This window comes from Heterodontus francisci, chromosome 5 (genome assembly GCF_036365525.1).
Source record: "Heterodontus francisci isolate sHetFra1 chromosome 5, sHetFra1.hap1, whole genome shotgun sequence".
Taxonomy (NCBI): Eukaryota; Metazoa; Chordata; class Chondrichthyes; order Heterodontiformes; family Heterodontidae; genus Heterodontus; species Heterodontus francisci.
Window position 1 is genome coordinate 64,323,856 of NC_090375.1, and position 288,358 is coordinate 64,612,213.

At 43.6% G+C, this 288,358-nt stretch overlaps 4 protein-coding genes across 6 annotated transcripts; 3 read left to right on the forward strand and 1 right to left on the reverse strand.

Moving 5' to 3' along the window:
- Window positions 1–464: 464 nt before the first annotated feature.
- LOC137369882 (phosphatidylserine synthase 1-like) lies at window positions 465–65,173 on the reverse strand. The gene is made up of 13 exons (XM_068031550.1): window positions 64,973–65,173; window positions 64,542–64,633; window positions 64,375–64,419; window positions 58,456–58,580; window positions 53,952–54,110; window positions 51,386–51,537; window positions 42,127–42,268; window positions 39,476–39,588; window positions 29,484–29,549; window positions 21,257–21,356; window positions 18,557–18,625; window positions 9,391–9,469; window positions 465–1,935 (listed from the first exon to the last, which is right to left on the reverse strand). The coding sequence occupies exons 1-13, from the start codon at window positions 65,149–65,151 to the stop codon at window positions 1,826–1,828; spliced, it is 1,431 nt and encodes a 476-aa protein (XP_067887651.1). The 5' UTR covers window positions 65,152–65,173; the 3' UTR covers window positions 465–1,825.
- Window positions 65,174–65,456: 283 nt separating this feature from the next.
- On the forward strand, window positions 65,457–96,292 carry mterf3 (mitochondrial transcription termination factor 3). 3 transcript variants are annotated; one of them, XM_068031553.1, is made up of 9 exons: window positions 65,457–65,834; window positions 66,963–67,089; window positions 67,533–67,876; window positions 72,497–72,649; window positions 77,926–78,115; window positions 82,391–82,538; window positions 84,803–84,874; window positions 92,913–93,074; window positions 94,034–96,292. In XM_068031553.1, the coding sequence occupies exons 3-9, from the start codon at window positions 67,555–67,557 to the stop codon at window positions 94,226–94,228; spliced, it is 1,242 nt and encodes a 413-aa protein (XP_067887654.1). In that variant the 5' UTR covers window positions 65,457–65,834; window positions 66,963–67,089; window positions 67,533–67,554; the 3' UTR covers window positions 94,229–96,292. The 3 variants fall into 3 exon arrangements, with proteins under 3 accessions (XP_067887654.1, XP_067887653.1, XP_067887655.1); XM_068031552.1 differs by lacking the exon at window positions 66,963–67,089; XM_068031554.1 differs by lacking the exons at window positions 65,457–65,834; window positions 66,963–67,089 and adding an exon at window positions 65,843–66,051.
- Window positions 96,293–115,087: 18,795 nt separating this feature from the next.
- Window positions 115,088–133,534, forward strand: uqcrb (ubiquinol-cytochrome c reductase binding protein). Its single transcript, XM_068031555.1, has 5 exons — window positions 115,088–115,176; window positions 130,043–130,114; window positions 130,990–131,156; window positions 131,886–131,987; window positions 133,130–133,534. Exons 1-4 carry the CDS (start codon window positions 115,158–115,160, stop codon window positions 131,961–131,963), a joined length of 336 nt encoding a protein of 111 aa, XP_067887656.1. The 5' UTR covers window positions 115,088–115,157; the 3' UTR covers window positions 131,964–131,987; window positions 133,130–133,534.
- Window positions 133,535–206,386: 72,852 nt separating this feature from the next.
- Window positions 206,387–217,025, forward strand: gdf6a (growth differentiation factor 6a). The gene is made up of 2 exons (XM_068030814.1): window positions 206,387–206,816; window positions 216,085–217,025. Exons 1-2 carry the CDS (start codon window positions 206,450–206,452, stop codon window positions 216,966–216,968), a joined length of 1,251 nt encoding a protein of 416 aa, XP_067886915.1. The 5' UTR covers window positions 206,387–206,449; the 3' UTR covers window positions 216,969–217,025.
- Window positions 217,026–288,358: the final 71,333 nt, after the last annotated feature.

The window sequence follows — 288,358 nt, forward strand, 5'->3', positions numbered from 1 at the left end:
ACCAACACAGCACTCCTCTCCAAAACAAAACATCGCAATTACTGTGAGCATTGCCCCAGAAGATCCACTTCCATATAAAACACTATGTACCGAGAGAAATGTGATTGCAGATCAACTAATGCACTTGAAACATTGATTACACTGTGCTATATATTGTTTCAAAGTCATGCTTGGAGAGATGGCCCAGCTCCAGAAAGCATCCCGGATTTGTTGTAGCAAGTTTCTTTCAACAGAGGAGTTGTGCAATATCATTTCTGAACCTCTTGCAGCTGATTGTCATTGTCAGCATGTGTCCCTCCTCCTTCAACAGGAATTCTTCTTCCTCCAAATCCAGCACAACCATTAAGACACAATGGAATGTCTATGATCAGCACAGCGAGGAACCCATTGTACAAAAGGCACCTTTAAATTATTCATTAATTTGAATGCAAAATATTAAAAAATATCACACATAAAGAGACAACTTTTTATTCTCAAAGTGTTTTATTTGGAAACCACTGTCTATTTGTTAGCATCACAAATGTAACATTTTCCTGAGAAAAGACGGTCACAGTTTTCTTAAGAATTTTCTTGTTATGATAGGCAGGTTTACCATACAAGTGACACTGCATACTGTAGCAAATGAAGAGTGTTTGGGCTTTTGATAGTGTACTGTGTCACCCAGTAGTTCAAAAGTATACATGGTTTCAGAGATTATCATTTTGCGAACACAGGGTGGCATCAAAACTAGATTCTGCATTGTCCTGCATTTCATCACACAAATCTTCTGTAGGATTATTCTCACTGCATATGAAACTTACAAATGGGCCAAGGGACTGACCTAAAGACAAAAATTAGTAATCCATGCTTCGTGGAGGTGGAATTTTATATCTTATTTTGCTCATTCTACCAGAGATGGCAAGTTACCCTCATCCATGACTTGTTCTAATAAAAGATGGAGTAAGGATAATGACATTTATTTCACCCTCCTCAATATAGTGACAAGATTATACAGTCAAACACAAATGCACACAAAACTGATCTAGGATTTCTCCTTTAAACTGGATTGAAATATGCAGCAGAAATTAATTTGCATTGTATCCCTCTTTCATTTTTATTGTGTATATATTATCTATTGCATAAAAATAGGCAAAATGTTCAAGAATTAAAAGAAATTATTCAAGAAAAAATTTAATTTGGAACTAAACTTATAAAACCATTTAAGCACAGTCAGCAAGGGTTGTACCTTCATAAACCAAGCAGTATTAAGCATTTGGTTAATGCAAATTGAAATAAGTCACTACAGCAATTCGTACAATATGTACAAGTAAAGAATGCTTTGTGCAAAACGGTATGATTTTAATACACGGCAAATGCACAGGATGATAATGCTGCAGTAGATACTCAGCAGAAAGTGCATTAAGCATGTGCTTTACTAAATATTGTTTGTTAATTTTACATGCTAACTAAATACAGGTCAATATTTTGTTAACGCTGTACTCAGTTACATTAACTGAAAAGAAAATTAAAATTTCCTACAAAAAAAACTTGAAATTTTTAATAAAAATACAAAAAATCTTCCAGCATTTCTTCCTTACTTTTCATACCTTTTAAAAAAAAATGCGAGGTCTAACGTAGGAACGTTTTACCATTATGTAAGCCTATGAATTGCTATCTGTAGAAAAACAGTGAAACTGCTTAGTCTTCAAGCACCGACCCTTGGCTGCTGAAACAACTGATTATTTCAGAGACAATCTTTTCCTTGTGCTCATTGCGATTCCAAATGCTTTTGGATCCAGCTCCAAATTTCCTTGTGCAAGGCAGTCTCCATCTCTCTGAAACCATGTTACTTCCTGTCGACACCATTACTCACTTTACTTTTAGCAGAGACATTTTTCCGTTTTGTTACACCCTTGTCTGCTGCATTCAGGTGCAAGTCTTCAGAGTTTCCTTCGCCTAGTAAAGAGAAAACAGAAAGACTACTGTGATTCTGTGAAAGAAAAAACGGAATGCTACCTTTTACCAAGCTTGTACTATTCACTTTGTTATGTATGTATGCTAAGTATTTCATTTAAATGACATTGAAGTCAACATAAAGATTGTATTTCTGTTCATAATGCTGTATTCAACTCGTTAGTAATTCTCATTTTATCGACTAACCTAAATTTATCAATGAAATCTTATGAAGCTTGGTCAGTTAAAAATGCATACACAAGATCAATTTATTTACTGCCTTGTTTTGCAGAAATATATGGGCAAGCACATCTCCTAGGTCAAGAAAGCTACTTAAAAAAAAATAAAAAACACCATTTTGCTGGACTTCCTTCCAGCAGACTCAACAGCAGTAGTTTAAATTCAGAAATTGGCAAGTGTCCATTACCATTGTTTGTGAATGTTTGGCAATTTTAATCATAAAGTATTTTGTATCAAATAGTTTCTCTCAGGAATACCTAAAATTCTTTTTTACAATGTATTTGTAATTGTGCTATCAAATAACTGGTAAAAATTAACTCCTCATATTCTTGAGTGCTAAGATTAAGACTCATCAACATTTCTTCTATACGTATCCAATAGGCTTTGGAAAAAATAAAGGATTTTTTTCTTTTAAGAGAATGGTCTTTACTAATATAGGTTACAGAGCAACAAAGCAGCATTTTTATTTTTCAAACGTGCTGTCAAATGTTGCAACCAATTTCCAACTCCATATTTCTTAGTCATTTTATAATATAAAGAGCAAAAGACAAGTTATCTGGAAAAAACTGGAGCAGCTCCAAACCATGTGCTACTGCACAAAAATTTAAACATTTATTTTTACAATTTGGATTAATTTTCTCATTTATAACACAGGACATCCTTTGACTTACTGTTAACAGCTATCTTTGGCCTCCTTATCTCGAGAGACAATGGGTAAGCGCCTGGAGGTGGTCAGTGGTGTGTGCAGCAGCGCCTGGAGTGGCTATAAAGGCCAATTCTAGAGTGACAGGCTCTTCCACAGGTGCTGCAGAAAAATGTGTTTGTTGGGGCTGTTACACAGTTGGCTCTCCCCTTGCGCTTCTGTCTTTTTTCCTGCCAACTGCTAAGTCTCTTCGACTCGCCACATTTTAGCCCCGTCTTTATGGCTGCCCGCCATAGCACAACAGGATATTTGCTATTATAAAACAGGTACGTCTAGCATGTAGGTCCTGGCCTCATACTTCAGGGTCCCAATTTGAATACATTCATTGGGCACACGCCAGTTTCCAGCAGGTGCATTTCCAAAGTCAGTCAGTGGCTACATCAAAATCGTACTCAAGGAGTTTGGAGCAGGAATGGACCAGTAAGTAGATTCCTGTGATTTTAGCCACTCACCCTATCCTACCCGACCTACCAGGTGGGTGGACAAGGACACAGTTGTGTTGTGGAGCTCCATGCAAAGAATCAGTTTGGGGTCTGGATCTGTTCTGGGTCAATGACTGTGCGCTTTCACAGGTTGTACAGCCCTAATGCTATCTCTGACTTAGCTGATGATGGGCAACATCTATACAGACCAGTTGTGCAGAAACAAGCTACGTTAGGCCCATAGCTCAGGCTGCCTGAATTGACTAATAACAGCTGTTCACTGGACCCATTCGGGCCACCAACAGGGTCAGAGATTCTGTGCAACTGCTTGGGTTCCACAGCTCCGATGCTGCCCCTAAGATTAGGGTTAAAATAAGGTTAAGGACGACACGGCCCGATGTAAAATAGAACACTTTACACTATCCCAAACTATATTTCAGAAGACTTCCTCCTACTGCACCAATTTTCGCCATCCCAGCAATTCTGAGTTTCTCAGATGGGAATTCCCAGAGTTATATCAAGGGTAGTTTTCTATTGTGAACCCATTCCTTCAACACAAAGCTACTTCAGTTTAATAGACTTAAATAAGATCTTTACATCAACAGTCTAATTATTGTAAAAAAAAAGCTTAGAAATAATTGTTATAATAAAATGCTTCACTTTATTATAAAAAAAAGTCTAAGAGGAGATTGGCTTGAATTTTGTGGCAAAAATATTGGTGAGCCTATCAGTGAGGAGTAGATTGGACAACAACTTCTGACATCCGCACATGTCCAGTTAAATGTGGAAAACAGGAAATTGATGCTGGATTTGCCCCCCTCCTCAAGCTTCGCTACATTGGTATATTGCTGAGAGTTTCAGCATTCAAAAACGTGAAGGGCGTGAAGGTGCGATACTTACTCACTAGATATCCATGAAACATGACAGAAAAAGTTAGGACTTGTCTATTCAAGTGTAAGTTAGTTTTTAAAAAGTGTGATAATTCTTAATTACCAAAAACCCTCTCTGGCACTGAAAATTTACTTTCACAACTGGGGAGTCCCCTCCTTCAAATTTTAATTATTGGTGGAGATTTAAAAAAAAGTTTTTTGTTACTTTTTCTTTGTCTTTTATCTCACTTAATCGCATCTTTCTCTCCTTATTTTGCTTTTACATTGAATTAAATATTCTCAGTTACACTTCCTGGTTTAGACTCTGCGTGCTTCAGTAAAGATTCTTCAATCTGATTGGTTGAAGAGACACGGTGTTGCTTGCTTTGTTGATACAGGTCCCAGATACCCGGAGAGGATATTACGCTGAAATGGATCTCTAATTACCATAAGTTGTTGCAGAAAAGCCCACTAAAAGTCTATGGGCAACTGTAAGCATAATAAGCAGCAAGCACTGTTTGTTCAGCCTGACTGCAAAATCCATTAATTCCATCTGGCTGAGCTGTATTTGAACCAGGTCCCAGAGGTAAAGGACCAGTGTGCATCCCATTGTGCCACCCAGTTAAACCCCAAATTTTGTTTCTGAACTCTGTAAACATTAAAGCAAAACTGCTTTAGTCATCTCTTCTTTGGCCTCCTTATCTCGAGAGACAATGGATAAGCGCCTGGGGGTGGTCAGTGGTTTGTGAAGCAGTGCCTGGAGTGGCTATAAAGGCCAATTCTAGAGTGACAGGCTCTTCCACAGGTGCTGCAGAGAAATTTGTTTGTCGGGGCTGTTACACAGTTGGCTCTCCCCTTGCGCCTCTGTCTTTTTTCCTGCCAACTACTAAGTCTCTTCGACTCGCCACACTTTAGCCCCGCCTTTATGGCTGCCCGCCAGCTCTGGTGGATGTTGGCAACTGACTCCCACGACTTGTGATCAATGTCACAGGATTTCATGTCGCGTTTGCAGACGTCTTTAAAGCGGAGACATGGACGGCCGGTGGGTCTGATACCAGTGGCGAGCTCGCTGTACAATGTGTCTTAGTAAAATATACATAAAAATAGAAATTAATGGCAGCACTGACAACAGGGATGTACATCTCAATTTGCTGAGTCATCAAGGAGAAGAATCAAGTGTCTTTAAAGGAAACCAAAAATGAAGATCACAGAAAGCCAAAGTACCTCCCCATTTTCCAGAGAAGTATTCAACTTTAAAAGCCCCATGAGAACTACACAGCCTTCAATTTATGACTAAAAGCAAGATTATGGCAACAGTAAATTAAAAGTTGCAGAGCCAATCTTGCAGAGTAAGCAAAATTAACTAATGAGGAACAAAAATGCTCACCTTTGGAGAATGGGTTCACAATGTGGTATATTACTGAGAGAGAGGCAGGAATTACCCTTCATACTGTGTACTTTAAGCCTTATTTGGCACTTTGTGTAATAATTGTATTTTTAGAGTACTTATCACCAGTTTGCACTGAATTAAACACAGCTGTAATGCACTTGAACAAACATCAATTATTAGGGATCGCCTAATCTAAAATAATCCAAATTGGAATTCCCTGTTATTGTGCCCTTTTAACTCTTCTTTCAAGAGTATGCAATACCTCCTACAATGTCAGAGTAACCATTAATTACAAATCTCCCATAAATACTTCCTACAAGTTTTTGTTTCTGTGATTTGTGTAATTAACATGCATACATGCCGAATAATTCTAAGATTTCAAGCTAGCCCATATTTAAAAAAAACATTAATCACATTTATGTCAGAATTAGTCTAATCCTTAAGAGTGCTATGGCTCAGTCTGGCGTCCGCCAAAAATCTGTCCTTGGACCCCCTCCTATTTCTCATCTACATGCTGCCTCTCAGCAACATCATCCAAAAACACGTCAGTTTCCACATGTACATGCAACACCCAGCTCTACCTCACCAGTACCTGTCTCGAATCTCCACTGTCTCTCAATTGTCAGGCTGCTTATCTGACATCCAGTACTAAATATGCAGAAATTTCCTTTGATTAAATATTGAGAAGACTAAACCACAAACTCTGTTCCCGAGCCACCAACTCCATCCCTCTCCCTGGCAATAGTATGTGGCTGAACCATACTGTCCACAACCTTGGTGTCATATTTAACCCCGAGCTGAGCTATTAAACACATATTCACGCCGTCACGAAGACCACCTATTTTCAACTCCAAAACATCGCCCGTCTCTGCTTCTGCCTCAGCTCTTCTGCTGCTGAAGCCCTCATTGATGCCTTTGTTACTTCCAGATTTAACTATTCTAACACACTCCTGGCTGGCTTCCTACATTCAACTCTCTGTAAACATGAGGACATCCAAGACTCTGCTGCCCATGTCCTAACTCATACCAAATCCCAGTCACTAATCACCCGTGTGTAAGCTGACCTACACTTGCTCCCTGTTAAACAACACCTCAATTTTAAAATTCTCATCCTCGTTTTCAAATCAATCGATGATCCTGGCCACTCCCTATCTCTGCAATCTCCTCCAGCCTTCCAACCCTCCGAGATATGTGCTCTCCTCCAATCCAAAGGTCCTCTTGAGCATCCCCGATTTTAGTCGGTACATTCAGCTGCCTAGGCCCTAAACTCTGGAATTCCCTCCCTAAACCCCTCTACCTTGCTTTCCTCCTTTAAGACATGACTTAAAACCTACCTCTTTGACCAAGCTTTTGGTTGTCTGCCCTAATAAATCATCTTATGTGGTTCAGTGTCATATTTTGTTTTGTAATGCCCGTGAAGCACATTGCACTTTTTAACATAGTAAAACGTCCCAATGTAAATACAAGTTGCTGAATCTGCTGATCTTTTTTTGGACTGCTGCTGAGTCCACCTGTCCACCAAAATTCCTCCCTGTTTTGATGTATTTTACATTTTATACTGATCTGGATGTGCTTGCGACCTCTGGGTCTCACCTCTGGGCTCTTCAATTGCAGGAAATAGAGAAAAATGGTCACTGGAGTTCAATTTTAGCCTATGAAAGTCCATTTTCTTTGGAAGTTACTCCTGGCAGTAAGCCAAGATGTAGAAAAAGGCTTTAAAGTTAGATTTAGGAAAAAGTACAGAAAAAACAGATTTAGTAGCAAAATATAAAACTGAAGGTTTAAAAATTAAAATTTGTATGGAAGTGTTTAGCTTAGTTATGAAACTACTCCTGATATTTGTGTATCTTGGCATTTTATTTTAACATCACTGCATGATGTGAACACTTAAGAAACCAACTGGGAGATAATTAAAGATCCTAAGTTTAAAAGGACAGTAGTAAATACAAATTAAAAATTGCACTTTTTACTTTAAAGGCAATGCTTCATATCCTTCCCCTCTACACACCAACTGTGGCAGAGGACAGACAGTCACCAGGCTCCACACAATCCTGCTCTAGACCAACTAATAGGAAATTTACAAGAGAGTGGCCCAATGACAGCTTGATGGTTTACCCTCTTGTCCTGCGATGGGGTGTACTTCCCCACAGCCAAAATAAGATACTTTGTATTTTGAATTCCAAGCTTGAACCTGGGTTTCTGACATCTCACAATGTTGTTGCCACATACTATTCCTCTGCCTAGTTACTTGTATGGGTTTAGTTGTATACAGCATGCTGTACCAATTATTAAAAGAATAAGAGTTTTTGAATCCACTGTGTTCCACTCCATTTTCATGCAAAAGTGAGTCCAGAAAGCTCCGTAAACAAAATTTGCAAAACTTAAATCCACAGAGCTGTTTGATGGAAAAGCTCCACTCAAGCCCCCTCCCATCCTTCCTCATCTAAATCTATCATAACCCTCTATTCCCTTCTCCCTCATATACTTGTCTAGCTTCACCGGAAATGCATAATTTCAACCAGTGGTAGCGAGTTTCACATTCTCACCACTCTTTGGGTAAAGAAGTTGCTTCTAAATTTCCTATTGAATTTCTTAGTGACTATCTTCTATTGATGGAATCTAATTATGCTCTTCCCCACAAGAGGAAGTAGTATTCTCTCTGCCGACTCTATCAAAACCTTTGATAATTTTAAAGACCTCTATTCGGTCAAGAGAAGAGATACCCAGCCTGTCAATCCTTCTATGATATGTATACCCTCACATTTCTGATATCATCCTTGTAAACCTTCTTTGTGCCCTCTCTAGTGCCTCTATGTCCTTTCCATTATATGGTGACCAGAACTCCACTCTAAGTGTGGTCTAACCAAGGCTCAATACAGGTTTAGCATAACTCCCCTACCTTTCAATTCTATCCCTCTAGAAATAAAGCCTAGTTCTTGATTTGATTTTTTTTTAAATGGCTTTGCTAACCTGTGGTGCAACTTTGTGATTGAGATATCTGTACTCCCAAATCCTTTGTTCCTCTCCCCCACCTAGACTTGCACTTTCCAAGTCATAAGTGGCCTCCCTATTCTTCCTACCAAAATATACTACCTCACATTTATATATCTTGAACTTTATTTACCTATTCTGCAAGTTTATGAATCTCCTCCTGTAATTTGTTGCAGGCTTCTTCAATATTGACTATCCACCCCCCAAACTTGGTGTCATCTGCTAATTTAGATATTGTTCTTTTGATTCCAAAGTCCAAACTGTTAATGTAAAATGTGAACATGATATACACATGGGATTATGGTAGAAGCTGAAATAGCAAACTTCAAAAAAAAATTTTTTTCATCATAATGGAGAAAACAACATTCCACAAATATAAACTTAGCTTTTCAGCGACACTGAGGCTGTTCAACAATAATTATTAAATTAGTACGCTGTTAAAAACTCAGTTACACCTCATTCAACAAGGTATAACTTACTCAAGTGTTTTTAGTGAGACTAATGGTGTAAAAGAACAGGTTTTTGACAATTCAGTGATTTCTATTTGATTGCAGTCTGTGAGGACTTCAAAAACACATCGTGTGGGGAAGTGCTGAATCACTGACAGCAACTTCTGAACTTCCACATTTAACTGCACAAGTTTTGGACTGTAGGAGTTGCTGTCAGTTTGAGAGGAGTAATGACAGTTTAGCTGCCATTACTATCACAAAATCTGGGCCATCATAAGTAGGCTGACAACAGACACCAAAATAACTTTAGTTGTAGTAACCTGTGGTTACCTTCTCTCTAATAACTAAAAACCTAGGAAGAAAAGTATTTCAAAGTAAATACAAATACACAAACCTTTAGCGTATGTGTCATAATGTAATGGTGAGGAATCGGTGCTGTTGAATGTCTCTTCACATTCACATTCAGAAAGGGTCTGAAACACAGAAAACATTGAGCAATAGTCAGTACAAAAGGGAGCCTGCTCAGTAATGTTAAAGCAAGATTAGTGACCAGTATTGTGCATATGTGTGTTAAAACAGCCAACTCCAGAGTGCAGTTACATAGAAATTATAGCACAGAAACAGGCCATTTGGCCCAACTGGTATTTCCATGTTTATGTCCTCAGACAGCCTCCTCTCACCGTATTTTATCTAACCCTATCAGCATATCAAAAACAAATAGGAGCTGAAGTGAAACATCACTGTAATTACAATAGCATGGAGAATTACTTTTTCCCTATCTACTCTCTTGTAGCTTGTGATGGATTCTGCTACAAGAGATTAATGGGTGCCAAAAACACTTTTGCACCTCACCCAACTAGCAACTCTTCACATGAGCTCTAACAGTTACAGCTAGATTTCTCTTACACCATAATGGCTGACAGATTTCAAATGGAAGTGGATTGTTCACATCCTATTTTTCTGCCATCTCATTTGACATAACTACAGGTGCATGCTTGGATGGATCTAAAGAGCAAGACAGTTGTGGAAGAGGAGAACTGCTGAGGAAGTATACAACATTATAGTTAGCTAGACATTCATATATCTTAGTGATTTTAATGGATGCCTGCAGGCACACCTCTCACTGGGAAAAGGAGCTTCCATCACAAAAGCAAGGTCAATTCATCTCTGACGATAGATGTGGCTGCAAAAGTACTGGCAGCTGCCCACAGAACATCTCTTGTGCAGCCTGATATTATCCTTTCTCTTCTCCCAGAGAAGGAAGGAGAAAGAAAACAGGGAACTGCAGGCCACATAGCCTGACATCAGTCGTCGGGAAAGAATTTTTAAAAAAAAATTCATTCATGGGATGTGGGCGTCTCTGGCTAGGCCAGCATTTATTGCCCATCCGTAATTGCCCTTTGAGAAGGTGGTGGTGAGCAGCCTTCTTAAACCGCTGCAGTACAAATGCTGGAATCTATTATTCAGGAAGTGATAACAGGGAACTTAGTTAGAAAATCATAATATGATTAGGCAGAGACATGGATTTATGAAAGAAAAATCATGTTTGACACATCTATCAGAGTTTTTAGGTGAGATAAAGGGGAGCCAGTGCATGTAGCATACTTGGATTTTCAAACGGTATTCGATAAGGTGACACACAAAGGTTGTTACACAAGATTAGGGGTCATGGAGTTGGGGGCAATATATTAGCATGGATTGAAGATTGGTTTAAGGACAGTAAACATAAAGTAGGAATAAACAGATCATTTTCAGGTTGGCAGGCTGTTACTAGTGGGGTGCTGCAAGGGCCCTTGGCTATTTAAAATCTATGGGAGTTGCCTGGATTGGCACACAGAATCAGGCAGGTAAGGTCTCAAGACACTCACCTCCTGGATCCGGCAAGCACTCACCTAAATGTAGCTGCTGGGTTTCCTGAGGTTTTGAAACCCTGAAGGTCCATAGTTAAAGTCAAAAAGTAGAATAATAATGAGGCCTGCAGCCTCATTATCATATTTAAAGCAAACCCACCTCCTTGGAGGGGGTTGGTCACCTGCTCACCTTCCCAGTTCAGATAAAGCCAGAAGTGGGCAAGTTGCAGGCAGGTTTAGGTTGGGATTCTGATTTTTAAGACTTTAACCCCCCCCCCCCCACACAACTCGACACAAACAAATCATTCTTTTTGGTCTACAGAGGGATAGAGTGAGTGGGCAAGAAGGTGGCAGATGGAGTATAATGTGGGGAAGTGTGGGATTATTCACTTTGCTAGGAAGAACAGAAAAACAGAATATTTTAAAATGGTGAAAAATGTTTACATTTTGGTGTACAGTAAGAAATACAGTAAGTAATTAGGAACACAGATGGTATGTTGGCCTTTATTGTAAGAGGATTGAAGTGCAAGGGTAAGGAAGTCTTGCTGCAAATGTATAGGACTTTGAGGAGACCACACCTGGAGTACTGTGTACAGTTTTAGGGGGAAAACTTGCTCGCATAGCACTGCTCCAAAGCTGCACTACACAAACTACATGGATTCCCTTGGAGCAGACAGCACCACAGGCTGCTACCTGCAGGGCCTTCTCCATTGATATCATTGAAGAAACCCACGCAGGTAGCGGCCTGTGGCGCCGTATGCCCCTAAGGAATCATAGCATCGCTTTGAAGGGGTACTACATAAACCTTTCCCCCTTGGTGTCTGTAGTTAAATACGGAAATACTTATCTTAGACAGTATGAAAGGAAGGTTACTGGGATGAAAGGATTGTCCTATGAGGAGAGATTGAGTAAAATGGGCCTATACTCTCTGGAGTTTAGAAGAATGAGAGGTGATCTAATTGAAGCATATATGATTCTGCGAGGGCTCAACAGAGCAGATGTAGACGGGCTGTTTCTACTGGCTAGAGAGTCTAGAATTAGGGGGCATCGTCTCAAGATAAGGGGCCTACCATTTATAACTGAAGTGAGAAGAAATTCCTTCACTCAAAGGGTTGTGAATCTTTGGAGTTCTCTACTTCAGAGGCCTGTGGATGCTCAGTATATCCAAGGCTGAGACAGATAGATTTTTGAACTCTAAGGGAATCGAGGGATATAAGGATCAGGTGGGAAAGTGCAGTTGAGATTAAAGATCAACAATGGTCCTACTGAAAGGCAGAGCAGGCTCCAGGAACTGTATGGCCTACTCCTAATCCCATTTTGCTATGTTCTTATGTCAGTTAAGGGGTGGGGTAGAAGTGGCGAGAGCTGGAGGTATAATTTACAAAATTGACACAAAGGTTCAATACAATCTAAATGCCAAGAGGAAAAAACTAATTAAGATTAATGATTGAGAGATGACAAAAATACATTTACCTTTATATTGTTGTGCCCCATTCAAGACCTACTTACTAGCCATCCTGAATGTCTATTTATAATGAGCATTCTTCTTGTTAGGCATCCTGCACGCCAGTACAGCAGAGACTGGCACGCAAGCCTGACACCCCACCCCACTCCCCACCCATTTTAATATTAAAATTAAGCACCTTTGAGGCAGGCACTTCCAATGCAACTGGTACCACTGACCATAAAATAAGTGAGGATGCAAACCCATTTCTGGCGAGGTGGAACTTTGCTTAATATTTCCAACCCTGTCCAGTGTTGAAAGAGGGATGAGGTCCTGCAAAAAGAATTTAGGGAGCTAGGCAGCAGATTAAAAAGTAGGACCTCAAAAGGTTGTAAGCTCTGGGTTTCTTCCAGTGCCACGGGCTAGTGGGTATATGAATAGGAGGTTAGAACAGATGAATGCATGGTTGGGGAGATGGTGCAGGAGGGAGGGCTTTAGATTTTTGGATCACAGGGCCTGTTTCTGGCGAAGTTGGAATCTGTATAAGATGGACGGGTTGCACCTGAACCAGAACGGGACCAGCATCCTTGCTGGGAGGTTTGCTAGTGCTGTTGGGGGGGGGGAGGGGGTGGTTAAACTAATTTGGCAGGGGGATGGGATACAGAGTGGAAGCACAGTTGGGAGTGTTGTACAATCAAATATAAATGTTAAGCTAAGTCAGTTCGGAGGTCAGAGTAAATGTAGACCTGTTAAGGCTCAGGAAAATAATGCAAGGCTGGATTGTATCTATTTTAATGCAAGGAGTTTTACTAGTAAGGCAGATGAGTTGAGGGCGATTAACACATGGGAATATGATATTATTGCTATTACTGAGCCATGGTTGAGGGAAGGGCAGGACTGGCAGCTTAATATCCCAGGGTATAGAATCTTCAGACATGATAGGGGAGGGGTAAAAGAGGAGGTGGCATTGCACTGTTGATTGAAGAGACAAATACTGTAGTAAGGAGGCATGATATCACAGAAACAGAATAATACAGTGCAGAAGAGGCCCTTCGGCCCATCGAGTCTGCACCGATGCATTAAAACACCTGACCTGTCTACCTAATCCCATTTGCCAGCACTTGGCCCATAGCCTTGAATGTTAGGACATGCCAAGTGCTCATCCAGGTACTTTTTAAAGGATGTGAGCAAACCTGCATCTACCACCCTCCCAGGCAGGGCATTCCAGACCATCACCACCCTCTGGGTCAAAAAGTTCTTCCTCAAGTCCCCCTTAAACCTCCCGCCCCTCACCTTCAACTTGTGACCCCTTGTAACTGACCCTTCAACTAAGGGGAACAGCTGCTCCCTATCCACCCTGTCCATGCCCCTCATAATCGTGTACACCTCGATCAGGTCACCCCTCAGTCTTCTCTGCTCCAGTGAAAACAACCCAAGCCTATCCAACCTCTCTTCATAGCTTAAATGTTCCATCCCAGGCAACATCTTGGTGAATCGCCTCTGCACCCCCTCCAATGCAATCACATCCTTCTTATAATGTGGCGACCAGAATTGCACACAGTACTGCAGCCTGGGACACAAATCGTCCGGACCTGGAGATTTGTCCACTTTTAAGCCCTTCAAAACATCCAATACCTTGTCACTCCCTATGACAATTTGCTCAAGAACCTCAGAAGCAGCAGCTTATTCGGAAGCAGAGAGTGCTGAGCGAGTGATCAGCTGGGAAGGTCAGTTTCAACTTAAACTTAATTTTCCTTTTGTTTTTGGCGGACCAGGGGGCTGCTGGGTAAGTAAAAACCTATATATTTGGGCTGTTTCTGAACCCGAGACACTACACGTGTAGTGTCTCCCACCTGCCCTCCTCCTCTAACCAAAAAAAAGGACTCGGTGGTGTGTAGATAAGGTAAGGCTTTTTCTATTTCTCTTTTTTTTATCGTGAGATTGGTAAAAACTTTTCGTTCCTTTTTCATTTATCTAAGTTAAGCTTAAGATTAAAAATGGCAGGAGATCTCAGACCTGTGTTATGCTCCTCTTGCTCAATGTGGGAGCTCAGGGACATGGTTGATGTCCCTGGCTCCTTCACGTGCAGGAACTGTGTTCAGCTGCAGCTCTTGTTAGACCGCATGACGGCTCTGGAGCTGCGGGTGGACTCACTTTGGAGCATCCGCGATGCTGAGGAGGTCGTGGATAGCACGTTTAGTGAATTGGTCACACCGCAGATTAGGATTGCTGAGGGAGAAAGGGAATGGGTGACCAAAAGGCAGAGAAAGAGCAGGAAGGCAGTGCAGGTGTCCCCTGCGGTCATCTCCCTCCAAAACAGGTATACCATTTTGGATGCTGTTGAGGGAGATGGCTCACCAGGGGAAGGCAGCAGTAGCCAGGTTCATGGCACTGTGGCTGGCTCTGCTGTTCAGAAGGGCGGGAAAAAGAGTGGAAGGGCTATAGTCATATTGCCTGGTATGGAGGGCGCTAGCTATGAAGAGAGGTTGAGTAGATTAGGATTAGTTTCATTAGAAAGACGGAGGTTGAGGGGGGACCTGATTGAGGTGTACAAAATCATGAGAGGTATAGACAGGGTGGATAGCAAGAAGCTTTTTCCCCAGAGTGGGGGATTCAATTACAAGGGGTCACGAGTTCAAAGTGAGAGGGGAAAAGTTTAGGGGGGATATGCGTGGAAAGTTCTTTACGCAGAGGGTGGTGGGTGCCTGGAACGCGTTGCCAGCGGAGGTGGTAGACGCGGGCACGATAGCGTCTTTTAAGATGTATCTAGACAGATACATGAATGGGCAGGAAGCAAAGAGATGCAGACCCTTAGAAAATAGGCGACATGTTTAGATAGAGGATCTGGATCGGCGCAGGCTTGGAGGGCCGAAGGGCCTGTTCCTGTGCTGTAATTTTCTTTGTTCTTTTTTTGTTCTCACAGTCTCTCTCTCGGACTTCCATATCTACATCCTCTTTCTCTTGGGTGAAGACAGATGTGAAGTATTCGTTCAACACCCTACCAATGTCCTCTGGCTCACCCACAAATTTCCCCATTGGTCCCTAATGGGTCCTACCCTTTCCCTGGTTATCCTCTTCCCATTGATATACTTATAGAATATCTTGGGATTTTCCCTACTTTTACCAGCCAGAGCTTTCTCATATCCCCTCCTTGCTCTCCTAATTGCTTTCTTAAGCTCCATCCTACACTTTCTGTATTCCACTAATGCTTCATTGATTTGCTCTCCTTGTATTTGCTAAAAGCCTCTCTTTTCCTTCTCATCGTACCCTAAATGTTTCTGGTCATCCATGGTTCTCTGGGCTTGTTGCTCCTACCTATTACCCTAGAGGGAACATGTTTTGGGCCTGTACCCTCGCCATTTCCTTTTTGAATGCCCCTCCACTGCTCTTCTGTAGATTTCCCGACAAGTAACTCTTTCCAGTCTACCTTGGCCAGATCCTGCCTTATTTTACTAAAATTCGCTCTCCCCCAATCCAAAACCTTTTTTTGCAACTTGTCTATTTCTTTCGCCATAACAAGCTTAAATTGTACCATGTTATGGTCGCTATCACCAAAATGTTCCCCCACCAACACATCAACCACCTGTCCGGCTTCACTCCCCAGAATTAGGTCCAGCACTGCACCCTCCCTTGTTGGATCCTCAACATATTGAGCTAAAAAGTTCTCCTGTATACATTTTAAGAACTCCACTCCATCTAAGCCCTTAACACAATGACTATCCCAATTAATGTTGGGAAAGTTGAAATCACCTAATATAATTACCCTATTATTTTTACACACCTCTGCAAATTGCACATCAATTTCCCGCTGACTATCTGGGGGTCTATAATAAACATCTCGCAATGTGGCTGTCCCTTTTTTAAACTCTACCCATAAAGCTTCATTTGATGCCCCCTCCAAGAAATCATCTCTCCTTACTGCAGTAACTGACCCCTTAACTAATATTGCAATGCCCCCTCCTCTTTAACCCCTCCTCTGTCTCGCCTGAAGATTCTATATCCCGGGATATTGAGCTGCCAATCCTGCCCGTCCCTCAACCATGTCTCCGTGATGGCTACTATATCACAATTCCACGTGTCAATCATTGCCCTTAACTCATCCGTTTTACCTGCAATACTCCTGGCATTAAAGTATAGGCCTTCCATCCTGGTCTTACTCCCTTGAAACTTACTTCCTCTGTATTCTGTAGTGTACATTAATGATTTTAGACGTGAATATAGGAGGTATGATCAGTAAGTTCGCAGACGACACGAAAATTGGTGGTGTTGTAAATAGTGAGGAGGAAAGCCTTAAATTACAGGACAATATAGATGGGCTGGTAAGATGGGCAGAGCAGTGGCAAATGGAGTTTAATTCTGAGAAGTGTGAGGTGATGCACTTTGGGAGGTCTAACAAGGCAATGGAAATTAAAATGGATGGTAGGACCGTAGGGAGTACAGAGAGTCAGAGGGATCTTGGGGTGCTTGTCCATAGATCACTGAATGTAGCAGCACAGGTAGATAAGGTGGTTAGGAAGGCATATGGGATACTTGCCTTTATTAGCCGAGGCATAGAATATAAGAGCAGGGAGGTTATGATGGAGCTGTATAAAACACTGGTTAGGCCACAGCTGGAGTACTGTGTACAGTTCTGGGCATCACACTATAGGAAGGATGTGATTGCAATGGAGAGAGTGCAGAGGACATTCACCAGGATGTTGCCTGGGCTGGAGCATTTCCGTCATGAAGACAAACTAGATAGGCTGGGGTTGTTTTCCTTAGAGCAGAGAAGGATGAGGGGGGGGGACCTGATTGAGGTATATAAAATTATGAGGGGCATTGATAGCATAGATAGGAAGAAACTTTTTCCCTTAGCGGAGAGGTCAATAACTAGGGGGCATAGATTTAAGCTCAGGGGCAGGAGGTTTAGAGGGGAGTTGAGGAGGAATTTTTTCACCCAGCGGGTGGTTGAAATCTGGAACACCCTGCCTGAAGGGGTGGTAGAGGCAAGAACACTCACGACATTCAAGAAATATTTAGATGAGCACTTGAAACGCCATAACATACAAGGCTATGGGCCAAGTGTGGGGAAATAGGATTAGTTAGGACAGGTGCTTGATGGTCGGCGCAGGCGCATTGGGCCGAAGGGCCTGTTTCTGTGCTGTAAAACTCTATGGCTCTAAAAGGCAGTGGAAAAGATTACTTCTGGTGTCGCTGGGCTGTTCGTGCAAATCAAGAACCACAGCTGAGCAGCAGAAACCTTGCTGATTTTCCCCTTCCTAGGCCAGGGACATGAAAGCATACTGGAACATTCCTGCTACTGGCCTGGCAGTGATCTGCAATCTCAGAACAGACCAGGGATTGAACCAGAGATGTTGCTTATCTCGACAGTTATGTACAACACACTAAACCTAAATAACTTTAGAGTACAAAAGTTCATCAAGTGCAACTTCCCTGCATTCAATAAAACTGAATAATAGATTATGTGAATGGTGACAGATTGGGAAAGGGGGAGGTGCAACGAGACCTGGGTGTCCTTGTACACCAGTCGCTGAAAGCAAGCATTCAGGTGCAACAAGCAGTTAAGAAGGTGACTGGTATGTTGGCCCTCATTGCAAGAGGATTCAAGTACAGGGGCAAGGATGTCTTACTGCAGTTATACAGGGCCTTGGCGAGACCACATCTGGAGTAGTGTACGCAGTTTTGGTCTCTTTATCTGAGGAAGGACGTTCTTGCCATGGAGCGAGTGCAAAGAAGATTTACTCGGCTGATTCCTGGGATGGCAGGATTGACGTATGAGGAGAGATTGGGTCGACTAGGCCTATATTCACTAGAGTTTAGAAGAATGAGAGGGGATCTCATAGAAACCTATAAAATTCTAACAGGACTAGACAGGCTAGATGCAGGGAGGATGTTCCTGATGGCTGGGGAGTCCAGAACCAGCGGTCACAGTCTCAGGATACAGGGTATGCCATTTAGAACTGAGATGAGGAGACATTTCTTCACTCAGAGGGTGGTGAACCTGTGGAATTATCTACCGCAGAAGGCAGTGGAGGCCAAGTCATTAAATATATTCAAGAAGGAGATAGATATATTTCTTAATGCTAAAGGGATCAAGGGATATGGGGAGAAAGCAGGAACAGGGCACTGAATTAGATGATCAGCCATGACCTTTTTTGAATGGCGGAGCAGGCTCAAATGGCCAAATGGCCTACTCCTACTCCTATTTTCTATGTTTCTACGCTCATAAGCTCGAAGAGGAGTGAACTTCCTGTTCAAAAACTCACCTTTTCACGTTGCCCAAAATGTTCAGCGTACCATAACATTAAAGCAAGACAAAGGAAGGTAATGAAAGCCTGAAATGAACAAAAAAACCTAATTAGCTAGCTATATTCCCTTTTCTGGGTCTAATTCACAAACAACTTTAAAAAATGCAGTTATCATCTAATACTTTTCCATTCATTTTTGACATTTCACAAAACCGAAGCAGGACCACAAAATGATAGTATTCCAGTTGCTGGCTTGGAAGTGATCAGCAAACTCAGAAAAGACTGGGGATTGACTAGGAATCTTACTCGTCTCTATGGTTATGTACAGTACTGCTTAGAGCTGTAATTTTTTTATTCAAAAAGGGAGGGAGGCAGAAAGCAGGAAACTACAGGCCAGTTAGCTTAACATCTGTCGTAGGGAAAATGTTACAACCTATTATTAAAGATGTTGTAGCAAAGCACTTAGAAAAATTCACGGTAATCAGGCAGAGCCAACATGGTTTTGTGAAAGGGAAATCATGTTTAACTGAGTTATTGGGAGTTCTTTGAAGAAGTAACATGTGCTGTGGATAAAGGGGAACCGGTGGATGTACTGTACTTAGATTTCCAGAAGACATTTGATAAGGTACCACATCAAAGGTTATTGCGGAAAATAAAAGCTCATGGTGTAGGGGGTAACATTTTGGCATAGATAGAAGATTGGTTAGCTAACAGGAAAGAGAGTTGGCGTAAATGGGTAATTTTCTGGTTGGCAAGATTTAACGAGTGGTGTGCCAGAGGGATCAGTGCTGGGGCCTCAACCTTTTACAATTTATATAAATAATTTGGATGAAGGGAACTGAAAGTATGGTTGTTAAATTTGCTGATGACAAAGATAGGTAGGAAAGTAAGTTGTGAAGAGGACATAAGGAGGCTACAAAGGGATATAGATAGGTCAAGTGAGTGGGCAAAGATCTGGCAAATAGAATATAATGTGGGAAAAGTTGTCCATTTTGACAGGAAAAATAAAAAAGCATATTATCTAAATGGTGAGATTGCAGAGCTCAGATGCAGAGAGATCTGGTGTCCTAGTGCATGAATCGCAAAAGGTTCGTATGCAGGTACAGCAAGTAATTAGGAAAGCTAATAGAATGTTATCATCTATTGCGAGGGGAATTAAATACAGAAGTAGGGAGGTTATGCTTCAGTTATACAGGACATTGGTGAGACCACATCTGGAGTACTGGTACAGTATTGGTCTCCTTATTTAATAAAGGATGTAAATGCATTGGAAGCAGTTGAGAAGGTTTACTCGACTAATACCTGGAATGGGTGAGTTGTCTTATGATGGAAGAATGGACAGGCTAGGTTTATAAATGCTGGAATTTGGAAGAATAAGAGGTGACTTGATTGAAACATATAAGATCCTGACAGTTCTTGATGGGTGGATGGGGAAAGATGTTTCCTCTTGTGGGAAAATCTAGAACTAGGGGGTCAGTCTTTAAAAATAAGGGGTCGCCCATTTAAGACAGAGTAAAGGAGACATTTTTTTCTCGCAGAGGGTTGAGAGTCTTTGGAACTCTCTTCCTCAAAAGGCAGTGGAAGCAGAGACTTTTAAGGCAGAGGTAGATAGATTCTTGATAAGCAAGGGGGTGAACGATTATCTAGGGTGGGGGGAATGTGGAGTCGAGCTTACAATTAGATCTGCCATGATCTTATTGAATGGCGGAGCAGGCTCGAGGGACTGAGTGACCTACTCCTGCACCTAAATCATATGTTTGTAACACACCAATAAAATAGAGTGTTGGGTAGGATTTCAAGCACAATCTCCAATTCCTTCTCAATAACACAGTTAAAATAAAACACACTGAACAGCAGTTTAACCCATATGATAAGAAGAGCTGTAAAGTATGTTCAGAACCTTTGTGGGGGGAGGGAATAGAACCCTCAATGTGCTAGGGGCAGGAAGGCAGGATAGATTTATAAAAATCAGAAACCTGACCTCAACCTGCCTCGAAAGTTCCCACTTCCCAAGTTTTTGGGAGGGGGGGTGTGAAGGGAGGAGCGTGGTGTAGCAGGCAACTGATCTGCTCTCCAGAGGCAGGCCAGTTATTTAAATATGCTAATGAGGCTGTCTGCCTCAAACCTCAACAGACTTTTCAATTTAACGGCTGTGGGATGGGTTTTCCAGGATTCAGGAAATTTGAGAACAGAGGCGGCCCGGGCCAGCAGGTAAGTGCCTGTCCAGCAGCTTGTGGGACAGGAGAAGTAGGAGTGCTTCCCCCCAGCCCCGTAAGAAAACCTGCTTCCTACCCTGCAATCTCCACTCCGCCCTCCCCGACCAGTGATCTCTTCAATGGCGGTTCCCCCCCCCCCACCGCCCCTTCCCCCAACCCAGGCTCCCCCAAACTCCAGCTGAGTGCTCTCTCTCCGTCCCACCTCTCCGCTTCTGGCTGAGGCCTTCAATGCGGGCCTTCCAGTTCGACAGCCAGCCAACCTCTCAATCTGACTGGCTGCCAACTGGGACGCGGAGAAAGAAAATATTTAATGAGGCCCTGCCGGTAAATTTGGCAGGACCATGTTATCCACTTCTCCCCGCTGCTACGACATCCCCAGGCCCTCCCCCCACCGTAAATTTCAAGGCCTTAGTTACCAATTCAGGCTAAAGGTAGAACATAAGTCTTTGCTGGGGCTTGCAATTGTGAAATTTACTAGAACAATAGCAATGAAATTTCTTACCATACAAATAAGCCAAAGAATGACATACAATCCCACAGTTTTGGAGAACAAATCTTGGCCAGACTTGATGCACACTATTGCTTCCAGAAAGGAAATGGCACTGTTAACATTTTTTAAAAAAAAAGTTAGACAGATCTCGTCAATTCAGTCCGAGTCACAGCCAGGTCCACAGGCTGATATTTTTGGGATTAATTTGAAGTTTTCTGGCATTCAATAAAAATAAATTACTTCACGCTCTCAAAATAGTTAGATAAAACAACAAATTTAATTTCAAATTGTTTACCGTGAGGCAGAAATGAGACTTGCAATGGGGGTGTGGGAATACTTGAGTTGCTTGGAAGGGGGAACTACAAGAGAAGGTCGAGGCTTTGGAGGATTTGAGACTAGGAGAACTAGTACGTAGGTGTCAGTCATGGCTCTGTTGGTAGCACTCGCATGTAACCCATCCTCTAATTTTTTTTTGCAGTGCACAGTCCATTTAAGTGCATGGCCGTTTTAAATTATTTTGCGCGGTAACATAAAGGGGCTGACTTGTGGGTGGCCTGCACAGGAACTCTCGGGTTGCTGCTTGCCCGCATGGCTTAGACGCAACATTGTTCTCACCTGAGTCACAGGTATACTCCAGGACATGAGCACAAAAATCAAGGCTGAAACTCCAATGCAGTGCTGAGGATGTGCTGCACTGAATTGGAGGTGCCATCTTTCAGATGAGACGTTAAACCAAGGCCCTGTCTGCTCTCACATGCTGGACGTAAAAGAGCCATAGTATTATTTCAAAGAAAAGCTGAGGAGTTATCCCTAGTGTCCTGGCCAATATTTATCCATTAATCCACATCACAAAGACAGATATGCTGGTCATCATCACATTGTGGGAGTTTGCTGTGTGCAATTGGCTGCTGCGTTTCCTACATAACTACAGTGATTACACTTCAAAAGTGTTCTGATAAAGGAGCACTGACCTGAAACATTAACTTTGCTTCTCTCTCCACAGATGCTGCCAGACCTGCTGAGTATTTCCATCACTTCTTTTTATTTCAGATTTCCAGCATCTGCAGTATTTTGCTCTTACTTCAAAAGCACTTAGAGTCAGAGTCGTACAGCATAGAAACAGACCCTTCAGCCCACCGCATCCATGCCGACCATAATGCCTATCTATACTATACCTGCCTGCATTAATTCCATATCCCTCATTCAAGTACCTGTCCAGATGCCTCTTAAACGTCACTACTGTTCCTGCCTCCACCACCTCCTCAGGCAGCTCATTCCAGATACCTGCTATTCTTTGTGAAAAATTTACCCCTTTGATCTCCTTTAAACCTTCTCCCTCACACCTTAAATCTATGCCCTCTAGTTTTAGTCACCCCCTACCATGGGAAACAGACTCTGGCTATCTACCCTATCTATGCCTCTCATAATTTTATATACCTATATCATGTCCCCTCTCAGCCTCCTTCGCTCCAGGGAAAACAGACCCAGCCCATCCAATCTCTCTTTATAACTCAAGCCCTCCAAAACAGGCCACATCCTTGTGAATCTTTTCTGCACCCTCTCTAGCTTAATCACATCTTTCCCGTAGTGTGGCGACCAGAACTGCACACAGTACTCCAAATGTGGCCTAACCAACGTTATGTACAACTGTAACATGACGTCCCAACTCTTGTACTTAATGCCTTGGCCGATGAAGGCAAGCATGCCATACGCGTTCTTCACCACCCTGTCTACCTCTGTTGCCACTTTCAGGGAACTATGTACTTGCACCCAAGGTCTCTCTGCTCAAGAACACTCCCCAGGGCCCTGCCATTCACTGTATATGTCCTGCCCTGGTTTAACTTCCCAAAATGCATCACTTCACATTGTCTGCGTTAAATTCCATTTGCCACTCCCTTGCCCATTTTCCCAGTTGATTTATATCCTGTTGTAACCTTAGACAACCTTCTTCACTGTCCACTATACCACCAATTTTGGTGTCATCTGTAAACTTACTAATCATGCCCCTTACATTCACATCCAAGTCATTAATATGTATGACAAACAACAGAGGGCCCAGTACCGATCCCTGCGGCACACCACTGGTCACCGGCCTCCAATCTGAAAAACAACCCTCCACTACCACCCTCTGCCTCCGATCACCAAGCCAATTTTGCATCCAATTTACTAGCTCACTCTGGATCCCATGTGTTCGAACCTCCTGGACCAGTCTACCATGCAGGACCTTGTCAAAGGCCTTGCTAAAGTCCATGTAGACAACGTCCATCGCCCTGCCCTCGTCAATCCTCTTGGTCACCTCCTCGAAAAACTCAATCAAATTCGAGAGAAATGATTACCCACGCACAAAGCCATGCTGACTATCCCTAATCAGACCATGCCTTTCCAGATGCATATAAATCCTGTCTCTCAGAATCCCTTCCAATAACTTTCCCACCACTGATGCAAGGCTCACTGGCCTGTAGTTCCCTGGCTTATCCCTGCTGCCCTTCTTAAATAAAGGCACATTAGCTATCCTCCAGTCTTCCGGTGGCTAACCATGAATCAAAAATCTCTGCCAGGGCCCCAGCAATCTCCTCTCTTGCTTCCCATAGCATCCTAGGATACACCTGGTCAGGCCCTGGGGATTTATCCACCTTAATGCTCCTTTGTAATGTTGATATGCTCCAGGATATCGGTGTTCCCTCCCTTGAACTCACTAGCTTCCATGACCTTCTCCACGGTAAGTACGGACCAGAAATATTCATTTAAGACTTTGCCCATTTCCCGTGGCTCCACACATAGATTGCCACACTGATCCTTAAGGGGACCTACTCTCTTCCTAGCTACCTTTTTACTCTTAATATACTTATAGAATCTTTTAGGATTCTCCTTTATCTTATCTGCCAAGGAAATCTCATGGCCCCTTTTCGCCCTCCTAATTTCCTTCTTAAGTGTACTCCTACATCCCCTATACTCCTCGAGGGACTCGCTCGATCCCAGCTGCTTATACCTGACATATGCCTCCTTCTTTGTCCTGACCAGACCCTCAATATCCCTCGTCAACCAAGGTTCCCTAAACTTACCAGCCTTGCCCTTCCGTCTAACAGGAACATGCTGGCCCTGAACTCTTCCTATCTCACTCTTAAAAGCCTCCCACTTGTCAGACGCCCCTTTACCTATAAACAGCCTCTCTCATTCAACTTTTGAGAGTTCTTGTCTGATGCCATCGAAATTAACCTTCCCCCAATTTAGGACTTCAACTTGACCAGTCCTATCCTTTTCCATAACTATCTCGAAGCTAATAGAGTTATCGTCACTGGTCCCAAAGTGCTCCCCCACTGACACATCAACCACCTGCCCATTCTCATTTCCTAAGAGGAGGTCGAATGTAGCCCCTTCTCTAGTAGGGCCATTCACATACTGCTTCAGAAAACTATCCTGGACACACTTAACAAATTCTTTCCCATCTGATCCCTTAGCACTCAGGCAGTCCCAGTCAATATTAGGGGAGTTAAAATCACCTACTATTACAACCCTATAATTCCTACACCTATCTGTGATTTCCCTACATACATGCTCCACCACTTCCCTCTGACTATTGGGGGGCCTATAGTATAATCCCATCAAAGTGATCACCCCTTTCTTATTTCTAAGTTCTACCCAAATGGCCTCACTGGACCTTTTCCCCCCGCACCCCAGGATATCCTCTCTAAGTACTGCTGTGATGTCCTCCCTAATCAATAGTGCAACTCCCCCTCCTCTCTTACCTCCACCTCCGTCACGCCGGAAGGATTGGTACCCAGGAACATTGAGCTGCCAGTTCTGTCCATCCCTCAACCACGTTTCCATAATAGCTATAATATCACAATCCCAAGTACCGATCCATGCTCTGAGTTCATCTGCCTTACCTGAAAGGCTTCTTGCATTAAAGTAAATGCAGTTTAGCCTATCAGACCTTCCACGCTCACTGTCCTGCCCGGCCTGCCTACTGGACTTGCTTGCTTTAACCTCTACATTTGCCTCAAATATCTCATCTGAGAGACTACCACTTTGGGTCCCACCCCCCTGCAAGACTAGTTTAAACCCTCCCGAGTAGTGCTAGCAAACCTCCCCGCAAGGATATTGGTTCCCCTCCAGTTTAGATGCAACCCATCCTTCTTGTACAGGTCACCTCTACACCAGAAAAGATCCCAATGATCCAAGTATCTGAAGCCCTCCCGCCGACACCAGCTCTTCAGCCACGCATTCATTTGCCTAATCCTCCTATTCCTACCCTCACTAGCACGTGGCACTGGGAGTAATCCTGAGATTACAACCCTAGAGGTCCTGCTTTATAACCTTCTGCCTAACTCCCTATATTCACTTTGCAGGACCTCATCTCTCTTCCTGCCTATGTCGTTAGTACCAATATGGACCACGACCTCTGGCTGCTCACCTTCCCCTTTCAGAATGTCCTGCAGCCGCTCTGAGACATCCTTGGCCCTAGCACCAGGGAGGTAACATAACATCCTGGAGTCTCGTTTGCGGCCACAGAAACACCTATCTGCACCCCTTACGATAGAATCCCCTATCATTTTTTGCTCTTCCAACCCTTTTCCTCCCCTGCTGTGCAGCACAGCCCTCCGCGGTGCCACGAACTTGATTGTTGCTGCTTTCTCCTGGGAGGTCATCCCCCCCCAACAGTATCCAAAGCGGTATATCTGTTTGAGAGGGGGATGGCCACAGGGGACTCCTGCACTACCTGCCTGCGCCTACTACTCTGTCTGGTGGTCACCCATCTCTTTTCTGCCTGGGCAGCCATTACGTGCGCTGCGACCACCTCACTAAACGTGCTATTCACGACATCCTCAGCATCGCGGATGCTCCACAGTGAATCCACCCGCAGCTCCAGCTCCGTAATGTGGGTAGTCAGTAGCTGCAGATGGATACACTTCCTGCACACATGGTCACCAGAGACACTGGAAGCGTCCCTGATTTCCCACACAACGCAGGAGGAGCATATCACGGGGCTCAGCTCTCCTGCCACGACTTAACCTTAGGTTAATTAGTTACTCCCTTAATTAAAAAATACTAATTATCCGAGGGGCCTTGTTCTACCCACTTCAATCTAAAGTCCTTAAAAAAAAAAACACTTTAGTAGTACTTACCTTATCACCAGAGATTTTTTTCCCCAACAAAAAAACTTTCCCCTTTTTTTTTTTTTAAGATGTTCTAACAGCTGCTACTCACCAACCAATCACCTTGCAGCTCTCCTCCGACATCACTGTTTGCCTTTTTTTTCAAAACTCCAGCGCGTTGGAAGAGCTCCGCTCCGTTCCCGGAAGGTAAGAGACTTCATTGGCTGTAAAGCACTGTTGCCGTGAAATGCGCTATATAACACGACCAGGTGAGAAAGGTGTCTAGGGGCCCCTTTCAGCCTTCACCTGGTCTAACTGTAACAAGGTTTAATTTTTAAACGCTTTCTTTTAGCTCCCCCTTAGCAAATCCTTGTTCACTGCTTTCCAATTATAAGGCAAAGAAACCTGCAAAAACAGGCTCTCTCAGATTCAAAGAAGAAAGGTTGAAATTTATTAAACTTAAACTCTAATTCAGTCAACGCCATCGAGGCACCCACACTAGCGTGCATACGCGATACACACATGCAAATAGAGACAGAAAAGAGAAGAAAAATGAGGTGGAAAAGTTTAAGCCAATATCTGGAGAGTTGTTGTTACGATTCTTCGAGCTCACTGTAGAGTCCTTGATTATTGGTAGATATTGCTTTTCGTTGGGTCCCAGTATTCTTCTTAAACCTTGTTCGCTGTAGGAGACTTTTCTCTCTCGGGGTTCATGTGGATTCAGAGGCTTGTGAGAAAAAGATGGGAGCAGACAGGAGAGAGATCTTCTCAGTCCGGGGGCAAACAGCTTTCTGCCCAAACGGTTTGTACAAATTCAAAAAACTCAGGTTGCCCAGCAGGTTAGTCATGTGACTAGCTTGTTTGACCATGTCTGTTTGTGTATTCGGCCTTCTTAGCAGTCAACCTGGAATGCGAGCTCTCCCACCTTCAACATCTGGTGATCAAAAGTCTATTGAGGGTTGAATGTATTTGGAATGGCTGCTTTGTCCTTCCAAACACCACCTGTTAATATGCAAATGTCTTTTCTAGCCACGGCTGATCTGTTTAACAAGTCTTCTTCAATCCAGTAACAGTTTAAAATCAATGTTCATGACAAAATTAATATGTCTCATTCTTGCAAGTCTTTATTTGCTTACATTTATATACACAAGTCCTGGTGTCCAACCAACTGTGTTTATACCATTCATGACAATAGAACTGGAAGCAAGCAGGAGGTAAAAACAGAATATGCAGGAAATACTCAGCAGGTCAGACAGTCTCTGTGGAGAGAGAAAGAGTTGGCATTTCAGGTCAATGACCTTTCATCAAAACTGGGAGGGCTCAGAGATATAACAGCTTTTAAGCAAGGCAGGGAAAGGGGGAAGGAAGGAAATAGCAAACAGGACGGATTGTGATAGCATGGAAGGCAGGGGAGATTAAATGACAAAAGGGATGATAGTGAAAAGCAAAAAGAGATAGTAATGGGACAAGTAAAGAATCAAAATATGTATCTAGAGGAGGTGTAAATGGGAAAAAGCAGAATCATCACTAACAGCTGCCATAAAAAAAAAGGGACAGAGGTTAATGCTGATTAAGGAAACTCTTTCTTTCCTCCCTTGCTTAAAATCTGGTTTTTTCTCTAAGCATTCCCAGTCTGATAAAAGATCATTGACCTGAAATATCAACTCTGTTTCTCTCCTCAAAGATGCTCTCAGACCGGAGTCTAACCGGTTAAATCTGTTTTAGTTATGTTGGACGAGGAATAAATACTGGCCATGGCATCAGCGAGAACTCACCTGCAGTTAAACGTCTCATCTGAAAGACAACACTTTGAGGCAGTGCAGCACTCCCTCATTACTTAACTGGAGGGTCAGTCTAGAACTTGTGCTCAATGTTGTAGGGCTCAGACCCACAGTTTTGTGACTCAGGAAGTGAGAGCACGACCACTGAGCCATTGCTGACACATCAAAGTCACAAATCTATAACCAGTAATACATTACTTTATGTTACATTACTCAAACACATTATACAACACAATGGAAGCACCAAACTAATGTTCTAATTGTACTACTGAATGTTTTTCACCTTCAGGTGAACAACATGCAAAAAACAGGCTTTGCTAACATCCTGGTCACAAAACTGTTTTGGAAATTCATGAACAGACTGGGATCATCAGGAGCATTTGTGGTAGATAGAGAAATTGCTTTGGCTTTTGACTTCATGTTGTAATTTGAAGGAGCACTGTCCTCATAAAACTGTGCTTGACACTTTTATTTGTGGGAGGTGATGGGGAAGAAGAGGGTAGAAGAGCCAAAAGAACTTCAGCTCAACTGTCTAGATGTTGATATCAATGTTGTAAACCTGATCTTCTTAGAATACAAGAAAATTGTGAAGAAAATCCCAGTCTCCTTAATACTCTAAATTCCCATCACAGCTTCAACTGTATTTTGAACAACTTTAAGATTTTGCCTACATTACCCTGCTTCAGTAAAAAAAGAAAACTTAGATATGTTTGCTTTAATTTAATTTACATTAACTATACCTTTTCATATATCCCTTATATTTCAGTTCTATGAAGTTGAAGTTAGTTGCATTTCACAATATACTTGTCAGTAGTAATAACTGTACTCATTTCACAAGTTAATTATTCCAACATGTTTTTAACTTTTAAATAAAATATATAAACAATTAAACTAAGAGCTACTGTGCAGTTGCACTACATTACTACTTACAACATGATTTTTCTCCCACTCAAGGCCATGCATGTCTTAGAAAAAAATCAAGTCATATGTTCAACATAACAAATGCAACCAACCACCAGAGGGCACTCAAACCCTATTAGATGGGTTAATCTTTGATTCTCAATCTCTGCACTTCTATAGTTTTGGTTTACATCAGGTCCACACCTGTTCTTAATCTCTCAAATAACATGACAGATAAGTAATAGACTTCTGAGCAAGAGCAGAAATAACACCTGCCCCTTTTTGGGGGCTAGCTGAATTGGACTGAACTAGAAATTCAAGGTAAAGGCTATGCAGCTGATTAGGAGTAACACTTGGTTTTACTTTTAGCCAATTATTGACAGGGAACATATAAATTGAAGTGTAAAATAACATGAGGTTAACATAGTTGAGGAAAAAGTTATAGAAAAAATGCACACTCACCCAAATACCCAGCACTGGGTCCCTACTCTTTTGCACTGAGTATCAGTGAGATAAGCATAATACTGCCTGTAAACAAAACATTGAACAAGTATTTTATACATAAGAGTGTTACAAAATCCAAAGTGCAAGTCACATTCATTTTTCTAAGTTACCAATACATTGCATTCTACATTCAGTAACTTGCCATTCAGCAGCACCTTTTATAATGAGTGACTTCACCAAACAGTTCATGACCATCAAGGAGTGGGTTCTGTTCAACAGCTGCTCATAGCCAGAATATTCAGTCAAACACTAAACCGAAAATAACGTCCTTGTAACTTTGCTGATGAATCGAATGGTTTGGAGCTCAGCTCTGGGTTAAACAGGTTATCTTGTGGTTCAGAGAGCAACTGGGAATAGGGATGGAAATGGCAACCAATGTTCAGTTGGGCAAAGTTCCAGTTTATCTATAACTGGCTGCCAGAAAAGCAATACAACAGCATGAAGGACAGCAGAGTCAAGGGCGGTAGCAGATAGGTAGAGCTGGTGTCATCGACAACATCTGGAAACTGATTCTATGCCTTGGAAAATGTCACTAATCAGTACTGCTTAAATAAAAAAAAGGACCCAAGACTGGAACCTAGAGGAACCCAAAGTGATTGAGGCAACAGTGGAGGGGAAGAAAAGCCAATGCTGAAGTTGCGCTGGCTAGACTGGGTTAGGCAGTCGTGGAACCAAGCAAGGACAGTGCTGAGGAGGTACAGTGTACAGGAATGTAATGGTTGACCATGTCGAATACGGTGTTTAAAGGAGGGCTAAAATGTGGGAATTAGAGGATGGTACAGGTAAGTGGGGAAATTGGGGGAGGGCACCAGTAAAGGATGTCACTGGTGACTTTAATGAGGTGTTGGGAGCAGGACTACTGAACTGGGGAATTTGGGAGAAGCTATCATGAAGCTTATCATGACACCTCACTGATGAAAGGGAAATTATATATTGGTGGAGAAGTTAAGCGTGTACTTATTAAGAGGAGTGAGTAAAAGAATTTTGAAGTTAGTGCTTCTGAAAAGGTAGCTTATTAATAAGCATTGAAGCAAGGCAGTTGAATGGTCTTGAGTTTGCTGGTTGCAGAGGGATCGAGGGGCATGAAGTGAGTTAGTGAGAGACTGCATGCGTTGTTGGGGGGTGGGGGAAAGAGAGAGAAATTGCAAACTGATATGCAGTCAGGATTAGGGTGAGGGAAAGGGGAAGAGTAGGAGGAGGCAATAGCTGAGGAAGCCATGTGGATAGCCTCAATTTTTAAGATGAAGAAATCCATAAGCTCTTCACAATTTATTCTGGAGGTGAAAATGGAGGGAATAGGAAGAGATGGTTGGTTATTGAGAAGAGGAGCCTTCGCTGGTTCTTGGCCTTCCACGATGACCCTGGAGTAGCAGACATCATATTGCTCACAATATTCATGCTGGATCTGGAGATGAATAACCACACCAGATATAGACCAGGGTATAGAGCTGGGAACTGAGTGTTTGTTCAGTGGAGGGATAAGGGTCACAAATGAAGCTGGTGAATAATTCAACAGAGACTGCAACATCTTGATGGATGGAGAGCCAGAGTCTTTTAGTAAGGAAGCTGTGAGCAGGGGTGGGGTAAGTTTTCGCCCCACAGAAGACAGAGGTTGAGGACAGTTCAGATGTTGCAAGAAAAAGGAAGTGTGGCTGATAATCAAAACCTCACCGATGGGGAGACCTAACATGATGCCATAGTCAAGAAGGTGTTGGGAGAGTTTATTTATAGCATGAGGTCCAGTGAAGACAAGAGGCACAGAGGTCAGAGGAGAGGGCGAGGTAAAGGAAGTTACAGCAATAGTCAAAGTCATTGAGGACGAGAAGCTATTTGATGCAAAAGCCAAGGGGCGGCACAGTGGCACAGTGGTTAGCACCGCAGCCTCACAGCTCCAGCGACCCGGGTTCAATTCTGGGTACTGCCTGTGTGGAGTTTGCAAGTTCTCCTTGTGTCTGCGTGGGTTTCCTCTGGGTGCTCCGGTTTCCTCCCACATGCCAAAGACTTGCAGGTTGATAGGTAAATTGGCCATTATAAATTGCCCCTAGTATAGGTAGGTGGTAGGGAAATATAGGGACAGGTGGGGATGTGGTAGGAATATGGAATTAGTGTAGGATTAGTATAAATGGGTGGTTGATGGTCGGCACAGACTTGGTGGGCCGAAGGGCCTGTTTCAGTGCTGTATCTCTTAAAAAAAAAAGTGAGCTCTCTGCTTGGGGACGACTTTAAAAGAATAGCTGAGGGGAGCTCTGCAAGAGGGTGAGATGTTCAAATGAGGAAAATATGCCAGAACAGGAGGGGAAAGAGACCGAGATGAGACCTAGGCCCCACCAGCATATCTTAGTCTCCTCAGTAAACAGAATATCAACACACAGACCAAAGCTTTTGGACTTAATTTGTTTACTGTAAAGTACAATGAAGCCTAAGAATTAGACTAATATTACAATAGACGTGGTAATATTCACATGCGTGCAACACAAAGTGTCAGAGTTAGACATCGTGTTTTTAAAAAGGTGTATTTCATCAGATAGCGAGAGAGAGAGATTCTTAGAATTAAACAAAATACATTTGGGATTTGCTGATACGCAAATCATTCAGTTTTCTAATACCACTTTTAGTATCAAATAAGCACTTAAACGAGTATCCTTCAAGAGCAGAGATCTATGTGAAATGCACAAGCTGCTTAGCGAAATAGTCTTTTCATCAAAGCTGACAGAAGTAGTCCTTATATTGTGTGAGTGTCACCAGGATCCCAAAGAATGAGCCTTGCTCAGACAGTTGCAATGCCAATTTGGTCTTAACTAGTCCAAATTGTTTTATGTTTGACTTTCAACCAGCGGCACAGGCTCTGAGCTTGGGTAACCCAGTAGCACAAGCATAGGTCTAACATGATCTAAAATAAGCAAGACCTAGAGACCCGCAGCAAAGGTACAGCATTTATATCATGAAACATTTTGATGTGCGTTCTCAACAAATTTTAACAAAGTTTTTCATAAAACAAGGATAATTATCTTATCGGTTATCCAGAAGGTCACATGACTCTTTTCAGTGAATCACACCAAATGCAAAGACAGTAAACCTTGAATGAAATACACCTTTTTAAAAACACGATGCCTCATGCTACATATCACATATCCAAAATACTCTGCATATAAATTTGCCAACGTCCCCGACTCCTCCACCACCATTCCTGGGTGTCACCTGTCCCAGTAGTAGGACAGATCCATCAAAGGTGGCAGCACAGATATATATATATATATAGTCAGGAGGTATGGTTCTGGGAATCCTCAACATTCACTCTGCATCCCATGTACCCTCGACACCATCCAGGATAAAGCAGCCCACTTGATTGGCACCCCATCTACCACTTTCAACATTCACTCTCCACCACCGACGCACAGTGGCAGCAGTGTGTACCATCTACAAGATGCACTGCAGCAACTCACCAAGGCTCCTTCGACAGCACCTTCTAAACCTGTGACCTCTACCACCTAGAGCACAAGGGCAGCAGATGCATGGGAACACCACCGCCTGCAAGTTCCCCTCCAAACCACACACCATCCTGACTTGGAATTATATCGCCATTCCTTCATTGTCACTGGGTCAAAATCCTGGATCTCCCTTCCTAACAGCACTTTAGGTGTACCAACCTCGCATGGACTGCAGCGGTTCAAGGTGGCAGCTCGCCACCACCTTCTCAAGGGCAATTAGGGATGGGCAATAAATGGTGGTCTTGACACCAATGCTCACATCCCATGAATGAATAAAAAAGTGAGGGCAGTTGCACCAAGCTGGACAACAGAGGAAAGGGTTGAAAGAGGATGGTGTGGTCAACTGAGGTTGGAAACCCTTGTTTATTGATGGATCAGAGGCAGTTAATTGTCAGTAACCGTAACCTGGTGCATTCTCCATGGCAATGCCTCTACCAATCAGAGTTCACGTGCCAACCAATCAGCACTCTCTACTCATACAGTATAAGTTGTTGTTTTCCCTTACATTGGTTATTCTTGCAGATTGTCCTGATGAGAGCAAGACAAAAAGCTTGAGCACTATGTCTCTATTTTTTGGATTACCACTATTGAATCACCCACCATCAACACCCTGGGGGTCACAACTGACCAGAAATTTAACTGTTACATAAATACTGTGGCTACAAGAACAGGCCAGTGGCTGAGCATTCTGCATTGAGTAACTCAGCTCCTGCCAGCCAATGCCTATCCACCATTTACAAGGCACAAGTCAAGAGTGTGATCGAATACTCACCACTTGCCTGGGTGATTGCAGTTCCAACAACACAAGATGTTTGATACCATCCAGGACAAATCAGCCCACGTTTACTTTTGCTAATCTCTTCCTTTTTACACACTTAGGGCTGGATTTTGTTGTCACGCCACCAGGAGGGGCAGCTGGTGCAGAAAATGGCAGCCGTGCTGCCACCATTATGTTGAGGGCAGCCACTTAACATACTGACGGCGGCCACTCCCCCAATTACATGGCAGGGGCGGCATTGATGACACCTTCCCTGCGTCACCTGATGCCAGAGCAGGTGCAGGTATCATTTTTAAAAGGCTGCCGACAAGCAGTTCAAAATAATGCAGAGTTGACTCTGTCACCCCCCTTATCCTTATACACAATGCAGAGTTGACCCCTTGCCCCCCCCCCCAATCTATACTCAGAATGCAGAGTTGACCCCTCCTCCACCCCATCTATACTCAGAATGCAGAGTTGACCCCTCCTCCACCCCATCTACTCTCAGAATGCAGTGGAGACCCTTACCCTCCTCGGAGGCGCCAGCTTTTCCTGGACAGGAAAGCGAAGGCGGGAGAGTGCCGCACGCCACGCTGAAGATCGGGAACGGATGGCAAGGTCACAGCGGATATGGTAACGTATGCAGATAGGTATTTTAAGTATTTAAACCAGGGACCTGTCGCAGAGAGGCAAGGGGCTGTTACGGAGCTTCCCCACTGCCGGGAAGATTAGGCTCAGCATCCCGGTATCGCTATCCGTGGTGGCCGCTGCCACTCTTATTCTCCGGCACCCCCAACCACAAAACCCGACGTCGGGCTAAGAACAAAATCCAGCCCTTAGAGAAACTTTTACAATTTGTTTTTATGTCTCTAGCTAGTTTACTCTCATATTCTCTTTTCTGTTTCTTTTTTAATTTCTTGGTCATTTTTTGCTGAGTTCTAAATCCTCTCAAGCCTCAAGCTTACTATTCTTCTTGACGACATTATGAGCCTCTTCCTTTAATAGTACCTTTCACTTCCCAAAGTCAGGACTGGACCACTTCTCCCGTGGGGTTTTTATTCACTAAAGGAATGTATATTTGTTGCAAATTTAAAATTTCTTTAAATGTTAACCATGACTTATCTGCCATCATTTTTTAATGTAGTTTCCCTATTACCTTAGGCAGCTGGTCTCTCACATTTGCTTTGCTGAGATTTAAGATCCTAGTTTCTGGCTTTACTAAATAACTTTCAAACTCAAAATCAAATTCTATCATGTTAGGATCACTCTTTCCAAGAGGCCCCTTTACCTGACGGTTATCAATTAACCCTTTCTCTAGATCTAAAATAGCCTGTTCCCTACCTCGTTCCTCAGCATACTGATCAAGAAAATTATTCCATATACATTCTATGATCTCATGCATGTGCCTCTAATTTCCTGATTTATACTCTCTCTGATACTACAACTACTGTTAAGGGGGCCTACAAACAACTCCCATCAATGTTTTCTGCCCCTTGTTGTTTCCTAGCTCCAGCCACATTTTATTTTCAGAGCTAAGATTATTTCCCTCTCCTGTCTTTATTCCATCCTTTATTATCAAGGCTACCACACCCCTCCCTCCTTTTTCCATTTTGCCAATGTCTTCTAAAAGTCAAGTATCCTGGAATATTTAGTTCCCAACCTTAATCACTCTGCAACCATGGGCCTAATTTTAATTCTGTATGTGAATGGGTTTTCAGGGAGTTAAAATCCTGTCCATGTCTCTCTAATGTTTATTCGATCAAGCCCACCAATTTCTATCTGTGCTATTAATTTATCTCTCTTGTTGTGAATGGTTCACAAATTCAGATATCGTACCTTTAACTCTTTTCTACTTTTCGCTGATGTCACCTTAGTCACTAATGCCCTGTTACTTTTGTTACTTCTGACACACTATGCTTAATTTTAACCAAATCTCTACAGCCTCGGCATTTCTCTTACTGCATTTTGACAGGGAAACTTATAATGGGGAATAAGTAACTGGCAGAGACTTTAAACAAAAAACTTTGTGTCTGTCTTCACAGTAGAAGACACAAAAATCACTGGAAATATTGGGGAACCCAGGTTCTAATGAGAATGAGGAACTTAAAAGAAATTAGTACTAGTTAATAATACAGGAGAAATTAATAATTCCTGGATCCAATGGCCTGCATCATAGGGTCTTAAAAGAGGTAACTATGCAGATATTGGATGTATTGATTTTGATCTTCCAGAATTCCCTAGATGCTAGAACAGTCCCCACAGATTGGAAGTAGCAAATGCAACCCTGCTTTTCAAGAAAGGAGAGAGAAATCAGGCAATTATAGGCCAATTGATATCAATAGCTGGAAATGTTAAAACCTATTATTATTGGCTATCCCTCGCAGTCAGTGAGTCTGAAGATGGCTGATGAGACCAATTCGGGATCTATAGACTCTATGGAACGTAGGGCATTTGTCGTCATGTGGGATGTCTGGTCGTGTATTATTAGTTCGGGTCATGGCTTGTTCTTTTCGCTGCTCTCGCTTTCCCTCTTCATTTTGTCGTTGTTGGGTCTCAAAATGCTGGGATCCTGCCCACAGACTCTGCCTCCATCAGGTTTGGTCCAGGGCGATGGTCTCCCAGGAGTCGATGTCAATGTTGCATTTCTTCATGTTGGCTTTCAGCACATCCGTGAAGCGCTTCTTCTGTCCTCCTGTGGTGCGTCTGCCCTGACTGAGCTGGGAGAAAAAGACCTACTTTGAGAGCCTGGTATGTGACATCCGAATTATACGACCAACCCAACAAAGCTGATAGCGGGTGATCATAGCCGCGATGTTTGTGGCGCCTGCTTGAGAAAGGACACCGATGTTGGTGCACCTGTCCTCCCACTTGATATGCAGGATCTTCCACAGGCAGCGTTGATGAAATGACTCAAGTGCTTTGAGGCGTCTCCTATACATTGTCCATGTTTCAGTCCCATACTGCAAGGTAGGAATCACGACCGCACGGTAGAGCATGAGCTTGGTTTCAGTTTTGATGTTGCGATCTTCAAACACTCACTTCCTCAGGTGGCCAAAGGCTGCATCAGCAGGTTTCAGGTGATACTGGATTTCTTTGTTAATGTCAGCCTTCTGTGAAAGATAACTTCCAAGATACCGGAAGTATTCCACATTTTCCAGGCACTCATCATGAATCCTAATCAATGGGATTTGGAGCTTGCTGACGGGGGACTTTGATCTTCTGAATGTTGAGTGCAAGTCCCATCTTATCATATTCCTCAGTAAATAAGTCAACAATTCTCTGAAGATCCATTCCCGACACAGCACTTACTGCAGTGTCATCAGCGTATTGGACCTCAATGACGGAAATCGGGGTGGTCTTAGGTTTTGATTGGCGTTGCCCGAGATTAAGTAGTTTACTGTCCATTCGATAAATTAGCTGCACTCCAGCAGGGAGTTAAGTCTCTAGTCAAACAGAGCATGGCTGCTAGGATGATCGAAAAAAAGAGGTGGGGTGATGACACAACCTTGTTTAACTCCTATCTGTAATGGATCTGTTGCTAAGGATCACTGCTCGCATATCGTCATGAAGCAGGCGAAGGACGGTGACGAATTTTGGAGGACATCCATACCAACAATGTCTTCCAAAGTGCCTTATGATTTAGAGTCGAAGGTCTTTGTCAAGTCAAAAAATGCTATGTAGAGAGGTTATTGTTGTTCACGACATTTTTCCAATAGTTGGCGAGCTGTGAAAATCATGTTAGCAGTGCCTCATGATGGCCTAAACCCACATTGAGATTCGGGGATTAGCTCTTCAGCAGCTGTAATGAGTCAGTTCAGAAGGGTTCTTGTACATGATCTTTCCTGTAATGGAGAGCAGGGAGATGCCTCTGCAATTTCCACAGTTGGATTTGTCCCCTTTCTTGAAGACTGTCACAATCATGGCATCCTTGAGATCATTCAGGACTACTTCTTCATTCTAGATCTGTAGGATGAGAGCGTGGTGCTATAATGTTAGTTCTTCTCCTCCGTGTTTAAAAGATTTCAGCGGGGCTTCCATCACCTCCTGCCACTTTGTTGTCTTCATTTTGTGATGGCTTTCATCACCTACATAGGCATTGGTGGAGTTCTGACCTCGTCTCTAATTGGATGTTGTGGGATGGAGTTGAAAACACTCTCGTCAACAATGGATTCTTGATTGAAAAGGTCTTCAAAATGCTCCCTCCAACAGGCATTGACAGCTTCCCTTTCCTTTATCAGATCATCCCCATCCTTAGGCATCAAAGAAGCTGGTCCTCGAGTACTTGGGCCATAAATGGTCTTTGTGGCAGTGAAGAATCCATGGATTATATCATTAAGGATGTGGTAACATGGCATTTAGAAAATCACATGATGAGTCAGGGAAATCGTGTTTGACAAATCGATTAGAGTTTTGTGAGGATGTAACTAGTAGGGTGGATAAGGGGGAAAACTAGTGGTTGTAGTGCATTTGGATTTTCAAAAATCATTCAATAAGGTCCCACACAAGTGGTTATTCCACAAAATTAGGACCCATGGCATTGGGGGTAATATATTAGCATGGATTGAGGATTGAACAACAAACAGAAAACAGAGTAGGAACAAACAGGTCATTTCGGACTAGCAGGCTGTAACTAATTGGGTACCACAGGGATATGTGCTTGGACCTCAGCTATTTATAATCTATATCAAAGACTTAGATGAGGAGACTGAGGGTAACATATCCAAGCTTGATGACGATAGAAAATCAAGTGTAAACTGCAAGGAGGATGCAAATAGGCTGCAAAGAATAGGACAGCTTCAGATGAGTGGGCAAGAACATGGCAGATGGATTATAATTTGTGGTAGTGTGTATTCACTATGAAAGGAACAATATAAAAGTAGAATTTTTTTTAAATAGAGGGGGACTGGGAAATTTGGGTGTCCTTGTACATGAATCACAGAAAATTAACATGCAGGTACAGCAAGCTTTAGGAAAGGAAAATGTATGTTATACTCCAATCCCTTTGTAATAAAGGCTAAGAGTAAAGAAGTCTTACTACAATTACATAGGGCCTTAGTGAAGCCATACCTGTACAGTTTTAGTCTCCTTACTTAAGGGAGGATATACTTGCCTTGGAGGGAGTGCAATGAAGGTTCACTAGACTGATTCCTGGAATGACAGGATTGTCCTATGAAGAGAGATTGAGTAGGGTAGGCCTATGTTCTCTAGAATTTAGAAGAATGAGAGGTGAAAAATATAAAATTCTTAAGGAGCTTGACAGGGTAGATGCTGGGAAGAAGTTTCCGCTGGCTGGACAATCTACAACTCGGAGTTACAGTCTCAGAATAAGGTCATTTAGGACTGAGTAAACTTTAGGACCTACTTTTTAAAATGGTGAGACACAAAATGTAGTAAATCAATAAAAGGAACATATATGAGATACAGAATATTTAGAGATTATTGTCAGAGGACAGAATGAGCAAAATAAACAGAGTGAGAAATAAACAAGGAAATGAGAGATGGTGTGTAAAGGTGAATCTGGGAGGCAAAAACGGAAAAGAGGAACAGGAGAGCAAGAGGAAAGGAAAGTGAAAAAGGTGGAAGACAAGTAGAAAGACAGACAGGGGAACAACAAATTTTAGGCAGCAGAAAATAAACCATTTATGCTAAGCAATGCCACAGGAGATCAATAAGTACATTTAAGAAAAGTGATAAAATTGCTTTACCGTACAGTTGGAGCTGTGATCACACCAATGAAGAGAATTCTACCATAACTCAGCACGTGGCCTGCTTGAAACACAAAGATGTGTTTCAAGAAAAAGGTGTTCAGTTCAGTCAACTAAATAAAGAATTAAAGAAAAACAGAACACAGGCTTAATGATCTTAAACAATTCTTCAGTTTTCTTAGCATTATGTAAAAATGTAAATAATTTCATTGTACTACGTGGAGACATTAAAAGAGAGAAAATATTTCACAATAGAAATATACTTGCATGACCTTTGATTATCTACAGGCCAAATTACACAACTTGCTAAAATATTAAATTATAGTGTTCAAGGTTTTCAAATGAAAACTGGTAGATATTCATATAAGCTATCAAATTATATTTTGTTGGAACACAAACAGAATTAATCACGAAAGCAGTTTACATATTCACCTACATCTTTTTAAACCTGTGATCACTAAGTAAAGAATCAATAAAAATGCATGCCGGTGATAGAAATGTAAATCCTTCATCAGCTCTGCACTTATCACTTATAAAAACCAAAAATAAAGTGACACTTGATAAGATCACATCCTTCAGATAGTGCAGAATTATGATATGAACATTCAGTTCCAGTACTATGAATGGGAAATGAAATGTGCTGCAGAGAGGTTTGGCATCCTGGGCATTTAGAGACTTACCATTGAATGTAGTAACTGTGTTGAAAGTTGTGTATGCTTTAAAGTACTTCCTTTCCTTCTCCCCCCGATTTAACATTCAATTTAAATTAGTTCCTACATGCCAAAAGATACTCCAATTATCAGTTCATTGTCCCACCAGTTCAAGGCTCCATATTCAGCAGAGAACTGATGTTAGTCAGAATTCTCAGAGGGAGCAACACCAGGCTCACATACATTGCAGTCCTGAACATCGAACAGGTGTCCAAGCTGGCAAATGTCAGCAGAAATCTCAACTAATTAGAATGCAGAACAGTGCTTTCAAACTACTTTAGGCCAGGCCCCATCTCAAAAATATTTTAATAGCTCTCGTACCACTAGCTGTAGAAGTCGTCTAAAAAAAGGTCTGAGACTTTCACAGTCATCACACACAGACTTTTGCACCACTCTTTCTCTCTCTCTCGCCCTCCTTCACATTTTTTTTCCACTCTTCCCCTTTACTTGTTTTGCTCTCTCCCACTGTGCTCCTTTTTCTCATGTGTTTTCTCTCTTTCCTTGCTCATCCTCCCCTACTTCCTACAGCACTGAGTGCAACATGGGGATAAACAGCAGCGAAGGAACAGCATGAGTGGGACTTCCAATTTCAGGAACAATGGGTACAAGCTAGCAGGCAACAATATGTTTGAGCACTTAGGGAGGAAAGGGAAGTTAGAGGTGAGGAGATAATAAGAAACGATGGACGTTTTTTTTGAGGAGCCGGAGATGACAGTGGTTTTGAAGTGGAGAGAGATGGTGCCCAAGGAACGCGAGTTACTAATAATGACAGCTAGCATAGGTTCCCAGGGAAAACAACAACTGCATGAGAAGAGGATGCTGAGTGGTTGGCAAGTGGACTCTGATTGGTAGAGGCATTGTCATGGAGAATGCACCAGTTTATAATGACTGACAGTTAACTGCCAAGCTTTGTTTGAAATTTAAACCAGGCAGCTTGACTCTGATTAGTCAAGGCATTGCTCTGAGGAATGAACCACGAATGGCTGTCACTTATTCCCCTACATTGGTTATTCTTGCGTATTGTCCTGATGAGTGCAAGACGAAAAGCTTCAACAACATGTCTCAACTTTCAGCAATTCTCAAGTTCTGTACTACAAAACAACTATTAAAATATACACACTTACTTAGAGAGTGAATGTGGGTATACAAGTTTGTAGCCACCATTAAGATGGAAAGAGACTAGAATACAGGTCACAAAACAGACCAACCAAACTACTTACATCAATTGAAAAGGGTTTTCTCATTACCATTCTTCTCTGTTCTACTATGGAATAGCAGTAGGGATATATAGGAATATTGACTGACAAGCTGAGATAAGTGATGTATGTAATTTATGACACAAATGGAGCTAAACAGTCCCACAACCAATGGATCAGGACAAAGCTCTCCCGGCCTACCAAACAGATTCAAAAATGGTAATGCAAGGAAAGCAATGGAGAGGAGGAGTACAGTCCAGGAACATCTTCATCTACTGCCATTGTAGAGATCAGCATGTGTGAGGTACTAACAATCAAGAAAATGCAAAGCATTCATTATAAATTCAAGTCACTCAATATATATTACAGGCATTATATGTTAGTGAGTCACAGGTACCGTTTTCCTTGCATCCTGCTGCTAACCTAGTTACATCATCCCAGGCTTCCATACCAACCAACCAACCCCCCTTATAGTTTTGGAATCACAATAGTACAAAATAAACTGAAACATCAGAACTGCCTGGGTGAAACCCAGCTAGCAGGCAGACCAAATTACAAAAAGTGATTTCAGAAATGCTGCTCTGTAACTAAGGGACTTTCAAATAGCAGGATGTATAATGGATGGCTGATCCACTACCACCCATTTTATGCCCCTGCCAAAGATGAAAGCTTCGTCCAATAAGTCACAGAGGAGCATCTTTATCAGAATGAGAGTTCATGTATGTTTTCCAGGTTTATTTTTTACCTGCCAGATAATTAGGAAGAGGTAAATTCCAGCCACCCTCTGAAAAGAAGATTTTGGGTCAAACCAGCGGACATATGTCCAGCTGGCCGGAGTAAACTGCAGCACTGCTCGTTTCAGCTTTCCACTGGTTGTGTGAATTGCCCTGATAAAGATACATTTTGTTAGTGTAGACATACCACAAACAGAAAGCCCTTCCATTACCCAAAAACAATACATCACAGCTTACTGCAAATCATTCTAAACAAAATCTTCTTACTTGTTGCAATAGTTTTAATAACTGTAATGTGACCAAACTTGCTGGAAAGGTCACAATGAAAACCAAGTGTCGGGGAACATCTAGATTACAACAGAATAAGGTTTGCAATAAAGATTGGGAAGGGTGTAAGTCAACCAAAGTAATGAATTGGAAAAGCTAAGTTAAAGGGGATATGAATGAACTAAAGAAAATATACTGGGAAAAATATTGACAAACAAAGAAATAGAACAGCAATGGGAACCATTTAAAATGGTGATAAAGAGAGATGAGGAAAAATATATTGCACCATAAAAACAAGAACAAGCCAGCCAATGACACACCATGGATGAAGAAACAGATAAGGGCAAAATTGATGTAAGTAGCATGAAGTCCAGCTTGACTGAGTACTACTTCAATAGAGTACTTAACTTGGGGAATTTGGTGAGGGAGGGAATTTAGTGCAGTGAGGGAAGAGGCATGTTCTGGTTTTTCACAAAACAAGGAGCAGTCCGAGTGAGGGAACGGGCAATAGGGAGACCTGGCAGCAAGAGCAGCTGCTAATAAATTGGAACAGGGAAAGAGTGGACCTTTTATGGCGTTGTCCAAAAAAGGCAAGGAGTGATGTCAAATGATAACAGGTCGATGACTGGTTGGTGAGTGAAGGTTTTTTTTTTATTTCTCTCTAAACTAGGGCAGTGGTTTAACCTAGCACCAGAAAACTATAAACTACTGGATTAAATTTAAAGGTTAGATTAATTAATAAAATTACAAATCAGGATAAGTATAACAGTAGGGAGTTAATAAGAGTATTAGCACAAAGCAGATCTAAATGCATTAACTAAATTTACTAGTTTAAACAAGGTACTAACTAGATTTTTAAAAGAGGGAAGAGATTTTTTCTTAGATCATGGATGGGCAGCTGAGTCCTGTTGCTTGCAATTCCTGTGTCATGTGGGAACTTCAGGACATTTCATGTGTCTTGGGGGAATCACATGTGTTGGAAGTGTCTCCAGCTGCTTGAACTTGAGCTCAGGATTTCTGATATTGAGGGGCAGCTGGAGTCACAGCAGAGCATCAGGCAGCAGGAGAGTTTCCTGGATCATACAAGAGATGGTCACCTCACAGGGAGTAAGAGTTCAGGATAGCATATGGGTGGCCATCTGGAAGAGTAGGAAGAGGAAGGAGGTACAGGAGTCTTCAGGCTGTGTGTCACTCTCAAACCTGTACTCAGCTATGGAGATCGCTGGGCATTACGACACCTTGAAGGAGTGCTGTCCAGACCATGGCACCAATGATCAAAGGACTGCACACAAGGGAACAGCAAACAGTAGGAATACAGTCGTTATAGGAGATTCTATAGTTGGGGGCAGACAGGCATTCCTGTAACATCATCGTGAGTCCCACATGGTGTGTTGCGTCCCTGGGTAAAGGACATCATGGAGATAGTGCAGAATATTCTGCAGGGTAAGTCAGAAGTTGTGGTAAATGTCACTAGCAATGACACACAGAGAGCAGGTATTGAGGTTCAGGAGCTAGGGAGGAAGTTAAAAAGCAGGACCACAAAGGCAATAATCTCTGGATTACTCCCAGTGTCACACATTAGTAAGAGTAGAAACAGCAAGATAGCAGAAATCAATGTGTGGCTTGAGGCATGGTGCAGGAGAGAAGGTTTCAGATTCTTGGGACACTTCTGGAGCAGGAGACACTTATTCAAAAGGGGCAGGTGGAACCTCAACACGACTGGAACCAATGTCCTCGTGACGAGGTTCACTAGTGCGGTGGGGGAGGGTTTAAACTAAATTGGCAGGGGGGTTGGGCGTCAGCATACAGAAGTACAAAAGCGGAATAAGGTGCATAAAGGCGTGAGTGTGTTGTATAGTACTGGAGAAGGAAGCAATACCAGATTAGATAGGACCAGACTAAGAAGGATTCTGAAAATACAAAGATAGGTTTACAACACACAAAGTGTGGTGAATAAGATTGGTGAGCTACAAGCACTAATCACCATGTGATGTAGTGGCAATAATGGAAACGTGGCTTAAAATGGTGAGGACGAGGCACTTAATATTCAAGGATACAAAGTGCTCAGAAAAGGTAAGCAATGAAAAAAGGGAAGTGGAGCAGCAGTACTCATTAGGGAAGACACTGTAGTGTTGGAAAGAGAGAATGTCCTTGAGGGCACAAAGACAAGATCCGTTTGGTTAGACTTGAGAAGCAAAAGGGGGGGATGATCATGTGACTGCGAATATTCTATAGGCCTCCAAACAATATGAAAAAGAGAGAGAGAGAGAAACAAAACTGCAGGGAAATCAGAGAAATGCAAGAATTATAGAGTGGTCATATTGGGGTTCTTTGCTCACTCAAATATCAATTGGAATAATGTTACAGTAAAGAGAAATGAAGAGGTGGAATTTCTTAAATATGTTCAAGAGAACTTCCTTGACCAGTTAATGAAGAACATAAGAAATAGGAGAAGGCGTTGAGCGCAAGCCTACTCCACCATTCAGTACAATCATGGCTGATCTTCTGCCTCAACTCCACTTTTACGCCTGGTCCTCATATCCCTTGATTCCCTGAGAGCCCAAAAATCTATCTCAGCCTTAAATATATTCAACGATGGAACATCCACAATCCTATGGGGTAGAGAATTCCAAAGATTCACAATCCTTTGCATGAAGAATTTTCTCCTCATCTCAGTCCTAAATAATCAGCCCTTTATCTTGAGACTGTTTTTTAGATTCCACAACCAGGGGAAACAACCTCTTAATATCTACCCAATCCAGCCTCTTCAGAATCTATTATGTTTCATGAGATCGCCTCATTCTTTTAAACTACAGAGAGTATAGACCCAATTTACTCAGCCTCTCATCATAGGGCAACCCTCTCATCCCAAGAACTAATCTAGTGAATCTTCGCTGTACTGCCTCCAATGCAAGTATATCCTTCCTTAAATATGGACACCAAAACTGCACACAGTATTTCAGGTGTGGTCTCACCAAAGTCCTGTACAACTGTAGCAAGACTTCCTTATTCTTGTATTCCAATCCCCTTGCACTAAAGGCCAACATACCATCTGTCTTCCTAATTGCTTGCTGCGTCTGCATGGTAACTTACTGTGTTCCTTGTATGAGTACACCCAAGTCCCTTTGAACATCAACATTTACAAGTTTCACACCTTTTACGAACATAAATGCGAACTAGGAGCAGGAATAGGCTATGCGGCCCCTCGAGCCTGCTCCGCCATTCTATAAGCTCATGGCCGATCTGTTTGTGGACACAACTCCACTTTCCTGCTAATCCCTCAATATCCTTTAACTCCCTTGTCTGTCAAGAATCTGTCTACCTTTGCCTTAAAAAACATTCAATGGCCTTGGCTCCGCCGCTCTCCGGGGAAGAGAGTTCCACAGACTCGTGACACTCTGATAGAAAAGATTTCTGCTCATCTCTGTCTTAAATGGGAGACCCCTTAGTTTTAGTCTCTCCCACAAGGGGAAACATCCTTTCAACATCCACCCTGTCAAGTCCCCTCAGGATCTTGTATGTTTCAATAAGATCACCTCTCATCCTTCTAAACTCCAATGAATACAGACCCAATCTGTCCTAAGATAACCCTCTCATCTTCGGAATCAGTCGAGTGAACCTTCTCTGAACTGCTTCCAATGCAATTATATCCTTTTTAAGTAAGGAGGCTAAAACTGTACACAATACTCTAGATGCATTTCACCAATGTCCTATACAACTGCAGCAAAACATCTCTACTTTTATATTCCATTCCCCTTGCAATAATAACATTGCATTTACCTTCTTAATCACTTGCTGTACCTGAATACTAACTTTACGGGCTGAATCTCCTGTGCCCGACATGTTGAAAAGAACGGCAGCCTGCATGTCGCGGAGCTGCCGCAATCGTCTGTGCGGCGGCTCATTTAAACAGCTGGGACGGACCACGACTCCCCTGCCGATCACATGGAGGGGGCGGGCTGTCCGTCCCCGGCAATGGCATCAGCTGCCTGTGCGCAGACGCTGATGCCATTTTTAAAGGGCTTTGAGCCCTACTGGGAAATTTAAATATTTAAAGTTAAAGTAAATTAAAAGAAATGCAGATATTTCTTCTGCCCCTCTCCCACCCCCCCACAACAATAAAATTAGTTATTTTCCCTCCCCCCGCCCCCCCAACCCACTTACCTTGTCCACCTGACCTTCACCGCAAATTGCACAAACTTTAAACTCTAACCCTTCTCACCATCCCATGCATCCATGATGTTATTTTGACCCCGTTCCCCCACTTCTGCACCGATAAACCTACTTCTTCCTCCCTCCCCACCAGCGTGGTTCCTCGTTTCCCCGGACAGGGATCCAAAGGCGCAGGAATGCCGGCCACTGGGCCGAAGATCACATCAGGTGGTGATGTATCATTAATGCATTCATTTTAATTTAAATAGGGATCCTGTCGCCGAACGTCGGGGGTGCTGCCACGAGGCCTTGCCGCTGCCAGTAATTTCAGACCAGGCCCTCCCGGTGTCGAGGTATGTGGTGGCCCTCTCCCGGAGGCATCTTCAGGCACCCCAACCTCGGACCCCAACGCATGGGGAGAACAAAATCCTGCCCTTTGTGTTCCGTGTACTAGGACGCTTAGATCCCTCTGCATCTCAGAGTTCTGCAATCTCTCTCCATTTAAATAATATGTTGCTTTACTGTTTTTCTGGCCACAGCGGACAAGTTCACACTTTCGCATATTATACTCCATCTGCCAAATCTTTGCCCACTCGCTTAACCTCTCTATATCTCTTTGCAGACTCCTTATGTCATCTTCACAACTTACTCTCCTACCTATCTTTGTGTCAGCAAATTTAGCAACCATACATTCTGTCCCTTCATCCAAGTCATTGATATAGATTGTAAATAGTTGAGGCCCGAGCGCTGATCCCTGTGGCACTCCACTAGCTACAGCTTGCCAACCTGAAAACAACCCATTTATGCCTACTCTCTGCTTCCATTGTTAATATTTTTTGAGGACTTGTGTGTAAAAGACTGTGGAGAGTATTTCAGGAGATGCTAGACTTGCTTTTTTTAATAAAAAGGGTCACTGGAAGGATACTCGGGACTTTGTTTAAAAACAAACACGAAGTCACATGCCTTAAGCTAAGTCTACAGCAGGAGCCTTGCTGACTATTGGTGTTGTTTACAGAGAAGGGACATGTCTAGAATTTATGGTGGTCAGGAGTTGGTTTCATTGTTGAACTATTTGAATGGGCAGTTGGGGTGTAAGCCTGCTGAGAGGGGCTACTAGGTCATCCTGTTCCACCTCTGAGAAACCCTGAGAATCCAGTGTCAGAACTGGAGAAACTGATGCAGCATTTCTCCTGAGAAGCTCCTGCAAGAGTTTCTCTCGACATTTCCTGAATGAACTGCTTCTGAAGAGATCCCAGTGACCTATCTATCTAGCTATCTAGTGACACCCGTCTAGGTGTACCAGAGCGCCAGAATGAATGTCATCTGGAACATTTCATAACTTATCCTTTTTTCTACAAGAATTCACAAGTATTTGGCCAAAGTATTATTGTTTTTGTAAAATTGATCTCTGCAGAGAAAACTTCTTTATTTTTCCTTCTATGTGCGCGTGTTGGGTTATTTAGAAGGCAATATATTTATACCATCATATTTCAACCTGTGTTAATAAGCTTTGCATCTTTATTGAATGAGTCTTGTTTAATAAGAATTAATAATTTTGTTGTTTATTAAAGAAACCTGCTTGGCAAATTTTTATTCTGAAACTAAAGTATATAATTGGCTGCATCAGTAACTGGGTAAATCATTTAAATATATGTTGTGACCTGTGGAGAAGTGGAACTAGAGAAAGACTCCTCCCGCCTCGGTCCTAACACCTGTTACTTAACCTATCCCCTATCCATGCTAATATGTTACCCCCTTTAAAAAATATTCAGCTTTTCTACTCTTACTACTGGTGAATAACCTCACACTTCCCCACATTATCCTATCTATATGGATGGATCTTTCTTGCTGGTTTTTGTTTTTTTTTTTAAATGGCATGTATTTTTGTTGAACATTTTGAATTATTTCTTTAAATGTTGATTTATCACCATACCTTTTAGTCTATTCACTCCATCAATCTTAGCCAGTTCTCCACTCATACCTGTTTCGTTGGCTTTGTTTAAGTTTAAGATTCTTATTTGAGACTGGAGTATGTCGCTTTCAAAATTAATATAGGATTCAATTGTATGGTCTTCATTTTTTCCGAGCGGATCTTTTTACTATGAGATTACTAATGAACCCTGCCTCATTGCACAGTACCAGATCTAAAATAGCTTTTTCCCTAATTGGTTCCACAATGTGTTGCTCCAGGAAACTTTCACAAAAGCATTCATCTTCCAGACCAGCTTTGCCAATATGATTGGTCCAGTCTATATCAAGACTAATCTACCCCACAATTGTTACATTTTCTTTGTTATAAGCGCCAATATTTCTTGCTTAATGCTCTGTCCAATGGTATAACTACTGTTAGGGGGCCTATAAACTACTCCCGCCAATGTTTTCTACCCTAGTTATTGTAAATCTCCACCCATACTGAGTCAACTTCCTGATCTTCTCAGCCAAAATCCTCTCTCACTAGTGTCCTTAGGTCATCCTTTAATATCAGGACTACCTCTCCTCCTTTTCCATTCTGTCTTTTCAAAATGTCGTGTACCCTGGAATATTTATTTCCCAACCTTGGTCACCTTGTAACCATGCCTCTGTAATGGTGATTAGATCTCAACCATTTACTTCTATTTGTGCCACGTTCATCTATCTTATTATGGATGCTTCACACATTCAGATAAGAGCCTTTAATTTTATTTTTTTACTATTATTTGCATGGACCTCATTTGCTGAAGCGCTATTACCATTAAACTCTCTGTCCCTTCCTGTACCATTCTGCTTGCCATTACCCAAAATGGGTAATCCATTCTATTACCTTGACATTTCTCTTTCGATTTCTAAATCTCCCTTCATCTCAGCATCTCAAACCTATCCCCCCCACAATACTTGTTGTTTAAAGCCCTACCCACATCCCGAGTTATACAATTCACCAGGGCACTGATCCACTCCGGTTAGGTGGAACCTATCCCAATGCAAAAGCTCCCTCTTTGCTGAGTACTGCCAGCACCCCATGAATCCTAACCCATTCTACCCACACTAATGTTTGAGCCACATATTTAATTCTCTAATTTGCTTGACCCTATGCCAATTGGCACATGGCTGAGCTAACAATCCAGAGATTATTACCTTTGAGGTTCGGTATTTTAATTTGGACCCTAACTCCTCAAACTCTTCTCAGCAGAACATAATTCCTAGTTCTACCTATGTCATTGGTTCCGATATGGACCATGACAACTGGATCCTGCCCCAAGTTCGTCTCTAGTCACGAGGAGATGTCCTTCACCCTGGCACGTAACACAAACTTCGGAACTCCTTACTCAAAAGATGTAGTAGAAAAATATCTAGAAACTGAAAATATAATAAAGAGTAGTCAGCATGGATTCCAAAAGGGAAGGTCATGCCTGACCAACTTTATTCAATTATTTGAAGTAACATAAAGGGTAGATAAGAGTAATGAAAAAGCTTTTGATATTACATAATAGATTCATTACGAAGGTCAGAACATGTGGAGTTAGGGGAATAAGTCACAAAATGGACAGCAAGCTGGCTACAAAACAGAAAATACAGGTTAAAGGTAGGTTAGCAAATGGAGTAAAGTGGTGTTTCACAAGAACCAGTACTGGAACCACTCGTTACATGTTTACATTAACAATTTGTATTTCTGAATCGGAAGTGCAATTTCAAGATTTACAAATGAGACCAAACTGAGAGGTACAGTTAACATAGGACTGCAACAAAATACAGGAAGACATTACTAAACTTGCAGAATAGGCATGTAATTAGTAAATGAACTTCAATAAAAATAAGTACACATTTTGGTAGGAAGAATAAGGAGGCCACATACTCCTTGGAAAATAAGAGTCTAAATGCGGTAGAATAGGGCGGCACAGTGGTTAGCACTGCAGTCTCACAGCGCCAGCGACCCGGGTTCGGTTCTGGGTACTGCCTGAGCGGAGTTTGCAACTTCTCCCTGTGACCTCGTGGGTTTCCGCCGGGTGCTCCGGTTTCCTCCCACAGTCAAAGACTTGCAGGTTGATAGGTAAATTGGCCATTGTAAATTGCCCCTAGTGTAGGTAGGTGGTAGGAGAATTGAGGGAAGGTGGGGATGTGGTAGGTAATATGGGATTAATGTAGGATTAGTATAAATGCATGGTTGATGGTCGGCACAGACTCGGTGGGCTGTATCTCTCTATGACTCTAAGAGCAGAGGGATCTGGGGTTACAGGTACACAAATCATTAAAAGTAGCCTTGCAGATTAATAAGGCCTTAAAGACAAAAGCAAACAAAGCACCAAGGTTAATTTCTAGAGGAAAAGAATTGAAAAGCAGAGAAGTTTTGTTCAACTTGTACAGAACCTTGGTTAGAACACACTAGGAGTACCTGGATAGTACTCTTCTCCATGTTATAAGGATATAGAGACAATTGAAAAGGTGCAAAAAAAGATTTGCTAGAATCATACCAGAACTGAGAGGCTGTGACCAGGAGAGATGAAAGGGTTTGATAGGGTAGATGTGGAGAAGATGTTTCCACTTGTGGGCAAAAGTAGAACATGGGGCCATCATTATAAGACAATCACGAATCAATGCAACAGGGAATTCAGGAGAAACGTCTTTACCCAGAGAGGGGTTTGAATGTAGAACTCACAACAAGGTGTAGTTGAGGTGAACAGCACAGATGTTTTTAAGGGGAAGGTTAGTTAAGCACATGAGACAGAAAGGAATAGAAGAATATGTTGATGGGGTAAGATCAAGAAGGGTGGGAGGAGGCTTGTGTGGAATATAAAACACCAGAATGGAACTGTTGGGTCAAATAATATCCTGTAAACACTTTGTAATGTGAAACAAATGACAACTAAGGACACTTACTTAAAACTTCCCCAGTGATAGGTTCTCATTTCTAAGAAGCGACAGACCACCATACCAAGCCAAATGCCACCCCCATTGCAGAGCAGAATGTCAAGAATGATTTGATCCCACCAGCATTCAGCAAAGTTGGGCAACAGATGCATGAAGAACAACTAAAGGAAGACAAAAACATTACATGATTCTATATTATATACATAAAGAACAGAGAAACCAATTTTAATTTATAGCAGTTAAGCAGTTTAAGGTTTTAAGCAATCAAACAGAATACTATAAATATCTCTCACTTACACTGGTTATTTCAAGTGGGTGTGGAAAGAAAGCCTTAAGGGTCACTCAGAGCAGGGTTGGCTATACTTTGCCCTCCCCATCCCTCACTGAAAAGTAACTCAACTGAAACATGGACAACAGCTTAGGTGAATAAATGGGATCTTGCCAGCATTGTCTACATCCTGAGAACCAATTTAAAAACATGTTCCCTGAATACAGTGCTATTCCAGTAGTCAACTCTGTCAGAAAAATTGGATCTATTACAATACAGGATTGCAGATTAATACTTTCTGCAGGTCTAGTAGCAATAGTTCTAACAGAAAATACAAATCCACATAATATTCAGAGAATAGTTCTTGGGTCTTTCACTAAATGTTTGGTGATCAGCTGTAGTGTTGCTGGGGCAATATCTATTGAACAGCTGCTCCTGTAATTGACCTGTAAACACAATGGTTACTACAGCCCAAACAAACAAATTTCTCTGCAGCACCTGTGGAAGAGCCTGTCACTCCAGAATTGGCCTTTATAGCCACTCCAGGCGCTGCTTCACAAACCACTGACCACCTCCAGGCGCGTATCCATTGTCTCTCGAGATAAGGAGGCCCAAAAGAAAGAAAAAAAGAAAGAACTACAGCCCACACTGCACTATGCACTTCTCCTACCTCAATGTTAACTAGCACGCAATTGAGTGCAAACTGTATTCTAGGAGCTAAACTAAAAAGGGGTTTCAGAAATGCTGCACACTGCCTCTTATATGTCCTATGTTTTTAAAAACAGATTATCTCCTGACAACGCAGAGCATGCGTAGAGCGATCACCTATGTCATCAGTGCGTCTGAACATTTGGCAGCTTGCCAGAATGAATCCACGCAGGCGCGCAGCAACATCACCACATAATGACCTCAGTCATAATGAGGTCCGAGTGTTGCCTCACACCTCAGCGGCCACGATCGCCGCCTCTGTCCCCCACAACAGTACCTCACTCCCTCCCGATCACTGCCTCAAGCGCCGTTTCTCTTTCCCACTCCCTTCCTCAATCGCCACTTCTCCTCCCCATTCCATCCTGCCGCTCCCGCTCCATCCTGCCCTGCTGTGCTTCCCTCCCCTTCCGCCCACTGGCCGGGTTGCTTCTCCAGGTGGTGAGCAGTCGCAAACGGAAGACAACGGTGGGATGGAGCAGCAGGATAGAACAGCGAGCAGGCAGGCGCCAGAGGCAGTGGGGAGGAGAAGTGGCAATCGCGGGAGGGAACGGAGAACTGTTGGGGCTGTTGGAGGCGGGGACAGTACTTCACCACCTAATGGTTGCATTGTCAGCAAATGCAGCCTCTTAAAAACGAACGATTTGAAAATTCATGTGGATTTTCTTCTTTTTTTTAAAAAAATTCATGCCAGATCTCATTTCCACCTCCAAGTGCTTACAGTAGGAGACCAGACTGCAATCTGGAACAGGGACTTTGATTTTTCTGTCCCTAGTCTAGGAATGTGTGCTACAATTGTCCTCAACAAATGCAGTCCTGGTTGAAATCAGGTTACCCAGCACAGATTGGGAAATGAACCTAGATTATTTCTCAATTTATTCAATGCTCATTCTTCAGATTGAATTCCTGCTGAAATCAAAATAATACAACAAGTGCCAACCTTTATTTATTTATTTAGAGATACAGCACTGAAACAGGCCCTTCGGCCCACCAAGTCTGTGCCGACCATCAACCACCCATTTATACTAATCCTACATTAATCCCATATTCCTACCACATCCGCACCTTCCCTCAATTCCCCTACCACCAACCACTACCAGGGGCAATTTATAATGGCCAATTTACCTATCAACCTGCAAGTCTTTGGTGGTGGGAGGAAACCAGAGCACCCAGTGAAAACCCACGTGGTCACAGGGAGAACTTGCAAACTCCGCACAGACAGTACACAGAATTGAACCTGGATCACTGGAACTGTGAGGCTGTGGTGCTAACCACTGCGCCACCCAAATCTTCTGCCATATGGTTTTGAGTCAGACAACAGAAACTTGGTCACTTTGTTCTTTAGTTTGGTGGTGTGAAGGGCGTAATACCTTGGTTCTATTCTGGACCCTTCTCATCCAAAATGACCCAGTTGAGATTGAGAATGCAATCTGCAGACGTAATCCACACATCTAGTATGTGCTTATTTTTTGGAAAGAACACAGCATTACTTCTAGTAGTTACAAAATCTTAAGAACGTATTGTTTAAACAATGCCATCTGTAATTTGGTTAGTACAAGTAAATAATTTGCATTAGCAGTTATAATTCTGTTACTGCCATACCTCAGTTAACTCCCAAGTGATGCTAATAGTCCAGCAGAGACCATAGCTACGTATCAGTAATGCTTTCATAGCCCAACCCCAGAAGTGTCCAAATGCAAAGATGTCAAAATGGCTGAGAATCCTCTCCCAAGTGATGACATGGCAGTTTACTGCATACTCCTATTAAAAACAAAACAGAAGGAAATTGATTTAATCTTTGAAGTTGGCCAGACAAAAGACTGCCAAAAATGATTGCCAGAAAAACCATTCACACATAATTTCAAGATCAGAGAAAAAAAATTAAAATTAGATCATTTTGTAGCAGTGAAGCAGCCCACTAATTGAAACAGGAACACTTGTATAAAATCTTAAAGAGGTCAGTCTGTACAAGGATTGATTACTTTATCTGGATTTCTGTTCACATGGTTTGAAATCAGTTAAACAGCCAACACAATAACCAAGTTGGCAACTTTGCTGAGCTGTTATTATACAAGGTACCTCAAGGAAGACTGGATAATTTCAGAAAGACAATCTGCACCTGACCGAAAGGTTCTAGTTTGTGCCCAGTTAAAACAAGCAAACCATCACGGCATCAGATGTACAAATTCATGCTGTGGTTTATTTAGATGCGCATTTTGATAAAAGCCATCCAAAGGTTGTTCAACAGAACGAATTCCCTTCCTTCCTCTCACCATGGAGAATATAAACTTTAGGAAAACATTTAATGCAATAGATGTGCAGGGCACCTACAAGATAGGGGCTCCCTGACCTGATGCATAATTGTACGGGACAGACTGGTCTTTTCCTGTCTGACCTTTTTATATGTTCATATGTAAATGGAACCCAATTCCCAAAGAGAAGAGGAGGATAAAATCCTGGAACTAAAAAATGGATCAAAAAGTATAACATTTAGAGCATTGGAATTTTTTGTTTTTTTCTATCCCATGCACGATCTTCCCCAATCAGCAAACAAGCATCATCAAATTCAGACTTCTCCACAAAGTTCTGTAGCTGTGACAAGTTGTTAATGCTGCTCCTTGGCTGAGCCAGCAGAAACTGACTACAGCAAGAACCTATCTTTCTCCTGAAAATGTTAATGGTAGAGATTGGAGATACCAATCCAAAATGGGAAGAAAGCTCAAATACAAAACATTAGTTGTGACCAAAGCTGAACCTGGGGTCTTCTTGCTAGGAATTGACTTATATAACTAACCAGCAATCTTAACCAAGAATTTCCAGAGAATTACTCTTCAAAGGTTATTTATATACGACAGACTTAAGTAGGCCTCTGATTCCAAACTATGCAATATCCTTCTCAGCTCCTCATTAATAATGTCAAGATTTACACACAAGATTTATATACTTAGCTTCTACTTATATGCTGTTAAACAGCAATATGAGGAGAAAGAGCTATTTAAAAATCGTTTGCAATAATTAAAAAGGACACTTTTTCATATATTCTGGCTATGTGCTAGCAAACCATATAACTAGGGACGTAGAGAGGGCTTTAAACTCAACAAGGGGTACAGGGGTCAAGCTTGGGTAGATATAGCAAATCAAGAGGTAGAGTCAAGGCAGGAGAGCAGAATAGTAATATGGGAAATGAAGGTCAGAGAATGGCAAGAAGGGACAGAGAGAAAAAACCTAAAAACACACCAACAGTCAAGACTAGATGTTACAAAGATAACAAAAAGATAAAACTAAAGGTTCTGTATCTGAATGCACGTAGCATTCATAACAAAGTAGACGAACTGATTGCACACACTGAAGTAAATAAATATGATTTGATAGCCATTACGGAGACGTGGCTGCAGGATTACAAGGATTGGGTCCTGAATATTCGAGGGGTATATGACATTCAAGAAGAATAGGAAGCTAACTAAAAGGTGGAGGGGTAGCACTGTTAATCAAAGATGGCATTGGTGCAATAGTTGGAGATGACCTTGGTTCAGGAGATTAGGATGTAGAATCTGTTTGAGTGGTGATGAGGAATACTAGGGGAAAGAAGTCACTAGGTCTACAGGCCCCCGAACAGTAATCACAAGAAATAATATTGGGTTCTTGTGATAAAGAGAAGGCAATAATCATGAGTGATTTTAATCTACATATAAACTGGAAAAATCAGACTGACAATAGTAGCCTGGATGAGGAGTTCATAGAATGCTTTTGAGATAGTTTCTTAGAGCAGCAAGTTCTGGAACCAACCAAAGAGGAGGTTATATCAGACTTGGAATTGTGTAATGTGACAGAATTAATTAATGACCTCAGAGTAAAGCCACCTCTAGGTAGCAGCAACCACAATATGATTGAATTTTACATCCAGTTTGAAAGAGAGAAGAGGGGGTCTAAGACTAGTATTTTAAACTTAAATAAGAGCAACTATGTGGGCATGAAAGCTGAGCGAGCTGAGGTGAACTGGTTTACTAGGCTAGGAGATATATCAATAGAGAAGCAGTGGCAGACATTTAAGGGGATACTTCAGAATAAGTACATTCCTACTATAAAGAAAAATTCTAAGGGAGGACCCACCATCCCTGGTTAAGGAAAACAGGTAACTATAGACCAGTTAGTTTGACATCGGTCGTGGGGAAGGTGTTTGAATTAATCATTAGGGAGGCCATAGCTGGACACTTCAAAAAACTGAAGTTAAATCAGGAATAGTCAACATGGTTTTGTGAAAGGGAAATCACGTTTAACCAATTTATTGGAGTTCTTTGAAGAAGTAACATGCGCTGTGGATAAAAGGGAGCCCGTTGACATAATGTACTTGGATTTCCAGAAGGCATTTGACAAGTTGCCACATAAAAGGTTATTGCGCAAGGTAGGAGCTCATGGTGTAGGGGGTAACATATTAGCATTGATAGAAGATTGGCTGTCTGGCAGAAAACAGAGTATGCATAAATGGGTCCTTTTCTGATTGGCAGGATGTGACAAGTGGTGTCCTGCAGGGGTCTGTGCTGGGGCCTCAACTTTTTACAATTTATATCAACTTAGATGAGGGGAGCGATGGCTTAGTAGCTAAATTCACAGATGACACAAAGATAGGTCGGAAAGTATGTTGTGAAGAGGACATAAGGAGGTTGCAGACCGATATAGATAATATGAGTGAATGGGCAAAAATCTGGCAGATGGAGTATAATATGGGAAAATATGAAGTTGTTCACTTTGGAAGGAAGAATAAAAAAAGCAGAGTATTACTTAAACGGAGAACGACTGCAGAATTCCGAGGTGCAGACGAATCTAGGCATTTGAGTGCATGAGTCACAAAAATTTAGTATGCAGGTAATGGAATGCTATCCTTTATTAGGAGAAGAATTGAAAATAAAAGTAAGGATGTTATGCTTCAGTCATACAGGACATTGGTGAGACCACATCTCGAATACTGTATGCAGTTTTGGTCTCCGCATTGGTCTCCTGACCACCTCCAGGCACTTACCCATTGTCTCTCGAGACAAGGAGGCCAAAGAAGATTTAAGGAGGGATGTAAATGCACTGGAGGCAGTTCAGAGGAGGTTTACTAGATTGATATCTGGAATGAGCTGGTTGTCTTATGAGGAAAGGTTGGACAGACTGGGCTTATTTTCACTGGAGTTTAGAAGAGTGAGGAGAAACTTGATTGAAGTATACAAGATCCTGACAAGGTGGATGCGGAAACAATATTACCTCTTGTGGGTAAGTCCGGAATTAGGGGGCATTGTTTTAAAATTAGGGGTCGTTCTTTTAGGACAGAGATGGGGAGAATTTTTCTCTCTCAGAGGGTTGAGAGACTTTGGAACTCTCTGCCTCAGAAGGTGGTGGAGGCGGGGTCATTGAATATTTTTAAGGCGCAGGTAGATAGTTTCTTGGTTGGCAAGGGAATCAAAGGTTATCGGGGGTAGATGGGAGTGTGGAATTCGAGACAGAAACAGATCAGCCATGATCTTATTGAATGGCACAGCAGGCTCGAGGGGCTGAATGGCCTACTTCTGCTCCAGATTCATATGTTCCTAAGTTTTAATCGTAGGTACTGTTGCTATAAAAGTGCTATCATTTGTGTGTCTCAGGCCATAACAGCATCAATGCTCGTTTATTAAACTGAGTTTTGATTGACTCAGAATTTGTTTTAATGTTGGGCACATTTGCCTTGGATTTAATTTACTGCAAAACAACATCTACTCTACTCGCCCATGAAGTAATATTTTGACCACTTGAGAATTGAGCTTTGGATCAACTGAAACAATAGAACACGTGATGTTTACAAAAATCGCACCAGTCGGGATATCTGACTGAGCATGCAGTCAAACTGAAGAAAAATAACACTGCAAACGTTCAAAATATAGCTGGATACGGTAAATGGGTGCATTAAGGATGAATTTAAATGGGGCAATAGTTTCTATGCATTTTTGATTTTTCTCTTTATCTTAAAAGATCAAAGAATAACCAATGGAATTTAAAAAAAAGTTTCAGGCTTTTAATGTTCATGAAGGTATTGCCACAACACAGACACTAATGTGATACTCTAAAGATGGTTTCCCACTTTACATACCATCACATCTGCTTCACGGGTGGCATAGCGCAGATTAGGGTCCAGCCAATACATGACAGATTTCACTTGTTCAAAATTCAGGAACAGCAGGAACACCAGAAAAAGGAAATACAGCACGCTGAGGCCTAGAGTGATAAATAAAATAAAATGCATGGTAAACATCTCATTACCCAGGCTTTGGGGAGATCATGAGACGTTATAGTCTCCAGACATTTGGTTTTTTTTTAAAACAATAAATTCATGATTATAAAAAAGGCACTTGTTTACTGACCGACAGCTTTTAGTAAATGCAGTTAGCAGACCCTCAAATCTACCAAATAGCAAAATGGTTTAGAATGAGTGAGAAAGGAAAAGTTTAGACAGTGCTTAAAAAATATTTCAAAAGTGGAATTCTGAGTCATTTAATGACCACAAACAGAACTATACACCAAAATAAAAACGAGTATTACAAAAAGACCATTGCAAATTCACTAACAAGTAATAGCTCAGAGGTTCACTTAAATTTCACAATTGGGATCGCCCAGTTTGCAGTTGAGATCCCAACTGAAAATGTGGAGATCTGTTATGACATGTTGCCTTTGACTTTGCAGCACATCCAATTTCTCATGTCAGGAATGCTGGTTTAAAAAAAAACACATTTGGGGGCAAATGCCCACCATTTCCATGTGACAAGGCCGTACAGAGTTGCTAGATAGCTGCATGTTACAGAAAAGACTGTATTTCAAGTGATTCTTGCAACAAGTTGGACAGTTGCCTGCTCAGCTATATGTAAAAGGTTTCCACTGCACTATTTGAACAAGAGTGGAGAAGTTCTCAGAGTATCTTGACCAATATTTGTTCATTAACCAAAGCCACTAAAACCAATTATCTGGTCATTTACTTCAGCGCTATTTGTGGGACTTCAGAAAACGCCATAGAAAACCATAGAAAAATTACGGCACAGAAGGAGGCCATTCAGCCCATCGTGTCTGCGGCAGCCGAGAAAACTAGCTGCCCAATCTAATCCCACCTTCCAGCACCTGATCCATAGCCTTGCAGGTTACAGCACTTCAGGTGCATGTCCAGGGATCTTTTAAATAAGTTGAGGGTTTCTGCCTCCACCACCGTTCCTGGCAGTGAATTTCAGACACCCACCACCCTATGGGTGAAAAGGTATTTCCTCATGTGCCCTCTAATCCTTCTACCAATCACCTTAAATCTATGCCCCCTGGTAATTGACCTCTCTGCTAGTGGAAACAGGTCCTTCCTTTCTACTCTATCTAGGCCCCTCATAATTTTGTACACCTCTATTAAGTCACCCCTCAGCCTCCTTTGTTCTAAGGAAAACAACCCTAGCCTATCCAATCTTTCCTCATAGCTGCAACTTTCAAGCCCTGGCAACATTCTTGTAAATCTCTGTACTCTCTCCAGAGCAATTATGTCCTTCCTGTAATGTGGTGACTAGAATTGCAAGCAATACACCAGCTGTGGCCTAACCAGCGTTTTATACTGTTCCAGCATTACATCCCTGCTTTTGTATTTTATACCTCGGCCAATAAAGGAAAGCATTCCATATGCCTTCTTCACCACTCTATCTAACTGTCCTGTCACCTTCAGGCTCCTGCAGACAATCGCTCCAAGGTGTCTCACTTCTTCTACCTCTCTCAATATCCTCCCATTTATTGTGTATTCCCTTGCTTTGTTTGCCCTCCTCAAGTGCATTACCTCACACTTCTCTGGATTGAATTTCATTTGCCGCTTTTCCGCCCACTCAATCAAACCATTGATATCATTCTGGAGTCTACAGCTATCCTCTTCACAATCAACCGCATGGTCAATTTTTGTGTCATCAGCAAATTTCCCAATCTTGCCTCCCACATTTAAGTCCAAATCATTAATAAATACCACAAACATCAAGGGACCCAGCACTGAAACCTGTGGAACGCCACTGGAAATTGCTTTCCTTTCGCAAAAACATCCATCAACTACTACCCTTTGTTTAGTCTCACTGAGCCAATTTTGGATTCAACCTGCCACATTCCCTGTATCCCATGGGCTTTCATTTTTCTGACCAGTCTGCCAGGCAGGACCTTGTCAAAAGCTTTACTAAAATCCATGTAGACCACATCCACTGCACTATCAATCTCATCAATCCTTCTTGTTACTTCCTCAAGAAATTCAATCAAGTTCGTAAGACATGACCTTCCCTTAACAAATCCATGCTGACTATCCATGATTAACCTTGCTTATGTAATGTCATTGTAGGATAATATATATCTCTGACCAAGTTTTTCGTCACCTGTCTTAATATCTACTTACTTGGCTCAGAGTCTGATTTATGCTCCTGTGAAGTGCCTCGGGACATTTCACTACTTTAAAGGTGCTATATGAATGCAAGTTGTTGTAAATGCTTCAGAATTCAAAATTCTCAGGGATTTGTTACGGTAAAACTATTTTCCACTGGTCTGTAAGTTGATAACTAGAGGGCATCAATTTAATATCATTGCCAGAATATGAAGGGATTGTTTGGGAGAAAGTTTTTAAGCAGAGGATTGCTATAACATGGATTGCGTTAGCAGAATCCAGAATATCTTTCAAAAGGGAAGGGGATAAATATTTTACAAAGGAATATTTTAAATGTTATGGGGAAAAGGCAGGGCAGGGGGTGCGGGGGAACTAATTGGATAATGCTTGAGAGCTAGTACAAGCATAACGGGCCAAATGGCCTTCTGCTATACGGTATAATTCTACAATAGTGACTACACTTCAAAAGCATTCATCATTTATGAAGCACTTTGGCACATCCTGAGGATGTGAAATGTACTACATAAATATAATTCATTTTACAGAAAAAAACATTCTGATTAGTTTTGAAACCAAATAAAACTCCATCAAAATTCCATAGTTCGTGATTACTACTTTTCTCAGATGGACCAAGCTAAAAGCTACTGTAATTATAAGCGGCCTGTCAGTTTAACTACGGTCAGATGATGCTGCATTTGTGTAGTACATACTAAGGTAAATTTACATCTTCACCACCTGGGTGGTAATCTGGAAGAACAAATTGCCTGGCTGATTTTCATTCCATTGCAATCACAAAAAGATGTTTGGTAAATCTTTTTTATTTGAAGGGACGCAATGAAATGATTCAACTCATGTTGAAATGCATCAAGGCACTTGCATGTAAGATCACACCAAATTCAGATGTAAGAGACCCTTCAGCCCATTGAATAATCTCTCAGAATGCTAGCCCTACTAACCTCCCTAACAGCACTGTGGGTGTAACTACACCACATGGACTGCAGCAGTTCACCACCACCTTCTCAAGGACAATAAATGCTGGCCTTGCCATGCTCACATCCCGTGAACGAATATAAAAAAATCTGAGCGGCCAGATGTAACATGTCATCCAAAGGACTGCATCTGTGGCAGTGCAACACTCCATTAGTACTGAAAAGTACTCCCTTAGTGAAAAGGGGAAAGGGGGAAAAAAACTGCTGGGCTATGGGGATAGAGCAGGACAGTAGCACTACCGAACAGCTCTTTCCAAGAGGCAGCACAGGAATGATGGGCTGAACAGCCTCCTTTTCTGTACAGAGTCATAGAATTATACAGCACAAAAACAGGCCCTTCGGCCCATCATGTCTGTGCCGGCCATCAAGCACCTATCTATTCTCTATGGTGTTTCAAGTGCTCATCTAAATACTTTTTAAATGTTGAGAGTTCCTTAAATCTATGCCCCCTGGTTATTGACACCTCCACTAAGGGAAAAAGTTTCTTCCTATCTACGCCCCTCATAATTTTGTATACCTCAATCAGGTCTCCCTCCACTCAGCCTTCTCTGCTCTAAGGAAAACAACCCTAGCCTATCCAGTCTCTCTTCATAGCTGAAATGCTCCAACCCAGGCAACATCCTGGTGAGTCTCCTCTGCACCCTCTCCAGTGCTATCACATCCTTCCTATAGTGTGGCGACCAGAACTGTACACAGTACTCCAGCTATGGCCTAACTCGCATTTTATGCAGCTCCATCATAACCTCCCTGCTCTTATATTCTATGCCTCGACTAATAAAGGCAAGAGTCCCATATGCATTCCTAACCACCTATATACCTGTGCTGCTGCCTTCAAGTATACCAAGGTCCCTCTTCCTACTTCCTAGGGTCCTACCACCCATTGTATATTCTCTTGCCTTGTTAGTCCTCCCAAAATGCATCACCTCATATTTCTCAGGATTAAATTCCATTCGTCACTGCTCCGCCCATCTTACCAGCCCATCTATATCGTCCTGTAATCTAAGTCTTTGCTCCTCACTATTCCCGACACCAATTTTTGTGTCACCTGCGAACTTACTTATCATACCTCCTATATTCACGTCTAAATCATTAACGTACACTACAAACAGCAAGGGTCACAGTGCCGATCCCTGTGGTAAACCACTGTCACAGGCTTCCAATCGAAAAAACAACCAATAACCATCACCCTCTGCCTCCTGCCAACTAAGCCAATTTTGGATCCAATTTGCCAAATTATCCTGGCTCCCACGGGTTCTTACCTGCTTGACCAATCTCCCATGCGGGACCTTACCAAACGCCTTACTGAAGTTTATGTAGACTTCATCAACTGCTTTACCATCATCTACACACATAGAATTTTTCAAGGAGGTGACTATCATATTTATTAGATATGATCTCCCCCTGACAAAGCCATGCTGACTATCCTTGATTAATCCCTGCCTCTTCAAGTGGAGATTAATCCTGTCCCTCAGAATTTTTTCCAATAGTTTCCCTAACACTGATGTTAGACTCACTGGCCTGTAATTACCCAGTTTATCCCTGCTACCCTTCTTGAATAATGGTACATTCGCTGTCCTCCAATCCTCTGGCACCTCTCCTGTGGCCAGAGAGGATTTGAAAATTTCTGTCAGAACCCCTGCAATCTCTTCCCTTGCCTCACATAGCAGCCTGGGATACATCTCATCTGGGCCTGGAGATTTATCCACTTTTAAGCCCGTTAAAACCATTAATACCTCCTCCCTTTCAATGCTAATTTGTTGAAGTATATCACAATCGCCCTCCTTGATCTCTACACATACATCGTCCTTCTCCATAGTGAACACAGATGAAAAGTAATCATTTAAAACCTCATCTATGTCCTCAGGTTTCACACACACATTGCCACTTTGGTCCCTAATGGGCCCTACTCTTTCCCTGGTTATCCTCTTGCCCTTACATATACTTATAAAATGCCTGGGGATTTTCCTTTATCTTGCCTGCCGGTGTTTTTTCATGACCCCCTCTTCGCTCTCCTAATTACTTTTTTCAGAACCCCCATACATTCTCTATACTCCTCCGCTGTTTTCAGCACTCTGAAACTGCCATACACTTTTTTTTCCCTTATCCAATCCACTATATCCATTGACATCCAGGGTTCCCTGAACTTGTTGGTCCTACCCTTCACCTTTACAGGAACGTGTTGGCCCTGAACTCTCACTATTTCTTTTTTGAATGACTCCCACTGGTCTGATGCAGACTTTCCTACAAGTAACCGCTCCCAGTCCACTTTGGCCAGATCCTGTTTTATCATATTGAAATCGGCCTTCCCCCAGTTCTATGACACTGAAGTATCACCTTAGATTTGGAGCCTTGAATACAGCTTAAATCTTTCTAAGCTTCTAGAAAGAAAACTTTCTATTTCGGGAAGTGAGAGATCTACCAACTAGGTCTAGCTGGTAGTACAGGCATTCACAAGCATTCATTCATTCAAGCGGAATCGAATCAGGGACCAGCAGGCACAATGCAAATACCAAATACTTTTTAAAAATGTTAATCCAACTGGTAGAAAAAAAGAATTGTAAGTCCCAAATATCCACAAGTATAAGTATACAAGTCAGGAATATCTTTTATATATGTAGCTTTAGAATAAACAGGCATTTGACCTCACCAAAAACCATCCTCCATATTGCTGGATGTGGCCGGGTGAAAGGACCTGAAAAATTAAAATTAAAATCGTTAAGCAATGTACCTTAGATAAATAAATTGTTTCAGAATATGTAAAAATATGCAAGAAATGTGAATAATCACAATTCTCACTAGTAACAAACAACTTACCATTAGGAAATGCTAAAACACTTACAATTAGAAAAAAGAACACCACGGAAAGAACACCCTTCCAAATGTTGTCTTCCGGACTTGAATCATCTCTAGATAAAAAGATAAAATGATAGTTATTTTATTACACGATTTCAGTCCTATCAAAGCAGTTAGACAATACATCAGTTACTACACTCACAATTTCACAGAACAGAAAAATAAAAACATTTCACAATTCATCTTCACAAACTGAGACAAAGTGGAAGCAATTATCAGGAGAAAATACTCGAAATGCGACACTGAATCGAAACAAGTAACCAAGTTTGCAAAGTGATACATTTTAATGCAGGCCTATCGTTGCGACCTGGCACACATGCGTTTACATGAAACCAGCCAGCTGATACCAAGCAGCTCCAGTACGGGGAGGGAGGGCTGATTGTAGATAGTACCTTGTAAAAGCGAAATACATGACACCGATGGTGGTGAAAGTGAGCAGGGTAATGGTGTGAGGTTTGTAAAAGAAGTCTATGGTGATATCCTCCACTTGCTGCTCGTTGATCATGCGGAAATGCAGCTTATAATTCACATCATCCTTGCTGATTGTCATGCTGCGTGCCCCGGACGCCATGGCTGCAGCGCTCCGCCCGAGCAGCCGCCAGAAAGAGCCCAGAGCGCACTCCAACAAGCCAACCTGAGGGGGGAGGAGGGGATGACAGCTGATCCTCAAATACAAGAACTTCCTCGGCGGAAAGTTGGATGGATCATTTATCAGACATATAAGTTATATATTTTTAAGGCGAACTTTTTTAATATAGAAGTTCTTAAATAGTAAAATAAAAGAAAAGAGGTTTCTGTAAGTCCCTCCCCTGTTTTTGGAGTGGACTCTCCTATTCGGGAAAAGGCTACATTTCAGAACGTCCTTTCCGCACGTGGGGCCACGCAACAGCGGCAGAGGGAGTGGAACAGCTGATAGAGAGGCACATTCTCTAGCCTGTACTTTGAATAGCACAGAAACAGCTGAGAGAGGCATCTTCCCCAGTTTAGTCTGTACTCTGAGTAGCAGAAAGAAAAACAGTTAATAGAGAGGCACCTTCCCCGGCTCAGTCTGAATAGCAGAGAGAGAGAGGCACCTTCCCCAGCCCAGACTGCACTCTGATCAGCAGAAAGAGAGGGAGGAGGTGAAGTAGTTGATAGAGCGGCACGTTCTCCAACCAAGCCTCTGTTCAGAGACACGCAGTCACCGTGGACATGAAACATTCTTGATGAGTTAAATTTTTGACTGATCTTGGTTATTAAATTCTGGTTGTTAAGGTACGGGCTTTTAACAAAAATTCTTACTCGTGAGGTTTTGGTGAGGCTGTGCTGTCATGGTGGGGAGGCTGTTCTGAGTATCTTGATGTAAAGACTAGCAGTCTCACGTGTTCTGATGTGGAATGGGCCTTAGCAGCTTCTCGAAGCTGCAGTAACTGTTGTGCCCCGAGTAGTGTTTAAACATAATGCCGTGCACTTCCTCGTCCGAATCGTTAAAGTGAGTAGTTCTGAACGTGTAGCGCCTCTCGGTGCGGACTCTGGGGCTTCATCCCAGTTTCTCTAGTTACTCCACGTAGCTAAAGTCTTTCCTCACTAGTGCCAGCTAGTAAATCTCTACACCCTCTCTCAAGGCCTTGATATCCTTCCTAAAGTGTGGCTCCCACACATAATATTGCAGCTGGGGCCTAAGCAGCGTTTTGTAAAGGCCTAACAAACTACCTTCCTTTTATACTCTGTGTCTAGTTATAAAGCATGGGATCCTGTATGTCTTTTTAACAGCCGCCTTGTTGTGCCTCTTTCAGGACTTGTGTGCGTACATGCATTAGTCTTTAATCCCATAAGCATCAATTTTGCTAACAAGTCAATAATGTGTTAATTTATCAAATGCCTTTTGAAAGTCCATATACACATCAGCTACACTATCCTCTTCAACCCTCTGTTACTTCATCAATGAACTTAATAGTCAAAAATGATTAATAAATGACTATAATTTGCCCTCAACAAATCTGTGTGGGCAGATTGATGGTCTTCATTGAGAATCACTGGTCTAGTTTTCTGTTCAAGCCAAAAAATAAAATTGTTGCCTATAGCATCATACAGCTTTTGATCTCGGCCTGGCGTAGATATACGTGGATGTCTCTTAGCCAAAAAACTCTGGAGGGTGAAAAATTCTCATTTATTAACCCATATTTTTCAGAGGGCCAATTGATTTTGTCTCATTATTGTCTCTCAAAAGTTTTCCCATAATAGCATTGTTACCTGGCCTGCAATTGCTGGGTGTATCCCACCCCTTTTTTTGAACAGGGATGTAACATTTGCAATCCTCTGGCACCACCCCCATATGCAAGGAGGATTGGAAGATTGTGGCCAGAGCTTGTGATTTGTATCATATTTCTATCACCAACCTAGGGGCCAGCACTTCATCTTGCTAGGATACCCCCACACCTGCCATCCCAATAGGGCTGTGGTGGCTGGCCATCCAGTGGAGAGGTTACTCCTACACAATGACGACTTCGCAGCTGTGGCCTTTTTGAAGGTAAAAATTTGTGAATACTCTTGAGAGGATGTCTCCATCTTGAGGTGCCCACTCTTCTTCCTATATCAGTAGCTGCCACCTCTGGTGGGGCTGCAGATCTTTCAGTGCTGGAGAGACTCCTATTGGCCCTACAGCCTCAGGAGCCTGCCCGCCCACTGTCTTTAATTGGATGGCAAGTGCACCCCCTGGCCTGCTTGTTAAAAATCGCATTGGGTGTCAGGTGCCGATGTAATGTGTGGTCAGGACCCGGAAATATATGCGACATCAGGGTCGCGAACCTAGAATGAAAATTCAGCCCATAGTCTCCATTTCTGCTTTATTTAAAATCTTTAAGTGTTCAAAGGGGAAATTCTTTGAAACATTTAAACCGTCTTTAACTTAACCTTTACTAAAGTTTTCATTAATACAACTTGCAGTTTACTCGTTAAATTTCTTGTTTACAGGATCATGTTAAATTGAACAAAAATGTCCTCCCTGTGTCAACGCATTTGTTACCGATGGTCTTCATTGAGAATCACTGATCTAGTTTTCTGTTCAAGCCAAAAAATAAAGGTGTTGCGTATAGCGTCATACAGCTTTCGATCTCGGCCTGGTGTAAATATACGTGGATGTCTCTTAACTCAAAAACTCTGGAGGGTGAAAAATTCTCACTCGAGCTCTTCAGACTCACCTCTAAGTAAAGACGACGGCACTGCACAGTTAACAGAAAGCAGTATTTTGCTAAATGAAAACATTAACTGCGGAAAAACAGAAGTGTCCAGTCTGGCCAAAGACGTACAACCTGTCGGTAAGCAGATAGAAGAGCTGTACTTATTGTGGTGTATAGACGGCTCAGTAAAAAAAATGTAAATTGGCAGACATTAATGTTCAGTTTAAAATTGATTTTAACCAATAGTCAACTGACTTGGCCCTAATCTCTGGAATTCCCTCCCTAAACCTCTCTACCTTTGTCCTCCTTTGAGCAAAGTCTGTCCTAATATCGCCATATGTGGCTTAGTGTTAAATCTTATTTGATAGGACTCCTATGTAATGCGTTGGGAATGGCCTAAACCTGATCCTAATTCATATGTATGTTCGTATTTTACTCCATTAAGGGTTCTGTTCAAATGCTTGTTAATGAGCCAGCGTTTGAACAGTTATCCATAATGAACGGAGAGTACATTTTAATGGTGCCTCACCCAAATATCAGTTTTTTAATAAGTTTTAAATAAATTTATTAATTTTTTTTTTTAGCTGCTGAGCATCTGTGGGCTACTTGACTAACTGAGGTTTTTGCAGCTGAGTCCAAGCCTGTTCTCACCTAGGATCTATGCATGTGCATTACTATCACTTTAGTGCAGTTGTGATGTGGATAACTTCAGAGACTTAACCTGTGCTGTGCACAAGTAAGATGGCAGCCTTGCATATACACAAAACTTGTATCATGATACCTGTAATGTCCCTAACTTATATGAATGAGTGATGCATCACATGGTGATTTTATCCATTGATCTGTAGGAAAAGTGCATCTACTAGTTCCAATAACATTCCACAGGGCTATGTACTTCTCATAATGAAGTTTCCTGGTGACATAGTTGAGTTTTACTTTTGACCAGTGTTAAATATCTCTGAGGTGAAGGAGGACCACAGCTAAAGTGCCTAATGCTTGATAGGAAATAAGGAGGTTTAGCAGATCTAGTAGAAACATATTTGACCTTGCCGTTACCGATCTACCTGTCACAGATGCATCTGTCCATGACTGTGTTGGTAGGAATGACCACCGTACATGCTTGTGGAGACAAAGTCCCATCTATACACTGAGGACACCCTCCATCATGTTTTGTGGTACCACCACCATACTAAATGGGATAAATTCAGAACAGATCTAGCAGTTCAAAATTGGCACTGTGAGCCATCAAGCAGCAGCAGAATTATATTCAACCACAATCTGTAACCTCATGGTCCAGCATATCCTTCACTCTACCATTACCATCAAACCAGGAGTTCATACTGGTTCAATGAAGAGTGCAGGAAAGTATCCCAGGAGCCGCACCAGGCATACCTAAAAATGAAGTGCCAACCTGGTGAAACTACAGCACAGGATTACATACATGCTGAACAGCAGAAGCAGCATGCTATAGACAGAGCTAAGTGATTCCACAACCAATGGATCAGATCAAAGCTCAGCAGTCCAGCCATATCGTCATAAATGTTGGTGGACAATTAAGTAACTAACTTTTCAATGATGGGGGATCCCAGCACATCTGTACAAAAGACAACACTGCAACATTTGCAACCATCTTCAGTCAAAAGTGGCAGGTGGATGTTCCATCTCGGCCTCCTCCTGACATTCCCAGCATCGCAGATGACAGTGTTCAGCCAATTTGATTCACTCAACGTGATATGACGAAATGGCCGAAGGTACTGGATCCAGCAAAGGCTATGAGCCCTGACAGCTTCTCAGCTGGTGCTCCAAAGCTATCCATGCCCTGAACCAAGCCGTTCCAGTACAGCTACAACACTGGAACTTACCAGACAATGTGGAAAATTGCCCAGGTATGTCATGTCCACAAAAAAGTAGACAAATCCAACTTGGCCAATTACCACTACTCAATCATCAATCAATCATCAAGCAGCACTTACTCAGCAACAACCTGCTTACCGATGATCAGTTTGGGATCAGCCAGGATAACTCTGTTTCAGTCCTCATTACAGCCTTGATTATTAGAGTTCTTTGAGGAAGTAACTGGCAAGGTGGATAACTGGGAACCTGTAGCTGTGGTGTACTTGGATTTCCAAAAGACATTTGATAGGGTGCCACATCAAAGGTTACTACACAAGTTAAGACCACATGTAGGGGGTAACAAATTAGCATGGAAAAAGAATTGGTTAGCTAACGGGAAGCAGGGAGTAGGGATAAGTGGTTGGCAAGCTGTAACTAGTGGAGTGCCCAGGGATCCGTGCTGGGGCCTCAACTATTTACCATCTATATCAATGACTTGGATATATGGTAGCTAAATTTGCCAGCGACACCAAGATAGGAAGGAAAGTAAGTTGTCAAGAGAACATAGAGTCTACAAAGAGATATAGATAGGTTAAGTGAGTGGGCAAAAATTTGGCAGATGGAGTATAATGTGGGAAAATGTGAACTTGTCAACTTTGGCAGGAAGAATAGAAAAGCTGTATACTATTTAAATGGAGAGAGATTGCAGAACTCGGTGGTACAGAGGAATCTGGGTGTCCTGGTACATGAATCACAAAAGATTAGTATGCAGGTACAGCAAGTGATTACGAAGGCAAATGGAATGTTGGTATTTATTGCAAGGGTGGATGGAATGGATTGTAAAAGTCGGGAAGTTTTACTGCAGCTGTACAGGGCCTTAGTTAGACCGCGTCTGGAGTACTGTGAAAAGTTTTGGTCTCCTTATTTGAAAAAGGATATGATTGCATTAGAGGCAGTTCAACTGAAACATATGTTAAGATACAGAGTGGAGGATGTTCCCGTTTGTGGGGGAGACTAGAGCTAGGGGACACAGTTTAAGAATGAGAGTTCTCCCTTTTAAGACAGATGAGAAATATTTTCTCTGAGGGTCGTTAGTCTGTGGAATTCTCTTCCCCAGAAAGCAGTGGCGGCTGGGTCATTGAATTTATTCAAGGCTGAGTTAGATAGATTTTTGATAGACAAGGGAGTCAAGGGTTATGAGAGGGCAGACAGGAAAGTGGAGTTGAGACGACAACCAGATCAGCCATGATCTTACTGAATGGCGGAGCAGGCTCAAAGGGCCGAATGGCCTACTTCTGCTCCTACGTCCGATGTTCCTACGATCCACTAGCACAACGGAAGATGGGTATGGTTGTTGGAGGTCAATCATCTCAGCCCCAGGATATTGCTGCAGGAGCTGCTCAGGGGAGTGTCCCAGGCCCTTCTTCAGCTGCTTCATCAATCACTTTACTGTTACAACTGAAGCAGGAGGAGTGCGCTGTTTATTCTAGTTACACTTCTCCACAGGTCACAACATATATTTAAATTTTCCCACTTTCCTCTACGGTCAATCGTATACTCTATTTGTTCCAGAATAAAATACACCAGCCAGGTTTCTTTAATAAACAACAAAATTGTCAATTTATTATAAAACAAGACTTAACCAGTAATTAAGTAAAGCATAAACACACAGTCATGCAGGCCCCCACCTGCCAAGAATGAGGCACATTAATTTCACCACATGGACATTAAATTTCAAATTGTTGCTGGGAAGAAGAGAAGGCCTGTGACAAGGGGTTGCCAGGCCCCTGACTGGAAAGACATTTTTGCATATTAACAGACAGTGTTTGGAACAAAGAAGCTATCCCCTGCTCCAATACAATCCACAAACAGACGTGGTCAAACCAGTTAGTCACATGAATAACCTGCTTGACAGTCTGGGTGTTTTTCTGAATTGTACAGTTTGAACTGAGAGCCAGAGGTCTGTTTGCTCCTGAACTGAGAAGATCTCTCCTGTCTGCTCCCATCTCTTTCTCACAAGCCTCTGAATCCATTGAAGACACGTGAACCCTGAGAGAAATGTCTCTTACAGTGAACAAGGTTAAGAAGAATACTGGGTCCCAACGAAAAGCAATACAATCTACAATCAAAGACTCCACAGTGAGCTCAAAAAAAGTAACAACTCTTCAGATATTGCCTCAAACCTTTCCACTTTATTTTTCTTCTCTTCTGTGTCTCTATTTGCATTTGTGTATCGCGTATCAATGCTAGCATGGGACGCAGCATCTATCCGTAGGCGTTAACCGAATTAGAGATTAATTTTTAATAAATTTCAACTTTTCTTCTGTAAATCTAAGAGAGCCTGTTTGTGCTGGTTTCTTTGCCGTATAATTGGAAAGTGGTGAACAAGGATTCACCAAGGGGAAGCTAAAAACGTGGTGTGTTTCAAATTAAACCCTGTTACGGTAAGACCAGATGAAGGCTGAAAGGGAACCCTAGACCTCTTTCTCACCTGGTCGTAACAACACGGATTGAGATATTTAAATTCCCTTTTTACCTTAGCCACACACACACCGGTTAACCAGAAAAATAAAGGGATTTACATTTCAGAGCACTGTGGGTGTACCTACACCACATGGACTGCAGCAGTTCAAGAAGGCAGCTCACCACCAACTTCTCAAGGGCAATTAGGGATGGGCAATAAATGCTGGCCTTGACAACAATGCTCACATTCCATAAAATAATTTTTAAAATACAGAAGTAAAATACTGCAGATGCTGGAAATCTGAAATAAAAACTGAAAAGGCTGGAAATACTCAGCAGGTCTGGCAGCATCTGTGGAGAGAGAAACAAAGTTAACCCTTCAGCAAGATGACCTTACATCAGTTCTGCTCTGGAATTGTAATCTTGGGCTAATTTAGTGTTGATTTTCTTTTTAAAACACAGTATTTGATGGTGCCCCACCCCATTCTCTGTTTGAGGATATATCAGAAGAAGAAGCTTTGCAAATTGAGGCAAGTCCTTTACTCCCTCCAACCTCTTTTACCCTACGTGACTATGTGGACCGGTCTGAGACTCTAACCAAGTTGGTTCTTCTGGGTATGTAGTAATTCTGTTAAAAGAAATATAAATAATTCCTGTGTTTTAGAATATTGATGCAGAAGGTTGTCCAAGCTAACTGTTATTCAATGCATGACACATTTATTTAGACAAGCTTCACGGTTAGTTTTTTAGTTAAAAGTGTCATCCAAGGATTGGATCACGATGATATATAAACATATGAAAATGGCAGAAAGGAATAAACCAGTTGGTCTTTTGAGCCTTTCTCATACAGGCGTGGTGTCATTAAGCATTATGACCCCAAATGGTCCCATCCATCAGCAACTCCTGGGAGGGGCAAAAACAAAGTAAAACAATTGTAGGTCAACTAGAGGGATGTGGAGAAGCAATCTCTCTCCACCCCTGAGCATGATGAAACCAAGTTTAGGAGGCCATAGTAACCTAAATTGGTTCCTGGTTAAGCAATGCCTTGATTTTAAAATTTTCATCCTTGTTTTCAAATTCCTCCCCCCCCCCCCCTCCATAGCCTTGACCTTCCCTCCTTCCCTATCTCTAATCTCCAATTCTTGCCCCTTGAACATCTCCGATTTTAATCGCTCCACCATTAGTGGCTGTGCCTTCAGCTGTCAAGACCCTAAGCTCTGGAATTCCCTCCCTAAGCCTTTCTACCGTCTACCTATCTTTCCTCCTTTAAAATGCTCCTTAAAACCTACCTCTTTGACCGAACCTTTGGGTCATCTGACCTAATATCTCCTCATGTGGTTCAGTTCCATATTTTGTTTGACAGTGCTCTTTGATGTTTTAACCACGTTAAAGGCATGACATAAATGTATATTATGCAACAACTCACCTACCTAATGCATGTAGTGATAATCTCAGCCAGCTGTCGTTTGAACATTTGTAGCTAATCAGCATCCCTTGCACAATCCAGCAACTTGTTTCAGAGGTCGATAAATCTCAGCAAAAAGAAAAATCTCTTGCCATCAAAGCTAGTTCTATGCTTATGTATTTAATATTGACATGCCCTGGCTCTCCCTACGTATCTACTTCAAATAATCCATTGATGTAGACTAACTCCTTCATTATTTTTAATACTTCAATAAAATTTCCCCAAAGTCCATACATTTAGAAAAAGACTCTGCTCTCTAAGCCTATCCTGATAACTAAGGGCTTTCAAAGTAGGTATCATTTTAATGGCCTTCCTCTGAACCTTTTTCAGTGCCTCTAAATCTCCCATCATGTGACGGGACCAAAACCGGGCACAATATTCTAAATGAGGCCTAACCACAGTCTTGTGTAAGGACATTGTCTTGCTCTTTGTTATATATTGGATTGTCTGTGCAATACATCCCACTACTCTATTAGCTTTTATTAAAACCTGATGGCAATGATCATAAATTTTTGGAGACTCATGGGGAAAGTTGAAATAAGAATTAGTGTGCACTCATTATTTTATTCTCTTATGTTCCTTATGGCTTTTAATTTCCTCATAGAGTTATACAGCACAGAAACAGGCCCTTCGGCCCATCGTGTCTGTGCCAGCCATCAAGCACGTATCTATTCTAATCCCATTTTCCAGCACTTGGCCTGTAGCCTTGTATGCTATGGTGTTTCAAGTGCTCGTCTAAATACTTCTTAAATGTTGTGAGGGTTCCTGCCTCTACCACCCCTTCAAGTAGTATGTTCCAGATTCCAACCACCCTCAGGGTGAAAAATGTTTTCCTCAAATCCCCTCTAAACCTCCCACCCCTTACCTTAAATCTATGCCCCCTAGTTATTGATCCCTCCGCTAAGGGAGAAAGTTTCTTCCTATCTATCCTATCAATGCCCCTCGTAATTTTGTATACCTCAATCAGGTCCCCCCTCAGCCCTCTGTGCTCTAAGGAAAACAACCCTAGCCTATCCAGTCTCTCTCCTAGTTCATGTGGTTTGTTCCTTATCCTTGCTTGTGTATGCATAAATCGCTAAAAATAGAGACATGTTGTCAAAGCTTTTCGTGTTCCACTCATCAGGACAATCCGCAAGAATAACCAATGTAAGGGAAAACAACTTATACTGCATGAAAAGAGAGTGCTGATTGGTTGGCAAGTGAACTCTGGTAGAGGCATTGCCATGGAGTCTGCACCAGTTTACGGTGACTGACAGTTAACTGCCAAGCTTTGTTTGAAATTTAAACCAGGTAGCTTGACTCTGATTGGTCAAGGCATTGCCCTGAGGAATGAACCAGCGAATGGCTGTCACTCATTTAGTTCAGCTGAAACAGATGCAATGTTTGCATATATTCCTTCTGTCTGCAAAGAACAGGGCCTATATATTAATATATGTAGCTTCCAGTACATGCAAATGCACCACACTGCGAGCCCGACTGACAGTCTTAAATTGGTTGTCAGAGTAATTCTTCACACACTGGATTATTTAGCAAATGTCCAATCGCAGAATCACATCTAATGTTGGACAACTCATTGTGTTGAGTTTTGGAAGCACGGGCTAGTTTGGTACAACCTGTACCTTGCCCATTGCGAACTGCAGAAGGGACATGTTGTTTGATGTAATCCGCCAGTCTTTGGGACGTACAGCCTGTATACGTAGCATCACACTGGCATTGAAATTCATAAATCACATTACTCATTTGTGTGCTAGGCAGGACGTCTTTTTGGCTTGACGGCAGCATCCTGTTAGTGGCGAACACCACATGTGTAGTTACTGCGTAGTAGCAGCGTGAAACAGCTAGCTTTACCTGTTGCTCAAATTTTTGGAATACATTACCCTTGCAGGGTAATTTGAGGTAGACAGGGCACTTTTCAGGGTCAAAAATGACAGCCTTAGGCCCATTCATAAGTTTGCGCGATATACAGCGAGAAATAATCTGATTAAGGTAGCCATTGTCACCAATTTGATTCGCCCTATTTTAGCATCAAGCTTGCATGGTGAGCAAATGGCTTGGGCCCTGTTTACGAGGTTGCCAATAAAGCCAATCTTAAAGCGCATGGAACTGTAAGAATCCCAATGCGTGTATTGACCAGTGAAGGTAGGTTTGCAGTAGACCGTGGTAGAGAACCCCTTAACAGATTTCTCAACTAGTACGTCAAGGAAAGGGAGCTCATTTGACTGCTCCATTTCAGTGGTTCATTCCTCAGGACAATGCCTTGACCAATCAGTCAAGCTTCCTGGTTTAAATTTCAAACAAAGCTTGGCAGTTAACTGTCAGTCACCCTAAACTGGTGCATTCTCCATGGCAACGCCTCTACTAATCAAAGTTCACTTACCAACCAATCAGCACTCTCTTCTCATGCCGTATAAGTTGTTGTTTTCCCTTACATTGGTTATTCTTGTGGATTGTCCTGATGAGTGTAAGATTAAAAGCTTTCACACCATAAAGAAGAAAGAAAATGACAGCACAGGAACAGGCCCTTCGGCCCTCCAAGCCTACGCCAATCCAAATCCTCTATCTAAACCTGTCGCCTATTTTCTAAGGGTCTGTATCTCTTTACTTCCTGCCCATTCATGTATCTGTCTAGATACATCTTAAAAGACGCTATCGTGCCCGCGTCTACCACCTCCGCTGGCAATGCGTTCCAGGCACCCACCACCCTCTGCGTAAAGAACTTTCCACGCATATCCTCCCTAAACTTTTCCCCTTTCACTTTGAACTCGTGTCCCCTTGTAATTGAATCCCCCACTCTGGGGAAAAAGCTTCTTGCTATCCACCCTGTCTATACCTCTCATGATTTTGTACACCTCAATCAGGTCCCCCCCTCAACCTCCGTCTTTCTAATGAAAATAATCCTAATCTACTCAACCTCTCTTCATAGCTAGCGCCCTCCATACCAGGCAACATCCTGGTGAACCTCCTCTGCACCCTCTCCAAAGCATCCACATCCTTTTGGTAATGTGGCGACCAGAACTGCACGCAGTATTCCAAATGTGGCCGAACCAAAGTCCTATACAACTGTAACATGACCTGCCAACTCTTGTACTCAATACCCTGTCCAATGAAGGAAAGCATGCCGTATGCCTTCTTGACCACTCTATTTACCTGCGTTGCCACCTTCAGGGAACAATGGACCTGAACATTCAAATCTCTCTGCACATCAATTTTCCCCAGGACTTTTCCATTCACTGTATAGTTCACTCTTGAATTGGATCTTCCAAAATGCATCACCTCGCATTTGCCCTGATTGAACTCCATCTGCCATTTCTCTGCCCAACTCTCCAGTCTATCTATATTCTGCTGTATTCTCTGACAGTCCCCTTCACTATCTGCTACTCCACCAATCTTAGTGTCGTCTGCAAACTTGCTAATCAGACCCCCTATACTTTCCTCCAAATCATTTATGTATATCACAAACAACAGTGGTCCCAGCACGGATCCCTGTGGAACACCACTAGTCACACGTCTCCATTTTGAGAAACTCCCTTCCACTGCTACTCTCTGTCTCCTGTTGCCCAGCCAGTTGTTTATCCATCTAGCTATTACACCTTGGACCCCATGCGCCTTCACTTTCTCCATCAGCCTACCATGGGGAACCTTATCAAACGCCTTACTGAAGTCCATGTATACGACATCAACAGCCCGTCCCTCATCAATCAACTTTGTCACTTCCTCAAAGAATTCTATTAAGTTGGTAAGACATGACCTTCCCTGCACAAAACCATGTTGCCTATCACTGATAAGCCCATTTTCTTCCAAATGGGAATAGATCCTATCCCTCAGTATCTTCTCCAGCAGCTTCCCTACCACTGACGTCAGGCTCACCGGTCTATAATTACCTGGATTATCCCTGCTACCCTTCTTAAACAAGGGGACAACATTAGCTATTCTCCAGTCCTCCGGGACCTAACCCGTGTTTAAGGATGTTGCAAAGATATCTGTTAAGGCCCCAGCTATTTCCTCTCTCGCTTCCCACAGTAACCTGGGATAGATCCCATCCGGACCTGGGGACTTGTCCACCTTAATGCCTTTTAGAATACCCAACACTTCCTCCCTCCTTATGCCGACTTGACCGAGAGTAATCAAACATCTGTCCCTAACCTCAACATCCGTCATGTCCCTCTCCTCGGTGAATATTTTGTCTCTATTTTCAGCAATATTCAAGTTCTGTACTACCAAACGACTATATGCATAAATCGTCGTTAGGTTTCTGAGACCAGTGGTATTGCTCGGTACAAAGGTATATGGTTAATATTTAGGAAAAGCTTTGTGACTTTATTTTTATGACTAATTGTCACAACCAGAAAACAAATAAATGGCTGTTAAGACATAATTATTTGACACTGTACACTGTTCATGGATTTTATTTTGAATCATCATACAGGTGTGGATCTGTCTAAACTAGAAAGGCGACCGAATGTGGCCAATATGCTGTTACGATTGGATTTTGACAAAGATGTAAAAGAGCGACTTCTATTCCTAAAAGATGTAGGAGTAGAAGATCCTCTTCTTGGAGCATTCCTCACTAGAAACCCCTTCATTTTGACTGAAGACATGGAGAATCTACAGATGAGGTAAAGAACAGGATTGGAAAATCTATAAAGATAGGCTGAAGAATGCCAAGAAACTGCTGAAGGCTGCGAAGAGAAATCATGAGGGTAACGTAGCTGGAAACATAAAACATTCTTCAAGTTTGTCAGAAGTAAACAATGGGCACAGAGAGGGGTTAGCCCATAAAAGACAGTGGAGGAATGATGTTTGAAGATGGAAAAAAAAGCTGAAGTATTTAACCATTGTTTTCAAATGCTTACAAAAAAGGAGGGATAAATGTCAGAATTGGGGTACAGTTTAAAGTTGAATGTAGACTGACATTTTAAAGTCATGAGAAATTTTCCAGTCCTCACTGGATACAGGTGTGGTGCCAGAGGATTGGACAATTGCTAACGTTGTACCTGTTTAAAAAGGGAGCGAAGGATAGACCGAATAATTATAGGCCAGTCAGTCTAACCTCAGTAGTGGGCAAATTATTGGAATCTATTCTGAGACAGGATGAACTGTCACTTCGAAAGGCACAGGTTAATCAAGGATGGTCAGCATGGATTTGTTAAGGGAAGATCTTGTTTGATAAACTTGATCGAATTTTGAAGAAGAGCATTTAGGGGACAGTGATCATTGCATCATAAGGTTTAGACTGACAATGGAAAAGGACAAAGAACAATTCAGAATAAGAATAATTAACTGGGGAAAGCCAACTTCAATGGGTTAAGAACAGAGCTGGGGCAAATAAATTGGAGTCAAAGATTGGCAGGAGAAATGGTAGCTGAACAATGGTTCGGGCACGGTCAAGGTATGTTATCTCGAAGGGAAAAGTTAGGATAAACAAGTCCAGAATGCCCTGGATGACAAAAGAGGTAGAGATTAAGATAAAGAAAAAAAAGTGTGCTAATGACAGATGCCAGGTAGACAATACTATTGAGAACCAGGCTCAATATCAGGTCCAGAGGGGAAGTGAAAAAGCAAATAAGAGAAGCAATCAGAGAGCATGAAAAGAGACTGGCAGCTAGCATTAAAGGGAATACCAAAGTTTTCTATAGGCATATAAATAGTAAAAGGATTGTGAAAAGAGGAGTTGGGTCAATTAGGGACCTCTGCATGGAGGCAGAGGGCTTGGCTGAGGTATTAAATGAATACTTTGCTAAGGAAGAAGATGCTACCCAGGCAATGGTAAAAGAGGAGGTAATTCAGACATTAGAAAAGTTTAATATTGCTAAGGAGGATAGGCTGTCAGTACAAGTGGATAAAGCACCAGTACCGGATGAGATGCATCCAAGGATACTGAGAGAAGTGAAGATGGAAATTGCAGAGGTACTGGCCATAATTTTTCAGTCCTCCTTAGACTCAGGGGTGGTGCCAGAGGACTAGAAAATTGCAAACATTACACCCTTATTCAAAAAAGGGTGTAAAGATAAGCCCAGCAACTACAGGCCAGTCAGTTTAACTTTGGTGGTGGGGAAACCTCTAGAAAGAATAATTCGGAACAAAATTAAGTCACGTGGACAAATGCAGGTTAATTAATGAAAGCCAGTATGGATTTCTTAAGGGAAAATCATGTAGGACTAACTTGCTGGAGTTTTTTTGAGGGGGTAACAGAGAGGGTTGATGAAGGCATTGCGGCTGATGTGATGTACATAGACTTTCAAAAGGCTTTTGACACAATGCCAAACAACAGACCTGTGAGAAAAGTTATAGCTCATGCAATTAAATGGACGGTAGCAATATAGATATGGAATTGGCTGCGTGACAGAAAACAAAAAATAGTGGTTAATAGATGTTTTACAGGCTGGAGGAAGTTTTGTAGTGGAGTTCCCCAGGGGTCAGTGTTGGGAACCTTGCTTTTCCTGATGTATATTTTAATGATCGAGACCTTGGCGTACAGGGCATAATTTCAAAGTTTGCAGATGATGCAAAACTTGAAAGCATTGTGAACTGTGAGGAGGATAGTGTAGAACTGCAAAGGGACATAAAAAAGATGGTGGAATGGGTGGACAGGTGGCAGATGAAGTTCAATGCAGAAAAGTGTGAAGTGGTTCATTTTGGTAGGAAGAACATGGAAAGACAATATGAAATAAAGGGTACAATTTTGAAGGGGGTGCAGGAGCAGAGGGACCTAGGTGTATATGTGCATAAGTCATTGAAGATGGCAGGACAGGTTGAGAGACCGGTTGATAAAGCATACAGTGTCCTGAGCTTTATTAATAGGGGCATAGAGTACAAGAGCAAGAAAGTTATGCTGAACTTATATAAGACACTAGCTCGGCCTCAGCTGGAATATTGTCTTTAGTTCTGGGTGCCGCACTTTAGGAAAGATGTGAGGGCTTTGACGAGAATACAGAAAAGATTCACGAGAATGGTTCCAGGGATGAGGAACTTAAGTTATGAAGATAGATTGGAGAAGTTGGGACTGTTTTCCTAGGAGAAGAGAAGGCTGAGAGGTGATTTGATCGAGGTATTCAAAATCATGAAGGGTCTGGTCAGAGTAGATAGGGAGAAATTGTTCCCACTCGTGAAAGGATGGAAAACGAGAGCGCACAGATTTAACGTAATGGGTCAGAGAAGCAAAAATGATATGAGAAAAATCTTTTTCACGCAGCGAGTGGTTAGGTCTGAAATACGCTGCCTGAGAGTGTGGTGGAGGCAGGTTCAATCGAAGCATTCAAAGGGAATTAGACTGTTATATGAGAAGGAAGAATGTTCAGGATTACGGGGAGAAGGCGAGGGAATGGCACTGAGTGAATTGCTCTTTTGGAGAGCTGATGCAGGCATGATGGGCTGAATGGCCTCCTCCTGCACTAACAATTCTGTGACTGAAGTATTGATTCTTGAGATACCTTCAGCCTGCCAACCTGAAAATTTTCCATTTATTTCTACTGTCTGTTTTCTGTCCATTAACGAATTTGCAATTCATGCTAATCTATTACCTATAATTTTGTGTAATAACCTCTTGTATGGCACCTTATCGAATGCTTTTTGAAAATTCAAATGCACTAAATCCACTGGTTCTCATCATTCATCTTACGAGTTATGTCCTCAAAAACTCTCTGAACAGATTTGTCATACATTATATCCCTTTCATAAATCCATGTTGAGTCTGCTTAATCATGATATGGTTTTCTAAGTATCCTGTTACCACCTCCCTAATAATAGATTCTAGTATTTTGCCTACTATTGGTATCAGGCTAACTGACCTATAGTTCCCATTTTCTCTCTTCCTCCTTTCTTAAATTGCTGGGTTATGTTTGCTACCTTCCAATTCTTGGGAACTGTTCTAGAATCTAAGGAATTCTGAAAGATCAAAACGAATGCATCCACTATTTCTGCAACTACCTCTTTTAAAACCCTGGGATGCAGGTAGTCAGGTCAAAGGGATTTGTTGCCACTTAGTCCCATTAATTTCTCCAGTACTATGTGTGAATCATCCATGCTGTTATCTCCAGACTCAACTGTTCCAATGATCTCCTGGTCAACCTCCCATCCTTCACCTAAACTTCAGCTCAAGCAAAATTTTGTATCCTTTCCCATACCAAGTTCCAATCGCCTATCATCCTTTTCCTCAGAGACCCCCTTGGCTCCCAGTCCCTAATGCCTCAAATTTGGAATTATCTTTGTGTTTAAATTCCTCAATGATTTTATCCTCAGAATCTCTAACTTTCTCCAAAACTATAAACCCCCTCAAATTCTCCATTCCTCTGAATCCAGCTCCCTATGCATTCCCTATGTCCACACCTAACCATTGGCTGTTATATCTTTAAGACTCAGGAATTTCCTGCTTAAACCTTTTCACCTACATTTTCTCTTCATAAGAGCCCCTTTAAACGTAATGTGTTTGAGCAAGCTTTTTGTCAGCCATCCTAATATCTTTTGAGCTCAATATCTGTTTTTTTCCTTTACAACAAGTTGAAATGCTTTGTGACTTTTTTATATTTATGAAACAATATAAGTGCAAGTTGATAGTTGTCATATCCGTAGCAATAATAGTATGAATGTTAAATCGATACAATAATCCTGCAATACTTAATGAATATTACAAAAGCCTGGCTAAGTATCAATTAAAAGAACATTTTGTTTAAAGCTACAAAAAAGTTCTGATTAAGTTCATAGAAACCTATTTCTTCGCAATATGTTGTGTAAGAACAGTGTTCATTGTACTAAATAATTATATTGTATGTTCCGCTATATCCTATGAAATTTTATATGATCCAAATATGTATGCAAAATATAGCAAATATTTAGTGTCATATTTGATTTTAAGACTTTCAATTCAACATATATGGTTTTTCATTTTATTTTAGAATACAATATCTGCAATCTAAGAAATTCAGTAAAGGAGCCATTTCAAGGATGGTGTCAAGAGCCCCTTATTTGTTAAACTTCAGTGTGGAAAGACTGGATAATAGGCTGGGGTTCTACCAGAGAGAACTGGGGTTAAATGTGCAAAAGGTAATGCTGTATAATTAATTGAATACTGTGAATGTAGAGCTCTCATGAGGAAAGTGCAGCTATATGTGATGAGACCTGATGCTGTAGGGTGAGGAGACCTTCTATAAGTGCTGTCTTTGGATGCCAGTCAGAGACCCAGAATAACACTACCTCGGAGCCACTTATGATGTCTTTGATCATTAACATCAGTCATCGATGTTAATCATGGCATGAAACTATTAATTGGAATGGTCAATTAATGGAGAGTCTGGATTTTAAAGTGGTGCTGAATTACTTTGGCATTCAAAGGAAAAAAGAAAACTTTGTACTTCTCTGGCACCTTAACATGTCTCAAAAGTACTTCACTTGAAATTAATTGCTTTGAAGTGCAGCCACTTTTATGCGCAACAAAGATATCGCAAAGAGCAATGTGATGGATGATTAATTAATCGGGTTTTGGTGGTCTTGAGGGATTGACTGGTATACTATAAGATTTTCTTGCTGTTCACATATCATATCATGGAATCTTTAAAAATCCACCTAAATCACTGAGACAAGTAGACTGCCTTCAGTTTAATGCTTCACCGAAGAGTGACACCTCTAATAATGTAAAACTTTCTTAGTACTGCACTTGAGTGTCAGCCTAGATGTGCTTCAGTTCTGGAATATACCTTGAACTGTCAAATTGCTGATTCCAAGGTGAGAGTTCCATAAATAGAGCCTAACTACATTGTAGAAGTAAGATTTATATGAGAAAAGTATGTGTTTTTGTTAAAACAGCAGATCCACTTGTGATGTGAGTAGTTGGCATTGTACAAGGGCAAAGTTGTGATGCTTCTATTTGTGTTGGAGATATTGATTTACAACAGACAGACAATTCTCTTTTGCACTGAAAAACTGATCCTCATTTTAACAGATGTTCAGCAGGAATCTGTTAAGTGTTCTTGGTGAAACATTTATTAATCTACACAAAAATGTCTGAACTTCAGCTGTTTTACTACGTGAAGATCACCTGCATTAGTGAAAAAAAAATGCTGAGATCTCTCTCTCCCCCTTCCCCTCCCCTTCTTGTGAAATGCATGTAGCTGAAAAGGTTACCAGGCAACTTTCTCCCGAAACTTTCTCTGCCATCATGATTGTTGATGCATGAGAACAACCTAGGGACGAATACTAATTCCACCCTACCCACCCCGCCACCTTTGTTTCTTCAAGGCATCCCCAGGAGCACTTCAACTCAGTAGAAATTAAAAACACAAAGTGCTAGTGATATTCAGGTCAGGCAGCATCTGTGGAGAGAGAAACAGAGTTAACATTTTAGCCTGATGACCTTTCACCAGAACTGACAAAAGGTTAGAGATGTAACAGGTTTTAAGCAAGTACAGAGGCAGGGAAAGAGAGAATGTTGGGAAGAACAAATGGAAGGTCTGTGATAGGGTGGACGACAAGATAGATTAAATGACAAAAGGGATGATGGTTCAAGGTGATGGTAATGGGACAAGTAAAGAAACAAAGGATGGGTTGAGAGAAGGTGTAAATGGGACCACAGCATCATCAACAAATGCCATCCGAAAATATGGGGGTGAAGGTTATGATATGAAATTGTTGAACTCAATATTGAGTCCAGCACGCTATGAGATGCTGTTCCTCGAGCTTGCATTGAGCTTCATTGGAACAGAGTAGGAGACAAGCGACAGAGAGGTCAGAGTGGGAGTCTGTCGGAGCTGTTGGTGATGATTCTGTTTTTCTCTCCACAAATGCTGCCTGACCCATGTATTTTCAGCATTTTCTATTTTTATTTCAGATTTCCGGCATCCGTAGTACTTTGGTTTTGTAGAAGTACTCAATTCAGTAAAGCTCAGACTTAAGCAGAACTTCTCTTGGAGCACATAGAAAACTGTTACATTGGAGTAAAAACAGAAAATGCTGGAAACACTCAGCAGGCATTATATTGATTTATAGTGAACTGATTGTTTGGACCAAATTAGTGATCTATAGCAAGACTTCAAGTGATCTCATTGACCATTAATTCCAAATGAAAGAAAACTGCTGGAAATGCACAGCAGGTCCTTTTGCACCAGATAAAAGAAATGATATATTAATGTCCAGAGTAGAAATCCTTCACCAGATTGGGTTCTGACGATGGGTCTTTTCCTGACATGGTAACATCTTACTTTGTTTTCAGAGCCGATCGGTTTCTGTTGATTTTCTGCTTTTAATTTTGTATTTGCAGTTATTCTGTCTCTGTATCTTAAAATTTAATTTTAGGATCTTTTATTTTCTCCTAGACTCGTGATCTGGTCACTCGACTCCCCAAATTGTTAACTGGCAGCTTGGAGCCAGTAAAAGAAAATCTCAAAGTAGGTGAAACAGCAATAATTTTTCCTAAAACATATTTATAATACTCTACCTATCTCTGACAATATCTCAAAGAAAAGTGTGTGATCCTTTTGTCAAGTCACTTAGCCATTTAGCCCCTCGAGACTGTTCTGCCACTCAATGAGATCATGTTTGATCTATACCTTGGGTTAACAAAAACCTATCAATCTCCGATTTAACATCAACAATTGACCTGGCATCAACTGATGTTTGTGGAAGAGTTTTCCAAACCTCTATCACTCTTTGCATGCGTAAGTCCTTCCTACCTTTACTCCTAAAAGGCTCGGCTCTGATTTTTATGCTATGTCCTCTAGACCGAGATTCTGCAACCAGCAGAAATAGTTTTTCAACCTACACTATCGGTTCCATGCTCTATTGTTATCATGTTTTTCTTAACCTTATAGAAGGTAAATGGTAATGCTTTTCTTCAACCATTTATGTTTTTTTATCTAATGTTTACTTTCTATTACCTAAACAGTGTGCCTTTCCTTATAACCTGTTAGCCACTCAGGTTTTCCAAATTTTAAAATTTCTCTTTGACGCACGCACTCATTGTCACTTGCGCTTTTTCCCTTCCTGCCCATTTCTCTCATTCCCCAACGCAGTGATTCCACTATCCCAGCCCCTGCTTCACTGTGCCTTGTAGCTGCAGTTCCTGTTGCCATCTCGGGATTTGCATGCTGCCGGAATATATTAAGTAGAGTCATTGAGTTATATAGCACCGAAACAGGGCTTTCTAATCCCATTTTCCAGCACTTGACCCGCAGCCTTGTATGCTATGGCATTTCAAGTGCTCATCGAAATACTTCTTAAATGTTGTGAGGCTTCCTGCCTCTACCACCCCTTCAGGCAGTGTGTTCCAGATTCCAACCACCCTCTGGGTGAAAAAATGTTTCCTCAAATCCCCTCTAACCCTCCCACCCCTTAACTTAAATCCTTGCCCCCTGGTTATTGACACCTCCGCTAAGGGAAAAAGTTTCTTCCTATCTATGCCCCTCATAATTTTGTATACCTCAATCAGGTCCTCCCTCAGCCTTCTCTGCTCTAGGGAAAACAACCCTAGCCTATCCAGTCTCTCTTCATAGCTGCAATGCTTCAGCCCAGACAACATCCTGGTGAATCTGCTCTGCACCCTCTCCAGTCACATCCCAATCACATCCTTCCAATAGTGTGGCGACCAGAACTGTACATAGTACTCCAGCTGTGGCCTAACTAGCGTTTTATACAGCACCTTTATAAGCCCCCCCCGCTCTTATATTCTATGCCTCGGCTAATAAAGGCAAGTATCCCAAATGCCTTCCTAACTTCCTATAAACCTGTGCTGCTGCCTTCAGTGATCTATGGACAAGTACACCAAGGTCCCTCTGACCATCTGTACTTCCTAGGGTCCTACCATCTATTGTGTATTCCCTTGCCTTGTTAGTCCTCCCAAAATGCATCACCTCACACTTCTCAGGATGAAATTCCATTTGCCACGGCTCTGCCCAATATACCAGCCCATCTATATTGTCCTGTAATCTCAGGTTTTCCTCCTCACTATTTACGACACCACCAATGTTCATGTCATCTGCGTGCTTATTGATCATACCTCCTACATTCACGTCTAAATCATGAATGTACATGACAAACAGCAAAGGTCCCAGCACCGATCTCTGCGGTACACCACTGGTCACAGGCTTCCACTCGCAAAAACAACCCTTAACCATCACCCTCTGCCTCCTACAACTAAGCCAATTTTAAATCCAATTTGCCAAATTGCCATGGATTCCATGGGCTCTTGCCTTCTTAGCCAATCTGCCATGCGGGACCTTGTCAAAAGCCTTACTGAAGACCATGTAGACTACATCAACTGCTTTACCCTCATCTAAAAAAGTGGTAGGCGGTGGCATAGTGGTATTATCACTGGACTTGTAACCCAGAGACCCAGGGTATTTCTCTGGGGACATTGGTTCGAATCCCACCACAGCAGAAGGTGGAATTTGAATTTAATTAATAAATCTGGAATTAAAAGCTAGTCTAATGGTGACCTTGAAACCATTGTCGATTGTTGTAAAAACCCATCTGGTTCACTAATGTCCTTTAGGGAAGGAAATCTGCTGTCCTTACCTGGTCTGGCCTACATGTGACTCCAGACCCACAGCAATGTGGTTGACTCTTACATGCCCTCTGAAATGGCCTAGCAAGCCACTCAGTTGTACCTAACGGCTACGAAGTCAATAAAAAGGAATGAAACCGGACGGACCACCCGGCATCGACCTAGGCACCGGAAACAACAACAGCAAACCCAGCCCTGTCAACCCTGCAAAGTCCTCCTTACCAGCATCTGGGGGCTTGTGCCAAAGTTGGGAGAGCTGTCCCACAGATTAGTCAAGGAACAGCCTGACATAATCGTACTCACGGAATCATACCTTTCAGACAATGTCCCAGACACTGCCATCACCATCCCCGGGTATGTCCTGTCCCACCGGCAGGACAGACCCACCAGAGGTGGTGGCACAATGGTATACAGTAGGGAGGGAGTTGCCCTGGGAGTCCTCAACATCGACTCTGGACCCCATGAAGTCTCATGGCATCAGGTCAAACATGGGCAAGGTAACCTCCTACTGATTACCACCTACCACCCTCTCTCAGCTGATGACTCTGTATTCCACCATGTTGAATACCACTTGGAGGAAGCACTGAGGGTGGCAAGGGAACAAAATGTACTCTGGTGGGGGACTTCACGGTCCATCACCGAGTGGCTCGGGAGCACCACTACTGACCGAGATGGCCGAGTCCTAAAGGACATAGCTGCTAGACTGGGTCTGCAGCAGGTGGTGGGGGAACCAACACGAGGGAAAAACATACTTGACCTCATCCTCACCAATCTGCCTGCCGCAGATGCTTCTGTCCATGACAGTATTGGTAGGAGTGACCACCGCACAGTCCTTGTGGAGACGAAGTCCCGCCATCACATTGAGGATACCGTCCATCGTGTTGTGTGGCACTATCACCGTGCTGAATGGGATAGATTTCAAACAGATCTAGCAATGCAAAACTGGGCATCCATGAGGCGCTGTGGGCCATCAGCAGCAGCAGCAGAATTGTACTCAACCACAATCTGTAACCTCATGGCCCAGCATATCCCCCACTCTACCATTACCATCAAGCCAGGAGACCAACCCTGGTTCAATGAAGAGTGCAGGAGGGCATGCCAGGAGCAGCACCAGGCATACCTCAAAATGAGGGGTCAACCTGGTGATGCTACAACCCAGGACTACTTGCATGCCAAACTGCGTAAGCAGCATGCGATAGACAGAGCTAAGCGATCCCATAACCAACGGATCAGATCTAAGCTCTGCAGTCCTGCCACATCCAGCCGTGAATGGTGGTGGACAATTAAACAACTAACTGGAGGAGGTGGCTCCACAAATATCCCCATCCTCAATGCTGGGGGAGCCCAGCACATCAGTGCGAAAGATAAGGTTGAAACATTTGCAACAATCTTCAGCAAGAAGTACCGAGTAGATGATCCATCTCGGCCTCCTCCTGAAGTCCCCAGCATCACAGATGCCAGTCTTCAGCCAATTCGATTCACTCCGCGTGATATCAAGAAACGGCTGAAGGCACTGGGTACTGCAAAAGCTATGGGCCCTGACAATATTCCAGCAATAGTACTGAAGACCTGTGCTCCAGAACTTGCCGTGCCCCTAGCCAAGCTGTTCCAGTACAGCTACAACACTGGCATCTACCCTGCAATGTGGAAAATTGCCCAGGTATGTCCTGTACACAAAAAGCAGGACAAGTCCAACCCGGCCAATTACCGTCCCATCAGCCTACTCTCAATCATCAGTAAAGTGATGGAAGGTGTCATCAACGGTGCCATCAAGCGGCACTTGCTTATCAATAACCTGCTCAGTTACGCTCAGTTTGGGTTCCGCCAGGGCCACTCAGCTCCTGACCTCATTACAGCCTTGGTTCAAACATGGACAAAAGAGCTCAACTCAAGAGGTGAGGTGAGAGTGACTGCCCTTGACATCAAGGCAGCATTTGACCGAGTATGGCATCAAGGAGCCCTAGCAAAACTGAGGTCAATGGGAAGCAGTCCGTGTAGAAATGCAGCAAGACCTGGACAATATCCAGGCTTGGGCTGATAAGTGGCAAGAAACATTCGCGCCGCACAAGTGCCAGGCAATGACCATCTCCAACAAGAGAGAATCTAACCATCTCCCCTTGACATTCAACGGTATTACCATCGCTCAATCCCCCACTATCAACATCCTAGGGGCTACCATTGACCAGAAACTGAACTGGAGTAGCCATATAAATACCGTGGCTACAAGAGCAGGTCAGAGGCTAGGAATCCTGTGGCGAGTAACTCACCTCCTGACTCTCCAAAGCCTGTCCACCATCTACAAGGCACCAGTCAGGAGTGTGATGGAATACTCTCCACGTGCCTGGATGGGTGCAGCTGCAACAACACTCAAGAAGCTCGACACCATCCAGGACAAAGCAGCCCGCTTGATTGGCACCCCATCTACAAACATTCACTCCCTCCACCGACGCACAGTGGCAGCAGTGTGTACCATCTGGAAGATGCACTGCAGCAACGGCACAGTGGCGCAGTGGTTAGCACCGCAGCCTCACAACTCCAGGGACCCGGGTTCGATTCTGGGTACTGCCTGTACGGAGTTTCCAAGTTCTCCCTGTGACTGCGTGGGTTTTCGCCGGGTGCTCCAGTTTCCTCCCACAGCCAAAGACTTGCAGGTTGATAGGTAAATTTGCCATTGTAAATTGCCCCTAGTGTAGGTAGGTGGTAGGGAATATGGGATTGCTGCAGGGTTAGTATAAACGGGTGGTTGTTGGTCGGCACAGACTCGGTCAGCCGAAGGGCCTGTTTCCGTGCTGCATCTCTAAATAAATAAATGTACCAAGGCTCTTTAGACAGCACCTTCCAACCCGCGAGCTCGACCAACTAGAAGGACAAGGGCAGCAAATACATGGGAACACCACCACCTGCAAGTTCCCCTCCAAGTCACACACCATCCTGACTTGGAACTATATCGCCATTCCTTCACTGTCGCTGGGTCGAAATCCTGGAACTCCCTTCCTAACAGCACTGTGGGTGTACCTACCCCACATGGACTTCAGCGGTTCAAGAGGGCAGCTCACCACCACCTTCTCAAGGGCAATTAGGGATGGGAAATAAATGCTGGCTTGGCCAGTGACGCCTGCACCCCATGAATGAATAAAAAAAAATCTAGTCACCTCCTCGAAAAATTCAATCAAATTTGTTCGACATGATCTCCCCCTGACAAAGCCATGCTGACTATCCTTGATTAATCCCTGCCTCTCCAAGTGGAGATTAATCCTGTCCCTCAGAATTTTTTCCAATAGTTTCCCTACCATTGTTGTTAGACTCACTGCCTGTAATTACCTTGTTTATCCCTGCTACCCTTCTTGAATAATGGTACCACATTCACTGTCCTCCAGTCCTCTGGCACCTCTACTGTGGCCAGAGAGGATTTGAAAATTTGTGTCAGAACCCCTGCTATCTCCTCCTTTACCTCACATCATAGCCTGGGATACATCTCATCTGGGCCTGGGGATTTATCCACTTTTAAGCCCACTAAAACCACTAATACCTCCTCTCTTTCAATGCTAATTTGATCAAGTCTATCCTCCTCCCTGATCTCTACACCTACATCGTCCTTCTCCATAGTGAACACAGATGAAAAGTAATCATTTAAAACATCACCTACGTCCTCCGCCTCCACACACCGATTGCCACTTTGATCCCTAATGGGCCCTACTGTTTCCTTGGTTATCCTCTTGCCCCTAATATACTTATAAAACGCCTGGGGATTTTCCTTTATCTTGTCCGTCAGTGTTTTTTCATGCCCTCCTTCGCTCTCCTAATTACTTTTAAGTACCTCCCTTCATTTTCTATAGTCCACTCGGGCCTCCGTTGTTTTCAGCGCTCTTAATTTGCCATAAGTCTTTTTTATTCCTTATCCAATCCTCTATATCCCTTGACATACCTGGATTTGATGGTCCTACCCTTCACCTTTACGGGAACATTTTGACCCTGAACTCTTACTATTTCCTTTTTGAATGACTCCCACTGATCTGATGTAGACTTTCCTACAAGTAACTGCCCCCAGTCCACTTTGTCCAGATCCTGTTTTATCATATTGAAATCGGCCTTCCCCCAATTCGGTATCTTTATTTCCGGTATTGAGGCAAGTGTTATCACTTTTACCTGTTTTCACTTTTAACTTGTGGACTCTGAAGCTGTTCCATTCCATGACCATGGTTATATTTAACAGCATGTAATCCCACAGCCAGGAATTAGAGGCTGCAAGACAGACTTGTCATAATTCACTGGCACTGGATATATTTGCTGTGGGTGTTCAGTCACTCGCTCTCTCTCCCAACTTTCCTGGGCAATCTCCCATCCCCCACAACCTTAAGATCACACAAAATGGCTGCCAGTGTCTTATCCCACACATTCATCAGCCATCTCCTGAATGAAAAAGTAATCAAATGACCCATCACCAAGACTGATACTCAGTTTGGGTTCTGCCAGAACCACTTTGCTGCTGACCACATCAAATATGGATGTAAGAGCTGCGAGCCATAGGAGAAATTAGAGTATCTACCATTGACGCCAAGGCAGTATTCAATGTAATATGACACCAAGGATCCCCAGCAAAACTGAGGTTATTGGTAAAAGCCGCCAGTGGCTGGAATCATACTTGACACGGGAAGATGTTCATGGTTTTGGAGGCAAGTATCACAACCCTAGGGCATTGTCAGAATTCCTCAGGGCAAAGTCCTTATCCCAAACATCTTCTGCTGCTTCACTAATGACTTCTGTCATAAAGTCAGGAGTGGAGCTGTCCACCAATGAAACTATAGCCTGTGCACTCCATTCACAACTCCTCCAATAATGGAACAGCCTATGCCAGCCTACAGCAAATCCTGGACAACATCCAGGTTTATTCTGACAAGTGGCGAGTAACATTTATGCCATGTAAGTGCCAAGCAATAACCAACTCCAATAAGAAAACACATAACCACTTTCCCATGATCACCAATGGCACCAGTAGCACTATTGCCAAGGCCCCACCATCAACATCTTTCAGGCAGGGGATGATGGTTAGTCTGTGGAAAATGATCTTTCTCTTCACTTCCACAATCTGCAAAGTTTAAGTGAAGGCGATGGGTGCAGCCATGACATCTTTCAAGATGCTCGACACCGTCCATTATAATGCATTCAGCTTCATTACTGCCTCTGTAACTGACTTCACTACAAAATGTGGATTATATGGGATATACGGCCCAACCAGTTTATGCCGGTGTTTATGCTCCAAGTGAGCCTCCTCCCATCTTTCCTCATATAAACCTATCATCATAACCCTCACTTTGGTAATAGTATGGACAGGATACACTGCAACAACTCAACAAGCTTGCAACCTCTACCACTGAAAAGGACAAGAGCAACAACATTAGCTGCAAGTTTCCCTCTAAACTCACACCATCCTGATTTGGCATTTTATCACTTTTCCTTTATCAGTGGCTCATAATCCTGGAACTTCCTAACGAAAATCTTTGTGGAAATACCATCATCACAAGAGGTGCAGAAGTTAAGGAGAAGTCCCGCTACACTTTTCAAGTCAAACAGGGTTTGACAAAAGCAGCCATGCCAATCTCATGGCGTCCTGAGAAATAAAAAATAAGTTTACAAGGGCAATTTCCATTACATAATGTGGATTTAGGAATTTCTAATAGAAATAGTTGGCAAGAAGTGGGTTCCAAGTAATGTATTTTATGTAGTTGGTATTTCAAAAATATTCGTTGTTCCTTATTTCTAAGGAAAGCAAGTCTATTATTGCAAGTTACATGATGTGTCAAGACTAAAATAGAACCTGATTAGCTTTGACTGTTATCTAATGGCTGCAGTAGCTAGCTTTCCATGTAGTTATGCCAATTTTATGATTGCAAACCTCTCACTCAGGCAGCTTCATTGTTTTCCAGGTTTGCCGGATTGAGTTGGGGTTTCGTGATAATGAAATCCAGCACATGATAACCAGTGTTCCCAAACTCCTTCTGGCTAGTAAGAAAAAAGTGACTAGACTGTTTGATTACCTTCACAATACTATGGGTATCCCTCACCACCTGATTACAAAATTTCCTCAGGTAAATATAGACGTTTACTTCACCTTTTTATACTAAGGATACTGTATCCTAATCTTAATATTAAATTTAATGTGGGATCTTTATTATCTTTATTGGTCTAACATTATTGATTCCTTTTTATACAATGAGAGATTATTTTAAAATTAAAAGTGCAATATCACAACATGTTTGAATTGGATTGTACCAAAACAAAGTTTTGGAAATTAGTCACCTTACAGCGTGTCTCATTTGATCAGGCTCTGCAAAATGACTGTCAATTCTTATAATACATGTTTGATTACATTTTATTTTACAACTCTCTATGACTGTAGTGATAGAGTACAGGAAGAATGAGCAATCTACCCAACAACAACCTAGCATTACTGGGGAAACCAATCAGCTTAAAGATCAGAGTCCCCAGATCGAACTTTTAAGGATATTTTTGTTTCTTCACTGCATCCTTTATTGGGTTCTGTGTTTGCACATAATTCTTGTTTGAGAGATTGGGTGGTTGACCTGGACCGAGGTGACCACCATTCCCTCTTTTTGGCCTTGTGTGCAATAGTGTGCAGAGATATTTTATTACCTTTTCTCTTCTCAATCCCCCTCTTCCCCTTACCACCGCCCCCCCACAACCCCAACCTTCAAGTGCTCCGGTATCTTTCCAAGTATTTGAAAAAAACAAAAACACTCTGTCTCACACAGTGAGGGAATACAACATCATAGTACTACCTCCAGTGTTATAAGTACAAAATATTTCATGTACTAAATTTAATATGAATAAATAGCTTTTCTTTTCATGTTGGGGTCTGTCCAACTGAAGATTTGAGTATTCTTGTTGGGTACTAACTTTTTGGCTTTGTTAATTATAAAAGAATTTGTGTTTAAGTTATATAGACTTATACTGTGTATCCTCATACTGTGTATATTGAGAATTAACTTTCTGCACCTAATAATAAAGATTTTTGTTTTTGTGCTAGGTTTTCAATGCAAAGTTTCTGAGAATAAAAGACAGACATCTGTTTCTTGAATACTTATGTCGAGCCCAGTATGATCCATCTCAGCCTAACTACATCTCCCTGGATAAACTGGTTGCAACACCTGATGATGTATTCTGTGTAGAGATAGCAAAAGGCACACTGCTGGACTTTGAGGCATTCCAAAAGACACTTTAAATTCTTCTAAATAGTTTCAATACATGCTGATTTGCAGAAGGAAAAAGTAGATGTAGGGCCATGAATATTTTTCCAGTATACCTAATAAATGCATATAAACTACTTGCAGACCCATTGTGGTTTGCTCAGCAGCAATGACAGAGCTATCTGATAATGCATCCAAAAAAACATTTTCACCTGTAATGCTTCTCTGAGTTTATAGATTTTGGTTGCTGTTTTATATGCTGTGAATCAGTGCTCACTGGGAAATGGATTTAACCTTCCCAGAACTAATTTCTCTTGTCAATGGTTGCCAGAAAGCTGCCACCTTTATCCCCTCTGTATTAGCAGCATTGAATCCAGGGGCAGGAGGTTAATACTCCACACACTGCCACACATTCGCTAAGAATAATTTAGTAGCAACTGGATTAAAGATTTCCCCTTACCGTATTGAAAATTATCTAAGTTCTTTTGACTGCCAGTTTTATTGATGCAAATAGACATCTTTGTGAAACTATGCAGTGTTGCTTGACTCAGGTTATGTTTAGATTAACTGAGTATAGATAGACTGTAATTGTACAAGTAATATCCTAAATCCTCTATTTACTACAGTATTGTGTAGCAATCAACCTAACAGGTTACTGCTGGAAGTACACAGTAGCTCTGTCAGCATCTGTACAAAGATTATGACAGATCTATTGTGTATTTCAAGTTGCTATTTTTGTTTCAAGCAGCATATGAAGGTTTTTACTTATTAATAAACTACTGTTTAACTATTCAATTTATTTTTCCATCTCTCTTGACCCGTCTACTGCCTCTGATTTGTCACACTGCTTGTCCAACATCCAGTAGGGAATATGCAGAAATTTCCTCCAGTTAGATATTGGGAAGACCAAAGCCATTGTCATTGGGCCCCGACACAAATTCCATTCCATTGCCACCAGCTCCATCCCTCTCCCTGGTCACTGTCTGAGGCTGAATTAGACCGTTCACAAGTTTGGTGTGCTACTTGACCCTGAGCTGAATTTGCAACCCCGTATCCTCTCCATCACCAAGACTACCTACTTTCACCACAGTAACATCACCCATCTCCATCCTGCCTCAGCTCATCTGCTGAAACCCTCATCCATGAAGACTTGAAAGACTTGTATTTATATAGCATCTTTCATGACCTCAAGGCATCCAAAAGCACTTTGTTTTGAAGTGAGGTCACTGTTGTAGGAAAAGTAACCGCCAATTTGCACAGTACAAGTTCCCACGAGCAGCAATGTGATGAGATTTGGGATGTTGATTGAGGGATAAATATTGGCCAGGGCACTGGGGATAACTCCACTACTCCTCTTTGAAATAGTGCCGTGGGATCTTTTACGTTCACTTGAGAGGGCAGATCAGGCCTTGATTTAACATCACATTGGAATGACTGCATCTCACTCAGTACTGCACTGGACTGTCGGTCTTAATTTTTGTGCTCAAGTCCTGGAGTGGGACTTGAATCCACAACCTCTGGTTCAAAGGTGAGAGTGCTACCAGCCACAGCTGACATATGCGTACTACTTCTGGACTCTACTATTTCAATGCTGTCCTAGTTGGCCTCCCACCTTTCATCCTTCATAAACCTGAAGTCATCCAAAATTCTGCTGCTTGTATCCTAACTCATGCAAAGTCTTGTTCATCCATCACCCCTGTGCTCACTGACCTACATTGGCTCCCGATCCTGCAATGTAGCGATTTAAAAATTCTCCTCCTTGTCTTCACATCCCTATAATGGCCTCGCCCCTCCTTAGCTCTGTAACCTCCAGCCTATAACCCTCAGATCTCTCCAATTTTGGCCTCTTGCACATCTCCAATTTTCATCGATTCACTGTTGGTAGCCATGCCTTCGGCTGCTGAGGTCCTAACCTCTGGAATTCCCACTCTAAACTTCCCAACCAGCTATCTCCATCTCCTTTAAGATGTTCCTTTTGGTCGCCTGCATTAATACATCTCTAGAACAGTGTTAAATTTTGTTTGGAAACACTCTTGTAAAGCAGCTTGGAATGTTTCACTATATTAAAGGTGCTATATAAATGCAAGTTGTTAAATGTATTTAATCTGCTTCATTTTCTTTGCAGGAGTCAGACTTAAATATGAGTGGAGAGCACTTTGCTACAGATCAGTGGGATGATGAACGTCCAAGGTTAGGGATTGGTGAATCCTATCAAGCGGCACTTACTCAGCAACACCTGCTCACTGATGATCAGTTTGGGTTCCATCAGGGCCACTCAGTTCCTGACTTCATTACAGTCTTGGTCCAAACATGGACAAAAGAGCTGAATTCCAGAGGTGAGGTGAGAGTGACTCCCCTTGACATCAATGCAGCATTTGACTGAATGTGGCATTAAGGAGCCCGATCAAAATTGAAGTCAATTGGAATCGGGGTTGGGGGATGGGGGGGAACTCTCCACTGCTTGGAGTCATATCAGCACAAAGGAAGATGATTGTGGTTGTTGGAGGTCAATCATCTCAGCTCCAGGACATCAGTGCAGGAGTTCCACAGGGTAGTGTCCTAGGCCCAACCATCTTCAGCTGCTTCATTAGGTTAGAAGTGGGGATGTTTGCTGATGATTTTACAGCGTTCAGTACCATTCACAACTACTCAGATACTGAAGCAGTCTGTGCCCGCATGCAGAAAGACCTGGCCAACATTCAGGCGTGGGCTGATAAGTGCCAGTAACATTTGTGCCACACAAGTGCCAGGCAATGACTATCTCCAACAAGAGAGAATCTAACCATCTCCCCTCGACATTCAACAGCATTACCATTGCTGAAACTCCCAGCATCAACTTCCTGGGGGTCACTTTACTGAACCAGCCATATAAATACTGTGGCTAAAAGAGCAGGTCAGAGGCTGGGAATTCTGCAGCGAATTATTCACCTCCTGACTCCCCAAACCTATCCACCATCCACAAGGCACGTCAGGAGTGTGATGGAATACTCTCCACTTGCCTGGATGAGTGCAGCTCCAACAACAGTCAAGAAGCTCGACACCATGCAGGATAATGCAGCTTGCTAGATTGGCACCCTATCCAAAACCCTCAACATTCACTCCCTCCACTACAGACACACAGTTCACAGTTGCAGCAGTGTGTACCATCTACGAGATGCGCTGCAACTATTCACCAAGGCTCCTTTGTCAGCACCTTCCAAACTAGTGACCTCCACCACCTCGAAGGATAAGGGCAACAGATGCATGGAAAACCACCACCTGCAAGTTCTCCTCCAAGTCACACACCTTCCTGACGGAACTATATCACTGTTCCTTCACTGTTGCTGGGACAAAATCCTGGAACTCCCTTCCTAACAGCACAGTGGATGTACCTACACCAGATGGACTGCAGCGGTGGAAGAAGGCAGCTCACCACTACCTTCTCAAGGGTAATTAGGGATGGACATTAAAAGCTGGCCTTGGCAATGACACTCCAATTCCAAGAACGAATAAAAAAAATAATTTAAGGTCGCATTTATAGTGCACAAGCCACTTGGTGATGGTCTGATTGCACTTGTGTGATTGCCGTGTTTGATGCTCTGTGCACTGGCCGCTTTACATGCATGAAGACATGCTGCACTCATGCGTGCAATGCTGCAATCATGCTTGAAATGGACTCATCCAATCTCTCTGTATATGTGCACAATGCGGTTGGAAAGCCTGCCAGTACCCCTCTCATTCTTTGTTGCTGTTCTATTGACAGCTCATTGAGGTTCAGTATTTGCATCCAGCTGAACCAGGTTTGGAGCATCCTGCAGCATCCAATGTGGACTCTCCACTCCTGTCCCTGTCTCAACCATCTGCTCTTGTTCATGTGATATGTGAGTCACCAGATGAAAACCCAACAATCTTCCTTACCAGTCCCACTGAGGTGTGAGTATCTGAGCTGTTGCATGGTCTGTATGAGTCTTGTGATGGTACACCCTCAGAGTGTGTGACCTTCTCTTGAGTAGTCAGTGTCATCCTCCGGACCACCTCCTGCAGATGCTTGAAGAGCCGGTGGGAGATTAAGACATGAATTAGAACTGTGGTTGTAAGAATGTTTTAAATTATTATTATGCACATGATCAGATTTCACTCGCTGCTGACAAGGTCAACATGGGTGAGTGTTGTAGTCCAGGTGGCTGTCTGATATTTAATTCTGTCACCAAACAGCTGGGAGACCCCCATTTCTGATGGCCAAAAACAGAGACTTCACTGTCAATTAAGAGATAGCTGGAGGATCATCTCCATTTCTCTGCCTCTCCTTCATGCTCTGCTTCTGCATAGAGGGGAAGAAGAGACTTATGAGTGAGAGCAATGACATGTTAAATGAATGGATGGAGAGCATTTGTTGAAGGTGACTGAGAGAAAGGCATGTCATTGTTTGAAGATGAGGGTGAGTGTTAGCGGTGGGTGGATAGATGGGGATGTGCAGAATTGCACAGACAAAAGAGTGGGTGCACCTGCAAGGTAAGTTAATGTGAGGAGTGATGTGCTGGAGTAGGCTTCAGAAGGCAGGGTGTGGGGATTGGCATGATTCACACATCAGGATGTTGTTGCATGCGTTACTGTACTTATCTTTCCTGCCCTCCTACAGTCATTAATCCACTTTAGGCACTGAATCCAAGAGCATAGCATCGCACTCCTGCTGCTGACTTCCTCTGCTATTTCCAGCAACATCGTCTTCATTTCACTGGCAGGCTACTTCCTCCCATCGGTGGGAAACAGTATCTCCCTGTTGGCCCCTACAGCCCCTAGCATTATCCATGGAGGTATCACTAAAGAGAGGCACAGCCTTTGAGCATTCTGTCACATGGTCTGCTCCCAACTTTAGAATCCATGTAAATATATGCTTGCAATGTCCCTTAAAATAGTGGAGTTGAACTCGGCTCATGCAGGTCGTTGTCATGTGTGCTCAACCTAATTGGTCAGGAAACCCGGAAATTATATGTTAATTAAGTGGTTGGGTTAAAGAGTCACTGACAGACTGACAGGTTTCCTGCACGCTACTGGACCTGCTCTCCCCATTCCAGCACGTCGGGAAGATGAAATGCTTTCACTGTCGAAGAGGAGGGAAAAGTACCAAGGGGAACTAAAAATTAATCAAGAGGAGGAACTTTTTGATTTAACAGAAGTGGATGCGAGGAGATTTTCTTGAAAATATCAAGTCTAAAACCAAGTCTAAAAATTTTTGTTGGATGAGTATCAAAGAATATGGATCAGATGGGTAAATGAGTTGAGGTACAGATCAGCCATGATCTGATTTGAGTGGCTGTAAAGCCTTGAGGGACTGAATGGTCTACTCCTGCTCCTATGTAATGTGAAGAACAAAAAAGGTTAAAGGACAGAAGTGATAGTATATGACAAAAGGAGGCAGGATGGGAAAAATTAGAAATTAAAAGACCCAGAGAAATTAAAACAAGTTATCTAAGTTGACAGCATGAAAATCTGGAAAAGTGGAGCAGTCTCCCGTAGCTCAGGATTCTGGTGGTAGAAAAAGGCAGGTTGACATCAGCAGGCAGACCATCCTACTAGCAGTGTACTAATGGGGAATCTTCATCCTATGCACCAACTGACTCAACCCCATCTCTGTGATCATAGAATGATATTGCACAGAAGGAGGGCATTTGGCCCATTTTGCCAGTGCCAGCTTGTTGGAAGAGTTATCAGATTAGTTTCACTCTCCTGATCTTTCCCCATAGTCCTGCAAATATTTATCCAATTCCCCTTTGAAAATTATTATATTTGCTACCACTACCCTTTCAGGTGGTGTGTTCTGGATCATAACTTGCTACTCAAAAAAAATTCCTTATGTCTCCGTTATAAAGACGTCTGCAAACGCGACATGAAATCGTGTGACATTGATCACAAGTCGTGGGAGTCAGTTGCCAGCATTCGCCAGAGCTGGCGGGCAGCCATAAAGACAGGGCTAAATTGTGGCGAGTCGAAGAGACTTAGTAGTTGGCAGGAAAAAAGACAGAGGCGCAAGGGGAGAGCCAACTGTGCAACAGCCCCAACAAACAAATTTCTCTGCAGCACCTGTGGAAGAGCCTGTTACTCCAGAATTGGCCTTCATAGCCACTCCAGGCGCTGCTTCACAAACCACTGACCACCTCCAGGCGCGTATCCATTGTCTCTCGAGATAAGGAGGCCCAAAAGAAGAAAGAAAGAATCTTAAATGTGTTTTCAGGTTACCAACACTTTTGCCACTGGAAACAGTATATCCTCATTTACTCTATCAAAACCCTTCATTATTTTGATATTGAACCCGTTTATCAAGTCTCTCCTTATCATCTCTGCTATATGCTCCAAGGAGAGCAACCCCAGTTTCTCTGGTGTCTCCAGGTAATTGAAAGTCTTTCATCCCTGGAACCAATCTATTAAAACTCCTCTGCACCTTCTCTAAATCCTTGACATTTTTCCTTAACTGTGGTGCCCAGAATTGGCCACAATATTCCAGTGGGGCCTAGCCAGTGTTTTATTAAGATTTAGCATAACTTCCTTGCTTTTGTTGTATGTTTGGTTAGTCTAGCTAGGGGAGATTACTGAGTCTTCAGTAATTTTAACATTAACTCGTTTGTTACATATTAACTATATGCAGCTTTATGCAGTCTTTATGACTCCCCTGAAGCTATGCTGCTTCTCCCTCCAGTCTTTTTCTCATATGATTTCTTATATTGTCATGGTGGGAGGTATTCCTCACACTGTCTCAAACATTAACCCTTTCAAACCTTTATACTACAGCTTTTATTTTTTTTTATAGAGATACAGCACTGAAACAGGCCCTTCGGCTCACCGAGTCTGTGCCGACCAACAGCCACCCATTTATACTAACCCTACAATAATCCCATATTCCCTATCACCTCCCTACACTAGGGGCAATTTACAACGGCCAATTTACCTATCACCTGCAAGTCTTTTGGATGTGGGAGGAAACCGGAGCGCCCGGCGAAAACCCACGCAGACACAGGGAGAACTTGCAAACTCCGCACAGGCAGTACCCAGAATCGAACCCGGGTCCCTGGAGCTGTGCGGCTGCAGTGCTAACCACTGCGCCACTGTGTACTCTGCCTCTATCTATAAAACCTGAATGCCTTTTTAACTTGTCCTGGCTCCTCAAAGATTTCTGTACATACAGCCCCATGTCTCTACTCCTGAATCCCTTTAAAATTGTGCCATTTATTTTACATTGTCTTTCAGCATTCTTCCTACTAAAAACAAATCATTTCACACATCACTGCATTAAATTTCATCTGACATGTCTACCCAGTTCACTAGTCTATCATTAGCTCTCCTTATGTCTATTACTATCCTCCCCACTGTTTACTACATTTCCGAGTTTCACATAATCTGAAAACTTTGAAATTATGGCCTATACATTTAAATCGGGAGGTGGTTGGGGAGCACCACTACATACTTTTCCTCCAGTATGAAAAACAACCATTCACCCATACTCTCTGTGCCTTAGCCAATTTTGTTTCCAGATAGCCATTGCCCGGGCTTCAAATTTGTTAACATGTCTATCATACGTCACTTCTTACAAATGCCCTTTGAAAGTCCATATACATGACATTAACTACTCTACCCACATCAACCCTCTCTGTGATTTCTATGAACTCAATCAAGTTAGTCAAAAACAATTTTCCTGAAAGTGATGGTACTAATATCCTCCATTTAGCAGCACCTACTGTTGAGAGACAATTGAAGGCCAGATAGCTGTAAAAGTGCCGAGTAGAAAAATGAAGAGCTGTTCCTTGAGCTTGTATTGACCTTTGTTGAATCAGTATCGAAGGCGAGATAGCTTTCCAATTGTACTGATACCAGTTCGCACCAGTAGTCAACTGGGAAATGAAATCCATTTCACCAGTTGAACTCTGCTGGTAACCAGTTGAGCGTGTGATTTTTACTAGTTGAACTGCTGGCATGTACCAGTTGAGATTGTGATCTTTACCAGTTCAGGTATTTATCAGTTTGGACTGGTCCCAGCAACTAGGCCAATTGAATCTCCCAGTTGGAACCATTTGAACTGGTCATATAATCCATTATGTTCATTCAGTGTAGTATGGGTAAGATATATCTAAACTAGCAAAATCTCCATTTGTCCAAAAAAACCCCACTCAGAATACAAGTTGGAGTAAAGCTGAACAAATTTTATTGTGAAAGCTAACTCCACAAATTCAAACTCCTTGCACTTTTGGCTTCTTCAGATCTTGGATCTTCTCAGTTACAAAGCTGTTGAATCTAGCAAGCTCTTTAGAGACAGCCTCCTCACTTAACCCCTTTGTAGGTATTGGTGGAAACGTGCTGAAAAGAGAAAAAATTAGGACGAGACCTTTTTAAAATGTCGTAGAAAAGGGACATCCATGACGTATTTTAAAAAAAAGATGTTTCAGTGCTGTATCTCGAAATCTAAATCTAAAAATCTCCTGCAGAAACTTGCAAAAGTGCTTTTAAGTTGTTACCTTTGACAGCACTGAGTTTCCTCAGCAAGTGGGGTGGGGGGGTTTCCGCTGGGGAGATTTACCTCTGGAATTTATGAACTGTCGGCACACTCTCCCAACGATGGAGCTGTCCCTCAACACAGTGGAACCCCACATGGCACCAGCCAGGGACTTAATGAATTTATCCTCTGGCTAGTAATAAAGGTCCACTGGCGCTCAGGGAGTTTGATTCCCCCCCCCTCCCCCCCTCCGCAATTGCACCTGTCAGGAAAAGCAGGGACATACCAGTACCTGCGTGTAAGTTTTGAAAATACAGACTATAAATTACTGTACAGACTTGAAACATATGGTTCAGACTCATGGGGCTGGATTGTATGGGCCCCCCTCAGGCGGGGTTGGAGGCAGTGGTGCCCATAGAATCGCGCTGGGTGGCAGCGGCGGCGGAGGGCCAATTGGCAAGCAAGTTTTCCCAGGGGTGGGATAGGCCGACACTGGCTTTCCCGTCCAGAGGCCAATTGAGGCTCTTAAGTGGCCTATTAATGACCACTGAAGTGCCTTCCCCCTCCCTGCCCCCCCCCCCCCCCCCGCCCCCCGCTGCTAAGATCTAACCAGCAGCAGGGCGGGAGGGGTTTCCTTCCTCCGTGGGCAATCTGTGGCCCCTGGAGGCCCTGGCCAGGAAACAATGCACCTCCCAGGACCCCCCATCCACTGGACTTTCCAACTACTCCCCACCAGTCCTCCTCATCGGGGCCTTCCGGACTGGACACAGCAACCCCACCTCACTTATCTGAGGTGTGGGGTTCCAGGGCTGGGCCTGGGTCCAAGGCCTCTGCGGTACTGTGGTGTGGCCACCACTCCTGGTGGCACTGCCGATACTGCTGAGCTTCTGGCCCTGAGAATGGCCAGCAGCTCTTGGAGGTGGGATTCCCATCTTTAAAGGGACGTAGATCCCGGAGCTGGAAACTTCACCTCCAGAACATGGAGCATTGCACCGGGGTGGGGTGGGGGGCTACGAAAAGGCCGAGGCAGGTTTCCGTCCGCCTTATCGACCTGGTGCCAGGACACCCACACTTTCCACAAAATCCAGCCCACTGACATTCAAAATACGTTTAACATTCCAATAACCATCTATGATCCATCACTTTTAAAGGTGCTTTTGTGTAATCTGACAATGAATGTCATATCATTGGGAAATTGTGAGAAACAATACCTTCCCATCAATCAGTGTGTACAGTTGCTCCACATGCATGCTTGCCTTGCCAACCATGACAATCATTGCTGCAGCTTCACTGTGCGTTGGCCTAAGCGGTGAACCGAGAAGCACGATCCTGGCCTGCAGTTGGACATGGAGACGCGTGGAGGGCCTGGGCTGCGTAGCCACATTGAGAGGCTGGTGTTGTCCACTTGCTGCAACAGGAAGCAAAAGAAACTATTTAATGTTGGGGGGGATATTTTTGCAACCCTAACAGATCCATCATCTTTTCCAGACTTGAGGGATGCTGCATTAGGCGATTAAGTATCAAAAGGTCCTTCACCTTTTCCTGGAGGGCTGCCTTCTCCGTTTCCAACCTCCTGATCTTATGTTTCTGGCACTGGGCACACTGTTTTGGGGAATGGGAGTGGGGTGGGACTTTGATAGTGGCACGGGACAGCGGGGGCAGGCTATACAACAAACTCCAGCTCTGTATGGGGCTGGGAAGTATGGGCTGTTCTCAGGGGTAACTTCACTGCCCCCTTCACCTTTCAGTTTGCTTGATTCTGGCATCCTCTGTTCATGAAGACTTCTCCTTCTGGAAGAATATTTAGATATTAAGAGGCTTTTCACAGCAATTGGCATTGGTGATGTGACCGGATTTATGAGTTCCATACACTGTTTGTAATCAGGCACTTAATTGGGGCAAGTAACATTCACGCCACACAAATGCCATCTCAGACAAGAGAGAATCTAACCATCTAACGATCAGAAAAAGATTAGTGAAGACAAATGTAGGTCCCTTACAGTCAGAAACAGGGGAATTTATTATGGGGAATAAAGAAATGGCTGACCAACTAAATGCTGTCTTTGGTTCTGTCTTCACAAAGGAGGACACAAATATCATACCAGAAATGTTGGGGAACACAGGGCTTAGTGAGAGAGAGGAACTGAAAGAAATCAATATTAGTAGAGGAATGGTGTTGCGGAAATTGATGGGATTGAAGGCCGATAAATCCCCAGGGCCTGATGGTCTGCATCCCAGAGAACTTAATGAAGTGGCCCGAGAAATAGTGGATGCATTGGTGGTCATCTTCCAAGATTCTATAGACTCTGGATCAGTTCCTACAGATTGGAGGGTAGCTAATGTAACCCCACTATTTAAAAAAGGAGGTAAAGAGAAAGCAGGGAATTATAGACCAGTCAGCCTGACGTCGGTAGTGGGGAAAATTCTAGAATCCATTATCAAAGATTTTATAGCAGAGCACTTAGAGAACAGTGGTAGAATCAGGCAGAGTCAGCATGGATTTACGAAAGGGAAATCATGCTTGACAAATCTATTGTAATTCTTCGAGGAAGTAACTAGTAGAGTTGATGAGGGGGAGTCAGTGGATGTGGTTTATTTGGACTTTCAGAAGGCTTTTGACAAAGTCCCACATAAGCCCCACAACGTGTAAAATGAAAGTGGGATTGGGGGTGGTGTATTGCAATGGATAGAAAATTGGTTGGCGGACAGGAAACAAAGAGTAGGGATAAATGGGTCTTTTTCCGAATGGCAGGCAGTGACTCGTGGGGTAGCGTAGGGATCGGTGCTAGGATCCCAGCTATTCACAATATACACTAATGATTTACATGAGGGAACTAAATGTAATATCTCCAAATTTGCAGATGACACAAAACTGGGTGGGAGGGTGAGTTGTGAGGAGGATGCAGAGAGGCCTCAGGGTGATTTGGACAAGTTGAGTGAGTGGGCTAATGCATGGCAGATGCAGTATAATGTGGATAAATGTGAGGTTATCCACTTTGATAGCAAAAACAGGAAGGCAGATTATTATCTGAACGGCTATAAACTGAGAGAGGGGAATATGCAGCGAGACCTGGGTGTTCTTGTACACCAGTCGCTGAAGGTAAGCATGCAGGTGCAACAGGCAGTAAAAAAGGCAAATGGTTATGTTGGCCTTCATAGTGAGAGGATTCGAGTACAGGAGCAGGGATTTTAGTTTTAGTTTTAGAGATACAGCACTGAAACAGGCCCTTCGGCCCACCGAGTCTGTGCCGACCATCAAGCACCCATTTATACTAATCCTACACTAATCCCATATTCCTACCACATCCCCACCTGTCCCTATATTCCCCTACCACCTACCTATACTAGGGGCAATTTATAATGGCCAATTTACCTACCAACCTGCAAGTCCTTTGGCTTATGGGAGGAAACCGGAGCACCCGGAGAAAACCCACGCAGACACAGGGAGAACTTGCAAACTCCACACAGGCAGTACCCAGAATTGAACCCGGGTCGCTGGAGCTGTGAGGCTGCGGTGCTAACCACTGCGCCACTGTGCCGCCATTGCTGCAATTATACAGGGCCTTGGTGAGGCCACACCTGGAATATTGTGTACAGTTTTGGTCTCTTTCCCTGATGAAGGATGTTCTTGCTATAGAGGGAGTGCAGCGAAGGTTTACCAGACTGATTCCTGGGATGGTGGGACTGATGTATGAGGAGAGATTGAGTCGGTTAAGATTATATTCGCTGGAGTTCAGAAGAGTGAGGGGGGATCCCATAGCAACCTATAAAATTCTAACAGGACTTCACAGGGTAGATGCAGGAAGGATGTTCCTGATGGTGGGGGAGTCCAGAACCAGGGGTCATAGTCTAAGGATACGGGGTAAACCTTTCAGGACTGAGATGAGGAGAAATTTCTTCACCCAGAGAGTGGTGAGCCTGTGGAATTCGCTACCATAGAAAGCAGTTGAGACCAAAACATTGTATGTTTTCAAGAAGGAGTTAGATATAGCTCTTGGGTCTAAAGGGATCAAAGGGTATGGGGCGAAAGCCGGAACAGGCTACTGAGTTAGACAATCAGCCATGATCATAATGAATGGTGGAGCAGCTTGAAGGGCTGAATGGCCCACTCCTCCTATTTTCTATGTTTCTATCTCCCCTCGATGTTCAATGGCATTATCATTGTTGAATCCCCCACTAGCAACAGCCTGGGGATTACTATTGACCAGGAACTGAACTGGACCAGTCACATAAATGCCATGGCTACAAGAGCAGGTCAGAGGCTAGGAATTCTGCAGTGAGTAACTCACCTCATGTCTCCCCAATGCCTGTCCACCATCTACGAGGCATAAGTAAGGAGTGTGATAGAATATTCTTCACTTGTCTGGATAGGTGCAGCTCCAACAACACTCAAGAAGCTCGACACCATCCAGGACAAAGCAGCCTGCTTGATTGGCACCCCATTCACCACCTTAAACATTCACTACCTTCACCACTGACACACAGTGGCAGCAGTGTATACCATCTACAAGATTCGCTGCAGCAACTCACCAAGGCTCTTTCAACAGCACCTTCCAAAGCCTCGACCTCTACCACCTAGAAGGACAAGGGCAGCAGATGCATGGGAACACCACCACCTACAAGTTCCCGTCCAAGCCACACACCATCCTGACTTGGAACTATATCGCCATTCCTTCACTGTCGCTGGGTCAAAATCCTGGAACTTCCTTCCTAACAGCACTACCCCATATGGACTGCAGTGGTTCAAGAAGGTGGTTCACAACCATTTTCTCAATGGCAATTAGGGATGGGTAATAAATGCTGGTCTAGCCAGCGGTGCCCACATCCCACGAATGAATAAAACAAATTCTCCATGCTGGCCTGTGAGAATTACATTCCAACTCATGTGATAGAAATCACTGATTAGATAGCTACTAGACAACATACTTTGCCGATATTTGCATCTTCCATTGCCCTCTTTGCGCTCATAAATGAGAGACGGACATCATCGGCACAGCCGTCCGTTTCCACTGCAGTGTCCACAATCTAAGGGATCTGGAATCTCGAGCTGCATTCCATTTTACACCAGATCTCTTCCCAGGTTTCTGCAGGGAGAGAGCAAGAACAATTAACATCCCTGAAAACACATTGAATTTGCTAAGATTCGTGACTCCTTTTGACAACTATGGTCCAAAAAACAAACCTTCCTAATTTCTTTGAAATTTACCTGCGAGCATAAGAATTTGTGCTTTGTAATACCCATCGGTCTTTATCCTGCTCTCCTTCCCAGACTTGCTGGTGGTGGTGTTGGTGGGGGTGATTTTCGGCCTTGGGCTGTCCCTGAAGGGAATGTGGGGTGGGTGTATCTGCCGGCCATTAGAGCCCACCCAGTGCTGAGATCCAGCTTGGGGATGGTGACTGCTTTAGGGGCAGGTGTAGCTGCTGCTTTGAGGCCTGTGGTTCTCTGTTCTCTGACATTGCGAACACTGATGTGCAGAACACCTCCATTCTGTGCAGAAGTGCAATCCTGAGTTACCTGCCGCTTGCCACCCAAGGAACTGCCATTTGCAAACTCCATGCAGGGAGGGAGGGGCGGGCGGAATGCAAATTCCATCCCACTAGCATTCCGATTGGACAGCTGCTTCTACAATACTGCTCATGTCAATCAGCAGCAACATAACATAACCTAAGCCTCTGCAGGCATTTCGATTCATTATTCCCTTGCTCACTGGTTCATCTTTGTAGGTAAGTTTTGGAGGCACATTTGAGAAGTTTATAATTACATGACAGCCGGACTTCATGTAATAATTTTTGGCAAATGGGGAGACACAGAGATTTTACAATCTGATCTTGAATTGATTTTTTTCCACTGCTACTTTGGGTGAGAGATTTGCAATCAGAACTACTTAGATATTTTTGGAAAGAGAGTTTCTAGCTGGGACGTGCTTTGTTGGCAGTTGGGGGAAGAGAAAGAAGAAACCTGTTTCTCAACATTGATTTTCCAATGCTACTAATTTAAATTAACTATTTCAATCTGTGAATCAGTACAGATCCATCATGTCTGCTAAATTCACTTAAGTCTGGTTCCTCACCAGTTCCGATGAAGGGTCATTCACCCGAAAGGTTTAACTCTGCTTCTGTCTCCACAGATGCTGCCAGACCTGCTGAGTATTTCTAGCATTTCTTGTTTTTATTTCAGATTTCCAGCATCCGCAGTATTTTGCTTTTATCCTCACCAATAATGTTTGCCGACTCATCGGCATTGCAGAAGATGTGAAACATTTTGAGCCCGAGTCCCACCAGAACAGCAAGGTCTACATAGAACATAGAACATTACAGCGCAGTACAGGCCCTTCAGCCCTCGATGTTGCGCCGACCTGTGAAACCATCTGACCTACACTATTCCATTTTCATCCATATGTCTATCCAATGACCACTTAAATGCCCTTAAAGTTGGCAAGTCTACTACTGTTGCAGGCAGGGCGTTCCACGCCCCTACTACTCTCTGTGTAAAGAAACTACCTCTGACATCTGTCCTATATCTATCACCCCTCAACTTAAAGCTATGTCCCCTCGTGTTTGCCATCACCATCCGAGGAAAAAGGCTCTCACTATCCACCCTGTCCAACCCTCTGATTATCTTGTATGTCTCTATTAAGTCACCTCTTCTCCTCCTTCTCTCTAACGAAAACAACCTCAAGTCCCTCAGCCTTTCCTCGTAAGACCTTCCCTCCATACCAGGCAACATCCTAGTAAATCTCCTCTGCACCTTTTCCAAAGCTTCCTCATCCTTCCTATAATGCGGTGACCAGAACTGCACGCAATACTCCAGGTGCGGCCGCACCAGAGTTCTGTACAGCTGCAGCATGACCTCGTGGCTCCTAAACTCGATCCCCCTACTAATAAAAGCTAACACACCATATGCCTTCTTAACAGGTCTATTAACCTGGGTGGCAACTTTCAGGGATTTATGTACCTGGACACCAAGATCTCTCTGCTCATCTACACTACCAAGAATCTTCCCATGAGCCCAGTATTCTGCAATCCTGTTACTCCTTCCGAAGTGAATCACTTTTCCGCATTAAACTCCATTTGCCATCTCTCAGCCCAGCTCTGCAGCCTATCTATGTCCCTCTGTAGCCTACAACATCCTTCGGCACTATCCACAACTCCACCGACCTTCGTGTCATCCGCAAATTTACTAACCCACCCTTCTACACCCTCATCCAGGTCATTTATAAAAATGACAAACAGCAGTGGCCTCAAAACAGATCCTTGCGGTACACCACTAGAAACTATACTCCAGGATGAACATTTACCATCAACCACCACCCTCTGTCTTCTTTCAGCTAGCCAATTTCTGATCCAAAGCACTAATTCACCTTCAATCCCATACTTCTGTATTTTCTGCAATAGCCTACCGTGGGGAACTTTATCAAACGCCTTACTGAAATCCATATAGACCACATCCATGGCTTTACCCTCATCCACCTGTTTGGTCACCTTGTCAAAAAACTCAATAAGGTTTGTGAGGCACGACCTACCCTTCACAAAACCGTGCTGACTATCTCTAATGAACTTATTCTTTTCAAGATGATTATAAATCCTATCTCTTATAACCTTTTCCAACATTTTACCCACAACCAAAGTAAGGCTCACAGGTCTATAATTACCAGGGCTGTCTCTACTCCCCTTCTTGAACAAGGGGACAACATTTGCTATCCTCCAGTCTTCCGGCACTATTCCTGTCGACAATGACGACATAAAAATCAAGGATAAAGGCTCTGCAATCTCCTCCCTGGCTTCCCAGAGAATCTTAGGATAAATCCCATCTGGCCCAGGGGACTTATCTATTTTCACACTTTCCAAAATTGCTAACACCTCCTCCTTGTGAACCTCAATCCCATCTAGCCTAGTAGTCTGTATCTCAGTATTCTCCTCGACAACATTTTCTTTCTCCACTGTAAATACTGACGAAAAATATTCATTTAACACTTCCCTTATCTCCTCCGATTCCACACACAACTTCCCACTACTAGCTCGACAACTTCCTCCCTGCCTGACAGGTACATACTTATCAAGGACACGCAGTAGCTGCTCCTTGAATAAGCTCCACATTTCGATTGTGCCCATCCCCTGCAGTTTCCTTCCCCATCCTACACATCCTAAATCTTGCCTAATCGCATCATAATTTCCTTTCCCCCAGCTATAATTCTTGCCCTGCTGTATATGCCTGTCCCTGCCCATCGCGAAGGTAAACCCAACCGAATTGTGATCACTATCACCAAAGTGCTCACCAACTTCTAAATCTAACACCTGGCCGGGTTCATTACCCAGTACCAAATCCAATGTGGCATCGCCCCTGGTTGGCCTGTCTACATACTGTGTCAGAAAGCCCTCCTGCACACACTGGACAAAAACAGACCCATCTAAAGTACTCGAACTATAGTATTTCCAGTCAATATTTGGAAAGTTAAAGTCCCCCATAACCACTACCCTGTTACTCTCGCTCCTGTCAAGAATCATCTTTGCTATCCTTTCCTCTGCATCTCTGGAACTATTTGGAGGTCTATAGAAAACATGGTGCAATGGGTTCAAGCAAGTCTTCATCAGACAATGATGTTGCTTGGGGTTGTGAACTTTTATTTTCTTTGTGCTTATACTTCTTTCTCCTTTGATGCATTTTGTGATCGGAGGACTATGGTTTCGACACTCTGCCCAATTGTATTTGTACATTTCACCATTTCCCAAAATAAAAGTACCAACAGTCTGAAAGTTAATCTTTACTATGTGGAGAAATCTCGAATACAAAGCTACATTCCCCATTCCCTGAAGCAAAATACTGAAGATTCTAGAAATCTGAAATAAAAACAGAAAATGCTGGAAATACTCAACCAGTCTGGCAGCATCTGCTGAGAGAGAAACAGTTAATGTTTCAGGTCAGTGATAGGGCAGGAGAGATTAAATAACAAAACTGTCCTGGGACAAAGGCAAAGAGTGTGTTTGTTACGAGCTCACAGTTGGGGGAAGCTTAAAACCTAGTTCTTTTCTAACCTTTGCCAGTTTTGATGAAAGGTCACTGACCTGAAACGTTTACTCGGTTTCTCTCTCTACAGATGCTGCCAGACCTGCTGAGTATTTCCATCATTTTCTGTTATTATTCCCCCATTTCAATGATGTGATAACTTCTTTGACGCCATACAGTAGCTATCTTCGTTGCAAAGAAACACATCAAGACCATTGTGGATCATTGGGATACCTTCTGGGGAAGGTGGGACCTGTACAAGAAGGACGGGTTGCATCTGAACTGGAGGGGCACCAATATCCTGGGCGGGAGGTTTGCTAGAGCTCTTCGGGAGGGTTTAAACTTGTTTGGCAGGGGGATGGGAACGGGAGCCACGGATCAGTGGATGGGGTAGCTGTAGACCAGGCAGATACAGAGTGCAGAGAGTCTGTGAGGAAGGTTAGACAGTTGACAGGGCAAAGTTCCAGCCAGTATCATGGGTTGAAGTGTGTCTGTTTTAACGCAAGAAGTGTCAGGAATAAGGGTGATGAACTTAGAGCATGGATCAGTACTTGGAGCTACGATGTTGTGGCCATTACGGAGACGTGGATATCACAGGGGCAGGAATGGATGTTCCAGGGTTTAGATGTTTCAAAAGGAATAGGGAGGGAGGTAAAAGAGATGGGGGAGTGGCATTGTTAATCAGGGATAATATCACAGCCGCAGAAAGGGAGGTCGTCGAGGAGGGTTTGTCTACTGAGTCAGTGTGGGTGGAAGTCAGAAACAGGAAAGGAGCAGTCACTTTGTTGGGAGTTTTCTATAGACCCCCCCAATAGCAGCAGAGACATGGAGGAACAGATTGGGAGGCAGATTTTGGAAAGGTGCAGAAGTAACAGGGTTGTTGTCATGGGTGACTTCAACTTCCCTACTATTGATTGGAACCTCCTTAGTGCAAATAGTTTGGATGGAGCAGTTTTTGTCAGGTGTGTCCAGGAAGGTTTCCTGACTCAATATGTAGATAGGCCGACTAGAGGGGAGACTATGTTGGACTTGGTGCTTGGCAACGAACCAGGCCAGGTGGCAGATCTCTCGGTGGGAGAGCATTTCGGTGATAGTGATCACAACTCCCTGACCTTTACTATAGTCATTGAGAGGGACAGGAGCAGACGGGATGGGAAAATATTTAATTGGGGGAGGGGGAATTACAATGCTATTAGGCAGGAACTGGGGAGCATAAATTGGGAACAGATGTTCTCAGGGAAATGCATGACAGAAATGTGGAGGTTGTTTAGGGAGCACTTGCTGTGACTGCTGGATAGGTTTGTCCCGATGAGGCAGGGAAGGGATGGTAGGGTGAAGGAACCTTGGATGACAAGAGATGTGGAACAGCTAGTCAAGAGGAAGAAGGAAGCAAGGATCAGACAGGGCTCTAGAGGGTTACAAGGTAGCCAGGAAGGAACTGAAGAATGGACTTAGGAGAGCTAGAAGGGGACATGAAAAAGTCTTGGCGGGTAGGATTAAGGAAAATCCCAAGGCGTTCTACACTTATGTGAGGAACAAGAGGATGGCCAGAGTGAGTGTAGGGACGATCAGGGATAGTGGAGGGAACTTGTGCCTGGAGTCGGAGGAGGTAGGGCAGGTCCTAAATGAATACTTTGCTTCAGTATTCACTAGTGAGAGGAACCTGGTCGTTTGTGAGGACAGCATGGAACAGGCTGATATGCTCAAACAGGTTGAGGTTAAGAGGGAGGATGTGCTGGAAATTTTGAATGATATGAGGACAGATAAGTCCCCGGGGCCAGACGGGATATACCCAAGGATATTACGGGAAGCGAGGGAAGAGATTGCTGCGCCTTTGGCGATGATCTTTGCGTCTTCACTGTCCACTGGAGTAGTACCGGATGATTGGAGGGTGGCAAATGTTGTTCCCTTGTTCAAGAAAGGGAATAGGGATAACCCTGGGAATTATAGACCAGTCAGTCTTACGTCGGTAGTGGGCAAATTATTGGAGAGGATTCTGAGAGACAGGATTTATGATTACTTGGAAAAGCATGGTTTGATTAGAGACAGTCAGCATGGCTTTGTGAGGGGCAGGTCATGCCTCACAAGCCTTATTGAATTCTTTGAAGATGTGACAAAACATATTGATGAAGGAAGAGCAATGGATGTGGTGTATATGGATTTTAGAAAGGCGTTTGATAAGGTTCCCCATGGTCGGCTCATTCAGAAAGTAAGGAGGCATGGGATACAGGGAAAGTTGGCTGTCTAGATACAAAATTGGCTGGCCCATAGAAGACAGAGGGTGGTAGTAGATGGAAAGTATTCAGCATGGAGCTTGGTGACCGGTGGTGTTCCACAAGGATCTGTTCTGGGACCTCTGCTCTTTGTGATTTTTATAAATGACTTGGATGAGGAAGTGGAAGGCTGGGTTAGCAAGTTTGCCGATGACACGAAGGTTGCTGGAGTTGTGGATAGTGTGGAAGGCTGTTGTCGGTTGCAACGGGACATTGACAGGATGCAGAGCTGGGCTGAGAAGTGGCAGATGGAGTTCAACCTGGAAAAGTGTGAAGTGATTCATTTTGGAAGGTCGAATTTGAATGCGGAATACAGGCTTAAAGACAGGATTCTTGGTAGTGTGGAGGAACAGAGGGATCTTGGGGTCCATGTCCATAGATCGCTCAAAGTTGCCACCCAAGTTGATAGGGTTGTTAAGAAGGCGTATGGTGTGTTGGTTTTCATTAACAGGGGGATTGAGTTTAAGAGCCGCGAGGTTATGCTGCAGCTCTATAAGGCCCTGGTTCGACCACACTTGGAATATTGTGTTCAGTTCTGGTCGCCTCATTAATAGGAAGGATGTGGAAGCTTTAGAGAGGGTGCAGAGGAAATTTACCAGGATGCTGCCTGGACTGGAGGGCATGTCCTACGAAGAAAGATTGAGGGAGCTAGGGCTTTTCTCATTGGAGCGAAGGATGAGAAGTGACTTGATAGAGGAGTACAAGATGATGAGAGGCATAGATAGCGTGGATAGTCAGAGACTTTTTCCCAGGGTGGAAAGGGTTATCACCAGGGGGCATAATTTTAAGGTGATTGGAGAAAGGTTTCGGGGAGATGTCAGAGGTCGGTTCTTTACACAGAGAGTGGTGGGGGCGTGGAATGCACTGCCAGCAGTGGTAGTAGAAGCAGATACATTAGGAGCATTTAAGCGACTCTTGGATAGGTACATGGATGATAGTAGACTGAAGGGTAGGTAGTTAGTTTGATCTTAGAGTAGGTTAAAGGTTCGGCACAACATCGTGGGCCGAAGGGCCTGTACTGTTCTATGTTCTATAAGACCAGGCTCCGCCACTAGTTTCACTGCCTGCTCACTTTCAGTAAAAGCTATGCTGATCATGCGCACGCAATACGTATTTGCGTTCTATCTCGAGCACGCAGTACGTCACAGAATCATATTCCATCTCGCGCGCTGATTGTTTCGTGACGTCAGACGCTGAGTGCGGCGCATTGGACACTGACGAGGAAGATGGCGGCGAGAGCTCCAGGTGAGAGCTGATGGTTTTTTTCCGCCGTTTCGGGCGTTGGAGGGAGGGTTCGGTCATGGTCAAACCGGCATCTGTTCCTGTGCGGTTTTCGTGCTGTTGGGCGGTGCACAGCCGATGTTGGTGGGGGTGCTTCTCGACCTCGGGCTGGCCCTGAAGGGGATGTGGGGTTGGAAGTATCTGTCGACTATTTGAGCTCAACCTGGGCTGAGGTCCACCCTGGGGACGGTGACTGCTCTCGGGGCAGCAGTGGCTACCGACTTGAGGCCTGTGGCTCTCTGACATTGAGACCTAGAGGTGGAGAGGAAAGGAAAAACTTGATTTTATATCACGCCTGTCGTCTTCAAGGTGACCCGGGCGGAATTCAGGACAAGAATCATTGATACAGCACAGAAGGAGGTCACTCGGCTCATCGTATTTCTGTTGGCTCTTTGACAAAGCATCCCGTTCTTACCTCATAGATCTGCAGATTTTTCTCCTTCAAGCATTTATCCAATTATCTGTTGAAAGTTATTGAATCTACTTCCACCACCCTTTCAAATAGAGCATTCAGATGATTACTCGCATAAAAATGTTCCCTTGTGTCACTTCTGGTTCTTTTGCCAATCACCTTAACTTTGAGTCCCCTGGTTACTGCCTTCCAAGCAGTTTCTCCTTTACTCTATCAAAACTCTTCATTTTGAACATATGTATCAAATCTGCTCTCAATCTTCTCTGAGAGCAACTGCAGCTTCTCCTGTGTCTCCATGTAAGTGAAGCCCCTCATTCCTGGTAAATTGCAGTAAACCTCTTCTGCATCCTCTCTAAGGCTTTGACACGCTTCCTAAAGTGTGGTGCCCAAATTTAAACACAATAGTCCAGCTAAGGTCTAACCATTGTTTTATCAAAAACAAGGATCCTGCTTTTTTTTTTAACAGCTTTCTCAACTTATGCTGCTGCCTTCAAAGATGTGTGCACATACATTCCCCAGATACTTTGTTCTTGCAACCCTAAATTGTACCATTTTGTTTCATATTTCCTCTCATTGCTTTTCCTACTAAAATGTATCACCACATCTTACTGTGTTAAGTTTCATCTGCCATGTATCTGCCCATCTCAACAATCTATGTCTTCTAAAGTCTGTTACTTTCCTCATTGTTTACTACATTTGAGTTTTGTGTGATCTGTAGTCTTAGAAATTATGCTCTGTACATACAGGTTCAGATCATTGATATATATCAAAAAGAACAGTGGTCCTAAAACTGACCCCTGGGGCACACCACTGTATACTTCCCTCCAATCTGAAAAATGCCATTCCTCTCTGCTTTCTGTTCCTTAGCCAATTTTGTATCCATGTTGCCACTGCCCCTTTAATTTTGCTAATGTGCCTATTCTGCGGTCAAACGTTTTTTTTTTTTAGATTAGAGATACAGCACTGAAACAGGCCCTTCGGCCCACCGAGTCTGTGCCGAACATCAACCACCCATTTATTCTAATCCTACACTAATCCCATATTCCTACCAAACATCCCCACCTGTCCCTATATTTCCCTACCACCTACCTACACTAGTGACAATTTATAATGGCCAATTTACCTATCAACCTGCAAACGTCTTTTGAAAGTCCACATGCACACCAACTGCAATACTTCAATCATCAAGCTTCTCCGTTACATCATCAAAGAACTCAATCAAGTTAGTCAAACATGTTTTGCATTTAACAAATCTGTGCTGGCTTTCATTTTTTAGCCCATACTTTTCCACATGCTAATTAGCTGTGCAGACCTTTTGTCCATTATACGAATGTGCCTACTCTACCTGAACCATCATCTCTTCGGAGGCCTCCCATTGCTTAATTACTGTCTTTCCCACTAGTTTTTGATTCCAATCCACCTGAGCCAGATCCATTTTCAATTCACTAAAGTTAGATCTCCTCCTGTTAACATAAATAGGAGCAAGAGTAGGCCATACATCCCTTTGAACCTGCTATGTCACTTAGTAAGATCATGGTTGATCCTCAACTTCAGCTCCACCGTCCTGCCTGATCTCCATATCCCTTAAGTATTTTTATCATTGATTATTCCTTGACCTTTTCCATAGCTATTCTAAGCCTGATGATAGTTCCCAAACACACACCTACTGAAACATGCTCCACTAGATCCAGCACTACTCCCTTCCTTTTTGGGCTAGAATCACGCTGATCAAGATAGTTCTCGTGTACACATTTCAGGAATTCCTCCCCTTTTGCCTTTTATGCTGTTGTTATCCTGGTCTTTTTTAGGATAATTAAAGGCCCCCATTATCACTGCTCTGTAGTTCTTGCATCTTTCTGTAATTTTCCTGTAAATTTGCTCCCCTATCTCCTTCCTACTATTTGGTAGCCTGTAGTATACACCCAGTATTGTAACAGCATCTATTAATTTTAACCAAATCAATCCTGTCTTAGACCTCTCAGCTACACCATCCCTCTCCAGTGCTAAAATAGGTTCTTTGATCAATACTGTCAGCCCCTTTCTTAAATACCTGTTAAGCAGGAATATTAAGTTCTCAATCCTCCCATTGTTTGAACCCGATCTGTTGGTACCACTATATTGTAGTTCCATATGGCGACTTGTACCTGCAACTCGCCAACTTTATTTACGCACATTATTTGCCCCCTTCTGATCCCTCCTAGTTCTGAATTATTCTTTACTCTAGTGCTAATTGCCTCTCCCTGTCTTCTGTGCACCTTGTTTCTCCTCTCTAATGTTTAATCCTGGTGCCCATTCCCCTGTTAAATTAATTTAAACCATATCCCACAGTACTAGACAGTCTTCCCATGAGAATATTAGTCCCAGCTCTGTGGAGGTGCAACCCATCCACCTTAAACAGATTCCTAATGCTCCAGAAATAGTCCCATTGTCCCAGGAATCTCAAGCCATTCCTGTTGTGCCGTTTCTGCAGACACGTGGTAATCTGTCTTAACCTACTATTCCTATACTCACTAGAGAGTGACATTGGGAGTAATCTGGAGATTACTCACGTCTAGTGGCAACACTGTTGCCAATGACGACTGAAAGAAGTTGTCAGTGTTGTATTACCATGCCTGTTCTATCCAGTAAAGACTTTGTAGCCTATCCTGTTGATAGTGTGCATGTAAATTTAAACTACATGTGAGGGTGCAAAGACCCGTCCAATCTTAAAAGTAACTATTAACATCATCAGTGATGTCGCGATGACGATTGAAACTGCGTGATTATGGGTTAAAGGGGCGGGTTGGAAACCAACATCTTGAAAGCAGATTCAATAACTTTCAAAAGGGAATTTAATAAATATTTGAAGAGGAAAGATTTGCAGGACTATGAGGAAAGGGCAGGGAAGTGGGACTAATTGAATAGCTCTTTCAAAGAACTGCCACAGGCACAATGGTTCATATCATTCTATTTTTAAAAATATATTCATTCATGGGATGTAGGCGTCGCTGACTAGACAGCATTTATTGCCCATCCCTAGTTGCCCTTGAAAAGGTCGTGGTGAGCTGCCTTCTTGAACCGTTGCAGTCCATGTTGGATAGGTACACCCACAGTGCTGTTAGGAAGGGAGTTCCATAATTTTGACCCAGCAACAGTGAAGGAACGGCGATATAGTTCCAAGTCAGGATGGTGTGACTTGGAGGGGAACTTGAAGGTGGTGGTGTTCCCATGCATTTGCTACCCTTGTCCTTCTAGTTGGTAGAGGCCAGGGGTTTGGAAGGTGCTGTCTAAGGAGCCTCGGTGCATGGCTGCAGTGCATCTTGTAGATGGTACACACTGCTGCCGCTATGCGTCGGTGGTGGAGGGAGTGAATGGAGCGCCAATCAAGCAGGCTGCTTTGTCCTGGATGTTGTCGAGCTTCTTGAGTGATGTTGGAGCTGCACCCATCCAGGCCAGTAGAGAGTATTCCATCACACTCCTGACTTACACCTTGTAGATGGACAGGCTTTGGGGAGTCAGGAGGTGAGTTTGGCCGCAAAAGGGTTTAATTTTTCAGTGTTTTTAGCTTCCCTCAGTGAGTCCTTGCTCACTGCTCTCTAATTGTAATTGTAAAGAAAGCAACCAGACAGGTTTTCTCAGATTTAAATAAGAAAGGTGTAAGCTTATCAACTTATGACTCTAGTTCAGTTAAAACAACTAAAAATACATGACGCGACCATGCTAGCATGCATGTGCGATAAACACACGCTAATAGAGACCGGAGAAGAAAGAATTAAAGGGGGGGGGGAAGGTTTAAAGTAGTAAATTAAATTTAGTTACTGGTTTTGGATTGGATGTGCAGTCTTTGATTGAAGTTAAGTCTTGCAGTTTTCATTGGGGCCCAGTGTAAACGTTCAAACTTGTTTCACTGGTCTTCTATCTTGAGGCTTAAGTTACTTCAGTGGGTCCCTGGAACCTTGCATGAGAGAGAGAGATGCTCTCTTCTTGAAGTTCAGTTACAGTCTCTTCACAAACTGTTCTGTGTCAGGCACAATTCAAAAAACCCCAAGTTGGCCAGCAGGTTAGTCATGTGACTTGCTCCTCACGTGGAGCAGCCTCGCCTGCAAGATTTGTGGATTCCACCAAGCTTACCAGACACACTCAGTTTTGGGGGCGGTGGGCAGTGAGGCTGGGGGTGGAATGCTGGCTCAATGACTCTCACTGTCTCTTGATCATCACTTGACAAAATCCATCTGGCTAATTGAATCAGGGAGGCACTCCCATTGTCTCTCCATTCAACTGTCTCTCAATGCAAATGTGCAGCCATGTTTTCAGCCACTATTGTGGTCTTTTTAAACAAGTTATTAAAAGTCCAGTAACAGTTCAAATTAATGTTCCAAAAGACAAAATTGATATGTCTCATTTTGGCTGGTGTGGCTTCCATCACAAACTGGGTGTTTTGCTAGGCCATCTGAGACATATAAAAATTGCTTACATAGACATTACATAGAATTACATTGGCTTGTCTTTTTGCTACATATCCTTTTAGCCCAACCAGTCCATGCTGGTGTTTGTTCTCCACTCCAGCCTTCTCCTGTTTTTCCTCTTCTAATTCTATCAGCATGACCCTCTATTCTTTTCTCCCTCATATGCTTGTCTAGCCTCCCTTTAAATGCACTTATAATCACTTCAACCATTCCGTCTAGTAGCGAGTTTCACATTCTCACCACACTCTGGGTAAAGAAGTTTCTTCTGAATTGCCTATTTGATTTTTTGATGACTATCTTGATGCCTCTAGTTTTGCTCTTCCACACAAGTGGAAAAGTCCTCTCTGTATCCACTCTATCAAAACCTTTAAGAATTTTAAAGATCACTAAAATAAAAGCAAAATACTGCGAATGCTGGAAATCTGAAATAAAAACAAGAAATGTTGGAAATACTCAGCAGGTCTGGCAGCATCTGTGGAGAGAGGAGCAGAGTTAACGTTTCAGGTCAGTGACCCTTCTGAAGAAGGGTCTGTACATTTTACAGCAAACCCATATTTGGTGTATACAGCCTGAGGGGTTTCCCATGGGTCTAGCCCCTCAGTTCACTTTGGTGGGAGGACCTTACACAGGACCTTTCTCCATTGAGCCTTTACAGCGACTGCACCAAGCTTTAGTGCATCCCTCAGCACCTAGTCCTGGACCTTGGAAGGTGCCAGTCTGCGACAACCGGTCGTGGACAACTCTTTGCGCTGGAAGACCAGCAAGTTTCGGGCAGACCAAAGGGCGTCTTTCACCCAATTGATGGTCCTCCAACAGCAGTTGACGTTTGTCTCGATGTGCGTCCCTGGGAACAGCCCGTAGAGCACAGACTTCTGTGTTACAGAGCTGCTTGGGATGAACCTCGACAAAAACCACTGCATCTCTTTCCACACCTGCTTTGCAAAGATACATTCCAGAAGGAGTTGGGCAACTGTCTCTTCCCCACCGCAGCCACCTCAAGAGCAGCGTGAGGAGGGGGCGAGACTCAGGGCGTGCAGGAAGGATCTGATGGGGAGGGCCCTTCTCACCACCAGCCAAGCCACATCTTGGTGCTTGTTTGAAAGTTCTGGTGATGAGGCATTCTGCCAAATGACTTAGGCAGTCTGCTCAGGGAACCATCTGACCGGATCCACCATCTCCTTTTCCTGTAGGGCCTTGAGGATATTCTATGCAGACCACTGCCTGATGGATTGGTGGTCAAAGGTGTTTTCCTGCAGAATCTTTCCCACGAAGGATAGGTACGGCACGGTCCAACTGGATGGAGCATTCTGCGGCAATGTGACCAGACCCATCCTTCGCAACACCGGGACAGATAGAACCTCAGCATGTGGTGACACTTGGAGTTTGCGTACTAGGGCTGTACACAGCTTGATGCAGCCGCACATGAAGGTGGTCATCATGATGAGGGCGACGTTGGGTACATTTTTCCCGCCCTGATACAGAGGTTCGAACATCATGTCCCTCCGGACCGGTCCATTTTAGATCCCCGGATAAAGCGGAAAATGGCTCGGGTGACTGCCACGACGCAGGAGTGGGGTATGGGCCAGACTTGCGCCAGATACAGCAACAACGTGAGTGCCTCGCACCTGATGACCAGATTCTTACCCACAATGGAGAGATCGCTGCTCCCACATGCACAGTTTATGGTGTACCCTGGCTACTCGCTCCTTCCAGATTTTGGCGCACGCCCCGGCCGTTACGAACCATATCCCCAGCAGGTAGTCTGACCTGACGGTGAAGGGGACAAAGGATCGGTCAGTCCAGTTCCCAAAGAACATGGCCTTGCTCTTGCCATGGTTAACTTTGGCTCCTGATGCCAATTCTAACTGGTCGCAGTTGCTCATCAGTCTGCGAATGGACAGCGGATCCGAGCAGAAGACAGTGACGTCATCCATGTACAGGGAGATTTTTACCTGAGTGCCTCCGCTGCCTGGGATTGTCACCCCTCTTATGCTCGCATCCTTCCTAATAGACTCAGCAAAAGGTTCGATCCAGCAAACAAACAAGACAGGGGAGAGAGGACAGTGCTGTCTAACTCCAGATTGGATCGGGAAACTTTCTGATTCCCACCCATTGATTGAGACTGCGCTACTGAGGTTTGTGTCGAGCAGTTTAATCCAATTGCAGATTCCCTCCCCAAACCCCATTTTGGAAAGCACGTCCATCATGTGGGTGTGCAATATCCTGTCAAAAGCCTTCTCCTGGTCCAGGCTGATGAGGCAGGTGTCCACCCTCCTGTCCCATACATCGGCGATCGTATCCCTGAGTAGCGCGAGACTATCAGAGATCTTCCTGCCGGGTACAGTGCAGGTCTGGTGGTGAATCAGCAACTCCTGAGCAGACTTGACACGACTGGCGATGACTTTGGACAGAATCTTGTAGTCAACATTAAGCAGTGAGATGGGCCGCCAATTTCAGATTTTCGTCTCCCCCCCCCCCCCCCCCCTTCCGCTTGTAGATGAGGGTGATGATGCCTTACCTCTTGGATTCTGACATGCTGCCGGCCAGAAGCATACTCTCGTATACTTCCTGCAGGTCTGGGCCGACCCAGTCCCACAGAGACGAATACAACTCAACCTGTAAGCCGTCGCTTCCGGGAGTTTTACTCATCTCGAAGGACCTGATGACGTTTGTCAGCTCATCCAGAGTAGCGGTTTGTCCAGTCTCTCCCTCATGCTGTCATTTAAGACCTCTGTGATAGATGACAGGAAAGACTGGGAAGCCGTGCTGTCCGTGGGCTTCACATCGTACAGCCCAGCATAAGAGGATTTGCTGATCCTTAGTAAGTCGGACTTACTAAGACGTTACTAAGCCATCCTCTTCCTTCAGGCTGCAGATCGCAGAGCTCTCTCTGTGTACCTTTTTGGAAGAAGTAACGCGAGCACATCTCCTCCTGCTCAACGGAGCGGACTGTGGACCAGAAGATGATCTTGGAGCCCTCCATGGCAAAGAGCGAGGCCTGCTGGCTTTTCACCTCTTGGCGATCCTCCTTGACCTCGACCCCCATCGACTGCAGCCGGAGCAGATTTTGCATTCTTTTCTGGAGTCGGGACATTTCCCTGTGTGTCTCTGTCGCCCTCTGAACACCTTTGAAGATAAAGAACCTCTTGATCTCCTTGATCACCTCCCACCAGTGAACTGGAGACTCCGAGGGGTTTCACGGTTTTCCAACCTTTGTAATCCCTTTTGAGTTCCTTAACGTTCTCTGGGGTCAGCAGTGTAGCATTGAGCTTCCATGTCCCCCTGCCAACCCGCTGGTCATCCTGTAAGTGACAGTTGGCCAGTAAGAGGCAATTTTCAGAGAAGAACACCAGCTTGAGGTCGGTGGATCCGACCGTGACAGCACGGGACGCAAACAGGAAGTCAATTCTGGAACGGGCAGACCCATCCGATCTTGACCAGGTGCATCTACGCTGCGCTCCGTCTGCAGGTTTGCTGAAGACGTTGTGCAGCTTGGCATCTTTTACTGTTTCCATTAGGAATCTGGACGCAGTGTCCAGTTTGCTGTCGCAGCCGGATCGTCCAGCTGCATCAATGATGCAGTTGAAGTCACCGCCTAGAATGACCGGCCTGGACGTCGCCAACAGCAGTGAGAGCTACTGGAAGATGGTCAGCCGCTCACTGCATTGAACCAGGGCGTACACATTGATCAACCAGAGCAGAGCATTGTTGTATGTTACATCTGCTCCGAGGAGGCGACCGCCCACCACATCCTTAACTTCGGAGATGGTGAAGTTACCTCCCCGCAGCAGAATACCCAGGCTGGAGGAACAGGAATCATTAACTCCTGACCAGATCAATGGCCCGTGGGACCACCATTGCAACCATTGCCTGTAGGTGCTGAGGCGTTGTATTCCACACTCCTGCCAGAACAGCAGATCGGCTTTGACCTTGGCAAGGTAGTCCAAGATTGAAACACATCGCATAGTGGATTTAATGCTGCGCATGTCTCAGACGGTAGCCTGCTCTTGCCACTGGTTTGGATGGTGGCCTGTTCCTTTTTTTGGAGGTTTTTTCTTTGTGGTTTTCCTTTGTGCCACTTGCCACTGACCAGTTTGTCCATCTGCTGCCTCCTCCATTGATTCTGTCTGTAGAGGAGGGGTTTCCGGGCACAGGGTTGGTGTTGGGTCGCTGGTTTCAGCTGCCTCCCCTTTCTTCTGCTTCTCAGGTAGACTTTCCTTGCTGCGGCGAGGGTTGCTTATCTCCTTCCCGGCACCAGATGCATTCACCGTTCCTTCTCCTGGCCTTTCCTTGGACCTTGCCGCCTGAGCATAACTGAGGCAGCGTTTGGGGCAGGTTTTGTCGAGGTGCCCTGCTTCACCGCACAGGTTGCAGCACTTACTCTACTTACAGTCCTTGGTCTGTTGGCCTTCCTTCTTGCAGTTCTTGCAGGCGACTGTGCTGCAGTTAGCTGCCACATGATCAGATTTGCCACAGATGCGACAAACTCTGGGCTGCCCCGCATAGACCAAGAAGCCTCGACTTCCCCCAATAGCGAAGCTGGAGGGAGGATGGATGATGGCTCCGTTGGCATCGACCTTCAAGGTCACCTTGACCTGCTGCTTGCTGGTCCAAATCCCAAATGGGTCCTTGACATCAGTGCTGCTCCCGGCCACCTCGACGTACCTGGCGAGGAAGGTGAGTATATCCACAACAGGAACGTGGGGGTTATAGAGGTGAATTGTCACTACCCGGTCACGTTGTGACGGCAGCGTGAAGAGTGGCTCCACTGTGAGGATCGACAGCGGCGCCTGGTTTCCCTTCTTCTTGAAGACCTTCAGGAACTCGATGCATCCCATGTTCTTGAACGTCACGTCAAAATATCCACTGCTGGGGAAGTCCTGCAGGCAGAAGATGTCCGCAACTTAGAATCCGCAGCAGTCAATAAGAAGGTACGGTCAACAGTTGCACCTCCTTCACTATCCTTCACCACGACCCGAACAGTGTTAGGCACTCCCTGGCCTGAAGCTCTAGAATTGATTACAGCCATTTTACTCAAAACCTACCTGGAACAGGATCAAAGGCCACTGATCATGGTTTCTTCCCCTGCCAGGGAAGCCTGATATACCTCTTCTGATAGGTATATTCCCACATTCCTGGTATCCTTATAAATCCTTTTTGCACTCTCTCCAGTGTCCCTATATCTTTTTTATAATATGGCGACCAGAATTGTATGTCGTACTCTAGGTGTGATCTGACCAAAGTTTGATACAAGTTTAGCATAACTTCTTTACTTTTCAATTCTGTCCCTCTAAAAATAAGCCCTTCTGCTTAGTTTGCTATTTTATGTCCTTGTTAACCTGTACCACTACTATGTGTATTTGTACTCCCAGTCACAGAATCACAGAATAATACAATGCAGAAGAGTCCCTTCGGCCCATCGAGTCTGCACCGATGCATTAAAGACACCAGACCTGTCTACCTAATCCCATTTGCCAGCATTTGGCTCATTGCCTTGAATGTTATGACGAGTCAAGTGCTCATCCAGGTACTTTTTAAAGGATGTGAGGCAACCCGCCTCTACCACCCTCCCAGGCAGGGCATTCCAGACCGTCACCACCCTCTGGGTAAAAAAGTTCTTCCTCAAATCCCCCTTAAACCTCCCGCCCTTCACCTTCAACTTGTGACCCCTCGTAACTGACCCTTCAACTAAGGGGAACAGCGGCTCCCTATACACCCTGTCCATGCCCCTCATAATCCTGTACACCTCGATCAAGTTACCCCTCAGTCTTCTCTGCTCCAGCGAAAACAACCCAAGCCTATCCAACCTCTCTTCATAGCTTAAATGTTCCATCCCAGGCAACATCCTGGTGAATCGCCTCTGCACGCCCTCCAATGCAATCACATCCTTCCTATAATGTGGCGACCAGAATTGCACACAGTACTCCAGCTGTGGCCTTACCAAAGTTCTGTACAACTCCAACATGACCTCCCTGTTTCTGTAATCTATGCCTCGATTGATAAAGGCAAGTGTCCCATATGCCTTTTTCACCACCCTATTAACCTGCCCTTCTGCCTTCGGAGATCTATAGACAAACATGCCAAGGTCCCTTTGTTCCTTGGAACTTCCCAGTGTCAGGCCATTCATTGAATACTTCTGTGTCTACCTTATTTTCTAGGTAAAATGCAACCTCCTTATTTTTCTTGCCAAAATGCAATACCTTGCATTTGTCGATATTGAAATTCTTTTGCCAAAATATGCAGATTCGGCAAGTTTGTTAATAACTTGTCGTTTCTTGCAGTCCTCCTCATTATTGATTATCTCCTCACACTCCACCCCCCACCACCACCAAATTTGTTGTCATCTGCAAATTTAGAAATTGTGATTCCAAAGTCTCAATCATTACTATGAATTGTGAACAATACTAGTCCCAGTACTGATCCTTGTGGAGCATGACTTCCTACCTTCTACTTTGAATAACTACCTTTTACCCTTACCTTCTACTTTCTGTCTTGAAGCCAGCTAGTTTTCCATTCTGCTGTTTGCCCCTGACTCCATATTCTCTGACCATATCCATTGGGCTGAAACCTTATGATGCAATGATCGCTATCCCCTAAATATTCTCTTACTGAAGCTTGATTTGCTTGGCCCACCTCGTTCCCAAGAACCAGGTCTAGCAGTGCCTTCTTTCTCATTGGACTAGAAACATACTGCTGTAGAAAATTTTCCTGAACACACTCTAGGAACTCTTACCCCTCACTGCCCTTTGCACTACTACTATACCAGTCTGTGTTTGGATAATTAAAGTCCCCCATTATAACGACCCTATAATTTTTGCACTTCTCTTTAATTTCCTTGCATCTCATCTGCCTCCTTCCCACTACTTGATGTCCTATAGACAACACCGAGCAATGTAACTGCACCTATTTTGTTCCTTAGCTCTAGCCAAATTGATTCTGTCCTCGACTTCTCTGGGACATCCTTTTTCTCCAGCACTGCAATGCTCTCCTTAATCAATACCACTCTCTTTTTCAATACTACCACCCCTTCCCCTTTTCCCCCCCCCCCCCCCCACTTTCCTATCTTTCCTAAACATCATGTATCCAGTAATATTTAACACCTAGTCCTGCCCTTCTTTGAATTAGATCTCCATTATAGCCACATCATAATTCCACATGTCAATCTGCACCTGTAACTCACCAATCTTATTAGCAACACTCTGTGCATTCATATACATGCACATTAACCCTGTTTTGGAATTTATTACTTTCTCTCTTATTCCAACCCCACCTAATAACTTTCTATTCCCTACTCTAGTGTTATCTATCTCTGCCAGTATTCTGTGCACTTGGTATTCCTCTCTGATACTTCCTCCTGGTTCGCACACCCCTGCCAAATTAATTTAAACCCTCCCCAATAGCACTAACAAATTGCCCCGCAAGAAAATTTATCCCAGCTATGTTCAGGCGCAATCTGCCCAGCCTGTGCAGGTCCTACCTTCTCTAGAACTAGTCCCAGTGTCCCAGGAATCTAAAGCCCTCCCTCCTGCACCATCTTTCCAGCTATGCATTCATCTACAATATCCTGCTGTTTCTATACTCATTTGCATGTGGTACTGGGAGTAATCTGGAGATTACTACTTTTGAGGTCCTGCTTGCTAATTTGTTACCTTGCTCACTAAACCATTTCTGCAGGACCACATCCCTCCTCTTGCCTATGTCATTGATACCAATGTGGACCACGACTGCTGACTGTTCACTCTCCCCCCACTGCCCGCCCCCCCCCCCCCCAGGGTGCTCTGCAGCTGTTCAGTGTAATTATGTTTGCATATTTCTTCCTCCACCTCTTTCAACTATTAAGTGGTCTGTAGGCTACACATCTTAGTGATTGGTCTTTTATTATCTTTTATCGCCGTCCATTTTGTTTCTGTTTCTGTCTTGCTTTTATCTGTGTCACTTCTGTCTACTGCCTTTATATTTTCCCTAATAGCTACAGCTACTTCATCTCCCCCTTTTCTCCCTTTATCTTTCTGAAATGTTATACCCTACAATGTTTAATTCCCAGACCTGATTTTTCTATAGCCTTGTTTCAGTAATTCCTACTATATCTGATTTCTTGCAACGTATTATTTGGCTCCAGTTCCCCTGTTTAGTTACAGACACTATGTGAATTGTTGTGCAGGCAGTTTAACTCCTTTTTAATAGCAGTCTCACTTGCTTTATTTTTAACCATTTTTTTGTACTCCTGTTCCATGTTTCTCCTTCCATGTTTTGTTTATATTTGGGATGCTTTCAGTTCCTGGAGATGTGTTCCCCTGTCTTACTCGTGCAAAGCCTTTTAAACCCTCCTTATTTACCCTTTCTGCTAGGACACCTGTCCCATCTCAGTTCAGGTGGAGTCTATCCTCTTGGTACAGCTCCTTCCTATTCCAGTCCTGATGCCGTTGTCCCATGAAAGTGACCCCCTCTTTCCCACACCACCCTTTTAAACACGTTAATTCTACTGATCTGACTGTATGCCAACTCGCACGTGGCTCAGGCAATAAACCAGAGATTATTAGCCTTGAGGTCCTCTTTTTTTAATTTATCTCTTAACTCCTGATATTCCTTCAGCATGACGACCTTCCTGTTCCTACATGTCGTTTGTTCCGATATGGAGTACAATAGCTGGATTATCCCCCTCCCTTTCCAAATACACCTCCAGCTGGCACAAGATATCCCTTATCTTGGCAGCTGGTAGGCAACACACCCTATGGAATTCATATTTGTTGCTGCAGAGGGTGCTATCTGTCCCCCTAATTATAGAATCTCCTATCTTTACCACATTTCAATTCTGCTCTTTGCTCTGCCTCCATTCCCACCCTAGAAAACCTTCTTGGCCACGGTGTCAGCGTTGTGGTTGTCCTTCCCACAGTCTTCGTCTTTCTCCTTGTCCTCATGGGTAGCCAGTACATCGTACCTGTTGGAAAGGACCAGTGTCCATGGGACCTCCTGCTTGACCTCGCCTAAGTCCCTGCTATCCTGCTCCCTAACAGTTACACTCTCCTTTCCCTGGAACTGTGCCTTTCTCTGACGTGTGACCATGTTCTAGATAGAGCTATCCTGAAATTCCTTCCCGCTCCCTTATGTTTCGGGGTGTCTGTAACTCGTACTCCAGCTCAATAACTGAGCCGGAGTGACTGAAAACAGATATTTCCTGTATAATGGCAATTTTGGAGCCTCACGCCCTCCCTCTGTCTTAGAAGCTGTAGCTTGTCTTTTTTTAAACCTGTAATAAAGTAAGACTTGCATTAATTTACCTGCTTTGTCAGTCTCGGACTGTCCCAAAGTACTTTACAGCCAATGAAGTACTTTAGAAGTGTTGCAAAATAGGAAACACAGCAGCCAACTTGCACATAGCAAGTTCCCACAAACCGGAATGTGGTAATGACTAGATAATCTTTTTTAGTGATGTTGGTTCAGAGGTAAATTTTGGTCAAGACTGCAGTGAGAACTCCCCATCTCTTCAAAATACTGCCATAGGATCTTTTATCCACACTTGAGAAATCAGACAGGGCCTTGGTTTAATGTTACATCCAAAAGATAACGTCTCCAACAATGCAGCACTAGAGTGTTAGCCTGGATTTTGTGTACAAGTCCCTGGAGTGGAGCTAAACCCACAACTTTCTGAGTGTGAGAGTGCTACCTACTTTGGGGTGAGCCCTAAATTTACTTTTATTTTAAAACCCTTAAGTATAACCTATCCCCAAATCATTTTTATGCAAAGATGTGTTCAGAAATCCCAAACCAACAGCAATAAATGCTGCCTTGCCAAATCTTAAGAACAGATTTAAGGAACGGCAGTCTGGTTAGGTGATTTTCCAATGATTATTTCTGTATATATTGAGCTTAAATCAAAGAATAAGGAATAATTTTTTTCCAAAATTTGGTCATCTAATTTTGAGTTTTCCTTCCGTAGGAGAGTAACATATTTTGTACTTTTTCCTTCCCCTAGTCAAAGCAACAAGCAGTTTGCTTCAGAAATTTCAAAAGTGGTACTATAATGCTGCAGGGTTCAACAAATATGGTAAGTTTTAGTTTTATTCTCTTTGATTCTTTTCTTCCAGATTTTCTTTTTCATTCTCGGAATATAGGTGTCGCTGGCATGGGCAGTACTTATTGCCCATCCCTAATTGCCCTTGAGAAGCTGGTAGTGAACCGCTATCTTGAACCCACGCGGTTAGCATGGTGAACTTGCGACCCAACAACAATGAAGAAATGGCGTTTCATGTCCAAGTTAGGATGGTGAAAAACTTGGAAGAGAACTTGAGTTGATAGTGTTCCCATGTGCCTGCTCCCCTTCTTGGTGGTGGAGGTTGCAGGTTTAGGAGTTGCTAGTGAAGAATGGTAAGTTGCTGCAGTGCATTCTGTAGGTAGTACACACTGCAGATTTTTTTAAAAGTCAATTCAAAGTCTCAAACAGCTATGGTGGGATTTGAAGTTGCATTCTCTGGATTAATAGCCCAGTAACACAATGTATCCTATAATCTCTTCCGAGCCATCTGTCAGTATCCTTCTGAGCCACCATTGGGAGCAATGGTAACTGTCTGTCTTTTGTTTTTGCTCCCCGCCCCCCTTTGTGGATGTATATGGTTTCTACCATGGTGCTATTTTTTTTTTGAACATCAGTCTCCCCCACCCCCAATAACTGAAGGAAAGCAAAATCTACAACTTGAAATAGTCTGCTGGAGACCTGCCAACCACAAAACACAACCTTTAAACATGGCTTAACCAGTTTCTACTTATGATCTGCTTTCGTTATCCATTATCCTTCCTGGTCCTGCAAGCTAATTCTGCTTCAGTACTGGTGCTTTCTTGTTTTAAAGAAATAACATCTAGGAAATTACATTTTTAGAATTTACCACAAATGTGATAAGTACATTAAGTATGTTTTTGTTCCAGGACTCATGCGGGATGACACACTGTATGAAAATGATGATGTGAAAGAGGCTGTGAGGAGGTTGCCTGAAAACCTTTACAATGATAGAATGTTCCGCATTAAAAGAGCTTTGGATTTGAGCATGAAGCATCAAATCCTTCCAAAAGATATGTGGACAAAATATGAGCAGGTAAGTTGAGCATTGGTGCTGACTGAGGGGGAATCTTTACTGCAATAGGGTTTTCTTCCCTGTTCCTCCTTCCACTGCACTGATGATTTTTGGTCTCGTCAGCCATACATGGTGCCTGGACAGTTGACTTTAAACCCAGGCACCTGCCAAACACTTGCTTAGATGTGCCCATGAGCAGTAGAGGCTGACTTGCCTATCTTGTCTTTCTCCAGCCCCTTATGGAGAAAGGTCTGGGCTCCATGCTGCAGGAACTCATCACTGAGCAGTCATTACATAGAATGTATAGCTTGGAAACAGGCCATTAGGCCCAACAGGTTTATGATAATACAGGTTTATGCCACACTGATATCTTCCCACCCTCTTCATTTAACCCTATCAGGATAATCTATTCCTATCGATCTTGCGCTTAAATGTGTCATGCTATTCGCCTTAACTACTCCTTGTGTTGGCGATTTGCATATTCTTACCACTTCCTGGGTAAAGAAATTTCTCCTGAATTCCCTAATGTATTTATTAGTGACTATCTTATATTTATGGTCCCTAGTTTTGGTCTTTCCCTCAAGTGGAAACATCATCTCTACATCTACCCTATGAAATTCTTTGTTGAACATCCCTTAAAAGAATAAAGATGACGGTTGTTTATCTAAATAGCTATGCAATTAGATATGAGACACTGATTTTGCATTTATAATTGATAGCCTGAATAGAACAGGTTTTTTTTTGTTCCAGGATATGCGCTACCTAGAACCGTACCTTAAAGAAGTTATCTGCGAACGAAGGGAAAAAGAAGAATGGAATAAGAAGTGATTTGCTGGTTTAATTTTTGACTTGGTATTTGATTCCTTGTTAATATCTACCCATGCAAATTTAATACCCATTCTTTTGTTATTAGCTTTTGGCAGCAGCCAGGATAACAGATGCCCTTCAAAAAATAAATGTGCTGTTAAACTGTAGAAAAACAATGTGTTTTGTTTGTGTGCAGAAGTAATAATTTAAAACTCATTTTCTAATTACATGAGTTAAATTGCCCATAGAGTCATAGAGAGATACAGCATTGAAACAGGCCCTTCGGCTCACCGAGTCTGTGCCAACCATCAACCACCCATTTATACTAATCCTGCATTCATCCCATATTCCCTACCACATCCCCACCTTCCCTCAATTCTCCTACCACCTACCTACACTAGGGGCAATTTACAGTGGCCAAATAACCTATCAACCTGCAAGTCTTTGGCTGTGGGAGGAAACCGGAGCACCTGGTGGAAACCCACGCAGGCACAGGGAGAGCTTGCTAACTCCGCACAGGCAGTACCCAGAACCGAACCCGGGTCGCTGGAGCTGCGAGGCTGCGGTGCTCGCCACTGTGCCGCCCATGATAGAAGTAATTATGTATATTTAAAAATAAATTGCAAGTAAAATAAAGTTTTGCCCTCATTTGTGCATGCTTGACTAATGGGAAGTAAACTTGCATTGCATAGTTAGTATCTGCTCACTTAAGAAAATAATGAACATTTTATGCAAAATTGCAACTTGCATTTTTAGCCAAGTTACAATTGTGAAGCCATGCCTTTTTTGACAAGCGAACCATCAGTATTTGTCATCATAACCCCTCTGAATCTGACTGAAACTTCAGGATTTAATGCAAGCGCAGATTAACACAGAAATCCTTAGGTTGTGGTCTGTTGTTCACTACTCTGGCACAGGTTGAGCCGTGGGCCAAACCCACCACTGCATTTCCCCTCCAACGCCAAGCTGGCAATCAGCAAAATCAGTTGATTTGGAACAACTGATGTGACCCTGAAAAAATAATTTTATATTTGTGGAATATTGTTAAATGCTTCCATTATGATTAATTATTTGATTTTTAAAAAACTTAAGTTTGTACATATTTCCTTTTCTACCTTAACTCCATGTGTATGTTCTAATCTTTATTTTGCTCTCTTAAAATTTTTTTAAAGTGATTTGATTATTAGTGTTTTTCAGTTCCTGATTGGAAGGCTGTGAGAATTCCTTAATGTGATTGGCTGCTTGGACAAGTTGATGACATCACTGCAGCTTGATGCTGTGGATTCCTATTGAAGAATGCTACAATCAATAGCACTTTGAGAGTTAAAGTTCTTGTCGCAGAGATCGCTAGATCTCTTAGCGCAGCTTTCTTCAAGCTCAGTGATGAGCGCCCATGCTTCACCACTGATAGAAAAATTCAGGCCATTATTTTTCTCCCACCTAATATAGAAAGAAATCATGCTATATACTCAACAATGACCCTGCCAACTTTCTTGGGAATGACTTTTAATTTATTTTTACTTTGTTAGACTTGTAAACCAAGAAGCAATATAATTTACACTTTACCAATTTAATAAATATTAAAGACATTTTTTAATCTACTGGCAGATCTCCAGTGGCATTGTTTGCCATGAGTTGGGAGTCTCAAGATCAGGAGTGTTACTGTTAGGTGAGGAGGGGTTGAAAGGTTCCCCTCTTGTCCCTCCTTGTTTGACTGCAACAGGTTTATTCCTTCTTAAACAGTGGATGTGTTTACCAATTCAGTGAATGTTTAACCCTTTGTGTGCTATGATCATAAAAGAAACAATGGGACTGGTTTTCTGGAGTTTAGACAAGAAAGAAGTTAGTTTATTGTACTTAACGTCAAATCCCGATCTAAGTGAAAATAATCTACACTCCAACTTTCACACGTACGCGCGCATATACACACGCACACGAGAATCTCACACACAAATGGGTTACAGAGTGATGAAGAGGAGTTTGGTTGGATTAGAGTCCAGAACAATTAATACACAGTCTGTGGGGTCTGGTAATTCAGTTGTCTTCCAGCTGAATTTGTGGTTCTGAAGTCTCTGGCTGGTTTTAGTACACTTGCAGCTGCTCCACCTGGTTCAAGTTTTTCTTGGAGACAGTGATGTTAAGTGGCTTTCTCCCCCGGGTTCTCTGTCTGTAACAGTGGTAGACTTGGATGTTCCGCTGTCTCAGACAGGTTTCGAAACTTGCAATGTTATCTGGAGAGAGAGAGAGAGAGACAGCCCCACCAGGGTCCTGCATTGGTTAGCTCTCAAAGCTTGTCTGCAGTGTCCAGAGGAAACTCCCAAGTTTTCACAGAGATGGACAGACGATCACATGATTGTTTCAGTAGTTTTTTTTTTTACTTTAATGAGGTCCAAAGTTTAAGAATGCCAAATCTCTCTCCGGTGGTATTGTTTCAATGTTTACTCCCTGGAGGTACGTCTCCACTAGTGAATGTTCCAAGATGGTTTTGAATGTCTTGCTAGTGAGGGTGATACTAGATAATTTACTCAACAGTTCAAGCTATTGTCCTGGATGGGAGCTTTCTGACATGCGTCTTCACATCGATGCCTTGGAATGTGAGGTATTTCAATGCAAATTGTGGTGCCCATCTTAGCTGCTAGTTTTTTTTAGAAGTTGCATTTTAAAAGTTCCTCTTTAAAAGTTTAATGTAGGTTTTCAACCGATGAATTAAAGATCCTTATTCAGCATTGCATGTTTTCCTGACAGGAGTGTTATGCCAAATATTATTACCAAGAATACAGATTGATGGTGGTCGTTAGACCTGGGAGCATTATTAAGAGGGCTGGCCATACTGGGACGGGTCTGAGTCTACAAATACTTTGAGGGTTTGCTAGTGTCTGGAGGTACTGAGAGGAGAGGTCATTGAAACACAACAGAGGTGGTTTCTGGGATTTGTGAGAATTAGGACTCTTGCATACAAGGAGTTCTGTGTTAATTAAGTAATGGCTACAGCATAGAAACAGTCCATTCAGCCCAACTAGTCAATGCCAGCTTTCATAATCCACATGAGCCTCTTTCCACCCCTCTTCATCTAACCCTATTAGCATATCCACTTACCTTCAGGAGCGGAGAGCAGTCGGACCTCTTCCAGCGCGCCGGAGTTTTGACAAAAAAAAGCCAACAGTGACATCACAGGAGAGCTGCAAGGTGATTGGTTGGTGAGTCACTGCTGTTGGGGAATAGCTCTAAATAGCTGGGTAAGTATCTCGGGTAAGAAAAGTTGGAGGTTTATTTCAAATATAGTAAGTTTTTTTTAGGGTATTCTGTAGTAACGAGGACCAGGGAAGAAGGGCCCTAGAGTAACTGATATTATTGGACGCAGGGCTGTGTTCTCGCACCTACACTGTTGGGATTTTCTTTTCCCTGCTGCTCTCACACGCGTTCAAGTCTTAAGGAATTTTCCTCCACACAAGATCAAGTGGCAGGTTGTTCAACCTTGCCCTCCTAGGAGCGAAGACCAAAGTACTGTAAGTCCTCATCAGGGAACTCCTCTTTGCTGACTATGCTTCATTAACATCTCACACTGAAGAGTGTCTGCAGAGTCTCATGGACAGGTTTGCGGCTACCTGCAACGAATTTGGCCTAATCATCAGCCTCAAGAAAACAAACATCATGGGACAGGACGTCAGAAATGCTCCATCCATCAATATCTGGGACCACGCTCTGAAAGTGGTTCAAGAGTTCACCTACCTAGGCTCAACTATCACCAGTAACCTGTCTCTCTGCAGAAATCAACAAGCGCATGGGAAAGGCTTCCACTGTTATGTCCAGACTGGCCAAGAGAGTGCGGGAAAATAGCGCACTGAAACGGAACACAAAAGTCCAAGTGGATCAAGCCTGTGTCCTCAGTACCTTGCTCTACGGCAGCAAGGCCTGGACAACGTATGTCAGCCAAGAGCGACGTCTCAGTTAATTTCATCTTCGCTGCCTCCGGAGAATCCTTGGCATCAGGTGGCAGGACCGCATCTCCAACACAGAAGTCCTCGAGGCGGCCAACATCCCCAGCTTATACACTCTACTGAGTCAGCGGCGCTTGAGATGGCTTGGCCATGTGAGCTGCATGGAGGATGGCAGGATCCCCAAGGACACATTGTACAGTGAGCATGCCACTGGTATCAGACCTACCGGCCGTCCGTGTCTCCGCTTTAAAGACGTCTGCAAACGCGACATGAAGTCCTGTAACATTGATCACAAGTCGTGGGAGTCAGTTGCCAGCGATCGTCAGAGCTGGTGGGCAGCCATAAAGGCGGGGCTAAAGTGTGGCGAGTCGAAGAGACTTCGCAGTTGGCAGGAAAAAAGACAGAAGCGCAAGGGGAGAGCCAACTGTGTAACAGCCCCGACAACCATTTTTTTCTGCAGCACCTGTGGAAGAGTCTGTCAATCTAGTATTGGCCTTTATAGCCCTCCAGGCGCTGCTCCACAAACCACTGACCACCTCCAGGCACTTACCCATTGGCTCCCGAGACAAGGAGGCCAAAGAAGAAGATCTTCCAGCAGGTTTAATTTAATTGAAAGGGTTAAAAGAACAAAGAACAAAGATAATTACAGCACAGGAACAGGCCCTTCGGCCCTCCAAGCCTGCGCCGATCCAGATCCTCTCTCTAAACATGTCGCCTATTTTCTAAGGTTCTGTATCTCTTTTCTTCCTGCCCATTCATGTATCTGTCTAGATACATCTTAAAAGACTCCATCGTGCCCGCGTCTACCACCTCCGCTGGCAACGCGTTCCAGGTGCCCACCACCCTCTGCGTAAAGAACTTTCCACGCATATCCCCCCTAAACATTTCCCCTTTCACTTTGAACTCGTGTCCTCTAGTAATTGAAACCCCCACTCTGGGAAAAAGCCTCTTGCTGTCCACCCTGTCTATACCTCTCATGATTTTGTACACCTCAATCAGGTCCCCCCTCAACCTCCGTCTTTCTAATGAAAATAATCCTAATCTACTCAACCTCTCTTCATAGCTAGCGCCCTCCATACCAGGCAACATCCTGGTGAACCTCCTCTGCACCCTCTCCAAAGCATCCACATCCTTTTGATAATGTGGCGACCAGAACTGTACGCAGTATTCCAAATGTGGCCGAACCAAAGTCCTATACAACTGTAACATGACCTGCCAACTCTTGTACTCAATACCCCGTCCGATGAAGGAAAGCATGCCGTATGCCTTCTTGACCACTCTATTTACCTGCGTTGCCACCTTCAGGGAACAGTGGACCTGAACACCCAAATCTCTCTGGACATCAATTTTCCCCAGGACTTTTCCATTTACTGTATAGTTCACTCTTGAATTGGACCTTCCAAAATGCATCACCTCGCATTTGCCCTGATTGAACTCCATCTGCCATTTCTCTGCCCAACTCTCTAATCTATCTATATTCTGCTGTATTCTCTGACAGTCCCCTTCACTATCTGCTACTCCACCAATCTTAGTGTCGTCTGCAAACTTGCTAATCAGTCCACCTATACTTTCCTCCAAATCATTAATGTATATCACAAACAACAGTGGTCCCAGCACGGATCCCTGTGGAACACCACTGGTCACACGTCTCCATTTTGAGAAACTCCCCTCTACTGCTACTCTCTGTCTCCTGTTGCCCAGCCAGTTCTTTATCCATCTAGCTAGTACACCTTGGACCCCAAGCGCCTTCACTTTCTCCATCAGCCTGCCATGGGGAACCTTCTCAAACGCCTTACTGAAGTCCATGTATATGACATCGACAGCCCTTCCCTCATCAATCAACTTTGTCACTTCCTCAAAGAATTCGTGGCAGGAGTGCTCAAAGCCGTGGTGTGCTCCATGTCGGAAGCCTGGAACATTTTCAGTGCCCGGGACCAGCATGTAAATGTATTCAGCTGCAGCTCCTGGAAGCCCGGGTTTCGGAGCTGGAGTGGCAATGGGGAGCATCCACGAGGCGGAGAGTATCGTGGATAGCATGTATAGAGAGGTGGTCACACCGGAGGCTCAGACACCACAGGCAGGAGGGGAATGAGTGACCACCAGGCAGAGCAAGAGGACTTGGCTGGCAGTTCAGGCATCTCCTGTGGCTATTCCCCTGCAAAACAGGTATACTGCTTTGGATACTGTTGGGAATGGCCTCTCGGGAAAGCAACAACAGCCCAGTTCGTTGCACCACGGTTGGCTCTGCTACACAAGGGAGGAGTACAAAGTGTGGGAATGCAATAGTTATAGGGGATTCAATTGTAAAGGGAATAGATAGGTGTTTCTGTGGCCGCAAAAGAGACTCCAGGATGGTATGTTGCCTCCCTGGTGCTAGAGTCAAGGATGTCCCAGAGCGGTTACAGGACATTCTGAAGGGGGAGGGTGAACAGCCAGTGGTCGTGGTACACATTGGTACAAACGACGTAGGTAAAAAAAAAAAGGGATGAGGTCCTAAAAGCAGAATATAGGATCTGGGAAGTAAATTGAAAAGCAGGACCTCAAAGGTAGTGATCTCAGGATTGCTACCAGTACCGCGATCTAGTCAGAGTAGAAATAGCAGGATATATCTGATGAATACGTGGCTGAAGAGATGGTGTGAGGGGGAGGGTTTTAGATGCTTGGGACATTGGGACTGGTTCTGGGGGACGTGGGACCAGTACAAACAGGATGGGTTACGCCTGGGCACGACCAGGACTGATGTCCCAGGGGGAGTATTTGCTAGAGTGGTTGGGGAGGGTTTAAACTAAAATGGCAGTGGGATGGGAATCTTTGCAAGGAGTCAGAGGAGGGGGGATCAAAGATGAGAACAAAAGACAGTAAGGGGAATAAGAAGTGATAGGCAGAGAATAAACAGCCAGAATCAAACAGGGCCACAGTGAAAAATAGAGGGAAGGGGACAAGTAATGTTAAAAAGACGAGCCTTAAGGCTTTGTGCCTTAACGCGTGGAGCATTCGCAATAAAGTGGATGAATTAATTGTGCAAATAGATGTAAACGGGTATGATATAGTCGGAATTACGGAGACATGGCTGCAAGGTGACTAGGAATAGGAAATGAACATCAAGGGGTATTCAGTATTTAGCAAGGACTGACAAGTAAAAGGTGGTGGAGTTGCATTGCTGGTTAAAGAGGAAATTAATGCAATAGTGAGGTAAGATATTAGCTCTGACAATGTAGTATCTGTATGGGTAGAGCTGAGAAACACTAAGGGGCAAAAAACATTAGTGGGGGTTGTATATAGACCCCCAAACTGTAGTGGTGATGGGAATGGAATTAAACAGGAAATTAGAGATGCATGCGATAAAGGAACATCTGTAGTTATGGGTGACTTAATCTGCATATAGGTTGGGTAAATCAAATTAGTCTCAATACTGTAGAGGAGGAATTCTTGGAGTTTATACAGGATGGTTTTCTGGACCAATATGTTGAGGAACCAACCAGAGAACAGGCCATCCTAGACTGGGTATTGTGTAATGAGAGAGGAATAATTGACAATCTAGTGGTGCGAGACCCCTTGGGGACGAGCGACCATAATATGATAGAATTCTTCATCAAGATGGAGAGTGACGTATTTGATTCTGAGACTAGGGTCCTGAATCTTAGTAAAGGAAACTACGAAGGTATGAGGCGCGAGTTGGCTATGACAGATTGGGAAACATTACTTAAAGGGATGATGGTGGATAGGCAATGGCAAACATTCAAAGAGCGCATGGATGAACTGCAACAATTGTTTATCCCTGTCTGGCGCAAAAGTAAAGCGGGAAAGGTAGCCAAACCATAACTTACAAAGGAAATTAGAGATAGCATTAGATCCAAGGAAGAGGCATATAAATTTGCCAGGAAAAACAACAGACCTGAGGATTGGGAGCAGTTTAGAATTCAACAAATAAGGACCAAGGTTTTGATCAAGAAGGGGAAAAATCGAGTACGAGAGCAAGCTTGCAGGGAACATAAAAACTGACTGTAAAAGTTTCTATAGATATATGAAGAGAAAAAGATCGGTGAAGACAAATGTAGGTCCCTTACAGTCAGAAACGGGAATTTATGATGGGAAATAAAGAAATGGCTGACCAACTAAATGTATACGTTTGGTTCTGTCTTCACAAAGAAGGACACAAATATCATATCAGAAATGCTGGGCAACACATGGCTTAGTGAGAGAGAGGAACTGAAGGAAATCAGTATTAGTAGAGAAATGGTGTTGGGGAAATTGATGGGATTGAAGGCCGATAAATCCCCAGGGCCTGATAATCTACATCCCAGAGTACTTAAGGAAGTGGCCCTAGAAACAGTGGATGCATTGGCGGTCATCTTTCAAGATTCTTTCGACTCTGGAACAGTTCCTACAGATTGGAGGGTAGCTAATGTAACCCCACTATTTAAAAAGGGAGGTAGAGAGAAAACAGGGAATTATAGACCAGTCAGCCTGACGTTGGTAGTGGGGAAAATTCTAGGGTCCATTATCAAAGATTTTAAAGCAGAGCACTTGGAGAACAGTGGTAGAATCAGATAGAGTCAGCATGGATTTACGAAAGAGAAATCATGCTTGACAAATCTACTAGACTTCTTCGAGGATGAAACTAGTAGAGTTGATGAAGGGGAGCCAGTGGATGTAGTTTATTTGGACTTTCAGAAAGCTTTCGATAAAGTCTCACATAAGAGGTTAGCGTGTAAAATTAAAGCACATGGGATTGGGGGTAGTGTATTGCGATGGATAGAAAATTGGTTGGCGGACAGGAAACAAAGAGTAGGAATAAACGGGTCTTTTTTTGAATGGCAGGTAGTGACTAGTGGGGTACCGCAGGGATCAGTGCTAGGACCCCAGCTATTCACAATATATATTTAAATGAGGGAACTAAATGTAATATCTCCAAATTTGCAGATGACACAAAACTGGGTGGGAGGGTGAATTGTGAGGAGGACGCAGAGAGGCTTCAGGATGATTTAGACAAGTTGAGTGAGTGGTCAAATGCATGGCAGATGCAGTATAATGTGGATAAATGTGAGGTTATCCACTTTGGGAGCAAAAACAGGAAGGCAGATTATTATCTGAACAGCTATAAACTGAGAGAGGAGAATATGCAACAAGACCTGGGTGTTCTCGTACACCCTGCTGAAGGTAAGCATGCAGCTGCAACAGGCGGTAAAAAAGTCAAATGGTATGTTGGCCTTCATAGCGAGAGGATTCGAGTACAGAAGCTGGGATGTCTTGCTGCAATTATACAGGGCCTTGGTGAGGCCACACCTGGAATACTGTGTGCAGTTTTGATCTCCTTATTTAAGGACGGATGTTCTTGCTATCGAGGGAGCAAAGGTTTACCAGACTGATTCGTGGGATGGTGGGACTGATGTATGAGGACAGATTGAGTCAGTTAGGATTATGTTCGCTGGAGTTCAGAACTTGACAGTGTAGGTGCAGGAAGGTTGTTCCTGATAGTGGGGGAGTCCAGAACCAGGGGGTCATTGTCTGAGGATACGGGGTAAACCTTTCAGGACTGACATGAGTAGAAACCTCTTCACCCAGAGAGTGGTGAACCTGTGGAATTCGCTACCGCAGAAAGCAGTTGAGGCCAAAACATTTGTCTGTTTTCAAGAAGGAGTTAGATATAGCTCTTGGGTCTAAAGGGATCAAAGGGTATGGGGCGAAAGCAGAACAGGCTACTGAGTTGGATGATCAGCCATGATCATAATGAATGGCGGAACAGGCTCGAAGGGTCGAATGGCCTACTCGTCCTATTTTCTATGTTTCTATGAATATTCCTTTCTCCACATGCTTTTCTCACTTCCCTTTAAATGCATCTATCGTATGTGCCTCGCTACTACATATGGTAGCAAGTTTCTCCTGAATTCCCTATTCGATTTATTAGTAACATTCATATTTATGACCTCTAGTTTTCAACTCCATGGCAACTGGAAACACTTTCTACTGTGTCTACCTCACTCAGAGACTCATCTTAAAAACCTCTATCAGGTCACCCCTCAGTCTTCTATCTTCTGCAGAAAAGAATCCCAGTCAGTTCAGCTTTTCCTGATGAGCATATCCTCCTTGTTATGATGTCAACCTTGTGAATATCTTTTGCACCTTCTCCAACGCCTCTGTTTTTAGAATACAGAGACCAGAATTGTACATGATACTCTGTGATCTAACCAAGGCTAGATACAAGTTTAACAAATTTTCTGTTTTTCAATTCTATCCCTCTAGAAATGGACCACAATGTTTGATTTGCTTTTTCTAAATGGCCTTGCCCTGCATGCCTATTTTTAGTGATTTGTGTAACTGTACTCTTAGAACCTTTACTCCATTCAGACACTACTTATACGAGTAGTATGTGGCTTCCTTATTTTTCCTACCAAAATGCACCACCTCACACTTGTCTATATTGAGATGAATTTGGCAATTACACACCCATACTGCTAGTTTATTAATGTCTTCCTGTTTTTTGTCATTCTTCTTTCTTTGTATTAACTACACCTTCCGATTTGGTGTCATCTGCAAATTTTGAAGTTGTACTTCCGATTCCTGAGTCCAAATCATTAACGGTAAATTCTGAACAGAGGTCCCAGCATCGATCCGTGTGGTACACCACTTCCCAGCTTTTGCCAGTCTGAGTAGCAATGTTTAACTTACTTGTTTCTGTTCTGGAGCCAGCTTGCTATCCATTCTACTCCCTGACCCCAACTCTCATTCTCTGACCTTAGTCATGACTCCACTATATGGCACCTGACCAAAGGCCTTTTGAAAATCCAAATATATTATGTCTACTGCATTACCCTTGTCCACTCTGTTATTTCTACAAAGAGTTCATTAAATTTGGTCAAGTATGATGCTCCCTTTTCAAATCTGTGCAGACTACTTGATTTTTAAAAAAAATTTTTGTTTTCTAGATATTTTTCTTCTACATCTGACTAAAGATTCCATTTTCTTTCCTAACATTGATACTTGCTCTATTGCTGTCTGGAATTGTCCTGTCTCCCCTTTTTAAATATAGGAATCACTTTAGCTCTCCACCAATGCTCTGGCACTATTCCCTTTTTTAATTAACTGTTTTAAATTTATGTAATGCCTCTGCTATCTCTTCCCTAACTTTAAATATGCACAGATGCAGAAGTATTACCCTCTGGAACTGTCCAATAGATAGGTAGTGTTGGCGAAGATTAAAGTGGACAATGTCTGAGGAGTGTGCAACCATAGTACAAGAGACAACCTGGGGGTGAAATGAGTAGACGAAAAGAACAGGAAAATGATAGTGTGAGGATAGCAGTTGTGACTGGGAACCCAGAATGATATATTGCCTCCATGTTACCTGGATAAAAGGCATCATGGTTGAGAAGGGAGAGAGTATCCAAAAGCCATTCAAGAGTCATATCTGACTTGAAAAGTCAACTCAGCCTCTGTCTCCATAGATGCTGTCGGACCTGTTCAGTATTTCCAGCACTCTTTTTAACTCAACGATAGTCATCTTGGGATTGCTTCCTTTGCCACGTACTGGACTGGTTAAGGGGAGGAAGATTAGGAAAGTCAATGCGTGGTTCCAGGGTTTGGTGAAGTCAGAAAAGGTTCACAATATTGGGGCAAGTTCTGGAACAAGTGAATGCTGTATGAAAGGGACTTAACTGGAACCAAAATAGCAACAGTGCCTACAGAAAGGGTAAATGATGCAGTTGGGAGAAATTTAAGCTAAGGCTGAGTTTGTGAGTAGAGGAAGAGCAGAATTAATAAACCTGTTGAAATAGAAACTGAATTTTTAGCTGAAATAAATGTAAAATATCAAGTTTAAAAAAAAGATTTATAATAGTCACCAGAACTTTCAACTGGCAGGGATGCAAAATGGATGACATGGGATTGACTACCCATTACATACTTAGCCAGATTTCCATTGTCCATGGGAAGGAAAATCAGATTGGGTGTATAACAGGTTGCCAATCTGATGTCCATTTTACAAGGTTGAATTTTTTTCCCAATGAGAGCAGACGGAACAAGGGACATCAATACGTTAAATGAGAAAAGCAAATTTAATAAAGGGTTAACATTCAAAACATTGTAATCGGGATTGAGTGGTATCAATGTGCATTTTTTTTTTAATTCATTCATTGGATGTGGGCGATGCTGGCCAGGTCAGCATTTATTGCCCATCACTAATTGCCCTTGAGAAGGTGGTGGTGAGCTGCCTTCTTGAACCGCTGCAGTCCATTTGGAGTAGGTACACCCACAGTGCTGTGAGGAAGGGAGTTCCAGGATTTTGACCCAGCGACAGTGAAGGAACGGCGATATAGTTCCAAGTCAGGGTGGTGTGTGACTTGGAGGGGAACTTGCAGGTGGTGATGTTCCCATGTATTTGCTGCCTTTTCCTTCTAGTTGGTAGAGGTCGTGAGTTTGGAAGGTGCTGTCTAAGTAGCCTTGGTGCATTGCTGCAGTGCATCTTGTAGATGGTACACATTGCTGCCACTGTGTGTCGGTGGTGGAGGGAGTGAATGTTAGTAGATGGGGTGCCAATCAAGCAGGCTGCTTTGTCCTGGATGGTGTCGAGCTTCTTGAGTGATTTTGGAGCTGCGCCCGTCCAGGCAAGTGGAGAGTATTCCATCACACTTCTGACTTGTGCCTTGTAGATGATGGACAGGCTTTGGGGAGTCAGGAGGTGAGTTACTTGCCTCAGGATTCCCAGCCTCTGACCTGCTCTTGTAGCCACGGTATTTATATGGCTACTCCAGTTCAGTTTCTGGTCAATGGTAACCCCTAGGATGTTGATAGTGGGGGATTCAGCGATGGTAATGCTGTTGAATGTCAAGGGGAGATGGTTAGATTCTCTCTTGTTAGAGATGGTCATTGCCTGGCACTTGTGTGGCGCGAATGTTACTTGCCACTTATCAGCCCAAGCCTTGATATTGTCCAGGTCTTGCTGCATTTCTACATGGACTGCTTCAATATCTGAGGAGTCATGAATGGTGCTGAATATTGTGCAATCATCTGCGAACATCCCCACTTCTGACCTTATGATTGAAGGAAGGTCATTGACGAAGCAGCTGAAGATGGTTGGGCCTAGGACACTACCCTGAGGAACTCCTGCAGTGATGCTAGGTATGACTCCAGCCAGCGGAGGGTTTTCCCCCTGATTCCCATTGACCTCAGTTTTGCTGGGGCTCCTTGATGCCATACTCGGTCAAATGCTGCCTTGATGTCAAGGGCAGTCACTCTCACCTCACCTCTGGAGTTCAGCCCTTTTGTCCATGTTTGAACCAATGCTGTAATGAGGTCAGGAGCTGAGTGGCCCTGGCGGAACCCAAACTGAGCGTCACTGAGCAGGTTATTGCTCAGCAATTGCTGCTTGATGACACCTTCCATCACTTTACTGATGATAGAGAGTAGGCTGATGGGGCGGTAATTGGCCGGGTTGGATTTGTCCTGCTTTTTGTGTATAGGACACACCTGGGCCATTTTCCACATTGCAGGGTAGATGCCAGTGTTGTAGCTGTACTGGAACAGCTTGGCTAGGGGCGCGGCAAGTTCTGGAGCACATGTCTTCAGTACTATTGCCGGAATATTGGCAGGGCCCATAGCTTTTGCAGTATCCAGTGTCTTCAGTCGTTTCTTGATATCACGCGGAGTGAATCGAATTGACTGAAGTGTGGCATCTGTGATGCTGGGGACTTCTGGGGGAGGCCGAGATGGATCATCAACTCGGCACTTTTGGCTGAAGATTGTTGCAAATGCTTCAGCCTTATCTTTAACACTGATGTGCTGGGCTCCCCCATCATTGAGGATGAGGATATTTGTGGAGCCACCTCCTCCAGTTAGTTGTTTAATTGTCCAACACCATTCACAGCTGGATGTGGCAAGACTGCAGAGATTAGATCTGATCCATTGGTTATGGGATCGCTTAGCTCTGTCTATCGCGTGCTGCTTATGCAGTTTGGCACACAGATAGTCCTGTGTTGTAGCTTCACCAGGTTGACACCTCATTTTGAGGTATGCCTGGTGCTGCTCCTGGCATGCCCTCCTGCACTCTTCATTGAGCCAGGATTGGTCTCCTGGCTTGATGGTAATGGTAGAGTGGGGGATATGCCGGGCCATGAGGTTACAGATTGTGGTTGAGTACAATTCTGCTGCTACTGATGGTCCACAGTGCCTCATGGATGCCCAGTTTTGCATTGCTAGATCTGTTCGAAATCTATCCCATTTAGCACGGTGATAGTGCCACACAACATGATGGGCGGTATCCTCAATGTGAAGGCGGGACTTGGTCTCCACAAGGGTTGTGTGGTGGTCACTCTTACCAATACAGTCATGGACAGAAGCATCTGCGGCAGGCAGATTGGTGAGGACGAGATCAAGTATGTTTTTCCCTCGTGTTGGTTCCCCCACCACCTGCTGCAGACCCAGTCTAGCAGCTATGTCCTTTAGGACTCTGCCAGCTCGGTCAGTAGTGGTGCTACCGAGCCACTCTTGGTGATGGACCGTGAAGACCCCCACCAGAGTACATTTTGTGCCCTTGCCACCCTCAGTGCTTCCTCCAAGTGGTGTTCAACATGGTGGAGTACAGAGTCATCAGCTGAGGGAGGGTGGTAGGTGTAATCAGTAGGAGGTTACCTTGTCCATCTTTGACCTGATGCCATGAGACTTCATGGGGTCCGGAGTCGATGTTGAGGACTCCCAGGGCAACTCCCTCCCTACTGTATACCACTGTCCCACCACCTCTGGTGGGTCTCTCCTGCCGGTGGGACAGGATATACCCAGGGATGGTGATGGCAGTGTCTGGGACATTGTAAGCTATGATTCCGTGAGTATGACTATGTCAGGCTGTTGCTTGACTAGTCTGTGGGACAGCTCTCCCAACTTTGGCATAAGCCCCCAGATGTTATTAAGGAGGACTTTGCAGGGTTGACGGGGCTGAGTTTACCGTTGTCGTTTCCATTGGCGTTTTAATGTTCAGAACATTCAAAGAAGTTAGCATTAATAACTGGAGGCACAATATTTAGTTGCATGAATGGAGATGTGACTCAGGTTTGAATGGGATTAGGAACTTAATATTCCTAGTGGTAATATCTGTAGAAGAGACAGGGAGGGGAAAGAAGGCTGTGGCATAGCTGTGTTAAAAAATTTTCTCATTCTGCAAATAAAAGGATGTCCTTGTGGGTTGTAGTAAAGCAGTATGCATATTGTTATGACCAACCGTTTCAGTCAAAGACCCCAATCAAAATATACTTTTCTGATTGTGATGGGAGAAGTGCACTGTTAATTCAATCCCATCCCTCCACAGATAGCCGAACATATTTTAAACTTTCCAAATTAATGAAAGACCCAGCCAAATTGGACCATCTGTTAACTCCCAACTGAGGCTAACCCTACCCAGGTGTCTTTAAATCAACAAATTAATTGTTTAATTAGAAAAACTAAATTCTTAAACACTACTGAGATATAAACAACATTTAAAATAGAAAAAATTGGAGTCCTTGCAGATTTACGCTCCTGCTGGATGTGGAACAGTCAGAGGTTGCTTGAAGTCCTCACATCTGTCCGTTGCGGGAGATGAAAGGTTCTTCAACAGTAGAACAATCGGTAGTCTAATTCAGAAGTCGAAATAGTTGCTCCTTCTCCAGTGATGAATTTCAACAATTAACACTTTGCAAGCACTTTTTAATGACTCAATTTGGCTTTAGAGTTTTTGAGGGATAAAAGATTGTCACAGTCTAACTTCACTTCCTTCAGTTTAAATTATCAGAGATCTCTGTTTCGGCTTGACTTTTTAGAATTTTGAGAATAATAAATGAACATACTAAATTCTCTTCCTTCAGTTTAAATGGTCTGAGAGTGCTCCTTTCAGGAGCTAACACACAGCTGTCTGTCTGTTTCTCTTAACTGTCTCAAAAGCCAACTTTTCATTTAGTTTCAGGTGTCATTCGGCAACAATGTATCTCTCGATGCTCAGCTCGAATGGCTGTATCCCAGGCAATGAGAATGCACTCTTTGGATCAGTTTCTGGGGCTTGCTGCCTCAAAGCAGTACAGCTCCCTTTCCAGCCTTAAAGCCACACCACATTCTTCCCCCAAAAAACTACAGGATCATAATATGAATCAAATAAAGTATTAGAAAGGAAATGGTATACTTCGCACTGCAGATACTCTAAATCATGTTGTATAGCACCACCACTGCGCTAAATGGGATAGACTCAGAACAAACTACCAGCTCAAAATTGGGCATCCATAAGGCACTTTGGACCATCAGCACCAGAATTGTATTCAACTGCAATCTGTAACCGTTAGCCTTGCATATCCCTCACTCTGCCATTACCATCAAGCCAGGGAGTCAACCCTGATTCAATGAGAAATGCAGGAGAGCATGCCAGGAGCAGCACCAGGCATACCTAAAAATGAGGTGCCAACCTGGTGAAGGCACTACAGAGGACAGATGCTTGCTAGCCACTGGAAGCATCATACTACAGAGAGAGCTAATCGATCCTACAACTGGCAGATCAGATCAAAGCTCTGCAGTCCTGCCACATCCAGTTGTGAATAGTGGTGGACATTTTAAAAAACTAACTGGAGGAGGAGGCTTTAATTCATCCTCAATGATGGGAGAGCCCAGCATATCTGTGCAAAAGATACATACATATGAATTAGGAGCAGAAGTAGGCCATTCGCCCCCTCGAGCTTGCTCCGCTATTCAATAAGATAATGGCTGATCTGTTTCTGTTTCGAATTGCACACTCCCATCTAACCCCAATAACCCTTGATTCCTTTGCCCAACTAGAATCTACCATTCAGCATCTTATATACTTCAATCAAGTTTCCCCTCACTCTTCTAAACTCCAGTGAAAACAAACTCAGTCTGTTCAACCTTTCGTCATAAGACAACCCACTCATTCCAGGTATCAATCTAGTCAACCTCTGAACCGCCTCCAACGCATTTACTTCCTTACATAAGGAGACTAAAACTGCACACAATATTCGAGATGTGGTCTCACCAATGCCCTGTATAACTGAAGCACAACATCCTTACTTTTATTTTCAATTCCACTCCAAATAAAGGGTAGCATTCCATTAGCCTTCTTTATTACTTCTTGTGCCTGCAAACTAACTTTTTGTGACTCATGCACTAGAACACCTAGACCCCTCTGTACCTTGGAATTCTGCAGTTGTTCTCCATTTGAGTAATACTCTGCTTTTTTATTCTTCCTGCCAAAGTGAACAACTTCACATTTCCCACATTAGACATCATCTGCCAGATTTTTGCCCACTCACTCAACCTATCTATATTGTTCTGAAACCTCCTTATGTCCTCTTCACAACATACTTTCCTACCTATCTTTGTGTCATCTGCAAATTTACCTTCCATGCCATCGTTCCCCTCATCTAAATCATTGATATAAATTGTAAAAAGTTGAGGCCCCAGTGCAGACCCCTGTGGGATTCCGCTCGTCACATCCTGCCACTCAGAAAAGAACCCATTTATGCATACTCTCTGTTTTCTGCCAGCTGCCAATCTTCTATACATGCTAATATGTTACCCCCTACACCATGAGCTCCTACTTTCCACAATAAGCTTTTATGTGGCAACTTGTCCAATGCCTTCTGGAAATCCCAAGTACAGTATGTCAATGGACTACCCTTTATCCACAGCACATGACACTCCTTCAAATAACTCCAACAAATTGGTTAAACATAATTTCCCCTTAACATAGAAAATAGGAGCCTGTTGCACCTGCATGCTTACCTTCAGCAGGGTGTACGAGAACACCAGGTCTTGTTGCATATTCCCTCTCTCAGTTTATAGCTGTTCAGATAATAATCTGCCTTCCTGATTTTGCTACCAAAGTGGATAACCTCACATTTATCCACATTATACTGCATCTGCCATGCATTTGACCACTCACTCAACTTGTCCAAATCACCCTGAAGTCTCTCAGCATCCTCCTCACAATTCAAACTCCCACCCAGTTTTGTGTCATCTGCAAATTTGGAGATATTACATTTAGTTCCCTCATTTAAATAATTAATATATATTGTGAATAGCTGGGGTCCTAGCACTGCCTGCCATTCAAAAAAAGACCCGTTTATTCCTACTCTTTGTTTCCTGTCCGCCAACCAATTTTCTATCCATCGCAATACACTACCCCCAATCCCATGCGCTTTAATTTTACACGCTAACCTCTCATGAGAGACTTTGTCGAAAGCTTTCTGAAAGTCCAAATGAACCACATCCACTGGCTCCCCTTCATCAACTCTACTAGTTTCATCCTCGAAGAATTCTAGTAGATTTGCCAAGCATGATTTCCCTTTCGTAAATCCATGCTGACTCTATCTGATTCTACCACTGTTCTCCAAGTGCTCTGCTTTAAAATCTTTGATAATGGACCCTAGAATTTTCCCCACTACCAACGTCAGGCTGACTGATCTATAATTCCCTGTTTTCTCTCTACCTCCCTTTTTAAATAGTGGGGTTACATTAGCTACCCTCCAATCTGTAGGAACTGTTCCAGAGTCGAAAGAATCTTGAAAGATGACCGCCAATGCATCCACTATTTCTAGGGCCACTTCCTTAAGTACTCTGGGATGTAGATTATCAGGCCCTGGGGATTTATCGGCCTTCAATCCCATCAATTTCCCCAACACCATTTCTCTACTAATACTGATTTCCTTCAGTTCCTCTCTCTCACTAAGCCATGTGTTGCCCAGCATTTCTGATATGATATTTGTGTCCTTCTTTGTGAAGACAGAACCAAAAGTATACATTTAGTTGGTCAGCCATTTCTTTATTTCCCATCATAAATTCCCCTGTTTCTGACTGTAAGGGACCTACATTTGTCTTCACCAATCTTTTTCTCTTCACATACCTATAGAAACTTCTACAGTCAGTTTTTATGTTCCCTGCAAGCTTGCTCTCGTACTCTATTTTCCCCTTCTTAATCAATCCCTTGGTCCTCCTTTGCTGAATTCTAAACTGCTCCCAATCCTCAGGTCTGTTGTTTTTCCTGGCAAATTTATATGCCTCTTCCTTGGATCTAATGCTATCTCTAATTTCCCTTGTAAGTCATGGTTTGGCTACCTTTCCCGTTTTACTTTTGCGCCAGACAGGGATAAACAATTGTTGCAGTTCATCCATGCGCTCTTTGAATGTTTGCCATTGCCTATCCACCATCATCCCTTTAAGTAATGTTTCCCAATCTGTCATAGCCAACTCGCGCCTCATACCTTCGTAGTTTCCTTTACTAAGATTCAGGACCCTAGTCTCAGAATCAACTACATCACTCTCCATCTTGATGAAGAATTCTATCATATTATGGTCGCTCGTCCCCAAGGGGTTTCACACAACTAGATTACAAATAATTCCTCTCTCATTACACAATACCCAGTCTAGGATGGCCTGTTCTCTAGTTGGTTCCTCAATGTATTGGACAAGAAAACCATCCCGTATACACTACATGATTTCCTCCTCTACAGTATTGTGACTAATTTGATTTGCCCTTTCTATATGCAGATTAAGTCACCCATAATTACAGATGTTCCTTTAATGCATGTGTCTCTAATTTCCTGTTTAATGCCATTCCCAACATCACCACTACAGTTTGGGGGTCTATATACAACCCCCAGTAACATTTTTTGCCCTTTAGTGTTTCTCAGCTCTCCCCAAACAGATTCCCCATCGTCAGAGTTAATATCCTTCCTCATAGAAACATAGAAAATAGGAGCAGGAGTAGGCCATTCGGCCCTTTGAGCCTACTCCACCAATCATTATGATCATGGCTGATCATCCAACTCAGTAACCCGTACCCGCTTTTTCCCCATATCCTTTGATCCCTTTCGCCCCAAGAGCTATATCTAACTCCTTCTTGAAAACATACAATGTTTTAGCCTCAAATGCTTTCTGTGGTAGCGAATTCCACAGGCTCACCACTCTCTGGGTGAAGTAATTTCTCCTCATTTCAGCCCTGAAAGGTTTACCCCGTATCCTTAGACAATGGCAATAGCTTAAAACCTTTTACATTCCTAATATTTGCCAGTTCTGAGGAAGGGTCTCTGACCTGAAAAGTGAACTCTGCTTCTCTCTGCACAGATGCTGCCAGACCTGCTGAGTATTTCCAGCATTTCTTGTTTTTATATCCTTAGACTATGACCCCTGGTTCTGGACTCCCCCACCATCGGGAACATCCTTCCTGCATCTACCCTGTCAAGTCCTGTTAGAATTTTATAGGTTTCTATGAGATTCCTCCCTCACTCTTCTGAATTCCAGTGAATATAATCCTAACCGACTCAATCTCTCCTCATACATCAGTCCCACCATCTCTGGAATCAGTTTGGTAAACCTTCGCTGCACTCCCTCTATAGCAAGAACATCCTTCCTCAGATGAGGAGACCAAAACTGCACACAATATTCCAGGTGTTGCCTCACCAAGGCCCTGTATAATTGCAGCAAGACATCCCTGCTCCTGTACTCGAATCCTCTCACAATGAATGCCAAAATATCATTTGCCTTTTTTACCGGCTGTTGCACCTGCATGCTTACCTTCAGCAACTGGTGTACGAGAACTCCCAGGTCTCGCTGCATATTTCCCTCTCTCAGTTTATAGCCGTTCAGATAATAATTTGCCTTCCTGTTTTTGCTACCAAAGTGGATAACCTCACATTATCCACATTATACTGCATCTGCCATGCAATTGCCCACTCACTTAACTCACTCACTATTGCGTTAATTTCCTCTTTAACCAGCAATGCAACTCCACCGCCTTTTACCTTTTGTCTATCCTTCCCAAATACTGAATACACCTGGATGTTCATTTCCCATCCTTTGTCACCTTGCAGCCATGTCTCCGTAATCCCAACTATATCATACCCGTCTACATATATTTGCACGATTAATTCATCCACTTTATTGTCACCACGGCTGGCACTGTTGTTCAGCAGGGAGGGACAAAGCGCAGAAGAGCAATAGTTATAGGGGACTCTATAGTCAGGGGCACAGATAGGTGCTTCTGTGGACGTGAAAGAGACTCCAGGAAGGTATGTTGCCTCCCTGGTGCCAGGGTCAAGGATTTCTCTGAACGGACAGAGGGCATTCTGAAGGGGGAGGGTGAACAGCCAGAGGTTGTGGTACACATCGGTACCAACGACATAGGCAGGAAGAGTGATGAGGTCCTGCAGGGGGAGTTTAGGGGGTTAGGTAGTAAGTTAAAAAACAGGACCTCTACGGTTGTAATCTCTGCATTACTCCCTGTGCCACGTGCCAGTGAGGCTAGAAATAGGAAGATGGTGCAGCTAATCACGTGGCTGAGCAGGTGGTGTAGAAGGGAGGGTTTCAGATATCTGGACCATTGGGGTCTCTTCAGGGACAGATGGGACCTGTACAAGAGGACGGGTTGCATCTAAACTGGAAGGGCACTAATATCCTGGCTGCAAGGTTTGCTAGCGTCACTCGGGAGGGTTTAAACTAGTGTTGCAGGGGGGTGGGAACCAGAGCAGTAGGACAGCTAGTGAAATAAATGAGGAGGACATAGTAAATAAGGCCAGTACGACTAACAGGAAGAGCAGGCAGGGAGATGTTGCTGAGCACAGTGGGACTGGTGGTCTGAAGTGCATTTGTTTCAATGCGAGAAGTATAACAGGTAAGGCAAATGAACTTAGAGCTTGGATTAGTACTTGGAAATATGATGTTGTTGCTATTACAGAGACTTGGTTGAGGGAAGGGCAGGATTGGCAGCTAAATGTTCCAGGCTTTAGAAGCTTCAGGCGGGATAGAGGGGGATGTAAAAGGGGTGGGGGAGTTGCATTACTGGTTAAGGAGAATATCACAGCTGTACTGGGGGAGGACACCTCAGAGAGGTCATGCAGCGAGGCAATATGGGTGGAGCTCAGGAATAGGAAGGGTGCAGTCACGATGTTGGGGATTTACTACAGGCCTCCCAACAGCCAGTGGGAGGTAGAGGAGCAGATATGTAGACAGATTTTGGAAAGATGTAAAGGTAACAGGGTTGTAGTGGTGGGTGATTTTAACTTCCCCAATATTGACTGGGACTCACTTAGTGCTCGGGGCTTGGATGGGGCAGAATTTGTGAGGAGCATCCAGGAGGGCTTCTTGAAACAGTATGTAGATAGTCCAACTAAGGATGGGGCCATTCTGGACCTGGTATTGGGGAATGATCCCGGCCAGCTGGTCGAAGTTTCAGTAGGGGAGCAGTGACCATAATTCCATAAGTTTTAAGGTACTTGTGGATAAGGATAAGAGTAGTCCTCGGGTGAAGCTGCTAAATTGGGGGAAGGCTAATTATAACAATATTAGGCAGGAACTGAAGAATTTAGATTGGGGGCGACTGTTTGAGGGTAAATCAACATCTGACATGTGGGAGTCTTTCAAACGTCAGTTGATTAGAATCCAAGACCAGCATGTTCCTGTGAGGAAGAAGGATAAGTTTGACAAGTTTCGGGAAGCTTGCATAACGTGGGATATTGTGAGCCTAGTCAAAAAGAAAAAGGAAGCATTCGTAAGGGCTGGAAGACTAGGAACAGTCGAATCCTTTGAGGAATATAAAGACAGTAGGAAGGAACTTAAGCAAGGAGTCAGGAGGGCTAAAAGGGGTCATGAAAAGTCATTGGCAAACAGGATTAAGGAAAATCCCAAGGCTTTTTATACATATATAAAGAACAAGAGGGTAACCAGGGAAAGGGTTGGCCCACTCAAGGACAGAGAAGGGAATCTATGTGTGGAGCCAAGTTTTTTACACAGAGGGTGGTGAGTGGCTGGAACTTGCTGCCAGGGGAGGTGGTGGAAGCAGATACGATAGCTACGTTTAAGAGACATCTTGACAAATATATGAATAGGAAGGGAATAGAGGGATATGGGCCCCGGAAGTGCAGAAGGTGTTAGTTTTGGCAGGCATGAAGATCGGCACAGGCTTGGAGGGCCGAATGGCCTGTTCCTGTGCTGTACTGTTCTTTGTTCTTTGTTCTTTGAATGCTCCACGCATTAAGGCACAAAGCCTTAAGGCTTGTCTTTTTAACATTACCTGTCCCCTTCCCTCTATTTTTCACTGTGGCCCTGTTTGATTCTGGCCCTTAATTTCTCTGCCTATCACTTTTTTTATTCCGCTTACTGTCTTTTGTTCTTGTTTTTGATCCCCCCCTCCTCTGACTCCTTGCAAAGGTTCCCATCCCCCTGCCATTTTAGTTTAAACCCTCCCCAACCACTCTTGCAAATACTCCCCCTGGGACATCATACCCGGTCCTGCCCAGGTGTAACCCGTCCAGTTTGTACTGGTCCCACCTCCCCCAGAAGCAGTCCCAATGTCCCAGGAATCTAAAACCCTCCCCCTCACACCATCTCTTCAGCCACGCATTCATCCGATATATCCTGCTATTTCTACTCTGACTAGCACGTGGCACTGGTAGTAATCCTGAGATCACTCCCTTTGAGGTCCTGCTTTTCAAATTACTTCCTGACTCCCTATATTCTGCTTTTAGGACCTCATCACTTTTCTTACCTACGTCATTTGTACCAATGTGTACCACAACCACTGGCTGTTCACCCTCCCCCTTCAGAATGTCCTGTAACCACTCTGAGACATCCTTGACCTTAGCAGCAGGGAGGCAACATACCATCCTGGAGTCTTGTTTGCAGCCACGGAAACGCTTATCTATTCCCCTTACAATTGATTCCCCTATAACTATTACATTCCCACACTTTTTGCTCCTCCCCTGTGTAGCAGAGCCAACCGTGGTGCAACGAATTGGGCTGTTGCTGCTTTCCCTGAGAGGCCATTCCCCCCAACAGTATCCAAAGCAGTATATCTGTTTTGAGGGAAATAGCCACAGGAGATTCCTACAGTGCCTGCCTCGTCCTCTTGCTCTGCCTGGTGGTCACTCATTCCCTTCCTGCCTGTTCTCTATACGTGCTATCGACAATACTCTCCACCTCGCGGATGCTCCACAGTGTCCCCAGCCACCGCTCCAGCTTCGAAACCCGGGCTTCCAGGAGTTGCAGCTAAATACATTTCCTGCACACATGCTGGTCCCGGGCACTGGAAATGTTCCCGGCTTCCGACATGGAGCACGAGGAGCACACCATGGCTTTCAGCTTTCCTGCCATGACTTAACCCTTTAAATTAGACCTTTTGGAAGATGCTTAATATCAAATAATATCAATTACTCTCGGGCCCTTCTTCCCTGGTCCTTGTCACTACAGAACTCCTTAAAAACACGACTTACAATATATGAAAATAAACTTTCTTTCTTACCTTAGTTACTAAGCCAGCTATTTAGAGCTATTCCCTAACAGCAGTTACTCACCAACCAATCACCTTGCAGCTTTCCTGTGATGTCACTGTTGACATTATTTTTCAAACTCCTGGACTGCTCTCCTGGAAGGTAAGAGACTGGGCCTTGATCCTCAGGTTCGATTTATAGGCTCCGCTCTCGGCTTTCTCCCCACAGGTCCGCTCCTCTTCCGGAAGGTAAGAGACTGGACCTCGATCCTTGGATTCGATTTATAGGCTTCGCTCTCGGCGTTCTCCCCACAGGTCCGCTCCGCTCCCGTAAGGTAAGAGATTAAGCCTTGATCCTCAGGTTTGATTATTAGGCTCCGCTCTCGGCATTCTCCCCACAGGTCCGCTCCGATCCTCTCCCGGAAGGTAAGAGACTGGGCCTCGATCCTCGGGTTAGAAAATGTTAACATGGTTTTACTAAAGAGAAATCCTGTTTGACAAATTTACTAGAGTTTTTTTGACTAGTGTCACTAGTAGGCTAGGTAAAGGGGAACCATTAGATGTAGTATACCTGGATTTCCAAAAGACATTTGACATGGTGCCATACAAAATGTTAATAAGCGAGATAAGGGCTCATGGAGTTGGGGGTAATATATTAGCATGGATAGAGGATTGGTTAACGGACAGGGAGCAATGAGTGAGCATAAATGGGACATTTTCAAGTTGGCAGGCAGTGAATAGCGGAGTGTCGTAAGGACCAGTAAGTATAAAAACCTTACCTCGGGGATTCGCAGCCTACATCCACGGAGAAGACTCGGAGGGCGAAGTTCCGGTCCGGTAAGTATAAAAACCTTACCTCGGGGATTCGCGGCCTACATCCACGGAGAAGACTCGGATGGCGGAGTTCCGGACCGGTAAGTATAAAAAACTCACCTTGGCGACTCGCGGCCTGCATCCAGGGAGAAGACTCGGAGGGCGGAGTTCCGGACCGGTAAGTATAAAAACTTTACCTCTGGTAAAAAAAAACTGAAAAAGTGACGTCACAGGAAAGCTGTGACCTGATTGGCTGGTAGGGAATTTGTACTGAATTTGAAAATAAAACATTGATAAAAATTGATTAAAACCCTAATTAACTAATTAATAAGTAGAGTAACTAAACCAGAGGGAGGAGATTACTGTATTTAGTTAGCATTTAATATTGATAGTAGGAATCTAGCACCGGGGACCACATAGTTAATTATAACAATTTAGTAAGGATTTAATAAGTATTTATTTATTTTAAATTAATTTATTAATTAGTGCTAGAAATATCAGTTAGAGGGGTAAAGTGCTTCACCTGTGAGATGTGGGAGGTCCGTGACGCTTCCAGCGTTCCGGACGACTACATCTGCAGGAAGTGTACCCAGTTGCAGCTCCTCACAGAACGCATGGATCGGTTGGAGCGGCAACTGGATGCACTTAGAAATCGTCATAGACAGGCGTTTTAGAGAAGTGGTTACACCCAAGGCGCAGGCAGATAGATGGGTGACTGCTAGAAGGGGCAGGCAGTCAGTGCAGGAATCCCCTGTGGCTATCCCCCTCTCTAACAAGTATACCGTTTTAAATACTGTTGGGGGGTATGGCCTATGAGGGGAAAACAGCAGCAGCCACAGCAGTGGCACCACGACTGGCACTGTTGTTCAGCAGGGAGGAACAAAGCGCAGTTGAGCAATAGTTATTGGGGACACTATAGTCAGGGGCACAGATAGGCGCTTCTGTGGACGTGAAAGAGACTCCAGGATGGTATGTTGCCTCCCTGGTGCCAGGGTCAAGGATGTCTCTGAATGGACAGGGGACATTCTGAAGGGGGAGGGTGAACAGCCAGAGGGTGTGGTACACATCGGTACCAACGACATAGGCAGGAAGAGTGATGAGGTCCTGCAGGGGGAGTTTAGGGAGTTAGGTAGAAAGTTAAAAGACAGGACCTCTGGGATTGTAATCTCAGGATTGCTCCCTGTGCCACGTGCCAGTGAGGCTAGAAATAGGAAGATAGTGCAGCTAAACACGTGGCTGAACAGCTGGTGTAGAAGGGAGGGTTTCAGATATCTGGACCATTGGGATCTCTTCAGGGACAGGTGGGACCTGTACAAGAAGGACGGGTTGCATCTAAACTGGAGGGGCACAAATATCCTGGCTGTGAGGTTTGCTAGCTTCACTCAGGAGGGTTTCAACTAGTGTGGCAGGGGGGTGTGAACCAGAGCAGTAGGACAGCAAGTGAAATAAATGAGGGGGAACTAGTAAATAAGGCCAGTAAGACTAAGAGGAAGAGCAGGCAGGGAGATGTTGCTGAGCACAGTGGGACTGGTGGTCTGAAGTGCATTTGTTTCAATGCGAGAAGTATAACAAGCAAGGCAGGTGAACGTAGAGCTTGGATTAGTACTTGGAACTATGATGTTGTTGCTATTACAGAGACTTGGTTGAGGGAAGGGCAGGATTGGCAGCTAAATGTTCCAGGATTTAGAAACTTCAGGCGGGATAGAGGGGGATGTAAAAGGGGTGGGGGAGTTGCATTACTGGTTAAGGAGAATATCACAGCTGTACTGCGGGAGGACACCTCGGAGGGGTCATGCAGCGAGGCAAGATGGGTGGAGCTCAGGAACAGGAAGGGTGCAGTCACAATGTTGGGGGTTTACTACAGGTCTCCCAACAGCCAGCGGGAGGTAGAGGAGCAGATATGTAGACAGATTTTGGAAAGATGTAAAGGTAACAGGGTTGTAGTGGTGGGTGATTTTAACTTCCCCAATATTGACTGGGACTCACTTAGTGCTAGGGGCTTGGATGGAGCAGAATTTGTAAGGAGCATCCAGGAGGGCTTCTTGAAACAATATGTAGATAGTCCAACTAGGGATGGGGCCATTCTGGACCTGGTATTGGGGAATGAGCCCGGCCAGGTGGTCGAAGTTTCAGTAGGGGAGCATTTCGGGAACAATGACCATAATTCCATAAGTTTTAAGGTACTTGTGGATAAGGATAAGAGTAGTCCTCGGGTGAAGCTGCTAAATTGGGGGAAGGCTAATTATAACAATATTAGGCAGGAACTGAAGAATTTAGATTGGGGGCGGCTGTTTGAGGGTAAATCAACATCTGACATGTGGGAGTCTTTCAAACGTCAGTTGATTAGAATCCAGGACCAGCATGTTCCTGTGAGGAAGAAGAATAAGTTTGACAAGTTTCGGGAAGCTTGCATAACGTGGGATATTGTGAGCCTAGTCAAAAAGAAAAAGGAAGCATTCGTAAGGGCTGGAAGACTAGGAACAGTCGAATCCTTTGAGGAATATAAAGACAGTAGGAAGGAACTTCAGCAAGGAGTCAGGAGGGCTAAAAGGGGTCATGAAAAGTCATTGGCAAACAGGATTAAGGAAAATCCCAAGGCTTTTTGTACATATATAAAGAACAAGAGGGTAACCAGGGAAAGGGTTGGCCCACTCAAGGACAGAGAAGGGAATCTATGTGTGGAGCCAGAGGAAATGGGCGAGGTGCTAAATGAGTACTTTGCATCAGTATTCACCAAAGAGAAGGACTTGGTGGATGATGAGCCGAGGGAAGGGAGTGTAGATAGTCTCAGTCATCTCATTATCAAAAAGGAGGAGGTGTTGGGTGTCTTGCAAAGCTTTAAGGTAGATAAGTCCCCAGGGCCTGATGGGATCTACCCCAGAATACTGAGGGAGGCAAGGGAAGAAATTGCTGGGGCCTTGACAGAAATCTTTGCATCCTCATTGGCTACAGGTGAGATTCCAGAGGACTGGAGAATAGCCAATGTTGTTCCTTTGTTTAAGAAGGGTAGCAAGGATAATCCAGGAAATTGTAGGCCGGTGAGCCTTACGTCAGTGGTAGGGAAATTATTAGAGAGGATTCTTCGGGACAGGATTTACTCCCATTTGGAAACAAACAAACTTATTAGTGAGAGGCAGCATGGTTTTGTGAATGGGAGGTCGTGTCTCACTAATTTGATTGAGTTTTTTGAGGAAGTGACAAATGTGAGGTTATGCATTTTGGAAGGTCTAATGCAGGTCGGAAGTATACAGTAAATTGCAGAACCCTTAGGAGTATTGACAAGCAGAGAGATCTGGGTGTACAGGTTCACAGGTCACTGAAAGTGGCAACGCAGGTGGATAAGGTAGTCAGGAAGGCATATGGCATGCCTGCCTTCATCGGTTGGGGCATAGAGTATAAAAATTGGCAAGTCATGCTGCAGCTGTACAGAACCTTAGTTAGGCCACACTTAGAATATTGTGTGCAATTCTGGTCGCCACACTACCAGAAGTTACGTGGAGGCTTTGGAGAGGGTACAGAGGAGGTTTACCAGGATGTTACCTGGTCTGGAGGGCATTAGCTATGAGGAGAGGTTGGATAAATTCGGATTGTTTTCACTGGAACGACGGAGGTGGAGGGGCAACATGATAGAGGTTTACAAAGTTATGAGCGGCATGGACAGAGTGGATAGTCAGAAGCTTTTTCCCAGGTTCGAAGAGTCAGTTACTAGGGGACATAGGTTTATGGTGAGAGGGGCAAAGTTTAGAGGGGATGTGCGAGGCAAGTTCTTTACACAGAGGGTGGTGAGTGCCTGGAACTTGCTGCCGGGGGAGGTGGTGGAAGCAGGTGCGATAGCGACGTTTAAGAGGCATCTTGACAAATTCATGAATAGGATGGGAATAGAGAGATATGGTCCCCAGAAGTGCAGAAGGTTTTAGTTTAGGCAGGCATCAAGATCGGCGCAGGCTTGAAGGGCCGAATGGCCTGTTCCTGTGCTGTACTGTTCTTTGTTCTTTGTTCTAATTGGCCTCAGCTATTTACAATCTATATTAATGACTTAGATGAAGAGACAGAGAGCAATGTATCTAAGTTTACTGATAATACAAAGGTAGGTGGAATGATAAGCTATGGGAAGAACACAGAAAGGCTGCAAAGAGATATAGACAAGTTAAATGAGTGGGCAACAAGATGGCAGATGGAGCATAATGTAGGGAAGTGTGAAGTTATTCACTTTGATCGTAAGTATAGAAAAGCAGAATATTTTTTGAAGGTGTGAAACTTGTAATTGTTTTTTGCTCAAAGAGACTGTTTGTACAAGGAAAATGGCATATTGACCTTTATTGCAAGGGGATTGGAGTACAGGAATAAAGAAGTCTTGCTACAATTGTACAGGGTTTTGGTGAGAACACATGCGGAATACTGTGTGCAGTTTTGGTCTCCACATTTAAGAAAGGATATGCTTGCATTGAAGGCAGTGCAGCAAAGATTTACTAAATTGGTCCCTGGATTGATGGTGTTGTCCTATGATGAGAGGCTGAGTAAACTGGACCTATATTCCCTGGAGTTTAGAAGAATGAAAGACGATCTCATTGAAACATACAAGATTCTGAAGGGACTGGATAGGGTAGACACTGAGAGATTGTTTCCATAGATTGAGGAATCTAAAACACGGGGACACAGTCTCAGGATAAGGGGTCAATCATTCAGGACTGAGATGAGGAGAAAAATTACTTCACTCAAAGGGTTGTGAATCTTTGGAATTCTCTACCCCAGAGGGTTGTGGATGCTCCATCATTGAACACATTTAAGGCTGGGATAGATAGATTTTTGGTTTCTCAGGGAATCAAGGGATATGGCGAGCAGGCGGGAAAGTGGAGTTGAAGCCTAAGATTAGCCCTGATCATATTGAATGGCGGAGCAGGCTCGATAGGCCATTTGCTCTACTCCTGCTTCTATTTCTTGTATTCTTGTGGTTCCCCCTCCACAATGATGACAGGGCAGCTCGGTCAGTTTATTTTCATATTTTTAAAAGTCTTCAGAGGGAACCTCCACTGACCAGAGCCTCGGTTGCTCCCATTGGCCTTCCCTCCTGCACAGCACACCCACCGTCCTTAATTGGACAGGGCTCCCGGAGGCTGCCTCTTAATTAGTTGGCTCCAGGAAGATTGTGCAGGTGAGCAGACCTCAGAAACTATAGGATTGAGGATCCAGAAATGGTCTCAGCCTGTGTTCAAAAACTAAGACGATAAGATTCCTCCTTATAAGATCTTAAAGAAAAAGAAAAACAATAATTTTAAATGAGCAAGATGTGATTAAACTATACTTTCCGGCCATTGCTGTTACATTATTAATGGGTTTTAAAAGCATTGTAATTTAAATATCACAAATTGAGATAATACTCAACAGTGTTCTAATACCTGTTATATTTCTGTTTTGCACTGATTGTGTGCAGCTCAAATCATAGTATGGAGCACTTGATCTCTTGCCATTCCTGATGCTATCACTTCCAATAAGACACTTGACAAAGGTAGCAATTTGGTGGTGTATTTGTGTTATGTTGCATATCACATGCCAAGACAGTAGACTATGCATCAGGACATTATGATGTTATGATGTGCATTGATGCCTCTACTTCCCTACTAGTGTGAATCAAACTCCTGGCATTGAAGCATCATGCACCATTTTTCTTCATTAACATTTGTCGCACACTGTGAGAGGGAAGTCTAACTTGATTGATTATAAGAAGGCATGTGCTTAGCACACTTGGAAATGTCAGCTTGACATTGCAGAGAGGCGGTGTCGCACATGACCTCCTACTACTGCATTGTATCGAGCCCTGGGATTTATGCCATAGAACTAGCTTTCATCCAGCTTAAAAAGATTGTGTTCTCTGCTTCTCACACTGCACTTTCTATTGAAGAATAGAAGCTTTCAGTTTCTCATCAAAAATAGATTAGCTAAACAATGTAGTCTTATAAGTATATCCTATTACTAAATGGCCAGAAATGTTTTCTTTTGTTCAGGTTTTTGCCAGGAATCAACAGCTTGGCATTGGCCAGCACTGACTGACTGATGAACCTCTATGAGCATCAACAAAAAACAGCATACAAACAAAAGAAGATAAACCATTAATGTTATTAACCGGTATACTGGTTAAGCAAATCGTAATTCTCTGTTTAGGTCACATAGCTACGGTTATTGACCAACTACATGTCCTGTCGGCAGTCGTTCTAAAGATACTTGAAAAAAAGAAATGAAAAACACAAAAGCAAACAAATAGCAGACCAGAAACAAAAGGGCCCGATGAACAAAATTGGAATTAACACTCAGCACCAAGTGTATATATATCTGCTAGGCTGTTGCTAATCTGAAATTCACCATATTGCATTCATTAAAAAAAAATTTGTGCTAACTTCTTCCAAAGGTTTTGAATACTGTACAAAATTCAGTAGCCCGTTTGCAATTTCCAGTAAGCATGGCCAATGTATAAAATACTTGTTGCCAAAACATGACTCGCAATATCCAAATGCACCTATAAAATGTGTCTGAATTATGTGTCTCGCATTAATCAAGGTAATACATAATTAAGACCACCTCTCTGCATTGAAATTTACCAATTCAAATGCATTGGGTCACTCCCAGTTAAACATCACCAAACATCACTTAATGCAGCAGTGATGTCAGGGTCACTGACATCAGTTGGTACCAGGGAATTTCCAGCGCCGGAAGTGCTGAGGACACACTGCTGTTGGCGCTGATGCTACAACAATACTGACCTTCTCTGTGAATATGATATAACTGATCAGCACAGAGGCTTCATTAGCACCACTCACTGTCATGGATGAGGCAGCTTTGTTCATCACTGAATAGCACCGAAACAAGGTATGCCAACCCTTCAAAAATGAATCTCTCTTTTATAAACATCATTTTTCAGTCTTTTTAAAGTAAAGGAAGAGCAGATTTTCACATACGCTCTCTTCTCTACCATTAAACATCAGATATCTTGAAAGTGAAGTATGCAAGCATGCAGAGCACTGCCTTGTGACTGGCTAAAGTACAATTTACAGTTAGTAGCATAACTTGGGTCTACTAACAACATTGCATTCTGCAGATGATGATCTAAGATTGATAACCACAAGACAAATGCAACCTGAATGACATCAGATTTTTAGAAACAGCAGGGAAGAGGTAGACTCTGCAAATAACAGGTGTGTTTAAAATAAAGAAATTTCATTAGTATAGAATGGGACTGTAAAGCTTGAACAGACATTTTCATAAGTTTACTAAATTTGTTAGAGATTCTTGAAGACTGGAAAGTGCCTAACATAATCCTTTTTTAAAAAATCATTCATGGGATTTGGGCATTGCTGGTAAGGCCAGCATTTGATGCCCATCCCTAATTGCCCTTGACAACTGAGTGGCTTGCTAGGCCATTTCAGAGAGCAATTAAGAGTCAATCACATTGCTGTGGGCTGGAGCCACATGTAGGTCAGACCAGGTAGGGATGGCAGATTTCCTTCCCTAGAGGACATCAGTGAACCAGATGTGTTTTAATGACAATTGATGATAGTTTCATGGCACCATTACTGAGACTAGCTTTCAATTTATGAATTAATTGAAGTTAAATTCCACCAGCTGCCATGGTTCCCTGGGCATTAGCTGGGACTCTAGATTACTAGTTCAGTAACATTGCCACTACCTCCCTATCTCTAAAATAAACCAAGTATTAAAAAAAGGGTTGAGACATTTGTTATGTGGAAAATCTTTGAAAGCATTTTCAGAAATTTAGCAGGTAAAATTCTTCCTGTGATAATTTTGCCAAGGAAGTCATTATGAGTACAAAATGGGAAATCCTGTTATGTAACCATTTGGAAAAAATGCAACTTGTTAAAGGACAGTCAGCGTATTTGGGAAAGGGAGGTCATGTTTAACTAACCTGCTGGAATTTTTCAAACCTTACTGACATAATGGACAGGGGGCCTGCAGCTGATACAGTATACTTGAATTTTCAGAATGCTTGTGCCAAAATTCCACATTAATGTTAAGTGACTAAGTTTAGGAGCCATGGAATAGAGGGCAAAGTATAGCTGGACAGAAAGCTGAAGATCACCATAAATGGGATCTTTTCAGGCAGGAAAGAGTGAAGTATCCCAGCTGTTGGCCATGAGATTTTATTATATATATATATAGTTTTAATGACTTGGCTGAAAGTATAACAAGCAAAATGTCAAAGTTTGCAAATTATGTCAAATAAATTACAGGGCAAATAATGAATAACAACGCAACTACATTCATAGCAATGTTGATCTGGGCCAATAAGTAGCAGGTGAAATTCAATACCAATAAATGTAAAATAATTAATGCAGGAGCAAGAAACTAGATGAGGGAGTATGTTTAAAATCAGGGTTGTCCAACCTTTTCGAGCAGAGAGCTGCATTACAATTTTTGCTCGGCCCAGGGGGCCGGTCAGCAAATTTCGAAAGATAAAGGCATTAAAAATATATCTTACCAATAAAAACAACAAAAAATGTGCATTTTTGTGAAGAAGCTTTAAATGAGAAGACTAATTTATTGATTTACTTTCTTGTCACTATATTGAAAACTGATTTAGTTACATACTTGACATTGTTTTTGTTTGCACACTTGATGTAGTGATGCAGAGTATTCTGGATAGATGTCCATCTTTTAGGAGACTCCTTTATCTCTCTCCCCCCTCTCCCGTGCTCGGTATGTGTGTGTATCTCATTCTCTCTTTCCTTCCCCCTGCCCTCCAGGACCAGGTGACACAGATTGAAAGTTTTGGGCAAAAGATATAGGGGGAATATGAGGAAGCATTTTTTTATGCAGCGGATGGTAATGACCTGGAACTTGCTGCACACAAGGATGGTGGAAATGAAGACGAACAAAGACTTCAAGAGGAGCTTGGATGGCCGCCTGAGAGAAATACACTTGCAGGGCTACGGGGATTGAGCCAGGGAGTGGGACTGACAGCATAGCTCCACGGAGAACCATCAGGGGCTCCTTCTGTGTAAGTAAGTAATGACTTTGACTCTCTCTTCCCCTTCTCTCCCCCTCTGTCTCTCTCTCTCCCCCCCTCTGTCTGTTTGTCTCTCTGTCTCCCTCTCCCCCATCTCTCTGTCAGCCTCTCGCCCCTCTCTCTCTCCCTTTCCACCCTCCCTATGTATCTCTCTCCCCCTCTCTCGACCCTACCCCCCCCCCCACACCGTGTCTCCAGTGTTCTCCGTTCTCCGCTCAATGTTCTCTGCCAGTGTTCCCCGCTCTCTCTGTCCCCCCGTCTCTCTGTCCCCCCCGTCTCTCTGTCCCCCCCGTCTCTCTGTCCCCCACTCTCTCTGTCCCCCACTCTCTCTCTCTCTCTGTTCCCCCTCTCTGTCTTCCCCCTCTACCCCTTTCTCTCGCTGTCCACCTTTCTCTCTCTGTTCCCCTTTGTCTCTCTCTCTTGCTCTGTCCCCCCTCTCTGTCTTCCCCCCTCTCTCTCTGTCCCCCCCGCTCTCTCTGTGCCCCCCCTCTTTCTCTCAGTTCCCTCATCTCCCTCTCTCTGTCCCGTCTCTCTCTCCTCCCCTCTCCCTCTCTCTGTCCCCCCCTCTCTCTGTCTCTCCCCCACTCTCTCACACAGTTTCAGAGAGTGGAACGCTCAGCAGATGGTTGGTCAGTTCTTTTAAATAAGATCGCTGTCAGTTTCACAGCTGACAGGTGCTGACATCGGGAATAGCCAACAGGCCAGCAGGTATTTAAAAAAAAAAATCAGAACCCACCAGGAAACCCCGAGTCTGTTGGGAAATGGCTGTTTCCAATGTCAGCATCTGTCAGCTGTGAAGCTGACAGTGCAGTAGTTTAAAAGTCAGTCTGACAAAGGGAAATTTCTCATTTCCTGTCACAGTGAGGATGAGGAATGGCCCCGGGGTAAAGGCCGACTCGGGTCTGCAAATGAAATTCGACCCGAGCCCAATAGAACCACATCCGACCTGAGCCCGACACTGCCCGAATCCTTTCATGTTTTTCCGTGCCCGACCCGCCTGACCATCGGAATATAATCAACTTTATTGATGAGGTTGTGCTCTCCCTTGGATGGAATTGCTCACTGCAGACTAGTGTGGAATGTTTCCTGCCTTGACGTCTTGGCTGTCACTGTGTCCGACCTGACCCGAGCCTGAATGCTGGACCTGGAAGAGCAACCTGACCCGACCCAAACTCAACACATGTTGTCGGGTCCTGTTGGGTTCGGGTCAGGTAGCCATGCTCTAGCCCCAGGTACAGTTTACATCCACGGACCGGATGGAAATGTTTGGCGGCTGAATGTTGGACACCCTGTTTTATAGGGAACAGTATACAGCATGTAAATAAGGAAAAAGATCGTTCACAGCAGATAATTATTTGAAACTGTCAACAAAGTGTTTATTAGAATTTTTTTTAAAAAGCAATTAACAGAGGGATGGAGTACAAATCAAAATAGGTAATATTATTCTTGCTTAAGAAGTTGGTCAGACTCTATCTGGAATATTAAATGCACTTCAGGTTACATCATAGTCATGCTATTATTGCCCTTAAAAGTGTGAAGAAGTGTGCAAGAAAATCATTTTGGGAATCAGAAATGTTAGGTTACCAGGAAAGATTAAAGGAATTGGCTGTGTTTTTTTTTGAAGAAGAAGATATTTCAAGGTAGCCTAGTGATCTTTTTGATGTACTAAAGATAATAAATTGACAAATTGGTCCAGTTAAATTGTTTAATGTGTTGAATGCTTCAAATACCAAAGAACACACGTTTAAATAGGATGTTAGGAAGAAGGAGGAAAGCCAGGAAGAAATTATTCACCTGAACCAGAGGGGTACCAATATCCTGGGGGGGAGGTTTGCTAGTGCTCTTCGGGGGGGGTTTAAACTAATTCAGCAGGGGAATGGGAACCTAAATTGTAGTGCCAGTGTACAGGATGTTGAGAGTAGTGAGGTCAGGGATATGGTTACAAGGACGCAAGAGGGCACTGGCAAGCAAGAACCTGGTTTAAAGTGTGTCTATTTCAACGCCAGGAGCATCCGGAATAAGGTGGGTGAGCTGGCAGCATGGGTTGGTACCTGGGATCTCGATGTAGTGGCCATTTCGGAGACATGGGTAGAGCAGGGGCAGGAATGGATGTTGCAGATTCCGGGATTTAGATGTTTCAGTAAGAACAGAGAAGATGGTAAAAGAGGGGGGGGGTTGTTAATCAAGGAGAGTATTACAGCGACAGAAAGGACGTTTGAGGACTCGTCTACTGAGGTAGTATGGGCCGAGGTTAGAAACAGGAGAGGTGAGGTTACCCTGTTGGGAGTCTTTTATAGACCTCCGAATAGTTCCAGAGATGTAGAGGAAAGGATAGCGAAGATGATTCTCGACAGGGGCGAGAGTAACAGGGTAGTTGTTATGGGGGACTTTAACTTTCCAAATATCGACTGGAAATACTATAGTTCGAGTACTTTAGATGGGTCAGTTTTTGTCCAGTGTGTGCAGGAGGATTTTCTGACACAGTATGTAGACAGGCCAACCAGGGGCGATGCCACATTGGATTTGGTACTGGGAAATGAACCCGGCCAGGTGTTAGATTTAGATGTAGGTGAGCACTTTGGTGATAGTGATCACAATTCGGTTAGGTTTACCTTAGCGATGGGCAGGGACAGGTATATACCGCAGGGCAAGAATTATAACTGGGGGAAAGGAAATTATGATGCGATTAGGCAAGATTTAGGATGCGTAGGATGGGGAAGGAAACTGCAGGGGATGGGAACAATCGAAATGTGGAGCTTATTCAAGGAGCAGCTACTGTGTGTCCTTGATAAGTATGTACCTGTGAGGCAGGGAGGAAGTTGTCGTGCGAGGGAGCCGTGGTTTACTAAAGAAGTTGAAGCGCTTGTCAAGAGGAAGAAGAAGGCTTATGTTAGGATGAGACGTGAAGGCTCAGTTAGGGCGCTTGAGAGCTACAAGCTAGCCAGGAAGGATCTAAAGGGAGAGCTAAGAAGAGCAAGGAGAGGACACGAGAAGTCATTGGTGGATCGGATCAGGGAAAACCCTAAGGCTTTCTATAGGTATATCAGGAATAAAAGAATGACTAGAGTTAGATTAGGGCCAATCAAGGATAGTAGTGGGAAGTTGTGTGTGGAATCAGAGGAGATAGGGGAAGTGTTAAATGAATATTTTGCGTCAGTATTTACAGTAGAGAAAGAAAATGTTGTTGAGAATACTGATTATCTTACATGTTACGAGATGTTTAACAACCCCCCCTCTTTTACCATCTTCTCTGTTCTTACTGAAACATCTAAATCCCGGAATCTGCAACATCCATTCCTGCCCCTGCTCTACCCATGTCTCCGAAATGGCCACTACATCGAGATCCCAGGTACCAACCCATGTTGCCAGCTCACCCACCTTATTCCGGATGCTCCTGGCATTGAAATAGACACACTTTAAACCAGGTTCTTGCTTGCCAGTGCCCTCTTGCATCCTTGTAACCATATCCCTGACCTCACTACTCTCAACATCCTGGCTACGAGGCTAGATGGGATTGAGGTTCACAAGGAGGAGGTGTTAGCAATTTTGGAAAGTGTGAAAATAGATAAGTCCCCTGGGCCAGATGGGATTTATCCTAGGATTCTCTGGGAAGCTAGGGAGGAGATTGCAGAGCCTTTGTCCTTGATCTTTATGTCGTCATTGTCGACAGGAATAGTGCCGGAAGACTGGAGGATAGCAAATGTTGTCCCTTTGTTCAAGAAGGGGAGTAGAGACAGCCCTGGTAATTATAGACCTGTGAGCCTTACTTCGGTTGTGGGTAAAATGTTGGAAAAGGTTATAAGAGACAGGATTTATAATCATCTTGAAAAGAATAAGTTCATTAGAGATAGTCAGCACGGTTTTGTGACGGGTAGGTCGTGCCTCACAAACCTTATTGAGTTTTTCGAGAAGGTGACCAAACAGGTGGATGAGGGTAAAGCAGTGGATGTGGTGTATATGGATTTCAGTAAGGCGTTTGATAAGGTTCCCCACGGTAGGCTATTGCAGAAAATACGGAAGTATGGGGTTGAAGGTGATTTAGAGCTTTGGATCAGAAATTGGCTAGCTGAAAGAAGACAGAGGGTGGTGGTTGATGGCAAATGTTCACCCTGGAGTTTAGTTACTAGTGGTGTACCGCAAGGATCTGTTTTGGGGCCACTGCTGTTTGTCATTTTTATAAATGACCTGGAAGAGGGTGTAGAAGGGTGGGTTAGTAAATTTGCAGATGACACTAAGGTCGGTGGAGTTGTGGATAGTGCCGAAGGATGTTGTAGGGTACAGAGGGACATAGATAGGCTGCAGAGCTGGGCTGAGAGATGGCAAATGGAGTTTAATGCGGAAAAGTGTGAGGTGATTCACTTTGGAAGGAGTAACAGGAATGCAGAGTACTGGGCTAATGGGAAGATTCTTGGTAGTGTAGAGGAACAGAGAGATCTTGGTGCCCAGGTGCATAAATCCCTGAAGGTTGCTAACCAGGTTAATAGGGCTGTTAGGAAGGCATATGGTGTGTTAGCTTTTATTAGTAGGGGGGTCGAGTTTCGGAGCCACGAGGTCATGCTGCAGCTGTACAAAACTCTGGTGAGACCGCACCTGGAGTATTGCGTGCAGTTCTGGTCACCGCATTTTAGGAAGGATGTGGAAGCTATGGAAAGGGTGCAGAGGAGATTTCCTAGGATGTTGCCTGGTATGGAGGGAAGGTCTTACGAGGAAAGGCTGAGGGACTTGAGGTTGTTTTCGTTGGAGAGAAGGAGGAGGAGAGGTGACTTAATAGAGACATGTAAGGTAATCAGAGGGTTAGATAGGGTGGATAGTGAGCGTCTTTTTCCTCGGATGGTGATGGCAAACACGAGGGGACATAGCTTCAAGTTGAGGGGTGATAGATATAGGACAGATGTGAGAGGTAGTTTCTTTACTCAGAGAGTAGTAAGGGCGTGGAACGCCCTGCCTGCAGCAGTAGTAGATTCGCCAACTTTAAGGGCATTTAAGTGGTCATTGGATAGACATATGGATGAAAATGGAATAGTGTAGGTCAGATGGTTTCACAGGTCGACGCAACATCGAGGGCCGAAGGGCCTGTACTGCGCTGTAATGTTCTAATTCTAATTCTTCTAATTCTAATTCTAAATGGTATTCGAGTTATAGGGTGGAATTTTACACTGGTGGTGGGCGTCTCGACGTTGGGGGAAACTGATGCCAAGATCCCCATGTCACCTCTTGTATGGAAGCCCCTCTGAATTTAGTGCCAACCAGGCACTTAACTTGACAGCAAGAGGCATTCCATGGATTTAGGAGCTCATCGTCGGATGTCCCAGCCTTGCAGAGTTGCCAGCCAATCAGAGGTCAGCAGCTGCAGTGCCACCGCGGAGGCAGTGGCTGCTGCTGTAGCTGCAGCAACCAGACACTGAGGAGCTGCACTGGAACCAGGCTTAAGGTCGGTCAAGGCAGGCGGGGGTCTCGTGGGGTGGGGGTCATAGAGGAGAGGGGTAGGGGGTCGGCAGAAAGGGCAGGGAGCTATCCCTCACAGAACACCCCTCTTCCCGATGCCAGATCCCTTGTTCAAAGAACAAGGGACCACCCCCAACCCCCGCAGCTGGGAAGCAACCCGTACGATTTTTCGTGCCGTGTTTCCCGATAGGCGACAGGGCATGGCTAATTGCAGCTGCGGTGGGAAGAGGCCCTTAATTAGGGATTAATTACCCAGTTAAGGGCCTCAATTGGTGACGGGGCAGGAAGGCCGTTCACAGGCCTTCCCACCCTGGACAAAATTATGGCGGAGGCAGGATGGTGGCGGTTCCCCGCGCCATCCCCCCCCCCGCTGCCGCCACCATCCCGCCCAATTTTATGCTCTCCCTGCCTCCAAACCCGCCATGGGGGAGAGCATAAAATTCCACCCACAGCGTAGATTGTCAGAGAACACCACTGATGTAGGCTGTAAATGGATTCAGTAGATGATTTGTTTCTGGAGAGAAAGTCATAGAATCCTAGAATGGCTACAGCACAGAAGGATGCCAATCGGCCCGTCATGTCTGTTCTGGCTCTCTGCACATATTGTAGGATACAGCAAGAAAGCAGGTAGGTGGAGTCAGATACCCTTTTTTTGTTTCCAAAAAAATTCTATGTTCTTATGAAAACAAAAGGGTATTATTTAAAAACAAATTAAGTGGAGGGCTGTTTTACTATAGTGAGAGTTGCTTCTATTTTAGTAGGTGGAACTAAGCAAAGTTGGAATTAAAGTAAATGTTTTCATTAAGGGTGAAGATAAATATCTTTCTGGAGATAAGACCAATGGTGCTGGATGGCTGGCACAGACACGATGGGCCGAAGGGCCTGTTTCTGTGCTGTATAACTCTTATGACTTATGACAGACTAATTATTGATAAAGGAAAGCAACTATTGCAGGATTTGAATACGAAAAGAATATGCAAGTGTTTCACAGTCGGATGAAGACCTGGACTTAAATAAAAGCAAAATACTGCGGATGCTGGAAATCAGAAATAAAAACAAGAAATGCTGGAAATACTCAGCAGGTCTGGCAGCATCTGTGGAGAGAGAAGCAGAGTTAACATTTGGGATCAGTGACCCTTCTTCGAAGACCCGGACTTCTCAGTTTTATAACCCCTTTAAGAGTACTAATCGTTAAAATACAAACATTGGGGGCAGATTCCCTCCGTTCTCCTTGTGTAATTAAATCATAAACTGGTTTATAAAGAGACGTTTATGATTTGGTTACTTACAGCGCACAAAAGAACTATTTCACCATCATGTCCAAACTGATCGAAGGTGGAGAGGGTATCAGCGCGGTCTAAGTATGCATCGCCCACGTGGTGTCGCTAGAAACATTTAGAAAATTTTAAAGCCAGCTGTCAAATACTCATAAAGGCACAACTAACTTGGGGAAGCAAGCAGGTTAAAAGCAAAGCATTGAGAAGACAGAATGATTTATGGAGGAATACAAAGAACTATTCCAATGCACTTGCAGTTTGATACTGCATTGAATCTCGCAGATCCGTAAATCAATAAAAAAATGGGTTTATTTGGTTGAATAGCAGTGTGTGGAGAAAGGGAACATTCGAATAGAACGCAAGAGCAAATATCCAACAGATAAATCGCATTCCCTCTATGCCTGCATTGAAACAGGTAAGGTGAAATCCACTTGTACATGAGCTTCAGCCGGGAATCTAAATTTTTCTCTTAAGACCCATACAGAATGGCCACGCCGGTACCATAGGGTACAAATCGAGATTTCGTTGGAAAATGAAAGTTATGACGTTTCTGCTGTGTATCATGCCTAACCGTGGTTCCAAAAGTTTCGCGTTGTTCTTAAAACAAATAAATATGGAAAATGAAGTCATTGGTATATTAATAAAATACGAAATAAATAAACTTTTGTGCAAAAATATTGTGGGAAATAAAATAAGATGGTGCAATGCCAAAATTAAAAAATAGAAGATTGTAATCCTAAAATGCTTATGACAAAACAATAAAATGAGCTTAGAAAATGCGAAAACACAGCCCAAAATGTTTAAAGATGGGAATGGCAGCAGAATATCAAGAGCATAATAATACAAAGTTATAGTATATTCAAATCATTCAATATAATCTAACGCAAACTACTGTCTAAATAAAGTGGCACAATGTTTTCTCAGTCTTGGCTCAGTGGTACCACTCTAGTGCAAATGTTGATGGGTTCAAGTCTCACTTCAAAGACTTGAGCTGGTCTGAATCTAAGCTGACACTCCAATGCAGTACTGAGGGAGTACCGCACTGTGGGCAATGTCATCTCTTGGATGAAACATTAAACTAAGGTCTCAGATGGCCATAAAAGATTTCATGGCACTTTTCAAAGAAAAACAGGATAATTCTCCCTGGTGTCCTGGCCAATATTTATCCCTCAACCAACATCTCTAAGAAAACCAATTATCAGGCCATTATCTTATTGTTTGTGGGATATTGCTGTGCGTAATTTGGCTGTTGTGTTTCCCTACATTACAACAGTGACTAGACTTCAAAAGTACATTATTGACTGTGAAGAGGTTATGAATAAATGTAAGTTCTTTATTTCTTTCTGATCTAATTTACTGCTTAATAAAACAAATTAATTAAATGCAGTGTCAGCAAAATTAAGCTAAAGAGTGCCGTGGAAAATATACAAATAAAATAGACTGATTCAAAATTCTGTGAAACAAAATAGAGTAAAACGTTATGTAACTAAATAGCAATGACACAGCTTAATAGTAAGACACTAACCACATCAAAAAACCCTTAACGAATATAATCACCTTTGTAAGTCTGCCAAAAGATGCTTCACCTCCCGAAGGACATGGATGAGCTTTCCGGATGTCGATGGTGGGCACTGAGGAAATGGCTGATTACCTGCATTCGCTTTCCCCCTCCTTCCCCTCGCCCCCGCCCGTCCCCTTCCCTGCTCCACCGTCTCAGCTCATCCCCTCACAACCCCGTCCCAGCCCCACCCCCTCGCACCATCTTCCCCCTGCACCCCCTTCCCCTGCACCCCCCCACCCCCTTACAGCTCCCTTCCCAGCTCCCCCTCGCACCCCCCTCCCTCCACCCCTCTCCCTCGCATCCCCTCCTCCCACCGGCATCATCCTACACCTGTGTAGGGGCCCGAACAACCCCACTGCCTTGTTGGCGTCTCGGGAGAGACCAAGGCTAAGGGAGTAAACCCTAACAGATAATCCGGAGCGGAACCCCGTAGGCGGTCATGTGTCACCTTTGGCATGTTTCCGGCAGTTCCTGCAGCCATACTGGTGCCACTCCTTTGGACCCCACCAGAAAGGCCGAGAGGGGGGTTTTGACGACTGGGCAACTCTCAACCTCCTTAAATTCGCCCAGGCATGCGCCATGGAGAGGTCACTCCATAGTTGCCTCACAGCGACTGAAACAACACGGAAGGCAGCAGTTACGGGTTATAAGTCCAGATACATTGGCGTAGAAACTGGGCGCCACGGGTTCCCTTTGTCGGTGGGAGAGGTCATCGCACCTCACTGGACAGCTACCGCCCGCCTCAAACCGGGCAGCTCCCGATCAATAAGGTTCTGTCCCGCCACAGTCTACCAGCTTCAATGGGTGCTTGGAGCTTGGGGTCATTGCCCGAAAGGTGGACTGATACACCGCACCAAACAACACGAAAAAGGGAAAGAAGGTACCAGCCCTTCGCTTTGCAAGCTGGAACATCAGAACTATGTGTCCTGGCCTGTCGGAAGACCTTACACAAATCAACGATTCTCGGAAGACCGCCATCATTAACAACAAGCTCAGTAGACTCAATGTAGACATTGCAGCACTTCATGAGACTCGCCTCCCCGCGAGTGGATCTCCAGCAGAGCAAGACTAAACCTTCTTCTGGCAGGGCAGGGATCCTGAAGAACCAAGACAGCATGGATTGGGCTTCGCCATCAGAAACTCCTTGCTCAGCATGATAGAGCCTCCCTCAAATGGCTCGGAACGCATACTGTCCATCCGACTGCTCACCACCTCTGGTCCAGTACACCTACTCAGCATCTATGCTCCAACACTCTGCTCCCCACCTGAAGCTAAAGATCAGTTCTACGAGGAACTCCATAACATCATTAGCAGCATCCCCAACACCGAACACCTATTCCTGCTGGGGGACTTTAATGCCAGGGTTGGGGCCGACCATGACTCATGGCCCTCCTGCCTTGGGCGCTATGGCGTTGGAAGGATGAATGAGAATGGGCAGAGACTGCTTGAGTTGTGTACCTATCATAACCTCTGCATCACCAACTCGTTCTTTCACACTAAACCCTGTCATCAGGTTTCATGGAGGCACCCAAGATCGCGTCGTTGGCCCCAGCTAGACCTCATTGTCACAAGCCTTAAACAGTGTTCAAATCACACGCAGCTTCCACAGCACGGACTGCGACACCGACCACTCCCTGGTGTGCAGCAAGGTTAGACTCAGACCAAAGAAATTGCATCATTCCAAGCAGAAGGGCCACCTGCGCATCAACACGAGCAGAATTTCTCACCCACAGCTGTTACAAAAATGTCTAAATTCACTTGTAACAGCCCTTCAAAACACTCCCACAGGGGATGCTGAGACCAAGTGGGCCCACATCAGAGGCGCCATCTATGAGTCAGCTTTGACCACCTACGGCAAAAGTGCGAAGAGTAATGCAGACTGGTTTCAATCTCATAATGAAGAGCTGGAACCTGTCATAGCCGCTAAGCGCATTGCACTGTTGAACTACAAGAAAGCCCCCAGTGATTTAACATCCGCAGCATTTAAAACAGCCAGAAGCGCTGCACAAAGAACAGCCAGGCGCTGCGCAAATGACTACTGGCAACACCTATGCAGTCATATTCAGCTGGCCTCAGACACCGGAAACATCAGAGGAATGTATGATGGCATTAAGAGAGCTCTTGGGCCAACCATCAAGAAGATCGCCCCCCTCAAATCTAAATCAGGGGACATAATCACTGACCAACGCAAACAAATGGACCGCTGGGTTGAACACTACCTAGAACTGTACTCCAGGGAGAATGTTGTCACTGAGACTGCCCTCAATGCAGCCCAGCCTCTACCAGTCATGGATGAGCTGGACGAATAGCCAACCAAATCGGAACTCAGTGATGCCATTGATTCTCTAGCCAGCAGAAAAGCCTCTGGGAAGGACAGCATTACCCCTGAAATAATCAAGAGTGCCAAGCCTGCTATACTCTCAGCACTACATGAACTGCTATGCCTGTGCTGGGACGAGGGAGCAGTACCCCAGGACATGCGCGATGCCAATATCATCACCCTCTATAAAAACAAAGGTGACCGCGGTGACTGCAACAACTACCGTGGAATCTCCCTGCTCAGCATAGTGGGGAAAGTCTTTGCTCGACTCGCTCTAAACAGGCTCCAGAAACTGGCCGAGCGCGTCTACCCTGAGGCACAGTGTGGCTTTCGAGCAGAGAGATCGACCGTTGACATGCTGTTCTCCCTTCGTCAGATACAGGAGAAATGCCGCGAACAACAGATGCCCCTCTACATTGCTTTCATTGATCTCACCAAAGCCTTTGACCTCATCAGCAGACGTGGTCTCTTCAGACTACTAGAAAAGATTGGATGTCCACCAAAGCGACTAAGTATTATCACCTCATTCCATGACAATATGAAAGGCACAATTCAACATGGTGGCTCCTCATCAGAGCCCTTTCCTATCCTGAGTGGCGTGAAACAGGGCTGTGTTCTCGCACCCACACTTTTTGGGATTTTCTTCTCCCTGCTGCTTTCACATCTCACACTGAAGAGTGCCTGCAGAGTCTCATCGACAGGTTTGCGGCTGCCTGCAATGAATTTGGCCTAACCATCAGCCTCAAGAAAACGAACATCATGGGGCAGGACGTCAGAAATGCTCCATCCATCAATATTGGCGACCACGCGCTGGAAGTGGTTCAAGAGTTCACCTACCTAGGCTCAACTATCACCAGTAACCTGTCTCCAGATGCAGAAATCAACAAGCGCATGGGAAAGGCTTCCACTGCTATGTCCAGACTGACCAAGAGAGTGTGGGAAAATGGCGCACTGACACGGAACACCAAAGTCCGAGTGTATCAGGCCTATGTCCTCAGTACCTTGCTCTATGGCAGCGAGGCCTGGACAACGTATGTCAGCGACGTCTCAATTCATTCCATCTTCGCTGCCTCCGGAGAATACTTGGCATCAGGTGGCAGGACTGTATCTCCAACACAGAAGTCCTCGAGGCGGCCAACATCCCCAGCTTGTACACACTACTGAGTCAGCGGCGCTTGAGATGGCTTGGCCATGTGAGGCGCATGGAAGATGGCAGGATCCCCAAAGACAAATTGTACAGCGAGCTCGCCACTGGTATCAGACCCACCGGCTGTCCATGTCTCCGCTTTAAAGATGTCTGCAAACGCGACATGAAATCCTGTGACATTGATCACAAGTCGTGGGAGTCAGTTGCCAACGTTCGCCAGAGCTGGCGGGCAGCCATAAAGACGGGGCTAAAGTGTGGCGAGTCGAAGAGACTTGGTACTTGGCAGGAAAAAAGACAGAGGCGCAAGGGGAGAGCCAACTGTGTAACAGCCCCGACAAACAAATTTCTCTGCAGTACCTTGGCCAGAATTGGCCTTTATAGCCACTCCAGGCGCTGCTTCACAAACCACTGACCACCTCCAGGCGCTTATCCATTGTCTCTCGAGATAAGGAGGCCAAAGAAGAAATATGAATAATGTAATTCTAACTATTGTATAAGACTATAAAATAGAGCAATGTGAAACACTGTATTTCAATAAATAAAGAAAAATCATAACTAAACATTGCCTACAAAAAATAGAATGCTTTAATACAAAATACTGAACAAAATAAAATAGCATCAAAATGGTAACATAAACAACAAAATAGTGGATTACCGAAATATTGCATTAAATGGAATAGCACAAGATAGTTTCAAAACAAATTAAAAATAAAAGTTTGATGTTAAATGCTGTATATATTAAATATAAATATTGAAATATAAAGTGATATTATGATATGAAATAAACAAAAATTAGTGTAATGCTGAAATGCTATAAAAAGTAAGTTCATACTACAACATAAAATGCTATATAAAATATAGTAAAACCAATATCATGCTTGGATGCTATATAAAATAATGCAGCATAATTAAAAATATAGAAGATAAAACAGAGGAATGCTAACGTGCTATATAAAATAAAGTTGGAGAGTAATGCCAAAATATGCTATGAAATATAACAACTGAGTATTTTTGTGCAAAATTGGTTTAACAAATTAGAATAAAACTAAATGTTGTAATATGAATGAAGCATATAAAATGAACTGTCATAAAGCAGAAGACATGGCATGGGACCTGGCAGTTCATTCAAAGCCGAAACATCAAGTGACATCAAGAACAAAACTCATAAGCCCAAAAAGCAAGTGAGTATGGAGGTCCACTTATTCTATGGTTTATTGTTCCATAAATGACAAATTTCAGTCACAAAGTTAGGGAATCTGGTAGAGAAGAGGAGTAGCATTAACGATTAAGGATGAAATAACTTCTATGATAAGAAATAATGTAAGGTGAAGTAAGCAGACAGAAAGCGAAATTTATGGGTAGAATTAAGAAATCGAAAAATATTTAAAATAGGAATGGGAGTTGTATATAGGCCCCTATTGGCAGCTCTGAAGTGGTAGAATGTATTAATGCAGAGATTAGACAAGCATGAAATAAAGGCAGAGTGGTTTTAATGCGGGATTTTTAACTTCTTTATAGATAGGGATAAGCTGATGAATTATTGAGTGTGTTCAGGATGATTTTCTGCAGCAATGTGTCCTAGAACCAACAAGGGAACAGGTCATGTTAGATTTAATAATGAGCAATGAGCCAGATATAGTAAACAGCTTAACAGTGAGTGAACATTTATCTAATAATAACCACAACATGATTGAGCTCAATGTTGTGTGTTGAAAGAGAGAAATGCAAAACACCTACTAAGATTCTAGCTTTAGGTAAGGCTGACTTCAATACGATGAGACAGATTATCATCCACAGTAAACTGGGCAAATCTGTTAATGGGTAAAATGACAGAAGATCAGTGGAAGATGTTCAAAAGAGAATTTATAATGTGAAGCAGAACTTATCAATTTATGCCCCTAAGAGGCAAAAGCTCTACTTGCCAAAAAATAACAGCCATGGATGACTATAGAGGGAAGAACTAATATAAAACTAAATGAAAAAAAGCATGCAAGAGTGAACAAAGCACAGATCCTGGCAAATGGGTGAGATACAAAGAACAGCAAAGGGTGACCAAATAGATAGCAAGAGTTAGAAAAAAAAACTTGTCAGGGATATCAAAATCAACACAAAAGACTTTTACAATTATATTAGGTAACAGAGGATGGTTAAGAACAACGTGGGCCCTTTACAATCTGACAATGGTAATAACATAAATGAAAATAGGGAAATGGTAGAGAAAGAGGATTGCATATGGGCACCCCAAAGAAACTAATATTGAATCAGGGACAAGGACTCTCTAAAATTAACAGAAGCAAAATAATAGTAATGAAGAAAATGATGGCACTAAAGGCTGACAAATCCCCAGGACCAGATGGTTCCATCCCAGGGTTCTAAAGGAAGTATGTGAGAACATTGCAGATACCCTAACTATAATCTTCCAAAGGTCTCTTGATTCAGGAACCATTTCATTAGATTGGAAAATTGCACATGCCATTCTGCTATTTAAGAAAGACAGGAAGCTAGGAAAAGATGGTGGGGTAGCTCTATGAATTGGGAATGACATTAGTACTATAGTGAGAGATGGCATTAGTTCAGAAGATCAAGATGTAGAATCAGTTTGGCTAGAAATAAGGAACAGCAAAAGTAAGAAGTTATTTGTGGGAGTAGTTTATTGGCCCCCTAACAGTAGCTACACTGTAGGACAGAGTATACAGGAAGAAATAATGGGGGCTTGTAAAAAAGGTACTTCAATAATTATGGGTGATTTTTATCTTCATAATAGATTGGACAAATCAAATTGGCAAAGGTAGCCTGGAAGATGAGTTCATAGAGTGTATTTGGGGCATTTTCCTAGAGCAGTGTGTTCTAGTCCCAACCAGGGAGCATGTTATTTTAGACCTGGTAATGTGCAATGAAACAGGATTAATTAAACACCTCACAGTAAAGGAGCCTCTGGGTAACAGTGATCATAACATGATAGAATTGGACATTGAATTTGAGGGTGAGAAGTGAGGGTCTAAGACTAGTGTCTTAAACTCAAATAAAAGCAATTACAAGGGTATGAGCAGAGAGTTGGCTAAAGTGAACTGGGAAAATAGGTTAAAAGGCAGGACAGTAAAGAAGCAGTGGCAGACATTTAAGGAGATATTTCATAACTCTCAGCAAAGATAAATTCCATTGAGAAAGAAATAACCGATGAGAAGGATCCACCATCCGTGGCCAATTAAGGAAGTTAAGGATAGTATCAAATTGAAAGAAAAAATATACAATGTGCGAAGATTAGTGGTAGGTCAGAAGATCGGACAGATTTTAGAAACCAGCAAAGAATTACTAAAAAAAAAGGAGGGAGAATTTAAAGTATGAGAGAAAGCAAGCTAAAGATATAAAAACAGATAATAAGAATTTCTACAAATATTTAAAAAGAAAAAGAGTAACTAAAGTGAGTGTTGGTCCCTTAGAGGGTGAGACTGTAGAATTAATAATGGGAAACCAGGAAATGGCAGAAGCATTGAACAGGTATTTTGTGTCTGTCAAGATACAAAAAAAATCCGAAAAATACAAAAATCAAGAGGTACTAGGGAGGGAGGAACTTAACACAATCACTAGGTAAAAGGTACTGGGAAAACTATTAGAACTAAAGGCTAACAAGTCTTGGACCTGATGGCTTGCATCCTTGGATCTTAAAAGAAGTGGCTGTAGAGGTAGTAGATGCCTTGATTGTGATCTTCCAAAATTCCCTAGATTCTGGAAAGATCCTAGCAGATTGGAAAATTGCAAATATAATACCTCTATTCAAGAAAGGAGGGAGACAGAAAGCAGGAAACTATAGGCCAGTTAGTCTAACATCTGCCATCGGGAAAATTCTAGAATCCATTATTAAGGAGGTAATAGCAGCACATTTGCAAAATCATAATACAATCAGGCAGAGCCAGCATGGTTTTGTGAAAGGGAAATCATGTTTGACTAATATATTAGAGTTCTTCAAGGAAGTAACAAACAAGGTGGATAAAGGGCAGCCTGTAGATGTGGTGTACTTGGATTTCCAAAAGACATTTGCTAAGGTGCCACATCAAAGATTACTACACAAAATAAGAGCTCATGATGTAGGGAGTAACATAATAGCATGGGGAGGGGATTGGTTAGTTAACAGGAAGCAGAGAGATGGGATAAATGGGTCATTTTCGGGTTGGCAAGCCCTTACCAGTGGAGTGCCACAGGGATCATCTATATCAATAACTTGGATGAAGGGACTGAATATGTGGTAGCTAAATTTGCTGATGACACAAAGATAGGTAGGAAACTAAGCTGTCAAGAGGACATAAAGAGTTTACAAAAGGATTTAGATAGGTTACGTGAGTGGGCAAAAATTTGGCAGAGGGAATATAATGTGAGAAAATGTGAACTTGTCCACTTTGGCAGGAAGAATAATAAAGCAGTATATTTGAATGGAGAGAGACTACAGAACCCTATGGTACAGAGGGATCTGGGTGTCCTGGTACATGAATCACAAAAAGTTAGAATGCAGGTACAGCAAGTGATGAGGAAGGCAAATGGAATGTTGACGTTTATTGCAAGGGGAATTGAGTATAAAAGTAGGGAAGTATTGCTACGTCTGTACAGGGCCTTAGTTAGGCCACATCTGGAGTACTGTGTGCAGTTTCCTTACTTAAGAAAGGATGAAATTGCATTAGAAGCAAGTCAGAGAAGGTTCACTGGACTGTTTCCTGGGATGAAGGGGTTATCTTATGAGGAAAAGTTGAGCAGATTGGGCCTATACCCATCAGAAGAATGGGAGGTGATCTTATTGAAATATATAAGATCCTGAGTGGACTTGACAGGGTGGATGCTGAGAGGATGTTTCCCCTTGTGGGGGTCTAGAATGAAGGGATACAGTTTGAAAATTAGGGGTCTCCCATTTAAGACTGAGATGAGGAGTTTTTTTTTCTCTGAGTGTCTTTAGTTTGTGGAAATTGCTTCCCCAGAGAGTAGTGGAAACTGGATCATTAAATATATTCAAGGCTGAGTTAGATTTTTGATCGATAAGGGAGGCTAGGGTTATGGGAGGGCAGACAGGAAAGTGGAATTGAGGCCACAATCAGATCAGCCATGAACTTATCGAATGGCGGAGCAGGTTCGAGGAGCTGCAAGGCCTAATTCTTGTGTTCTTGTGAGAAGGGAAACCAGGGTTTTAAGGTCAGTTATCCTAACATCTGTTGTCAGGAAATTACTAGAGTCTATAATAAAGGATGGAGTGACTGAGCATCTTGACATTTTTCAGCTGATCAGAGAGAGGCAGCATGATTTGTAAAGGGTAGGTCACAACTAAAGAACCTGATATAATTTTTGAAGTGGTGCCTAAAGTTGCAGACAGGAGAATGTCTGTGGATGTCAGGTATATAGACTTTCAAAAGGCATTTGATAAAGTCCCCATAAGAGACTGCGAGCTAAAGTTGTAACTCATGACCTGGAGGCAAATTATTGACCTGGGTTCGGAGATTAGCTGAGCAGCAGGACACAAATAGTAGGGATAATGGGCAAGTACTTTAATTAGCAGGTTGTGACTAGTCAGGCTGAATTTTATTTCTAGGGATAGGCAGAGAGGCAGCGGAGGTGGGGCTTATAAAATAGCGAGGGAAGGTGGTGGGTGGAGTGTCCATCGCCTTCCCGACACCATTCAATTTTGTCAGGGGTGGGGAAGGTCGAGGAAGGCCTTCACAGCCAGAGGTCAATTGAAGCCCTTAAGTGGCCAATCAATGGCATTTAACCAAAGTGGGGGTAGAAGGGTACGTGGGGAAGCCACCAAGTAAATCAGGCAGCCTCCCTGCGGGCTCTGTAGCGAAGGGAGCCCTCCTGCTTGGGCAATCTGTATTCCACAGAGGGCCCCTGGCAGCAAAGCCCCACCTGCACTGACACTGCCCCACCCCACCCCTCACCAGGGCCGGCCTAACTGGCCCCGGTGAGCCCGCCCCACTTACCTGCACTCCAGGGCTCCATGGCTGTTCCTGGTCCTGGACCTACTGCTGTACCAGCAGTAACCACTGCTCTCGCTGCTGGAACTGCTTAGCTGCCAGCCCTCTGATTGGCTGACAGCTCTTGGAGGCAGCTTCCCCATCCTTAAAAGGATGGGGATCCTGGCGCCAAGCAGTTAACTGGAGCATTGTAAAATGCAGCCAGGGTCCCCAAAATGGCTGAGGCGGAGTTCCCCTTGCCTTTCTGGCCTGCATAAAATCCGGCCTGTGGTGCCCCTCAAGGTTCAACTATTCATTGTCCACAGATCCCTGAAGGTAGCAGGACAGGTCAATAAGGTGATTAAGAAGGCATTTGGAATCCCTTCCTTTATTAGCCGAGGTATAGAATATAAGAGCAGGGAGGTTATGCTGGAACTGTATAATTCATTGGTTAGGCCACAGCTTGAGTACTGTGTGTAGTTCTGGTCACCTCATTACAGAAAGGATGTAATTGCACTAGAGAGGGTACAGAGGAGATTTACGAAGATGTTGCCAGGACTGGAAAAGTGCAGCTATGAGGAAAGATTGGATAGGCTGGGGTTGTTCTCCTTGGAACAGAAAAGGTTGAGGGGAGATCTGATTGAAATGCACAAAATTTTGAGGGGCCTGGATAGAGTGGAGGTGAAGGGCCTATTCACCTTAACAGAGAGGCCAGTGACTAGGGGGCATAGATTTAAAGATATTGGTAGAAAAATTAGAGGGGAGATGAGGAAAAAAAATTTCACCCAGAGGATGGTGGGGTCTGGAACTCACTGCCTGAAAGGGTAGTCGAGGCAGAAACCCTCAACTCATTTAAAAGGAGTCTGGATATGCATCTTAAGTGCTGTAATCTAGAGGGCTACGGACCAAATGCTGGAAGGTGTGATTAGAATGGGTGAATCGTTTTTTGGCCGGCGCAGACACAATGGGCCAAGTCGCCTGTTTCGGTGCCTTAAACATTCTATGATTCTGTGATTCATTATATTCATATCGATTTAGATGATGCAATAGAGAGCCACATATCCATGTTTACTGATGACACAAAGATACGCGGCATTATAAGCAGTGTAGATGGAAGCACAATATAAAGATATCAAATAGATTAAGTGAATGGACAAAACTGCAGCAAATGGATTTCAATACAGGCAAGTGTGAAGTCTTCCTTTTTCAACCTAAAAATAGATAAATCAAAGTACTTTCTCAAAGGTGAAATGCTAGAAGAAATGAAGGTCCAAAATGAATTAGGGGTCCAGGTATATGGACATGGGCATGGACAAGTACAGGAAACAATCAAAAATGCTAATGGGATGTTGGCCCTTATATCTAGAGGTCTAGAATACAAGGGGGTAGAAGTCATAATGCAGCAAAACAAAGCCCTGGTTATCCCACACCTGGAGAACTGTATTCAGTTCTGGGCACTGCACCTGAGGAAGGATGTGTTGGCCTTAGAGGGAGTGCAGTGTAGGCTTACTAGAATGATACCTGGACTCCAAGGACTGAATTACACTGAGAGATTATACAAATTATGGGTTTAGTCTCCGGAATTTATAAGATTAAGGAGTGTTTTGATTGAAGTTTTCAAGATATTGAGAGAAACTGATAGGATAGATTGAGAGAAACTACTCTTATTTTTTGAGTAATCTAGGACTAGGGGACATGACTTAAGAATTAAGGGCAGGCCTTTCAGAAGAGAGCTTAGGAAACATTTCTACATGCAAAATGTGGTCAAAGTTTGGAGCTCTGTCTGGCAAAAGATGTTAGTGAACTAGAGTGGCTTTTATAATAATCCAGTAGTTTAATGACCACTAGCTTTTTATTCTAGATTTATTTAATCAACTGAATTTAAATCCCCAGCTGCTGTGGTGGGACTGGGACTCTGGAATAATCTCTGGATTCTTTTTATTGTTTCATGGGATGCGGGCATCACTGGCAAGGCCAGCATTTGTTGCCCATCCCTAATTGCCCTTGAATGGCTTGCTAGGCCATTTCAGAGAGCAGTTAAGAGTCAACCATATTGCTGTGGGTCTGGAGTTACTATTCATTGTCCACAAGTCTCTGAAGGTAGCAGGACAGGTCGATAAGGTGATTAAAATTATAACCAATGAATAGAGCAGGGCAGACTGGGTAAGGACAGCAATTCCTCTAGAGGGCATTACTGAACCAGATGAGTTTTTACAACAATCGACCAGCTTTCAATTCCAGATTTTTAAAATTAATTAATTGAATTTAAATTTCACCAGAGGCTATGGTGGGATTTAAACCCATGTGCCCACGGCATCAGTCCGGGCCTCTGGATTAATACGCCACCCTCTCCCCCAGTGCAGTAAGATAACCGCTTTGCTACCGTTCCACGTTTTGTAGTCACTGGAATATAAAATATCGATTAGGGATTGATTTGATTCAGGTTTTTAGAACTTTGACAGGAATTGATAGGGTCGATAGCAAGAAACCTTTTCCACTGGTGGGAATCTAGAACAAAAGGACATAACCTTAAAGTTAGAGCCAAGAGAAATTAGGAAACACCACTTCACCCAAGGTTGGTAGAAATGTGGAACTCTACTCCACAAAAAAGCAGTAGCTGCTAGCTCAATTAATAATTCAGATCTGAGATGGATAGACTTTTGCTAGCCATGGGTATCATGGGAAATGGAGCCACGGCAGGTGGACGGAGTTAGGATACAGATCTGCCATGGTCTCTCACAGAATAGTGGAACGGGCTGGAGAGGTTGAATGGCCTGTTCCTATTGCATTGTTTTAACTTCTAGATCCAAGCCAAATAGTTTCCATTTGGCCTCCATGCTAAGATTGGTGTGTAAATATGGACAAAGAGCAGTGATGGCATTTCATTGGAAACATGTGACTCCAGCCTCCAGTATTAGATAATGTGCTGGACGGCACATAGAGTCATAGAGAGATACAGCACTGAAACAGGCCCTTCGGCCCACCACGTCTGTGCCAACCATCAACCACCCATTTATACTAATCCTACATTAATCCCATATTCTCTACCACATCCCCTCCTACATTAATCCCATATTCCCTACCATCCTCCTACCGACACTAGGGGCAATTTACAATGGCCAATTTACGTATCAACCTGCAAGTCTTTGGCAGTGGGAGGAAACTGGAGCACCCGGCAGAAACCCACACGGTCACAGGGAGAACTTGCAAACTCCACACAGACAGTACCTAGATAGAACCCAGGCCGCTGGAGCTGTGAGGCTGTGGTGATAACCACTGCGCCACTGTGCCGCCCAGCTCAGAATAAACCTGGTCTTTTATAGTTGGATACAAGAAAAAAGGATGCAAGTGAAGGGATGTGATATGGCAATGACATAATGTGATGAAGTCATCTGTTGGTCAGGTACCCCCACCTGCTGCTAAAATTAGATTTTTTTTTCATTCTGATCTCTCACAGATTCCTAGACGCTACAACATTTCTAACTCCGAGCCAATTTATTCAGCATCATCAGTTACTTAAAGCTGGAAGCTTTCAATACCAGGTTCTCTCTGCTGGTCAGTTACCCAAGCGTTACGGTGTCAGCATGCGAACGTTATGATAATAATGCCTGCAGAGTGAGACCACTTTAGACCCAGCCAACTTAGATCGGGTTCTGGAGCTGTCAGTGTGAATCGAATTAGTGAGCTCGGCAGCGATTCATTCTCTCTTTGCTTGCTGCACCGCGGACACGTATTTAGATTATTGCCAACTTATTCTAGTTTGGACAGAAAAGGATTTTTTGAATCGGTGCAATGTCACTGGGCACCTTGTCTGAAGCTCTGTATTTGGAAAATTGAAACTGAACTGACCAGTAAGGGTAAAAGCAAAATACTGCGGATGCGGGAAATCTGAAATAAAAACAAGAAATGCTGGAGCCACTCAGCAGGTCTGGCAGCATCTGTGGAAAGAGAAGCAGAGTTAACGTTTCGGGTCAATGACCCTTCTTCGGAACTAGCAAATATTAGAAATGTCAAAGGTTATAAGCAAGTGAGGCGGGGTTGGATCAAGAGATAACAAAGGAGAAGATGTAGATTGGATAAGGCCACAGAATAGCTGACCAGAAGGTCATGGAGCAAAGGCAAACAATATGTTAATGGTGTGTTGAAAGACAAAGCATTAGTACAGATAGGGTGTTAACGGACTGAAATTGAACAGCAGCATGTACAAACATGAAAAAAAAACAGTGGGTAAGCAAACTGAACAAACTAAGATGAAATGAAATAAACAAAAACAAATTGTAAAAAATGTAAAAAAGAAAAAAAGAAAAAATAACTAAAAATAAAAGTAAAATGGGGGGCCCCGTCATGCTCTGAAATTGTTGAACTCAATGTTCAGTCCGGCAGGCTGTAATGTGCCTAATCGGGGTATTTTTCTGTCTAACTTTATTGCATGAACAATGGAAGTTGTACAGATTACATGAAGGCTAAGTTTCAATAGAGTGTGGAGGGTGTGTGTCGGGGGGTGGGGGGATGTGGGGTTGGTAGAAAGTCATTATATAAGCTAATGAATATTAATATACAAGCAATGTCTGAGTGCCAAAATATTCGCCAAAGCATTAAAGAATTGATATTTCTCACACAAAGGGAATGCAAACTATAGTGATTAAGTACAGTACTCAGTTACTGTGCACTCATTTTTGCTAATACCAACCATTTAGTGACTTATTATTAATGGTAACGTGTACGTCTTTAGCAAACCAGGCAACTCTCATGGTTTTCCCTTTTTAGGGGTCTGGGGATTAAGAATAAAATTCAGAGCAATGTTTCATGCCAAAAACGAAAATGACTTATGACCCACCTGTACTACACTGCTCCAAACCCCCATGACTGTTCCCAGTACTTCTGTACATTCCATATCTCTGCACACTCTGTCGCACCCAGTCTTAGGGGAGCCAAAATTCCCAGATCTGCTCCTCAGGTTACAGCTGGTGGTGCAAAAAAACATTTGTTTTATCAGAGGAAACTTCTGCACTGGGAAAGCCATTTTAATCGCAGCTGGTGAAGGCAACTTGTTTGTTTTAACTTCAAAATGATGCCGGCTACTTAATGACTAGTTTGTTATACATTTGTTTTAGTGTTTTCATTTTACGTGAAGGATCGCATTGGTATTTGGATATGGCCAGACGACTTTCAGAGCTTTGGTAAGTTTTAAAAGTAGGTCCTTTTGTACTTCAGACAATGCATCCAAGTATTGGGGCTGCACATATACGTGTACATAAATGCGTGTATGTGTGTTTAGATGACACAAATTCGGTTTTCACTGAGACAGCTGGAGGTGTCTGATACCTGTCCATCCGGTGAATACATTAACTGTATAGGTATATTTAATATACGTATGTTAAATATACCTCTATTGGTCAATGGTTATCAAACCAGTATATAGTTAAGTAGACTAAGTTTAAATGTGCATTAACTAAAATAATGATAAACTGTGAAGGAATTTGTACAAATGCTCAGAAATAAATAATTGTTCTTGAACCTAAGAGAAGTCGACTATTCCCAGATGGTGCATGTTTTACTAGTTAAAGGCACTATATAAATGCAAATTGTTGTTGATTGGCTGATTTAGCTTATGGCAATTATGGCAGAAAAGGTTACTGTGCAAAAGAAATACCTGCAATTTAAGAGCAATATATGAAGGTATCATTTACAGTCACTGACTGGGGTAGGTGATCGAGGAAATTACTTCTATTGGGTTTAAGAGGGAGACAGTTCCATGTGACAAGACCCCAAGCTAATTTACCTCATGATGTCATTCAGTTTAAATGTTGCCTGTGGGGTTCTGTGATCACACAGACACTGTCTGCGACTGGGTTTTTAAACTGTTTGCTTTACGAGCCAAGATGACAATGTAATAAATGTATCAGGTTAAACTATTGGCATTAAGGAAGAACGCGTTGAGATTTTTTTTTCATTTCACACAGATTATTCGCAGTTCACGATGCGTTGGTTATTGCCTCGGGTAAAAATAATTTTTTAAGTACACTCGTGTCGATTTTACTCTGTCCTCAGAAGCCAGAATTTTTTTCAGAAACTATACATTTATCACATTTATTAAAGGAAACCAAGATATTTATTTATTGTATGTTAGTATAGGAAAATAATATTCGAATGATTTATTAATTGATTGCGAAATGATCTCATTTTCGATTAAGCTATGTAGTTTGAGAGAAGTTACAAATTGATGGTAGATGTGAACAACCATTGGTTAAGTCATAGTTGGAAAACTATTATATGCGGTTCTGGATATCCCATAATAGGAAGGTTATTAAAACCATACGACAATGCGGCGAAAATTTACCAGAATGAGATGTTGTCGTTCTGAAGAGAGCGCTGATTATTGAGACTTTCACCAGAACAGAAACGGATAAGGAAAGGGGGCCTTACCGAGGTTTCCAAAATGATGAAAAGATCTGAGAGGGTGACTAGTGCAAGATTGCTTCCACAGGTTAGCGAATTGGCAACAAGGGCAAGACTGAAGATTATGGTAGAAAAACGGTGGCGGGAGTTAGAAGCAATGCGCTCCTATACAGGGGTTAAGAGCACTATAATAAAAGCAAAATACTGCGGATGCTGGAAATCTGAAATAAAAACAAGAAATGCTAGAACCACTCAGCAGGTCTGGCAGCATCTGTGGAAAGAGAAGCAGAGTTAACGTTTCGGGTCAGTGACCCTTCTTCGGAATGCTTCACCACTATTGGCTACTGAGCCTGTAATCTAATTTTAAAAGCAGTTGGTTCAAAGCTTTGCAAGCGACCAATATAAAAGGATATGGGGAAGAGGGTATAGGCAATGGGATTAGAACAGCCAACACCACAGGAGGCATCTTGCACCAATTGTGTATTTCTGCGTTCTAAATTCTACAATTATCACAGAGTCTTATAGCATTACAGCACGGAAAGAGGTCACTCGGCCCGTCTTATGTATGCCTGCTCTTTGAAAGAGCTATCAAATTATTCCCACTCTCCCGCTCTTTCCTAAAGCCTTGCAAAGTCTAATCAGAGCTGTTAATGCAGCGAAATCTGTTGTGTAAAAGCTCTGACCCTACGGGTCTCCGTTGATCTGTCTAAATTGTCTACTTTCAATTTAACATATTAGAAGCCCTAGCAAGACTTTAAGGGTAGGGCCAGGCTGCCACCTTTATGCTGCTGGGAAGTAGATTGGTTGGCAGTAAAACTCCAAACTCAGTTAAAACGTAAGTGGAGCAGAGCAATGGGAGAGACGGGAGGACACAATAGCACGCTGCTTGGGTGCAGTATCAAATTTGTTTTTTAAAAAATCTCAGTCCTATCCTTATCCTCCTGGATGCTTCATATACTTACACAGCTCTTTTGAATGTTTTGAACGCGTGCAAGCGCCAGTCTGTACTTTCGACATATTTAAAATGTAATGGCAACGAGGAGAACTCCGACCTAAGTATTCAGGTACAAAGCTCTCTCCTAGTAACTGAGAATTCAGTTTGCAACCAGGCCGCATAAATTAGGCACGGCTAGGTTAGAATCGGTTCTATGCGACCAGTAATTCCAGTGTAAAGGCAGCTTAAATGTACAGAAACCCCAAATGTTTAATAAACACTTGAAGTGAGTCCCCAAAGTGTCCTTAATACAAGCAGTGTCACAGGTCAAGTATGTATAAGCTGCACACAAGAGGCTGAACATAAAATACAGTAACAATAAAAAGAAACTAAAAATTTGAAATAAAAAGAGGTGCCAAAATTAGGCAGCATGTGAGTAGAAGGGAAAGACCTTTCTACAAATATTGGCGTACTTGCTGTGTATTTCCAGTGTTTCGAAATATTAAAGATATCTGTTAGACAACTGATTAGAACTTATCTAGGTGTAACAATATGCGGGACCGTGGCATAATGTTCATGTGTTGAAGCCATAATATTTGCAATGGCAAAAGATCGATGCAGTTTCGGTATTCTTTAGCATAACAGTCGTACATTTTATAACGGTGGTAGTTGCAGAATCGAGTGTGTATCTGCATAATGAGGACATAGAACTACAGACTTTACACGTTTTATTCTTGACAGCTCATGATGTGGCGAGCACACCTCTGTGATGTAATCTAAAAGTTCCGGTTTGATCACACTCTACATAAGAATTGTCCTTTTTTGTCAGTGAATCATCCTTTCAATTCAAATGAACGTATTCAAAAGCTACTCAAACATCACTGACTTGTGACATAATCCTATTCTACTTCCTCTTCAAAATGTAAAGATGCTCCTCAGACCTTAACAGTTTATTGCTATGGGGATTTCATCATTATACTCACTACATTCTATCATTTCGTGCCCAGGCTTTAATTTTCATCATACCGCCCTAATCTGTAAAACTCGCAAAATTGAGTGGGCAAAGATCTGGCAAATGGAGTATAATGGAGTAACGTGGGAAAATGTGAAATTGTCCGTTTTGGCAGGAAGAATAAAGAAAGAAATATATTATCTAAATGGTGAGAGATTGCAGATCTCTGAGATGCAGAGGGATCTGGGTGTCCTAGTGCATGAATCACAAAAGGTTAGTATGCAGGTACAGAACGTAATTAGGAAAGCTAATAGAATGTTATTGCTTATTGCGAGGGGAATTGAATACAAAAGTAGGGAGTAATATAAAAGCAAAATAGTGCAGATGCTGGAAATCTGAAATAAAAACAAGAAATGCTGGAAATACTCAGCAGGTCTGTTAGCACCTGTAGAGAGAGAAGCAGAGTTAAAGTCTCAGGTTAGTGACCTTTCATCAGAACAAAGGTAGAGAGGTTATGCCTCAGTTATACAGGTCATTGGTGAGACCATATCTGGAGTACTGTGTACAGTATTGGTCTCCTTATTTAAGGATGAATATAAATGCATTGGAAGCAGTTCAGAGAAGGTTTACTGGACTAATACCTGGAATGGGCAGGTTGTCTTATGAGAAAAGGTTGAACAGGTTAGGCTTGTATCCACTGGAGTTTAGAAGAGTAAGGCAACTTGATTGAAACATATAAGTTCCTGGGGGGTCTTGACGGGGTGAATGTGGAAAGGATGTTTCCCCTTGTGGGAGAATCTAGAACTAGGGGTCACTGTTTCAACTGTCCATTTAAGACAGAAATGAGAATTTTTTTTTCTCTCAGAGGGTCCTGAGTCTTTGGAATTCTCTTCCTCAAAGGGTGGTGGAAGCAGAGTCTTTAAATATTTTAAGGCAGAGGTAGATAGATTCTTGATAAGCAAGAGGGTTAAAGGTTATGGAGGTAGGCGGAATGTGGAGTTGAGGTTGCAATCAGATCAGCCATGATCTTGTTGAATGGTGGAGCAGGCTCGAGGGGCCGAGTGGCCTTCTCCTGCTCCTAATTCGTATGTTTGTATGCCGCCTATGTCCAACCTCGTCGAACGTCTCAATATATTTTGACTGAAGAATGTTTGTAGATGATTTAAATATCTAACTCGCATTTCTCTAGGAGTGTTAAAAGTCCTTTCAAGTTCGTTGACATTTTTAAAAAATCTAACTGATTTACCAAATTCCTGGAGTCAAACAGCAGCTGAACTCCTGATTGTCAGAGAAAAAAATGATTCCCACGGTGAGCAAGTCTGCTAACCAAATAGCTAAAACAACAGGTTTATACTGTATATTACTGGAAAACCTCAAATATTTTTTGTAACGTGAAGGGGGAATAGCGGAAGGGGAAAGGGGTAGAGGAGGAACAGGGTGGGTCAGATTAACTCCCAATCTGACAGTTTGCTTAAACTGCGACCCGTACACAGGCGGGGGATCGAGTACCAGTTCAACTGTATGGTTGCGATCAGAGTTTGTGATTGTGAAAAAGACGCCGTCAGCCCCAATCAAACAGGATTTACACCGTTTATTAATAAGAAACGGGAAAGACGAGACGTCAGAGACGCTTCTGGAAATGTCGATTGACATTTCACACGATTTTACTCCATCAACTGTGATTCTTACGAAGACGCAACAAGTTCACTTGCGGTGTGTCACATTTCTGCTTGTATTAAGTTCATAGAACGAAAAAATAAAACTAATTTCTTCCTTCTCAGGTTCCTCTTCGAACCCAGCATACGTTTCCACGCCAGATTTGTGACACACATGTACACTTGCATCACATTTATTTTACAAACTCTGCAGTGTATGTGCATAATAAAGAACGCTCACGCCTCAGCAATGTCCTGGTCTGATCCTGCAGATCACATCTGTATGTAAAGGGAAAAGGGCGCCGCCCGCCAACAGAATAATGTTTGGCGCCCATGTTACTCAACAAATTGGCAAATATATTGGGACGGAGACTTTGTGTTTTGAAAACTGTTACATCCTCCTATACCTTTATTAGCTTCTGTTAGCAGTGATACGATATTTTCTTGTTGCACTCTTGGTTAATAGTGAGTTGTTAAGTGATCTCGGTTTCCTTGGTGAATGTTGTATTGTTCTCACCGCATGAGAGGTCAGAGAACCGGTGTAGTCAGCGAAGTGCAAAGACACGAACCTGAACATTGCAAAAAATGAAACTTTACATTCTAGTTCACAGGCACCGACCGATTTAACAGAGACATGAGAATTTAGTATGTCGGAATATGAGAATATTTCTCTTAGACCGTCAATGCCAATAGGTAAATTCACATAAAATAATAGCAAGCTGTCTTCAAAGTTCAGAGGGAATTTACGCATCTTCACAGGCGTATTTTACTCTGGTTAATTTTAATCCTTTTCGTGTAGTTTTCTTCCGGTGTTTACTTCGAAGTAGTGAAAATCGTTCCTACATTGCAAGTTCACATACCATGCAATCAGACTTTTAATGTAAATGTTATCGTTTCTTGTCAGTATTTCATCTTCACACCAGTAACTTTGCAGCTGGTGTTATTTCACCAAGCAATGAGCTGCGCTAACAGACTCTCCGCACTTTCAGCCCCCTTCCTGGGAGGTAGGAATCAAGACAGATCTGTCTCAGGTATCAAACTCGATCGTCCCCAGGTTCTATCAAGGAACAGAATCCAGACTTCTGTTCTGTATCGAATGTCTCATTATTAAAGCAACTGTTAGTACACTCATGATAAATTCAGGCGTCCAGTGAACGCAAACCAAGTCTAGTTTCCAATCGCTTTAAGCAACAATAACTAGCGGGATCACTACAGGTGTTATGATAGCACCTGACGTGAAGTCCAATGAGCTGGTACCAGAGACATCATTCATACTTTCCAGTGGCTGTGTCTGATTTTAGTCTGTCATAATGTCTGCATGGGTTTAGGATATCCCAACACTGGACTGGGATGGGGGTGGGGGCGGGGGGAGGTCTCTGCGCCAGTATCACCGAGCAGGCACCGGTCATTGAACAGAAACCCAAAGCAATAATTTAATTCTGATTCTTAAGTAGAGGAAGGCGCCGACGAACAGGTCTGCTTAAACTATGGGGTGACGAGATGGTGGGCTGAACAGAAGACAGGGTCTTACGGGATAACAGAGGATTTGAATCTTTTGGGTATTTTCGCTACTTATAGCATAACGATGGATCACATGTCACTTAGGAAAATTGGGATGCAATATTGTCCAAATTACTTTAAGAGCACCCTATTGCAATAGGCCTGCTATAGTAATCGTTCCTTTATGGATGCGTTCTTGGAATACACCGTGTGCTTTCTTGCTTTTAGTTCTACTGAGACTTGACATCTCTCAATATCAGCAAGTTAAAGTTCCATAAAAGCAAAATACTGCAGATGCTGGAACCACTCAGCAGGTCTGGCAGCATTTGTGGAAAGAGAAGCAGAATTAACGTTTCGGGTCACTGACCCTTCTTCGGAAGTTAAAGTTCCATCCTGATACCATACAATAATCAAATTGCTTGATAATGCACACGTCATATACTTTGCAGTTTAAAATTACTGGACAATAAATTTATGATTATTAACTATGTTATCTTACTGGATATAGAGCAGATAGTGAGCCTGCACTCTCTCTACCCCTCTGTCCTTGCAACCTATCATTTAATTTCCAAACTCCCTTTCCTCCCAAAGTAACAGTGTCTTTACCGTAAAAAGAAAACGGAACTGAGCCCATCACTCGATCTCCACTTTTGCTCTTTATACCTTTTTTTCTCTTTACACTTCCTAGACTCTCTACTATTGTCACACCTCCTTTCACTTCGCCACTCTCAAGTACTCTGCCCTCCCAATTCCCAGCCCCAACCCTTCAGTACTCCTTGGCCTTCTTGCTCTCTTGCGGACGTCCCAGCTTTGACTCTCTATTAGATAAGCCTACAGCTTCCCTCTGTGCCTCTCTTGGCATCCTCCTCTGGGCTCATCAAGGCACTTGGTGCTGGCTCATAATGAGCAGTAACCCCAATTGCCCCATCCCACTGTCTCCTCGACCTTCCCATCCAGTGTGCCCATAGGGAGCTAATCTTGCCCATATTCTTCCTACCTAACTCACCCCCACCCACTGCTGACCCTGTGGACTCTGCCAGTGGATCTGTCTCACCCTGGCCATTCCCCCAGTACAGTCCTCATCTCTGCTCCCTTAAGTCCAAGGGATGCAGACTTGAAAGGATATGGTCACCAGATCTGGCTGGACTGCTTAAAACACTATCCGGTCCTGATCTCATCTGCTAAAACTGCTCACTGTTCAGGATAATCCACCCTTGCCTCCAACAATAAGTGCGAAGAGCTCATGGACTTCTTTGTCACTAAATTCAAGACCATCTGATCAGCTGCCTCTGCCAAATCATTTCACTAGCCCCCCAGACCAAACTTCCTCTAATGCTCCCCAATGCCCTAGCCCTGAATTTGCATCTTTCACTAGTTTCTCTCCTATCTCCCCTCATGCCCTCTCTGTGATCATCTTGTCCATGAGACCCACCTCCTGTTCCCTTGATCTTATTGCCACTAAACTGCTGATCACCCAATGTCCCCTCCTGGTCCCCACATTATCTGATATTCTAAACAGTTCTCTTTCTTCAGGTGTTGTCATTCCCTCCTTTAAATCTGCTGTTATTACTCCTCTCCTCAAAAAATAACCCTTGACCCAACCATCCTTGCAAACTACCATCCCATCTCCAACCTCCCTTTCCTCTCCAAAGTCTTTGAACATGTTGTTGCCTTCCAAATCCATTCCTATCTTACCTGGAATTCCATGTGTGAATTGCTCCAGTCAGGTTTCTGCCCCTGCCACAATACTGAAACAGCTCTTATCAAAGTCACAACTGACATCTTATGTGACTGTGACAAGGGTAAACTTTCCCTCCAAGTCCTTCCCAACCTATCTGCAGACTTGGACACAGTTGACCACATTGTCCTCCTCCAACACTTCTCCATTGTCATCCAGTTAGTCTCACCTTGTTCCATTCTTATCTTTCTAATCGTAGCCAGAGAATTACCTGCAATGGCTTCCTTTCCTACTCCCACACTGTTAACTCTGGCATCCCCCAAGGATCTATCCTTGGGCCCCTTCTATTTCTCATCTACATTCTGCCACTTAATGACATCATCCGAAAGTACAGCATTAGTTTTCACGTGTACACTGACAACACCCAACTCACCACCACCTCTTCTGACTCCTCCACAGTTGCTAAATTATCAGACTGCTTACCAATACCCAGTACAGGATGAGCAGAAATTTTCTCCAATTAAATATCAGGAAGACTGAAGCACTTGTTTCTGATCCCCGCTCCAAACTCCGTTCCTTTGCTGCTGACTCCGGCCATCTCCCTGGCAACTGTCTGAGATTAAGTCAGTCTGTTTGCAACCTTGGTGTCAAATTGAGCCCTGAGATGAGCTTTGACGATGGCATGAATGAAGGTTTCAGCAGCAGAAGAGCTGAGGTAGTGGGGCAAAGTTGGCAATGTTAGTGAGGCAGTCTTAGTGACGGCACGATTATAATAGAGTGCTGGAATGGGACTGACTGGATTGCTCTACAAAGAGGTGGCATGAATGCAATGTGTGGAATGGCCTCTGTCTGTGCTGTAATGACTCTATAACTCTGCTGCTCGTGTCCTAACTTGTACCAAATCCCATTCACCCCTCACCTCTGTGCTCATTGACCTACACTGGCTCCCAATTAAGCTATTTCTTGATTTTAAAATTTGCATCGTTGTTTTCAAATCCCTGCATGGCCTCACCTCTCCTTATCTCTATATTCTCCTCTAGTCCAATAATAAAAGCAAAATACTGCAGATGTTGGAAATTTGAAATAAAAACAGAAAATGCTGGAAATACTCAGTTGGTCTGGAGCATCTGTGGAGAGACGAGCAGAGTTAACGTTTCAGGTCTGTGACCTTTCATCAGATTACCAGCGGGCACAGATTTAAGCTGATTGGTAGAAAGATTAAAGGGGACATGAGGAAAAAACCTTTTCACCCAGAGGGTGGTGGGTCTCTGGAATTTGCTGTCCAGATCAGTGGTGGAGGCAGAAATTCTCAGCTCTTTTAAGAGGTACCTGGACCTGCACCTGCAATGCTGTCACCTGCAAGGCTACAGACCAGGTGCTGGAAGGTGGGATTAAAGTAGGCGGCTAGTTTCTTCAGCTGGCACAGACACGATTGGCTAAATGGCTTCTTTCTGTGCCATAATGTTTCTATGGTTCTATTTCCTTCACTGAGGGACATAGGGCTTTTACAACAATCCTGTAGTTTTATTGAGACTAGCTTTCTCATTCCAGATTTATTAATTAATTGAATTCAAATTCCAGCAGCTACTATGGTAGGATTTTAGATCATTCTTCTGGATTACAAGTCCAGTAGCATTACCACTATGCTACCATCCCCTTACCTGGGTCAAAATTCTGGAACTCCCTTCCTTGGATTCAGAGGCTTGTGAGAAAGAGCTGGAAGCAGGCAGAAGAGATCTTCTCAGTCCAGGAGCAAACAGACTTTCTGTCTAAACTGTTTGTAGAAATTCAAAAAACTCAGGTTGCCCAGCAGGTTAGTCATGTGACTAGCTGGTTTGACCATGTCTGTTTGTGTATTTGACCATCTTAGCAGTCAACCTGGAATGCGAGCTCCCCCACCTTCAAAGTCTGCTGATCAAAAGCCCATTGTGGGTTGAATGTGTCAGGGAATAGCTGCTTTGTCCTTCCAAACACTGCCTGTTAATATGCAAATGTTTTTTCCAGCCACAGCTGATCTGTTTAACAAGTCCTTTCTTCACTCCAGTATCGGTTTAAAATCAATGTTCATGACAAAATTAATGTGCCTCATTCTTGGCAGGTGGGGGCCTAGCATGACACTGTTGTTGCTGTGCCCTCAGGCCTCATATTCTGAAACTCTTTCGCTAAACTCTTCCACCAAGCCACACCTCTCTGTCTTCTTTTAAGAGGAGATTGGCAAAGTTTGAGTGACAAAGGAGTATTAACTAATACCATTTTTACAGTGGTCTGAACAGAGACCGCTGAGTATACTGTTCTTAAATGAAAGACATTCATGAAAACTTAGACCCTTGTGCAGATCTTTACTTGCATTCTTTTGACTGTGGGTGAAGATATTAATGTTATTAAAGATCTCCTTTTCATCAATGGAAACATGGGATGTATTTATACTGACACTTTAGCATCCTCGTGAAGTAGTTTGCATGTTGTAGTGATGAATGCATACAGCAAAGTGTAACTTGCAGTCTACTGACAAGTGTGACTAATGCTCTCCTGCCACTGGTCACAGTCTGGTTGCTCACTCTTAACTGTAGAGTTAAAATCTGGCTAGCAGATGATGTGGGAAAGAAGACTTTAATTATACTGCAATTTGTGCAAAGCCAAAATGGTGTGAAACAAACCTCCTCCAGGTGGGCTCATGTTCAGTACAAAAAGCTAAACTGATGTTGATTATGCTGAAAGAAGAAAAATCTTGTATTTATTGTGTGCCTTTCTCATCCAAAGTACTTCACAGCCGATGAATTACTTTTGAAATGTAGTTACTGTTATTTTGTTGCAAACATGGCAGCTGATTGGTGCATAGCAATATCATATGAACAGCAATAAGACCAGTTAATCTGTTTCGGTCAGTATTGGCTGAGCGATAAATGTTGGCAAACCAACTTGCCTGCTTTTCCTCATAAGTGTCATGGGATTTTTTGTGTGTACCTGTTAACAGGCAAATAAAGCCACAGTTTAACAACTCATCTGAAAACAGCACATCTGACAATGCAGTACTTCTTCAGTACTGCACACACGTCAGCCTATATTTTTTTAAAATTCATTTTGTGGGATATGGATGTCACTGGCTAAGTTAGTATTTATCACCCATCCCTAATAGCTGTTGAACTGAGTGGCTTGCTAGGCCATTTTAGAGGGCATTTAGGAGTCACATGTAGGCCAGACCCGGTAAGGACAGCAGATTTTCTTCCCTAGAGGACATTAGTGAACCAGATGGGTTTTAAACAACAAAGATCAACAATGGCTTTATGGTCACCATTAGACTAGCTTTTTTTTCAATTCCAGAGTTCTGATGAATGGTCACAGCCCTGAAATGTTAACTCTACTTCTCTCTCCACAGATGCTGCCTGACCTGCTGAATATTTCCATCACTTTCTGGGTTTTTTTATTAATTGAATTCAAATTGCACCATCTGCTCTGGTGGGATTTAAACCCATGTCCCTAGAGCATTAGCTTGGGCTGTGGATTGCTAGTCCAGCAACATTACCACTATGCTACTGAGATTACATGCTTAAGTCCTCAATAAGGATGAACCCATATCCTCTGATGCACAGGTGAGAGTGCTACCACCCCACAAAGCTAACATTTATCTCCTTTACTTAAGCTGGTGGTGTTTTAATCCTGTGCTGCTGTAATACAGAAACTATTTTGCAGTGACACAAGATTATCAATCACACCTTTACAGGACAGCATTTTAGAACCGCAAAACCTTACAAAACCTCCTCAATGCAAGATCTAGGTAGTCAGCAAGGCTACCTAAAACTGATTGTGTTGAATGTTGGTTCCAGTTGTACAGGAACTTTGGTAGTATTCATTTCATAGATAGCTGAGGCTTTGTCTATTTTATTACTACATATACTGATCTGAGACTGGTATCTTTAGAGTACATCCATCAGACCTGAGTTACATTGTTAGATCTATATCATGCTATGTACAGAGGCAAAAGAACTCTGTTTAACTTTTTAGTATTTAGATGGAATCAATGAGAGTGCTAACATTAAAAGCATTAAAAATAAGTTTGTAAAGTTGCTAGAAGGGAACTATACCAACAATCTTGAGGAAAATGAACCTGGTGGTTTCACAATTCTTGGGATTAATGCTGTCTGTAATTGGAATATGAATCTGCCCCCCCCCACCCCCCACCCCGCCTCCCCCCAAGTTACAATATTGTTTTTGTGTCAATTCACTTCAAAAAAGCACTTAACTGGCTGTAAAATACTTTGGGACATCCTGAGGTCATGAAGGCATTATATAAATGTAAGTTCTTGCTTCATTCCATTTATTTCCAATAAATTTGCATAACAGTTTAGTTTAATACCTTAGTACAGAAATATATCAGAAAAATTATTCCAAGACATCTGACACAAAACAATTTATCTTTAGATGCCATTTATATACAATACTAACATGCTCTAAAAGATAACTTGGAACTAATTTAAAAAAATAAAAGATTGATATTTTGACAGTGGAATGGATTTACGTTCTAGGAGGGTGCAAGTGCACTCATTGCTATATTTCTTTCAACTGATGTAGCATTCCCCACTGATTAAGTGTAATTTCCATTCATTCATAACAAGGGGGTCCCAACATTACATATAGTAAGGATTTATTCCCATTGTTTTTGAAAGATTCGTTAGTCTTTAGTTTCCCAAGAAGAAGGTCAATTACCCAACTTTTTAAATTCATTTTGCCTGCATCGGGAGGGCCAGCTACCACTTGAGGACACTGGCAAGTAAACCCTGGCAGCATCTCAGTGGCTTCTGGGAGTGGGGGGTGGGGGGGGGGGGGGGGGCTCTCCTTGATGGGAGTTCCAGGGCCCATGGAAGGTCCCCCTGGTGGCAATTGCCATCCTTGCGGCAATGGTGCTGTTGGTGCTCCATGATCCCCCACCCCGATTGCCGAGGCATAGCTGTCAGGCCCTGGCTTCCCCCAACCTAACTCACAGCCATTGAGGCACCCTCTCCCTGGAGATGCTGCCTCATCTAGCAGTGGCACTGCTGAGGTTGCCAAGCTGCTGACCCTTTGATTGTGTCGACAGCTCTTGGGGGGCCAGGCGGCCGTCCTTAATTGACTTCTGGCGGCAATATGCCATCCCAGGTCCTGCTGCTCGCCAAAGTGGAATCATACGAACATACAAACATATGAATTAAGAGCAGGAGTAGGCCATTCAGCCCTTCAAGCCTGCTCTGCCATTTGATACGATCATGGCTGATCTGATTGTGGCCTCAACTTTACTTTCCTGTCTACCCCCTATACCCTTTGACTCCATGTCCCCACCTGCTTTTGGCCCAGGCAGCGGGACTTCCAGGTAAGTGGCAAAGTTCAGCCCATAGATTTACTCTGCGGGCCAGCAGTGAGATATAATGTGTACTCTGAGGCAAGAGTTAAAAAAAAACAAATATAAAAAAATGATTATGCTAACTAGTAAATCAATGGCTGTTCCAATTTACTTTAAAAGCAATAGGGATCATCACCAGTTAATTATGGGTGCTTGATCTACATCCAAATATAATCTATTTTTATAGCTGGTCACTGAATTGGCTCTGTGGTTCAATAAGAACCCTCAAATTGTAAAAATATTATTTATAATGTAGTTCACAATTTCCCTACAAAATGCAATATATATGAATTCTGAAAGCAATTTTATTACTTCCATTTCAGTGATCACAAATCAGAGCAAATTAAATTGCCTGATTCTGAAAGAAATGAACTTTAGCCTAGTGAGAGGAAGCTTTGAATTAAGTCTGATAAAATACAATCAGATGTGCTTTGAGGTTAAGCTGCATATTTATATTCATGGAAAGATGGGTAGACATGCTACCAGCAGTAGAAGATTACTCTCCCTACTTTTGGAGGGTATATTTTTAAAGTCAATAGTTGTATATGTTCCTAGTACTAAACTTAGAGGCTTCCTTTCCTTAATATTGTACTTATCATTGTTGCTAGTTGGAGTAGAAACCTGAGCTTGGTTACATTTCAAGGCTGACCCTGGAAAATGCTGGAAATTAACAATAGGTTTAGTAGCATCTGAAAGGAAAAAGACAAGTTAACATTTTAATGGAGGCTCTTTATGAGACTGAAAAATAAAGGCAGTCAAGCCCTTTTAAAGGACTGATAGAAACAAAGGGGGTGGGTGAACGACAGGTAAAAGCCGCAGATCAAATTTGCTGAATGCTACTACAAAGAAGCAGCTAATGAGGTTAATAGCCTGTGAACAGATTCCTTCCACAACACCCTTGTTCACTTTTCTTTCACTCCCACCCCCTCCCCACCATTGCTCCTCCCCAGGCACTTTCTCATCCAGCCATCGCAGCTGCAACACCTGTCTATTCATTTCTTCCCAGACAACTGTCAAAGGCCCAAACAATTTCTGCATGAGACACTGATTAACATCTATTTCTTCCAATCTAATACATTGCTCATGACACAATGTGCCATGCATTGGGAAGACTAAGTGCAGGCTGGGAGACAGATTTTCTGTCATCTCTGTTTTATCTGTAAGCACGGCTCCTCTGTTCATTGGTACTTCATGTACCCCTCACATTCCCACTCTAACATTCACACTCTTTGACATCCTACAACTGTCCAAACCCTGCTCGATGCATACTCAGGAACAGTCTCCCATCTTTTTCCTTGGCAGTGTGAAGCATTCTAGCCTGATCACTAACTCTAATTATTACAGATCTTAGCCATCTTGCCCATTTTCCAGCTGATTTTTCCTATTCACATTCTACTTCACTTCCTCCTATTTTAGATGTGTTTACTCCCCCTTTGTCTTTCTAATGCCTTATAACTTTTATTTCTATAGTCAATAAAAATTGTACAGATGACACATATACTGAACAGTTGGCAAATGTGACAACAATATTGATAATAGGATCCTTCTGCCATGATCCAAAATGGCAAGATCCCTTGTTTATTTAAAGAAAGTTATATTAATTTATTGCATAGTATTTTGGTGTGCAGCAGGGTCATTCGTACTGGCTGGTTTTTCAGGTGCATACAATGTAAAATAATTAATAGTACTCAATCGCAAAGGTGTTGCACAAATATGGAAGCAATATTCAAATAGTGCAAACTTCTGGCACCATGTCCAAGTAATACTGCTATTTACATTAATTCTTGACCATTTGAAGTTGGATGATCACTGGAAATCTGATTGCCACACATGGCATCATGTACACACATGATAGATACTTACTGTAGATGAATAAATTAAGCAGCAAAAATAAAACTTACCCATTTGACTAGCAGAATAACAAGAAATGGCCAGTTCTCATGAAAGGTCACAGACCTGAAACATTAGCGCTGCTTCTCTCTACACAGAGGCTGCATGGCCTGCTGAGTATTTCCAGCACTTTCTGTTTTTATTTCAGATTTCCAGCATCTGCAGTATTTTGCTTTTAAGAGATGACCCATGTAGTTTACATCAAACACTTGGTGGTTTTATATTGCACTTTTCTTGTACTGGAATATAAATCAAAATATAACACAATAAACCAAAAACGTTTAACCATATTATGATGCCAAAACTATTGTCAGAGTCAAAACTGATTGGCTTTATGTGTTCTGGACGTCAACCTATTGTTGTGGAGGAAGTCAGCACTGTTACTGTTTGGCCTGAATATATGGTAATGCCATGGGAATGTTCTCAGTTGTTCTTCAGCCACTTTCCCCTACATTTGCATACTCCACAATTACATAAATAAAATACTGGACGTATTAAAGGATCATTATTACTGACATATCATGATTGTCTGGATTTTGTATCACAAATGGAATTGTGTTCAAAAACAAAAGTTCCTGCAACTTACTAAATAGCTTTAATTTTGACAAAGAAACAAACATTTTTTCTAAAGGAATTTTGGACAACAGTGGCTATATTTTCCTTAATATCACCATTCTTTCTTTCTTTGCAAATGCTGCATCTCAGGCTGACTACTTCCAACATCTATTATTATTCTATATTTTCATTTGCTTACTAATTTTTGTGGAAAGGTAGATGTAAAAGAACATTTACTGTTTCACTAAAATTAGTGAACGGGTACATTTTCCAACCTATTCCCGATAATTTGGGTCACTTTACGCAAAAACAATTGAATTATCCAGTAATTTATGTGAAACAGCATAATAACAGCAAAATGGGAATGTAGTGCCAAAAGTTAAAATATCAGATAATACGTAATGGGGCCTGTGGATAAAGAGTGGACCGTACCTCTGCTAAATAGACTGTGATAGTTATCTACACCATTATTTCTACAAAAGCAAGTCAAAATCTTGTTTCAGAATGAGTTGCAGTATCTGCGACCGTTACGATAATATCGAGGATCAATTGAACTGAGTTAAATTCAACTTTACAACAATACATTAAGTCCCCATTGTTTTCAGTGGTAATTATGTGGATTTAGATATGAAATCAGCACCAGAATCGAATTTAAAATGCAGAATCGGGCAATGGCATATCATTGTATTCAGTTACAGTATATTTGATCTACTACTGCTTAGTACTGCCACCAGATGGGGGAATCGTTTAATGTTTTAGGCATTGTCAACTTTACCTATACACGCAACAACCTATAATTGAGTCATAGCATTGAGTGTGCAGTGGTCCGCTGGACAGTACTAGAGGAAACACAATCTTGGTAATAATGAATAACCTAGTGTGTGAACCTTCATACTGCAGCATATAACTGTTGCTTTATCTTCGTAATTTACATTTGTACAAACGCATTTTAAAAACTTTCTACAACAATGAAGTATATATTAATGAAGCTAGTTTAGATGTATAACCTATAAAACAGAAAAAGTTCGAAGTGTATTTACTGTTTATTATATGGTATTAGTGACTGCAAATCATACTTCATTTAGCAATAAGCACATTCTTTTTATAGAAACTGCATTTATGTTTGATTTCCTCGCATTACTTTATTTGTACATACACGTATAGAATAATCTTGCATTGAATGGAGACATAAATTATTTTGGTATTTGCCTTTAAACTCAAGTTCCGAAGATCATGCACCTGTATGTAACACTAATCACGTATCATTTCATATTTACATTAGACGGAACATACTGTTCGGAGGCAATAACACACACCATCTATTCAATTAGATGACCACTTTTCAGTATTAGACTGCCAGTGACTGTCATGTTTGTTATTCGCCTTTATTTTTTTTAGTAAATTCTTGTTCTACAGCACAAAAGATTGTGTGATGTTGTAGGAAAACACATAATTTGACCTTATTTTCGTTCTGTATTTATTCTGCTAACACACTTTAAAAAAAATCTGACAAGTGCCTTCTTTACTATTGTGGGAGTGTGGAATTGTTGCACTGTCTTGTGTGAGTGGGAGCTGAGGAGCTGGTGAATATTGAGCTGGAGAGTTGAGGCAAGCGGCCGGGTTCGAAGCCCCGCTGCTTTTCCCCGCCCCCTGGTGGCGGGGGGAGGGCAGTGCGCGCCCAGTGCCGCCTGCTGGACCAATCAGCGGGCGCGTGCGTCGGGCGTGCGTGAGTGGGCGGCCCGGCGCGCGGTGTCAGGGCAGTGGGTGCCGGGCGGCCGGGCGGGCGCGCAGCTCTCAGGCGAAGCGGCGTCAGATTGCCCCCCCCCTTTTTTTTTAAGGCTTAAGCGGTACGTGCCCGAGCGGAGCGGTTTAAATTCCATTCGGGATTCATTCGGGATGGATCCGCTCCGAGCTGCTGCCCTCTTCCTCTGCTCGGTCACCTGTTGCTGGTGGGATTTACAGTGCGTGGAGCCGGCAGCCCTGTCCCTCGCTCCTGCTGCTGCTGCTTCCAGTGCCGCCTTCTCCGGGACAGTGCTCGGCGGACCGGTGCTCCACAATGATGGCAAAGCGCGAAAGCTGCTGATTAAAGAGAGCGGTCAGCGGGCTGGCAGAGGCCGGCGGGCCGACACTGTGATCCCTCACCACTTCATGATGTCAATATACAGGACTTACTCGGCAGCCGAGAAACTTGGAATAAACGCCAGTCTCTTCCGCGCAACAAAGTCTGCCAACACGATCACAAGTTTCGTGGACAGAGCAGAAGGTTGGTCCTGTACACAGATGCCTACATGCTACCGTGTTCATTTTCTTTCCCTTCTCAGGATCCCATTTATGTTCTTTGTATATTTTCAGATCGAAAATTAATATTTTTTTTTTGTTTAACGGCGGATTGGGTCTGCAGCAATCTGTGCCAATTTATTTAAACGGGTTATGGGCATCTGGTAGCAAGTACTTGTTGCTAATCACGAAGGCTGGCAATTTCTTACAGCTTTACCTTTGCAAAATTAAATGAGAGGCAGCAATGTTAGAAAGTTGTGGATAGGGGTTACTTCAGAAACAACAGGGGGCATTTACAGCAAACTGTGCCGCTTAAACAAGCAGCATTCTAATATATTCCCACTATAAACGTCATATTGTCTTTGATTTAATATAATGTCGTATCTCTTGTGGTATCCTGAATTTAAAATATTTTGAAAAATACTTGAAAACACAGCCTTAAAACAAACAGGGCTCAAAGTAGCTCAACACAAACATTTGCTGGACTTTATCAGTAAAGTTACGTTATCAGTATTACCTGGTCTGCCATACGCATTGTGGGAATTGATGTACTTTTTCTCAGCACTTACTGCTCCATTCTGTAAATGCTTGGCAAAATAATAACAACTACTTCCATTATGGGATCCCGAAAGATCACTTTGATCTCAGCTTTCGTTAAAATGACATTTTCCACTTCAAACTGAAACCTGTGCATTGATCTATTCACAAGAAGGGGAATAAAAGAAGCAGCCACAGAGACAATTCAACAGGTGTTAGGTTTGCGATGCTAAAGGAATTTAGTGTAAATAAGCCTAATATTTATATAATTATGAAAAGGCTGCAGGGTTTGAACAGGCTTGTAATCGGTTTACAGTTAACGGCACATTTCTCAATATGTCAAAATCACATCTCCTGTAAAGTCCAGGCAGGAGCGCAAGTTTACTTCCCTCCGGTCTAGTTCAATCAAGAAATGTTTTTGAGCCCAAGTTAAAGTTTACTTGACGTTAACCTTTCAGCAAGATAAAGCAAGATATTGTTGGATCTGAACGCATCGTTTTTCGCAAATCTGCCTATATTTTTAAAAAATGCAATCTTAAGACTTGCTTTCTGACTTCTCCTCCCCAAATCAAGATGTCGATCAGGTTTCAGTCTTGCTCAGTCACCAACACCCCAAATGTTGGTCTATATTTCTCGTCCAGATGCCATTTGAGCCGCGTGCATTTTCTGTTTTTCTCAGCGCAGTATATACTGTTCACTGTACTGATCCGTGTAATTTACTGCTCTTTGCAAAGCGGTGCCGCTCTCGTCACTTTCGTAATCACACAACACGGACAGAGCATTATTTCTAAAAAAAAGTAAAGTTGCATTTACCTGAGTTGATCAGGGATGTTTGAAAAGAAATATATAGCTTAAATAAAACGTGTCTTCTTAAACCCTCATACATATGCGTCGGGATCCATTAATTTTTCAAGGTGGTTTCAGACTTCCGTTTAAGGTGCTCAAACAGATTAGCAAGTATTTCATTTCAAATAATATCTTATCCCAGAATGCTTACCGTTACTCCTGGGTGCATTTTTGTCTTATTGCGAAACACGCGGGTAACCTGACCGCACAGGTACACTCTCCTCCAGTTAATAACAGAAGTAACTTATGAATGAAGCTGCAGGCTAACCCACATTCAAAGTCTTAAGGGCCATGTGCCTGGTTTCCCCCCAAGGCTGGGACACAAAATTAAAGATCACCATGAAATAAATTAAGGTGATTTACATCATCCCCTTTCAACGGCCAATCAATCCCGCTGATTTAAATGAAAGCTGTGAGATTATCCGTGGTTTGCTGCAGTTTAGCACGGACATCAGACAGGTTGTTGTAAAAGAGGCTCTATTTTACGGATAACAGGGCAAGGACAAAATTTACAACAGTCATTAAGACCTAACATCAATTAGCATGTTATTAGTCACCAGTAAACGTCAACTGAGGCTCAAAAACATTTCTTGATTGAACTAGACCGGAGGGAAGTAAACTTGCGCTCCTGCCTGGACTTTACAGAAAATGTGGTTTTGACATATTGAGAAATGTGCCGTTAACTGTAAACCGATTACAAGCCTGTTCAAACCCTGCAGTTTTTAAAATAATTATATCAAGTAATCAGCTTTAGAAATATTAGGCTTATTTACACTAAATTCCTTTAGCATCGTAAACGTAATACCTCCTGAATCGTTTCCTTAAAGTGCAGAAAGTAAATTTGGCCTTTTAGTGCAGCCTAGGATCTAACTTGGTGAGTTTTTCGACTCGGGCCTATTTTTTTTTTGTGAACTGAGCCAGTGGCTAGAGTAAGAGCCTCAGTCTCCTCGGTGATGTGATTTAATGTGTCACCGCTGTGACCCTGCGCTGGACCTTCTGAGGGTTGCTTAGCATAAAAGACAGTGATTTGAGTATTTGAACTCAATGATCTAATTGAGTGTTCATGTCACAACATATCAAATATTGTCTGTTCTCCCATAATGAACTGGCCCAGCCAATGGCACATCACCAAAACTCAACAGAACTTCCGTTTCTCTGATGTGCTTATTTCTTTTACTGGCCGCCACCCTCCGTGATCGCTACTTTGCGAGGCATTAATTGCTGGATTTGAATTCCGCTGCTCCCTAGAACTTAACAGACTTTTAGCAATGAAGCAGCTTCTTTAACAAAAACACTTTCAGTGCAGTTTCTAACCGACCACTTTGTTCTAACCAATAACTTAAATCATCAGTTCAGTTTTACAAAATCAGTTAATAGACTAGAGGGCATTAAAAAAACAGACAGCAAAGCACAAAGCTGGAGAAGTATGCGAATTTTATCGGTCGTTACGGTCGCAAGATCAGACAAGAACTAGCTGAATGTAGCAAAATTACTTTTGGCACATGAAGTAACTCATTAAAACGCAGATGGTGCGCGCTGGCCTCGGGACCCCCAGCATCAGAGCTTACAGAGTAAAACATGACAATTAGGGAAAGGAATTAAAGAAAATACGACAGGTTTATTAGCAGCATCTAACGCTGAGTTTTTTTTTTAAATCTAAAGATGATTTTCTCTCGTCTCATTACAAGCACTTGTGATAACGATACTCTATACCTGTGTCACTCTGTGTATACAATACATATAATATTAAATCTGCTATTGCAGTTTCGAAGTAGAAATAATGATTTTGTTTTAGGGAGCCACATCTGCCTGTTTGGGGTTAAAGACATCATTAGTTGGATTTAAAATCCTTTATTTGCTCCAGGTTTCGTTTCCAGTGTGATATCGACAGTAAAACCGGTTTTAATGCAACGCTGGGAAATGACAAGAGCCTGGAAAATCGGATACTTTTTCACAACCATAAGAATGAACTTCTCTTTCTAAGCAGCTACCTAGGATTGGGTATAACTGAGCGCAGAGACGGTTGTCTTTACAAACTTTAAGACGTAGGGGAAATGAAATATAAGTAGGGAAGTATTTTAATGGACGAAGAGGGAATTGGAAACTGTTAATTATTTGGTGACCTTGTATTCGATTTGTTTGAGAACCATATAAAAACACTAATGTGGAACAGACGCTTAAAGTAACTGCCCAAACAGAAGGTTCCAATCTAAGTTTAATATTACACAGTGTTCAGGGAAAGTGAAGGGAGAAGGAATATCAAAACGATTAGTGGGATAAGCAGAGGAACACGTTCTCTGACCAAGTTGAAACGTTGAACCTAAGGTAAGAAAGGCCCTTAACGTACATTGTATAAATATTTAAGACGTGAGTTTTATGGAAACGCTGCTGATACGTAATTGGGTTAAACGGAAGAAACTTAATGCTCGACGAAAGATTAATAGGCGACTTTTTTCGAGGTCGCTTTCCTTTCAAACTCGCATTTACTGTGTTTAATTTTAAGTGCATTTGTTTTACGGCCTTTATCAGTTTGGAACAAGGGATTGTAATATGAATCTCGTTGAAACAATTTCCGACGTTTTAGAATAAATGAGATCCTGACAGTCTGAGTCAAATTATTCCAATTCCCAGCTTCATAAATTCCTTCCGTGTCTACGCAGGTTAAACGCGTACTTTACGCTTTTGTTTTCATAAGGATTGACTGTTATAACTAAATCTTTGCTCATTCTGCTGTTGTTCAACATCATTAATATTTTTGACACTCCGGGATCAGAATCGATGTTGGCACAGTGCAAATTGGGTTCTGTTTTAAATTAGTCCGCTTCCGTACTGGATATACAGTAATACAAGAAGAGGCCAGAGCCAATCTCAAGAAGAGAAACCATTTCAGCGCTACATGCTGCACTAAAGTGTTGCATACATACGGATAGCACGAGATACAGGAAAACAGATTGATAACTGCCAGACCTATGGAAAGAAGAGATGACAAGTATATATGCAGAGCGAAGCAAATGAACAGGGCAATAAATCAGACCAAAGCATTTTTAGTATGACTGTTAAGTTAGCTGTAGTGAAAAACACATTTAAACGTTTTCAGGCAATTGACTACTCGCCATGATTTGAAAGTAAATCTGACCCTTAAGTCCAATGCAGTTGTAGCAAATTAATTCGACAAAGGGAAGTGCTGCGCGTCTTGCCCGCTGTATTTATGTTTGAGTAGACTTATTTGGGATTTTAATTCAATGTTTTTTTTTTCAAAACACGACAAAAGAATGCCAGATAAGATCGTGAGCAGCAGAGTGGAATTTGGAGCACTTGTCTCCACCGCTTTGTCATCCTATTAGAAGTTTGTGGCTGGAATTAAAGGCAGCAGTAGGCGAGTGGAGAGGGTGGCAGTAGGCACAGCATTCATTCTTCATAATATGGCACCTTTGACATTAGTCGTTTGGCTAGCCCGACCTACAACAGCATTACAGTCATAAATTTGCAAGGTGCAAAACACCTCCCGAACCAAATTTACAGCCACGGTAAGAGTGTTCCGAGCAATTCACCAATGCTTAAATCAATATGTTAAAAAATCCTGAATGTAGTCGCCATATTTTCCGTGGAGTTTTGCAAATTCTCCGTATGCTTGAAGTTGCAGGAATATTTGTGATAAACGTAACATATTCGTGTTTACGAAGTATTTTAAATAATATTAACTTTGAAAACGACCCCTTTTTGGAGTGGAGTTATTTAAAAAAAAAACTAAGAAGTCCGTGCCAAACCGTATTTTGGTCATTTTTGAACCGCTAAGACTGCTTATTATCTTTCTAAATTGAATGTATCCTATCTGATTTTTTAAAGTTTCGAATTAATAAATGTATTATTCGGTTATGGGTAAATTGCACTGTAAAAAGGCTACTGTTTAAAATATACAAAAACCATTAGTTCTCTCCAACACAGCAGTCAGGTTTGCAGTCAGGTTTACAGTCTCCTCGGGTCTTTTCCAAAACAAGCATTTGCCCGAATTCAAAGGAATTTGAAACAAATTTGCTGAAGGACGATGACAACACTCCTGGCAAAGGCGCTGATTTAGGGGGAGGGCAGGTGCTCCACAGAACCCAGATGGAGTTTTCTTTGTGAATGTCATCCTCAGACTGCGGCACAGTGGCGCAGTGGTTAGCACCGCAACCTCACAGCTCCAGCGACCCGGGTTCAATTCTGGGTACTGCCTGTGTGGAGTTTGCAAGTTCTCCCTGTGTCTGCGTGGGTTTCCTCCGGGTGCTCCGGTCTCCTCCCACATGCCAAAGACTTGCAGGTTGATAGGTTAATTGGCCATTATAAATTGCCCCTAGTATAGGTAGGTGGTCGGGAAATATAGGGACAGGTAGGGATGTGGTAGGAATATGGGATTAGTGTAGGATTAGTATAAATGGGTGGTTGATGGTCGGCACAGACTCGGTGGGCCGAAGGGCCTGTTTCAGTGCTGTATCTCTAAACTAAACTAGACTTCATTGTTTTTCTGTGGATATACACAAGGCGCTTTAACAATTCTCATTACATGGCCCAGGTTTAATGGAAGATTTATTCATTGTTCATGTCAAACATAATGCATCTCGAACAGACTACAGACCCTGCGTGGTACCTGTCGACGTGATTGTTACGTTTGTTTTATATATATAATAAAATCCCGGGAAGGGGTTTTATTCTCTATAAAAATGTTAGGTTTTATTTCCGTTATGTGACAAAATTGATGTAGTGAGGGAATGAATTTGGTTTGTAGAGCTTGACAAGACTCTTTGCCTGATTTATGCACACTCACGGGTTGGCCACACAACCTAATCAACACGCCACCCAGCACAACTTGTTCATTAAAAGGAAACTTCATTAGGCAATGACCACGGGTCTGTGAAACCTTGAGCGGCAGGGGGCAGGGACAGCAGTAGAAGAGAAATCAGCTGGGCAGAAATATTCTTCAGGAGTTATAACACCATAGCCTGGTATTATTTGCACATTAAATATATTGTAAATTGTATATGTAATTATTGTATTTATAAGAATGTTGAATTTAAATCATACTAACAAAGTAAAAGTAAAACGACATTATTACAATGTTACGCTGTCTATACAGATTTTGGCTGCACAGTTCTTGAAATTAAAATACAATTTCACAGTGGTTAACCACTACACGCATAGTCACGGGTCGTAAGTGAACGGTTTGTTAAAATGCACTCCTAATCAAAGTGTATACATTAAAGACAAGCTCATCTGTTTCAAATCTGCTAAAATTGGCAGAGTTGGGCCTGTGTGGTATAGTTTGATTATTTTCTGGAAAGGAAAGCTCACAGACAATTCTCTACTATGACACACAAGTGCACGATCAATAATAATTATTTCAGTTTTGTACATTTTATTAGAAATGTCAGTGGTCCAAATGAATCCACCTGCCGGCTGGGATCAGTGTTTGGACAAGACATTGGGTTGGCAAAATGGCTCTATCATCTACATTGGATAAACATGTGACCTACGCTTTTGTATTCACGTATTGCAGTAAAAAGAATAATAACAAATTGTAAACAAAACCTCGAAATTCGCCCATGAGAGTTTTTATGTAAAAAAAACAGTATTTAGTGTGTTATTTGAGAATAACATGTCTGTGCAAACAAATGACCTACATTCTGCTGTTGTGTAATCGCCACATCGCTTATCTTTCATCTACATCTGCACATCAAGCAAAGATTCCAGATAGATTCAGATGTAGTGCAAAACTGAAATGTTTGATTATTTAAATACAAGTACTTTGATTTTCAACATCAGTTTGTGTTAGGCCGAACTTTACACGTTCTCATTTTAATTTGCAGTTTATTTTATTTTGAGATACAGCACTGCAACAGGCCCTTCGGCCCACCGAGTCTGTGCCGGCCAACAACCACCCATTTATACTAATCCTACATTAATCCCATATTCCTTACCACATCCCCATCATTCTCCTACCACCTACCTACACTAGGGACAATTTACAATGGACCTGCAAGTCTCTGGCTGTGGGAGGAAACCGGAGCACCCGGCGGAAACCCAGGCGGTCACAGGGAGAACTTGCAAACTCCGCAAAGGCAGTACCCAGAACTGAACCCGGGTGGCTGGAGCTGTGAGGCTGCGGTGCTATGCTAACCACTGCGCCACCTGGGCAGTTAATGGCTTTCCTCCACCAACCCCCGCCCCCCACCCAACGCCACACACGCGCAACATAAATTGGACTTAGCACCACCACTCACTGAAATTTTGCATATTATATGGCAAACATATTTTGGGTGTTGTATACCGATTAACTAGATCATCCCACATAACAGCCAACATAACAATTACTTGGTATTTCCGATTTAGGGGTAAAGCAGTGGTGATTTCTGCAGGGACTGTGGTTGTTTAACATCTGCAATTGATATGAAACACTTCGTGGATATATTTTCTTATATTGAGAGAATGTACCCTTGCTAAAGTTTAAGGCAGAGGCTTGCATATTACCAAGATTTCTTGATCAATATACATTAGATATGGTTGCTTGTACATGTGCTGCTGCTTGTGATTGCAAAACCTTTCAAAGCGTCAGCTGTGATCAACTCAACTGATCTTAGCAATGTAGATCATTCAAAACGTCCATATATGGAAGCAAAAGACAAATTAGCCGTTTTAGTAATTACCTGAGCAGAGTATATGGATAAGACTTATTGCAATTTCTATTGTACACTACGAATCATTGTATTTTCTTTCTGGTCTATTCGACAAAGCACACCTAGTCTCTGAAATTTCAACCGCACTATCACAGACAACATTTAAAACAGAGTACCTAATATTCTACAGGGCGAGGACATGTAAAGTTTTCAACATTCTATGTTGTTATATTTCTGTTGAAATATTGATATGTAGATTGGTAGCTGTAGTTACCTAAAAAAAACGTTCATGTTTGAGCGCAGGAGCTCGCGAAATCACGACATTGCAACTTTAAGCATGTTTCTTTAAATCGAAGTAGTATTTAGGTTCTAGTTTCATGGCCTGTTGTCATGTAGAACTTTAATCGAGAGTTTGGGGACAAGTCCCTGAGAAGTTATTTCGGTTTCAACCCGTCTGAACGTGGCTCCTGAAAGTTTACAATGGTTAAAAGCAACCACAATTGAATCTAAATCTTAAATAGCAATCTGCTTATTACACAGACCACGAGTTGATACTACAGTATTGTTTTACAAAAACGAACAAGAAGGATTCGAGCTAGTAAACATGTGTGGCTTCTGTGAAAGTAACTTTAAATCATATTTGTTTGTAGTTATGTTACGTTAAAAGCTTGACCTGTTGAGCGCAATGTTAGTGATTCCTAACTGTTTAATTAGAACCAGCAGCAGGATGCAGCAGTGTATTTTCAAATCTTGAAGCGGACTTCCTTTGAAATACCTGGGACACAGGGCGATAGTCAGCTCTGCTCGTCTGGTGACTGTACTGTAACCAGCTTTTCTTTCTGTTGGCAGCTTAAGTTATTAACTGTCTCAGCAAAATGTTTGTTTTGTCGAGTTTAATGCGCAGTTCCGTTGTACCTAACAATTGAAAGGTTCGAGGAGATATTTCCAAGCAGGGAGATTGTAGCTTTGTGAGTAGTTGAATCAGCAGTCATATATCTGTTTTCTTCTTCGGGATTCATAAGTGAAGATTTCAACTTATATTTGTAGTACGATAGTCACATCTATTTATCTTATTAGAATAGTCTGTCTCTCGCCCTAGATATAGAGTCTATATATACATAGAGAGGGAGAGAGAGAAATCCTTTTTGACACTGAGCGATTTTCGAATAATGACCCTTGCTTATATCCTACCTTCGAATGTTTGTACTTTTTCTTTTACAGACGATCTCTTGCATTCACATTTAAGAAGGCAAAAATATTTGTTTGATGTAGCAACTTTGTCGGACAAAGAAGAATTAGTCGGGGCTGAATTGAGGATACTGAGAAAAACACCAGAGGATTTTCGAAAGACACTCTCAGGTCTGTACGACATTAAACTGTACTCCTGTTTTACCGAGGGGCAATCGTCCAAATTATTGCAGTCTAGACCGCTTGATATCTACCATTCAAATACACAAGGATGGGAAGTTTTTGATGTCTGGGAAGTATTTAAGCTCCTACACTCTGCCCAGCTATGTTTTGAATTTAAGGTGACATCAAGCAAAAGCGAGCGTGATATTGATCTAAGACAAGTCGGATTTGGTCGGAAAGGGAGGCAACCTGAAGAAAGGGCTCTGTTAGTGGTTTTTACTAGAACTCGGAAAAGAGAAAATCTCTTCAGCGAGATGAAAGAAAAAATTAAGTCATCAGAGGGTTCCGGTGAGGAAGGCAAACGTCAATTCAAAGCCAGGAGAAAGAGAAGAACCGCCTTTTCAAATCGCCACGGAAAGAGACATGGCAAGAAGTCCAAGTCCCGCTGCAGTAAAAAACCTCTGCATGTGAACTTCAAAGAGTTGGGTTGGGATGATTGGATAATAGCTCCCCTGGACTATGAAGCCTATCACTGTGAGGGAGTGTGTGACTTCCCTCTCAGATCCCACTTAGAACCCACGAACCATGCCATTATCCAAACCCTCATGAACTCCATGGATCCTAATTCCACCCCTCCGAGCTGTTGCGTTCCGACCAAATTGAGCCCTATCAGCATTTTGTACATCGACGCAGGCAATAACGTTGTCTATAAACAATATGAGGACATGGTGGTGGAATCATGCGGGTGCAGGTAGCAAAATTGGCCCTCAATTCGGAGGGAGTGAGTCTACCGAGTGCAGATTTGAGGACAACACGGGGATGGTCGCTTCGAGGACCATACACGCTATTTAAAATGTATTCAAATAGCTACGTTTCTCACATCAGTCCTCACGAATAATCTATCAGGGGAGGAGAGAAAGAGGAGAGAAAAACTCTAGAATGTTCTCTGTAATTTATTCATGTACCGGTCAATTAGTTGATATGACATCGATATTTTAATACACTACCTGCAACTTACCTGTAAGGCGATATCTAACCCCTCTGCACCCAGATATTATCACACGGTATAAAGTGTAATATTGCAATCAATAAGGGGACTAAATAACAATTAGTTTCCGTTCATACAGAGGAGGGAAGAAAACGTGCTTCAAATATGTGCAAAACGGTTACACATGAAGTTGTTATTTATGATCTGCTGGTCGCAGAAATTGGAGACACGGTTATTCTTAGTGGAAAATCCATCAGAGCTGCAAGCATTTTCATTCATTCCAGTGGAAGATTAGTGATGAACTGCAGAGTCCGTACAGCCGGGTCTCCCATTAATTTCCCCCTTTTAAATGAATGATATAAATGCAAGTTGTTGTTGAATGATCATCCATTGACGCTCCTCAGACTCGTGTCCGCTGCATTGTCCCATCACTAGACTTTAGATGTGTGATTGAACGCTGGGAGAGGGCACGTACTCCTTACTCATCGCACCGCCCCCTCCCCATTAGATTATTACTGTCATGTTTGGGTCGGGGTAGAGGCAGAAGGGGGATTATGTTCGGTCAGTCTCCAACGATTATCGCAGTGTACACAGGATGGCACCTGTTCAAACGCAACCAATTTAGATTAGGGGAAGGCAATAGGGCCTGCTCCATTCAAGGGCTGGCATGCGGAGAGTAATGGGACCTGCGAGCAGAAGGCAAAGCCCGAAGAAAGTTTCTGTTCCCTTTTCCCCGCAATTATCTGTTGATCTCGATTGCTTTTTTTTATAAGGTGAAGGTAATTTACCAAACACACACAAAAAAACACGAGCTAATGAAAGGAGAGAATGGCTCCGGTCCCCCAGGTTTCTTGTTTAAAGAGGGTTATTCCCTTTTTCTTCTGACATTCCGACAAGATTACCAGCCAGAAAGAGCCAACGGCCAAAAAGGAATTGTTGCAGATTGTAATTACATCTATGGTGGAATTTAAGATGCCTGGTGTGATTAAAAACTGCGAGGGGGGTGGGCGGGGGAGAGGGGAAAGACAGACTCGAGAAATGACCAAACTGCATTTGCTGTTCTTGATAAGGAAACAAAACTACAATGGGATCGGTGGTATTTCACCAGCTGTAGACAATACAGTATTTACAAATTTAGGTTGGGAACAAGCAAACTCTTGTACAAATAGTTACCTTCCGCCGGCGATCGCAATGGGAAAACATTGGACAGCCTTGCTTTGCTTAAATCAGGATAAAAAGAGAAGTGCACTTCTGTCCATTAGTAAAGTTTCAGTTGAATCACCACTTGCTTGGTAACCCCCAAGGGACCATGTTGCAAACTGTAAATTGTCCGGATTGCACGATCCCACAACGAGGAGATGGGGAAATAATCCACCCCAGGACCATATGTATAAAAATGCACATTAGCTTTGATGCACTGTTGTTCATATGTTGTGTTGTACATATCTGTGTATTTAAACAAGACTTTAATGTGCAAAATAGAGAAGTTAATTACATTAAGTATAAAAAATGTATAGATCTTTGTATGCACTCGTAATTTTGTGATATTTCTAATATTTTTCAAAAAAATATTTGAGTTGTACAGGGTTTTAAACGCCAATCAAGCATTGTCTGACATCCCCAAGGTTGTAATTGTCCTAAAATATTAATGTGTTTATTTCTTTTTATACCGAGGGTGGAGAGACGTCTTTCATTGTCTACCTCACATTATATTACAATGTTTAGCATTTCATAGAAATCTGGCAAATTCACTTCAATCTTTTCTGATAATCTGGCGTAAATAGTTTTTTTACTGGTTATATTCTCACTATTGCTGTATCATTAAATGTTTAATTTGATCAATTTGTTTGTCATTTCTGGGTTCTTTTCGAAAGTCTAAATGAAAAAAGTACAAATACCAACATTTGGGTAAGACCAAAGGACATTTGTTTACCTTGCAGTACATTAATGGGTCATGCTTTTGAACCAATAGACTTAGCCTTGGTATTTAAGGAACTAGTCTTTTAAAACAGTGTTCAGTGTGGTGTTTTAAAGTATGTTGTATTTTCGGATGTTTTCATAAAATTTTGCTCTGAATTTTCAGTTTGATGCTTGTACCAATGTGTATATTCAATTATTTAGTTACTAGATAAGTTTGTTGTTACTCTTATAAATCGACCTGCAAATAATGTCTGAAGGGGAAACAAATTTAAAAAAAAATAACTGGCTAAATTATTTACCTGAAAGGTTTGTTAGCATCAATCGATTTCTCAGGGTACATTTACATTGCAGCAATACATCTGGAACTGGACTGAATGAAGCCGATACCAGTTTTGTTTCCAGCGAGGCCGAACTCTATTTCCACTGTTTGGCTCCTAACTGTCTGGAACTTCAACTAAACTGTTTAGGAGACAATTTTGTCTATGCTGGATATATTCATTTGGTGAACTCCTTATTTTAATTAATATCAGTTAGGTTTTCAAAATGTTCAGGTGATCCAACATGACTATTGAAGCACTTTGCAAGCCAGTTTGACACTATAGGGGATTTACACTCCATCTGGTGTCAGACTGAACTGGTGTGAGACTACCCCTCCAAGTAGTTTTGCTCTGCTTCACTTGGGAATCACTGCAAGCCCTGATTTTGGGTTTGCAGTGATAATTGAGCGTTAGTGTGAAACAAAAATCAACTTGCATCAACTTGCAATATAAATGCACCCTAAGGTTGTTCTTATCAAACCATCCCTTGGCACACAGAAAGCATTGAAACCCACTAATTATATCAAAATTTCTTTCAGAAATATGATTTATTTGGTTATAAAATTAGTAAAGGTAAACAAAGCTCAAAATAATTACAGGTCACTAAAACTAGGAATCAAGAAGAAGAAATCATACTTTGGATCAAAGAATTAGACTTCCTGTTGGTAAATTTAAAATTAAATCACAAATTATCCAGCAACCAAGTAAAACCAATTTGTGTGAAATTGAAACATTAAAATATCTCTGCAGTATTGTAAGTTTGTAGGAGGATTTTTTTTAGCAGGTAGAACACATAATATATACAAATGATGAGGTTCAGGAACAGGGTGGCCTATTGGATTAGACACTGATCTTTCACCGCTGGGTTCAAGTCCAGCCCAGACTAATGGGATGAAAGTCTTCTCTGTCTGTTGAGTGTAAGGGGCCTATTTAGGGTTGTTACTTCTTGTGGATGTATTCCTGGACGTTCAATCCCATAACATTTGTTCATGTGACATTATCTGAGCTTATATATAAAGAATGGCCATGCCGGGGCAACTTTCAACTATGGAACCATACCTCAGTGAAAGTCAGTGCCAGGAAAATTATACTCCAGTGAGAGTCAGTGCCATGGGAACCATAGACCAGTACAAATTGGTGGCAGAAAAGCTGTACCACAACAAGAGTTGCTGCCAGGGAAACAGTGCCCAGAAAATGTCAGTGCCTAGGGTAGCATAGCACAGTGAGAGCACCAGGCTAACTGTACCCTAGTGAGAGTCAGTGCGAGAGGAACCATAGACTAGTGGCAGCCCATGTCAGGAGAACTGTGACCCATTGGGTATTAATGCTTTCAGGAAAGGAGAGGAACAGATTGGGAAAAAGAATAGAAAAAGTAAAAAGGCTCTTGGGAAGGGAGATTATTATATCAAGAGGAGGAACTCCCTTCTAAATACTGGGCTATTTACATATATGATGTCCCTTTAAGAGGTGTTTTGTTGTTGACTTTTCTAACATATGATCCAAAGCATTCATATTGTTTTTCAGGAACTGAAAGTTGTTGATTTGGATTCTTTCTTCCTTCACGTAGATTGAGTAGTTGTTTTTAAATTTCAGGTGCAAGGACAACCCAAGCAATCCCCTGTGGTCCCCAAACCACAGGGAGGTCAGCACTGCCTTGGTGAGGTTCAGGAACGGCCTGTCGATGCACAACCACACCAGCCTCACCTCCTCAGTGATGAAGTAATGGTATGCTCCGTTGTTGGCACGCAGGATGGCCACAGAGTTTCCACTTCTTGCAGGCAAAGCTGCAGACAGCCTGAGAAATGAAAGTTCACAGGTGCAAAGTGCGAATGTCATGCAGTTTTCTCCTGGGTTTCTAACAGCAGTGCTTGGGGGATCAATCATCTATTTGAGGAGGGTTGACAATCTAATGTGAAATAAGTTTTTGAACTCTCAACAACAGCAGCATGTTGTATTTATATAACATCTTTAACAAAATTAAATATTCCAAGGTGCTTCACAGGGTGCTATAAAGCAAGATTTGACATTGAGCCACAAAAGGAGATATTAGGACAGATGGCCAAAGAGGCAGATTTTACGGATCCTCTTAAAGGAAGAAAGAGAGGTAGAGAGATGGAGAGATATAGGGAAGGAATTGCAGAGCTTAGGGCTTTGGCAGCTGAAGGTATGGCCACCAATGGTGGAGTGATTAAAACTGGGGATGCACAAGAGGCCAGAATTAGAGGAGCACAGATATCTCGGAGGGTTGTGGTGCTGGTGGAGATTACAGATATAAGGAGGGGTGAGGCCATGGAGGGATTTTGAAAGCAAGGATAAGAATTTTAAAATCAAGGCGTTTCTTAACTGGAAGCCAATGCAGTTCAGCAAACACAGGAATAACGGGTGAACAGAATTTGATATGAGTTAGGACATAGGCAGCAGAGTTTTTGGATGACCTCAAGTTTAGTGGGGTAGAACGTGGGAGGCCGGTCAGGAGTGTGTTGTAATGGTCAAGTCTAGAGGTAACAAAGGCATGGATGAGGGGTTCAGCAGCAGCTGAGACAGAGGTGGAGGTGGAAAAGGGCAGTCTTAGTGATGGAGTGGATATGAGGTCAGAAACTCACCTCGGAGTCATATATAATCAGTTCCTGTGGGTTTAGCAAATATCACAAAACTAATTTTGCATTAACTGGCAATTTCAATCGAGAGAGATGACAGGATGAATGATGTTACACTAATGCAGTAGGGGGTGCTGTTCTGAAGTGGTGGCTGAGGTACATTGTTGGGCCAGAGAGGGATCTTTCAACTGGCTGCACTATACCTGATCTGTACATTGGGTGCCCTGAAGTGGGAAGCATTCCATCCTTCACACTAAGATCGCTCAGCTTGAGCACAAATATGTGGAGAAAAAAATATGTTAAGGTTTGCTGGGTTTTGTGATTATCGAGGATGATGCTTTTCAGCTTCTTTTACAGATAAATTGTTTTAATTTCTTCCTTTCTGTCATGAAGATAGTGACTCAATTGGAGTGCCATTCCACAGGTGCCAGGAGCTTTATATAACCTCTGTCAAGTTTCCATTCTTCATGCGTGAGTCTGGATAGCAAGGCCTCACAGTGGAACGAGGTAGCGATCAAACAAAAATCCTGACTCTGTGATCCAGTGGCACTGAGGCAAATTGTAGCACTCCAAGTCAGTCCTGACAGAGGTCAGCACAGAATGAGATTGGACCTGGAATTTCCTAATCTGTAGGGTTTAGTACAACTTTATACTGAACAACTGTGTGATGTGCCAATCAACATTTGCGATATATGACTTCCACTTTACTTAGCCCTAATATCACATTACAGTAATTGAAATTTTCCTGTAGAATTATTTAACATCACCATTTTATCCATCAAGAAGACATGTTGAAGTTTTATGGAATGTAAAAAGTGTAGCATTTTAAAATATGGGTTTCCAGTCGATAATGTTAATTTAGTTACTTCAATACATTTCACATATGATCAATTCAATCATTGGAATAAATCTGATGTATTTTTGAATTGGTAATTTGCACATTATTGTCGAACAGCTCTCAGTTTTCATATAGTAGAAGTAAAAATAAGTTAGAATGTTGGAAATTTGAAATAACTGTAGAAAATGCTGAAATTACAGAGCAGGGTGAGAAAGGAAAACACCTTGACTGTTAGTTCTCAGGAAAGCTCAGATGGAAAATCCTTTTCCACTATAATTGGACCATATCTAGTTCCATGTAGTGCATGCCATTTATACAAGTACAGATGTATATCTAAAATTGCTTTGATAAAACTTTAAGGTGGTAAAACTTCATATTGAAATTCCTTCATTTAGTTTAACAAGCATAACAAAATATCACTATATTTTCTCAGCTCCCGATCCATTCAAGCTACTGGATGTATAGTTCTTTCTATAGTGCACAAGTTACAATATAATGCTAATGCTTTAGATATTGTACAGTCCTAACTGTTAATCGGGTGTGGCAAATATGGCTGGTGTAGTGGGGTGGTGTTGGTAGAAGGGTATTGGTGTTCTTCAGATGAGAGTGTGTGGAAGAGAATCATGTGCTACAATGAATGTCTGCAGGATTACTCTGACCAAATATTAACATTTGCTGTAAAGTAGCACAGTTCTTTATTTAAAAAATCAATTCTGCACCAGCATCCTGACACTAAATAAACTTTCCAGTAGAAAATGTTTCATTTCCATTCTTCTATGCAAAAAACACCAACATGCTCTGGATAGAAATGACCCATTTGCGCTGTCTGTTCTTTTGTTTATTCAGTTAAAATGACATTCTTTGCTAGATACCAGACCATCATTAATGGATTCTTGTCTTCCTGCCAATGACTATAGTAGTTTTATTGCATCTTTGATTAATGAGTATGATCTTTTGAACTGTATAACACTTTACTTGTTATCAGCAAACAGGCTTAATTACAGAAATTAAAGTGTTTAACAGCCTCACTATAAAATCAGATGCTCGCTGCAAGTTTTTAGTACTTGATTCAAAATGTTCTGAGCTTATTACAAAAGTACCATTACTATATAGCTAGAAAATGCTCCATGCTGCAGTGTTTGTACTTTGCATGGAGAGAACAGGTTGTGGTAAGCTTCGGTGTTGAGTTGAAAAACACAGATTGAACCTGTAGATAATAGGAGCCACAAAAAATGCAACCGATGTCATAAATATCTGGATGCTATAAACTTAAATGCATGAAGGGATGAAGTGGACATTCTCCATCAATTGGCTACAGCCCTTCATTTTAGACGGCCAAATTCAATACATAGCAAAAACCAAAAGTGAGGAAACAACGACCTAGAAATTACTCCCAACTGGCAATATTGACATTTTAAGCAGAAGACTTGAAAGGAGCAGGTAAATCAAAAGTTGGGCAGAAGTGGAGCTCTTGGTTTGTTTCGTTGCTGTAGATACAATAATTTTTTTTATTTGCTTACGGGATGTGAGCATCACTGGAAAGGCCAGCATTTATTGCCCATCCCTAATTGCCACTGAGAAGGTGTTGGGAGCTGCCCTCTTGAACTGCTGCAGTCCATGTGGTGAAGGTACACCCACAGTGCTATTAGGGAGGGAGGTCCAGGTTTTTGACCCAGCGACAGTGAAGGAACGATGATATAATTCTAAGTCAGGACGGTGTGTGGCTTGGAGGGAAACTTGTAGGTGCTGGTATTCCCATGCAAATGCCACCTTTGATTTTCTAGATGGTAGAGGTTACGGGTTTGGAAGGTGCTGTTGAAGGAGCCTTGGCGAGTTGCAGCAGTGCACCATGTGGATGATATACACTGCAGCTACATTGCACCTGGATGGTGTCAAGCTTCTTGAGAATTGTTGGAGCTGCACCCATCCAGGCAAGTTCCATCACACTCCTGACTAATACCTTGTAGATGGTGGACAGTCTTTGGGGAGTCAGGAGGTAAGTTACTGTAATGTGCATCCAGAACTGGGAGAATTCCATTAGGCCATACATAGCCCATGCACCAGTGGTAATGATTGCAGATGTCACAAATGTATGGTTATAGCAGAGTAGTGATTATATTACTGGGCTAGTAATCTAGAGACTGTGGGCAGAATTTTAACCTGATAGTCCCTGGCCCAATGGCAGGACCATTAGCAGTCAGGACTCTGTTGGAATATTCAGTGGGCTTTGCCATGGCTCTTTAACTGAGTCTTGGCATTAACATCATGCTTTCAAGTTCCCTGAGAAATCAGGGAGTGTGAGCAGGATGATGCTCTGCATCTGTCAAAGATTTCTAATTAAAGGGACCCTGGCATGGTTTACAATGGCTCAAATGGACATTGATGTTTGAGGCTGCAGCAACCACAGGAATGGAGAAGATACCTGGGAAGGCTGCTTCCTGATTCTCTCACTCTTACATGGAGGCCTTACTGTGGGATCTGATGGACTGCAGTGAGGAAGGCTGTCCCAAAGATAAGAGGAAGAGGACAACCTCTCCATCCATGTAGGCATGGATGGAAACATGGACCAAGTCAGCAGCAGAAGTGGGGTCCCAACCAACCTGAAGACAGTGCACCAAGAAGATCCAGGTTCTCAGGAGGGTGGGAAGGGTGAGTACCAGAGCAATTTAAGGTGCCAAGCCCCAAACTCCATGTTTCCCAATGCACAGCGCTCCTCATGACAACACCTTGGAGCTCAACTCATTTCTCTCTTTCCATGCAACCCATTTGAACAGTCAACTCTCACACTCACCCTCATCCTATTGCCCTTTCGAATCCTTACCTCACAGTCACCATCCACAAATGTTGTCCTTCCCTGATTATCCACACAAGCTATTACTCTCATAACTCTCTATTTTCTCTCCTTACAGGAGAAGAAAGTACACAACCTCAGGGAGAGGCAGAGACCTGGGGGTGCCCCCCCAGTGACTGGCTCCTTGATGGACACTGGCAATGTGTGCCCACCTGGCCCACAGGGATGATGGTCTTGTTCCAGGAGGCTGCAGATGTTAGCAACAACCTGCTGTGAAAACCTGAGCCTCATAAGGCACTGGAGTTCACACATGTCAAGAAAGCTGATCCTCTACCTGTAGACTTTGTGTTAGGACTCTTGCCTCCTTGCAGCTGGATCTCTGTGTCCATCCCCTCTGCCCTATGGAGCAGCATGTGGCTGAGGAGAAGGCGAATGGTGCAACTGCTGGTGTTGCTCCTCCTGCTGCTGCTGTTGTTGACAGTGGTGTTGCTGCTCCTCTTGTTCTTCATCAGAGGTGCAAGGTAGAGCTTCATAAGCTGTTCCCATTGTGGTGAAGGCTGGCAGTAAGGAAGTGCAGCTGAAGGTGAGTGGTGCAAGACAGGTGAAATGACCTCCAAGAAGTTGGCAAACACCTATCAAGCACCTGTCAAGCACTCTGAGAAGGAGTGCTGTGAACCGCAGCCTCTCACCTGGCCACGGCTGCAGCTCTTCAGTTTCACTGATCAAAGGTTTCTCTGCCTGGCAATTCCACTGAAGAAACACTCCCGCTGTGCACTCAGCTAGGTGACCCTGGCAAAATAGGTCCGCTGGTTGTTAAAGCCAGAATAGAGGTAAAAGGGAGGGAAGAACTTAAAACAATCACAATCACCAGGGAAAAGGTACTGGGAAAACTATTCGAGCTAAAGGCTAACAAGTCCGCAGGACCTAGGGTTTTAAAAGAAGTGCCTATGGAGATAGTAGAGGCATTCGTTGTGATCTTCCAAAATCCCCTAAATTCTGGAAAGGTCCCTGCAGATTGGAAAATAGCTAGTGTAACACTTCTGTTCAAGAAAGGAGGGAGACAGAAAGCAGGAAACTATAGGCCAGTTAGCCTAACATTTGTCATAGGGAAAATGCTAGAATCCATTATTAAGGAGGTTCTAGCAGGACATATAGAAAATCATAATGCAATCAGGCAGAGTCAATATGGTTTTATGAAAGGGAAATTGTGTTTGACTAATTTATTAGAGCTCTTTGAGGAAGTAACAAGCAATGTGGATAAAGGCGAACCTGTAGATGTGGTGTACTTGGATTTCCAAAAGGCATTCGATAAGGTGCCACATCTAAAGTTACTACACAAAATAAGAGATTGTGGTATAGGAGGTAACAAATTAGCATGGATAGAGGATTGGTTAGCTAACAGGAAGCAGAGAGTTGGGATAAATGGGTCATTTTCAGGATGGCAGGATGTGACTAGTGGAGTGCCACAGGAATCTGTATTGGGCCCTCAACTATTTACAATCTACATCAATGACTTGGATGAAGGGACTGAATGTATGGTTGCTAAATTTGCAGATGACACAAAGAAAGGTAGGAAGCTAAGTTGCCAAGAGGACATAAAGAGTCTACAAAGGGATATTGCTGAATAAGTGAGTGGGCAAAAAGTTGGCAGATGCAGTATAATGTGGCAAAATATGAACTTGTCCACTCTACTTTGGAAGGAAGAATAGAAAAGCAGAATATTATTTGAATGGAGAGATACTGCAGAACCCTGCAGTACAGAGGGATCTGGATGTCCTGGTACATGAATCACAAAAGGTTACTGTGCAGGTACAGCAAGTAATTAGGAAGTCAAATGGAATGTTGTTGTTTATTGCAAAGGGAATGGAACATAAAAGTAGGGAAGTCTTGCTGCAGTTGTACAGGGCCTTGGTGTGACCACATCTAGAGTACTATGTACAGATTTCGTCTCCCTACTTAAGAAGGAATGAAATCGCATTGGAAGCAGTTCAGAGAAGGTTCACTTGACTGATTCCTGGGATGAAGGGGTTGTCTTATGAGGAAGGGTTGGACAGATTGGGCCTATACTCATTGGAGTTTGGAAGAATGAGAGGTGATCTTATTGAAACATATAAGATCCTGAGGGGGCTTGACAGGGTGGATGCTGGAAGGATGTTTCCACTTATGGGCAAGACTAGAACTTGGGGACACAGTTTAAAAATAAGGGGTCACCCATTTAAGATGGAAATGAGGAGAAATTTTATCTCTCACAGGGTTGTTAACCTGTGGAATTTGCTTCCTCAGATAGCAGTAGAGGCTGGGTCATTGAATATATTGAAGGCTGAGTTAGATAGATTCTTGATAGACAAGAGAGGCAGATGTTATGAGAGGGCAGACAGGAAAGTGCAGTTGAGGCCACATTCAGGTCAGCCATGATCTTATTGAATGGTGGAGCAGGCTCGGGCGGCCGAATGACCTACTCCTGCTCCTAATTTGTATGTTTGTACGAATCCTTGGTTAAAACAGAGCTTAATGATTTACTTGAACATTTAAAGGTCGATAAAGGCCTGCTACCCGACCTGAAACCGACGGGACCCGACAATGTGTCGGGTACGGGTCGGGTCGGGTTGCACTTCCAGGTCCGGGATTCTGGCTCGGGTCGGGTTGGGTCGGACATGCTCAATCACAGGTAAGTGGCTGCACTGTGAATTTAATTTTTGGACTAGAAAGGTGGTTTTGTTACAGTTACTTTGAGCTTGTGCAGATCAGCAACAAAGTGAAAAATGGATGGTTGGGTCGGGTTGGCTCGGGCGTGATATAAAATGGAAGGACCTGGGCTGGGTCGGGCTCGGGTCGGGCTTGGGTCAGATGTGGTTCTATTGGGCTTGGGTTGCGTTTATTTTGCAGATTCGAGCAGGACTTCAACTGCCTATCCCAACAGCTGTACGGGGGTTCCCCACTCGCCTTTAAACCTGTCTGGGTGAAACCTGGATGAGGGTGGGATGATGTCAGGACCCCAACCCGATGTCCCTTAACTCTGCGGGTGTACCCAAACTCGCCTCTCCTTGCCTGTACAAATTCCACCGTATGATTTCAAATCTCGCCATAGCAGTTTGAGAATATAAATCTAGTTTTCAAAAAAAAATCAGGGAACAAAAATTTGGTACCAGTAAAAGTGAAGCTTGACTGATTGTTGTATAAACCCAACTAACTAATGTCCTTTGTCAAAATTGCTGCAAAGATGAAGTCCCACCAGCACCTTCTCAGAGCAACTAGAGACAGCCTTATCAGCAAGATTCACAATGAAGAAAACATATTATCTGCAGCCATTAGGATGAACCTGTACACGTATTTGTACTGAACATTTTTTTCTTTATATAGAGATACCAAGATCCAGAAATGGTGCAATAGTTCCTTCCACTGCCACAGGATAAAGAGATCACATTCTACAAAAATCAGCACAGAAGACAAACCTTGGAGATTGTGATTAGTTATGTAGAAATAGGGTCAACTGGTATAAAGAAGGGTGAATATGGGAGTTTCAAGAAAGACCAGATGTTAAAGGATAAAATTCAGAATTGTGACTGGCAAAGCAGAGGAGCATCAGGAATCAACTGGCAGAATTCACTATTGTGAGAATAAGTGCTCCCACAAGAGGGTGTTTCGCTGACTCACCCACACGAGGGTGTCTCACTGACTCACCCACACGAGGGTATCTTGCTGACTCACCCACACAAGGGTGTCTCAGTGATTCACCCACAGTGAAGTGAGGTGAGAGTGACTGCCCTTGACATCAAGGCAGCATTTGACCGAGTATGGCATCAAGGAGCCCTAGCAAAACTAAGGTCAATGGGAATCAGGGGGAAAACCCCCCGCTGGCTGGAGTCATACCGAGTGCAAAGGAAGATGGTTGTGATTGTTGGAGGTCAATCATCTGAGCTCCAGGACATCACAGCAGGGGTTCCTCAGGGTAGTGTCCGAGGCCCAACCATTTTCAGCTGCTTCATCAATGACCTTCCTTCAATCATAAGGTCAGAAGTGGGGAAGTTCAATGATGATTGCACAATGTTCAGCACCATTCATGACTCCTCAAATACTGAAGCAGTCCGTGTAGAAATGCAGCAAGACCTGGACAATATCCAGGCTTGGGTTGATAAGTGGCAAGTAACATTCGTGCCACACAAGTCCAGGCAATGACCATCTCCAACAAGAGAGAATCTAACCATCTCCCCTTGACATTCAATGGCATTACCATCGCTGAATCCCCCACTATCAACATCCTAGGGGCTACCATGGACCAGAAACTGAACTGGAGTAGCCATATAAATACCATGGCTACAAGAGCAGGTCAGAGGTTAGGAATTCTGCGGCGGGTAACTCACCTCCTGACTCCCCAAAGCCTGTCCACCATCTACAAGGCACAAGTCAGGAGTGTGATGGAATACTCTCCACTTGCCTGGATGGGTGCAACTCCAACAACATTTAAGAAGCTCGACACCATCCAGGACAAAGCAGCCCGCTTGATTGGCACCCCATCTACAAACATTCACTCCCTCCACCACCGACGCACAGTGGCAGCAGTGTTTACCATATAAAAGATGCACTGCAGCAATGCACCAAGGCTCCTTAGACAGCACCTTCCAAACCCGTGACCTCTACCAACTAGTAGGACAAGGGCAGCAAATGCATGGGAACACCACCACCTGCAAGTTCCCCATCAAGTCACACACCATCCTGACTTGGAACTATATCATCGTTCCTTCACTGTCGCTGGGTCAAAATCCTGGAACTCCTTTCCTAACAGCACTGTGGGTATACCTACCCAACATGGACTGCAAGGGTTCAAGAAGGCAGCTCACCACCACCTTCTCAAGGGCAATTAGGGATGGGCAATAAATGCTGGCCTGGCCAGTGACGCCCACATCCCATGAATGAATAAAAAAAAACCCACATGAGGGTGTCTCACTGATTCACCCACACGAGGGTGTCTCACTGATTTATCCACACAAGGGTGTCTCACTGATTCACCCGCACGAGGGTGTCTCACTGATTCAGCCAAACAAGGGTGTCTTCCTGATTCACCCACACGAGGGTTTCTCGCTGATGCACCCACATGAGGGTGTCTCGCTGATTCACGACAACGAGGGTCTCACTGATTCACCCACACGAGGGTGTCTCACTGATTCACCCACACGAGAGTGTCTCACTGATTCACCCACACGAGGGTGTCTCGCTGATTCACGAACACGAGGGTCTCACTGATTCACCCACATGAGGGTCTCACTGATTCACCCACATGAGGGTGTCTCACTGATTCATCCACACGAGGGTGTCTCGCTGATTCACGAACACGAGGGTGTCTCGCTGATTCACCCACATGAGGGTATCTAGCTGATTCACCCACACAAGGGTTTCTCCTGATTCACCCACATGAGGGTCTCTCACTGATTTATTGACACGAGGGTGTCTCACTTATTCACCCACACGAGGGTTTGTCACTGATTCACCCATATGAGGGTGTCTCACTTATTCACCCACAGGAGGATTTATCAGTGATTCAGCCACACGAGGGTGTCTCACTGATTTATCCACACGAGGGTATCTCACTGATTCACCCATACAAGGGTGTCTCCCTGATTCAGCCACTGAGGGTGTCTCACTGATTTATCCACACAAGGGTGTCTCACTGATTCACCCACACGAGGGTGTCTCGCTGATTCACGAACACGAGGGTCTCACTGATTCACCCACACGAGGGTGTATCACTGAGTCATCCACACGAGGATGTCTCGCTGATTCACTCACATGAGGGTGTCACTGATTGACCCACACGAGGGTGTCTCACTGATTCACCCACACGAGGGTGTCTTACTTATTCACCCACACGAGGGTGTCTCGCTGATTCACGCACATGAGGGTCTCCCTGATTCACACTCTTGAGGGTATCTCACTGCTTGACCCATACGAGGGTGTCTCGCTGATTTATCCCCACGAGGGTGTCTGACCGATTTATCCACATGAGGGTGTCTCACTGATTCAGGCACATGAGGGTGTCTCACTGATTTATCCACATGAGGGTGTCTCACTGATTTATGCACACGAGGGTATCTCACTGATTCAGCCACATGAGGGTGTCTCACAGATTTATCCACACGAGGGTGTCTCACTGATTTATCCACATGAGGGTGTTTCACTGATTTATCCACATGAGGGTATCTCACTGATTCAGCCACACGAGGGTGTCTCACTGATTTATCCACATGAGGGTGTCTCACTGATTTATCCACACGAGGGTGTCTCATTGATTCAGGCACATGAGGGTGTCTCACAGATTTATCCACACGAGGGTATCTCACAGATTCAGCCAGACGAGGGTATCTCACTGATTTATCCACACAAGGGTGTCTCACTGATTCACTCACAAGAGAGTGTTTCACTGATTCACCCACACAAGGGTTTCAGTGATTCACCCTCACGAGTGTCTCAGTGATTCACCCACATGAGGGTGTCTCACTGATGTATCCACGTGAGGGTGCCTCACTGATTCATCCACATGAGGGTGACTCACTGATTCAGCCACACGAGGGTATCTCACTGATTCAGCCACATGAGGGTATCTCACTGATTTATCCACACAAGGGCGTCTCACTGATTTATCCACACAAGGGCGTCTCACTGATTTATCCACACGAGGGTGTCTCACTGATTCACTCACAGGAGGATTTATCAGTGATTCAGCCACACGAGGGTGTCTCACTGATTCACCCACACGAGGGTATCTCACTGATTCACCCGCCCGAGAGTGTCTCACTGATTTATCCACACGAGTGTATCTCACTGATTCACCCATACAAGGGTTTCAGTGATTCACCCTCACGAGTGTCTCAGTGATTCACCCACATGAGGGTGACTCACTGATGTATACACATGACGGTTTCTCACTGATTCATCCACATGAGGGTATTTCACTGATTTATCCACACGATGGTTTCTTGCTGATTCACCCACACGAGGGTGTCTCACTGATTTATCCACACAAGGGTTTATCGCTCTTTCACCCACACATGAGGGAGTCTCACCCATACGAGGGTGCCTCACTGATTCACCCACAGGAGGGTTTCTCGCTGATTCACCCACACGAGGGTGTCTCACTGATTCACCCACACGAGGGTGTCTCACTGATTTATCCACACAAGGGTTTATCGCTCTTTCACCCACACATGAGGGAGTCTCACCCATACGAGGGTGCCTCACTGATTCACCCACAGGAGGGTTTCTCGCTGATTCACCCACACGAGGGTGTCTCACTGATTCACCCACACGAGAGTGTCTTACTGATTCACACACATGAGGGTGTCTCACTGATTCACCCACACAAGGGTTTCTCTTTGATGCACCCACACGAGGGTGTCTCACTGATTCACCCACACGAGGGTGTCTCACTGATTCACCCACACGAGAGTGTCTCACTGATTCACCCACACGAGGGTGTCTCGCTGATTCACGAACACGAGGGTCTCACTGATTCACCCACATGAGGGTCTCACTGATTCACCCACATGAGGGTGTCTCACTGATTCATCCACACGAGGGTGTCTCGCTGATTCACTCACATGAGGGTCTCACTGATTCACCCACACGAGGGTGTCTCACTGATTCACCCACACGAGGGTGTCTCGCTGATTCACCCACATGAGGGTATCTAGCTGATTCACCCACACAAGGGTTTCTCCTGATTCACCCACATGAGGGTCTCTCACTGATTTATTGACACGAGGGTGTCTCACTTATTCACCCACACGAGGGTTTGTCACTGATTCACCCATATGAGGGTGTCTCACTTATTCACCCACAGGAGGATTTATCAGTGATTCAGCCACACGAGGGTGTCTCACTGATTTATCCACACGAGGGTATCTCACTGATTCACCCATACAAGGGTGTCTCCCTGATTCAGCCACTGAGGGTGTCTCACTGATTTATCCACACAAGGGTGTCTCACTGATTCACCCACACGAGGGTGTCTCGCTGATTCACGAACACGAGGGTCTCACTGATTCACCCACACGAGGGTGTATCACTGAGTCATCCACACGAGGATGTCTCGCTGATTCACTCACATGAGGGTGTCACTGATTGACCCACACGAGGGTGTCTCACTGATTCACCCACACGAGGGTGTCTCGCTGATTCACGCACATGAGGGTCTCCCTGATTCACACACTTGAGGGTATCTCACTGCTTGACCCATACGAGGGTGTCTCGCTGATTTATCCCCACGAGGGTGTCTGACCGATTTATCCACACAAGGGTGTCTCACTGATTCACCCACACGAGGGTGTCTCGCTGATTCACGAACACGAGGGTCTCACTGATTCACCCACACGAGGGTGTATCACTGAGTCATCCACACGAGGATGTCTCGCTGATTCACTCACATGAGGGTGTCACTGATTGACCCACACGAGGGTGTCTCACTGATTCACCCACACGAGGGTGTCTTACTTATTCACCCACACGAGGGTGTCTCGCTGATTCACGCACATGAGGGTCTCCCTGATTCACACACTTGAGGGTATCTCACTGCTTGACCCATACGAGGGTGTCTCGCTGATTTATCCCCACGAGGGTGTCTGACCGATTTATCCACATGAGGGTGTCTCACTGATTCAGGCACATGAGGGTGTCTCACTGATTTATCCACATGAGGGTGTCTCACTGATTTATGCACACGAGGGTATCTCACTGATTCAGCCACACGAGGGTGTCTCACTGATTCACCCACACGAGGGTGTCTCACTGATTCATCCATATGAGGGTATTTCACTGATTTATCCACATGAGGGTATCTCACTGATTCAGCCACACGAGGGTGTCTCACTGATTTATCCACATGAGGGTGTCTCACTGATTTATCCACACGAGGGTGTCTCATTGATTCAGGCACATGAGGGTGTCTCACAGATTTATCCACACGAGGGTATCTCACAGATTCAGCCAGACGAGGGTATCTCACTGATTTATCCACACAAGGGTGTCTCACTGATTCACTCACAAGAGGGTGTTTCACTGATTCACCCACACAAGGGTTTCAGTGATTCACCCTCACGAGTGTCTCAGTGATTCACCCACATGAGGGTGTCTCACTGATGTATCCACGTGAGGGTGCCTCACTGATTCATCCACATGAGGGTGACTCACTGATTCAGCCACACAAGGGTATCTCACTGATTCAGCCACATGAGGGTATCTCACTGATTTATCCACACAAGGGCGTCTCACTGATTTATCCACACAAGGGCGTCTCACTGATTTATCCACACGAGGGTGCCTCACTGATTCATCCACATGAGGGTATCTCACTGATTCAGCCATACGAGGGTATCTCACTGATTTATCCACACAAGGGCGTCTCACTGATTTATCCACACAAGGGCGTCTCACTGATTCACTCACAGGAGGATTTATCAGTGATTCAGCCACACGAGGGTGTCTCACTGATTCACCCACACGAGGGTATCTCACTGATTCACCCGCCCGAGAGTGTCTCACTGATTTATCCACACGAGTGTATCTCACTGATTCACCCATACAAGGGTTTCAGTGATTCACCCTCACGAGTGTCTCAGTGATTCACCCACATGAGGGTGACTCACTGATGTATACACATGATGGTTTCTCACTGATTCATCCACATGAGGGTATTTCACTGATTTATCCACACGATGGTTTCTTGCTGATTCACCCACACGAGGGTGTCTCACTGATTTATCCACACAAGGGTTTATCGCTCTTTCACCCACACATGAGGGAGTCTCACCCATACGAGGGTGCCTCACTGATTCACCCACAGGAGGGTTTCTCGCTGATTCACCCACACGAGGGTGTCTCACTGATTCACCCACACGAGGGTGTCTCACTGATTCACCCACACGAGGGTGTCTCACTGATTTATCCACACAAGGGTTTATCGCTCTTTCACCCACACATGAGGGAGTCTCACCCATACGAGGGTGCCTCACTGATTCACCCACAGGAGGGTTTCTCGCTGATTCACCCACACGAGGGTGTCTCACTGATTCACCCACACGAGAGTGTCTTACTGATTCACACACATGAGGGTGTCTCACTGATTCACCCACACAAGGGTTTCTCTTTGATGCACCCACACGAGGGTGTCTCACTGATTCACCCACAACTGTGTCTCACTGATTCACCCACACGAGGGTGTCTCACGGATTTATCCACACGAGGGTATCTCACTGATTCACCCAAACGAGGGAGTCTCACCCATACGAGGGTGCCTCACTGATTCACCCACACGAGAGTGTCTCACTGATTCACCCACACGAAAGTGTCTCACTGATTCACATACATGAGGGTTTCTCTTTGATGCACCCACATGAGGGTGTCTCACTGATTCACCCACAAGTGTGTCTCACTGATTCACCCACACGAGGGTGTCTCACGGATTTATTCACACGAGGGTGTGTCACTGATTCATCCACACAAGGGTTTCTCACTGATTCATCCACACGAGGGTGTCTCACTGATTTATCCACACAAGGGTTTCTCACTGATTCACCCACACGAGGGTGTCTCCCTGATTCACCCCCACGAGGGTGTCTCACTTATTTATCCACACGATGGTGTCTCACTGATTCACCCCCACGAGGGTGTCTCACTGATTTATCCGCACGAGGGTGTCTCACTGATTCACCCTTATGAGGGTGTCTTACTGATTTATCCACATGAGCATTCCTCGCCGATTCACCCACACGAGGGTATCTCATTGATTCACCCACAGGAGGGTGTCTCACTGATTTAACCATACGAGGGTTTATTGCTGATTCACCCACATGAGGGTTTAATGCTGTTTCACCCACAAGTGGGTGTCTCACTGATTTATCCACATTAGGATCTCACTGATTCATGCACATGAGGGTTTATCGCTGATTCACCCACAAGAAGGTCTCTCGTTGATTCACCCACACGAGAGTTTATCGCTGGTTCACCCACACGAGGGTGTCTCACTGATTCACCCAAACGAGGGTGTCTCACTGATTCACCCACACAAGGGTGTCTCACTCATTCACGCAAACGATGGTCTCCCTGATTCACACACTTGAGGGTGACTCACTGATTTATCCACACGAGGGTATCTCACTGATTTATCCACACGAGGGTATCTCACTGATTTATCCACAGAAGGGTGTCTCACTGATTTATCCACACGAGGGTATCTCACTGATTTATCCACAGAAGGGAGTCTCACTGATTCACCCAAAGAAGGGTGTCTCACTGATTCACCCACAGGAGGGTGTCTCACGGATTTATCCACACGAGAGTGTGTCACTGATTCACCCACACGAGGGTATCTCACTGATTCACCCACATGAGGGTGTCTCACTGATTCACCCACACAAGGGTGTCTCGCAGACTCACCCACATGAGGGTGTCTCACGGATTTATCCACACAAGGGTGTCTCACTGATTCACCCACACGAGGGTGTCTCACGGATTTATCCACACGAGGGTGTCTCACTGATTTATCCACACGAGGGTATCTCACTGATTTATCCACACAAGGGTGTCTCACTGATCCACCCACACGAGGGTGTCTCACAGATTTATCCACACGAGGGTGTCTCACTGATTTATCCACACGAGGGTATTTCACTGATTCACCCACACAAGGGTTTCTCTTTGATGCACCCACACGAAAGTGTCTCACTGATTCACATACATGAGGGTTTCTCTTTGATGCACCCACATGAGGGTGTCTCACTGATTCACCCACAAGTGTGTCTCACTGATTTATCCACACAAGGGTGTCTCACTGATTCACTCACAAGAGGGTGTTTCACTGATTCACCCACACAAGGGTTTCAGTGATTCACCCTCACGAGTGTCTCAGTGATTCACCCACATGAGGGTGTCTCACTGATGTATCCACACGAGAGTTTCTCACTGATTCATCCACATGAGGGTGACTCACTGATTCACCCACATGAGGGTGTCTCACTGATTCACCCACACAAGGGTGTCTCGCAGACTCACCCACATGAGGGTGTCTCACGGATTTATCCACACAAGGGTGTCTCACTGATTCACCCACACGAGGGTGTCTCACGGATTTATCCACACGAGGGTGTCTCACTGATTTATCCACACGAGGGTATCTCACTGATTTATCCACACAAGGGTGTCTCACTGATCCACCCACACGAGGGTGTCTCACAGATTTATCCACACGAGGGTGTCTCACTGATTTATCCACACGAGGGTATTTCACTGATTCACCCACACAAGGGTTTCTCTTTGATGCACCCACACGAAAGTGTCTCACTGATTCACATACATGAGGGTTTCTCTTTGATGCACCCACATGAGGGTGTCTCACTGATTCACCCACAAGTGTGTCTCACTGATTTATCCACACAAGGGTGTCTCACTGATTCACTCACAAGAGGGTGTTTCACTGATTCACCCACACAAGGGTTTCAGTGATTCACCCTCACGAGTGTCTCAGTGATTCACCCACATGAGGGTGTCTCACTGATGTATCCACACGAGGGTTTCTCACTGATTCACCCACACAAGGGTTTCTCTTTGATGCACCCACACGAAAGTGTCTCACTGATTCACATACATGAGGGTTTCTCTTTGATGCACCCACATGAGGGTGTCTCACTGATTCACCCACAAGTGTGTCTCACTGATTTATCCACACAAGGGTGTCTCACTGATTCACTCACAAGAGGGTGTTTCACTGAATCACCCACACAAGGGTTTCAGTGATTCACCCTCACGAGTGTCTCAGTGATTCACCCACATGAGGGTGTCTCACTGATGTATCCACACGAGAGTTTCTCACTGATTCATCCACATGAGGGTGACTCACTGATTCACCCACACGAGGGTGTCTCACTGATTCATCCATATGAGGGTATTTCACTGATTTATCCACACGATGGTTTCTCGCTGATTCACCCACACGAGGGTGTCTCACTGATTTATCCACACAAGGGTTTATCTCTCTTTCACCCACACATGAGGGAGTCTCACCCATACGAGGGTGACTCACTGATTCACCCACAGGAGGGTTTCTCGCTGATTCACCCACACGAGGGTGTCTCACTGATTCACCCACACGAGAGTGTCTTACTGATTCACACACATGAGGGTGTCTCACTGATTCACCCACACAAGGGTTTCTCTTTGATGCACCCACACGAGGGTGTCTCACTGATTCACCCACAAGGGTGTCTCACTGATTCACCCACACGAAAGTGTCTCACTGATTCACATACATGAGGGTTTCTCTTTGATGCACCCACATGAGGGTGTCTCACTGATTCACCCACAAGTGTGTCTCACTGATTCACCCAAACGAGGGTGTCTCACTGATTCACCCACACAAGGGTGTCTCACTGATTCACCCACATGAGGGTGTCTCACTGATTCACCCACACAAGGGTGTCTCGCTCATTAACGCAAACGAGGATGTCTCCCTGATTCACACGCATGAGGGTGTCTCACTGTTTCACTCATATGAGGGTCTCCCTGATTCACACACTTGAGGGTGTCTCACTGATTCATCCACACAAGGGTTTCTCACTGATTCATCCACATGAGGGTGTCTCACTGATTCATCCACACATGAGGGTGTCTCACTGATTTATCCACAGAAGGGTGTCTCACTGATTTATCCACACGAGGGTGTCTCACTGATTCACCCACACGAGGGTGTCTCACTGATTTATCCATACGAGGGTGTCTCACTGATTCACCCACACGAGGGTGTCGCGCTTGTTCACCCACACGAGGGTGTCTCACTGATTCACCCACATGAGGGTGTCTCACTGATTCACCCACACAAGGGTGTCTCGCTGACTCACCCACATGAGGGTGTCTCACTGAAATATCCACACAAGGGTGTCTCACTGATTCACCCACACGAGGGTGTCTCACGGATTTATCCACACGAGGGTGTCTCACTGATTTATCCACACGAGGGTATCTCACTGATTCACTCACAAGAGGGTGTTTCACTGATTCACCCACACAAGGGTTTCAGTGATTCAACCTCACGAGTGTCTCAGTGATTCACCCACATGAGGGTGTCTCACTGATGTATCCACACGAGAGTTTCTCACTGATTCATCCATATGAGGGTATTTCACTGTATTATCCACACGATGGTTTCTCGCTGATTCACCCAAACGAGGGTGTCTCACTGATTTATCCACACAAGGGTTTATCGCTCTTTCACCCACACATGAGGGAGTCTCATTCATACGAGGGTTACTCACTGATTCACCCACACGAGGGTGTCTCACTGATTCACCCACACGAGAGTGTCTTACTGATTCACACACATGAGGGTGTCTCACTGATTCACCCACACAAGGGTTTCTCTTTGATGCACCCACACGAGGGTGTCTCACTGATTCACCCACAAGGGTGTCTCACTGATTCACCCACACGAAAGTGTCTCACTGATTCACATACATGAGGGTTTCTCTTTGATGCACCCACATGAGGGTGTCTCACTGATTCACCCACACGAGGGTTTCTCACTGATTCACCCACACGAGGATGTCTCCCTGATTCACACACATGAGGGTCTCACTGATTCACTCATACGAGGGTCTCCCTGATTCACATTCTTGAGGGTGTCTCACTGATTCATCCACACAAGGGTTTCTCACTGATTTATCAACACGAGGGTGTCTCACTGATTCACCCACATGAGGGTTTCTCACTGATTCAGCCACACGAGGGTGTCTCACTGATTCACCCACACGAGGGTGTCGCGCTTGTTCACCCACACGAGGGTGTCTCACTGATTCACCCACATGAGGGTATCTCGATGATTCACTCACATGAGGGTGTATCGCTGATTCACGCACATGGGGGTGTCTCGCTGATTCACCCACACGAGGGTGTCTCACTGATTCACCCACATGAGGGTATCTCGATGATTCACTCACATGAGGGTGTATCGCTGATTCACGCACATGGGGGTGTCTCACTGATTCACCCACAAGAGGGTGTCTCACTGATTTATCCATACGAGGGTGTCTCACTGATTCACTCACACGAGGGTGTCTCACTGATTTATCCATACGAGGGTGTCTCACTGATTCACCCACACGAGGGTGTCGCGCTTGTTCACCCACACGAGGGTGTCTCACTGATTCACCCACATGAGGGTATCTCGATGATTCACTCACATGAGGGTGTATCGCTGATTCACGCACATGGGGGTGTCTCACTGATTCACCCACAAGAGGGTGTCTCACTGATTTATCCACACGAGGGTGTCTCACTGATTCACTCACACAAGGGCTTCAGTGATTCACCCTCACGAGTGTCTCAGTGATTCACCCACATGAGGGTGTCTCACTGATGTATCCACACGAGAGTTTCTCACTGATTCATCCACATGAGGGTGACTCACTGATTCACCCACACGAGGGTGTCTCACTGATTCATCCATATGAGGGTATTTCACTGATTTATCCACACGATGGTTTCTCGCTGATTCACCCACACAAGGGTGTCTCACTGATTCACCCACACGAGGGTGTCTCATTGATTCACTCACACGAGGGTATCTCATTGATTCACCCACACGAGGGTGTCTCACTAATTCACCCACATGTGGGTGTCTCACTGATTTAACCATACGAGGATTTATTACTGATTCACCCACACAAGTGTGTCTCGCTGATTCTCCCACATGAGCGTGTCTCGCTGCTTCACCCACAAGAGGGTTTATCGCTGATTCAGCCACAAGTGGGTGTTTCACTGATTTATCCACATGAGGGTCTCACTGATTGACGCACACGATGGTTTATCATTGATTCACCCACACGAGGGTATCTCATTGATTCACCCACCCGAGGGTGTCTCATTGATTCACCCACACGAGGGTGTCTCACTAATTTAACCATACGAGGGTTTATCACTGATTCACCCACACGAGGGTGTCTCACTGATTCAGATGGGAAGGTTGGAGTAACTGATTCCAGCGGTGCTGAACTTGGTGAGGTGAAATGTTTTGATGAATTTGGAGGCTACGCAGATTGTGTTAATTTCTTTGGGGCTCTTTAATCATTGGTATTTTAATGAAAATTAGTCCCACAATTAAATTCATGACCTTCTTCATCACTTTATTCTTTCGCGTCTGTTTAAAGTGGGAGCTACTGATATCTTTTGTCACACTACTGTGCTGACAGCAGCTGCATTGGCAGTAACCACAGTCCTCAATGTGGGAATTCCATTAGATCTTTCAGTTGCAGTAATGTTCTTGGAGCAGGAAGAGGAGTTCAGGCTAAAGCAGCAAAGAAAGCTGCACTTGCACCTCAGATGTTTGGCAGGCATTGGGCCTTCTAATAGTCTTCAAACAGAGGCACCTATTCTTGAAGTTGCCTGAAAAGCCTTAATCAACAGTGATTTATGGGGGAGGTTGTCACATTTTTATGTTATATCCTTGAACCTGACACCCAGACAAATTGTACCACAGAACAGACCTATTTATTGTGGAGAAGGTTATGATAGCCATTAAATTTTAAGTGACTGCTTCCTTCTATGCTGCTGGTCATGACATTAGCCACATCAGTTGGTGTTCAATCCAATGGTGCATAAAACCTCTCTTCCTCTCCAGTCTCCTTTAAGCACGGAACCATAGAACCAGAGAAAAGTTACGGCACAGAAAGAGGCCATTCAGCCCATTGTGTCTGCGCCGGCTGGAAAAACTAGCCGCTCAATCTAATCCCGTCTTCCAGCACCTGGTCCGTAGCCTTGCAGGTTGCAACACTTCAGGTGCAGGTCCTTTTAAATGACTTGGGGGTTTCTGCCTCCATCACCGATCCGGGCAGTGAATTCCAGACACCTACCATCCTCTGGGTGAAAACGTTTTTCCTCCTGTCCCATCTAATCCTTCTACCAATCACCTTAAACCACCTTTAAGTTGCTCCTTAAAACCTACCTCTTTGACGAAGCTTTTGGTCATCTGTCTTAATATCTCTTCTTGTGGCTCAATGTCAAATTTTGTCTGACAACACTTCAGTGACGTGCCTCGGGTTATTTTACTACATTAAAGCACTGGGTGGCAGCCAATTGGCACAGCAATTATAAAATGCGAATGTTTTCCTCAGTATTTTCTTTTTGTAAGAAGGTAATTAATATATTGCATAGAGGTTTCTCTCATAAGAAGAAATGAGACATAGCAAAGCTATGACAGATATTTCTAGATATTCGGAAAGAAAGCTGTATTCCAATTATATATGCACATGTTTATATAGAGATTACACTTATAATATACAATAGAACGAACTTATCAAATATATACCTTCCCTCTGTTGTTGTTACATTCTATTTTTGTATCTTTTTCTCCAGTACTATAATAGATATTTCATTCATTTTTTCACGCATAATATACTTCGACAGTTGTTTACTGGAAATATGTAGCTGGAAAACACAATAGCATTTTTGAATCAGAATGATCCTCTGACTAGAATATCTGAAAGAACATTGCACTCTTATGCCATATCATGTGCTCAGGACATCCCAAAGCACTTTACAGCCAATGGACGACAAATGCAGAAAAAATTTTTAAAATTTATTCAATCATTCATGGGATGTGGATGTCGTTGGCAAGGCCAGCATTTATTACCCATCCCTAATTACCCTAGAGGGTGGTGGCGAACCACCTTCCTGAACTGCTGCAATCTGTGTTTTGAAGGTACTCCCACAGTGCTGTTAGGGAGGGAGTTCCAAGACTTTGACTCAGCAACAATAAAGGAATATTTCCAAGTCAGAATGGTGTGTAACTTGGAAGGAAACTTGAAAGTGGTGGTTGTAATATTCTGATAACTATCAAGGCTTAGTACAGAATACATAAGAGTCTGACAGTTAAAATAACTGGAGTTTATTGAACACATCTTGCACCTAAGGTTTCATCTACAACTCTCCATGAGGTCTGTACAGATGACTTTACATCACTTCCTGTTATGATGCACACAGTCTATTTACATAACTTGCCAGTAATAATCCAATGTCTACTATATTACATTATGCTACATCTCCACCCAAGTCTCTGACTTCTCTTTTCAGATTGATAATCGCTGTGGCATTTTCTCAAGTCTGCATTAACGAGTTCTTTTTTCTTTCGAAGGGGTTTGAGGTTTCAAGCCTTCTAGTTCCTCCTTCTGACTTTACAGTGCTTGAGTAGAACTGTTGGATGACTCAAGTTCTTCATTCGGGTTGTCCTCTGGATTGGTGGCTGATTGCAGCATCACTGGTTCATCAAACCTTTGAAATGATTGGTTCTCCTGTATTTGCTGCTTCTTTGGTATCATCACCTTCTGTTTCTTCTTATCATCCCTTCAGTTTTTTTTGATATACCAGGTCACCATACTGAATGTGTTGCTCTGGCTCTACACTTTGTAATACCCAGATGACCATGGTACAATCTCTCCAGGATAGCTAACCTCAAGACTCTAGGGAAAACTACTATCTCATCAGAGAGTAAATCATCAACAATGCTCTGATGACCCCTCTGCTCGTAATACTGTCTTAGAACAGGATTATGTGTCACGTACTCTGGCCATCCATTCAAGCAATATTCCATGATTTTTGCACATACTTCGTCTGTTTTCTGCACATTCCTGATCTCACTCAGTTTCAGTGCTGTAGCAGGTAAAGTTGTTTTCATTGAAAAAGCAGAAACATTTACTTCTTCAAGAAGCAAAGTATCTCCTTTTTCTGGTCCTGCTGTTAAAATACATGATAAAGCTGCGATCTGCTGTTTTTCTGAAACTTATTCAGTTTTCGCATCATCAATCTTAATCTAAACCTCTGTTTTCTCCAGTTCAATAGCAGATACTTCTTGGAGACAATTTCACAAGCTCCTTTGAGTTTAATAGAATAACCAATGGTTTAAGATCTGTTTAAATTTTGACTTGAAGTCGTAGGACGTAATCTGAAACTTTTTCACATGCCCAAGTTGCTGCCAAAGCTTCCTTTGCTATTACAGTGTATCTCTACTTGTTTCTGTTAATGAACGAGAAGCAAAATGTACAGGTCTGCATCTCGCATCTCTCTACACATGAAATAGGATAGCTCCTAATCCCCTGATGACACATCTGCAGCTACAATGGTGGATAGCTCTAGGTCGTAATGGTCTAACACCCTGGATAATATTAATTGCCTTGATTTTCTCGAATGATTCTTGCTAGGGTTTTTCAACAACTGTCATAATGGCTCATTGATCATTTTTTATTTGTTCATGGAATGTGGGCATTGCTGACAAGGTCCATGTTGCCCATCCCTAAGTGCTCTTGAACAGCTGAGTGACTTGCTAGGCCATTTCAGAGGGCAGGTAAGAGTCAACCACATTGCTGTGGGTCTGGATTAACATGTAGGCCAGACCAGGTAAGGATGGCAGATTTCCTTCCCTAAAGGACATTAGTGAACTAGATGGGTTTTTACAACAATCAATGATAGTTTCATGGCACCATTATTAAGACTAGTTTTCAATTCCAGATTTTAAAAATTAATTAATTGAAATTAAATTCCACCATGCTTGGAACCCATGTCCCCAAGGAATTAGCCTATGGATTACTAGCTTAGTGACACTACCACTACACCACCACCTCTCCCCATGGCTAAATTGAGTAGAAATCTTCCTACTTGATTCATTTTTCCCATTAACCTCTGAAGCTCTGGGAATTTCCAAAACACTTTTGTCTTTTGTGGATCTGCTTTAATACTGGACCCATCTATTATATATCCCAGAAACTTTGCCATTGGCTGCAAAAAAACAATTTTTTTGTTTATTGTGAGACCTGCTTCTTCCAATCTTCATCGTACTTCTCTCACTCTAGCATCCTGTTCTTCTTGATTGGCTCCATGGATTAGGACAACATCCATATGGCAAATAATTCCATCCAATCCTTCCAGAATCCTCGACATCATCCTTTGAAAGATCTCAGGCACTGATGTTATTCTAAATGGTACTCTCTTAAAACAGAAGCTTCCAATTCCAACAATTATAATTGTTGCTAGAAGCTTTGATTCCTCATCTAACAGTAATTGCCAAAATCTGCTGTTTGCTTCTAGTTTGGTAAAGATTGAGCTCCTCCCTAGTTTTTCCAAACTCTCATCTATTGATGACATTGGATGCATTTCTTTTTCCACTGCCTTATTCGGTCGTGTGAGGTCAACACAAATTCTAATTGAGCCGTTAGGTTTCTTCACTGGAACCATTCCTGAGCACCATCCCATAGATTTTGTTACAGATGAAATTACTCCTTGTTTTGTCATTAATTCAATTTTCTTTTTTACTTTTTCTAGAAGTGGATGTGGGACTTTTCTAGGAGTGAACAAACACACTGGTTCTGCTTCCTTCCTTAGAGCAATATGGCATGCCGTTTTTAACTTCCTCGGCCTTCTAAATAATTTTGGAAATACGGGTCTAAAGTTTCCGGTCTGGTCTTCTTTACATTCAAACTCTTCCACTCTATATGTAAGTTGTAAGTCTATGCAAGCCTTCCTACTTAGGTGTGAATAACTTTGATTTTTAATTACATATAAGGTCTCAGAAATTTCCTTTCCCCAGTAACTCAATGTTGTCTTTAATTCTGCCAGTACCTTCAACTTGATGCCTCCAGGACCATCTAATTTTTTACCTGTTGGTTTGAGAAATTTTCAGCCATGGTACAGTGTCTGATCATACAGAAACTGCTGCTCCTGTGTCCAGTTTAAAATTAGTCTCGTTTCCTTCCACAAGAATTTCTGCCATCCAGCAACTCTCACTGGTTCCCTGGATTTCCCCTAAAAAAAGGCATTTTCACATTTTGTACATCATGTACTTCATTAACGTTTTTGTTCTCTCTGGATTTTCCATTAGTTATATGCAGCTCTGTTTTTTTACTGTGACACACTGACTGAAAGCGTCCCTTCTTTTTGCATGAGAAACACTCTGCCTCTCTGGCTGGCCAGTTTTCCTGCTTGTGCTTCACTCGGCCACACCTACTGCAATTGGTTGCTGTTACTTCTGGATGCTCTTCCCACCTCCTCTGTCTTTTACCACCATTTTTTCCTTTCGTTTTCTTAACAAATTCAAAGGAGTCTGCTACTCTTGAAATTGGACCCTTCCTGTCGCCTCAAAAATGAATCAGTTAAACCTTCTAACCTCTGCTTCTCTGCTCAACTGAATCACTTTCATTAACGTGAGATCATCCCTCAACTATAGATGATCTGACAGGGCATCGTCTAATACACTGACCACAATCCTGTCTCTAACCAGCTCTTCCCTTAAGCAGCCATATTTGCAATCCTCCGCGGGTTTATATAAATCATTGATAAATGAATCTATGCTTCCCCTTTCTGTTGGGTACGCTTATTAAATTTGGTGCGTTCCACAATGACCTTTTTCCTTACATTAAATAAGTCTCGAATGCCGTAAAAACTTCTTCATATGCAGCCTTCTCTTCATCTATGCCTTGAGTAATGAGGATGTCGTCTGCACTCTCCTGCATTGCATACAATGTGTACTGACCTACTCCTTGTCTGCCTTCGTGCGAGACCCAATGCAGTATGGGTCTCCAGACCAATTTTGGCCATGCCTCGGCTTAGTTCAGTCCAGCTATTTTATCGAAGTTCTCCGATAAAGGCAAAGATTTCTCCATCTTCTTTTTCAATTTACCGCTGCCACCATATAACATTCTGATAACTATCAAGGCTTAGTACAGAATATATAAGAGCCTGACAGTTCAAATAATCGGAATTTATCGAACACGTTTTGCATCTAAGGATTCATCTACAACTCTCTGGGAGGTTCTGTACAGATTTTGCATTACATCACTTCCTGTTATGATGCATACAGTCTATTTACATAATCTGACCAGTAATAACCCAATGTCAACTATATTACATTATACTACAGTGGTGTTCCCATACACCTGCTGCTCTTGTCCTTCTAGCCAGTAGAAGTTCCTGGTTTGAGAGGTTCTGTTGAAAAAGCCTTAGCGAATTGCTGCAGAGCGTCTTGTGGATGGTACACACTGCAGCCACACTGCGAGATGGTGGAGGGAGTAAATGTTTAAAGTGGTGGATTGGGTACCAGTCAAGTGGACTGCTTAATCCTGGATTATGTCGTGCTTCTTGAGAATTGTTGGAGCTGCAGTCATCCAGGCAAATGGAGAGTATTTCATGACACTCCTTGTGCCTTATAGATAGTGGAAAGACTTTGGGGAGTGGATGTGAGTCACTCACTGCAGAATACCAGCTTCTGACCTGCTCTTGTAGCCAGAGTATTTATATGGCTGGTCCAGTTAAGTTTCTGGTCAATGGAGACCCTCAGGATGTTGATGGTGCGGGAATTTGATAATAGCAATGTCACTGCCAAAGTGAGGTGGCTAGATTCTCTCCTGTGGATTTGGTCATTACTTGGCATTTGTGTGGCCCGAATGTTACTTTCCATTAATAATCACTGATTACAAATACTAGGTAGAAGATGAAAGAGTACTTGCTTGATAATTAGGGTACATAACCATACCTTTTGCTAAAGCACTGCGTACAGTAGCATAGCAGGAAGCTTTAGAGAAGAGTTGTCCAACATACGGCCTGTGGGCCACAATCTAGCCCGCTGATGGTTTCTATCCAGACTGCCAGTCCTCTGTGACTGACAGCAGGCTGTCTGTGGCTCTCCTGTACATGTACGTCAGGTGGAGGGGTAGATGGGACCTGCGTCTGAGGGATGGTGGATGCCTGTCTGTGATTGATCACTGTCTGTGACTGATAGTGGGCTGCCCGGGTGGGGTGAGCGCTGATTGGCAGTTCGCGTTGTAGGCGCACTGGGATCGGCTGGCCCTGCTGTTTTTGCATGGTTGAGGGAGTGGGCGGGAATGGGAGTGTAGAGCAGTGAGCCATGAGCGGTGAACCATGATCGGGGAGCAGCGAACAATGAGCGGCAACCCAGGAGTGGGGAATGGGAGTGGCGAGCCATGAACAGGGAGTGGCAAAGCATGAGTGGGGAGCGGCAAACCATGTGTGGGGAGTGGGGAGCCATGGGCAGGGAGTGGGGAGACACACACACACGGGGGGTGGGGGGGGTCAGACACAAAGAGGGTAGGGGGAGGGTGGCACAGAGAGGGAACGGGGAGAGAGACACAGAGAGAGGGGGAGAGAAAGACAGGGGGAGAGAGGTAGACACAGAGAGGGGAGAGAGAGAAAGGGGAGAGAAATGGATTAAGATCACTCCTGACAGATGGACAGCTATCGGGAATACTTCGCATCGCTACATCAAATGTGTGGATGGAGATTGATGACTAATGCAAACGAAAACGATGCCAGGTATGTCACTAAATCAGTGTTCAACATAGTGGTGAGAAAGTAAGCCAATAAATTAGTCTTCTCATTTCAAGCTTCTTCACAAAAATGCAGCATTGTTGTTTTGATTAATAATAAGATAAATTTTTAATGCCTTTATCTTTCTGGAATTTTCTCACCAACCCCCTATGTAAAAAAAAGCTAGTCTAATGGTAACCATTGAAACTGTTGTTGATTGTTGTAAAAACCCATCTGGTTCACTAATGTCCTTTAGGGAAGGAAATCTGCTGTCCTTTCCTGGTCTGGCCTACATCTGACTCCAGACCCACAGCAATGTGGTTGACTCTTAAATGCCCTGTGAAATGGTCCAGCAAGCCACTCAGTTCAAGGACAATTAGGGATGGACAATAAATTCTGGCCTTGTCAGCGATGCCCACATCCCACAAACGAATTAAAAAAATGTAGGACAAAAATTGTAATGTGGCCCCCCCATGGGAAAAGGTTGGACACTTCTGTTTTAAAGGTAGTTATAGGAATACAGAAATAAAACAAGATTTAAAATGTAAAAACAGATCACAGCTTGCATTGTATTTATTACCTAAGGGATTAAAGTTACATGACACACAGCATCAAATATTTAAAATGATTTATAAGATTATAAAAAGACAGATCATGGCTTGCACAAGGCTGTTACCTAAGGGATTACAGTAACTTGTTTTACAACATCAAAGCATCACAAGCATTATTTATTTAAATACCTTGAAAATCGATTTTTACAAAAATATATAAAAATTGGTAGTTGATTTATCATTCAATATTTTCATTGTTCATCTAGCTCTTAAAAATGTATGTAATTTAATTCCTAGTTTTATCTCCTTTCACTCCCACTTTAATGTTGCTCCACTTAAGCCTAGAGGCTGGGATCCAGTTTGTCAGATCTTTCTACGACTCCCTACATTACAATTCAGTATCAGATTATGGAGAAAGAAGCTTTGAGGAGTGGGATGGGTCTCCTATTTGGTTTTCCATTTTGTACAGAAGCTGAAATCTAACTGTGCTGTACTCCATTTAGTAACCTAACCAAATGGAACTTGCTCCTAACAGTTCACAGTATAATTTGTCATTTTAAAAATATGTACACAATTATAGAATATTCATTAATTCAAAGTATTCTTTTAACTCATTTAAAATACACGTTGCCTCTATTCCTTTCAGTCATACATTGCCATGCATAATCCACCCAGCGAAAACGACAGGAAGGTTATCTGCTCTGAGACTCCCATCACTGGTATTCTTGATTTGGCATCTAGAAATTGCAACCTGGTTGCTCTCACTTTGAATTTATTGAAGGGCTTTCTGTACCCTTGTTGAGTTTAAACTGTTAATTTTTTTGCAGGCTGCAATTTTATTTCACAATTCTTATTCTTGGATCATACAGTTCCTCTTTTAATGAATCTTTTCCACAATTATGAAACTTCGACTTTGGAATGTGCCTTACATTTCTGTTTCCATTACGCGGTTTATTAATATTTATTATCAATGCAATCAGAGCTCAGATGGGCTATTTTCAATGTTAAGTTAGCAGAAATTTTTGTTGATGAAAGTGCTTTCTAGTGCTCACACAGATTAAGCAAAATCAGTGCAAATGGGGGCACAATGTAATAGCCCTTGATTTTCCTCTGCTCCTCCGTCCAGTTTTGCCTAGTGCAAAGCTTGTCTATTCAAAGTCAGCATTAAAGACCAGCAAGATTATCAACTGTTGGGAAAGGGTCTCTTCAAGTTGCACCTTTTTCCTTGCCATGCCATTTCAAGATATGAAGTATATTTTAAATGTAATTCTATCACAGGATTATGTGCAAGAGGATAAATGCAGTAAAAGGAAGGTACGCCATGGAGATCAAAAGGCACTGGAGCTGGCCTAATTATTTGCACCATTATGCTGCCAATGATACTTACAGGGAGAAAGTAAGAACCAACTTCAAAAGATTTTTGCAGCAAATGAAGTACTTTCGAAGTATGAGCCTTAATTTTCCTGGCCCATTGGAGATGGACTGGGAGGTGGGAGGACTGGAAATATGCCGGGGGAAGGCATCGGGAGGGAAATCCACTGTCTTCTCATCGACATGGCATATTGCCAGTGGCAGGAAATGTCGTGGCATGGCCGCCTGCCTGGCGGCCAATTGAGCCACTTAAGTGACCAATTAAGGGTCACTTCCTGCCTCCGTGGGCATTTTGCCTGCATCAGGAGGGCCTGTCGTTGCATGGGGATACCACCAGGTAAACCCTGGCAGTCTCTCAGTAGGTTCTAACAGGCGGGCCCTCCACTATGGGCACTTCATGACCTACGGAGGGGCCTCTGGCGGCAACAACCATCCCTGCAGCAATGGTGCCGCTGGGTGCACCATGACCGCCACCACCCCCCTGATCACTGGGACCTGCCTGCCTCTGGTGTCCCCCAACACAACTCACCTGTCTTCAAGGGTGCCCCACCATTGAGGCACCTTCTCCCTGGAGCTGCAGCCTCAGCACTGACCACCACTAGCGGTGGTGCTGCTGAGACTGCCGAGGTGCTGGCCCTCTGATTGGGGACGGGCCACTGTCCTGAAGTGGACAGTGGACCCGGTGGCTGGACTTCCAGGTAAGCGGAAAAATTTAGGCCATGGTCACTGTTGTAATGTAGGAGGACAGAAGACCACTATAGTCATGATATTGTCAGTGGCCGTCAAAATCTACCCTCAATTTTTATTCTTTCCCACTAAGGAACAGAAGTTTTGATGTGGTTGACCAACATCACCATACTGCTGAATTTCCCAATGTACAGGAGGCTGCTACAGAATCGTTCAAGACTTTCATGTAGCAATCCAAGGCCCTGCTCCTCTTTTTGGCATCACCACTTGCTGTCACCCACCTGTGCACTGTGACTTAACCAGGGCACCCTTCACAAGCTCTCTACCTGCATCATGTGGCACATGTGGCGGTGATTGTAAGAGTGATGCAAGATGCTGTGGTGTTGGTTTGCTCGGAGTAATTCGCTACATTTGTCAGGCTGCTCTCCCAGTCCGACAATGATGGAAGTAGAAGTAATAGAAGTAGAGAAGTAGAAGAACATGCATTTGAGGTTGTTGCCGGAACTCAGAGAAAAGGTAGCAGAGTTATCCTAACATATGCAAATTGTACTATTACTGTAAGGAAGTTAGTGTAACGTTTCTGGTTCAAGAAGAAAAAGGATAAACTGGGTAAAGTCAGTTTTGGACAAAGTCTTATAATCCATAAATGCCTATAACACTCATGAGCATTTAGAAATGCATGTGATAACCAAGTACATGGATTTGTTAAAGGCTATTTGGGTTTGACAAATTTACGAGTTTTTTAAAGAAGTAGGTAGGAAGAGAGATGGGGATTTAAGGCAGAAATTCAGGGAGCTAGGGTGGAAGCTTAGAGCGAGAACAACCAGAGTTGTTATCTCTGGGTTGTTGCCTGTGCCACGTGCTAGCGAAGAGAGGAATAGGGAGAGAGAGGAGTTGAACACGTGGCTGCAGGGATGGTGTAGGAGGGAGGGTTTTGGTTTCCTGGATAATTGGGGCTCTTTCTGGGGTAGGTGGGACCTCTACAAACAGGATGGTCTTCATCTGAACCAGAGGGGTACCAATATCCTGGGGGGGAGATTTGTTACTGCTCTTCGGGGGGGTTTAAACTAAATCAGCAGGGGAATGGGAACCTAAATTGTAGTTCCAGTGTACAGGCTGTTGAGAGTAGTGAGGTCAGGGATAAGGTTACAGGGACGCAAGAGGGCACTGGCAAGCAGGAACTTGGTTTAAAGTGTGTCTACTTCAACGCCAGGAGCATCCGGAATAAGGTGGGTGAGCTTGCAGCATGGGTTGGTACTTGGGATCCTGATGTTGTGGCCATTTCGGAGACATGGGTAGAGCAGGGGCAGGAATGGATGTTGCAGGTTCCGGGATTTAGATGTTTCAGTAAGAACAGGGAAGAGGGTAAAAGAGGGGGGGGGTGTGGCATTGTTAATCAAGGAAAGTATTACAGCGGCAGAAAGGACGTTTGAGGACTCGTCTACTGAGGTAGTATGGGCCGAGGCTAGAAACAGGAGAGGAGAGGTCACCCTGTTGGGAGTTTTCTATAGACCTCCAAATAGTTCCAGAGATGTAGAGGAAAGGATAGCGAAGATGATTATCGACAGGAGCGAGAGTAACAGGGTAGTGGTTATGGGGGACTTTAACTTTAACTTTCCAAATATTGACTGGAAATACTATAGTTCGAGTACTTTAGATGGGTCTGTTTTTGTCCAGTGTGTGCAGGAGGGTTTTCTGACACAGTATGTGGACAGGCCAACCAGGGGCGATGCCACATTGGATTTGGTACTGGGTAATGAACCCGGCCAGGTGTTCGATTTAGATGTAGGTGAGCACTTTGGCGATAGTGATCACAATTCGGTTAGGTTTACCTTAGCGATGGGCAGGGACAGGTATATACCGCAGGGCAAGAATTATAGCTGGGGGAAAGGAAATTATGACGCGATTAGGCAAGATTTAGGATGTGTAGGATGGGGAAGGAAACTGCAGGGGATGGGCACAAACGAAATGTGGAGCTTATTCAAGGAGCAGCTAATGCGTGTCCTTGATAAGTATGTACCTGTCAGGCAGGGAGGAAGTTGTCGAGCGAGGGAGCCGTGGTTTACTAAAGAAGTTGAAGCGCTTGTCAAGAGGAAGAAGGCGGCTTATGTTAGGATGAGACGTGAAGGCTCAGTTAGGGCGCTTGAGAGTTACAAGCTAGCCAGGAAGGATCTAAAGGGAGGGCTAAGAAGAGCAAGGAGAGGACACGAGAAGTCATTGGCGGATAGGATCAAAGAAAACCCTAAGGCTTTCGAAAGGTATATCAGGAATAAAAGAATGACTAGAGTTAGAACAGGGCCAATCAAGGATAGTAGTGGGAAGTTGTGTGTGGAATCAGAGGAGATAGGGGAAGCGTTAAATGAATATTTTTCGTCAGTATTTACAGTAGAGAAAGAAAATGTTGTCGAGGAGATTACTGAGATACAGCCTACTAGGCTAGATGGGATTGAGATTCACAAGGAGGAGGTGTTAGCAATTTTGGAAAGTGTGAAAATAGATAAGTCCCCTGGGCCAGATGGGATTTATCCTAGGATTCTCTGGGAAGCCAGGGAGGAGATTGCAGAGCCTTTGTCCTTGATTTTTATGTCGTCATTGTCGACAGGAGTAGTGCCGGAAGACTGGAGGATAGCAAATGTTGTCCCCTTGTTCAAGAAGGGGAGTAGAGACAGCCCTGGTAATTATAGACCTGTGAGCCTTACTTCGGTTGTGGGTAAAATGTTGGAAAAGGTTATAAGAGACAGGATTTATAATCATCTTGAAAAGAATAAGTTCATTTGCGATAGTCAGCAAAGTTTTGTGAAAGGTAGGTCGTGCCTCACAAACCTTATTGAGTTTTTCGAGAAGGTGACCAAACAGGTGGATGAGGGTAAAGCCGTGGATGTGGTGTATATGGATTTCAGTAAGGCGTTTGATAAGGTTCCCCATGGTAGGCTATTGTAGAAAATATGGAAGTATGGGGTTGAAGGTGATTTAGAGCTTTGGATCAGAAATTGGCTAGCTGAAAGAAGACAGAGGGTGGTGGTTGATGGCAAATGTTCATCCTGGAGTTTAGTTACTAGTGGTGTACCGCAAGGTTCTGTTTTGGGGCCACTGCTGTTTGTCATTTTTATAAATGACCTGGATGAGGGTGTAGAAGGGTGGGTTAGTAAATTTGCGGATGACACGAAGGTCGGTGGAGTTGTGGATAGTGTCGAAGGGTGTTGTAGGGTACAGAGGGACATAGATAGGCTGCAGAGCTGGGCTGAGAGATGGCAAATGGAGTTTAATGCGGAAAAGTGTGAGGTGATTCACTTTGGAAAGAGTAACAGCAATGCAGAGTACTGGGCTAATGGGAAGATGCTTGGTAGTGTAGATGAGCAGAGAGATCTTGGTGTCCAGGTACATAAATCCCTGAAAGTTGCTACCCAGGTTAATAGGGCTGTTAAGAAGGCATATGGTGTGTTAGCTTTTATTAGTAGGGGGATCGGGTTTCGGAGCCACGAGGTCATGATGCAGCTGTACAAAACTCTGGTGAGACCGCACCTTGAGTATTGCATGCAGTTCTGGTCACCGCATTATAGGAAGGATGTGGAAGCTTTGGAAAGGGTGCAGAGGAGATTTACTAGGATGTTGCCTGGTATGGAGGGAAGGTCTTACGAGGAAAGGCTGAGGGACTTGGGGTTGTTTTCGTTAGAGAGAAGGAGGAGGAGAGGTGACTTAATAGAGACATACAAGATAATCAGAGGGTTAGATAGGGTGGATAGTGAGAGTCTTTTTCCTCGGATGATGATGGCAAACACGAGGGGACATAGCTTTAAGTTGAAGGGTGAAAGATATAGGACAGATGTCAGAGGTAGTTTCTTTACGCAGAGAGTAGTAGGGGCGTGGAACGCCCTGCCTGCAACAGTAGTAGACTCGCCAACTTTAAGGGCATTTAAGTGGTCATTGGATAGACATATGGATGAAAATGGAATAGTGTAGGTCAGATGGTTTCACAGGTCGGCGCAACATCGAGGGCCGAAGGGCCTGTACTGCGCTGTAATGTTCTAAAAAAAAAGTGATTAGATAAATAAAGGAAGTTAATAAGGTTTAGTGTATAAGGATTTTCGGAAGGAATTTGATAAGCTGTCTCAAGGCGCTTGTTCCAAAAATTGTTCAGCTGATCACACTTGAATGAGCTGGTGACCTGTTGCTCTTGCCATCCTCTGTTCCACTTCCTTGCCATCCTGTATGTCATCAGTGCCCTTTCCTTCAACATGCTTAAGTCATTTGTCCGTGTGGGTTCCATATGTTGCACGTGTTACAGGTTAAAGTTATTCAGCAGACAACAAACACTATCCTGCTGTGAATTACTGATTTCGAGCAGACTAAGATCTCCTGTTGCAGCCTGTAAGGAACCAGAGGCAAAGAGGTTGAGGGCTGCAGTGACCCATTTGGCAGTTGGTTACAGGTTTTTTTTTTCATGAGGTGACACAACTCTGAGAGAAGAAAAGCCCCTTTATATTTCTTCTGAGGGCTGCGAGTATGTTGCCTTGGACCTATAAACTGTGTTGGGAGGGTGAGGATTGCTGCATGCCTCCTTATATTTGGTCTCCCTCCTTTTTCCTGTTGCTCCTAATTCTCCACCTCTCGCCAGAGTGGGACTGCTAGATGGACCCCATGAAAATATAATGTGGTCAGAAGATACTTAAGAACGTTCTATGACATCAAGAGATGAGATTTCAACCTACTCAAAACCCATCCACTTACACAGAGTTAAAATCGGGCCCAAGGACTAAGTAGCAAAATGACAATTGAACTTAAGCAAAATGTCTCCCAAAATTTTCAACAATTTTACCTGAAATCATTTGAGGATCCCTTTACTATTGCTGGAAATGGTTGCCTCTCAACTTGGTTTGTTAGCAGGATCAGAAACCGATGATAAAAATATGGGCAGAGTCAAAAATAGCATTGGGGTTGTAACGTCATAATTTTACTCCAATTAGCATGTATTAATGAGGTTCTCATCAATTTCCAACAGGAGCCCTGGCCTCCTTGATTAACATTCACTGAACAAAACTGGTTCCAGACCTATTTTCAGCCATTCCACTCCAGGGATGCATGACTTCCACTCTAAAAGTAGCAGAATTCTAAGTAGCGTAAGGCCTCAGGAAGACTGACACACTTTTGAAATGGTGGCTTCATATGTTCCTGCATTACATAATGGGCTGGATTCTGTAGTCCCGCCGCTGGGAGCGGTGGTGGGCGTGGAAAATGCTGGGCAACCCACAAGGGGGCTGCGCCATTGCAGTTCTTTGGCAGACGCCCACTTTACATATTCATGGCGGCTGCCCCCTCAATCATGTGGCGGGAGCAACATTGGCGACGCCGTTCACAGCGCAGGCTTGGAGGGCCGAATGGCCTGTTCCTGTGCTGTACAGTTCTTTGTTCTTTGTCACCGATGTGGAAGCACGTGTGGCACCATTTTTAAAAGGTTGCCAGCACTGCAGATAATTTAACAAAATGCAGAGTTCACCCCTTCTCCCCCTTCCCTATATACAAAGTGCAGATTTCACCCCTTCCTATCTTCCCTATACACAAAGTGCAGAGTTTCTCCCTTCCCATCTTCCCTGTACACAAAGTGCAGAGTTCACCCTTTCCACACGTTGGTGGCACCAGCTTTCCCTGGACGGGAAAGTGAAGGCAAATGAGTGCTGCATGCCACACTGAAGATTGGGAACTGAAGGTAAAATCACTGTGGATTAGATTTTAATTAATGCAAACGTGCGATTTAAATATTTAAACCAGGTCCCATTGCAGAGCTGCAGAGGGGTCGCCACGAAGCTTCCCCGCCACCGGGAAGATTAGCCCCGGCATTCCCGGTGTTGGGTTCCATGGTGGGCCGTTGCCTCTCCGACTCACTGCCCCTCCCCCCACCCCCTGCCATGAAACCTGACGTCGGGCTGGGAACAAAATCCAGCCCTATAGCGTGCACTTCAAATGATTTAAGATTACTTACTCAGGGTGCTTTTATATCTTTCACTTTAGGGTATTTACTCATCAAAATGCAGATCTGATTCCTGAGTTATATGGCCACTTTTGCATTAATATGCACCCAAAATGGCTTCACATCAATGGAAAACCAGCAGTATAACTGAAACCTAGACTCTATTTGTTCCACTGGGAGATATCTTCTTTGAAGTTAAATCTCTTAACATCCTAAGCTTATTTTCATCCAACCAATTACAATCATGTTGAATATGTATGATATCATGCTCAAAAAACTACAAACAAGGATCAAAAAAGTTTCAGACAGGTTGCATCTATTATTAGATGATATGCTTTAATTGTTAATGCTGCCATTGTTAGACCTTCAAGACACTTGATGGGTCTAACTGACATTTAAGCTAAAACTTGTACATCCTTGAGTGCACCCTTTGGTCATTTGCAGAAATAAAAGGTAGGCCACATGCTTTTTTAAGGAATACTTTGTCAAAGGAATCAGGAAACAGAATAGTGCATGGCACTGTTCAGTGGGACTGCTGAAGAGCATCCTGTCACTTTAAGTGGTACTTCAGTTTCTTCCTGCTCTCACAGATAAACCATCAGTGAGGATTTTACTTAGTCCTGTTCTATACTGCCTCTTCAATTGATCTTATTTCCAGTCTACCTTTTTTCTCCTTACAATCATACTTGTGATTTCCCTCTCTCTAAGAAAGGTGATCCCTCTTAGACAGATATCTACTTACTGCTATTTGCCCCTTACTTTCGACAAAGATAATCTGCGAACTTTTTGATGCTGGCCTCACTTGCTGGAATTACACAACAAATTTGAGTGCCCAATGCGTGTGATATTTTTCACCATATAAATGAATGGTTGGAGAATTACGTGCACCACAAACCTGAGGTCTCAACATGCACTGCTGTGACACAGGACTCCCCCTCAGTCGCATAAAGTCAGAATAGTAACGTTATGGAAATTAACATGAGCTCTCAAATTATCCTTCATGTTGAAAGTTTGAGCCTAAAACAAGGCTTTTATCATGGTCATTCTTCTGCTGACCTAGTCACATGTTGTGCATCTCTGGAACTCTGCCCTCGAAGACTTTAGTAAATTATCAGTTACTGTCTTGGGCGGGCCGTGCACTTCTAAACAAGTTAACATCATATAGCCTCCCAACAAAACTGTGCTCATAGTCATTTTAGCCTGGAAATTATGTTGTGTGAGATTAACTGATGAGCCCTTTAAATCAGTCCTATGATATTACGGAAATGCTAACTGTTTGAAATAAATGGGTAACACCCCTTTAAAATGAATATTTTCATAGAAACATACCAAGCATTCATCCACTAATATTGCAGTAATTTAGTATCCTCATTTCATCTGTGCTGCCACTGACATCTCAATCTTTCCCTTTATTTTCAAGGGTTCCACAAAGCTTGATCTTGATACCCTGTACCTCCTTCACACTGTTTTCTTCAGTTCTTCAAAGAGAAAACTCTAGACATTCCAGTGATGCCATTGCACTGTCATGTGTGAAGCAGGATAAACTGCCCAATGTCATTTTGGTTCCACTATAACCCCATCTCACATTTACAACAGAAGCTGCCTGTGTAAACTTGTCATGTTGTAATTACATCTATCCCTCCCTCAGGCATGAGGTATGTGGCCCTTTACATCCAATCTTATAGCCTTCATACTCATCTGTTTTGTGATCATAAGCACAAAGTTCTGCATGGGAATGCTTGTTTCTCTGAAAACTCATGGCTCCTCTATTTTACAGAAAACTACAGTGTTGCAATTATTTGAATGGACAGGATGACTGGACAGGTAGCTTCTTGGAGACCAAATATATCCCCTATTACCCTTGGTTCATGACCCCCTCGAAAGTAAATTTACCATGTCCTGTCCATTTATTTAAATGGATGGATAATCGGGTGGGTTTCCTTTGTGTTGTGTGTTTCTACCAGCTTGATTTTCCTGTATTTGCCCTATCCAAGTGATCCAATATGCCCAGGTATAGGATTATTAAAAATTACCTCTTTATCTCAACAGCCACTTGTATTAAGTCCAGAATTCCATTTGTTTATGATCTTGTTTACTTTTGTTCTCTCTATTGCACAATCTTACCATTTGGGTTTACTTTCTTTCTCTCTTCTTTTTCCCAATATGTGCTCCTTCATACTTCTCTGCATTGAACTGCATCTGCCACTTTTATGTCTATGCCTTCACTGTGCCTATGTTCACTTGTAATCCCTTACATTGTTCGGTACAGTTTCTCATGCCCCTAATTTGATCTTATTAGCAAACTTCAATTATCATTCCTTTTGTGATTATATTCAAATCTATCTACTTGCATTTTAAAAATCTTATATCTACATACGTCATATGAACTTTTTCCATTATAAATCTCAATGTTCACATTTATAATTGAAAGTACTTCTATAAATTTGTCACTCTGTAATTGTATCTCCCCACAGGAGAAATTTTGAAGGGCCATGTCCAGTAATCTAAAGGTTATTACTGGACTAATATCCAGAGGCCTAGCCTACCAATCCTAACATGGCAGTTTGTGAATTTCAATTCAGTTTAAAAAAAAAGTGCAATAGTTTTAAAGGGGGTGCAGGAATAGAGACCTGGGGATTTACATGTATAAATCTTTGAATGTGACAGGACAAGTTGTTAAGGCTGTTTTGAAAAAAAGCATATGGGATCCTGGGCTTTATATATAGAGATGCAGCAAGGAAGTTATGCTAACTCTTTATAAATTGCTGGTTAGACCTCAGCTAGAGAATTCTGGGCACTACATTTTAGGAAGTATGTCCAAGTCTTGAAGAGGATGCAGAGGAGATTTACTAGAAAGGCACTAGAGGTGAGGGACTTCAGTTATGTGAAGAAACTAGATAAACTGGGACTGTTCTTCTTAGAGCAGAGAAATTAAGAAGAGGTGATAGTTTTTGATTGTTTAAATAAGGAGATGCTGGCTGGGATTTTATGGGCCCCCCGAGGCGGGGTCGTAGGCAGAGGGCATGGAGTATCACGATGGGTGACTGGGGTGCAGAGGGCAAGTCACCCCCCTGTCGCTAAGCAATCTTCGCAGTTGTGGGATAGGCCAATGACGGCCTTCTCCCTGGACTGAACGACCATCCTGTCACCCCTTGCCCCCTCGCCAGAGCCTTCCAGACTGGCCCCAGTGACCCAGCCTCACCTACCTCTGGGGTTTCAGCGCTGGTCGGGGGTCTAAGGTCTCTGCAGTACCAACAGTGGCCACCTCCCCCACTGGCGCTGCCGATACTGCTGAGCTGCCAGCCCTCAGATCCTGGCTCATGAAACTTTGATGGGAAAAGACCAATGGATCACTCCAGGAGGAGTGGGGAGGAACAGGGTGCAGGAAAAGGCTGAGGCTGGTTTCCCCCCCGCCTTTACGGCCTGGCACCAGCAGCCCCGCCTCCTACACAAAATCCAGCCCACTGTTTCCACTTGCAGGGGGTTAAGTCACCAGAGACACAGATTTAAGGCAATTGATAAAGAACTAGAAGGAGAGGAGAATATTTTTTAATACAGTGAGTTGCTATGATCTGGAATGCATTGTCTGAACAGGTGGTGGAAGCAGATTCAAAAGTAACTTTCAAAAGGAATTATGATATATACTGTAAACAAATGCAGTGCTTTGAGGAAAAAGCCAACGAAAGGCTGGAATTGGATAGTTGTTTCAAAGAGCTGGTACAGGCTCAATGGGCTGAATGGCCTCCTTCTTTGCTGCATGATTCTATGAAGAAGAAAGCTGGTATCATGATGCTGTTGGATTGTCGGAACCATCCAACTGATTCCCTAATTTCCTGTAGGGAAGGAAGCCTATCCTCTTTACCTCATCTAGTTTATATGTAATTCCAGTCCCACATCAATGTGCTTGAGACTTAATTTAGAAATGGTCTATGAAACCACAATAATAAATAACAACAACAAAACAGGATGAACCATTCAGCTGTAACCCAGGCATTGAATCAGGACACTGAAATTATACCGTTTTCCCAATGGAAGTGCTGCAGTGCTGGGAATCAGGACTAAATGAAGGCATACCAAGCCCAGTCGACACCATACAGTCCTCATCATTAACATCTACAGACTGACGCCTAAGTTGAGACAACTATTTAGTATCAGCTTTTGCTCAGTTGCAGCACTTTTAGAATCGTAGAGTTATAGGAAGATATGGCATAGAAAGAAGCCATTTGGTACATCATGCCTGTGAAAGAGCTATCTAATTAGTACCAATCCCCTGCTCTTTTCCCTGAGCCCTGCAAATTTCCTTTCCAAGTATTTATCCAATTCCTTTTTGAAAGTTACTATTGAATCTGCATCCACCACCCTTGCTGGCAGGGCATTCTATATCAAAACAACTCACTGCATAAAATTATTTTCCTTATCCTGCCTCTGGTTCTTTTGCCTTATTTACTCTATCAAGATCATTCAAGATTTTGAATACCTCTACAAATATTCCCTTAACCTATTCTTCTCTGAGGACAGCAATTCCAGTTTATCTTGTTTCTTCATGTAACTAAAGCATCAGTGCTGGGGCCGTAGATATTTACAATCTATTTTAACGACTTAGATGAAGAGACCCAGTGTAATGTATTCAAGTTCGCAGATACAAAGCCAGGTGGGAAAGTAAGCTGTGAGGAGGACATTAAGGCCTGGATTTTAACTTAGTTGATGTGCCAGGAGTGAGGGTTTGGGAGAACGGGAAGGCACAGGGAACCTGGAAGTTAGGATTTCACCGCACACTATGGAGTTTTAATTCCACGGTGTGCATGCGACGTCACCGATTGGTTCATTCCCTGGAAGCCAGCCTCATTGACAGTCTTGGCTTCCAGTTGAGTGGGAAACAGACTGGTGGGGGTCAGTGGAAAAGGTAGGTACGTGTCCCTGTTGGGGGTTGGGGAGGGGGTCGATCGAGGTCGGGGCAATCTCGTGGAGGGGAATGTTGATTCCGGGGGTGGGGGGGAGGCTGCTGATCCCAGGGTTATAGAGTCATAGAGTCGTACAGCATAGAAACAGGCCCTTCGGCCCACCACGTCCATGCCGACCTTAATGCCTATCTATACTAATCCCACCTGCCTGCATTAATTCCATATTCCTCTATGCCTTGCTCATTCAAGTACCTGTCCAGATGCCTCTTAAATGTCACTACTGTTCCTGTCTCCACCACCTCCTCAGGCAGCTCATTCCAGATACCCACTATTCTTTGTGTGAAAAATTTACCTCTTTGGTCCCCATTAAACCTCCTCCCTCTCACCTTAAATCTATGCCCTCTACTTTTAGTCACCCCTACCATGGGAAACAGACTCTGGCTATCTACCCTATCTATGCCTCTCATAATTTTATATAGCTCTATCATGTCCCCTCTCAGCCTCCTTCGCTCCAGGGAAAACAGACCCAGCCTATCCAATCTCTCTTTATAACTCAAGCCCTCCAAATCAGGCCACATCCTTGTGAATCTTTTCTGCACCCTCTCTAGCTTAATCACATTTTTTCCTGTAGTGCGGCGACCAGAACTGCACACAGTGCTTCAAATGCGGCCTAACCAACGTTATGTACAACTGTAACATGATGTCTCAACTCTTGTACTCAATGCCTCAGCCGATGAAGGCAAGCATGCCTTACGCCTTCTTCACCACCCTGCTACCTGTGTTGCCACTTTCATGGAACTACGTACTTGCACCCCAAGGTCTCTCTGCTCAAGAACACTCCCCAGGGCCCTGCCATTCACTGTATATGTCCTGCCCTGGTTTAACTTCCCAAAATGCATCACTTCACACTTGTCTGCATTAAATTCCATTTGCCACTCCCTTGCCCACTTTCCCAGTTGATCTATATCCTGTTGTAACCTTAGACAACCTTCTTCACTGTCCACTATACCACCAATTTTGGTGTCATCTGCAAACTTACTAATCATGCCCCTTACATTCACATCCAAGTCATTAATATATATGATAAACAACAGAGGGCCCAGCACCGATCCCTGCGGCACACCACTGGTCACGGCCTCCAATCTGAAAAACAACCCTCCACTACCACCCTCTGCCTCCTATCACCAAGCCAATTTTGTATCCAATTTGCTAGCTCACCCTGGATCCCATGTATTCGACCCTTCTGGACCAGCCTACCATGTGGGACCTTGTCAAAGGCCTTGCTAAAGTCCATGTAGTCAACGTCCATCGCCCTGCCCTTGTCAATCCTCTTGGTCACCTCCTCGAAAAACTCAATTAAATTTGTGAGACATGATTCCCACCCACAATGCCATGCTGACTGTCCGTAATCAGACCATGCTTTTCCAGATGCATATAAATCCTGTCTCTCAGAATCCCTTCCAATAACTTTCCCACCACTGATGTAAGGCTCACCGGCCTCTAGTTCCCTGGCTTATCCCTGCTGCCTTTCTTAAATAAAGGCACAACATTAGCTATCCTCCAGTCTTCCGGTACCTCACCCGTGGCTAACGATGATACAAAAATCTCTGCCAGAGCCCCAGCAATCTCCTCCCTTGCTTCCCATAGCATCCTAGGATACACCTGGTCAGGACCTGGGGATTTATCCACCTTAATCTGCTTCAGTACCTCCAACACCTCCTCCTTTGTAATGTTGATATGCTCCAGGATATTGGTGTTCCCTCCCTTGAACTCACTAGCTTCCATGACCTTCTCCACGGTAAATACGGATGAGAAATGTTCATTTAAGTGAGGAGGTCAGAGGTCACGGTTGGGGTTGGGGAAATCACAGTTCTGGTGGGATGGGAGATTAGAGGCCAGGTGGAGGTTGGAGGTCAAAGGTCTGGGGTGGGATTGGAGACCTGGGGTGGGAGAATGGCAAGGGGATCAGAGGCCTGGGGAGGTTGGAGTACTAGGGGGCTGGTGGTGATCAGTGGCCTCATGGGGAAGATCAGGGGACAGGGGCAGGGTGGTGGTTGCTATAACTGGTTGTGTAGGTTGCTCAGGCAGGCATGCTGGATCCAGCAGGTAGATGTAAAGGCACTCTCCTTCTGGACGTGATGGCCCTCACCTGGATGTATCTTGTGGGCTTCCCAAGGTTCAGCAACCCTGACCATCTGTAGCTAAATTCGAAAAGTAGAATAACAATGAGGCTCACAGATTGTTTATCATGTTTAAAGTGCCAACCCACCTCCTTGGAGTAAGTTGGGCACCCAACCACCTTCCCACCTCTGTTACAACAGGAAGTGGATGGGTTAGAGTTGGATTTGGGTTGGGATTGCAATTTTTCCACCCCACCCGACCCAAACCTATCCACTTTTTGCAGTTAGAATTTCCATCAGAGTCTACAAAGGGATACAGATACGTTAAGTTTGTGGGCAAGAAGGTGGCAGATGGCGTATTAAGAACAAAGAACAAAGAACAGTACAGCACAGGAACAGGCCATTCGGCCCTCCAAGCCTGCGCCGATCTTGATGCCTGCCTAAACTAAAACTTTCTGCACTTCTGGGGACCGTATCCCTCTATTCCCTTCCTATTCATGTATTTAATTAAAAGCAAAATACTGCGGATGCTGGAAATTTGAAATAAAAACAAGAAATGCTGGAACCACTCAGCAGGTCTGGCAGCATCTGTGGAAAGAGAAGCAGAGTTAACGTTTCGGGTCAGTGACCCTTTGTCAGTTCTGAAGAAGGGTCACTGACCCGAAACGTTAACTCTGCTTCTCTTTCCACAGATGCTGCCAGACCTGCTGAGTGGTTCCAGCATTTCTTGTTTTTATTACTATTCATGTATTTGTCAAGATGCCTCTTAAACGTCGCTATCGTACCTGCTTCCACCACCTCCCCAGGCAGCAAGTTCCAGGCGCTCACCACCCTCTGTGTAAAGAACTGCCTCGCACATTCCCTCTAAACTTTGCCCCTCGCACCTTAAACCTATGTCCCCTAGTAACTGACTCTTCCACCCTGGGAAAAAGCTTCTGACTATCCACTCTGTCCATGCCGCTCATAACTTTGTAAACCTCTATCATGTCGCCCCTCCACCTCCATCGTTCCAATGAAAACAATCCGAGTTTATCCAACCTCTCCTCATACCTAATGCCCTCCAGACCAGGCAACATCCTGGTAAACCTCTTCTGTACCCTCTCCTGCGTGGGGAAATGTGAGGATTTTCGCTTTGGTAGGATGAATAGAAAAACTGTTATTTTTTTTAAATGGTCAGAACCTATCAGATGGAGCTGTTCAGAAGGTTTTGGGTGTCCTTACAAGGGAAGGAAGTTAACATGCAGGTGCAGCAAGCAATTAGGAAGGTAGATGGTACATTGGAGTTTATTGCAAGAGGGTTGGAGTACAAAAATAAGGAAGACTTGCTGCAATTAAACAGGGCTTTGTCCACACCTGGATTTGGATTTTATGGGCCCCCCGAGTCGGAGTCAGAGGTGGTGGGGGTGGGGTGGGGGCGGGGTGGCGGAGGGCCAGTTGCAACCATGTCACAACACAATTTTGTCGGGGGCAGGATAGGCTGAGGATGACCTTCCCACCCAGAGGCCAATCGAGGTCCTTAAGTGGCCTATTAAGGGCCTCTTGCTGCCACCGCTGGGATTTAATCAGCAGTGGGGGCAACCTCCTTGTGGGCTTGTGGGTCGGGGCCTCCTCCGTGGACAATTTAAGGCCTATGGAGGGCCACCACCAGCAATCAACCTACCTGCCTGGACTCCCCTCCCCCTGTACCGTAAGCCCACTTTTGAAACCCCACCCACACCACCACCAGCACCAGCACGTACCAGACTGGCCCTGGCAACCCTGCCTCACGTACCTTGCATCCGGGCTCCAGCATTAGGCCTGGGTCCAAGGCCTCTTGCAGGGGCCACCGGTTCCTGTGGTGCTGCTGATACTACTGAGCTGCTGGCCCTGTGATTGGCTGAGAGCTCTTGGAGGCGGGATCCGTGTCTTTAAAGGGACAGGAATCCTGGCGTCGGGCTGTTAATTGGCCTGGTGCTGTAGAATCAATCCGGGAAGACTCCCGCTGGCCGAGGCAGGATTCCCCTGTCTTTTCAGCCCAGCACCAGGAGGCTCACTATCTGCAGGAAATTCAGCCCCTAGAGTGCTGTGTACAATTTTGGTCTTCTTGCCTAAGAAAGGATATACTTGCCTTAGAGGAGTGCAATGAAGGTACACGAGATTGATTCAGTTTTTTCTTTTATTTTGGGCATGTGAGCATCGCTGGCCAGTCTCAATCAACGGGTGGGAATCTGAAAGTTTCCCGATCAAATCTGGAGTCAGACAGGGCTGCCCTCTGTCCCCGGTCTTGTTTGTTTGCTGTATTGAACCCTTTGCTGAGTCTATTAGGAAGGATGCGAGCATAAGAGGGGTGACAATCCCAGGCAGCGGAGGCACTCAGGTCAAAACCTCCCTGTACATGGATGACGTTGCCGTTTTCTGCTCGGATCCGCTGTCCGTGCGCAGACTGATGAGCATCTGCGACCAGTTCGAACTGGCCTCGGGAGCCAAAGTTAACCACGGCAAGAGCGAGGCCATGTTCTTTGGCAACTGGGCTGACCGATCCTTTGTCCCCTTCACCGTCAGGTCAGACTACCTGAAGGTGCTGGGGATATGGTTCGGAAGGGCCGGGGCGTGCACCAAAACATGGGAGGAGCGAGTAGCCAAGGTACGACAAAAGTTGGGCATGTGGGGGCAGCGATCTCTCTCCATTGTGGGTAAGAACCTGGTCATCAGGTGCGAGGCGCTCACGTTGTTGCTCTACGTGGCGCAGGTCTGGCCCATACCCCACTCCTGCGCCGTGGCAGTCACCCGAGCCATTTTCCGCTTCGTCTGGGGATCTAAAATGGACCGGGTCCGGAGGGACACGATGTTCAAATCTCTGGACAAGGGCGGGAAAAATGTACCCAACGCGGCCCTCATCCTGATGACTACCTTTGTGTGCGGCTGCATCAAGCTGTGTGTAGATCCCCAGTACGCAAACTCCAAGTGTCACTACGTGCTGAGGTTCTATCTGTCCCCGGTGTTGCGAAGGATGGGCCTGGTCACATTGCCGCGGAACGCTCCGTGCAGTTGGGCGGTGCCGTACCACCTATCCTTCGTGGAGCAGTTTCTGCGGGAAAACACCTTTGACCACCGGTCCATCAGGCAGTGGTCTGCACGGAATGTCCTCAAGGCCCTACGGGAAAAGGAAACGGTGGATCATGTCGGATGGTTCCCCGAGCAGACCGTCAAAGTCATTTGGCGGAATGCCTCATCACCAGAACTTTCAAACAAGTACCAAGACGTAGCTTGGCTGGTGGTGAGAAGGGCCCTCCCCGTCAGATCCTTCATGCACACCCGAAGTCTCGCCCCCTCCGCACAGTGCCCCCGCGTTGGCTGTGGTGGGGAAGAGACGGTCGCCCACCTCCTCCTGGAATGTGCCTTTACAAAGCAGGTGTGGAAAGAGATGCAGTGGTTTTTGTCAAGGTTCATCCCAAGCAGCTCTGTAACACAGGAGTCTGTGCTCTACGGGCTGTTCCCAGGGACGCACACCGAGACAAACATCAACTGCTGCTGGAGGACTATCAATTCGGTGAAAGACGCCCTTTGGTCTGCCCGAAACCTGCTGGTCTTCCAGCGCAAAGAGTTGTCCACCACCGAATGTTGCAGACTGGCACATTCCAAGGTCCAGGACTACGTGCTGAGGGACGCACTAAAGCTTGGGGCAGCCGCAGCAAAGGCTCAATGGGGAAAGACCACAGTGTAAGGTTCCCCCACCAAGCTGGACTGAGGGGCTGGATCCATGGGAAACCCCTCGAACTGTATCGTTAATATTCTCAATTGCTGTAAATGTAAAACTGTAATTGACATGACAATTGTGAAACGGAAGGGTTGGGAAGAAACTCATGACAGTATTGAAGGAAACTGATCTACCTTGCAATGTTTGTATTTTTTGGTGCTGTTTGGAAACTGTTTGGCAATGTAATTTTTACAGATTTTTATGAATAAAGTATATTTTGGAAATAAAAAAAAAAAAAATCACTGGCCAGGCCAGCATTCATTGCCCATCCCTAATTGATAACGTGGTGATAAGTCACATTCTTGAACCACTGGAGTCCAGGTGGTGCAGGGAGGGAGTTCCAGGATTTTGACCCAGCAACAGTGAAAGAACAAGGATATAGTTCCAAGACAGGATGGTGCGTGATTGGAGGGGAACTTGCAGTTGGTGATGTTCCCATGCATCTGCTACCCTTGTTCTTTTAGGTGGCAGGGGTTACGGATTTGGAAGGTGCCTTGGTGAATTGCTGCTGTGCATTTTGTAGATGGTACACACTGCTGCCACTATGCACTGGTGGTGGAGGGAGTGAATGTTTAAGGTCGTGGATGGAGTGCCAATCAAATGGGCTGCTTTGTCTTGGATGGTGTCAAGCTTCTTGAGTGTTATCGGAGCTGCATCCATCCAGACAAGTGGAGAGTATTCCATCACACTCCTGATTTGTGCCTTTTAGAATGTGGACAGGCATTGGGGAGTCAGGAGGTGAGTTACTCGCCGCAGAATTCCCAGCCTCTGACCTGCTTTTGTAGCCACAATATTTATATGGCTGGACCAGTTCAGTTTCTGGTCAATGGTAACTTCCAGGGTGTTGATAGTGGGGGTGTCAGCGATGCTAATGTCATTGAATGTCAAGGGGAGATGGTTAGATTCTCTCTTGTTGAAGATCGTCTTTGCATAGCATTTGTTTGGAATGAATGTTACTTGCCACTTCTCAGCCCAAGCCTGAATGTTGTCCAGGTCTTGCTGCATGTGGGCATGGACTGCTTCATTATCTGAGGAGTTGCGAATGGTACTGAATACAGTGTAATCATCAGTAAACATCCCCACTTCTGATCTTATGATGGAGGGAAGGACATTGATGAAGCAGGTAAACATGGTTGGGCCTAGGGCACTACACTGAGGAACTCCAGAAGCAATGTCCTGGGGCTGAGATGATTGGCCTCCAACAACTACAACCATCTTCCTTTGTGCTAGGTATGACTCCAACCAGTGAAGAGTTTTCCTCCGATTCCCATTTCAATTTTGCTAGGGCTCCTTGATTCCACCCTTGGTTAAATGCTGCCTTGATGTCAAGGTAGTTACTGTCTTGTCACCTCTACAATTCACTCTTTTGTCCATGTTTGGAGCTGAATAACTCTAGCAGAACCCAAACTAAGCATCAGTGAGCAGGTTTTGGCTGAGTAAGTGCAGCTTGACAGCACTGTTGACAATATCTTACATCACTTTGCTGATGATTGAGAGTAAGCCGTTAGGGCGGTAATTGGCCAGATTAGATTTGTCCTGCTTTTTGTGTACAGGACCTACCTGGGCAATTTTTCACATTGTTGGGTAGATGCCAGTGTTGTAGCTGTACTGGAACAGCTTGGCTAGGGGTGCATCTAGTTCTGGAGTACAGGTCTTCAGTACAACAGCTGGGATGTTGTCAGGGCCCATAGCCTTTGCTTGGATCCAGTACCCTCGGCCATTTCTTGATATCATGTGGAGTGAATCGAATTGGCTGGAGACTGGCATCTGTGATGGTGGGGACCTCAGAAGGAGGCTGAGATGGATCATCCACTTGACACTTCTGGCTGATGATGGTTGCAAACACCAGCCTTGTCTTTTGCACTGATGTGCTGGGCTTCACCATCATTGAAGATGGGGATGTTTTTGGAGCCTCCTCCTTGTGTTAGTTGTTTAATTGTCCACTGCCATTCATGACTGGATGTGACACTGCAGAGCTTTAATCTGATCTGTTGGCTGTGGGATTGATCAGCTCTGTCCATAGCACACTGCTTCTGCTGTTTAGCATGCATGTAGTCCTGGGTTGTAGCTTCAAGAGGTTGGCATCTCATTTTTAGGTATTTTTAGGACTAGACAGGCTAGATGCAGGGAGGATGTGCCCGATGGCTGGGGAGTTCAGAACCAGGGGTCACAGTCTCAGGATACGGGAACTGAGATGAGGAGAAATTTCTTCACTCAGAGGGTGGTGAACCTATGGAATTCTCTACTGCAGAAGGCAGTGGAGGCCAAGTCATTAAGGAGACTTCAAGAAGGAGATAGATATATTTCTTAATGCCAAAGGGATCAAGGGATATGGGGAGAAAGCGGGAACAGGGTACTGAATTAGACGATCAGCTATGTTCTTTTTTGAATGGCGGAGCAGGCCCGAAGGGCTGAATGGCCTACTCCTACTCCTGCTCCTATTTTCTATGTTTCTATGTTTCTATGGTGCTGCTCTTGGCATGCTGTCCTAAACCTCTCATTGAACCAGAATTGGTACCTGGCCTGATGGTAATGGTAGGCTGAGTGATATGCCTTGCCATGAGTTTATAGATTGTGGTTAAATTCAATTCTGTTGCTGCTGATGGTCCACAGCGCCTCATGGATTTCTACTTTTGAGCAGTTAGATCTGTTCTGGGTCCATCCCATTTAGCACGGTGGTAGTGTCACACAATACAATGGAGGGTGTCCTCAGTGTGAAGATGGGGCTTCGTCTCCGTAAGGATTTGAAGAGTTGAAGGTCAAAGATGCTGAAGTTGTGGGGGGGTGGGGGGGGGGGTGGCGGTAAAAGGCTGGCATAGCAAAAGGTGTTTTTTTGGCTGGATTGGTCATTTTATCTACTGTTTACTCAGTGGGGGGGGGGGTGGGGTGGTGCTGGTGGGAGAGAGGTTTCAAAGTTACATTTAAATTTCATTTCCACTTTTAATTGCAGCAGCACCTTAAATATTACAATTATTGGTAAGGGCTTGAAGCCCTTTAAAAATGGCGCCGGCACCTGTGCAGTGGCATCAGACGCCATTGCCGGGGACGGTGCGGCGGCCCCCTCTACGTCACCAGGGTGGGCCTTCTGTCCCCTCCATTTAAATGAAACCCCATGTGAAATATCGCAGGGGCTCAGCGGCACACAAGTCGCGCGTGCACCATGCCTTCTTTCATGGCAGCGAGCTTATAAGCTTCAGCCCCATGTCTCCGCAGCATTAACTAAGGCCTTTGCATTACTAGTTCAGTAACATTACCCGTGTGAGAGGATTGTCCTATGAGGAGAGATTGAGTAGAATTGGCTTATACTCTCTGGAGTTTTGAAGAATGAGTGGTAATTTCATTGAAATATAGCCCTCTGAGAGGGCTTCACAAGGTAGATGCCGAGAAAATGTTTCCCCTAGCTGGAGAGTTGAGAACTGGGGGGCATAGTCTCAGGATAAGGGTTTTCTTTTATTTGTTCATGGTAGGTGGGCATCACTGGCTAGGCCAACATTTATTGCCCATCCCTAATTGTCCTTGAGAAGGTGGTGGTGAGCCGCCTTCTTAAAGTGCTGCAGTCCAACTGGTATAGGTACACCCACAGTGTTGTTAGGAAGGCAGTTCCAGGATTTTGACCCAGCAACAGTGAAGGAACAGCAATATAGTTCCAAGTCAGGGTGGTGTGTGACTTGGTGGGAATGTGCAGGTGGTGGCGTTCCCATGCATCTGCTGCCCTTGTCCTTCTAGATGGTAGAGGTCTTGGTTTGGAAGGTGCTGATAGTGGGGGATTCAGCGATGGTAATGCTGGGGAGATGCTGGGGAGAACATCAAGGGGAGATGGTTATATTTTCTCTTGTTTGAGATGGTCGTTGCCTGATACTTGTGTGGGGCGAATGTTACTTGCCACTTATCAAGCTAAGCCTGGATGTTGTCCAGGTCTTGCTGCATCTGGACACGGGCTGCTTCAGTATCTTATTCATCGCGAATGGTGCTGAACATTCATCAGTGATCATCAGCGAACCTCCCCACTTCTGACCCTATGATGGAGTGAAGGTCAATGATGAAGGTGCTGAAGATGATTGGGCCCAGGAACCTACCCTGAGGAACCCCTGCAGTGATGTCCTGGGACTGAGATGATTGACCTCCAACAATCACAACCATCGTCCTTTGTGCTCGTTATGACTTCAACCAGCGGGGTTTCCCCCCTGAAAGCCATTGACTCCAGTTTTGCTCGGGCTCCTTGATGCCATACTCGATCAAATGATGCCTTGATGTCAAGGGCAGCCACTCTTATCTCACATCTGGAGTTCAGCTCTTTTGTCCATGTTTAGACCAAAGCTGTAATGAGGTCAGGAGCTGAGTGGCTCTGGTGAAACCCAATCTGAGCGTCAGTGAGCAGGTTATTGCTGAGCAAGTGCCTCTTGATAACACTGTCGACAACCCCTTCCATCACTTTGCTGATGATTGAGAGTAGACACAGCTGGGCAATTTTCCACATTGCAGTACATGCCAGTGTTGTCAGTGTCCTGGAACATCTTGGTTAGGAGCGCAGCTAGTTCTGGAGCACAAGCCTTCAGTACTATTGCTGGAATGTTGTCAGGGCCCATAGCCTTTGCAGTATCCAGTGCCTTCAGTCATTTCTGGATAGCACATGGAGTGAAGCAGATTGGCTGAAGACTGACATCTGTGATGATGGGGACCTCAGGAGGAGGCTGTGGTGGATCATCCATTTGGCACTTCTGGCTGAAGATGGATGCAAATGCTTCAGCCTTTGCAATGATGTGCTGGGCTCCTGCATCATTGAGGATGGGGATATTTGTGGAGCCTCCTCCTCCTGTTAGTTGTTTAATTGTCCACCAGCATTCACGACTGGATGTGGCAGGAGTGCAGAGTTTAGATCTGATCCATTGGTTATGGGATGGCTTAATCTTGTCTATTGAATGCTGCTTCCGCTGTTTAGCAGCAAGTAGTCCTGTGTTGTAGCTTCACCAGGCTGACACTTCATTTTTAGGTATGCCTGGTGCTGCTCCTGGCATGCCCTCCTGCACTCTTCATTGAACCAGGGTTGGTCTCCTGGCTTGATGGTAATGGTAGAGTGGAGGATATGCCGGGCCATGAGGTTACAGATTGTGGTTGAACACAATTCTGCTGCTGCTGATGGCCCACAGCGCCTCATAGACGCCCAGTTTTGAGCTGTTTGATCTGTTCGACATCTATCCCATTTAGCACAGTGGTAGTGCCACACAATACGCTGGTGGGTATCCTTAATGTGAAAATGGGACTTTGTCTCCACAAGGACTGTGCAGTGGTTACTCCTACCAATATTGTCATGGACAGATGCATCTACTACAGGTAGATTGGTGAGGATGAGGTCAAGTAGGTTTTTCCCTCTTGTTGGTTCCTTCACCACCTGCCGCAGACCCAGCCTAGCAGTTATGTCCTTTAGAATTTGGCCAGTTTGGTCAGTAGTGGTGCTACTGAGTGACTCTTGGTGATGGACATTGAAGTCCCCCACCCAGAGTACATTCTGTGCCCTTGCTAACCTTAATACTTCTTGCAATTCGTGTTCAACATGGTGGAGTACTGATTCATCAGCCAAGGGCGCATGGTAGGTGATAATCAGCAGGTGGTTTCCTTGCCCATGTTTGACCTGATGCCATGAGACATCATGGGGTCCGGAGTCAATGTTGAGAACTCCAAGGGCATCTCCCTCCCGACTGTAAACCACTGTGCCACCCATCTCTGGTGGGTCTGTCCTGCTGGTGGGACAGGGCATACCCTGGGATGGTGATGGTTGTGTCTGGGACATTATCTGTAAGGTATGTCAGACTGTTGCTTAACTAGTCTGTGTGACAGTTCTCCCAACTTTGGCACAAACCTCCAGATGTTAGTAAGGAGGACTTTGTAGGGTCGACGTGACTGCATTTGCCATTGTCATTTCCAGTGCCTAGGTTGATTACAGGTGATCTGTCCGGTTTCATTCCTTTTCTTTGATTTCATAGCAGTTAGATACAACTGAGTGACTTGCTAGCACATTTCAGAGGGCATTTAATAGTCAACCACATGCAGTGGGTCTGGAGTCACATGTATCACAGAATCAAAGCATTGTTACGTGCAGAAGGAAGCCATTCAGTCCATCGTGTCTGTACCGGCTCTCCGAAAGAGCAATTCACTCATTTTCATTCCCCCGCCTTCTCCCCGTAACCCTGCACATTCTTCCTTTTCATATAAAAGTCTAATTCCCTTTCGCATGCTTTAAGTGAACCTGCCTCCACCACACTCTCAGGCAGTGCATTCCAAACCTTAACCACTTGCTGCGTGAAAAAGCTTTTCCTCATGGCACTTTTGCTTCTCTTACTAAATACTTTAAATCTATGTGCTCTTGTCCTCAATCCTTTCACAAGTGGGAACAGTTTCTCTCTATCTACTCTGTCCAGACTCCTCATGATTTTGAATACCTCTATCAAATCTCCTTTCAGCCTTTTCTTCTCTAAAGAAAACAGTCCTAACTTTTCCAATTTATCTTCATAACTGAAGTTCCTCATCCCTGGAACCATCATCGTGAATCTTTTCTGTACTCTCTCCAATGCCCTTACATCTTTCCTAAAGTGCGACACCCAGAACTGGACGCAATACTCCAGCTGAAGCCGAACTAATGTCTTATACAAGTTCAATATAGTTTCCTTGCTCTTGTACTCTACGCCCCTATTAATAAAGCCCAGGATACTGTATGCTTTATTAAGCGCTCTCTCAACCTGTCCTGCCACCTTCAATCACTTATGCACATATACACCTCGGTCCCTCTGCTCCTGCACCCCCTTTAGAATTGTACCCTTTATTCTATATTGTCTCTCCATGTTCTTCCTACTAAAATGAATGACTTCACACTCCTCTGCATTGACCTTCATCTGCCACCTGTCTGCCTATTCCACCAACTTGTCTATGTCCTTTTGAAGTTCTACTCTATCCTCCTCACAGCTCACAATGCTTTCAAGTTTCATATCATCTGCAAGCTATGAAATTGTGCCCTGTACACCAAGGTCGAGGTTATTAATATATATCAGGAAAAACAAGGGTCCCAACACTGATCCCTGGGGAACTCCACTACAAACCTTCCTCCAGCCCGAAAAACATCCATTAACCATTACTCTGTTTCCTATCACTCAGCCAATTTCGTATCCATGTTGCTACTGTCCCTTTTATTCCATGAGCTATAACCTTGCTCACAAGTCTGTTGTGTGGCACTGCAGCAAACACCTTTTGAAAGTCCATGTACAGCACATCAACAGCATTGCCCTCATCAACCCTCTCTGTTACCTCCGCAAAACTCCAGCAAGTTAGTTAAAACATGATTTTCCCTTAAGAAATCCATGTTGGCTTTCCTTAATTAACCCGCATTTGTCCATGTGACTATTAATTTTGCCCCAAATTATTTTTTCTGGAAGTTTTCCCACCACCAAAGTTAAACTGACTGGCCTGCAGTTGCTGGGCTTATCTTTACATCCTTTTTTGAACAAGGGTGTAATGTTTGCAATTCTCCAGTCCTCAGGCACCACCCTCCCCCCACCCCCGGGTCTAAGGAAGACTGAAAAATTATGGCCAGTGCCTCCACGATTTCTACCCTCACTTCTCTCAGTATCCTTGGATGCATCTCATCTGGTCCTGGTGCTTTATCCACTTTAAGTACAGACAGCCTATCTCATATTTTCTCTATCAATTTTAAACCCTTCTAGTGCCTGGGTTGCATCTTCTTCCTTGGTAAAGACAGATGCAAAGTATTCATTTAAAATCTCAGCTATGCCCTCTGCCTCCATGTAAATTCCCTTTATGGTCTCTAATCATCCCCACTCCTCCTTTTACCACTCTTTTACTATTTATCTGTCCATAGAAAACTTTGGAATTCCCTTCAATAGTAGCTGCCAGTCTCTTTCCATGCTCTCATTTTGCTTCTGTTATTTGCTTTTTCACTTCCCCTCTGGACCTTCTATATTCAGCCTGGTTCTCAATAATATTTTCTACCTGACATCTGTCATAAACGCACTTTGTCTTCTTTATCTTAATCTCTAGCTCTTTTGTCATCCAGGGAGCTCTGGATTTGTTTGCCTTACTTTTTCCCTTTGAGGGCATATACCTTGAGTGTGCCCAAACTATCTCTTCTTTGAAGGTAGCCCATTGTTTAGCTACTGTTCTTCCTGTCAACCTTTGACTCCAATTTATTTGCCCCAGCTCTATTCTTACCCCATTGAAGTTAGTTTCCCCCCAGCTAATTATTCTTACTCTGGATTGCTCTTTTCCCTAGTCAGCCTAAACCTTATGATACAATGATCACTATCCCCTAAATGATCTCCTACAGATACTTGATCCACATGGCCCACCTCATTCCCAAGAACCAGCTCTAGCAGTGCCTCCTTGCTTGTTGAACTAGAAACATACTGCTGTAGAAAATTTTCCTGAACATACTCTACGATCTCTTGCCGCTCACTGCCCTTTAGACTACTACTATCCCAGTCTATGTTTAGATAATTAAAATCCCCCATTATAACTACCCTATAATTTTTGCACCTCTCTGTAATTTCCTTGCAAATTTGTTCCTCCACGTCCTTCCCACTAGTTGGTGGCCTAGAGACCACACCGAGCAATGTAACTGCACCTTTTTTGCTCCTTAGTTCTAGCCAAATTGATTCTGTCCTCGACCCCTCTATGACATCCTTTTTTTTCAGCACTGCAATGCCCTCTTTAATCAATACCGCCAATCTCCCCCCAGTTTTTTCTCTTTCCTATCATTCCCGTAAACCTTGTATCCAGGAATATTTAACACCCAGTCCCTGCCCTGCTTTGAGCCAGGTCTCTTATAGCCACAACATCATATTTCCACATGGCAATCTGCACTGGTATCTCATCAATCTTATTAACCACACTCCATGCATTCACATACATGCACATTAACCCTGATTTAGACTTTATTAATTTCTCCATTACTCTGACCACACCTAATAACTTATTGTTCCCTACTCTAGTACTATCTCTCTCTCTCAATCGTCTGTGCACTTTGGTATTCCTCTCTGATATTTCCTCCTGGTTCCCAGTTTTGCTTCCCTTCAATCTGAGCTCCCTCTCAGGTGCCCATCACCCTGCCAATCTAGTTTAAACCCTCCCCAACAGGACTAGCAAATCTCCCTGTGAGGATATTAGTTCCAGTCCTGCTAAGATGCAACCTGTCCATCTTGCCATACATTAAATTTATAGACAATTTATTATAAGTAGAATAGCTTACCAGTTACTCACCAACCAGCTCCATCCACTGACCGAATTAAGAACCAAATGCTGGAGGGTTAAAAAATAGTAGAAAAAAGGAGCACCTCCATCACCAAACTCCCCTCTCACCAAACTCATATCTCCATACTCTGCTTACAATCTACACACCGTTTGGCCAGACCAGGTAAGGACAGCAGATTTCTTTCCCTAAAGGACATTAGTGAACCAGATGGGTTTTTGCAACAATCGACAATGGTTTCATCGTCACCATTAGACTAGCTTTTAATTCCAGATTTATTAATTGAATTCAAATTTCATCATCTGCTATGGTGAAATTAAAACCCATGTCCCCAGAGCATTAGCCTGGGCCTCTAGATTACTAGTCCCGTGACATTACCACCACCTCCCCATTTAGGACTGAGATGAGGAGAGATTTCTTTACCCAGAGGGTTGTGAATCTTTGGAATTCTCTAGCCCAGAGAGCTGTGGATGGTCAGTCTACTCAAGGCTGAGATTAATAGATTTTTGAAATCTAAGGGAATCAAAATTTATGGGGATAGGGTGGGAAAGTAGAGTTGAAGTGGAAAGATTATCCATGATCTTATTGACTGGCAGAGCAGACTCTAGGGGCTGTATGGCTTATTCCTGCTGCTATTTCTTATTTCTTACTTATAACTGAAGTCTTTTATCCCTGATACCATTCCAGTAAATCACCTCTACATCCTCTTTAAGGCCTTGACATTCCTCCCAGGGTGTGGTGTCCAGAATTGGCCAAAATATTCCAGCTGGGGCCTAACCAGTGGTTTAAATTTTTTTAGGATAACTTCCTTGGTTTAGTACTCTATGCTTCTATTTATAAAGCTGATTATTCCCTTTGTCTTTTTAACAACAAATCCCCAGATTGCAACATTCCTGCATCCCCTTCAAAATTGTACCATTTAATTTTTATTGCTGTTCCTTATTTCTCCTACCAAATTAAATCACTTCACACTTTTCTGAGTTCAATTTTGTCTGCCATGTGTCTACCCTTTTCACCAGTCTATGTCCTCCTGGAAAGTGCTGGAAATGGAGAGAGAAGCAGAGTTAACATTTCAGGTCTGTGACCTTTCATCAGAACAGGTCAGGAGTTTTGATAAAAGGTCACAGACCCGAAACGTTAACTCTGCTTCTCTCTCCACAAATGCTGCCTGACCTTCTGAGTATTTCCAGCACTTTCTGTTTTTATTTCAGATTTCTAGCATCTGCAGTATTTTGTTTTTTTGTCCTCCTGAGGTCCTGTTACTATTCTTCTCACTATTTACTACACTTCCATATTTTGTGTCATCAGCACACTTGGAAATTATGCCCTGAATACCTGAGTCAAGGTCATTAATATACACCAAAAAGAGCAGTGGCCTCAATGGCAAGCTTGGGGGACACTACTGCACACTTCCATGTAGCCACTGTCCATTTAACCCCATGGGTTTCAATTTTGTTCACAAGGCTTTATCACTTTATACTTTATCAAATCCATAAAGAAAGACTTGTATTTATATAGCACTTTTCATGAGCATCGGATGTCTCAAAGCACTTTACTGCCAATGAAGTACTTTTGAAATGTAGTCATTGTTATAATGTGGAAAACATAGCAGCCAATTTGTGCACAGCAAACTCCCACAAATAGCAATGTGATAATGACCATATAATCTGTTTTTGTGATATTGATTGAGGAATAAACATTGAGCCGGGCACCAGGAATAACCGCTCTGCTTCAAAAGAAAAGCACCAAGCAGGGAGATGAGTTTAACATCTCATGCAAAGGACAGCACCTCAATAGTACAGTACATCCTCAGTACTACATTGGAGTGTTGATTTTTGAACTCAAGCCATGGAATGGTATTTGAAGCAGAACTGCATTACTCAGAAGCAAGAGTGCTACCCACAGAGCCACAGCTGACATGCAATATGTGCACCATCAACCACACTACCCTCATCCACCCTTTCTGTTATTTCATCAAAGAACTTAATCAAAAACTGAGTCAGAAGGTTATGGCTTTAAGTCCCAGTCCAGAGACTTGAGTACATTGCCCTGGCTGACACTTCAGTGAACTATTAAGGGAGGGCTGCAGTATTGGAGGTGCGTCATTCGGATGAGATAGTATACCCTGGTCCTGTCTGCCCTCTCAGGTGAATGCAAAAGATTTCATGACATAACTTGAAGAAGAGCGGTGGAGTTCTCATTTGCTGTAAAGCATTTTAGAATGTCCTGAAGGTGTGAAAGATACCATACAAATACAAGTTCTAGCTGTGCCCCTAGTCAATCTATTCTAGTGCTGGTATATACTCAACAATGTAGAAATTTGCCCAGGTACTGCCTGTCCACAAAAAATAGGACAAATCCAACTCAGACAATTCATGCCCGATTAATCTAAAATTGTATAGGCATCGAGTTGTTATTATTTGGAATGCACTGCCTGAAAATAGGATAAAAACTTGAAAAGGGAAAAAAATTGTTGTGGCTATGGGAAAAGAATGGGGGAGTGGGACTAATTGGTTAGCTCTTTCAAAGAACTGGCACAGACATGATGGGCCAAATAGTCTCCTTTTGTGCTGTATCATTCGATAATGCTGATACTGTGTCCTGTTCAAAAAAAGTAGGAGAAATCCAACTCAGGCAATTACTGTCCTATCAGCCTACTTTGAATCATCAGTAAAGTGATGGAAGGAGTCATAGAATTACTGAATAATAGAAATTTATGTTATAGAAGAGGCCATTCAGCCCATCATGTCTCTGTCGGTCAGAAAATGCTATCCAACCTAATCCCAATTTCCAACTCTTGGTCCGTAACCTTGTAGATTATGCTACTTCAAGTGCCTATCCAAGTACTTCTTAAATACGTAGAGGGTTTCTGTCTCTACCACCCATTCAGGCAGTGAGTTCCAGACCCCCACCACTCTCTGGGTGAAAAAACCTCTCCACAACTCCTTCTATCAATTACTTCAAATCTATGTCCCTTGGTTATTGGCCTCTCTGCTAAGTGAAATAGATCTTTCTTATCCATTCTATCTGTGCCCCTCATCATTTTATACCTCAATTAAATCTCCCTTCAGCCTCCTCTGCTCCAAAGAAAACAATCCCAGCCGATCCAATCTTTCCTCACAGCTAAAATTCTCCAGTCCTGGCAACATCCTCATAAATCTTCTCTGTACCTTCTCTAGTACAATCCCATCCTTCCTGTAATGTGATGATCAGAACTGTATGCAGTACTCTAGCTGTGGCCTGACAGTTCTAGCATAACCTCCCTGCTCTTACATTCTACGCCTCAGCTAATATATAATAGTAGCTTGAATGCCTTCTTATCCACCTTATCTACCTGTCCAGGGATCTGTGGATATGCACTCCAATGTTCCTCTGTTCCTCTACACTTCTCAATATCGTACCATTTATTGTGTAATCTCTGGTCTTGTTTGTCCTCCCCAAATGCATTATCTCACACTTCTCTGGATTGCATTACATTTTCTGCTCACCTGACCTGATATCTTCCTGCAGTCTGCAGCTTTCTTCCTCACCATTAACCACACAGCCAATTTTTGTATCATCAACAAACTTCTTAATCATATCCCCTACATTTAAGTCTAAATCATTGATATAGACTATGAAAAGAAAGGGACCCAGTACTGAGCCCTGTGGAGCCCACTGGAAACAGTCTTCCAGTCAGAAAAACACCTGTCGTCAATTACACTTTGCTTCCTGCCATTGAGCCAATTTTGGATCCAACATGCCACTTTCTTTTGGATCCCATGAGCTTTTACTTAGCTGACCCAGTCTGCCATGTGCGACCTTGTCAATAGCCTTGCTAAAATCGATGTAGACTATATCAAAAGTGCTACCCCCATTGACCCTCCTTGTTAGCTCCTCAAAAAATTCAATCAGGTTAGTCAGACACAGCTTTCCTTTCCATGCTGGCTGTCCTTAATTAACTTGTGCTTCTCTAAATGATGATTAATACTGTCCTTCAAAGTTTTTTTGAATAACTTGCCCACCACTGAGGTTAGGCTAACTGGCCTGCAATTGCTTGGTCTGTCCTTTCTTGCTTTTTAAACAACGGTACAATGTTAGCTGTCCTCCAATGCTCTGGCACCACACCTGTAACTGGAGAGTTTTGGAAAATGATGGTCAGTATCTCTATTTCCTCTCTTGCTTCTCTTTGCAGTCTGGGATGCATTTCATCTGGGCCTTGCAATTTATCGACTTTTAAAGATGTTAATGCCCATAAATATTTCCTCTCTCACTTTGTTTATCCCATCCAATATTTCACACTCCTCCTCGTTAACTACAATATCTGCATTGTCCGTCTTTTTGTGATGCAATGTATTGATTTAGAACAATGCCCACATCTTCTGCCTGCACGTACAGATTACCTGTTTGTCTCTAATAGGCCTTTCTCTTTCCTTAGTTATCCATAGCATTCTGTAGCACTTAAAGTAGCCAGAAACGCTGCACAAAGAACAGCCAGGCACTGTGCAAGTGACTACTGGCAACACCTAACCATTTGTATTCAGCTGGCCTCCGACATCGGAAACATCAGAAGAATGTATGATGGCATTAAGAGAGCTTTTGGGTCAATCATCAAGAAGATCTCCCCTCAAGTCTAAATAAGGGGAAACGATCATGAACCACCGCAAGCAAATGGACCGCTGGGTGGAGCACTACTTAGAAATGTACTCCAGGGAAAATGTTGTCACTGAGACCACCTTCAATGCAGCCCAGTCTCTGCCAGTCATGGATGAGCTGGACGAATAGCCAACAAAATCGGAACTCAGTGATGCCATTGATTCTCTAGCCAGTGGAAAAGCCCCTGGTAAGGATGGCATTACCCCTGAAATAATCAAGAGTGCCAAGCCTGCTATACTCTCAGCACTCTACGAACTGCTTTGCCTGTGCTGGGATGAGGGAGCAGTACCTCAGGACATGAGCGATGCCAATATCATCACCCTCTATAAGAACAAGGGTGACCGCGATGACTGCAACAGCAGGAATCTCCCTGCTCAGCATAGTGGGGAAGGTCTTTGCTCGAGTCGTTTTAAACAGACTCCAGAAGCTGGCTGAGCATGTCTACCCTGAGGCACAGTGCGGCTTTCGAGCAGAGAGATCCACCATTGACATGCTGTTCTCCCTTCGCCAGCTACAGGAGAAATGCCGCGAACAACAGATGCCCCTCTACGTTGCTTTCATTGATCTCACCAAAGCCTTCGACCTCGTCAGCAGATGTGGTCTCTTCAGACTACTAGCAAAGATCGGATGTCCACCAAAGCTACTAAGTATCATCACCTCATTCCATAACAATATGAAAGGCACAATTCAGCATAGCAGTGCCTCATCAGACCCCTTTCCTATCCTGAGTGGCGTGAAACAGGGCTGTGTTCTCGCACCTACACTGTTTGGGATCTTCTTCTCCCTGCTGCTCTCACATGCGTTCAAGTCTTCAGAAGAAGGAATTTTCCTCCACACAGGATCAGATGGCAGGTTGTTCAACCTTGCCCGGCTAAGAGCGAAGACCAAAGTATGGAAAGTCCTCATCAGGGAACTCCTCTTTGCTGACGATGCTGTATTAACATCCCACACAGAAGAGTGTCTGCAGAGACTCATCGACAGGATTGCGCCTGCCCGCAACAAATTTGGCCTAACCATAAGCCTGAAGAAAACGAACATTATGGGACAGGATGTCAGAAATGCTCCATCCATCAATATCGGTGACCACGCTCTGGAAGTGGTTCAAGAGTTCACCTACCTTGGCTCAACTATCACCAGTAACCTGTCTCTCGATGCAGAAATCAATAAGCACATGGGAAAGGCGTCCGCTGTTCTGTCCAGACTGGTCAAGAGGGTGTGGGAAAATGGCGCACTGACACGGAACACAAAAGTCCGAGTGTATCAAGCCTGTGTCCTCAGTACCTTGCTCTATGGCAGCGAGGCCTGGACAACGTATGTCAGCCAAGAGCAACGTCTCAACTCATTCCATCTTCGTTGCCTCCGGAGAATCCTTGGCATCAGGTGGCAGGACTGTATCTCCAACGCAGAAGTCCTCAAGGCCGCCAACATCCCTAGCATATACACCCTACTGAGCCAGTGGTGCTTGAGATGGTTTGGCCATGTGAGCCGCATGGAAGATGGCAGGATCCCCAAGGACGCATTGTACGCATTGTCACTGGTATCAGATCCACTGGCCGTCCATGCTTCCGCTTTAAAGACGTCTGCAAACGCAACATGACGTCCTGTGACATTGATCACAAGTTGTGGGAGTCAGTTGCTAGTGATCGCCAGAGCTGGCGGACAGCCATAAAGACGGGGCTAAAGAGTGGTGAGTCGAAGAGACTTAGCTGTTGGCAGGAAAAAAGACAGAAGTGCAAGGAGAGAGCCAACTGTGTAACAGCCCCGACAACCAATTTTATCTGCAGCACCTGTGCAAGAGTCTGTCACTCTAGAATTGGCCTTTATAGCCACTCCAGGCACTGCTCCACAAACCACTGACCACCTCTAAGCGCTTACCCATTGTCTCCCGAGACAAGGAGGCCAAAGAAGCTATCCTCTTGCTCTTTATGTATAAATATAACATATTTGGGTTTTCCTTGATTTTACTTGCCAATATTTTTTCTTGCCGTCTCTTTGCTTTCCTGGTTTCCTTTACAATTCCACCATTCCATCCCTGCACTTTCTATACTCCAGACTTTCTTCAACATTGAACACTTGGTATCTGAAATAAACCCCCTTTTTGTCTTATCCTACCTGGTATGCTTCTTCGCATCCAGGGGACTTTAGATTTGGGAGACCCACCTTTTTTCTTTGTGGAAGGTATTTGATCTGAACCCTCACTGTCTCTTCCTTGAATGCCTCCCACTGCTCTGACACTGATTTACCTTCAAGTAGCTGTTTCCAGTCTACTTTTGCTAAATCACATCTCAGCTTAGTAAAACTGGCCTTTCCCCATTTGAGAACTTTTACTCCGTCTATCTTTGTCCTATTCCATAACTATGCTAAACTTAATTGAATTTTGATCACTACCAGTAAAATGCTTTCCCACTGATACCTCTCCGCCTACTCCACCTTCATTTTCTAAAACTAAGTCTGGAACTGCCCCTTTTCTTATTAGGCTTGCTACAGACTGGCTAAAAAACCTCTCCTGATTGCTCTTTAAGAATTCTATGGCCACAATACCTTTTACACTGATGATAGCCCAGTTAATATTAAGGTAGTTGAAATCCCTTGCTATTACTGCCCTATTGTTTTTGCACTTCTCAGAAACTTGCCCACATATTTACTCTCCTAACTCCCTCTGACTGTTTGGGGATCTATAGTAGACTCCCAGCAGTTTGAGTGTCCTTTTTCTGTTCTTCAGTTCAACCTATAAAGCCTCATTTGATTACCTTTCTCGCATATCATCCTTCCTCACAGCTGTAACCAATAATGTGACCCTCCCCCCTCTTTTTTTATAGTCCTTGCTATCCTGTCTGAAAACCCTGTAACCAGGAATGTTGAGCTGCCATTCCTGCTCTTCTTTAAGCCATGGTTCAGTCTTCTTCTTTGGCCTCCTTGTCTCGGGAGACAATGGGTAAGCGCCTAGAGATGGTCAGTTGTTTGTGGAGCAGCGCCTGGAGTGGCTATAAAGGCCAATTCTGGAGTGACATACTCTTCCACAGGAGCTACAGATAAAATTGGTTGTCAGGGCTGTTACACAGTTGGATCTCTCCTTGCACTTCTGTCTTTTTTCCTGCCAACAGCTAAGTCTCTTCGACTCGCCACTCTTTAGCCCCGCCTTTATGGCTGTCCGCCAGCTCTGGCGATCACTGGCAACTGACTCCCACAACTTGTGGTCAATGTCACAGGACTTCATGTCGCATTTGGTTCAGTAATAGCTATGATATCATACTTCCAAGTGTCCATCTGTGGTCTCAGCTCATTTGCCTTATTCACTGGACTTCTTGCATTGAAGTATATAGTACTAATCACTGCCAAACTCCTTTGCTGTCTATTTTTTCGGCTTTGTTGCCTCTGCCTTCCAAAGTCACTTTTAAATTTTCTGCCTTCCATTTCTAGTTTATCTTCTCTCTCTTTAGAATCTAGATCAGGTTCCCATCTGCCCATCAAGATAATTTAAACCCTCCCTAACAGCACTAGCAAACTTCACCGCCATGATTTTGGTCCTGGCATTGTTGGGGTGTAACCGATTCGGCTTGTGCAGGTCCCACTTCCCCCACAACCCAATGTCCCAAGAATACAGAGCCCTCCCTCCTGCACCATCTCTTCAACCACGCAATCATTGGCATTATCTGCCTATCTCTGTACTCACTGGCACATGGCACTGGGAGTAATCCAGATATTACTATTTTTTCTGTCATGCTTATTAATTTATTTTCTAGCTTCCTAAAATTTGCATGCAGAACATCATCTCTCTTTTTACTATGTCATTGGTACTGATATGGACCACAACCTTTGTCTGTTCACGTTTCCCCTCAGAATGGTCTGCAGCCGCAGTGACATCCTTGACCCTGGCACTAGGGAGGCAACATACCATCCTGAAATCACCTCTGCTGCCACGGAAACACCTGCCTCTTCCCTTAAGTATTGAATTCCCTGTCACTATTTCTTTTCTGGCCTTCTTCTCCACCCACCCGCCCCTCCCCACCCCACCCCATGTTCCGCTGAGCCACTCATAGTGCTGTGGATTTGGCTCTGGTTGTACTCCCTAGTGGAACCATCACCGTTAATACAGGTTAGAGAGCAAGATATACTCGGGGGACTCCTGTACTCCCTGTCTGGTCCTCCTTGTCTGTCTGGCAGTCAGCCCTTCCTTGTATGCGTACATACCCTTAAGCTGCGGGTGACTACCTCCTGAAATGTGTTATCCACGTAACTCTCAGATGCAGCGCCATGACTCCAGCTCCTGCTCAAACTCCAGAAACTGGAGCTTGAGCTTCTCTAGCTGACAACACTTCCTGCACATGTGGTTGTCCTGGAGTTCCCACAAGGTACAGGATACACATTCGTTAGAACTGAGGTACCCTGCCACCCCACTATTTGTTAGACTACTATTTAAACTTACTCAAACAAAAAAATCCTGGTAAACCTCTTCTGTACCCATTCTAAGGCCTTTACATTTTTCCTGAAGTTTGGCATGCCAGAATTTTCCACAATACTTCAGCTGAGGCCTAACCAATAATTTATAAAGTTCTAGTACAATTTCTTTGTTTTTACATTACTCTGTCAGATTCTATTTCTCTATTTATAAATCCAAGTAACCCATATTATTTTTAACCACCTCATCAACTTGCCTTGTCATCTTTAAGGATTTGTGTATATGGACACCCAGGACTTTCTGCTGATCTACAGGTTTCAAAATTGTGCCGTTTATAGCATACTGTCTTTTCATGTTCCTTCCAATGTTCATCTCTTCGTACTTCTCCACATTGAACTCCAACCGCCATGCTTCTGCCTATTCACCATCTATTTCACTATACCGCCTATGTCATCCTGAAACCTATATCATTCTCTACTGCTTTGCCAAGTTTTGTAAACTTGCAAACTTATAATGTTGCTCCCTCCAACTGAGTCTAGGTTGGGGGTTATAAAAATTGAAAAGAGTAATGGATCAAAAATGACTCTTGGGGAACACGACTGCAAACCACCTCCCAGTCAGAAAAAACATCCATCCACCACCACACTTTTCACTGAGCCAATTTCGTATCCATGCTGGCACTTTCCCCTGAATTCCATGGGCTTCCATCTTCCATCTTCCTGTGTGGCACTTCATCGAATGTCTTCCAAAAGTCCAAACATATAACATCTACTATATTACCTTGATCAACCTTTTTTGTTACCTCATCAAACAACTCAATCAAGTTAGTCAGACATGATTTTTCTTGAGCAAATCTGTGCTGGCTCTTCTTTCTAAATGAAAGTTTATTTTGTCCCTGATAATGGTTTCCAATAACTTCCCAACCACTGATGTTAGGCTGACTGGCCCATAGTTTCCTAATTGATCCCTTTGCACTTTCTTGAATAGTGGTATAAATATAGCAAACATTCTGTCTTCCAGCACTACTCCTATGTCCAATGAGGATTGAAAGATTCTATCCAAAGCCACTCTTATTTCTAACTTTAATTTCATCAGCAAACTAGGATGCTTTCCTGAACCAGGTGACTTACAACTTCCAGTACATCTTTTCTATCTATTAGTATCCTGTCCATAACTTCCCTCATTTCTCTTAGTTTAACCTTCACATCATCCACTTCCTTTGTGAAGATCCATGCAAAGTAAAAATGTAATACTTTAGTTATGTTCTTTGCCTCTACATGTGGACATGGAAATTTCTAATGTAAATATAAAAATACAACAGAATGTATGATCTTAAAATGGGTAATGTATTACATCTTGGGCCCGGCTTCAATTATCACCTGGCCTCTAATTCTACTTCACATGAAGACTACACTTGACATTACGTCCTTGGGCTGGATTTTACCAAGCCCATGAGATCGGGCTTCATGGTGGTGGGGGTGGGTGGGTGGAAGATTGCTCTGACGGAGCCTCACCATGGAGGCCGATGACGGGAGGGTGTGGCCCGATCCTCCCAGCAGTGGCGATGCTCCATGGGAGAACCCCCACCCCCCTGACTGACGCTGGGCAATGGGAACTGAATTACAATATTTAAATCAACAGGATGAATAAATCTAAATAAATTTACCTTTAATCTTCTGAGCCTGCCACAACCCTCAGTGCGGTGGCTGGCACTCCCGTGCCTTCAGTTCCCT

Coding starts and splice junctions, on each gene's coding strand:
- LOC137369882 (XM_068031550.1), bottom strand. CDS start 65,151: ATGGCGTCCGGGGCACGCAGCATGACAATCAGCAAGGATGATGTGAAT. Junction 54,111..58,455: donor CCCGTGAAGCAGATGTGATG/GTATGTAAAGTG, acceptor TGTTTTTAATAG/GAGTATGCAGTAAACTGCCA. Junction 42,269..51,385: donor TATCACTGGGGAAGTTTTAA/GTAAGTGTCCTT, acceptor TATCTTTATCAG/GGCAATTCACACAACCAGTG.
- mterf3 (XM_068031553.1), top strand. CDS start 67,555: ATGTCCTCCCTGTGTCAACGCATTTGTTACCGATGGTCTTCATTGAGA. Junction 82,539..84,802: donor TGGGGTTAAATGTGCAAAAG/GTAATGCTGTAT, acceptor ATTTTCTCCTAG/ACTCGTGATCTGGTCACTCG. Junction 93,075..94,033: donor TGATTACAAAATTTCCTCAG/GTAAATATAGAC, acceptor TTTTTGTGCTAG/GTTTTCAATGCAAAGTTTCT.
- uqcrb (XM_068031555.1), top strand. Junction 130,115..130,989: donor TGCAGGGTTCAACAAATATG/GTAAGTTTTAGT, acceptor TTTTTGTTCCAG/GACTCATGCGGGATGACACA. Junction 131,157..131,885: donor TGTGGACAAAATATGAGCAG/GTAAGTTGAGCA, acceptor TTTTTGTTCCAG/GATATGCGCTACCTAGAACC.
- gdf6a (XM_068030814.1), top strand. CDS start 206,450: ATGGATCCGCTCCGAGCTGCTGCCCTCTTCCTCTGCTCGGTCACCTGT. Junction 206,817..216,084: donor TTTCGTGGACAGAGCAGAAG/GTTGGTCCTGTA, acceptor TTTCTTTTACAG/ACGATCTCTTGCATTCACAT.